General features: G+C 45.4%; 3 protein-coding genes across 9 annotated transcripts; 1 reads left to right on the forward strand and 2 right to left on the reverse strand.

The window, feature by feature from the left end:
* Window positions 1-1,507: 1,507 nt before the first annotated feature.
* INKA2 (inka box actin regulator 2) lies at window positions 1,508-12,993 on the reverse strand. Its single transcript, XM_030473050.1, has 2 exons — window positions 12,530-12,993; window positions 1,508-3,408 (listed from the first exon to the last, which is right to left on the reverse strand). The coding sequence occupies exons 1-2, from the start codon at window positions 12,563-12,565 to the stop codon at window positions 2,416-2,418; spliced, it is 1,029 nt and encodes a 342-aa protein (XP_030328910.1). The 5' UTR covers window positions 12,566-12,993; the 3' UTR covers window positions 1,508-2,415.
* Window positions 12,994-19,543: 6,550 nt separating this feature from the next.
* On the forward strand, window positions 19,544-25,716 carry DDX20 (DEAD-box helicase 20). Its single transcript, XM_030473051.1, has 11 exons — window positions 19,544-19,820; window positions 19,899-19,993; window positions 20,181-20,349; window positions 20,634-20,748; window positions 20,828-20,970; window positions 21,352-21,490; window positions 21,907-21,965; window positions 22,639-22,721; window positions 23,447-23,552; window positions 23,644-23,745; window positions 24,418-25,716. The coding sequence occupies exons 1-11, from the start codon at window positions 19,625-19,627 to the stop codon at window positions 25,524-25,526; spliced, it is 2,316 nt and encodes a 771-aa protein (XP_030328911.1). The 5' UTR covers window positions 19,544-19,624; the 3' UTR covers window positions 25,527-25,716.
* Window positions 25,717-27,545: 1,829 nt separating this feature from the next.
* On the reverse strand, window positions 27,546-158,361 carry KCND3 (potassium voltage-gated channel subfamily D member 3). Of its 7 annotated transcripts, none has more exons than XM_030473053.1 (8): window positions 158,223-158,355; window positions 151,811-152,995; window positions 62,921-63,083; window positions 47,038-47,139; window positions 40,232-40,324; window positions 37,408-37,464; window positions 36,226-36,473; window positions 27,546-34,195 (listed from the first exon to the last, which is right to left on the reverse strand). In XM_030473053.1, the coding sequence occupies exons 2-8, from the start codon at window positions 152,917-152,919 to the stop codon at window positions 33,991-33,993; spliced, it is 1,977 nt and encodes a 658-aa protein (XP_030328913.1). In that variant the 5' UTR covers window positions 152,920-152,995; window positions 158,223-158,355; the 3' UTR covers window positions 27,546-33,990. The 7 variants fall into 7 exon arrangements, with proteins under 7 accessions (XP_030328913.1, XP_030328912.1, XP_030328916.1 ...); XM_030473052.1 differs by lacking the exon at window positions 158,223-158,355 and adding an exon at window positions 157,881-158,024; XM_030473056.1 differs by lacking the exon at window positions 158,223-158,355 and adding an exon at window positions 157,881-158,024 and having other exon boundaries at window positions 36,221-36,473.
* Between the last annotated feature and the right edge of the window lie 129,997 nt (window positions 158,362-288,358).

Here is a 288,358-nt window from a genome sequence, read left to right on the forward strand (position 1 = left end):
TCTTGCATCGACACTTCCTGTTTGCTGGATAATAGGTGGCCATGGGGAGGTAAGCAGCTGCAGAAATGTACCCTTCATCTCTCAGCCCAAGTATTGCTGTAGCCATGGCCATGCCCCCACTGTGTTCAGCCTGGGCTCCTGCTTGTTCACCCCCCATTTCCCCCCCCATCACAGCGGAGGGCAATGTTCTGTGATCAGCTCCCCTCACGGGGAGCACAGCCTCTTCCCATTCACTGTGGTGCTTCTTTATCTGTGATGCTCAGTCTTCAGTGCCAGGCAGGTACAGCCAGGATGTGGGGCTGGGGGTGCCTGAGGGCAATACCACCCTGGTGCTGTGCTTCCTGGGGTGTGCTGGGCAGCAGCGAAATGCTGGGGTGAGGCTGTGCTCTCTGGGGACTCAGGATGGTGCAGGAATCTGTTGCTCTCGTACTGTGGCTCATAGAAAGCTCCTTCTCTTTGCTGACCCTATGGAAAGGTTGGTGGGAGCTGGGGGGGTTGTGTGCGTATGTGTAACAAACAGGATGAACTACTGACAAAAGAGGAGGAAAACAAAATGCTTTAGAAACAGCCTTTTAGCATTTAAAGAAATGAAAGGGGAAAACAACCAGACCTACAGTCTGTGAGGAGGAAAAACAAAAGCTTGTAACTCAGGTTCCCGAAAAGTGCTGAGCGAAGCTTTCAAATGCTGACCCTCTCCTCTCCTTGTATGGGCAGAAATGGGGCTTGTCTTGTGCCTATATTTAATTTGCAAGGGAAAAAAAAAAATCTCCCTTCATGCCTGTGCTCCAGCGGCCTCTGTCTTGGGAAGTTACAACAGGAATAGAATTGCATGTTTAAAAAAACTACTACTACTGCTCACACGTAAGCCTCTTCCTAAGCTTGGAGTGAGGGGAACAGGTTTGTGCAACATAACACTGCTGCACACAGAGCATCTGGTGAGACTCATGGCTAGTGGAAGGGGGGAGCTGCAATCGATAGGCTCTGCCCTGTCTTGTGCTCTCAGGATTGTGGCTCATGGAGCTGGCAGGGAATTGCTTCGGTCATGTTTAACTGCTGGGGATGGTGAGGAGAGGACCAACGGGCAGGAGGCCATGGCAGGACCCGTGGAGTCCCCCTCCCCGAGCCAGGGGCTGCACAGCCTGAGCCCCTTCCCTCAGTTTCTCTCCCAACCACTTCTCCCTCTGCCATTCCCCATGCTGCAATACTGAAGTGTTTCCATGCAATGGATATTAAAGTGCTACCCAAAGGACCTCAGGGACGTGCTCGGGCTGCAGTGCCTCCAGAGCAGCGCTGGGACCCTGGCAGGGACCTCTGGCTGCTGCTCTTCTCTCTGCTATGATTTATGACCTCTCCTTGAGTGGAAACGCTCCTGGCTGCTCCCCAAACTCCCCGCTCCCGGCTGGGAACAGGCTGACACAAACAGCACGCTCTCTGCTCCATCCCCTGCCAGCCTGGCCCCTCGTGCTCGCTCAGCTGGGCTCGTGATGGTGAAACACAGAAGCTTCTGTGCTGGAGAAAAGCAGGACTGTGGTCACCCCATGCCCTGCAGCATGCTGGAGACCCATGTGGCTTTATTGGTAACTCTTGGAGAGCCGGACACTGAGGAACGAGGTTCTGTCAAGAGGAGGTTTGTACACAACAGCAATAGGAAACAACAAATACAAACATCTGTTGCAACTTCATATCTTGGTGCAACCTCAACAATAAAGTCTTGCAATGTGGCGTCTGGCGTGACGCGTGGGGAGAAGGGCAAGGGGGGAGAGGTGAAACCACTGAGAGCTTGGAGCCACCAGCTTCCATCAAAGAAGCTTTGGGTCCTACTGGTTTAACTGGCGGAGGAAGGGGATATATTGGGAGTGCAAGGGAGATGCAGTTTAAGTGGCAAACCCCACAGCTGAAATGCACCCAAACTGGGGGTCTGTGCCTCCCCATTAGCAATTGCTCAAGTCTTGCAAATTCAAACTGATTTCTTTCCATTTAACAAGTGCTTCAGGTACAAGGGTGCCTGGCTTCTAACCCAGCTTTAAGTGCACGCAAGCAGGAATAGATCTTTTTAAAAAACTATATAATTTGCACACATACACACACATGCACACAGTGAATTTTGTGCTGCAGCTATCTTAGAGATGATGGAATGGGCCTGAAGTGGTGATCATAAGCCAGGCTCCAGGAGCTGGTCATCTGGGGCACCACTCACCCTAAAGCTGCTCAAGATTCTGGTTCTTTTTGCACTATCAGTCCCTCAGTTCTCTGGAAAATGCCACCTGCAGGTGACTGAAGCCCATACTGTGTTTTGCAGAGCACTCATCTCAGTCTATGTCGAGAGCTCAGAGGCCTCCTGAACAGTCGTGTAGGACCTCCAGCTCCTCTCCAGTGTGAAACAATTGGTTGGCAGAGCAGAGAACACCAATAAGCTCAGACCCAAACAGCCGTATTTATGTCAAACCCAGACTGGGTATAGTTTATGGTATCGTGGACTTTCTTAGTGCCATTTCTGGGTTTCTCACTATTGCTTTCTGCCTTTGGGCACCTCTCTGCTTTGCTGTGATGGTTCTGGATGTTCCCATGCAGTGGGAAGTAAAATGTCCCCTTGAGTTTGTTCATCTTCCTGGGTCTCTTGGAAATCTCATGCTGTTTGTCTTTAGGTGGCAGCCAGCAAGGTTTCTCCTTGAGAAGCTTGTCTCGGTCTGGCCGAACGCTCCTCAGGAACTTCTTGAAGATGTTGGCTGTGAGGGAGAACTTCCTGCAGAGCTCCTGGGATCTGCTCATGGACAGGGGTACTTCGCTCTTCTCCCCCTTTTTATCCAGCTCTGGCAGATCCAACCAATTCCCAACCAAGTCTGCAAAGATGTTATCCCCCAAGACTAGCGGTTGCCGATTCCTGCTCTGGGACATTAGGGAGGATGTCCAGTCGTGGCCATCATCACACCCCAGGCACTCCTGGCATGCTGGCCACCCCCCAGCTGTGCCCTGGGTACTGGGCTCGAATGTTCTTGGGCGGACGTGCTCTGCTCTGCTCAACACAGAGGAAGGTGCTTTTGGGTGATAAATATCCTCACCACAGAGGCTCCTGAAGGAGGACAGGGTGTCTCCAAGGTGGCCGACCTCTGGGAGTGCAGTGGGACAGCACAAACCCACTGGCCGTGGCACAGCACAGGCGAGGGATGAGGGGCTGGGGTCCTCCACTGATTCCTCCCCACATGGCTCCTCGTCCTGCTGGGCCCTGGGCACGTCTCTGCTGCTTCGGCAGCACTGGTGCTGCTCAGTGCCAGGGACAGTGCTTCGGCTCCCCGAGATGTCCAGCTGCTCCAGAGCTGTCTGGACCTGGAGGAGTTTCAGCTCCTGCAGTGCACCCATCATGCAGTTCATCTGCTCGTGCAGCCCGTCTCCAACCTCCTTCATGGATAGCTGCGGAGGGAAGCAGGGACAGAGTCAGTGTTGCCAGGGGAGAGCAAGAAAATCCTGGCAGGAGAGCTGGGCTGAGCAGCTTGCTAAAACATCACCTCTTCCTACCCACTACATTTTAGATGCACCCTACCTGTACTACATCCATTTCATGGAACAGCAATTGATTTTTCTTAAGACTTTTCTAGGAGTTTCTCTCTAGGAATAAGAGGAGCTGGCAGGAGTGGATTTTTTGACCTGATAACAAAAATAAATAGTTTGTTTCCATTAATTGCTTGGCAAAGGCCCAAGGTGTAGAACTAGGAATGGTTTTGCCTGCTGCCAGTTTTAGCATATTCTCCTGCCTTTGTGCCTTTTGTACCTGTAACCAACTGAAATCAGGAGTCAGAGTAGTGAAAACAAGTGCCTTCCATGGAGAATCTTGTTTCTTTACCTAAAGTGTTAAAGTAAATGAAAAATAACCCCATCAAGAATCACATTGTTACCATACAACATGGATTCAGATCTCAACACCCTCATTACAGGCACCTCTCGCTGGAGGATAATCAAAGATATTTCAATGCACAAATCTTGTACAAAATCAAAATCTTGTACAAAACAACCAACAAACTCTAGAATTACTTACATTAAAGTATCAATCTCTTTGATTCCCACAGTAGGACCTTGAGCAGTTCTGCTTTATCCCTGAGCCTTGCTATAAAGATTTAACTTCCTTTACTAGACTTAAAATAAGCAAGTTATTTTCCAGAGCTTCTAAACTCCCCACTCTTTCGCTCTGTTGCTTTCATACTCTCATGTAGGATCTGGATCATATTCCCAAAGCAGCATCATAAAACAAATGGGTTATACTTTCCAACAGCTGCCACTTGTTTTTTAAGCAGAGAAGGGCAGCAGGGAATGGGAAGGAGGGGAAGAACAGCAGGGCTGGAGGTGAAGCCATGTCGCGTTGATATAAGGTGGTTTGCCAAAGAGATTACCACTGTCTAGGAAAAGCTTCAGCTTCTGCTGTCCATAAACAGTTTAAAAGGCTCGTCACAATTTCTGCACAACGATCAATCTCAAGCTTAGGGTGAGAAAGGAAAAAAGCATCTTATGTTCAGCTTTACATTATCATACTTCTTCACCTCTCCTTCATTTTAACTATGTTAGTTCAATTACTCGCTCTATTTCCATTTCTGTACGTGGCTCTGGGCAGTGAGAAAAAGCAGTCATCAAAAACCCCTCTGTAACAACCCAGCTCTGTAAGTGGAAAGCTCCTCAGCAGTTTCTGACCACAAATCTCCTTTTCAAAACCCAGAACCTAAAACCAGCCAGCAGGTTACAATTGTTTTTCAGAGCTTCACTCCCAAGAAACTTATTTATCACCCAGAATGAGTGCACAAACTATGAAGATACAGAAAATCTGTGTTTAGCTTCCCAATTACACTATCGAGTGTCTCCAGCTATCTAATTTTTTAACGTCAGCAAATAAACCTCTACTTCTGCAGACATGCAAATAATGCCCCACTTACAGACTAGCCCAGCTTTTGGGCTACCCCTTCAAAACCTGGGGCCATATGCTCTACAAGCCTCAGACAAAACTATCACCTTACCTCTCCAGATTGGCTGTAATGCTTCTTGTCCTAACCTTTCTCGCCTTCTTAATGCAAGTCTGGTTTATCTGGGGCTTTGCAAAAAGCTGGATTTGGAGCCAGCTTGGCCCCTCATTGGCCACTTCCCACCAAATCCCCCGGCTGGCGCAGTGCTGTAATTGTGCCGTGGGGAGTGACGAGGGTCCTGCGGTAATGACTGGGCTCATCAAACCCTCAGCATATGCTGCCGGCTCCACTGTTCACCTCCTTGATTCAATTAACTGCCCATGATGGGTGGTAGCATTACAGTGCATGCCTCAGCCAGCAAGGATCTACCAAGCGTTAGCTTCTCATAGGCAGAAGGAACCGTCAGTGTGGTTGTTTCTCAGAGGCAAACCCAGTCTCCCCCTGACAAGAAAAGACTTGAGCCCCAAAAGCTCAGAATCCAGCACTTTTCTTTCTGGACAAAGAAGCTATTTCATAGAATTCCACATGAGTTTGGGTTGGGAGGGATCTTAAAGCTCATCCAGCTCCAACCCCCTGCCCCGGGCAGGGACACCTTCCACTAGAGCAGGTTGCTCCAAGCCCCTGTGTCCAACCTGGCCTTGAACACTGCCAGGGATGGGGCAGCCACAGCTTCTCTGGGCACCCTGTGCCAGCGCCTCAGCACCCTCACAGGGAAGAGCTTCTGCTTAAGAGCTCATCTCAACCTTCTCTCTGGCAGTTTAAAGCCATTCCCCCCTGTCCTGTCCTACAAGAAAGCTGGAACTTGAATTTGTGATGAAATGCAATTCCAAACAGAGCGTGAATGTGACATAAAACCCCAGAGAGCCTTAATCTGGCACAGAGAGAGACCCTGACTGTACTTGCTGGGGTTATGCAAGTGACATTATGTAAGCTGGCCACCACAGGGCATCAGGAGATGTGCTGTCTTGTGTGTGTTTGTGAGCTGTAAATCCCAAACTTGCTGTTGAATTGGCTCTGCATTCAGTGGAGCTGCAGAGCAGAGCACAGGGGAAACTGCATTCACTGCAAAACCTTTGGTCTAGCACAGATAGTGCTCAGCATCATCCTCCCTTCTTGTATCTGCTGGTCTCTGTTCAAGGGGCACAAGTATGTCAGCATTTCAAAGGGACTCTGGTGTCTAATTTGAGGTATTTTGTGCTTCAAGTGGCTGTTTGGCACGTCTGCTTCCAAGAAAAGCCCTATAAGAACTATGACAACTTGCAGATGTTCAAATTTAAAATCAAATGTAAAAAGTTCAATGTCATGAACAATCAGTACAATCAAACGTAAAATGTTCAGATGTAAAAGAGTTAAAAATCACATGCCTCAAATCGAATCTCATTATTATTCCTAAAACTCTTGCATACCCTAAAAATTGGCAGGAAAACGTGTTAGCCCAATTCTGAACAAGGCAACATGTGCCTTTTATAGCAAGACAGGTACACACAGGGCTAAGCCCAGTTGTGATGTGCATGTTCCACGTTAGCGGCCGGGATTCAGTGTGTGAGGTTAAATGTTCCTTTCTCCAGTAATAAGGCATTACCTCCAGATCAATCCTCCTGTGAAGGCACGAACCAGACAGCTCTGGCTAAATGCTTCTTTAAAGCAAAGCTTGCTTAAACGACAGTCACCCCAGACATTGAAAATTGAGTGTAAAATTCAAAAGCTTTTCGAGCACTTTCAAATGATCATCAAGGAATATTCAACATGAGGGGGGAAATCAAACAGCAAGCATCTTGCAAAACCATCAGAGTTCAGATATGGATGCTTTTCACATTGGAAATCTACATTCTGAGTAGCAAAGGCATTGCTCTGTTTGTAAGCCAAGCCTTTTCAATGGCTGCCTCAAAATACTCGTTCCCAGACTACAACACAATTGGTTTACACAGTTTATACATCAGTGATCTTCCAGCACTGATTAACACAGCAGGAGGACAACTTGCCCCAAGGAATAGCCTCTACCAGATACTGGCATTTTATCAAATTCAACCCCAAATACCTGACATGTGCAAATAAGGGACATTTTACTTGTCACTTCCAAGTAAATAAGTAACTTTTCTAACCCACTTGGGGAACTAATGTTTTCCTATTAGCATCTACCCTCAGCAAGTTCTCAGGATTCAGTTCCCATCAATCCCCTTGAGCCACAGCTGTCTGCACTCCCAGCCCATCCGCACATCTGGCCTGCCCAGGGCTGCAGCAGCTTTGGGATGCTGATGGGGGAAAAGGAAAAGCCCAGCTAACGCACCGCAGCTTTCAGCTGAGCACAGAGAACTGAGAAGAAGAGCTCTGAGTGTGTTTGTCGTAATGAGGAGGAAGACAGATGTCCAGCTCTTAGGTAAAAGACAAGCAAAGAGAGGAAGTTATTACTAAGAGGACAGGAAAGAACAAATGGCAAATAGCAGTACTTAATAATAGTGCTGATAGGCAACAGAACCAGCAACAAACAATTGGTATTTAAAGAGGATGACATAAGAGAGACCAAAATTGTTTTAGAACTGCTGAGCTGATTGTATTGTTTCCGTGTTTTCCTTTGGGTCACTCACTAGATTAATCTTCAACAAGCCTGCAATTGTGGCTGGGCATAACTCTGCAGAGCATGCTACAGGGCTCAGAGAGCTGCTTTCCTGCTTCATGTTGCCCCTTTCTCTTCCTTCCCTTGATGGATGCCAAGGGCCTGCAATCTTCTTTTTATCTTTGCATTTTATCACAAGAATTTCAAGTCTCTTTTTTACTTCTTGTCCTCCCAGAGTATTTTAGGTGTAATTGAGGATGTTAAATGTGAGCTCATAATTTACCTGAAAGAGGAAGGATGATGAAACTTTACCAAAGATTCTTCTTTTCTCTCAATAGTTTAAATAGATCTTAAACAGATGTTAACCATGAAAGACATGGTTCGCATTGCTCAATTAACCATCCTCCTTACTCAATTGCCTTCCTTTCCATTGCAATGATATTGTTCTGTGCTTCCCAACCACATTTGCTACATTTAAAGGCAAATTAGAAAATCGAATCTCTACGACGAGGAAATAAATGGACCGAAAAGAACTCCAACCTTCAGACTTTCACTCACAACCCAGGGATAAGAGAGACTACAAGCCTTGATGTACAGACTGACCATTGAAGATGATGGTTAAATGTGTTGGTTTTCAGCCCAGCAGTCTGCTTCCTTGGGGATTTGTTTTTTACCATTCCTGAATATGTGCAATTAGGAGGTTAAAAAAATCCACCATCATCTTCAGGAGTCTTCTCTGGAAATAAACAAGTGGACAAAGCCCACAACTGCTTTTTCTCTCCCCAGGTTATATGTGACAAGACATCTGCTGTCAAGTTACTCCTTTGCACCTTCCCTTAAGGCACAACCAAGGAATGAGATGCTGAGATAACCACCCAAGTTTCTAAGCAGCCATGGGTGAAGCCACCCTTAAAGGGACCATTTTATCAGCAGAGACACAAACAGAGCTGGGTGTTTCCACTGGTTGGAGTTGTGAGCAGTGACGTTAGACCCTGGGGCTGTCACTCATGCACACTGCAAAGTACAAGAGCTGCCCCTTCAGAAATAGCAGTCATGAAAACACAGCAGACTCCTTTCTGAGCATGGCACACTTACCAGAATAGGACCCAGTGTGAGACAAAGAGTAAAAATAATTGGCTGTATTTTTCACTCAGACCAAATGTTCTATTCCTGCAAGATATTCATAGCAAGAAACATTGTCTACCAGGACATAAATTAATGTAAGAAGGGAGTCAGACTCTATCAAACTCAGTAATTCGATTCATTTATGATGAATGTGCAGGGAGAACATTCAGAAGTTCAAGAGAGAGTCGTGAGATTTGTTTTAAATACCTACTTTAATGGTTTTCCGCCCCGAAAAAGCATCAGAAAAACCAGAAATATCCTGGATTCCTCAAGAAGGACCAAAATGTGCAAACTACAGTCACAGTTACAGCTAACTTGACTGTGACCCCTCGCCCACTACAGCCATACAAACCCCAAGTGCAAGATAAATCTGCCCCATGAACTCACCAGTCCCTAGCTAGATAATAAATGATTTATTCCTGTTGCAGAAGAGCCTCAAAACCTCAATCCCATGGTACACATGCTGATGTTGCTATGTATAAATGCAAACAATCCCCGAGTCAGAACATTTATGGAGGTAATGCCATCTGCAGCATGAGACATGGAAATGAAATTCCTCTCTGCTAATCCCTGAGCAAGACAATTCTTGTTAAATCTGATCTCTCAGCTGAGATAACATTCTGTAACTCAGAAAGCAGACACAATACTTCTGTGCCTCAGTATGATGTTTGCAGACTCTGAATCCAGACAGTAAAGTCAAGAAGACTTTTGGTATCGGAATTAACTGTATTAAGGGAAGACTCACAAGCTCTGTGGCACATTTCACAACTGTTATGTGAAGGACAGATGACAGAAGGAGTGGAGAAGCACACCAGAGCTACAAACCAGCACTGCATATTCTCACAAACCACACTACTCCATAAATCTCCAGTGGTTTCCAGAGGAGATGAACAAGGTCTGTATTTTCTACATACAGGGAGCTGGTGTGGCTTGTCCAAAACTGCTCCACAGGCTGGTGTTGGCACTGGGATGAGGACCCGGATGAGGACCCTGGCTTCAGCAATCGATCTGACTGCAGAGCTGCCCCCAAGCCCACATCCCTTTGGGATGAATGGCTTTGCCAGCTGAGGCTCTCCTGGATGTGAAGCATTTGCATGTGGAAGCTTCTGAATGAATTCCAATCACAGGGACACCACACATGCCAGAAGCTATCAGCTTACAATGGAAAACATGCAACTGGAAGAAGGGAGATCTCATTGACTGAAAGGGGTCAGATTCATCCTTGGGAGCCATGGCAGAGCTGGCAGAGCTTTCCCAGATGTAAGGCAAAGACCAGTGTAAGAATGTCTGGGCACACCAGTAGCACAAGCACACAGTTATTTAAATGTGGGTTTACTACACAAAGCAGAAAGAAAAATCAGAGCTGGACTCCTCGAATCCCACACTGGTGGGGCATGGAGTTCCACCTGAAGATAACCTTTCCTTGGGAACTGGGAGCTATGCCAACACCCACTCTTCAGAGAGAAAATCCCCTCCTCAAAACCACCCAGAGGCTGGTTTACACCAAGACCAACTAAACTTCTGCTGATGGAGCAGCCTCCAGCTTCCATGTGTTACACTGACCAGCCTCAGCAGGGCTGGTTCCTCAAACAGGGCACTTCTGCAGAACTTCCCTCCCGCAGAACCCCTCGGCTGCTCAGCACTTGTACCCCCCAACCAGAGCTGCTCCTTGGCCATAATGCAAACCAGTGTTTGTGAATTCACAGTGATGCCCTGGAACTGGACTCCCATTTTGCTGCACACGAGGTGGCTCATTGTCTCACTCTGGCCAAGTCCTTCTCATCATTCCTCTAGCATGAGTCTTGGTTATGGTGCATTTAATGTTTGGAGGCATGACCTGCCCAGTAATGGAGAAAGTGGTAAAGCAGGGTCAGGAGGCTCAGTTCTCACTTGCCATTCAATGCAGATGGTCCCAGCTGTCTCCTGCACTGCTTGCTGGTCTTTAAAGAAACATTAATCTATTTTAATTCCAGGCTGTCACAACAGGATCGATTTTTATAAGCCATTATTGCTCAGGATATCATTTATGGTTGTTTTAATTAATACAGTCCTCCCACCTTTGCTAAATGCAACCTGCAGCTCACGTAGGTTGCTGCTGAAGGGAACAGTTCTACTGTAAGGCAGAGGGTCTCCCCACTGGCCCCCTCCGGGCTGTCCTGGCATGCCTGCACTAACAGCAGTGCCCAGGCTGCACACTGATACCCCGAGAATCTGTTCTTAAAGGAAGTTTTCAAGTAATAAAAATTGGGGGGTGGAAGAGGGAAAGAATGTGACTAGTAAAAACCAAATGTATGAAGATGTAGGCTGCTCTCAGCTGTCACGAGTGGTGAAGGTGACAATAGCTCCTTCCCACTTTCTCAAGCCAAGCATACACTTCAATTTTTGCCAGGCTGAGGTCTTGGTTTATTGATATAATAAAAATTGTTGCAGTTTTATGATTTGAAAAAAACTTATTATTGCATTATAGCAAGGGTATGAAGTGAAAAGACAAGGGGGAATGGTTTTAAACTGAAAGAGGGTAGATTTAGAGCAGACATTAGGAAGAAGTTCTTCCCTGTGAGGGTGCTGAGGCGCTGGCACAGGGTGCCCAGAGAAGCTGTGGCTGCCCCATCCCTGGCAGTGTTCAAGGCCAGGTTGGACACAGGGGCTTGGAGCAACCTGCTCTAGTGGAAGGTGTCCCTGCCCGTGGGAGGGGGTTGGAACTGGATGAACTTTAAGGTCCTTGTCCAATCTGGCCTTGAACACTTCCAGGGATAGGGCACGGAAGTACACGTGTACACACTGTATGCATCCTGGTTTACAGTTTGCATCTCATCCATCACCCTGGTGTACAGTACACCAGTGACTCTCATTTTCCTTTGTTTTAGCATGTCTTCCAGCTCCTCTGTTTGCTCGGGAGTGCTGGTAACGCTGACAGGTTAAATGTCACTTTTTGCTGGCACTTTTACTGGGGATAAAATGCTGCTGCCTGAGCCTCTGCTCCATCAGATGTGTCTCATCAGTCAAGTGTAGGTGTCCCCAGCGAGGGCCTGGTCCTGCCCTAGGCACAGCCACAGCTTTGTGTGTCTGTGTTGACTCAAACCATGTTGCTTACACATGGAATGTTTCCTGTGATGCAGGCAGGACAGCACTACTGTATTTATAAAACTCCAGCCTGCACAAAGATCACCTGAAATCAACATCCTTGTAGGTCCTAAACCGGGAGGCTTTTGTGCATGCAGAAACTTCACCCTCCCGCTTTGCTCTGCCTTGTCCTCCCCTTTTGTTCTCATTATCTATGTATCCGAACAAGGCACGACTCCCCAGCCAGACCTACCAAGCGGAGGAACCTTATTTAGGGAAGTATCAGTTCTCCCTCCTAATCCGCCCCTAGCATGCCCCACTGTACCAACACCACCTTCTGGCTCCTGGACAAGCCCATGCAAGTTCAGCGAGTGAGGCTGCCATCCGAGTAGGAGCAGGAGAGGGAGAAAACACTGTTGATTTATGACAAAGGGTTTCCTATTGAAGAAGTATTTTCGGGGGGTATGGGAAGCGGCAGGCGCGCGCTCCCTTTTGATTCCTGTAAAGTTGTTATTATCGGAGCTGTCTGTAGACGTTCCCCCGGTTTCTGAGCGCTGCCGGTACCCCGGCTCTGCCGCCCGCGGACCCCCTGCGCGGCGCTACCCTCCCGAGCGGACCGGGACCCCCAGAGCCGCCCCCCGCCTCCCGGCCGTGCAGAGCGGGCGCAGCCGGCGGGACCCCCGGCCAGGCGCAGCCGAGCTGTGTCCGGGACCTGCCCGGCTGCTCCCCCCACAAAGCGCCGAGCCCCGCCGAGCTGGGGCTCCGCGCACGGCGCAGGCACCGCCGCCGCTCCGCGGGTGTCCGCGGGTGCGGGACCCCCCGGTCCCTCCCGGCGCCCCCTTACCAGCTCCTGCCGCAGCCGCCGCAGGTGCTGCTCCATGGCCCGGCTCGGCGCGGCCCCTCCGCTCAGACACCCGCGGCGGGAGGCGGGGGGGGGGGGGAATCGCCGGGGGGCGGCACCGGGGGGCGGCGGCTGCTGCCGGGGCCGCGGAGTCTCCGGAGCCGGTTCTCGGAGCGGTGCGCGGGGGTCCCCGCGCCGGCAGCCCAGCCCAGCCCAGCCCAGCCCAGCCCAGCCCGGTAGCAGCGGCAGCGCCGGGAACCCCCCTCCTCCCGGCGCAGAAGTTTGCCGGTTCAGTTTAGCGCGGCCGCGGTCCCGCCGCTCGCCCTTCAGAGACCGCCCCCCCCCTTCCCCCCAGCGCGGTTCATTAACCCGCACGGCCTCGGCCGAGCGAGCCCCGCAGCCGCCCGGGCGGGTCCCGGGGCCGGGCGCTGGCCGGCCCTGCCGGGCAGCCTTGGGGACGCTCCGGGAGCCCCAGGCAGCGCTGAACCTCGGCCAGGCTGCCCGCATCACAACAGCCCTTGTCAGAGCAGCACGGCCCCGGAGCTGCGGGACACAGGTGCTGAAAACTCTCCTCCGGGATTGGATTTAACTAGGTTTGATTTTCAGAAGAGCGGCTTTTCCCTTACTGTGTTTTCCAAGCAGTGTTTCAGCTGACAGGACTCCACACAAGCTTCCTGGGGATGAGGGGATGTTGTCCCTGCTCGAGGTGCTCTCCTCTAAGGGCAGGATTTTTTCACCTCAGATCAACAACCTCTAATCCCGCTTGTCACCACAGGAAACTAAACAGATGGACGGACAAGCCAGGAAAAAAATACAAGCACTTTTCCATCATCAGACTTCGTAACTGTGTTGAATCTGAAAGGGTTTGGATTTTTCAGTGCTGCTCCTGTATATATGTGTATATCTATACATACATGTATATTCACACACATATGTGTTATTCTCAGTTTATATGCAAAAATGTGTTGTTTAGATGATAAATGCTGAGCCCCCTGTCAGGGGTTAGCCAGGTTTGTCCAAATCAGTCTGCAATGATCTTGGTAGGATGAGAAATGCTACTCTGTGTTTTCAAATTTGGGGTGGAAAATGTAATTCCTTGCTTTTCTCCCATATATTTCAGTATTGACAAAGACTGGCTAAAATCTTTGCCTTTCCAGGTGTTTATTTTTGGAAGAAAAACATTTCTCATAGTCAGTAATAGGACTGTGTTTGTGGAAATCAGCCTTGGTGGTTTTGAAAGCTGACCTTTGTGTCAAAATCCAATTTAAACAAGAAATCTGTGATGTGCCCTTTCATGGATGTTAGGGAAACACTCCAGAGTTAACACTTTTTGATCTTTCCAGCATATCTTTTATTACTGGTTAAAATTTCCTGCCTCTTTGCTCATTTCAGGGTGTTCATTTCCTAGCTATTTAGGAAGCATGAAAATCACATCTTTCCTCAAAGATCTGTAGAACGTGGGGCGCTAAACATATTAATGTATTAGAGAAATGACCCTATGAAAAAGTTAATCCCTTCCAGCGTTTATGCTGTGATGCGAGTGGGATATTTGCCAGTGTTGAGTCTTCCTTAAAGTCCAAGCCAAGTAACCCCGCTGTGGTTTTTCTCCTGAAGCGTGGCTGGAGCTGTTGGCCAGCTGGTTGCTCCCCACGGCCCAGGGTCGGGGTATGCATGTCCCCAGCCTACCCAAGCATGTCAAGTATCATATGGCAGGTTGGAGCAGCCAGTCAGTGGTAAAGAATCAAAGAAATGGCACCATGGGGAGAACACTTGCCGGAACGCCTGCCTCTGCCCATCACAGACACACAGGGAAGGACCCAACCTCCCTTCCCTGTATCTGCACCCCAGACAAGGATCCACTTTCAGGATAAGCCACAATCTCAGAGTACAAGTTTCTGTGTTGCTTGGGTGGCTCAAGACCTTTATTTCTTTTCTGGTTCTGGTACCAGGGCTTTATAATTTACTGTATTGTCTCTGTTCTGTAAAGCAATATGTAGATGCTACTTCTTCCCCGTGGTGTGGCACTAAAACTAATACACGATGGCATTTTCTCTTCACATTTGTAATTCATGCACCTTGGTTCAGCTGGTTTGAGCTGAAAACTGACCGTGAGCTTAATTTATCCAAGCCAGCTTTGAAGAACAGTATTTTTAGGTATCCTTTTACATTTGGTAGGGTATCAACAGGGAATTACTTCTGTTCTCCTGGGGTTAGTGTGTCTAGACAAAGCACTACGGCTCTGGCATCTTGAGAAACTGCATGAAACCAGACCAGGGATTATCCCAGGCACAGGATGCGCTCCCCAACCTTTTCTTTACATCACCATAGGGTTTTTTTTAAATCATATCATTCCCGAATTTGTTTTAACTGATGTTTTTCACAGCACTTTGACTATTCCAATACAAAAGAGACACAAAAGAGACACGGGGTTATCTGAAGCATCAAATCGAAGTTAAACAATATTATATTGTCCAGCACATCTAGCATTTAGGAGGCCAACTGCACATGTTGGTGGCGATTGGCAGATGCTGTGTTTCAGAAAGCTCCTGTAACACTTGCAAGTCACTGAACTGTGTGATCTGCTGGCAGATGAACAGGGAAGAGTTTTTAGCCTCCGTTTGGCTTCTGTTTAAGGTCATCTTTTTGATCCATTTTTCAGCCTCCAGGGCTGCTCGTGTCCTGCAAAGCTGATAAAGGAGTTCGTGAGCATGGACTAAAGAAAAGACCAGAATATTCATGTGCTCGAAACTCCTGGGAACTTGAAGAGGAGGGAAAAAGATGAAGTATTTTCCCTGTAGGATTTCCCTACTAAGCAACATTTTTCTCTTCTGCTAGACCACTGGTTCAAAGCAGCACCGACACTTCATGCCAGGCCCTGCACTCCTTCCGCTCTGTCGTGATGTAAACCACGAGCAGATGGTGCAGTGCAGTGGAAAATCAGGTCTCCAAGAAAGTACAGAGCTCAGAGTAAGACACCCTCAAGCAGAAAGCTACATGGCTTATTTTAGGATAACATGAAAACTGAGATCTTTGGGCAAAAATAGAATACGCCTTCGGAGTGGTGTATTCCACTGACATGAACTGCCTCATTCCTTCCCAACCGAGGAAACATCCATCCCCTCGCAGCTGAAGGCTTAGCTCATTTGTTGTCTTTCAGTTCATTGATCTGGTTTCTCAGGGCTTTCACGTGACTGTTCTTTGCTGAACTAACAAGCGTGGTTATTGCTGAATTTTCTTTCCTTTTTTACTTTCTTGCACACGGAAGGCAAACCTTTTGCAATTTCTTCCAACTTAGGCTGCAGCACGACCCGAATCACATCTATCTTTATTTAAATCCACTGGGGCATAAACATCCAGCTTACATCCATAGGTAAGAATATAATGTCAAAACTTTAATTCTGGTTTTATATTTGTATCTAAAGACATAAATTACCCCTGAGAATGTGACCATTTCTTCCATTAAACCTAATTTAGTGTCTGCAGTCTCTGCACTTGTAGCCTTAAACTTCCCAACATGCCCTTACCTCACTATGCCCCCATTCGAAAAGTAAAAGCTTTTAACTTTGCTCCAGCCAAATTTCAGCTCCTGACATTCCTCTGCTTGCACTGGAGGGCCAGGAGTAAGTACCAGGGTAGGGAAACTCCTTGTGCCTTCGCTGTGCTGTCTCGTGTTAAAGAACTATTGGATTACATCTCGGCTGGCTGCATTTTGGTGACCTAGATCCTGTTTGTACGAGCTGAAAGATCACCGAGGAAACCTTGGTATAAAAGCATATCTCAGATTAAAATGAGCTGATATTTATCTGGAGGAAAACAACAGGGCCAAACTACTGGCACTTATCACTGGTATACCTGAAATAGCTACTCCAATATGCTGATGTCTGCTTTCTCTTTATCTGTAGCTGCATCTGCCCAAGCAGCTGTGGTGACCCCCCCTCCATACTTCAGATTTCATTAGAAATTTGTGGAGTTCTTCTGGATCCTTCCGAAGGATGTGCCTGACAAGGAACTAAATCCATTCAGCAGAAGGGCACTGAAATGAGCCTTAGACAGATGTAAGACCCCATCATCATCATCATCATTTATAACAACTCCATGCATCAGGCTTGCTGGAAAAAATCCAAGGCTTCGCCAATTACTGAAGCAACAAAGAAGAGTTGCCACTCGTTGGTAACTTGCCATCCAGCTTTTTTCTTTTTTTTTCTTTTTTTCCTAAGGGAAAATGAATGTGCAGGGTGCTTAGAGTCAATTTTTGGTGGTGAATATGAAGTCACTGTCTATGCTAATATCAATGGCCCTTTCACTGTAATGTGCTTTACTGTACAGAGGACAAATACAGTTTCCATGGCAGTGTAAACACAAATACATACCACACTCCAAAGAGTGACTCACACGTGCTGCAGAGAACAGAGAAAGTTCCTGGTCTTAATCTGAACACATCTGGGAGAGGAGGATGAGATTATCTCACTTCAAAAATATTCTAGAAATATGATGTAAACCAAGATTTATTCTGAATAATTCCATCTCCTGGCAGATATCAAAGACAAATCCTTTGAAGCTAAAGGAATAAGGCAAGGCAGGTGCTTGTGCACAGTAGCAATGTTCACATCTACAATGAATGTATTCTTAAAAGACATACACAGTATGTATGTACCTGAAGCCAATACAAAATTCTCCATGAGCAGTTTATCCCACTCTGTCAGATTGTTACAACAAGTTTAACTGTTGTGAATGAAGAGTAAGTTCCACAGAAAGAGGAGATGGATAAACCTGTGGTGACTACTTAGTACTGGTACTAAGTGCTGGTCAAGACGTTTCTTTGTGTTCCATGTGTCAGCCTTAGGTGTCTCAGCACAATGCAGACTACACAGTGACCCTGTGATATGGACCTTTGCCTTGCTGCTGGGAGTTTGAAGACAAGTGCTTTCTAGTCTGAAATAGTGAGAACCTGACCTTGAGTATGAGCAGCATGCACCTTGCAGAGATCATTTAGCCAAAGCTGATACATTGATACATAGATTCAGAGGAAAACGAGTCTTGGATGGAATTAAATTAAGTATGTAATGTACACTTCATAACAGGGACAAAAAAGTGGTGAGCCCTGTCATGGGGGAATGAAATATGCACTCAGTAGATATGGGAGCAAGAGTTTTCCTTAGCAAGTGTTTTCTTTTAATTCCAAAATGTAGAGGTTGGTTTGTGACCCCAAAATAGAGACTTTATATCCCTTCATAAGAACCAGTTATTTTTTTAATATCACAGCTCAGAAGGAGGTCTTACCTACTTCTTTCACTAACCTAAATCCTTCCCAGCACCTACTCTGCCTGCAGAGTATTCAGGTTAATTGTCAAGATTTCCAAAGGCTGCTTTGAGCAGGAATACTTCCTTTGGATCTTATTGCAAGCGAAAGCAAAGCAATGTCATGGCAAACTGCAAATTCCTCCTGGCTGGGCTGACATGTGAACCTCAACACTGTGAATTCAGTACTTGAGAGTCATTGAGGTAAAATGAGGCCTGAAGATTGCTATTTATACACTGACTCATGGCAGAGTACACAACACACAGAGAGTTTAAAATGAGTTAAAATCTTCCTTGGGAGTAAGGCTTAAGGGAGAAACAAAACCTTCCATTAGATCAACTGATACAGCTGCGGGAGCTTGCCCTAAATCTGACACAGCCCCATCAGTAAGCACCAAAAGCAAAGGGAGAGGGACAATAAATCTGCCAGTCATGGTGTTGAAGGGTTTCTCAGCATACAGACATTGAGGTGGTTTGGAATCCATTCCTCCAGCATCCAATGGAAAATCAAATAAATCCCTAGAAACAGCAGCATCTTTCTGAATTAGGGAGATGGGTCTGAACGTCTCATTAACACCACATCACAGGCAATAATGCCTGTCTCCAAATCACCTCGGTTGCACTGCACCATGTGTGCCGTGTCCTTTTCTCAGGGGAGAAAAGGAATAGGTGAGAAAAATAGAGAGGGAGAGCAGTTGATTGCAATGGCTGATTTGGGCTGTTTCATCACCTCTTCACTGCCCTTTCCCCACGGGAACAGTCACTCCTGGCTGCTCTTCATTGTCCGTTTAAATCACATCAATTTAAAAGGGTTATGAGAGGCTGTATTTAATCAAATGTTTGCTATGTCCAGGTGTCTGTGTCTGTCTCCTTTCCCAGATTTACCCAGAGATAATTATCTCATGTTGGAGACTCGCTTCCCCTTGAGGACCAATGAGAATATCCACTTAAAAATTAAAGAAGAATTGGAACTAGCAGAATGCTTGTAGACTGCTATCCTGTTACCTCTGCTCCGAGGCACAGTTCTCATCCCTGCCCTCTGCTCTGGCAGAGGTAAGCTCTCCAAGCTGAAACTGTTCTTTGTCCTGCAGGCCCCACTCTTGCTTGGTACCAACTTGGTACCTTTGCTGACCCAACTTTTGACGCTCTCCTTCCCTCTGCCTGTTCCTCTCTCTGGACCATCCCCTCCTGTCCTCCTGCTGCTGGCCAGGTGCCGCCTTTCCCCCTGCCCGGGGCTCATCCACCCTCCGCCATGCCCAGAGCTCTGCTTCTCTGCACCGTGCATGTTTGCCCTGCTCATGGAGCCTGTGGCAAGGTCTCTACCTCCCATCATTTCCACCCAGAGGTTTTGAACTACGCTTTTGTGCTGTTCATAGAACAAATGAACATCTCAATGTTGTGCTGTTTGTAACAGACATGACGCAGCGGCGTTAGGAAGGCTGGTGAGCTGCAGAGCTTTATCCATCTAAAGGACTGTTTTGTAAACACCATTATTCATCCTTTCTATGCAGGTAAGTGCTGTTGAAACACACAGCGTGGAGTCACAGCCTCATTTATAAGGAATAATCAGGAAATAACTTAATATTGGTGGAATAAACACATAAAACCCGCCCCCCCCCCGCGCCCGCTGCTCTCCCCTCAGGGAGCCCGCGCGCTCCCGGCAGCCAATCAGTGGCCCCGGCGCCCTCTGGCGGCACGGGGAGGGGCGGTGGCGGCGTTCGCGCAGTGCGCCTGCGCGGCGCGGGATGAGGGTGTCTTCGCTGAGGCGCCGCGCGCCTCTCGTTCCTCACCACCCACAAAATGGCGGCGCCTGCCGAGGCGCCGGTGGCGGCCGAGGGCCGGTTCCGTACGCGCGATGTCCTCGTACCCGGCGGCCCCTCCGACTTCGGGTCACTGCTGCTGTCAGCGCCGGTGCTGGCGGGGCTGGAGGCGGCTGGGTTCCACAGGCCGTCACCGGTCCAGCTGAAAGCCATCCCGCTGGGGCGCTGCGGCCTGGGTGGGTGAGCGGGACGGCCGGGTGAGGGGCCGGGGGTACCCTGAGGCTTACAGTGACCTCTGTGGCGGTTCTTTCCAGATCTCATCGTGCAGGCCAAGTCTGGCACGGGTAAAACCTGCGTGTTCTCTACCATCGCCCTGGACGCGGTGCTGCTGGAGAGCCCCGCCACGCAGGTGAGCCGTGGTACCGGTACGGGTGAGGGGAGCGGGCTTGGCTTTGTGAGGGGAATCGCTGTTTTTCTTGGGAAAATGGTATTGTCGCCTGTGAGACATAGTATTTGAAGTCATCACAACTCGACGCAGGGCTTTAATCTCTGGAGTCATTCTGAAGCTTTCAAATTTTACTCTTTGTCCCTTACAGATTCTGATCTTGGCTCCTACACGAGAGATTGCTGTGCAGATTCATGCTGTAATCACAACTATAGGAATAAAAATGGAAGGCTTGGAATGCCATGTCTTCATTGGAGGGACTCCTTTGAACCAGGACAAAATCAGGCTAAAGAAGTGCCACATAGCAGTTGGCTCCCCAGGTATGATCGAGCTTAGTTGTACTTCACATACGGTGTGAGAGTTCACTGTACAATAATTGGTGCTTTTCAAATCGGGATTGAGGGTTTTTTTTAGTAATAGGGGATAGTCTCAAAGGTTTAAGTGCCAGAGGTATTTAGACCAGCTTTTTTTAGTGAGAGATTATTCCAAATATTTTTTTTTTTAAGGCTTATTAAAATAAATTGAAAAAAAATTACAAAGTTCATCATTAGAACCTTTCAATTAATATTTCTGAAGTTCCTTTTACTTACTTTTTCACATGTAGGTCGAATAAAACAGCTCATAGAGTTGGACTACTTGAATACAGCCAGTATCCGGCTTTTCATTCTTGATGAAGCAGACAAGCTCCTAGAAGAAGGCAGCTTTCAGGAACAAATCAAGTAAGAAAAAGATTTCTCATGCATTTATCTGTAGATTAGATCCATATTTAATAGTCATTCCCATTTCTTTGTCTTCCAGTTGGATTTACTCTTCACTGCCAGCCAATAAGCAGGTGCTTGCTGTTTCAGCTACTTACCCTGAGTCATTAGCTAATGCTTTGACTAGGTACATGAGAGAGCCAACCTTTGTGAGGTTGAACCCCACTGACCCAAGTCTCGTTGGTAAGTAGGAGTTTGTTTATAATGATAATTGTTATCAGTAGGTTAAGAAGAGTATACTAAACTCAAAATATATACCTTTAAAACTTGTGATTCTTCACAACTTCCCTCCACAATTGAGTTGATAAGTTTATGAAGTATTAATTCCCAGCATTGATGTATTTAAAATATCAGGAATGAGTGTTGTTTTCTTGTCAGTTGAAAAAATATCTCAGCCTGTTAAGAAAAACCTGTCCTACAGTTCCTCAGTTGGCACATGTGTATCCTTGTTGAAATTTCAAGTCTTTGTTTTGGCTGTGGTGACATGTGTTGGCAGCAGAGTAGCACTGCACATATTCTTTATGGAAACCCTTAACCTGATCGGTTGTTTTGTTTCATGCTCAGGGCTGAAGCAGTATTACAAAATTGTGAATTCCCATCCACTTCCACATAAAACATTTGAGGAAAAAACGCAGCACCTACAGGAGTTGTTCAGCAAGATTCCATTTAATCAAGCCTTGGTCTTCTCAAATTTGCACAGCAGGTAATCAATTTAAAATGAAATCTTTAAAAAAGCATGTTTGGAAGCAGTGGTTGTAATATCCAGTCATGGATAAGCTTACATAGACCTTCTGTACAGTCTTAAAGCAAAATACAGATTTCAGATCTGAAATGCAGTATGAAATACTGAAAATGAAGGAATGCTTTAGCATGAAGATACCTCGTATGTATATGACATGATGTCCTCTTGTCCCTTTTCATCTGTAAGGTGACTGTTGTAGACATAAAAACATGAAGCTGTCAGTTTTGGGCTGTTGTCCTTGGCTGTAAAGAGTAGCCTGTTGTTAAGACACAACCACAGAGGTTAGGTTTGCTGTTTTAGTTACAGTTAAGGTCCCTTCCAACCCAAACCATTCTATGATTCTGTGATTTTCATTTTCATTGTGTATATTCTGTCAGGGCTCAACATTTAGCTGAAATACTGACATCCAGAGGCTTTCCTGCTGAGTGCATTTCAGGTAAGTGCATTCAAAACTTTCAGGTTCTATTGAAGTTGTGCCTAAAATAGGAAAATTAGGCTTAAATCTTGGTTTACATGGCCTCTGCTTAAATAACTGAGAATAGCATTTGAATGTTCATAACTTTTTAGGACTTAATCAATGTAAAAATTAATATTAAATTTTCTTGTTTTCAAATTTGTTTGGAGTCATTTTTATGGATGTCCAGATGAGTGCATTGGTTTATTTGTAAAGAGAAAGTTTACTTACATCTGTGGGTTGAAGAGTGTTTCTTTAGGGTGCAGATGTTGAATCTAAATATTTTTTCCATTACTAGCTTCTCTCTGAAAAGCTGATAGCTGCCACCTAATGTCTGTTAGACACCTTGAATTTTTACTTCGTGTTTTTCATGTCATCCATTTAAGTAAAAATACACTTAAAGTCAGTGGTGTTCAAGTGGGCTGAATATCTACATAATTGGTTTCTCTTTAAAAACGGAAGAATTTTCGTTCTGGATTTTCTTGTTTTCAACTTTTTGTTTGTTCCTTGTTTACTCATTTGGGGCTGGTGTCTGAGGAAGTTTCTCTTAACCTTATTTCTGATCTCATCTACATTTGTACAAAGCAATGTTTTGTAGAATTTGAGGGGTAGGAAACTGAAGAATGTAATCTGCTTCTCATTTCTGTCTTTCTAGGCAACATGAATCAAAATCAACGACTTGATGCTATGGCTAAATTAAAGCAGTTCCACTGTAGAGTTCTCATTTCCACGGACTTGGTGAGTTAGTGCTTTATAGCATACATGGGTATTGCAGATAAAGTTACTTCAGAGAATAAGATTTGACTTGGAATTGAATAGAAAATAAATGCTCTGATAAAGGATGTGACTTGAGTGCTGCGTGTGACTTTTTTGCACTGTGAAACTTCGAAATTGTCCCTTGTTTCTCATCTGGCTCAAAAATAGTCTTTAATTTCTGTTGCTTTGCAGAAGCTTATAGGGATTTCAGAGGAGTAGAATTGTTTCCTTTGGATAGGTGCTATGGGAAGGAGCAGTCTGTTTCTCTAGTACAATATGGTCACAATAGTAACATTGCAAACAACTTTTAAATAGAGCAGTGGTTATGTTTGAGGCACTCTCAGCTTCTTCATGGTTGAAGAAGAAGGTAGTATTTTTCCTCTTTGATCTTTTCAGGCCTTGTCATGAAAGGGTTACTGCGTGCTGTGGGGTTGGATTTTTTGATGGTGTGGGGGGAAAACTGTGCTTGTATTTGATACATAGAAGGCATAAGAAAAATGATCCCTAGGTTTCATTGTCCCAATGCAATATGCTTATTTTACATGTAATACTGTAAACTGGCTGGAAAATTGTAGGTACTTTATGGAATATCTTAACAACTAAAAGTTATAATATGAGCAGTTACTCCCAGATGCATTGTATTTATTTAAGATCGTTATGTTCAGCATATTCAGTTATCCATCCCCTTCTCTCCTCATTTTCTCAAGACATCTCGTGGAATTGATGCTGAGAAGGTGAATTTGGTTGTCAACCTGGATGTGCCTCTAGACTGGGAAACGTACATGCATCGTATTGGCAGAGCTGGGCGCTTTGGTAAGAACACTCATGGGTTGAACACTCATTGAGCTTGCACTAGAGCTTCACAGGCTCTGGATAGGTAACTACACTTTGCTGCATATCACAGGAACTTTAGGTTTATCTGTTACATACTGCTGCCGTGGGGAGGAAGAAAACATGATGATGAAAATTGCTCAGAAGTGTAATCTTCAGCTGCTTCCTCTACCAGGTATGTTCTGTCCTATGAATGCAACTTTCTGTTAGTTGTTTTCCATTGCTCAGAGCTCAGACAAGTGCACAGGGAACTGGCGTGTACCTTCTGTTGCATTAATTTTGGCAGAGGTTTTTCATCCTCTGCGCTCTGACTTCTTGTGTAACTGCCACAGTTGGGTGAAGCAATAGGAAATGAACTTAGTGCATGCCTGTGGATAGGGAGAAGAGCTCTCATCCAGCTGCTGCTTAAGCAACTACATAACTACTTGGATTTCCAGAAATCTAGTATTAAGCCTTTTTCAGGCTGTAAGATACTGCAGGAGCAGGAAGGAAGGATTTGAAACAGCAGATTTGCTACCCTTGCTTTGCCAGAAGCTGTTCAGCTGGAAATGTAGCATTTGCTGCCTTGCATGAGTTCTAATTTTTTGTCTGCTTAAGTAGAATATGACAAACAGGTGACAAATAATGCAGTGCTGTTTGTCTTGATCGACTTTTTGATGCCTTCTATGAAGAAAAGTTCTGGCTATTTGAGCTTTTTCAAGGATGGAAGGGGTCAGTTTCTAGCTCTAATGTGTCTTAACATCTGCTGTTTTGTGTAGCTTTTCTGCGGTGCTCATCTGAGTTCTGGAGGGAAGGATGCCTTAACTGAGTGCCTTAACTGTGTGCCTGCTTGTTCTCTTTTGTGCAGAGTCCATACCTCCTGGAATGATGGATCAGTTTGAAGATGGGGAGGTAGAAGTCAAACCTGTTATACATACAGATGCTCCAGTGAATTCTGACACTGTGTGTCTTAAACCAGAGGGGCCAGTACGGCAGCCTGTCCAAAATAGTTTTTCAGAGGTGCGCCAGCCTTTCTCTAACCTTCCAGGTGATAATTCTTCTGCAGAAAGGCCAAAAAAGGCTCCAAAGCAAAAGCAGATAAAGTGCGCAAATTCTGCAAATACAGACAAAGGTGGTAGTAGAAAACCCCAAATTTCGAGTCGTGGCACAGAACAGAGGAATCAAGTCAAAACCATCTCTAGAAGGGATGGACAATATAATGCTCAGGCTGCAGATGAGGAGGCCTTAAAAAAAAATCTTCCCAGAATTCCATGCTTGTCTTCTTTCAAAAACACACCCAACCATCCCTGGAGCTTCTCGGAGTTTGTTGAAGACTATGAATGTTTCATCAAAGAAGGGTTGGATAGAGAAGTAGAAATTTTAAGAAGCTACTCAGGCCCGGGAGAACAATGTGAGCTCCCCAGAAATGGTGATGTAGAATGGAAAGAGGTGGAACCTTATCCAGAGATGGTAGCAAATGGTGGTGTGTCTGGAGACAGTGATGATTCATACAGTTCCACAGCTTCTTCCAGTAGCAGGGAAAACAACTCTGGCTTTGAAGCTTTTTCAGATACACGGGAGAAGAAGGGCATGAATGCTGTTCCCCCAGCACGTCAAAGTCGTGCAGGTTTCTGCCCTGCACCAGACAGGCCTCAAAAGCTATCACAAGTCCCGAAGCAAAACCAAGTGAAAAAGAAAGTTCTGAAACAAAATGCTAAACAAAAGCAAAGCCGTGACCATCGCTTCCCTAGTCCTGCCACGAGAACAACTGAAGATGACTGCTCCTGCAGCTCGTGGGATGACGGTGTTCCTGCTGAGGATTTGAGTTACAAAAACTACTGGAAATACTATTACCAGGCATGGCAAAACTACTGTGCTGCAGTGTCTCAGTACACAGAAAGTTACAGACAGTTCAGGTGGATGAGTGCCTATCATGCCAACTCGGTCTATTTTCAGGAACTGCTGAAAAGTGATTGATGTGTTCACGCTGCCATCAGGGTGGCTGGTGGGTGCAATGAGGGGACACTATCTGTGGAAACAACTGCTGGTCTAGGCGTACACTGACAAATGGACATTGTTTAAGAGTGAAGAAAACTTGTCTAGGTAAATGTCTTACATGCATTCCAGTGCTGGTGTTACGAGTTTTTAATAAAAGGAAATGAAAGAGCTGGATGTTCAGTTGCAATCTTTACAATGCAAAGTAAACCAGGGAAGAGAAAAGGCAGCCACTTACACCTAAGAAACGTCAGTAAGGAGAAAATACAAACCAGCCCCAGTTTTCCTTGGCTTGTTTTCCATCTGACTTGCAGGTGAAGATGAATTCATGGTAAGGCTACATGGGCTGTTTATAGCTGGAGATTAATTTCATTTCCCATAGTTCTCTTATTAAACACCAGGCACTGATTATATACCACGTAAGCAGCAGAGTGAAACCATTTCAATGTCTGTATTGCTAATTTCAGTCTGGTTAATTAACACTGTGTAAATAACATTTCTATAGGTGGGTGTATGGCATACAGTGCAGTAGAGGATGGTTTAATTATGTAGAAAACGTGCAGCAATCATAATTGGTCTGTGCCTGTGGGTGCAGCAGTATCAGACTCACCACACTTCGAGGAAAGCTTTAATTAGAAATAAAATTACCTGTTAGTACTAAAACTAATTGGTGTTTCCTGTGGCTTGCACTGCTCTGTGTGTAGGTGTCCTGAAGCAGGACGAGGAGAGTGCTGGTTGGCTCTGGGTACTGAGCCTAGGTTGACTCCATGCTAATTTTGAAACTTCATCTTCTGGCTTTAGTATGTTTGGGATCAGAGAGATGGATTTCTTCTAGTTTCTTTGATTTCTCAAAGTTTAGCAGAGCAGATACAGTTTGTGTGGGGTTTTTGTCAGAGTAAGGCTGGAATTTTCTTATTAAAAGCTTCCTCCCTACCATGAACTGTACTTCCAGTGAGACTTGCTGCTTTAATTTGGTGAAATGGGTGTCTTCAGGAATGTTTGGTTGCTCACCTTCAACAACTTTGAAATCCATTTTGAGAAACAGAGTATGTTTTCACTCAGCTTACATAAACCACTCGCTGCCTGAGATTTCCAAATGTTCCTGTGTAATTCCCCCTGCAAATCCCGTGGTGTCCCTGGCAGTACTTCCAACCTTCTTGTGGAGTGGTGGGTCTAAACTTTATACCACGCAGTTCAGGCTCCCTTCACTGTGCAGGAGAACTGTAAGTTTGATCTAGCTCAGGAGTGGCTCAGAAATGCAGCCCGAGCCTGGCGAGCAGGGGCCTGCGGGCGCTGTGTGGTGTCCTGCAGCGGGGTGATGCTGGCCCCTCGTGGGTGTCAGCCTTTACTGCAAGAGAGGAAAGTGTCCTGTCACCTCCTCTGTTCAGCTCTAATGCTGTGGGTGTTAGAGGCCACCTCACAGGAAATGTGAATTTCAGCTTAATGAATTCTGAAAATTTGAATTAATACCTCTAAGGGACAGTTTCTGTTTTGTGGTTGGAACAAGCTGGCCCTGTCTGCAATACAGAATGCAAGACTTTGGCCTAAACAGAATTGCCAAGATGAGATTGCCCTTTAAAAGAAAGGCACAAGATGTGCTCTTTGAACATAATAAATATCTTGTTAGAAGTATTGTTCCTTCTGTACTGTTTTCTCCTGCCTTCTTCCCTCTGTGTCACAAACCACCTCAGGGAGGGGGCCCACCTAGGTTTTGCCTGCACAGTTTGAGAAGGCCAAGAGATAGGATTTTTGCTTCCAAGATGAATTTTGTTGCAGCTCTTAATGTTCAAAAGGAGGATACTGTAGGAGATGCACTTAGGTATCTGCATTATTGCTCTCCTATAACATCTTGGACATCCTGCTGTTTTTATTTATGGTTGCTTAAGTAGGAGTTTAAATGTTTAACTGTTTAAATGCAACTCAAGTGGCTCAGGCCAAACCCCAGAGTTCTCCAAAAGAACCTCCCAGAATGTTTTTTTGTAAGAAATCTACAGCAGCATCTTGGTATTTGTGGCACATATTCTGTTTAATCCAGATTGGATACATCAGGTACAGCAGTGGCACAAGACTCAATACTGTAAATGATATACAAGTTTCAACATATGCACTACAATTCCAAAAGAAGACAACAGGAAACTTGGTTCTTCTAGAAAGTTGTTCTCAAATGAAGCTACCTGCAGTTGTATACAGTACATTTTGTATCTGTCCTCTGATGTTTGTAAGCAAAGCCCATTTATAGTACGAAAATAGAAAATAATAAGGTCGAGAGCTTCTCCTAACATAAAACTTCTAAAGAAAACACCATTGCATTGGAATGCCTCACTGATTTATCAAAAATAGACCATCACACATGTTTTGTAAGATACTTCATTGGTCCGAGGAGCCAGTGGAGAGGTCCAGAGGAGCTCCCACCCATAGTTGCAACAGAACAGAGAAGAGCATTTGGTGTGGTTGGTTAACTTCTCACCCAGACAGCTGTGTGACTTCTGTGACTAGCACTAGTTTAAACCAGAATGAAAAGAAACACGTGCACACATATACACACAGAGTAACAGACTACTGACTGAGAGGGAAACTCGAGAAGGAATTTTCACAAGCTCTTTGTCACCTGCTCTTTCGACTGTTCCACCTGAAGTTTTTCTGGCACACTTTTGCACTCTGAATGTGAGTAGCAGTACTTTTCTGGTATGCTTTCCCCAGAATTCTCTGGTGTTTTGTAGGTGTTCATGAATTGAGCTTCACTTACTGAAGGAGGAGGTATCAAACTCTCTACAGCTTGGGTAATTGGCAGAGAGGTGAAATGACTTCTTCGAGGTCACTTAGTGATTCATCAAGACAGGAGTAGAACACAGGTTGCTAGAACACAGATGCCAACTCCTAGCTCTAATCAATATGCACGCTGCCTTCTGTTGGCTCTTAAAAAGTTTTAGAAAGATGAAACCTTTATGAAGAGTGTTTCTGGTATCATTAAATGTGAAGCCTAAAAACTCGAGCTCTGAAGTCATGTATGTAGCGCAGTTGTTTAAAGTGTTGGAGAAAAATATGTGATTTTTTAAAATCAACTAAGATACATTTGATTGGTAAATTATATGGAAAAGGTGTATTAATCACCTCTACCATTTACTTTAAAAGCAGAATAAAGTCTTCAGTTCAAAGCTGCTGATATTCACAAGCCATCCATGAATGCTGACTTTGTAACTCTGCCATAGACAAAATATTACAGGATCCAAGGGATGGTGCAACCCATAAATAAAAGGTGATTTTTAATTCACTGAATTTGCTGTACAATACATGTAAGATACAACATGTTTACAACCTCTTTACTTAAAAAAGCAAACTATTTGAAGAAACATTGCTTGCTTTAGCTGGGATTAATCCAATTTTTCATGCACACACCTGAAGCTGTCTACACTAGAATGAGAAATGCTGGTTTGCAGTTTGTATTATCAACTGTTTCAGGTTAAACAAGCAGCATTGATTCAAATTTGGTATTTCTGGCCAACTGTAAAGAAGGATGTATTTTGAATTCCCTGTTAGCTTTATTCCATGCTAAAGCTGTGTGTTACTTGGTTCACCTTTTCCCTAGTTCCTTTTAACAATGATAATCATTTGGCAGACAAAAGTAGTCTCCGGGATAAGAATTTCCTGTAGAAAGTTTTATATCCCTCTTCTGTTGGTAGGCAGCTAATTTACAATCTGCTGAGGATGTACAATGGGAGCAAGAGAGGAAAAATAAGGAAGGAATTATGACTGAACAGCAGGGGAAAAAGCCTTGGCATTGAGATCTATCAGCCTGGAATAAGCTCTCCAGGGAAGCAGTTGAATTCCTTTCCTTGGAGAATTTTAAATCTAATCTAGAGAAAGTAACACAATATATTTCAGTGAAGGATCTTCTGCAGGCAGAGGAGGGATTGCTTTTCTTAATTCTTTCTGTGGCCTCATCTTTGTGGGTGTCGTTAAGATTTTTTAAGGAAAATTAAGGTGGATTTCAGAAAGCCTAGATGGAAGTCAAAGCCTAGATGTAGAAGCTATTTCTCATTATTCTTTGCCAATTAGGCTTCTATTAGCAGCCTAATGCCAGGTGTGGAGAGAGTAAATCTACTACTAGAATATGCTGAAAATCTGTGAAAACAGATTTCCTTCAGAAAAGGTTTTGGAAAGGGAACAAAATGGTCTTGCTCCTTTGATATGTTTAATATTGCTTTATGACAGACTGAAAAAAATAATCCCCTTCTACTTGCTTTTTGTACAAACAATCTGTTTTTATTTATTTTTAATGAACTTTTCTAAAACTATAAAAGGTGGTAAAGAATTACAGGGAGGGGGAAGGCTTTTGAAATGAACTGCCAACATACTAGAGACACTTTGTTAAGCAGTCTTGCTGATCAGGCTGTTTTATACTACCTGCCTTCCAGAGAGGTGTCAGGACTAGAACCTACCAAAGTTGCTGGACGCTTGTCCACCTGGATGTAGCCCACAGCTGAAGAAGCCCCTTCCTTCCGTGTGCATCAGGACTGAGCAGGATTGCAGGGGTAAGTGCTGGTTGTAAATCTGTGTCACTGCGTGTGCGTGGCCCTGGGGAAGGGCAGAGGGGTGCTGGTCAGGCAGGGCAGCACTGGGCACTCCTGGAGAGAACGGCCTGAATCCTTCGGTTAAAATTCTGGCCAAGGAATTTTCAGGAGTGTCTTGGCCTTATCTCAGCAATCATAGAATAAATTAGGTTGGAAAAGACCTTTAAGATTATCCAGTCCAACCATTCCCCAGCACTGCCAAGGCCAACACTAAACCATGTCACTAAGGGCCTTGCCTACACAGTTTGGGAACACTTCCAGGGCCGGTGACTCCAGCACTGCCCTGGGCAGCCTGTTCCAACGCCTGAGCACCCTTTGGGGAAGGAATTGTTCCTCATCTCCATCTAAACTTCCCCTGGCGCAGCTTGAGGCCGTTTCCTCTTGTCCTGTTGCTCGTTACTTAGGAGAAGAGATCGATCCCCACCTCACTACAGCCTCCTTTGGGATGGTTGCTAAGTTGGTTTAGAAGTTGCCAAGACGGTTTAGAAGTTGCTATTTCACTATTATAAAGAGCCTTGCAATTTAGTAAAGCTAATTGCCTCCTTTCATTGTGGGAGTAAGAGGCTGTAGTGCAGCTCCCATGCTCTTCCCTTCTTCCCTGCGTTCCGTTTGAAGGATGCTGTGTTATGCCCTACCAACCACTGATCCAATGGTGAGAGATTCTTGTCTTTGCTGTTTCCATGAATGCACAGAGCTCTCATAATGAGGATGTAGCTGTGTTGGGCAATGCAGGGAGGTTTTGTACTAGCATATTTTCAAGAGCTTTCAGAAGCATTACTCAGTCTACTTCAAATCCGTGTATCAAGGGAGCTAATGCTTCCATTAAAAATATTTTTAGCCCTGTTCCTCTAGGCTCAGACTGCCTTAATTTTGTCTGTCTTTATCCTCTGAAAGTCTGCGCATGGGGCAGCACCTGCTAAGTTAATGGTAGAAGAGGCAAGCCATATATTTTTGAGCAAGGATAACAATGATTCCTCTTCTGTGGAAGAGAACAAAGGCCATGGCTGCCTTGACAACCTGAGCCCAAGCAGCCAGCCAGAAACCCCAGGGACTGGTTTTCCTCCTTATTTATTTTTTTATTTTCCTCTAAAAAATGTTGTTGGGTTTTCTTTTCTTTCCAAAAAGCATCTGGATTGATGGCAATTAAACACACCAATAGCGCTCCAGACAAGGGCTGCCGTGATTGCTATTTACAGACAAATGGGTGCAGAGAGATGAAGTGGTTTGTTTACCACTCCACAGTAAATCAGGAATAAGAAAGGCAGCACTGAGAGTCCGTGGTGAGTCCCTGGCTCTTTGTAATCATGTACTCCTGCACACTGGAAGGAGCACTGTGCCCTGTCAGCACAGTCACATTTAACCCTCGTTCTGTGCCAGTGTCAATGACGTTGCAAGGTGGTGAGTGGTGGAGAGCAAGGCCTCTGATCTACAAGAGTGAGGGTGTTCAGGTGGGGAGCAGATGATGAAAAATAATGAAATTAAAGCACAGCAAAGAGTAAATTAAAACATCAAGAAAAACTCAATTGTGGTAAGATTAACTGCAGTATAACCTCCTACAGGAAGCAGCAAAGGCAGAGCATTTTAATCATTTAAAACAGGACTAAACATAGTTTTGGGTAACATATTACAGCACTGGAATAAATGACTATAAGCTGGTGCAGCTACTGAAGGCTTAACCATAGCCCTAATATTCCTAGGATGTGGTAGGTTTCCAAGGAGGCTATTGAGTTAATGCATCAGCCACCCGAGACTGTTCTCTAGACTAAGAGGTTAGGAGTGCTAACAAAGCACATTGCTAGCTTGCATGTTTAAGTCAGCATGTAGGTCTATTTATCTATCTATACATGTATGTGTCTATTTATTTATATGTGTATGCATGTATATGTGTATATAAATATTACATCAGGATAGATTATGACAGATGTTAAAAAAAAGGCATCCCTTTGCTGAATCAGCCTCAAACATGCTTCATGTAGTTCTTTTAGCTCCAGTGTTGGTAAAATCACTGTTCAGAAACAGGACACTTGAAATGTTCCCTTATTATCTACAAGCTGTTGGGTGCATCACCATTCCTGGGTGTGAGTAGGGCCTTGAAGAGGCGTTTGTGCATGACCACAGTAATTAGCCGAAGTGTATGACGGATGGAAAGCTGGGTGATGGTATTCCTCACTCTGCCCTTCGTGGGTCCCACCTGATATGAAAAGGGGACTTGAGAAAGGCAGAATGGAAGGAAAATGTTACTCATCTTAGTGGGGGGGAAATCAGTTGTGTTTCAGAACCATTTCCTTGCAATAAATCATTCCTAGAAAGATCTATGCGAGGACTGGCCACAGCTTAGTGAGAAGTGTCAGCGTCTTGGCAGTACCACACAGTGTTGCTGCAGGTTTTGGTTCACTAGAAGTGTGTGACTTTTCCCAAACTAAATGTAGAACTGCAAAAACAAAACGCTGTCTATACCACACTTGATCAAGTGTTTTCCAAACTCCAGTACTGCTCCCCCTTCTCAAGTGGATGCATGCTGTAGATCTTGTGCTGGGACTGGAGATATAAAACTGCAAACCTAGTCTACCCCCAAAATCAATGCAACCCAGAAGCCATTGATGAGACAGCTGGAGCCCTAAGACTGCGAAAAAGCCAAATACCTCTCTGTCCATGCAAGATATTTGGCTCTGGGGTTAATTATTATCAAGTATAGATCCAGACATTATTTGGCTACTATTTACAATAGGTTGTATATCCAGTGCTAGCAAAGAAATTGATCTAGAGAAACCAAAAATGAAAACCCATGGGCATACATTACAAGAAACCTCTGTCAGCCTGATGAAGGCGTGATGCAGTTGAGCTCGGTGCTTTCTCATTCTTTGCCATTTGTGTGTCTAGGATTAAAAAAGAATCCTACCTTGGTTTTTATTGTTTTCCTGTTTAAAAATACAGAACTGGTAATCTAGTCACACTCTTACAAGTAAGTGATAACAAAATCAGAAAGCAGATCCCCCTGTGGGACTAAAACTCTACTAAAGCTTGTCTTTTTTTTTTTTTCTTGTTGGTTTTTTTTTTTTTGCACAAATATGTTTTCACAGACAATAATTAGCAGACAAACACACTGTTTGCAATTGCACTGTATTGACTTAAAAGGCGGATACAAAATTGGCTAAATAAAGAATGCCATCCAGGGTGGAGTAGGTGGGGGGGGGTGTGTGTGTGCACATGGGTGTGCTGACACGTGCTTGTGTTTTCCTACTGTGCAGCCAATCATGGGCACGTGCTCTGCTCTGTGTAACTCGGGGCTTGTGCTGCACACTCGCACGCACACACACACAGAGGAATGGAATAGGTTTCTGTGCCAGGTGGCTTCTTTGTCTATAGCTTTTCCTATAAAAGAAAAAAAACCAAAATGTGAAATTTTGGTTGGTTTAAAGGTTCTGCTCCATGAAGAAAAAAAAAAAAAATTCACAAAATCCATTGTTTTTCACCTTTTCAGTCATTTCCTCATGAATAAATATTATCCATTAAAAACCTTTAAAAAGGTGCTGCGATACACAGTGTTATATTCCCATTTTCTTTATTGACTCTTGTTGCCATGATGATTTTTTCCCTCCAGTCTCTGCAGGTGATTTTTGCCCTGTACCATGGCACAACCCGCTCTCCATGCAGGTTTTTCCTTTAACCAGCCTCTTCCTCCCTTTCCTAATCCTTCCTCAGTCCACAGCATGACGTGAGTCTGGAGAAAGCTGCCTCATTAGGTCTCCATTGCTAATTCGATGACAAAATGTCAGGTTGGTCCATCCAGGCACAATTTGCAGCAAGAAAGGAACATGGAGGTGTGGAGGGAGAGGGGCACTGGTCTTCCAGCCTCCTTCTGTGCATGAGACGTCTTACAAGGCAGAGACCTTGACTATGTTGCTTGTGGTGGTGGTGGGAATGTTCGTGGCGTGGCCGGGGCTGCTGGGTGGAGGTCTGCTCTCACCTTCTGGCGTGAGTGCTGGCGGCGTGGGGATGCTGATGATGGCTGTTGTTATCTGGGCAGTTTTGCAGTTCGGTCTCAGCCCATCATCTGATTTCATGTTGAGACTGGAACGACTAGAAAACAAATTTAGTGTTTGGCTTTTGCACTTTTCGGAACCAGACAGTAGAGAGGATGGGAATGGGACTTGTTCTTAATGAGCATCTTATTCCTCTGAACTAAGGGTACTGAAATATTCAGGAGGCTCCACTTAAATGTTCCCCCCAGTCCCTTCAAGGCATCATTTATTTCTACCCAGGTTACACTAAGCTGCTTTAATATTCCCCCAAGTTAGGATACAGCATTTCACAGGGTAAATCGTTCTATGTTTCTATTTCATTCTTGCATAATTCTAGTTTACTTAAGAGGGCATCTAAATGTACTGTCCTGTGCACTGCATCTTGTCAGAGCACAGGTAGTTCTTTCTGAGAAAGAGGTGTTGTCTTCCTTGCATTTCAAATGCCTCTTTCAAATTCACTGTCCCTTGATCTTTTCTATTTTTTTCCGTCTCTCTGCAGTAGTTTCAGTGATCTGGCAGCTGGGAGCATTCTTATTAGATCTGCATCAATTGCATCCTATAATTAATTACAGAAGGGAAAATGATAGGTTGATTTCTGTGCATCTGCACAGCTACAGGAGTCTGCTATTACCAGCCCAACGTGTTCATTTTAAACACAAGGCCTGTCCTTTTAAAAATGTAAAGCTCCCAGTTGGGAAGCTATTGCTGTTGTTATCTCAGAGTGACTCACCAAGAGGATGTTTCTGGATCGCGCAAGCATCCCAAGAACACTGCAGAACCCATTCTGCTCCCCGGTTGCCTCAGTCACAAGCTGAGAGTGGGGCAGTCTTAGGGACTGGGTGGTTCTGCCAGTGGTAACCAGTACAACCCAGTTAGTTGCATTCCACATGAAAAACAATTCAAAAGCTTTTCTTCCTCTCTCCATTCTTACAGTTTGGTAAGCAAGTGAAATAATGAACAGCGTTGACATGTAAAATATCACTGACATCTGACCCACTGAAATCACAGAATCCCAGCCTGGTTTGTGTTGGAAGGGACCTTAAAGCTCCATCCAGTCCCAACCCCCTGCCACGGGCAGGGACACCTTCCACTACACCAAGTTGCTTAAAGGCAGAATAGTTGACATCCCCCTGAATTACAAGTGCTGGTTTAAACCATTGTCATCTTGAAACTGCAATAGCTAGAGACTTGTTTTGTGTGTATTCATTCATAATTCTTTCTCTGAAATGCCCTTCTGACTTCAGCCTGGCACAAAGTAATCGCTTGCTGCCCTAAAGGCAGCTTCGTGTCAGTTTCTACAGCCCTTTGATAGGAGTGGGGCAAGAAGAATGGGAAGCTCAAAACCAGTCTGCTGTACAAGAAGCTTAATGGGCTGAGGGGGATTTAGAAAGTAATTTAATATGTACAAGGAACGTATGGTGAAGAAATGATTTTTTTTTTTCCCCCCAGCAAGCTATGTATAAAATGAAAATTTCAGACTTTTCTATTAAGAGCTACTTCTTCACCTGTGTCACTAATGGCTTTTTAGGTGAGAGCTACTAAGACACCATTGTGAAATTCCTCCGTATTTGTTTCCCAGTGGTGTTTGATGCTTACAGTTGTGACTTAGACTTTAGGGCAGTGAAAATCAGTGGCATGCCCCTGGCGTGGACCATGTCAGTGTGTACAGCTCTCTAGCAGCTTTTGCTGATAGACACTCATTAGCCAGTTGTCTCTGCTCCAGTAAAGGTTTGGGTTATCTGGGAGGTGGGCTGTGGAAGTGGTCCTGCACCAGCTTTGGTGGGTGGCTCACAACTGGGAGCTGCTGGCTCCTGCATGTGTGATTAGCACTTCCTAGGCAGGGTCAGCTGGAATTGACTTTTCTGTGTCCAGTCTGGCCAGAGAAGAGCTGCACTAGAGTCTAGCTTTGACCTGGCTCTTCCCAGGAACAGCTAGGAGCCACTTTCCTTGGGTTGTCATTAGAGGGAAAGAAGCAAAGATGCTCCCAGCACTGGACCCCTCTCCCTGGCTGGAGAAGAGGCCTGCAAAAACGTCCAGTTGGATAATGTTTGCATGCAGTAGTTAGCAGCAAGAGCCTACTTACTGTACCTTGTTGTAAGGGAGGGCTGCTCGCTGCACTGGATGTGGATGGTGCTGAGCTCCTGCATGCTCCGCAGGCGGGTGGCCGGCACGCTGGAGTTGGGAAGGTGAGTGGTCTTCTTGTTACGGCGAGAGCAGCAGGAGGTGGTCAGGCCGTGGTGACTTGACAAGGAGGGGCTCCGAGAGGAAGGATAGTTCTGCATTGAGCTCTCCATGCAGTTCTGCTCGAACAGTTGCTCATCTATGAACTCGTGGTTCTGACAGGGGAAGAAACAGTGCCATTAATCTCCGCGACACCAGCAGCTTATTTTCAACGGCACCTTTTGCTATGCTGGTGGGATGTGTCAGCCCCTTGGCTGTGTGAGATGTTCTCTGCCTCTCTGCCTGAAAATATTTGCACTAGGCAGGTCTTAAAAAAGAAACGACTCTGCCCTTTCACTCACTGAACCAAGAGAAGATTTTGCTCTCCTGCATCAGTAGGGGAATAAAAGCAGCTGTTGCTGTGACAGAGGCATGATAGCCTATCAGTGCTGCCTTGCTTATGTAGTCTGAGATAGTTAATATTGTGTTCAAATTTCCTTTCATTTCTGTGTCTGGATTCCAGAATTGGCTTCAGAGTCTGCAATACCACATGGTTACGAAACCCAAGATGAGATTCATACTCCTTTTGATTTGTGCCTGGGTCCAGGATTGTATTTTATTTGGATGGCCATCTTGGCATATTACTTAACTGCAGGATGTTGCTTGTATTGGCTGTTGGGTTCAAAGCGTACCTGCAGTTTGTTGGGTGCTATTAGCTGAGTGGAAATAAACATGGCAGGTGAGAGTGGGAAGTGTGGGGGGGAAGGAAATTCAGAAAGCTGAATCTGTAAAGAGCTTTTGTGCTAAGAAATCCTGAAAGAACGAACTCGTATGTGTGTGTATGAACACCCAAGTAGTTCTAGCGAACATACTTTATCCAGTCCCTCTCAGCGTCAGAAAGGATGGGAAACAAAAGCAACCGTGGTGAAGGCAGGCATTGGTGTTCACTGGAACAATAACAACTCACAGGAAACACGAGTACTGGATAGCCAAAAAGAGCCACGTGCACAAACTCCCAAGGACAACACCAGGACCAAGAAAGGAAGCAAACACTCTCCAGACACGTCACAGAGACCATAGAGAAAACAGATTGAATTAAAAAGGAAGTACCTTGATGGTGGAAGTTCGTACAGATAACAGGGGATCATCCACAAGATAGGACAATCCCTATGGGACAACATGCCAACAAAAGATAAAAACACCATTGATTGTCCATACCAGCATTCAGAAGTTTAGTCCCAGCACTGCATCTATAGACTCAGCATTCCAGCTGGCTTGCTCAAGTTTGAATGGGCAACAGCACCTTCTCTTTACCAAACCTTGCCTGAATCAGACCCCTTTGTTCCTTCCTTCTCACACGTAAGCTTTCTAATGTCGTATTTTTGGAAATAAAACAAAATTGGTAACAACTTTATCGCTTTGATCTTTTGGGAGCCGAAGGCAAAGGAGAACAAAGTTTCAGATGCTGATTCACAAGTAGTGAATTGGAATTGTACTGCCATTGGGTCACCAATGGATATGGGTTGTGATCATACTCTGTCAAAACAGAGATGAAAGGTTTGGGCTGAAGGGCTGGATCCAATGCACTTGGCATTTAGAGAAAACATGGCATGTAAATGTCCATACTCAATGTGGGAGTTGGAATGAGTAGAAAACAACTCCTTTTGTTTGAACAAACTCCATCTGTTGGTTAATGGGACAAAGTAGTCTCAGTTATGGCAACTAGAAGTACTTTAGGGTCACTATCATCTGACACACCAGATTTGGGGAGCTGTTCACAGCCACTGGGTTGTAAGGCTGTATGCTAGTGACGACCACAGATACCATGACAATAAACGTGCTTTTAGAATCCTTCTGCGTAGTTTAAGAAAAGGTGAATTGCCCATTGAAACAAGTTTGCAACCATGGTACATTCCTCATTCCATTCCTGCAACTTGGTCACAACATGACTCTTCAGAGTTGAAAAATTCCTTTACTATGATTTGAATTTTGGGAGGAGAACTGTTCAATAGTATTTTAATTGATTATGTGAACTACAGAATTTTCACACAAGCTGATTGAAACTATTTTAATTGATAATTCCAGACCAGAATCTAAACTCGCTGCGTGAATTGATGCAACATCATGGTAAGAACTGCCTGAAAAATGTGGAGGAAAACGCATTAAATACTGTGCAGATTCTCCGTCTAGGGTTTAATTAAAATTCAAAGTATCACTGTTATTGCCATTCTTTGCTGAAAAGAGCAACATTTGGGACATCTTCAACCATGATACTCAAGGAGTAGGTTTGTGTGCTGGAGGCAGTCCAGCCTCGTTAGTGTGGTGGGCTAATGCATCCACAAATGAGGATGTGCTTTGGCTGTGTTACTCCCAGCACATAATGGGCTCATTAGTAATGGAGCAACTCGTGCAGCTCCCAGAGATGTCCACCTGCCCATGCAGAGGTCAGAACTTGTACAAAGTGGGGGCCGTACAAAGGCAGACCTGGAGGCAGCGTTGGCAGCTTCTGCTTCAGCCAATTTGTTAAAGTTTGCAAATGAAATTATTCTTGTAAAATAAGGGTCACAGTAGTAAAGGTTTTAAGCATAAAGCTCTAAACTGAAGAGTCAGATTGTGGAATATCTGCTTGTTATGTGACATCCAAAATTGATAGAAATCAAGGCAAGATGAGGCTTATAAAATGAATTCAGTAGTCATTGATACAGGAAGAACCAGTTCATGGTCCGTGGAATCGTGACCTGTTGAGCTGATTGTGACAAACCAGCTGCACTCAGCAGGTCACTTTGGTAATTAACCAGTCATCTTCCGGTGTATCGCTGAAACCTAAGTGGTGTTATTCCAGCATAAGCCAAACTATGGAAGTGAAGGTGATTTATCTAAAAGAAAGCTCTTGCAAGTCACAAATCAAAAGTACATTTGATGATGGATGCAGATAGAAAAAGGCATGAATATTTCAGGTGCTAACCTCCCTTCATTCTTTCCAGAATGAATCACGGTATAGATAATCATAGAATCATAGAATAGTTAGGGTTGGAAAGGACCTTGAGATCATCTAGTTCCAACCCCCCTGCCATGGGCAGGGACACCTCATAATGTATTCCTTTACTGCAGAACCTTTTATGTAAACCTGGAAGTATAACATGTCTCGAATAAAGATGTAAAATGTTCTAGAGACTTGCAAACAACATCACTTAATAATGAAAAATACAATTCTCACTCCCAACACCTTGTATGATGCAAATAGAAAAGTCCTATTACAGAAACTGCTTGACTGGCTTTGAGATAAATTACCTGCTCTTGTAACCAGAACTGTACTGAGAAAAGATATGTGCAACCTTTAAGCCCATTAAGAGAGTTCATCTGCCATATAAAGGGCTAAAGGTAATTTTTTTTCCAGCCTGTTGGCACTGGTGACCAGGTTGTAGTTTGGAGTCACTGACAGCATCTTCCTCCTTTCAAAGCAGCAGAATTGTCCTTTATTGCTACTTAGCACAAGTGACATATGTGACTGACAGCACAAGACAAATACAGCTCAGTTCTATTTTAGAAACACTGAAGAAATTAAACTTAAGGTACACGGTGTTTATAGGATCTCAACCCCACGCTGAAGAGTTATTTGCATTCAAGTGAACTTGACTGAGCAACTTGCTATTGACTTGGTGCTGGTGCACGTGACTGTGGATTAGCAGATAATCACATCTTGATCCCTTTGCACAGTGATTATTATTACTTTTTAAGAGGACAATGAAACAGAAGTGCATTTAACCCACTGCATCGGGAGCTTGAGTGTCAGCCCCCTCTGGCATAGTTTTAAGGTCTACTGAGTATGTCTGAGGGCCACTTCAGACCACACTGTGTGCACATTTTGCCCATAGGAAGCCTGGACCAGGCACAAAGAGTTAGTAAGATGTAAAAGGATTGTGTTGGTACTTACGGTTGTTTTTTCCAGGCAGTGCAGCAGGTGGTGATGTTGGCTTTCAATTAAGGAGGTGCCTTTATTCATGTGCTGCTCATCTTCGGTGGATCCCTGAAGAGCCAGGAAAAGGGAGAGGAAAACAAAACCCAAACCAGGTGTAAAACCAAGCAAGCAAACAGCACTCCCAGCATTAGCTTTCACAGGGGTAATGATCACAGTGTCAGTGGTGCAGCTTTCAGGTTTTGCTCATGACTCTCAGGAGGTTATCTTTTCTTCCTCAATGATCTGGCTTGTAAACTCAGGTGAGAAACTCAGCTTTGATTCAAACCCAGGGTGTTTCTAGCCACTTTGTAGCTGAGGAGGAAACCTGGGAAGCGCTGTTGATAAACCATCTCAAGGCTCAGGAACCAGAAAGTAAAGGAAAAAAAGAAAACCCCAACAAAAAGAACCCGTGCCGTTTGATTTTTTCCAAAAAACATTAAAGCTTTTAAGCTTGACATGACCTTTGAATGCCAACAGATGTACCCTGATCTCTTGTCTCTGTTAGGAGGCAAAACACAAGCTGTCTTGCTTTCCCTGAGCTGAAAGCCTGGCTCTGCTTGACCTTCAGGGCTGCACAGCGCTGGCCCTGTTGGAACTTGCGTGTGTTATCTCCAAAGCCTCCTGTGTCACAGCTGCATGCCAGATCCAAAATGTGGACCTGAACTTCATGTTTTAGACTTTGTAATGCTGTTTCTAGAGACAGGACCCCTGGCTCTGTCTTTCCTCTTCATGGACATCACCAGTTGTTTTCCATGCTTTGTACCTGCAGTGCGTAAAAGGCGGCTGCCCTTTGCCTGCCTCAGTGTATATGGTTGTTGGTGGGGAGTTTGTAGCAGGTCCTGTGGACTGGGTTTGGTGCAAACTGAAGGTGTGTAACCCCTCCTGTGGCCAAGCCCTCTGAAAAGGCAGGGAGAAGGGAGGAACAGGCAGATGCTATGTATGTTAGAGTTATATATATAAAAATTATCCTCTTTAAGCATACTTCAAATTAGGAAGCATTGTGCAGCAGTAGCAAAGGGTTTATCTTCACATGAAATGTGGCAGTAGTTCCCTGGAGAAAGAAGGTCCCATCTTCATTAGTTTCTTATGGATTGAGGCTTTTGCTCAGTAGGATGGCTTACTGTGATTTCTGTTTGAGGAACACAGTGCCCAAGAGTCCTGCAAACTGACTGGGAACCCTTTGTGCATCACTTAGCACAAAACCAGAACAAGACAAGCTGTATGAAGACCTCACAATCCAGGTACTTGACTTCTTGTACAGCAACATGTGTACAAGTGGGGGCCAGCTTTCCCCTATTTCCCTTGTGTCCTCAAACTGCTGAAACATGGGTAACAAATTCGTAAGCTAATTCAGAGAGTAGGGTGTGCTTAGAGTCAAGCAGCCAGCTTGGGTCACCTGGGAAGGGATTGGGTACAGCTGAGAGTATTTAGGTTGAAAAGCTATTAAAAGGAGTGGTGTCTCCTAGGAACTGGTTTTGGCATTTCTGTTTATGGATTCTGCCTTGGAAAGACTTATTGGGGTGCTTTTGCTGGTCTGTTCTTGGCTTCAACATCAGGTATGTGTCTATATGGTGATTTGGGGAAGAGACTGCTCAGATTGTGGTGTTATTAGTGGTTAGGACAAGCTACAGATCTTAAATCAATCTCTGGGCTTTTGTTAAGTTGAGGGATGTGAGCTGCTCGAAACAGCTGAAATAAAAATGGATAAGAGGTTAGGAGTTTGAGTTCAGTGTGTGTGTAATGTTTAGCTTATGCAGAAAGTGTGGCATCAAACATCCATCAACACAGCAATAAGCCAATTAAGTCAACTTGGGAGTGGGGGAAGAAATCCAGTACTCTGTATTACTCTCTCTTTTGTTTCCACACTCTATCAGTGAATGAGATGCTTACATTTCTCACAATATAACGTGTCACCCTGTGATCTGATGATCAGATACACCTCAGAAATGGAAGGCAAAGAAGCAGTTGGGGTTGTTCATGTGCTAATGGAGAGCCAGGATAATTTTTCTCACTTTCTCTGGTCTGTGGTGGCAGATTTAAGACCTGGGGTTTGAAGGATGTTCTCTCACTACTAATACTTAAGCTCCTGATCTTGAAATTCAGTGTGATCTTTTTCTTCCTTTTTTTTTTTTAATCTGTGTCTTCGATGACTTGCATTTTCAAAGATAATTGCGTGCATTAAAAGGGCAATTAGGTGTTGCAAGATGTTTCCCTGTGCTCCATAAAGGAGGGGTGCCTGGTGTCTTTTGTAGTGCCTAAATCTGAAAGTCAAAATGGATGTGCATGGCTGGAATCTCTGCTTAGACACTAAACAACAGTATCTTACTGCTCAAGAGAGAAAATGGGTGAGATGGGAGACACAGCAGAGCATCTTGGTAGAAGTGCCGAGACATAGACTGTTGCTCTCAAGGGGGTTAAATTCATCTATGCTTAAAGCATTGCTCTTAAATATGCCCTTGTGTCCTGGTGATTCACTGCAAATGCATGTTCTGGATGCCATTTCCAGGCTGGTTCTGTGATCCTTAAGTGAAGGAATAACTCTGCCTCTGCCAGATGCCAAAACACAGCTGAAGTGGTACGTTAAGGAAGCTGACTGACTGTACACAGAATTAATAGATTCCTATGAGAATGCTTCTTAAGCAGGTTATGGATTTGTTGTTGTTGTTGTTTTGGAAGATGAGTATTCCCAGAAGTATTTTTAGAAGTGGCCTAAACAAAAAATCAGTTTCATTTTTCTTATTAACAGTCCTATTGGTGAGTTAATGCACCCACAGGTCCTGCTCATACCCTGCTGACATTACTGATTCCATAGTGGAGGAATTCCCATGGAGGTCCTTGCAAGCCCTAAAGCAGATATAAGGCTGCACTAAAACACTTGAAAAGGAGAGAGAGAAAGAGCACATGTTGCAAACAGCATCTTTTTATGAGGATTTGCTTGAGAGGAGATCTAAATGGAATCTGAAAGCAAAGATAGAGCTTCCGTACCTCTGGCAGAAGACCTAAGCCAATTGTTAAATTTTGGCAGCACAGCTTTAGTCTCTCCTGCTGCCTTCCATCACAAGGCTTAGCTTGCTACTGATGGGAATGGATCAAGGGATGGCAGTGCCCAGGAATAAAGTGTAGGATCAGTGACTATGAGTTGCACCTTGTCTTCCTTTTGCTTTTTCTTCAGTCAGCTCAATGTTTTCAGAAACAAAGAGTATGCAACCACTGAGAACATGTAAATTGAGAATGAGATCTACAGAACTGCTGCCCTGGGACAGTGATAGTGCCAACATCACAGAAATGCTTGGATTTTGATAGTACTGTTGAGGAATGTGTACCTATAGAGATTGCATCAATGGTACCTACATTACTGCAGGCAAACAAAATCTGTGTCTTCATTAGAAGAGTCTGGCTGTAATGAAAAAGCTGGTGGGGGGGGAGGAGATGATTTGCTTTATGAGCTGGGATGCCAGTTTTGCAAGGATCTGATGCCAGCTACCATTCAGTTTGTTCTTGGAAGACATTCAGTGAACTGCTGGTTGCTTGGAGGGAGACTGAAACACATTGTAGTGTCAGTTCTGAAATCCAAACTACTTCCACTTTTCCTCTTCTATTTAGTGCTTCGGCATGCAAAATTGGGCGCTGGTGAACTGAGATGAACTGGTTCAGTGGTTCCACTCACCATTCCCACGAGAATGGCTATAACCCTTATCTATGGCTAAGCAGATTCTGCTTGTGAAAAGGCCCAAGACCTCTCAACCTACTGTTCTTTGGATATAAACTGCCTAGCATTTTAGCTAAAAGGGAATTTCAGCTAGCTGTACAAGGAGATTAACGCTAAGATGATATGTAGGCTGCTGCTATGGGAAGAAGCTCACCATCCCTTGAGCACTTCTGACATAAAGCCCACTAAAAATCTCTCTAAATGAGAAGAAAACTGTCTGAGTACTCCTGTCTAGGTGGCAAATGCAAAATGCCACAAATCCACATGTTTCTGAAGCAGGAGTCTGTGCTAGGAGCAGAACTCCTTCCTGCTGCTGTCTTTGGATGAATCCTTTTCGTTTTTCTTTATTTTGATACAAGGCTCCAGGCTGAAGACATGCTGTTCTCTTAAAAGATGGTGTCAGTGTATTCATTCTGGTGCTAATGAAAGGACATCCTGGCATATGTTCCAGACTCTTGGGCAGTCCTTATTTCCCAGTTTGTTAGTTTGACTGCAGAGCCACAGCCAAGACACGTTCTGGGGCAGTTGTTTCCTTGGGTGAACCCTCAAGGTGTGTCAGACTGCAGGGCTCCTGTAAACCAGTTCTACATTGATCACAGTACTGTGGGATTGCTACTAATGAAAGTGATAATATCTACTCCCGGCCATGTAGTAATTGCAGTTGGAATTACTGCTGGGTGACAAACCAGCCCTATGGCAGCTTGGCCATGTGAAGTCCATTACAGTTAGCATGAGTCCTGGGCAAGCTATCAAAATGGGATGTGTACCTGACTGATGACGCAGTTTGATACTAATCTGATGGATATGCACAGTATGTAGATAATATTTTTGGTCACTAATATAGCGACTGCAGAAGTCACACTCCATATTTTTTTACAGCTTAAAAAATTTGGCTGGCTAAACTGCTGTCATTCATATCTTGTGCTCTTTAAGAATAGTTTGTTCTCCTGCCATAAAATGAAAGGACATAAAATCTTGCCTCGTGGAGTTAAAATGGTCACATGTACCTTTACAACAAAGGATGTTCTGTAAGTAACTAATACCTGTGGATGGAGAGACAGGTCTTGGTTCTTGATGCAGGTATGCACCTTCTCCTCAGGTAGTTGTGCAGGTGCCAGGCATGGCTTTAGCATGTTTTAGTGAATTACATTCCTGTGTGTCACACAGGTGGATGGTAATTTTTCCTTCCCCATACCCTTTGCTTTTGACGCTTTCTACAGGAAGTGCCTTTTCTTACAAAATATTGTACACAACGTTCAGTGCTTTTCAAAGTCAGATTTGTGGCTCTCACTGGGCTGTGAGGGGGTCATGTCAGCATTTAGAGCTATAAGCCCACCAGATATAAGCACCCAGAAAAGCTTGGGAAAGCGCCTGTTCTAGGTGCTACTATATGTATCTAAGTTTAGCTATTAATGGGTAAAAAGTCCTCTAGAACCTCTTTAGAAATGTTTTTGTTTTCCTTCCTGTGTCTCCAGTAGCTTTGTAGCCAGCAAAATGACCCTTCTTCCACTGGCAAGTACCAGGAAATGAACCCATTCAGCCAAATATTTCTCTCAACCTCATGCATTTTGGACTTGAGCATCGGTGCGTCAGCTGCTCCTCCCTGAGCGGTCTTGGCAGGGAGCTTTGGTTGACAAGAGAAGTGAGGAGATTCTTGTTGGGATGACAGGCTGGAAGATCAAGTGCAAACTGAGTGTCCCTGCGAAGCTCTTCTGGCATTTTTAAAAACTAGAAATCAAAACTAAATTTATAGTCAAATTTTTGCATGTTCCTGGGTAATGGAATAGCAGAATCTCAGCTGAGCTGTCATCCCGTCCCGAGCCTTTCCTTCCTGGGGAGAAGGCTCTGGACGAGGTGTGACCAGTCTTCCTGGTTGCTTCTTGGTAAAGAAACGTTTCTTGAACTGCTCAACAGCAACATATGGTTCAAGAAACAGATTTTCTGAGTGTTGCTGCCATTTGCAGAGCAGGAGACAACGTGAGATGTGTAGTCAGAAGGATCAAACTTGTTTTGGAGGGGAGAAAAGAAACTGCTCTGGGCATCCTACCTTCCAAGTCTGTACTTCATGTGAAGTGCTTTTTTAGAGTCAGTTTAAAAACTCTTTCAGTTGTAAATGGCAAGGTTCCTCTGCCTTAGTCTGCACTGAGGAGCATCCTACATGCAAAACGTGGTGCTGCCCTATTCCCCTCTGTGTGCTGCACCTACTGAGCTGGGGTAGGAGTGGGCTCAGGTCCTAGTGAGCAGCTTTCACCAGGAGTTGAAAACCCTTTGATTTTACAAACGCAAGGGGAAAATAGTGTACATTTGAAGGATGAGGCCCCAAGTAAGGATGCGTGAACAAGGGCTGGGCAGCTCTGATGGCTTCATTACACACTCTTTGTCTCGCTCTTTGCTCCCCACGTGCACAAAAGGCTGATTTATTTGAAATTAAATCCATGAGATGTGCTAATACCTGTTCTGGTGTGGATCAGGCTTAATGTAATAACCTCCTCTCATTTTCACTGGTTCTGCTGAGCACTCTGATGTACTTAGAACTTTTCTTCTCATGAATAGCTACTATTAGCCTCCAGAGGCCTTTCTGTTAAAAATAAACCCACCGCCAAACTGCCTGGAAGAAGAACTAGGGAATATTTTGCTGTTGGGCATGATCAGATAGTCCATAGTAGAGAGAGACTCTTGAAAATAACTAACTGTATGTTGGAAGAGAGTGGATAGTTATAGTATAGGCAGACCCTGGGCTGTATAAATCGGCTCGATCACACAGAGGGATTTGAGGGAACTGTGAACGTGGCACTTGCTGGAAGGCCAGATCCTTCCCTGTCTCCAGGAGGAGCCCAGGAAGCTGCTTCCTCCCATCCCATCTTGCAGCTGGATTCCAGCTCTGCCTCCACACAGCACATACAGCACACGAGAGCGTCACAGAAGCACAGCGCCATTCCTTGTGGGAGGCTGCCACGCTGGATAATGAGCACTTAGATGGCAACGGAGAGAGAAAGGGAGGGAGCCCAGGGAGAGGAATGGGAATAGGGAACTTCTCAAGCTCTGTGAAAGGAAGCAGTGGCTCTGCACGTACCGTCAGCTCCAGGGCTTCGTTGAGGAGGCCGTTGCGCTTGCTGTGAAGGTAGGCATTGGAGCTGCCGGTCTTGGCCACTCGAATCCTTGCGAGCCGGGCTTTCTGTGGAGAGGAAACAAGCTGAAGTTAGAGCCTGGAACACCGAGTGACTGGTGCTGTGATGGCAATACCAGGAGGAAGGAAAATTCAGGTTCTTGCTCTACCTGGAAAAGCCTGGGGGTGAAATACAAGGGGTGCACAGCCAGGACAAGGTGCTGTGGGGAACAGCTCTGTCTCCAGGAGTCAGATGAGTATATCTGGCTGAAATGCATAATCTGCCACAGAGTGTTAACAACCCTTCCAGAGACAAGAAATGGAGTCCTGCAGATTTGTTTATCCTTTCAAAAGTTAATAGTCTTTTAAAAGACTATTTTTTCTTTTAACTTTTAATAAAAAGTTGATAGTTTTTTTGGGGGTGAGATGCACATTGACTAGTGACACTTATCTTGGACATATTCCTGGTGTGTGGTGAGGCGCTGGCACAGGGTGCCCAGAGAAGCTGTGGCTGCCCCATCCCTGGCAGTGTTCAAGGCCAGGTTGGACACAGGGGCTTGGAGCAACCTGCTCTAGTGGAAGGTGTCCCTGTCCGTGGCAGGGGTTGGAACTGGAAGAGCTTTAAGGTCCCTTCAACACAAACCAGTCTGGGATTCTGTGATTCAATTCTTCTTATTTGTCCCTGACCTTCTTGACTTCCAAGGGGCCGAGTTAGATGATATAAAGCAGTCCAGAATAAAGCAAACAAGAAAAACCAGTAAGTCCCTCTTCCTTTTTGATCACACAGTTGTTAGCGTTGCAGTTTTTCTTTTAAAAGCAGTTGGTGCCTGCTTCTCTGTCAAGTGCTGATTTGCCTTTTTCTTTTCTACTATTAATTTATGACTCAAACACCATTAAAAGTAAATACATGAAATAGCTGTGGCTATTAAAAAATAATTATATTGTGCTGTAGTTTAAAATGCTGCATAATCTTTTAAATAACATGGAACTCGTGATTTTCCTTTCTAATTAGAGGTGCTAATGGGTATACACTGTAGGAAGAGTAAAGCCAAGAGGCAAATATCTGCAGTGGGTCCAGAGAGTGTAATAATTCCAGGAGCTCTATTACTGTACACGTGTGAGTGATTCTGGCCCTCAATATTTGAAAGATTTGTTTAACCTTAAGAGCTTCCGCTTAAGCAGACAGTTTCTCAGCACAGACACATACAGGATCCCAGTTTGCAGCTTTAATTGGGTGACGCAGAGCATGACCAGTCTGAAAAATACGTCTTCCTTCGACACCCAAAATGGGGCATCCAAAATTGACTTTCTTTTCTATACTTCACCTAGATTTCATTGTCCCATTTTATCGTTGAGACTCCAAGGCAGGATATGAGAGTGAAATCTCTGGTGAAGCTTTGCTCTGCACTGGCGCCGAGGTATCTCACAGGGCTCTCTTCAAAAGGAATATGAGGCGTATTGGCAACGCTGAGGATACAACAGGACAATGAAACTGAAGCTTCAGTTTTTCTGAAGACTTTCCCAACTGGTGTGTTGCTCTAGGCCCCAGATAAGACGGGGCTGAGACTGTCCTCTGGAACAAAAACCTCAGAGACTACTACTTATTGAGTAGTATGAGTTAGTAGTATGAGTTATGAGTTAGGGGGAGAGAGCAGGGGATAAGGGACTGATGATATTCCATGCATTGCCTCTCTGTTCCTATTAATTACATTTCCATTAAATTACTACTTTTATTTGCAAGTATATGCCTTTGTGTTTCTGTTCCTTACTTTATGCAATGATCTCTCTTCTGTAATCAGGACTGGGTATTAGATTCAGTGATGGTCTTTACAATGAGGCTCTGATGGCAACCACAGAAGGCTTCCAGTTTTTTCTGTGCTGGATGAAGTATCAGCTCCTTTGCTGAAGAAATTGCTAGAGTCCCTGACTTCTCACCTACAGCAGGAAAGGTTTCATCCTCATCGTCAGTTCAGTCGATTGTTAAAGTGGATTCAGTCTCAGGCTTTTGCAATGAACATTATTCCCTCTGCCTCCAGGCTAGCAGGGGATCAAATATTAATAGCTGTACTCCATGTGGACTGAAGATGGTTCGTTTCTGAGGTCTGTTCTCTTTTCTTCTTTGAAACAGGGCCACTATCTAAATAATTAAGCCCCATGGCTTTTGGAGTTTAGAACAGACATTGTTATTTTCACAAATGTCACTGGGGCAGGCCAGAAGTGAATCCTATTCTCCTTCCACAAAAGATTGTCTGGGCTAGTCACATGGCTTAACTCTGTGCCCCATTGTGATTAAATTTGGTACATATCTTGATTAACTCAGATAGAGAAGTTAATTAAAATTGGTGCTTAAAATTGGTTTGGCCCTCCAGACAGCTTCCATCAGATTGGAAACAACTCTCAAACTAGAGTTCGTGTTTTTATGGGAAAGTCTGTGTGTAAATGTGTGTTATTTGGAAGGCATAGCCATTGAGTGCAACAAGCTTTAGGTGATACTTAGGTACCTGTTGTATGTTTATGTGGGACGCAGTACTGGCAGTAATGAACGACTCCAGAGCAGCAAAGTGCTCCCCTCAGACATCTGCAGCGGGTTTGATGCTGCTTTATGTGACAGAGCAAAGTGGACTGAGGACATCAAGGGCACCTGGCAGCAGTGTAAGACTTGGTACAGTGTGGAAGCAGGAAAAGCTGCCTGTTCCAGAGGAGGCTTCTGATACCTGTTGGAATGCATCAGTCTGGACTTGGCTGCAGGCAGAGCTATGCTTTGGCAGATCGGATGAGGGGTAAATTACAGAGGCAAAAGCCTTGAACTCAGGACTTGCCATGAAAGCGTTGGAGCAGCAGGATTTTGCAGGTAACCATACTATGTACTGTTACATATATCGCTGCCAGAAGCCCAGAGAATTAGGCTGATGTGGTCTTCCAAATTCTGCCAGTGACACATGTGATATGCTGCTGTCATCCTTGTCCTGCAGAGCTCAGTACTCCTGGTCTGCAGGACAGAAGACGGACGAGTGGAGGACCATGCTTTCCTGGCCATCTGCTGCAAATGCCTTTCGAGGGGGGATATCTGTGATATCTGTCTTCTGCATCTCATCCCACAAATGTGACAGACTAAAGGTCATTAGTGCCAGGCCTGAGATCACTGTTACTGAATATAACCCCTGCACAGAGAGTCTAAAAAAGGAAAAGAAACCGGCACATTGTGTCTGCATGTGGAGTGGTGAGAGGAGTTGCTAGGAAACCACAGGATCTCAAAATGCATATGACCTAATCTGGAAGATAATTTATATGATGAAAATAATAATACTAATGACAGCCACTTACAGGTTAGAATGATTAATTTGGTAATCTTGGATCCCACGTGTTTCTGAGGCAGAATGGAAGGCAGGTCTCAGTAACTTCTAGCTCCTTACTGCTTAAGAATCAGAATAAGCAGGAGGGTCAGTGAAGCCCTGTCCACGTGGAATGCTGAAGTCCAACAGGGAGGATGGTGTAAGTGGCTGTCAGCATCCTGCACTTCTAAATTTCCCAAAGGGACAGACAGAGGAGAAAGAAGACCCTGTCTTCATCTTTTAGCTGCTTTTGAGAAGTACAAGGAGCTGGCTGGGAAAAATGCTTACCAGATGGCAGGCCCAGGAAACAGCTAATTATTATTTATTAATGATTTTCATCTAGTTCTTATGGAGATAATGTTCACTCTTGATTTATGTGGTGTAATAAACTACTAAGTTACAACCTATGACATAATTTCATATTTGCCAGACATCTTCAGCTTTCTGGATCTTTTGTACTTGAGCGAGGAGATGAGCGGAGTATACGTATGTCAGGTACTACATGTATGGGTCCTATGTCCGCTCCTGCTCCCTCCTTGGACTGGAGCCATTATTAGCATTATCCATCACAGAATGGTTGAGGTTGAAAGGGACCTTCAGAGGTTATCTGGTCCAACGCCCCTGCTCAAGCAGGACCACCTAGACCCAGTTGCCCAGGGCTGTGTCCAGGTGGCTTCTGAATATCTCCAAGGATGAAAACACCACAACCTCCCTGGGCAGCCTGTGCCAGGGCTCGGTCACCCTCACACTGAAAACTTGTTTCCTGATGTTCAGATGGAGCCTCCTGTGGTTCAGTTTGTGCCCATCACCTCTGGTCCTGTCACTGGGCAGCACTGAAAGGCACCTGGCCCCATCCTCTTTGCACCCTCCCTTCAGGTATTTATATACATTAATAAGATCTCTTTGAGCCTTCTCTTCTTTAGGCTAGGCTCTGGACTTGAATTCTAGATGGAAAGAATGTGGTGCTTTTAGGATATGGATGAGGTAACAAGCAGATTGTACAGTTAAACAGGAGTTTCTGCAGATTTAACAACAGGGTTTAGAGTATGGAATGACAAAAGTATTTTCTTGTAGTAATCCTAGAATGGTTTGAGTTGAAGGGACCTTAAAGCTCATCCAGTTCCAACCCCCTGCCATGGGCAGGGACACCTTCCACTAGAGCAGGTTGCTCCAAGCCCCGTTCAACCTGGCCTCTGTTCTCACCTTCCTAAAATGATCTTGTCTGTGGTACCTTTGACTAATTTTAGCATAAAATTCAGAAAGGAATTCAGCAAGACTTCAATGTGTACTTCTGAGTGGGAACTCAGTGCACATATGTAACTTGGAAAGGGAAAGGATGAAACCTTCATCTGGTGGAAACCAGCTCAGCTCCCTTGGCCTATTGTGGTAGTTCTTCCTTGCCAAGCAGAAAATGGAAAACTCTTAATTTCTAAAAAAGCATTCAAAAATAATGGAGTGGACAAGATACTAACTGAATCTACTGTCTGTGGAATGCTTTCCTCAGTGTAATTGGGCAACACTCTCATCTGTCCTACTTAGGGCTCTGGGAAGCTGATCTGCCATCTCTAACAAAGCCTGGCAACAGGCTGAGCTGCCAAATTAGGACTCAGGGTTATTACATGTGTTTGAACGCTGAGTGAAATAATGGCTATTTGAAAAGCAAATGGCCCATATAATAAGTGCTGGTTGTTATTCTGCAAGCCATGGTTCCATCTGGCTATTGTAACAGGCAGGCAGCTGAGTTACAGCACTGTTAGAAAAATTCATTTCTGCACATCATCCTTCTGTCATTTTCACCTTTTTTCCCTAAGAAACAGAGTATGCACATTTGGACTTTCCTTCCTCTCAAACCTTTTGAGCCAAGCTTAAATATTCTGTCATTTTTGCTTTGGGGAAAGATGTTGTAGAACTGCATATGGAAATGAGATAGTGTAGAACTCATTATATTCCTATATAATTTGATAGAACCACTTACAGTCAGACCTTGATCTTATTTTGGGCCTCTTCATTACTTTGCAGAGATGAAAGATTCCCCTCCTCTATGGCTCTCCTTTCAATCCTACCTTACCCTTGGCACCATTAAAGCAACAGAACATCATTTCAAATGCACTATATCATTTAATCTTTTCCAACACTGAAGAACATGATGTTCAGTCTATTTATAGAACAATGCACAGAATATGGAGTTTAATGGGTCTCGGCTTCTCTACTAGTCACAGATATCCTGGCTGATTAAACACACGACTTTAACTAAAAGGGTGTAATATGCAAAACTTAGGAATGCAGGGGGGTTAGGAAGGCCCTGGAGCCTGGAGAATGGTCCCCTCCTATCGACAACTTCCTTTTGTACATTTTCATCTTGAACTTCACAAGCTCTGGCTTAAGCTTAGTGAAGCTCCTACTCCTACTGGGCATTTATTTTAGAACTCCATTCTTCTAGCTTGAAAATCTCTTCTGAATTCCAGGCTGCATGTATTTGTTGCCAGTTTTACTCAGTTGTCATTGTATTGACGTTTTCTTTTTACATAGACCATTCCCTTTCTGGTGTTTGCTGCATTCTATAGGAAAGAATAGAATAAAGTTTGACAATTCTCACTTTATTTCTTTGCTTGACATTTAAATAGTAAGCTTTTTTTGGAGGCTATTTCATATTTTTATCCCCTGTTATGTTTAATGCTTCTTTTTTTGGTTATCCATCTACCCAGTAAAGGTTACAGCCAGACCTTTGTCTCTAGAAGAACTGACCTTATGGACAGTTCTTCCTTGATTGAAATACATTATACACAGTTACTGCATCTTGGCTGAAATTCCAAGCTTCCTCTGTGCTGAAGTTCCCATACTACTAACTAGTCCAGCTGATTGCCAGAGCTGATGCTCTTCACTTCTGAAGTTTGCCTCTTGAAGAAATAATAATGATCATGGAATCCCAGACTGGTTTGTGTTGGAGGGACCTTAAGGCTCATCCAGTTCTAATCCCCTGCCACGGGCAGGGACACTTTCCATTAGACCAGGTTGCTCCAAGCCCCGTCCAACCTGGCCTTGAACATTGCCAGGGATGGGACAGCCATAGTAATAATAATAATAATAGAAATTCCTACATATACTTTTTTCCTATTCTTAATGCTGTAGCAGATTTTGGAGCTTGGGTAAAAAATCTCTCCATGGATGCATGGTCAAAGAGGCACCATACCAGCTGTAGTGGGAATCTGGTAGTTTGTTAGAGTTAGAAGTGAAGTATTATGTGGTTTAAAATAGGGTGAATTTGTCTGGAAACATGTTACTTAACATCTTCTCAAGGAAAGAGCCTCATGTTTTTCTGCATCATTAATAGAGAGGCTGCTGTTCTCTGTTAGTCTAAAATCAGGTTCTGTGTTTTGCTGAAAGCAAAGTGTGATGAGCATCTGTCTGACTGTGATTTAGCGCTCTGTCTTTTTTTATCTGTGTTTCCAGATCTCACTTTTATAACACCTTTCAGCCAGCTCACACCCTAATTAATAGCTATAAAGTATGCAGGAGATGGAGAAATTAACAGAATTTGATCTAGTGTCACCTGCCAACTCAGGTCACCAGACCTGATATATGAGCACTAATTAATGGTGTGGAGGCCTGTGGGTAGCCTTAGAAAATTAAGGCAATCGCTTCCCACAGTGCTGCTCATACCTCACCAGGAAGATGATGAAAATGGGGGCTTGGGGACAGTGACCACAAAACCTTTGCATGAAACTCAAGGGAAAAAATAGACAAACTTGTAAAACTCGTGCTCTTCATTCTCCCCCATGGAATGAAGCCCAAAGGGAAGAGATAATGGTGGGGCTGTTTTCCTGCCTCATTGGCAGCTCATGGGCATGTATGTGTTGTCTCTGACAGGCAGGTACCCACTGGCAGCAAGGTGAGTGAATGGGGTTAAGTATGAGTGTGGGCAATGCTGTTGCTCCAGGCACGTAGGGCCCTGAGCTGTGCTCCATCCCACTTCTCTGTGCTTTCAGCTCGAATTGAGAGAAGTGTTGCTGGCTGGCAAAGGAAAATTGCTCAGAACTCATCAGATGACAATACAGTTGCTGAGCGGTGCAATTAGCTTTCTTACTGGAGCTGCTCTTTGTTGTTCCTGAGGTCTCCAGGGACAAATCTCTTGCATTAGGCTTCCGGGGGAAAAAATCCATCACAAACGCATCCCAAACCCTTCTTTGATTTCAGCCTTCCAGTACCTAAGCTTAGAGAACTGGGCTTGTTCAGCCTCGAGAAGAGAAGACTTTGGGGAGACCTTAGAGCAGCCATTCAATACCTTAAGAGGTGAGCTTTAAGGTTCCTTCCAACCCAAATCATCCTATGATCCTGTGATAACCAAAGACTCTTAGAGGACCGTGTGACTCTGCTCACGTCCTTACGCTGACAGCCACAACACGTTGGCTCTGTGTGTGTGTGCAGATGTGGTGGGGGAAGCCTGTGGCGCTGTCCTGGCACTGGAGCGGTTCTCAGCTGCAGAGTGGGAATGGCTGTGCCACTCTGGCCCTTGTTTGTGCATTCCAGCATCCCTGCGTGTTCCCACTAGAATGGCTCCTAATTGTCCTGACTCAGCTGCTAACAGAGCTGATGCTTCAGATGTGAATAGAAACAGGCTGGTGCCTGGATACCAGGACTCATGGACAATGTGTGGAATTGCTCTTTATTATTGTATTTGTTCCGAGCTAATGTTGAGTTGGGTCTAAATGGCTGCACTCACACAAAGAGCAGGTGGCTGGAATTACCTCAGGCAGAGTCTGCATAGTAAACAGAGGAGTTCTGCTGCACTGTGACAAAGAGGAGAAATGAGGAACTATTTCCTGTGGAGCAATTTGTCTGGTGGGTTGAAATGCTTTTTCTTCCTGCGCAGTACTGGCTGTGATTTCCCCAGATAGCTATGTTTTTGAGAATTATCTGTAAGTTTTATGTGTGCTCTTGATTCCCTTGCCTGCTCATGAGCCCTTCTCTGCCAGCATTTACTCTTGCTCTACTTGCTACTCATGACAGGTCAGGGGAGCACACACTGACACTTCTACTGCCTTGTTTGGTGAGTCAGCAAGAATCGCTTGTGCAAAAGCTCAGCTAGAGGAACTTAAAATTCTGGCTATGGATGATATCACCATAAGACGGTTTCACTTTATGACCTTGTGTGTGTACAAGATTCTGCAAGAATCCACTGAGCCAGGAGAAGAAGTGGATTTATCCCGGTTTTATGCATGAAAAAACCCGAGTCACAGAGAAGGAAGTACAGAAGGGTGCTGCTGCTGCAGCATCAGTTTGTCAAAGCAGTGAGACTGGCTGTAGTGAGGAGACCAAAGAGGACAGCAGGCTCCTGCTCGTGCGTGGAGAAAACCTGCCTCATGCTGGTTGAGGGCCTGATGCAGTGCGAGAATTACCAGCAGTTACTGTTTGATGGGATTTTCATGACCTTCAAACAGCAAAGGCTTGTTCTGAGTCAGGCTTCGCAGACCACTGCTGCTGGGTGGAGTGGGAGGGGTGGAGTAATGAGATTCTGAGATTCTCAAGTTGGGTTGTGTAAGACATCTGGCAGTGTGTGAGCAGGGAAGTTCTGCAGGGCCCCCGGGAGATGTGCTGGGAGGCTGCAGAGTGTTCCCATCTCTCTGTCATACGTGAGCAGAGGACTGAGAGCCTCTATTGCCATCTCAGCACCACGTGTGTCAGCAACAAATGTTGTTCATCTGCTTATTGCTGCCATGGTACAAATTAGTAACCACAATAAGCTCCACTACCATTTACACCCACCTCTAGTTATGTTTTTTCCAGTGGATATATCCATATCCATTAATCTAGACATAACCATATATTGCAGTTGGTGAAAGGGTGTTTGAGCTGTATTCATTCTGTAGCCTGGGAGCTGCATGGGAGCCAAACTCCACCCAGCCCACTTGATTCTGCATTACTTAGGGAGAGTTGTAAAATTAACTAGTTAATTAAGTTAACAGCAAAGAATCTGATCACTAGAACCCAGTTCCAAAGTTGAATAGGGCTTCCCAACCATTTTTGGCTGAATGTCTCCTGGATAAGGCAGTTTGAGCTTGCATTTATCAGACATCTGGGATGGAGAGAGCAGCATTAGCCATTACAAATCCTACCAACTGTGCTACATAATGGAGCCATCTGGACAGAGGCTGCCACATACAACCTGTACTTCCAACAGGTGAGAAAGGGGACACCCTCTTGCTGAGGTGACCAAGGAGAGACCCTGAGGATGGATTAGTCAGGTTCTTAACGCGCTGCAGGCTGTTACCTGGTAATGACCGAGACATGACGTGGAAGGGCCTCAAGGCATGAAGCACATATTGAGTTGGCTTCTGGATCTGTGTGGAAGCAATTTCAGCTGGGCATTGGGCTACTGTTGACAACAGGCTTAATATTTCGATGTGTGGGCTTGCTTTGGAGGCTGAACCTATAAGCTCTAGCTCACTGGTTTCAATCCTTCGTTTCAGAGGAGATATCGACTTGTCTTATGCAATTTGGGACCCAGGGAATTTGAACTAGCTGAACTGATGGAATACGCCATTTTGCTTTTCTGGACAATATGAAAGAAAAGATAAAGGATTCCTGGTGGGTTTATTTGTTTGCTTTGTGAACTGTATTAAGGGATGCGACAAACAGGAAACAGGAGGAAGAGAAAGAGGTATCTACCCCAGCCAAAAATGAAATAGCTTTAAAAAGACAAAAAAATAAAAAAAAGCTTTTTCCCCCGCTGAAAACTGTTAAATATCAACAACAACAAAAACATATTCCATGCAGATTCATTGTGGTTGAAAAAAAACAGTTTTTTAAATGTCAGCCAACTCCAGTTTTAACCTTATTGTCTCTCTCTCTCTCTCCTTAAGTTCCCAACCCCATCCCCTGCTGGGATCTGAGTCATGTTCTGTTGCGGAGCTCTCCTCACACAGCTCACAGCTTTGCTCCAGTCACTTTTTCTGGCCGTTCTGTTCCATGCTCTGAGGTTCACTAACCCACCTCCAAAACTCAGGGTGTCAGCTGTGCACCAGAACATTTCAAACCGACTCCCCTGCTCTGCAGCAAATCAATTATTCTAATGGCCTCGCTATTGACAGGCGCGTGGGCCGCCTCTCTCATGGGTACGGCAGTGACATAAATCTAGTATTAAGCATTCTCTTCATCACCATCTTCCCTCTCCATCCCCTCTGCTGACTGCAGCCCTGTTTTCTGTGCCTCTGGGAGTGACGGCTGGGTCTGGAACAGACTGTTTCGAATGTGCCTCTTATGGAACAATCAGAAAGACGTTTGTGTCCTTACTCTTCCTTCCTTTTGGCTTAAGCCCCTTTTAAACATCTCCATAGTTACCTCTTCATCAGCCTGCAGAGTCATAGCTGCCTGTGCGCAACCATCTCAGGAGTAGCTCTCGCTGTCTGGAATAACCTTCCTCCATCTACTTCTTCTCACTGACTTCCATCTGAAGAGATAGGGCTTCTCTCTTGTCCCTTCATTCCTTTCTTCTGCTGATATTGGTTCTATGGTTGAATGCTTTAATTCATCCACCAGACAATGTGTCCACTCCTCTGCTTCACCTAATTTGTACCATCTATCCTTTGATAGCCTGTGCTACAGTTTTCAGCTCTATATTATGGTTTTATGTGAGAGCAGCTCTACAAAGTGATTTTGTCCTGGGTAGTCCTTTTCTTGCCTAAATCTGCGTGTTTCCTGGAAACTTACAGCCTAGAGGATGAAACGAGAAGTCTGTTTTGCAGTAGATTGCCTGTTCTTATACCAAGTCAAAGGCCACCAGATAATAAATGAAATGAATTGTGAACAGGCTAAGAAGCTGTAGTCCTCAAAATCATATTTACTGCAGACCCGAAACCAAGCACTGTGATTACTGAAGTTTTACATTTGTAGATGACAGTTTCAGTTTAGCCCCTGTGAAATGCACCACTAAAACCATGCTAATCCCTCTGAGATTATCAACCACTTCGGTATCTCGGCCCATTTAGCAGATCTAACCATTAAACTGTAAATGCACTCTAAGCAGGGTTTTCTTACAGCCTCTGAGCACTGACACTTCTCCTCTGTGGTGCAGCTGGGAGGAGGCACAGCTTATTTGTACCAGGCCCCTTTCTGAACATGTGTTGTCCCCCAAACTGAGAAGATCTGAACAACTTGGCCAAATTTTAGTCCTAAAGGGGCTGGTCTAGTGACCTTCTGCCTGGGTCTATACCTGCCTGTACCCTCTGAGGCTGTTCTAGACTGCTTTAAATACGCTTTTGAGGGCTTTGTGTCTTCATCTGCACGCATGTTCACGTGTGCAGGAGCTGGGGCTGACAACCACAGAGGCTTAGCCTGTAATGCTGCATTGACCTTGTTACGGCATTTTTTTCTTACTACAAAGCTGCCAGTGCTCATTGCTCTTTGTCAGACGTGGGCCTACCGAAGCAAACCCACGTTTCTGAGAGCTCCTGTGCAGTTCCTTGTTTCCCCATGCCAGCTCTTGTTTCCCCATGGAAGGCGACGTTGGATCTCTGGGGTCACACTGCTGTAATTAGCCGGACTGTATTGGAGCAGTGTGGGGAGATATGAAAGGGATCTCTGGTTGTCTTTCTTTGAAGCATCATTCCAGGGACAAAAAAATCCCAACAGAACAAACTAACTTTGGGGTACTTAGCACACTCTTTCCAGCTGAGGGACCTCAATTAGTTATTTTAAAGCTGGGCAAAGACAAATGTCATTAGACCTGGGAGACTAAGGACCAACAAAGGCTCCTGTAGCACATTGAAAAACACCTTTCCAGCAGTATTTTCACTAAGAGGGCTAGTGTGTTTTCTCTTTTATTCCCGTTATTTTTTGTTACAGTTTGTGCAAAGACAGGGCTTTGATTTCTCCACTTAAATACATGAATTTTCCTGTCAGCAGCTAGAGTTCACTCAGGAAGGATTCTTCTTGCAGGTTTTTTGACAAGTCTCAGAGTCCAGAGGTCTACAGCATTCCTGGAACCCTGGGGAGAGCAATCTGCACTTCTGGGATCTTTGCTGCACTAAGCTCAAAGGCCACATCTATTCTTTTCACTACTGGTTTATCTGGCAGTCTTTCCATTGCGCATTTCTCTACTGCCCTGCTCTGGGAATAATGTGGCCTGGGGTTGGATTCCCTCGTCTCCAACTTCTGAACAATGAACTGTGCTACTTTTCCTACCACTGCTAAAGGAGAAGCATTTCAGTAGCTGTTAGTAACTGCCTCTGCTTTCTCTTTCCAGGCTTGCAAAGTGGGAGGTGTAGTCCTCAAACCAGCACCAGATACATGTCTCCTCCTTCTTCACATTGCACCTAGCTGCAAACTCAACGCAGTGACTCCAGCATTATCTGAATTACAAAGTCATTCTATTGTCAAGCCTTTTAAGTGTCAACTTGTCTTCAAAGCAAAGGCTGTGACATTCGCTGAAGAACAGCATCATTTCAAAGTCAGGAGGGTCTATTCTTAGCACATCAGTCAAAAAAAGGAAAAAAAGTCTTTGGGGAAAAAAAACCCCATCAATTTTACTTGTCAGAATGATCAATTCCTCTTCCATCCAGCTTGACCTGGTCCTCGCCGCATGCCAGAGGACAGAATTTGATGACACAGCACAATAAATGAAGATTGCCAGATCTCCTTGTAATTAATTCTCTTGCAGTGCAGGTTTGGCACAGAACAATTTATCTCCCAAGTGATAAGATCGCTGGTAGCTTGGTTTTGTTTTTCCTTTTTAAGGAACATTGCTCCTCAGTTAGTTGAAGAATAGGTGCTGGTGTGTAATAGCCACCTCTTGGTATTTTATTCTCGCTATCTAAAAGCTTCTTCCTGCTAGAACACAACAGTTAAGAGACAAAGTTGAGACTGGGAACATCATAATCCAGAGGGACATTGGAGCTGTGCTGCCTTCTCCTGCTTTTCCGCAGCCCCTCGGATCCTCCATGCACTGGAGAGCCCAGGTTTACCCACACCTCCACCTTCAAACCTGGGAATGTCGCATCCAGCCAGTGTGACTCTTGTACAGTACTTTTCCCTGTATTATTTCTCATTGGAAGACTTTAGTCTGAGTTCATAAAAAATAAATAAGCATGGTCTATAGCCTGATCTTGAAACCTACTTGTACCTTACGGAAGTTACGATTCTTGAACTAAATAGAACTTCTTATGAAGTGTTTATATTAAAACATGCCTTACAAATTATTTACTCTTCAGAGAGAAACATAATTCATTTAGCACACTAGAATCTGAGTAAAGACACCTGTGTTATTTCTTCAGAGCTGCATCTTCTAATCTCTGCTTATAAGGAGCTTCTGCTGGTGGGCTCTTCATATTCAGGGACTGAGAGTCTGCAAAGAGCTTTTTCCAACCTTCCTGAAAAAGCCATGCTAATGCCTTTGTATCTTTATTTAGATGGGGAACAGAGTTTTAACTATTACTAAAACTTTCCTATTTTTAAAGAAGGGATTGTATTCCCTGGAGAATGATGCTGGAAGGGAGTTTGTTATCAGAGCTGATTCTTTACATCCCTGTGTGCATCCTGGCCGTCTCCAGAGAGACCATCATTAATGTGCTGCTGTCTCTGCCTTTCTCTTCAGTATTCAGGCAGTGATGATCATGTGAAAATTACTCACACTTCTGACTTGAGAAAACTTTCTTAGCCCAGAAATTAATCCAGTATCAAGGGAATTAGAAATTCAAATGGGGAGAAATTATACACTCTGTATGTCAATACAGCAACCTTTATAAAAGCTGTAATCAGTCATATTGGCATCAAAGGTGCTGGTACATTTCCTTGTCCAACAAATAAAGAAGAAGGTGAATCAGAACAAGAAATTTTGCTGTGCTGCCTGTAGAGGAGGACAGCCTTATCTGAAATCACAGACGTGGAGCTGGTGCTAGAGCTTCTCTGTATTGTGATCCATGGTTCTGCACAAACCTGTTGGTTAATCTTGCCTGTTTATCTGCTGCCCACTGTAAAGCAGATTCTGTCTCTGTGGCTATGTGCTGTTTCAGCACAAGTGCTTTCTCTCAAAGTCTTCAGTCATTTAAATGGGCTGGTGCACTGTCCCCTTAACAAACATCTGTGGGAGTACTCCAGTCCTTCCTGCGCGTTGACACCCAGCATGCTCCTGTTGCAAGTTAAATCCAGCTACCTTATGCCTGCGTGCAGCCTCACATTAGGCAACTCACTCTGCAGATCATTTAAATTCATTAAATGAATGTAATGATCCATACTGGTTTCCCACTGTCCGGCTACTGACTGAACAGTGGGTGGCACAGAGTGGATTTCCATTATGATATCTTTAGGATTTTATCATCTATATTATGTTGTATGACTAACCAGATAAACAACTCTCCCTCAAGAAACACCTCCCCAAATTCCTGCAGTTTGATATTTCACATGTAAGACGCCAAACCTAATGCAGGTATGTGTAAAACCCAGCAGTGACTTACAGAGGCTTCAGCTTGTTCCTGTGTGATTCTGTCTCTCTGCCACTCTCCTTATGTGTTTTGACTGCCAAATGTTGTGGTTTTGTAGGTCTTGTATCTCAGCTCTCTGCTGTCAGCTCCCTGAGATGCAGGGAGTAGGCACGGCCCAGATGCTTGCCTGAAGCAGAAATAGCACATCTTTCTACTACTATCCTCCATCAGCTCCCCTGAGTCTGGAATTTCTGGCAGGCGGCATTCCACAGGGAGAATAAAAACCCCAGACCTTTAGTTTGCAGTTGTTGTAAAAACCTGATTCTGGTTGTGGTGTAATTCAGCTGGCTGAAAGACAGATATAATAAATCTGCTACACTTTCTTAGTGAATCAGTAAGCTTATACTGGTAAAAACTGTTTAGATTTTTGGCTATTCAGTACTCCCCTCACGTTACCAGGGGCTTTTGTGTATTCCCAGTGTTTTGTCTATGTTACAGTCTGCAGCTTTGAGGGGGTATGTGTGCCGATGAGTATATGTTTCTGGATGGTTGTTTTCAAAACTCCAGAGAGACAACAAGAACCAAGCAGCCAGAAAGATAAACAGCTCCTGTTAATGATTGAAGGGTATATGGGTATATGTGCATATTTATTTCAGACTGGTTTGTAGCAAAAGTGAACAATAAAAGCCCCATTGCTTCCATGTTTAAAATACACCAGTACAGAGTGTGCAGTGAACCAACTTGTATCTGCATGGGTACCATAGAATCCCAGGCCGGTTTGGGTTGGAAGGAACCTTAAAGCTCATGCAGTTCCACCCGGCAGGGACACCTTCCACTAGAGCAGGTTGCTCCAAGCCCCTGTGTTCAACCTGGCCTTGAACACTGCCAGGGATGGGGCAGCCACAGCTTCTCTGGGCACCCTGTGCCAGCGCCTCAGCACCCTCACAGTAAACTATAGGCAGTTATAACATGTGAAGTTAAGCGGGTGGATAGTGCAGGCTGCCCTCTGCAGTGCTCTCAGTTTCCCTGGTGTCTCAAAGGCCCCATGGTGACAGCAGGGGCTGAGCTGTCCTGAGCTTTGGTGGCAGGGGGGGTGTCTCTTACCTTCTGCGCTCTCCGCTTGTCGGCTCTCTGGTTCTGGTGGTAAATTCGGCTGAAGTTGGAAACAATGACTGGAACCGGCAGAGCAATGACCAGCACCCCGCTCAGGGAGCAAATGGAGCCAAATATCTTCCCAGCAATTGTCTTGGGCACCATGTCACCATAACTAGAGGGGGGAAAAGAAAAAAAGGGAAGCCCCTCCTTCAGACAAGTGCGATGGCACCAAAAGCCTTTTCTTGTTCGCTGAGTGTGCAGCAACGGGAGTGTCCAGGTTAGACACTAAAGGTTAGAAATCCACCATGCAAGCAACAGTTCCCATGGTGCTGTCATCCTGGAGATGACAACTTGCACCCCGCTTTGGCCATGAATTAAGCTAAACCAAAGCAAGGCACTTGTGTTGCAGAATAGCCATGCCAGCTCAGGCAGCTGCTGGGTACACTGGACTCACATCCTCGCTCATGTAGTACTTACCTCTCCATGTAGATGAACTCTAACAAACTGGAAACTGTGTGTCTGCTTGTGAACAGGTTCATTCCCTTGTAGCCAGGTGCAAATGAGACTGCTTTACACTTTGAAACCCCAGCAGTTTCCTCTGCAGTCAGAAATCTGGGACTCATTCAAAATCTGGCTTCACTACAGAGTGAATTCTCACAAATATGAGACCAGCTGAAAAATCTTCAGGCAAACCTTTGTGCTGCCTTTGACCCAGCAATCTCCATTAACAGCTGTAATTTGTAGGTTAAATAATACCGGCAGAACCCAAGATGGAATATTCTGTTTTGCATAGATGGAAGAGGATGCTGGTTTAAGTTCTGTGGATTCCACACCACAGAAATCACTACTCTGTTGAGTGCTTCTTTGCTGTTTGTGGTTTTAATTTGTGTATTGCAAAAGTTTTCTGCAGTGGTTTTAAATTTAAGGTTAAGCTTTAATGCTGTCCTTATGTAAAGAAAACCAATGTGCTTTGCCTTAATAGCTATTCACCTGTGCTGTGAAAAGGAGAATGGCTGTTATTCCCTCATGGAACATAAGTACTGAAACTGCTCTGGGACTCAGGCACCAGTTTGACTACTCTGGCTCACTGAATACTGTGTTATAGCCAAGGAAACAAGGATTTTGAATTTTGGTTTATTGTTTGGCCTGGCACAATCCCCCTGTTGCATCCCAGGTCGTTGGACCTCTTAATTCTAACCCACTGTGCCATCACTCATGATTCCCCTGTTTCCCAGCACAACTTTTGATATCCAGAGGGCACCGGATGTTGGCAATGCAAATGATGTGCCCTGCGTTCAGCAGATGCGGTGGTAACCTCCATGGGAGGCTCTTCTCCCCTGCAGTTTGCCCTCTAGAAGTGTCTTTAGTGCTTTCTCCTGCAAATGGTTGATAAGCAAGTAAAAACCCATGCAGAAAGCTGGATGTGGGCTGCAGTGTGTTCTGATCATGTAACAAAAAGCTTGTTTGTAGCTAATGCCCCTGGAGTATGATAGGAACATGGTTAGCACAGCCACTGACTGAATTTACAGGCCTTGTTCTGTGAGCCATTTATTACATGCTTGTGTGCAAGTGTATATTAATATCAGTATTCATTGAAGTAATTTTCATCTGGAGGAGAGGGAAAAGCAAGCAGCCGAGTAACAGCAGATTTGTATACAAATCTCTGGTACTGGAATGACTGTATACAAACCACCAGGGGCCAGGAATTCCCGAGGTACCTCTGTGACTGGGGAACACAATGTACTCCCTGAACTCCCACTTCAAGCAGGTTTATGTGACCTGCCTATACCCTGGAGCAGAGGAGAGGACCTGGGCACTGCAACCTGCTGGAGTTCTGCAGCACACAGGGAAAGGATGCTAAACCAAAATCTGTCCTAGGGAAGACATTCCTTGTTTGGAAAGAAGGTGGGGAGGCCCCTAGTTGCTATCAGATGGTGTTTGGGATTTGTGTGCTTTGAGATGTTCTGGTGTTGATGCAGCAAATATTGGAAAGCAAAATGATTTACAGTTGAAGCTTTATTTTTACCTTTGATGTTGGTGTATGACTAACAAAAAGCTTTTATGGAAATTGAGTTGAGCCTAAGAATAATTTACATCTAAGGAGAAAACCAAATATTTCAAACCGCCTTTTTTATCAGCTGAACTTCCTTCCCCAATCCAAGAACTCATTGGTATGGGGGTCTGAATAAAAGCAGAACTCATGGCATGTTAACTGCTTGCTCCTGGAACCCTCATGTGGTCTCCTAAGCTCAGTGGCTGGACAGAATGGCCCAACATGTGGGTGAAGGATGATCATCACCTGGCTATCACACTCTTTGCATCCCAGGAAAGGCTTAGTTTCAGGCCAAGTGACAGGTTTTCTCTGGCATTTTCATTTTTAGTTTTGTGTGTGTTTGGTTTGGTTTTGGTACAAATGTTTCAGGCTTCCCTATCTGAGGCTTAATCAGCTCAAGCAGAATCCTTCTCCTGCCTTTACCTGCATTAAAACTTCTCAGAATACTCAAATCAATAGAATGCTATTCATGTCTATTAACTTCTTAGCTGCTGCTGCTTTATGCAGAGATAGTTTCAGAACTCATGCTAAGTGACAAGGTCTCCTGCCTCATTTAACAGTGCTCTAAAAAGAAACCTTCTTACTTTTCTCCTGCCACCCCTTGGCACAATAAGGCTGAAAATTAATCATATGCCTCATGCATGATCCCAGTGACCCGGAGCGCGAGGAGAAAGCCCTTCTGTGCAGTGTGGAAAGGATAATAAGAAGTGTCTGGCTCACAGTCTGGCTTGTAGAGTTTTATTCTTACATGCAGACTGAGAGTTACCTCATTACTTGGGACTTCAGAGAAGGTGCTTTAAAACACCATCAGGAAGATCAAATTGTCTTGGAGGATTTTGCTGGGGAGATGTAGAACTTCATTTGCAAAACTATTAGAGACAGTACAATGAGAAATTCTGCGCTAACTGGAGCGGGCTGCACAAGACCAAGACCTGAAATTTGTAACACTGACTTCTGGATCTACTGCAGAGTTACCTGTTGGATTTATCCCTCTGGGTTTACATGGCACGTTGTGCTCTTGCCGCCACATTCTCTGGCTTTACTGGGCTGACCTGCAATGTGAGTGATGCTGATGTTTGGAAATGTCCAAGCTTTTTGATCAGAGTAAAACCCAGGTGGAGCTTGATCTAGATCCACTTGCACTTCATGAGAGGCCTCCCTTTGACTTTGGCTATGATGGGGTTTGGAATGAACCTATAAAATTGCAATTGTTCTACTCCTATATTGACATTTGCAGCTACTGCAATATTAATTGCTGGAGTGACTATTTTTATCCCGATGGCACCATGAGGTACTAATGGCCTTATGGCATATTTGTAACAGATACAGTGCCAAATAAACTCATCTATTGGATTTCAGTTACTACTGATTGGGCATGTTAAACCCCAAACTTCTTTTTCCCAGACTGGCATGAGAGAACTCAACTTTCCCATTGATTTATTTAGTAAAAGGCAACTTGTCACCTAAAAAATTTCTTCTCTGTAGAGTGCATTTTAAGTAATTCATCAATAATCTCATTAGAGCAGCAAGAAGATAGAAGAGTTGGGTAATGATTATCATTCAGAGGGTCTAACGGGATGTTTGAGCCTGTAATAAAATAACAGGAGGCTGCGAATTCAGTAGACTTTTAATGTGACCTCCAGTAAATCACTGCAGCTTTCTATACCTCAGTTCCCCATTTATGGAATGCAATTAGTTCTTTATTCTTTGCCTCCTTCGTTAAGTAGGTGGTAGCTGCTTCAGAGCAGGAGCTGTCCCATATGTTCTGAATATACCCAACACCCAGCAGTGCCCCCTAAGTGCTACTGCATTAATAATGTTAATACTACAAGGCAGTTGTACAGAAACCTGGAGTAAACACAGCCTGTACGTAGCTCCAGGCTTGTGCAGAGATCAGTGCTCAGCATGGGCTGGGTGAGGTGTGGAACATGCCTGGAGATAAACATCTTTTCTATTTATTTTGCCAGGAATTAGATGGCAACAGATTGAGCCAGTATTCAGTTGCTGAATTCACCTTTGGGAGGAGCTGCCCTTGCTGCCACAGTCCCTGCAGTGCTCTCTCTGCACACTGATAGTGATTCTGGAGCCTCCACACACGTATCGCACATTTCTAATTACATAGCTTCAGTTTATCCCCTTTTCTTCTCCTGATGTCCCTTCAAAGCCCTGTTTCCTAACAAGGAGACACTGAGAACACTGAGACTCGTACTTGCTGTAAGCATAGTGTAAACCTCAAGTGAAGCCTTAAACAGACAAACCAGGAAAAAAACAAAATAGGAAATGACTTTTAAGTGGCCACTCTTTATTCTGGAGAAGACTCTGAATGCAGAATTTCATCACTTTTTTCTTTGTCGTGTCGTCTTTGGGCACAGAAGGGGTTGTGTGTCACTCGCCCTGATTAGCAGCTATTAGCTGTGACAGCATAATGTGCTGGTGTTTTTCTCTCCGTCAGTAGAGAGAATGCTATCAAACAGAGGTCACTGCTTTGGAGTTCTGGTTTTAGCAGCAGAGGTGTCTGGACACTGCTTAGCTCCCCAGCTGGAGACAGCAATAAATAAGGTGCTGAACAGCTCATCAAATGACTCGCTCTAAAAATAGCCTCTCAGCAGCATCTCTGATGATCCCGTCTCTCCGTGCAATGTTCACAGCCCTAGAAATAGGGAATTGTAGTAAAAAAGCTGGTAGATCCTATGGAATAGGAGCATGGGAAGGTGCTACAGAAGGAACAACTCTGTGGGAACAGTGAAATAGGTTTTCCAGAGGTTTCTCTTTTTCAGCAGCCTTTTTAAGTGTTGACTTCTCAGCCAGTATCAGGCATGGACCTGGGGAGGGGCTTCTGTTCATAAATCACAATTATTGTCTAGCTCTTGTCTCCGTTGGTTCCTCCAGATGCAGAAGAGGTAAGAGTGCAATTGAAAATCGATAAACCTGTATCCCAGCTCCTTCCTTACCAGTAAAAGGCCTGGCTTTGGACAGAGCATCAGGTCCAGCACCCTCCTCTCTCTGGAACTGGCTCGAGGTGGTTGGACCCTCAGATGACTTAGTTCGGGTCACAGAGCCAACACAAGGACATGGGGATAGCTGGCTCCTGGATCAAACAGTCAGAAGGGGACTGTGCTTCCTCTGGTTGCTGTGTTTAAGCAGTCAAGGGATATCTCCTGCCTAGTGGTGCAAAACCGTCTGGTTCTGCAGCCTGTGAAAGCTGAAATATCTCATAGAGGATGGGGACAGAAACAATGCTGCTTCGAATGATTTACTATTTCTGCTTCATACGGGCATTAAAAGCTCTTTGAGAGCTGCTTTATCTCTCTAACCTTTTGCCTGGCACAGTAGAGTCAAAAGAAGATTTCACTCCAGCCTGTCAGCTTCTGCTTTTAGGACAATAAGGACAGAATAATAACATTATGTACCATACAATAGAATATGATTTTGAAAGCCTTTTGCATAAAAGAGATAAAATAGAGCATGGAATTAGCATGTAGCTTTCCAGGTGCAAGAGATCCTTTTTTATACTGTAAGTGAATTGCTGTGCAATGTTTTCATTTGCACAAAGGAGGAAAAAAAGAGTCTAAAATTGAGCTAGGATGTTTCAGTTGCATTGCAAGACTGTCTCTATTGCATTTGACAGCTCAGAGGAGCTCATGTCCCTCCATCTAATAGGTGCAAGACCAGTGTAATCATGCTAATGCTGCTTTGAACCTCCAGTGAAATAATGATCTTGTCACTTCCAATGATGCCATGAAAACAAAAGCAAATATTACTCATTCCTTTCTTGGTTTTGCACGTGACAAATGAACAGGGAATTAAAAGCTCTGGTACAGGGGCTGGGGATAGTGAGATCCTTTGTTTAGGGTTTAATTCATGGTTCCTCTGCCACTTTAGCTGTTCTGTCTGCCTTGCTGAAGTTACCCCATCAAACCCCACAGCTCTCCAGAGCAGAGCGAGCTGCTGCTCCCATGTGCCAGTTTCCTGCCCTGTTGGGTTTTATCCTGTCATGTATTCGTACCTCTGGTATGCAAACCTGCTGTTGCCTTTTTCAGCAGAGGCATGCAGACTTCATGTGTCCTGGGAAGATGGGAAGAGGGCTCTGGGGCTGCCGGGACAATGATACTGTCTGATGGACTGAATGCAGATGTGTGACACAGAACCAGTGATGGAGCATTCCTGGAGCCTGAAAGCTGACTTTGTTCTATGGCCTCAGGATAGACAGGTCCACTTTCCATGTGATTTTTCTGTGACCGTTATCAAGGTATTTTCAGAGCTGTCCTGGACAAGTGTTGTGACGATGAATTAGTTAATGCTGGCATGATACTGTGCCAATACAGAGGGGTTTTGCGAGTGTTTTGCAGACCTAGACTTGGTAATCCATGTCCATAAAGCCAGTCTGATATGTTAATGTCAGCTTGTTAAATATACTATTCCTGGAAGGAACGGGAGGCACTGATGAAACCTGCCACGTGAGGAGGCTTGTGGTGCCTCCTCAAAAAGCGTGCTGCAAACAGAGCCATAGCAGCTTTGAAGCAAGAGCATCTATAAACAGGCTGTCAAACGGCAGACTTGAACAGCAAATCAGCTGTGTCCAGGGAAGTACAGAGCCAATTTCATGCTAGGATTCTTTTACATTAAATATACTTATTTTCTGCCTTGTTTTGAGCTGGGCTGCTCCCCAGCTGGGTATTCAACTTCTGCACTATCTGGCTTGGATTTACACTACTGTTTTCTTTTTCCCTGGCATATTTTACTTGATAATACTTCCGTGGATGCTCTCATCCTCCCTAGATATTCTGCTGAAATTACATCCCTCAGCCACGCTGTGAGGGATGAGTGCTTGTCGTGGTAGATGCATATCTGTGCTAGCAGCAGAGGCTTATCTTCAGTACACAGATTCATTTGATGTTTTGTAAAGCTGTGGTCAGCAGTTATTTAGGAGAGATGTTGCAGGTAATGTTGCCTTTTTGAGTTTGTTCTGGTTTATAAACTCATACTGAGTTTTGTGTAATAAAAGGACTAAGAATTGTGTCTGAAATCACAGAATCATGGACTGGTTTGTGTTGAAGGGACCTTAAAGCTCATCCAGCTCCAACCCCCTGCCACGGGCAGGGACACCTTCTACTAGAGCAGGTTGCCCCAAGCCCCTGCGTCCAACCTGGCCTTGAACACTGCCAGGGATGGGGCAGCCACAGCTTCTCTGGGCACCCTGTGCCAGCGCCTCAGCACCCTCACAGGGAAGAGTTCTGCCTAATGTCTAATCTAAATCCTGGAGAAAAGTCTGATGCTGTTAGGCCTTTTTCTTGTTCTAAGAGAACTGAAAGTGCAGTGAAATGGGAAGCTAGGACACCTAAAACTGAGAGGGATTTCTGTACAGTGCAAGGTGTTATCTCATTGGAACTCACCGATTCAAGGTACTGTGGGGAATTTGCTGGAGATTCATTAAAGGACTGGTCAGCCATCTCTTTATTAACACCGAGACCATGCAGTCATTTCACCTGGGATGAAGAAGGGTCACGGAGGAGATGCTAATTCTGTTGCTTCTCTAACAGTGAGAATTAGAGAGGCAGGTTATTCCCTAATGACTTGCTCAGGGGGAAGCCTATACAAACCCTTGCCAAAGCCAAATGAAGGGATTAGACGGACTCGGGGTGGGTTGTAGCCAGTTTGTTCCTGCACTTGTACAAGAAAGGTGACCTAGCTGAAGGTCTCTGATAGCAGCTGGTAGCATAAATATTCCTTACAACAGCAGGCACTGCCCAAAGAAACAGGAATGTTTATGTAGACTGGGGAATAAACTGAGTAGGTTATTTAATACACTGAGGGTTGAGAATACTTAATATATGCACACACTGGTTCCATTTATTCTTCCTGGCTTGGATCAGCTTCTCAGCCTGTAGGCAGTTAAAACAGATGGTCTGAATTTGGGTAACATTCAGACCTTGAGTTGATGCTAAAAATGGAATTTCATTGGCAAGGAAAGTAGATCAGAAAGCTGAAGCCCCTAGTTTTGAAATGATGAAAGGCTTCTAATCAAGTGTTCTCTATTACCATTCATTAAAAGGAGCTGGGGAAGAAATGGTATTAGAGACCTTTGAGAAAGGGATGCCGATGGCAGTGGGCGCACCTTCCTTCCGCAAGGAGCCTGTGTGTCTGCAAACCTGGCTTGGTGTGAGACATGGGTGTCAACATTGCTTCCTAAAGACCTGCATGCTGGATGGGAGCCACAGTGGGATGGGAACAGAAGCAACTTTATCTCCTTCAGTCACAGGAGTGCTGAGAGGAGCCTCTTTGCATATCGTCTATTAATACCTCTCACACTAATAATCCTTTCGACGCTAACGCTGTCACCCACTTGACTCAGGTTCTGGAATTTCATCGCCTCTGCACATTGTGAACCTTAAACCATATTTGAGGCTTCAGCCAGAGATTTCTTCGCTCTTCATCATTTTCAAATGTGTGGCAGCTGCTAGAAATCTTTCTTTGTTGTAGCTGACAGGAATTACACAAAACAAATGGGGAACCTGTACCAGTTAACACTGTGGTCCCAATTCAGCACATTGTTTCAGCCCTCGCTTCACATTAAGCACATACTTAATTCCTGTTCACTGAAAGCATAACGTGCTTGTTTAAATATTTTTTTTCAAATGGTACTAAGATGAATGTTTGATCTTTGCATTTGGCAAAGCCAAGCTAATACACTGTCGTTACTCCTCTCCCTTTCCCCTCAAACCACTGCTAGAAATGACCTTTCTCTGAGTGCAGAATTGCTTGTGCTTTAGCTCTGCCAGCAAATGCATCTTTAGAGATGGTGTCAGAGACCTCCTGTTTGTCCTCCCTTGATGGCTGATGGGGACCATCTGCCTTGATCTGTGGATGTCACTGTCACAGTAGCAGGTAACAAAAGTAAGGGCTTAAATCTGAAACATCCTGTTGGTCTGTATGGCTCAGAAATGATGTGCAGGGTCATTTCCTAGTGCTTCACAGAAATAGCAGCTTACTATCTAATACACACCTCTGGTTTTCTTTAAAAATAGGTGAGTTGAGCTTGTTCAGCCTGGAGAACAGAGGGCTTCTTAAGGGGAGACCTTAGAGCAGCTCCAGTGCCTAAAAGGGCTGCAAGAAACCTGGAGAGGGGCTTTGGGCAAGGGTCTGTAGGGACAGGACAAGGGGAATGGCTTTAACCTGCCAGAGGGGAGATTGAGATGAGCTCTGAGGCAGAAGTTCTTCCCTGTGAGGGTGCTGAGGCGCTGGCACAGGGTGCCCAGAGAAGCTGTGGCTGCCCCATCCCTGGCAGTGTTCAAGGCCAGGTTGGACACAGGGGCTTGGAGCAACCTGCTCTAGTGGAAGGTGTCCCTGCCCGTGGCAGGGGGTTGGAGCTGGATGAGCTTTATGGTCCCTTTCAGCACAAACCAGTCTGGGATTCCATGATTCTACATTTTCTTTTTTCTGATATCTCGGGTTTCTCCATGGCCACTTAACAAAGCATTAACTAGTTTTTCAGGTGAAAAAGAAAAATGTAAACTGTTGATTTAACAGTTATTCACAGAAAAAGAGGAGCTGACTCCAATGAAGAATCAATATAGAAAAGCTGAATTTCACTTTGCAGTAAACACCTCCAGTCTTAACCTCCACACCTCACTGTCTTTTATTCCTAATGTTTATTCATTCAGCTTTTCAGAGGCAACTCTGTTCTTTTAGTTCTTGCAAAGCTGATACATCTCACAAAAAGGGATCTCAGTTTTCTTTTGCTTCATGCATCACCAGGCAGCTCTGCTGTCTTCCAAGTTTTTCATCCTCAGATCTCAGTTTCAGTAGTAAGAGATGGAGCAGAAAAAGCTTTCTTATTTTTTCTTCCTTCTTTTATTTTCTAATTTCTTTTTAGCCTGCTGAATTTAACAGCATTTTTGGTAGACAAAGCTTTCTCCATTTGACAGTTACGTTGGATTTGAATTTTATTGAGAGGACTTAGCAGGAAACACCAAAGATATTATCTGGGCAGTTATTTTTCTGAGCAGAAAATGAGTCCAGAGGAAACATTTCAGTGGACCCCAGGAGCAGGGGGTGTTGGTGGTAATTTCATGCCAGCCTGAAGTTCTTCACACTAGGGTACTTCAAGTGAAGAGCAACTGCTCCGTGTTGATGCACCTCAGACCCTGCAGCAACACTGATCCCATGCTGGAAGCCTGTGTGTGTCACAGGGCACGTTGCAGAATAAAGAAGAGTCCAACAAGGACAGAGTCACGATCCATTTCCTATGCTTTTTTGTTTGGCAAATTGCAAAGGTCCTTGGTTCCCTGAACCTAGAAAGTTCCATTTGATTCTTTCTTTTCTGACCAAAAGCCCACCCCTCTCTGTGTATATCCTCCCTGTGGGTTTTTCCCTGTGCAGGTATGTTGTTATTTTCAAGGACTCCTGCTCCTTGGTCATTGAAGCTTTTCACCCTACACCTGACAGCAAGTTCTTCCTCGGTCAGTATGTAATTTAATTTAAAGTCTAATGCAGGCACTAAGACTCAAGCCCATTTGTCAGAATTAGCCCCTGCAGTGCTATGGGCAGTCCCTACCCATGGGGGCTCTTTGCGCCTTACACCATACAACAGTGGCACATGTAGGGGTTGTCATGAGGCACCAGGCTCTGATCTTTGTGCTTATTTAATCACAGTCAGCCTCAGCTGGAGGTGCTGGCCCTGCATGGAGGCAGGGGAGAGGCTGCAGCCTCACCCTTGTGCACAGAGGTGTCCTGCCAAATGTGCTTAAAGAACTTCCTGTACACAGTTACTGATCAGTTTATGATGTAGCATTGTTATAATTTGACTAGTATGTCAGTCATTATAAGCTGCAGATGAACAGAGGTATATTTTATACAATATAGAGCACACCTCATAGAATCCCAGACTGGTTTGTGTTGGAAGGGACCTTAAAGCTCATCCAGTTCCAACCCCTGCCACGGGCAGGGACACCTTCCACTAGAGCAGGTTGCTCCAAGCCCCTGTGTCCAACCTGGCCTTGAACACTGCCAGGGATGGGGCAGCCACAGCTCCTCTGGGCACCCTGTGCCAGCACCTCAGCACCCTCACAGGGAAGAGTTTTTTCTAAAATAAGGCCAATTAAAGTGAAGCAGCAGCTTTGCAGCCACCCACTGCTTTGTCTTGGCTTTGCTTGTTGTGACCCAAAGTATTACAGCCAACAAGCATCAACAGTACTCAGGAAATATTAGGACAAAGTTCTGAGCATTATCGTCCATCTGACTATCCCCTGATACGAGCTTCTGGCATGTTAGCAGTTGAGAGCTTCTCAGTAATGCACTTTTTTATAAGTGTTTATTTTAATGGAAAATAAAATGTCCTAGATTAAGGCATTATTTGTTTCTGGCTGCATACAGTAAAGGCCTTTTAAATTACTTCATTCATTATTAATTCAAGAAAGATCCTTATATTACTTGGAGTGAAAGCCTTACACCATTACCTGATAGCAGAATCGTCTTTGTTATCACCTTAAAGCTCTCTATAAAAGGATCCTCTTCACGCAGCTGTGGGCTGGAGAGGGCAGTCAGCGCATGGAACAATTAGACTTTTCCCCTAATAGCAGGGTTGAAGGCTCCTGCCCTGTTGTGAGTTCTTAACTGTGGTGTCAGCTTAAAGGAAATGCTGGGTTTTTTGCTTTCATTTTATCCTTATCTTTGGCTTTTCTGTCTTTTTAAGCAGCTTGAGCGTCCATGCTGAGCCATGTCACATTCAGAATGATGCACATACTGTGAATTTTAATGAGCTGCTAACACTGATTATACAAAAAGCCATCTCAGAAATATTTACCAAGTCAAAAAAAAAAAAAAAAAAAGCCTATGGGGAACTAATTAGCTTTTTAAGAATTGGCTTTTGAAAAGCTCAGATTCTGGAAAAGTTGAACTTGGAGTTGGGAGATGTTTCAAAGAGTTGATATGAGCAGAAGAAAAAGGAGTAAGTTCTAATGGAGTATTACACATCCCTGACATCTCTGTACTGGTCAGAAGATGCACTGGGAGCTGGATCTATAATTGATTCACACTCTAAAAGCTTTCTGAGAGAGGGATGGAGTGCTTGGATTGTTTATAAAGCTATCGTAACCTTAATGCAGGGATGAGCAGAGAGGGACACAGTCACTGGAGCCCTGGGCAGTTCCCTCCACTGTGTTCATCACATCAGATCTAGAAGCAGCCTGCTCTGGATCTGTGGCTACGGAGCAGAATCAGAGAGCAGCTGAGCTCAGGAGGGTCCTGGGTTGGAGACCATCCAGTCTAACCCCTGCTCAGAGCAGGATGCTCAGGGCTGTGGCAATTGGGTTTTCGATGTCTCCAAGGATGGAGGCTCCACGATCCCTGTGGACAAACCGTTTTAGCGCTCGGTCATCCTTGCAGTAAGAAACACAGAGAATACTCTCAACCTGGAGGCAGTTCTCCTCATGCACTCTTTTTCTTGCCTCAGTATTTTAAGTTTTGCCTCCTTGGGGAGGTAGCTGTGCTTTAGTGCTGGGTGTACAGGAGCATGCAGATGCACAACTAACCTCTTTTTATAGATCCCAGGCTGCCTTGTGTTGGAAGGGACCTTAAAACTCATCCAGTTCCAACCCCCTGCCATGGGCAGGGACACCTTCCACTTGACCAGGTAGCTCCAAGCTCTGTCCAACTTTGAACACTTCCAGGGATGGGGCATTGCAATATGGGACATTTGCAATAACATTTGTGATTTGTGATTTAAATACTGACATCAGTGTTTAAAAAAAAAAAAAAAAAGGAAATTTGTGAAACTCTGTTGTTTAGGGTCTGTATTTTATGGATTGAGATAATAGGATGTAGAGAGCTCGCATTAATTTTAGACATCAGATACCCATTTCGCTCGTGCCACATCTCATCCCAATAAACCTGACAGACTTTATGCACTTCACTATTTGATCATAATTCTTAGACTGTTGAAATAGAACTTTTGATCAGGAAAGGTACTTTTGTGCAAATTTACAGAATTATGGCTATTCTTAAATACAAAATATTTCAAACTATTATTTCAAGAGGAGCTTAAGTGCTTAAATATAATTAAAGAAATCAAGCTTTTAAGGAGATTATCAAATTAAAACAGCATTACTCTTCTAATAAACTAGTGAAAAAGCTGTTCTACAGGAACTGTGAGAAAGGGGTGAGGTGCTGGCACAGGGTGCCCGGAGAAGCTGTGGCTGCCCCATCCCTGGCAGTGTTCAAGGCCAGGTTGGACACAGGGGCTTGGAGCAACCTGCTCTAGTGGAAGGTGTCCCTGCCCGTGGCAGGGGATTGGAGCTGGATGAGCTTTAAGGTCCCTTCCAACCCAACCTAGACTGGGATTCTATGATCCTGCTGAGAACACCAGCATACACTTTGCTTGGTTGTTCCCTGTGTGATTGCAGGGTTGCACAGACACAGGTACCCACAAGCTGCTCTCCAGTGCAGAAGCAGGATGTGAAGAAATGCAATGTCCCTTGCAATGATAGCTGGTATCCATGAGCTTCGGTCTCAGTGGTCACCTGGAAGTCATGAACTGTGTCTGACACCTTTCCTGGTCTCTGTCCCAGGCTGTTGGCCCTCTTCATTTGGAGTGCCAGGAGCCCAGGCCTGGGGCTCTATCCTTATCTGTATTTTAGAATATCTTCTCCATTTGTTCCTCTAAGCATGTGTTAATATTAATAACACATAGATAATTTTTCTGAGTAAGAAATCAAATTCACCTACATGCTGCCAGATCTACGCCTCCAGGGAAGTGTTCTGAGTCTAGAGCTGGGTGAATAATTCTATTCTATTTCAGACTCCTCTTTCTTCAAAGACAGACTAAAGGAGCATGTTCACGAGTATCAGTTTCTCTTGAAATGTTTTGGATTTTTGTTAGGGAAAAAAATTAATCCAAACTGTGTACTTATAAGCGAGAACAAGGAAAGCCAATTCAACATGTAGGCTTTTTGTGAATAGTTCAATTTCCCTTGTCTGTAGTTGATTAAAAACACTGCAGCTTTAACATGATTTTTCTTCTAAATAGAAAATAAGAAGAAAAATAGCCCTGCATGAAGCTCCTGGTTATTTTCTTCACCAGTAGAGTATTTTATCATTCTGAGCAAAAATTAGCTGGAGTTGTTGAAGTTTGCCAGTGATTGATAGTGTCACCTTAAATGTTACTAGTCAAAACTTGTTTTCTCCTTTTTCACTCCTCCAGAATTCAGGTAGGCAGTTTGCCAAAGTGTAAAATTCCCTTTTGTGCAGTTTGAAAAGTCAGCGGCATGAGCCATGTTGTTGCTGAGAACATCACATTGGATTAGGAAACAGGGACAAGTGTCCCAGCACCTGGAGCACGTGCAGCGGGGGCTGAGCAAGCTACCAGCCTGGCTGCAAGGGGGAATGATGGCAGAAGGACACAGGCTGGCAGAGCTCTGCCGTGTCTGTGCAGGGGCAGTGGGGCTGGGTGAGGTGTGGGGTGGATAAGAAGCTCCTCATGACCCGCAGTGTGCATTTGAGTCCAGAACCACCCCCCGTGTGCTGGGCTGCACCCCCAGAGCGTGAGCAGCAGGTCGAGGGAGGGGATTCTGCCCCTCTGCTGTGCTCTGGGGTGACCCCCCCCTGCAGTCCTGATCCAGCTCTGGGGCAACAGCACAAGAGGGACGTGGAGCTGTTGGAGCGAGGCCAGAGGAGGCCCCGGAGCTGCTGCGAGGGCTGGAGCAGCTCTGCTCTGGAGCCAGGCTGAGAGAGCTGGGCTGGGGCAGCCTGGAGAAGAGAAGGCTCCTGAAGGGGAGACCTTAGAGCAGCTCCAGTGCCTAAAGGGGCTCCAGGAAACCTGGAGAGGGGCTTTGGACAAGGGCCTGTAGGGACAGGACAAGGGGAATGGCTTTAACCTGCCAGAGGGGAGACTGAGATGAGCTCTTAGGCAGAAGTTCTTCCCTGTGAGGGTGCTGAGGCGCTGGCACAGGGTGCCCAGAGAAGCTGTGGCTGCCCCATCCCTGGCAGTGTTCAAGGCCAGGTTGGACACAGGGGCTTGGAGCAACCTGCTCTAGTGGAAGGTGTCCCTGCCCGTGGCAGGGGGTTTGAACTGGATGAGCTTTATGGTCCCTTTCAGCACAAACCATTCTCTGATTCTATGGCAAAGGATGCTGACAAACTAGAAATGCAGCCTGTGTTTTTCTGGAGCTGTAGAAAAGCTCTGGTCAGTGGTGTCATCCTGTGCTCGATTTAAGAAGCGTTTGGGCTGGGTGACCCTGAGCTCTGAAACCCCCCAGGCTGGGGCTGCTTCCGGAGAGTTTTGCTGGAATCTGCTCATCCCACCCAATTGTGCTGGGACTGGGCAGCATCTCCTGAAATGTCACTTGTCCATTCATCAGCACAGAAATTGCTCCTCTCCTCCCTTTTGTGTGTCTCCGTCAGGTTCTGACGGTACCACATATGAGTGTGTGTACGTGTGTGTGCTTCACACACAGTCTGAGTTGTCTTATCTGGTTTAGTTTTGATCTTCAGAATTGTATTCTAATGTATTTGCTGCAGAGTTACACAATGTGCATGATATTCCTCTTCTCCGGTCATGCTTGGAAAGTTGATTTTGAACTTTTGGCCTTATACATCTATTTCTCCCAGATGAGAGAGCAGACAGCTTGTGATGAAAATGAACTTGCTAATAAAAATAATGAGTACACAAAGGGACAGTCACCAAATTCAAACCCTGCTTTGTTTCCCTAAGAATGTTTAAAAGTATTGCATGCATAGAAACAGATTATAAGAATAAATCAGTTGTGGCCTTCACCTTGGGATGAAGCTGAATGATGGTTCTTGTCTCTGTAGATACCTCAGGTCCTTTACCTTTTATTTTATGCATGTGGGCAGCTGATCTTTATGCACATTCATAAGCATTTCAAGAAAAACAAAAGACTGGGCTGTCTGGTCCCTTTTCTGCCATCACTGCTGCACGGGAAAATTACCATTTTGCCTTTTCCACCAGTAAATCTTTTGTCTAGTCCTAAATCCTGTGTCTAGCCCTTCCTGTCACTGCTTGCAGGGCTGGTAAAGTCACAGCTTCCCTCTCAGCACATCTTATTTTCTTATTTCTTTTCTGTCTTAGAAGACTTTTCTCCATTACTTGCACAAACTGAGGTTCAAGCCATCATCTGTTACTTCATTCGCATGTATGCTGTGAAGAAGCCTCTTTCCTTTCCAGATTACTACAGGTAGTTAAGGCACATTGTGTTTTCCTCTCAGTCTTTATTTTCACTAAGATACTACAGGGAGATGCCTGGAGAAAAGTGAGCATTTCTGAATTTGCTACTTGTGATATCTTTTTCTTCCTACTGCTGGGTTCTCCCTGTAGATACGACTCTTCGAATGCTGAGTCTGAGTTGATGCCTTCATAAAAAACACTTGACTATGAATTCATTCTCTTGCAATTACTGATTCACCATCCTTCCTCCAGGTACAAACCACCACAGATAACATGATTTCAATTTCTCTAGGGGAGTGATATACAGCAGGCTCATTTCCCAAGGTTATTTTGGAATAAACAAGCAAACAAAACCAAGCCAAACAAAACATAAAAAAAAAAAAGCCATAAAACAAACAAGCGGGAGCCCAGATCTGCATTTTTATTCTTGTCTTGCCCATAGAAGAAGGAGAGAAGTCAGAATTCAAATGTCTCGCAGTATGTTCTGCAAAAACAGCATGCCATTTGGAGCTGTCAACGTTGTATATTGTGACTGGCAAGGAAACTGCTCTACCTTTTCCCTGTGATTAGTATGAGAGCTGTAAGAGCCACACAAAGTGACAGAAGTTACAAACAGGTCTTAGCTTGGCCAGGGAATCGGGAGGGAAAAGTGCCCTGGGTTGGTTTCTTTGGATGGGTTTTTTTGGGTAGTTCTTGCATAAATGGGAAACAAAGCAGATGTTGAACTCCTGATTTAGGAAAATCTGTGGCTGACCTAAGCTGCTGGATTCAGCACACGGATTTCCTTTGACTTCTGCACATTTTAAGCTACGTTTTGCTCCTTTTGCATTCACGGGGCAGTTAAGCCCCTGCAAATCTATAGCAGCAGCAGTGAGATTTCAGTCCTTTTCTATCCAGTGCAGGATCAAAAGTACCTTCTAAAAATGTCTCACATCGGAACTTTTTTTAGGGGTACAAACCTTTGCTTTGCTTTGAGGAAGGCAGGTAGGAGGAACGGAAGCCATCCTTCCCCAGGCTGCTGAGCAACTTAAGCTCAGAGTAGCATAGGGAATATGTTTTTTAGTATTACTTTAAATCCAGTGAAGCAAACTGAAAAGCAGTGTAGTTAAAGCTCTGCAATTAAAGCGGCACTGTACAAGTGTAGCTGAGTGGAGATGTGGATATGATATGACTAATAAGTAGTAAATCTGGGCATCAATCTGGATGAAACGGTGTTTAAGTTTTGTGCTTATTCGCTGTGTGCTGCTGCAGACTCATTCATTGCAGTGAAAATGAACTGTAATGCCTGGAATTCTGATCCAGCGTGGCTCAAGTCTGGTGAGGACATGCTCCATATGTTCAAGGCCAGGTTGGACAGAGCCTTGGGTGACATGGTCTTAGTGCGAGGCATCCCTGCCTATGGCAGGGGGTTGGAACTAGATGATCTTAAGGTCCTTTCCGACCCAAACCATTCTATGATTCTATGGTTCTATGAATTCACAGTGCTTTTGTTTTCATCCTAGGGGGACTTCAAGTGTGGGGTTCTCCTTAGAGAGAGCTCCACTGGTCACGCTGGTGGGTTTGGTCGCTGGCTGCAAATTTCCCACTAAAACAAGCCTTAATTCCCACTTATGACACTTAATAATTGTACCTCACATAGTAACATCATCCCCTGAAAACAGTGGTGAAACTTCCCTACCCTTCCGTGTGTGTTAGGTTCCATATAACCTCAGGAAAATGGTGTTAAAACTCTAAATGATTTCACAGATCTCATCTACATCCTTACAAGGATGAGGCTGCTCAGTTCAGAACCTCCAGCCTTGTTCGGGTTTATGTATATGAGCTGGTAAGGTTTTGTGATATTAATTTTATTTATTTGGTATAATTGTTTTACTTTGAACAGCAAAATATCCAGGTCCTTGTCTTTTCCCTGTCCTGTCTGAATCACATCTGTAATACCAGAACAGACAAAGTTCCTTGCCTTCCTCCTAAAGCAGACTGCTTAAGCACTAAGCCCTGGTAATCCAGTTTATGTTTTCATAACAGTAAATATAATATGAAGATATGCACAGCTTGTGCTTGATGTAAGCAGTGAGATCATGGCAGTGTTCCTAAATCCTTTTATTTTAAGATTTATTTACTTGATGAACTTCACATGTTTGTCTTTCATTTGGCATTTTGAGCTGGGCTTTAACCCAAAGCCAGCCTCCCATAGCCCTACCAGTCTGGGGTAAGCTTCCTTTTCCCTGGTGATTCTTTGGTACAGGAGACATCAAGATATCATCTACAGGACATTCAAGTGACAGGCAGAGGCTCTAAGTTTCTTTATGTGACCTTGGACAGCCTCAGTAAGCTCTTTTCTCCTACTTGCCTAAAAGTGAGGAGCTATTATTCCCTTCCCTCTAATCCCTAGTGTTTTCTTTTGCTCTTTATATAAGAGACTTTGCTCTTTGCACTGACACAGTGCCAAGTATGTATTTTCATAATCGTTATTTACACTTTGATTAAGCATATTATTCAGTAGATGACATTAATAATATCAAAATGCCATTTTATACAATATTTAAGATCAGAATTTCCTATTGGAAATCAGTAAGAACATCTTCCTAAGAAATCAATGACCCCAAAGCCCCTTCTTATATAAGTAGTATCTATATTTGTCAATGCCAACGTAAGATGCTGTGGTTCTCTGGCTGTTCATGGCCTGGACAGGACTCAGTGCTGCTTTGCTCAGAGGCAGGCAGTTAGCTGTCAGGAGTGGATGACTTTTAGCCTGCGCCAATACAATTTAGATTTAAATCAGAAGCCTGGAGCTGAAAGGCTCCATCTCCCATTAACAGACCCCTCCTGTGGGTTACTTTGTCATTGGGCTTCAGCCCTTACACAAGAGGCTCCATTAACTAGGAAGGGCTAGTCCTTCTCAAGTCCTTCATGACTCAAGGTGACTGAGCAATTCCCTGCTGGAGTGGGTCTGTTCAGAATATAACTGTATCCGTTAGCCAGAGCTGGGTCAGGGAGAGAGCCTTGATTCTATTCCTGGCTGCTGGAAATGGCACCTCTGCACCACAGTTTATCCTGGACAAATTTAGAGACAGAGCCAGTCTGTCAAGGGATCAATGCCATCAAAAACTGTGTGCAGCTCTCTTTGTTCTGTGATAAAACTGTGTACACTGCATATGATACATAACAATTGCACTTTCAAATTGCAGAGGGATTAGGGCTCTGTTTAATGAGTTTAATATTTTATGTTTATCTTGAAGTTTTTATACGTATCTATATCTATATCCTGTATCTAATTTAGCCTGGGGTGTAATCAGTAAAAAAATGGCAGGATAACCTCATCACCTGTAAGCATTCTAGTGGGAAAACATGCAGCACCAGCAGGAATTCAGGTTTAAGATGTTAAAAAAAAATCTCCTTTCATCAGGGCTTTCTTCCTCATTAAATGCAGAGTTTGCTCATAAGTATTTGCCAAATAAAAAGGGAGAAATAGGTAAAAGTTAATACTATACAATTAAGTTCCCTTTAATTTTCCCAGAAGGTTCACCTCAGCTTAATTTAATATCCCCTCAGTTCTCCCAAGCCATCTGCTTGGCTGAGATGCAAAACAAATGTGTACAGTTCAATGTATTTATCATGCAAGCCTCGGAGGTGACGAAAGCTCATAGGAAACAGGTTTGCTCAGTGACTCCGCAGGGCAGTTGTATCTTCAAGACGTCCTTCACCATGCAGTGAAAGGCTGTTATCAGCTATCCTGGAAGAGACTTGGAATAATCCAGCAAGGCAGGTAGAGCCTCTGGTAAATGATGAGCATGTCAACAGCCTCATTGTCTTGGTGAGTTGGGCTCAGCAGCTGGGGAAGTCAGAGGAGAGACTGGCCTAAATTCCCAGCTGGATGGGGGCCCTGGGGGTCTGGATTCAAAGCACATGCAAACTGTTTCCTCTTGAGCTAGTTAGAGACCACCAGTGATTTGAGTGGGAGAGCAAAGCAAAGCAGGAGCACTGGGATGAAGGAGGAAAGCATCCTTGCCCGTGGTGATAACCTTATTAGCACAGCTCTGCCTCCTTGGGGAGGAGGAGATGCCAGCCTTTGGAGTGTGCTGCTGTCTGGTGTGTGCTCCTCACACCTCCAAGGCAGCGGTGGGTCCTGGGCAGCCCCACAGGTAGGTGGTTATGGGCACACTACAGGCAGGCTGGTCCTCTGCTCCCTCAGGATCTGGGAGCACCTGCATCCACGTTAATAGTCCTGGACTTATCCCATGATGAGCCAGCAGTGTGCGCTTGCAGCCCAGAAAGCCAACCGTATCCTGGACTGCATCAAAAGAAGCGTGACCAACAGGTCAAAGGAGGGGATCCTGCCCCTCTACTCTGCTCTTGTGAGACCTCACTTGGAGTATTGTGTACAGTGCTGGTGTCCTCAACATAAAAAGGACATGGAGCTGTTGGAGCAAGTCCAGAGGAGGGCCATGAGGATGATCAGGGGCTGGAGCACCTCCTGTATGGAGGCAGGCTGAGAAAGTTGGGGCTGTTCAGCCTGGAGAAGAGAAGCTGCGTGGAGACCTCAGAGCAGCTTCCAGTGTCTGAAGGGGGCCTATAAGGATGCTGGGGAGGGACTCTTCCTTAGGGACTGTAGTGGTAGGACAAGGGGTAATGGGTTCAAACTTAAACAGGGGAAGTTTAGATTAGATATAAGGAAGAAGTTCTTTACAGTGAGGGTGGTGAAGCACTGGAATGGGTTGCCCAGGGAAGTTGTGGATGCTCCATCCCTGGCGGTGTTCAAGGCCAGGTTGGACAGAGCCTTGGGTGATATGGTTTAGTGTGAGGTGTCCCTGCCCATGGCAGGGGGGTTGGAACCAGATGATCTTAAGGTTCTTTCCAGCCCAAACTATTCTATGATTCTATGTAGGGTATAATTCAGAGATGGGCAAAATGTGTCCACTGGTGGAAAGCATGGCCTGAACAGCCAGTGTTAGGGCCAAAACAGGACACTAGGACTCTGGTTCCCACTTTCCCCTCTGCCATTGCCAGGAAGTATTCTTCCCAGATCCTTAGAACTCCTGGGCTGGGGCACTGGGAATTCTCCTGTATAAGCAAGGGGCTAACACCAACCTCATTACCCTGTGATTAACTTTACCCTTCCTCCCTAGAGAATTGTTGTTGATACTTTGCCAATGCTTTTAGCATTGTGAGTGCTTTTTGGCATTCAGGCAGCATGGGCTTTGCAAACAAGTGAGGCTGGGCTGTTTTGTGACTTCCTCCTCTCTTCTTGGCCTGGAGTCTGTACAGGGCAGGTCGGTGTATGCTCTGGTGACTACAAGTCTTTCACTGAAGTTTCCCTTTGAATTAAAAGCCTGTATGTGTGTATGGTGCACAGTACACAGGCAGATCCTGGGTGAACAGGGAAATGTTTGCTCTCTAATTAGCAGAAAACTCAGAATATTTTTACTAAATATGCCTGAACACTCACAGATCAAATGCTGGTCTGCTGAGCAGCAGGAGAATTGTTCTGGGGCTGCGCCAAAGTTTAAGTTCTTTGTTTTAGGTATCGAGGTAGATATTGGCTATGAAAATGCTTATCTTTGTCGCAGGTCTGATGTAGAGTTTAATGTTTACAAAGGGCTGGAGACCTATAGCATGACACTTGCAGCAACAACAGCATTGGACATAGGCCTGACAGAAGGGAGATGGAGATGAGCTCTGAGGCAGAAGCTCTTCCCTGTGAGGGTGCTGAGGCGCTGGCACAGGGTGCCCAGAGAAGCTGTGGCTGCCCCATCCCTGGCAGTGTTCAAGGCCAGGTTGCACACAGGGGCTTGGAGCAACCTGCTCTAGTGGAAGGTGTCCCTGCCCATGGCAGGGGGTTGGAACTGGATGAGCTTTAAGGTCCCTTCCAACACAAACCAGTCTGTGATTCTATGATTCATTGCTGAGGTGAAAGAGTATCGGATCAGGCAGTTGCAAAGAAACACTATTGCTCTTGTGCTCTCTTTCCCTCTCCTCCAGTGCTCAGCGAGTTTGGGATTCTTGCAGTGTTCCCATTCAGAACAGCTGTGTTTGCGAAACTGGAGTTTTGGGTGGAGCGCAGGCTCTCATCCTGGCTTGGAGGAGTTGTGTTTGCTTGATGCGAGCTCTAGTGAAGGGCAGGTGTGGTGGGATGTTAAATGAAGCTTAAATCTCTGTGATACTTCTGTATGAACAGTGGGGCACTTGTTCTTATTGCACACCAGTGCAGTGTTCTCTGCCTCTGGACTTGATGGTATTCAAACTTCAGGTGTGGCTTAACAAAGATTAGGTTTTTTAATCTAAGTCAAATGTCAACAAAATTCATTCTTTGAGACTGCTTTGATGTTTTGCTTCTCCAGTTTACACCAGGAGCAGAATAAGTTGTTTGGGGAGTTCGTTTATATTCATAAGGTATTAGTTCACAGCTGTTCCAGCTCTATAAGGGATTCCTATAAGGTCTTCTGAGCAAGTAAATGGACTAGTTTGACTTCCAGTGATTTTCTTGCATACACAACATACAGCTGTAGATAAGTAAAGGCTGGCCTTCAGCTGGGTAATGTTAAAAAGTGCATTTCTATTCATGAGTTGTCTGGCAGTCACTATTTCAAAACCTTAGGACTGTATTTAAAAAAGGAGAGCACAGACCTGGAGCTGTGCTTGTTTTCTGCCTCAGTGTTCTTAGAAGTCATGTTTTTATGCAGTGCATCTCTGGGATGTTTCGTACCAAGATGTTATGTGTTCATCCTGGCTGTGAAAACGCTGGGGCTCACCAGTGTTTTCATCATGGAATGAAAAGATGCACTTCTGGGGCATAACTGTGTGCAGTGCAAGGTGGCAGGGCATGCACTGGAGCCAAAGCTCTTGTAAGCTGGCCACAAAGAGGAATTTGGTTTAATGTCATTTAAATGTGGTTTTAGAAGCAGTTTTCAAAAGCGTCAGTTAGTAAAATACTCTTTCCAGTTGTAAGCTGTATCCATAAATGGGATTTGTTTTCCTTTGGCATCTATAAAATTAACTTGGATTACCTCAGATTTAAGATATTAATTATAGAAAACAGAGACATTTCCATCTTCTTCTCTTTGAAGGCATCTCTGCTACAGTGAACGTGGTGCTGTGCTGAGCAGATCCACACCTCCACAGAAACTTTTGAACCTCATGTTTGAAAGGGAAACCTGCTCTTGGCTCTGGATGGGTGAGAGTCTCTGTATGTGAGATACTGAAACATAAAACTGTATTATGTGTCTGTTCTTTAGCATAGAGAACAGGTTGTGTTTCTTTGTTATGGGAACAGGCACTTGGGATGCAGATGTGACAGGAGAGATGCAGTGCTCTCGCCACCCTTTAGATAAATAGAATTTATTTCTATTATTTAATGTAATAGAATTTGTTTCTATTTATTTAGACCATCACCCAAATAAATGCATAGAAAAGGTTACTGCAACTGAGACAGTTGTAGGTGAACAAATAAGTGGCTAGTGAAGATGACATCTTTATCATAGAATCATAGAATCAGCTAGGTTGGAAAAGACCTTTATGATCGTCAAGTCCAACCTTTATCTTAGGACTGCCAAGACCACCGCTAAACCATGTCACCGAAGGCAGACCACGGATTTTCTCCCTAAGTACTTTGCTGTGCCTTGTCTGCCATGGGCACGGGTGTAGGCAACAGAGTGTGTGATACCCACTCTTCAGTTGCAGTCTCACAACACAGGCCATATTCTGGCTATTGAGGCATTATTTGGTCATCTAAGTGGGATCTAAACCCTTGTAGAACTCTTATTATGTGAAAGCAAAGAACAAGGATTTTTTAAAGAGAGGAGCTGTAAAATTTGTCCTTTCAGCTGCTGTGCTGCAGGTTTATCATGTGTTATAATATATCAAAAAAGTTATACCCAAGCCCTAGTTTTTTAACTGATTATGCCCTAGTTCTTGTTTTAAAGAACGTGATTGTTCTTCAAAGCCATCTGCAAAGAGCTGTGTGCTGGCTGCTTGCTGCAAGTCATTTTTGAAGTGCAAAAGTAGAAAGAATCGTAACCATCACCAGAGATTTTGCAACTGTAATACACACACATCGTGAGGCTGAGTGTTTGCTATTGCTATTTTTGAGTCTTTGACTTACTTGAAAAGAACTTGATGCTCGTGTCATTTTATGTAAATTGGGCTCTGTCTGTCACTGCCTATTGGATATAAAGGGGTTTAGAAGTTTTGTTTTTAGAAATGCACAAGAGTCTACTGAAATAATTGGTGTGCGCACATCCATGACACAATATTTTTCCATAATCATAGCACAATTAACCAGGGATATAAATGGGAGGAAGATCATTACAGCTGTCCCAAAGATACCATGGAATAGGTTGTATTTTAGAGGCAGAAGTCGCCTTCACTTCTGATGTATTTAACCGTGTGTGGGAATATGCATGTCTGCTCAAGCCAGTGACCTAGTTACGGTGATAAATACCCCAGCAGTACGTAGTGGCTATGTATCAGCATCATTGTAACACTGCTTTCCATGTAGGAATTATGCTGTCTTCTGAAGGCGAGGGCCCTATGAAAGTGATTTCAAGGTCTAAAGCTGCCAAAAGATCTTACAGAAAACAGAAAGTCTGCAAAGGAACAAAGTTAGACATGAAAAAGCTTTCTAAAAGCAGCATATTCCCTTTTCCTGTTTTTAAGGGGTTAGTAAACTATAATAGCATATTACAGAAAAAAACTTTTTCTTGTCTAGAAAGGCACATCATTAGAAGCTGTTCTAGGTGATTACAAACAGTGCTTATAGGTAACCTGTAGCTCTGCTATGCCCTGAAACATTGGATTCACCATCAGTCCAAGGCCTACTAATCAATATATACACAGAACTGAAAAAGAATCCACTACCAATGGTAATTACAACTCTTAAATCTATATGTACAAGTCTAAATGATCTGGTAGAGTTCCTGTGATGAAGTTAGAGCTGTAACCGTTTGGACTGTGCTTGGTTGTGAGCTAGGAGTTTAAAGTCCCGGCAGAGGAGCCATTTTCCTACTTCATTGTGGTTTTTAAATTGCTATTAATAAAATATAGTGCTGTCTATGTCTTGATGCAGAGAGACCTTAGTCTTAGTACATGCCCTTCCCATTTATTATTTATACAGGCATTTAACAGCTCTGACATATCTTAACAGAAACACCAGGCAGTTGTTTGTGAACCAGGAATAGTAACAAATACATTTGATATTTCAAAAGGGTTTTTTTATGCATATGTAATCGAATGAGACTAATACCTGAGCCTCGTAGGTCCTGGGAGAAGTGACATTGCGTGTGTTGTCTTTTGCTTTACTTCAACAGCTCTACCACTTGCCTTTTATTTCCAAGTTAAAGTGCCACTTAAAGGGTATTTTATGTATGTGTGTATATATATTTGGTTGCTAATTGAATTTATGTGTGCAGCAGGGGTTGAGTAAGAAGTGATTAATTGCGCCTTCTTATCGGCATCTCGGAAAAGCTGATCGCTTTTGCCTGCCTGTTCTTATTTCCTGATGGAATGCTCCCATGACTGTTGAAGATTCTGCTTCCCTCTGTGAAGGGTTACCCAGGCTGCTCCTGCAAGTAGTGGTGCAAGTTTGGTTTAACAGCAGCTTTCCAAAGCGAGGAGGTAACCAGCAGAGTGGCCCAAACTCTTCTCAGAAACCTCCCTGCACAAAGCTGTGGGCAGACCAAAAGGGCTGTCTGGAGAAGGTCACAGCTCCCAAGAATGGTATTTAAAACCAATGAGAGAGGCTCACACCTTCAGGAAGTCAGTGATTTTTTACTCTGGTACCCTTGAAAACAATGACAAATCTCATGTTTTGTCACTGTCATAAGTAAAAATAAACAGCAAGACCCCAAGTTTCAAGATTAAAGAGAGCAAACTATCAAGCATTTAAAGAAAAAAGCATGGATCCTGCACTATTGAAGTGAAGGGAATTTTATGGTTGACTTTGAGGGAAGCAAAACAAGTCTTTGAACTAGATTACTTCTAATTTTCATAGCACTGTGAAAAATATCTCCAGTTTATATGAAAATAAGTTAGTATTATCTCCACTCACAGGGAAGAGAAGCTTGGAGAGCGTGTGCCTTTCTGAAAGTCAAACAGGAAATCAGTGACAGAGTTGGGAACCAGACCTAAACTTCTCCAACTCCAGACCAGTGAAAGGACCCACACGTTGTAGAGGCAAAGGGACTTTCTGTTGTGTTCTCCAAATGCAAGAATTCATGTGATGAATCTGAACCTCCTTTTCCAACTTCTTTCAGATGGTGTAGGCTAAAAACTTGGAAGTAGGTTACAAAGGACTCGAGTGCTGAAGAACAAATATTCCTCTGGTGACTCGCTTGGTGGCCTAGTTCTTGGGCAGCAAAGTCATAGGAGACGGAACATTTCGAATCGCACTAAACAAATGCTGGAGGCACTTTTAGGAGAGGTCCAGGGAGATATGCAGAGAAAAGGGAAAAGGTAGTTCTTGAGGAGCTGCTGGTTCTGAACTGTTTAACAGGTCCCTGGGGGAGAGCGCGGGGCAGTGGGGTCAGGCTCTGCTCCGCTGTGCTGGGAGGCAGCAGTGACGGCTCGCGCCGGGTCTAGCACAGGGCACTGCTCCCATGGGACCAGCAGACTGCACTTAAACATCCTCAAGTGCCTTTTCTCCATCACCTCCTTCTCTGAACACGGTATTGCTGATGACCCTGGGTTAGTTCAGTTCTTGAAGTTCATGATGTACGTTGATGAATATTTGATTAGAAATTGCATTTAATTCTCAATTGAATGAAAAGAAACAACCCTTCAGCTGCTAAATGCTGTCTCTGGTCAGTAGAAGCAGATTTCAAGTGTTTTTTAAGGTGCAAAGGCTGACTGCCCTTGAAATGCCCTTTCTTGGGTTGCTAAGCTCTACTGGGTTACTCCCAACTACAGAAGCCTACTTTGTAAGGGAGAGAGAAAGCATGCATGGTCTTGTATTTAAAGGTTTTATGGGACATGAAGTAATTTTGCTGGTTAAAAGCTAAATTTTATAGTGTTTCTATTTTTAATTAAATATTAATTGCAGAAGATGGCTCTGGAAATGACTGCTCAGATCATTTAATCCATATAGATGACCTTTACATTGAATTTATTCTCTCATGCTTACACTGCCCTTCAGCCCCATCTGGGGACTGACCTCGGCTGGCAGACTGTTCCACTCTTAATGAGAAAGACGCCTGGTTTATGCTCCTCTTTAATGTTTATTAATGTTTCTTTGCTGAGGATACTGTGGGATGGAGAGCTGGTGATTATGGTGATAGAAAGTTTCCCTGACAGCTCTTTATGTACAAACAGCCTAGTTATTCTTATATGGCTTTTGAAAGTCAGATGTGCTTCAAAGGGACAAGAAAAGGGGGAACAGTTTCCCCTGAAGTTGAAAAGCAAACCCACCTATATGCTCTTTTAGTGGAACATAAGCATTGCTTGACAAATATATATATTTTTTACCTCTCCCAACCATCTTAATTCATTCCTTTTGATGCTGATAAGCAGCTTTATGCAGGATGAGATTTTTGACCATGTTTCTGAGTTGCCTGAGAATTCAGGTATAAAAATGAACCATCGGCCAGCAAGAAAATCTGTGTTCATGTGCTGAAAGTCTTAAAAGGGTTAGGTTAATTTACAGAACAGTTTTCTACTAAGAGATGCGATTCTGCTTCTGTAATGTAGAATGTCATAAGCAGTATTTTGAGTGAAGATTGTAATGTTAGTTCAAAGGTAGTGAGAGGACAAGGGGAATGGCTTTAACCTGCCAGAGGGGAGATTGAGATGAGCTCTGAGGCAGAAGCTCTTCCCTGTGAGGGTGCTGAGGCGCTGGCACAGGGTGCCCAGAGAAGCTGTGGCTGCCCCATCCCTGGCAGTGTTCAAGGCCAGGTTGGACACAGGGGCTTGGAGCAACCTGCTCTAGTGGAAGGTGTCCCTGCCCGTGGCAGGGGGTTGGAACTGGATGAGCTTTCAGACCCTTTTCAACTCAAACTGTCCCGTGAAATGGAAAGGTAAGGGGGGGAAAGGCAAGTGTAAACCAGCCTATTCTGGTTGTCCGTAGGGCACCTGAGAGTAGAGGCTTACACCAAAGGGGAGGTTTTAGTTTTGCACTTTTAATTATTTGAGTTGCTTTGGCTTACCCCACTCCTGGTCTTCAGCTGATCTGCTTCTGACACATGCTGAAGTACGTGTGTGGCCTTTGGGAAAACAAAAAACCCCCAAACACCTCAACGGACTAAGACAGGGAACCCAGAAACACTCTGGTTGCTGGAGTGCGTGCGATGGGCTCTTGGTGCTTGATTTATGTGCCTCTGCCTGTGATTGAGGAGCATGCTGGTTTGGTGGTCCTAACACATCCTCTGTTGTACCACTGCTTGGCTTGTCTAGGGATCAGGATGCTTCTGATGCTGGCTATGGCTGAGGTTGTTATGGAGAGCAGAGTGGGGCATGCAAAGCAAGAGGAAGACTTTAAAGTTACTCTAAAAGTTACTTCTAAAAGCCCTTTTCTCCCCTCTGGTGTGACAGTAAGCACCTTCCACGCTGTTGAAGGTAACTTGGTGGCAGCTGAGGCCTATCAGTATGTTGCTTCAGTTTGGGGATTTGACACATGGATAAAATCCCTTAAGCCCTCCTGGGGATTTGGAGATATTTGTAAAGCTCAAATGCACAAAGCAGCCTCTGAGCTGTGGCTGCTGGATGGATGAATGAAACTGCATTCAACTTCTCTAGCAAAATCTCCCATGTTCCTTCTCTTGCACCCTCTCCTGGAGTTTCTATTTAATAGTGCTGTTGTTGCTCTCGCCACTGTTTTCGAACAACAGCTAACTTAAAGCAAGCAAAAATCCCTAATAAAAAACAAGCCGTGAGCTGTTTAAGCGTATTTCCTAGGCCTCTCCCTATCTCTGCCCTCCAGTTATGGCAAGGCTGTTATAATTCAAATCTAAACGTAAACCAGCCAAAATTCTTCAGCTGGAAAGTTAGACATTTCTATGCTAATGAGCCTAACAGAAGGGCTGCAGAACCCGCCAATTCAAACTGACCCAGCAATTCCCCCCAGGTCCCAGATTTACAGCTCTGCTCCAAAACATCAGCTGGTGCTCAAGTGGTATCGGAGTTTGATTTCCTTCAAATCACTGTTCCTGCTTTAACCAAGAAGCAAAGGGATGTCAGAACACTGGTGCTTTAGCCAGCCCCCCCGAATTTGACTCTGGCTGTGCTGTTCCCCTGCAGCTCCTGGGCTGGTTCAAGCAGCTTCTTTATCTGTTCTGAGCCCAGGAATGGCCCAGGAAGAGCTGAATGGTATTGATCTGGTTTGAATGCTGTCCAGACATGAACACCTCCCCTTTGGGGGCATGCTACAGCATTTAGAGACCTCAACATCTTGGCATTTTTTTGTCAGTGCAATGGCATCTAGCATGGTGTGGCAGAACACTGGGAGCAGGCATTTTCTGTTGCCTATTCTTTGTTGGAGGAACAATACACTGGCTAATAGCAGAGAATCTGCATTTTACAGCAGATACCATAACTCACGCCATTAAAATGCCTTGTACCTTATGCCCTTTTCTCCAGCCTTTATTCCACTCATGAGGGAGATACCTGGTCAGGCTCTGTGGACTCCGCAGCTTGCCTTGCTGCAGGACCCAGCTAGGGACATGTAGGAAACTGCCTCTTTTATATAGATACACAGCTCTTCACACATGGATTGTTTTATGAGTTACCTTTTCCATGTACAAAAACTATATTGAGCAAGTAGAGAGTACTTTTAGACCCCCAGATTAAAAGACCTAAAAATGCAGCTTACTTGAAAGAGTAAATAAGTGTTGATAATCTTCCTTGGGAAACTTAACTCGTGAGATCTTTCCCATCAGTGCCTTTTGCCAAAGCATTTGTCAGGTCCCAGTTGCCAGCAGATATCTGTTCATCAGCCCATCAGAAGTGATTGTCAGTCTACATTCTGCTTCTGGCAGACAGTGGGACTGGAGACACCGTTTTGAGACATGCAGTAGGTCAGTGATGTGTGGGGTGAGAGCAGCTTCAGCTGCTGTGCAGAGTCCTTTGGGCCCTTTGGGCTCTGCAGGTGATTGGAAATCTGCACTTTCCTACGGGCAGGTCTTAACCAGCTTAGAAAATTCTACTGATGCCTTTATGAATGGATAAGAAGAGTAAATTTGATTCTTTCTCAGCCATGTGTTGCTCTCTGTAATTGCATAGCTTTGGACTGTAATTAGGCAGATTCCTTCCTCAGCTCAGAGTTGGACAAGGCAATAACATTCACATAAAATGCTGAATGTCCCCTTATCAAACCCAAACCACAGCTCTGTGACATACTATTCTAAACTCTTGGAAGGTATTGGAGGTTGGAATTAGATCCTGGATCTAAATGTTGCATTTAGGTCACATTTAATGCATGTGTTTGTGTTCTGGATTGGTTTTGTTATTGTGGCCTCAGTGTATTTGTAATGCAAGCTGGGTTTGTACAGTGGGAAAGAAGTTATTGGAAGAATACTAGACTGAAGATCCTATGTGCCATTTGCACCCTTACTCAAGCTTCTACACCTGTAACAACTTGCACGGGCACATGAATTTTGAACTGCAGGTGTTTCATAAACAGATACTAAAGACCAATGAGTGTGTTGTAAAATCTAATCTTTAAACTTGCAGTGCCTAGAGAAAAGGATCGCAGGAGGCTAAAAAAGGATCTGACTCTGATGCTGAATATGAATATACCACCAAGTCACACTTCAGTAATTTTCATATCTGAGAACCAGTACCTGGAAAAACTGCTCAGTGGGCTCTGTTTTAACCTCTACCTGCCAGCCTGGTGTTCTGCCTGCCTGCATGTCACTACATCACTACTCCTACTAGTCAGGATTTCTTCACAGCTGAATAATGTTCCTTGTGCAAGGTAATGCTGGACTGCTTGACTGAGTACTTCCAGCCATCTAAATCTTAGGGTAATTATTTTAATAAATATGAATTGTGGGACTCCTGCCTAGATACGCAATAGAAATCTAATCTATAATACAGATGGAAAGCAGTGCAGCTGCACTGTGTTAATTAAGTATACACCAAACATATGGCAATACACCTCCAGACCAACAGGCACAGAATTCTCTTGGATGCAATTAGCTCTTGTGCATGCATAAAGAATCAGTCATGAACTCCAAAAATGCAGAAGTCATAACCTCTGGCTGATGAAACTGCTAATGCTAAACTACTTCACTTACACTGCAGAAATGTTTATCTAGTCATTAGAATGCTGGTGAGGTTTGGGTGTTGAAAGGCAAAATATAATCTTATTTTCTTCCGTATCTGATCTTCTTTGCTATACAAATCCCACATTGGAGCTTTGCCTCTGAGGAACCAGAGGAGTGGCTTAAAGAAAGAAATACAACCCCAGAGGGATGATATTCCATTGCCCTACAACTTGTGCAGTTATTTATTCAAGTTTAAAGTAGAGGAAGAATTGGTGTGAAATATTATTCTGATATAGTCTCACTCACATTCTTCATGTGAATTTGCATCAAGATGCATGAGGATCACAACAACCAAGTTTTGATCCCATCAGTAAGTCATATAGTCAGATAACAACAGCTACTAGGGCACATCCTGTCACATCATTCACTCTTATTTGTTAAAGGGCAGTCTGGGATGCCCTGGCTCTGGGGTGATGGACAAAGCCGTCTCTGTCAGTGTCAGTGACAAATCACGCTGACTTTGATGGCACCTGGATTTCACTCCTACAAAGCTCTCAACGCTGCCTCAAAGAGTTTACAACCACAGTACAAGGCAAAAGACAACAAGTATTACGAGAAGCCGGGAACATGCTAAGGCAGTTTTGATTGAAAGATGGCTTCAGGGTATTCTGAGCTGTTTTCCCACAAATGGCTCTGCTCAGCATTGCCAGTAAACCCATCCAGGCAGTCCCAGGCAGCGCTCTGCTCTTGCTGACAACTGTTCTGAAGTGTCACAGCTTCAGACTAATATGGTCTTTGCTTCATATTGCTTAGAGAGCAAGGGAACTTCTTGGATTGTAAATTGGAGGGGTTTGTTATTTTTTCCAAGTCAGACACATCAGAGTGGCTGCCTTTCATTTGCACAGATCTGGAAGAATATCGGTCTTTTCCAAGCAAAGCAACCATCTGTGTCCCTTCATGGACTTGGAGAAAACCCCAAACAAAACCCCCACCATTTTCTCAATGAAAGTTCTTTGTCCCTTGCAATCATTATTGCTTTGCTCCTGTTTTACCAGCCCTTGTTTCCAAAGTCCATCTGGAATCGGCTGCAGAATCCGACTCTCCAAAAAGGGAGACTTTGGGAGGGTGAATTTCACTAATTGTGGTGAGTTTGAACAGTTTTCACTTGAAGATCTACAGTGAGCTTCAGGTCAACTACTTAAGACACAAACAGGTTCATCTATGCTTTGCTCTTCTTCCAGTAAAGATAGATATCACCTCTTAGAGCAGACACTTGACACTGGCTTTTGTTATTCCCAGCCTGATGCAGCAGCCTATAATTACTTTTCACACCTTGGCTATGGTGAACTCCCCTGTCTCATCTGTTAGTCTGCTAACAAGCAGCAAATGTGTTTTAGAGAGATCCAAATGGGAGGCCATGACCTAATGGTTCACCTTCTGAGGGAGCTGTGCAGAGGGCACAAGTCTTAAATAACTTTTAAATGTCTTGAATTAACGTGTTTTTTACAGTCTGAACAGAAGTGTGAGTGCATATCTTAATATTAATGCAGAAAGTTGTAAATGAACTAAAAGCTGATTGCATAAAATCATCTTTAATTTCCTTTAGGTGCCAGTGAAATGATTTAGTGTAAGTGCAAGGTACCAGTTTTACAGCCTGGAAGCATCTTCCACGTGGCTGTCCAAAACAAGCCCCTGCCCCTGGCTTAGGTGTAGGTGTTGTCACAGGAGGCAATATTTGATCCCTCAATTTTGTGGCAGTTTAGGGGCCTTGGCCTTTGTGCTGTTACAGCAGCCCCTGTTTCCTTGTTGTTGTGTCTGGAATAGAAAATTTGGACTTGGTGTAAAGCCAGCAGCAGCAGGAGTATAACCTCCGCCTGTCATGTTCATCTTCATCCTGACTGTCATTCACAAACTCACACCAGCATGTGATGCTCATCTCAGGGAGAAAAACTTCCTTTGCATCAGTGTGTGAGCTGATTCTTATTCATTTGTTCGTTTATTTATCCATCATTCCCCCAAATTGTTTGCATGAGAATGGAGATTAAAACTTCTGCAATAATAGCTGGAGCTGAAATTGGATTCTAAGCTTCCCAGGCCATGGGATGATTAGAGTTGTCAGAGCATGTTGCTGGAGAACTCTCTCTTCGTTAGTGGCTCTGATGTCCTGTGCGGGCTGCCCCAGACCTGTTTTCCCTGCAGATTAAAGGAAGATTGTGCTTTCATTTTCATATTCTGCATCTCTCATTTGCCAAAGCACATAAATCGAAGCCGCTTGTGCCATTTGTCCTAAGTCCCTTTTTCCAAAGAGCTGCCACTGATTATCGACCTTTTTTATTTCCCATTGTTAATCCTCCCTCCTTCCTTCAGTGGTCTGTTCATTTACTAATCTCATCTGTCGTGTTTGTAGATGTTAAGAGATGGAAATCTAATCTCAATGCAGTTTTCATTCTCTGTCTAATGTATTTATATAGATTCACAGGATAAAAGCTTTTTTGTACGGGGTTCTTAGTGAAGCAGGATGCCTAAATGACCACTGCTACCTGGCTTTACAGACTGAATCCAGACATATATGGATTTGGCATGGCTTTGTTCAAATGCAGGCCAGGGTTTTGTCTACAGTTATAAATTGCACTCTTATCCTTCCTGATAATTTCACTGAGACAGAAGCGGTCTGTTAAGAGGTTTGGAGCCTTTCCCAACCAACAAACTACTTTAAATAGGATACAGGCAGAGCTGGAGTCAGAGCTCCTCTATGGAGATGGAGGTGAGCAGGGCCTTGTGCTGTCACATATCCATCACCCAGCAGTGATACACACTGCATTTAGGATTCTAATTCCTAGTGAAAACCCCATAGGCTTGCAGCTCTCAAATCACTTAGTAGCTGCTGGAAACTGTGGGCTAGATCCTTGGAGAAGGAAGGACAGATTGCCAGCCCCTGGCTCTGCTGTTTCCCTTGGGTACTCCCACCAGCTTCTGTGCCCCCAGGAGAGGCATTCACAGTCCAGATCCCAGGGTGGGAGAAGGGTCTCCTGGCTGCTCCTTCAGGGCAGAAACTTTTCTTAGATAGCTGGAATTTCCCCCCAGAGGAGCTGAATTTAACTCAGGTGTCTTGTACAGCCCTGACCAAGCTATAACTTGACTCCCAGCGTTTGGTGGCTAAAGGAAGATTCAGATTTCTTACAAGCTTTACCAAATGTGAGTTCCTGAGGGCAGTTTATGCCTGTGCTGAGGTCCTTCAGCTCTTTGTAGAGCATTTTCTTTTTTTAGCGTGCTCATCTCGTTCTTTAAGAACTGCAAATGGGCTTCTCATATGCTAATAGCTCTGCTTTTGGATTGCAGCTTTAGCCTTTCCCTCTGTGAATAATCTGCCTCCTCCTTAGGTCGTTCTTCTCCTCTGTGCTTCCACATGCTCTCACAGACTGGGGTTATTGAGCTCAGTGCCACAGCCATGCATGTTGTCCCTTTAGACAGGTGCCCCACTAGTTCAGACCAGAACCAGTTCATAGAACGGTTTAGGTTAAAAGGGACCTTAAAGCTCATCCAGTTCCAACCCCCTGCCACGGGCAGGGACACCTCACACTAGAGCAGGTTGCTCCAAGCCCCTGTGTCCAACCTGGCCTTGAACACTGCCAGGGATGGGGCAGCCACAGCTTCTCTGGGCACCCTGTGCCAGCGCCTCAGCACCCTCACAGGGAAGAGCTTCTGCCTCAGAGCTCATCTCAATCTCCCCTCTGGCAGGTTAAAGCCATTCCCCTTGTCCTGTCTCTACAGGCCCTTGTCCAAAGCCCCTCTCCAGCTTTCCTAGAGCCCGTTTAGGCACTGGAGCTGCTCTAAGGTGTCCCCTTCAGGAGCCTTCTCTTCTCCAGGCTGCCCCAGCCCAGCTCTCTCAGCCTGGCTCCAGAGCAGAGCTGCTCCAGCCCTCGCAGCAGCTCCATGGTCTCCTCTGGACTCGCTCCAACAGCTCCACATCCCTCTTGTGCTGTTGCCCCAGAGCTGGATCAGGACTGCAGCAGGGGGGGTCTCCCCAGAACACAGCAGAGGGGCAGAATCCCCTCCCTCAACCTGCTGCTCGTGCTCTGGGGGCGCAGCCCAGCACACGGGTCCAAAGGATAAAGGATGCCCTTGCATGGTTTGGATTTTTGTTTCTCAGGATGCCATCGACTCATCCACCTAACACTTCAGGTTTTGGCTGCAGGTGTCTCTTCTCAAGTGCTGCCTCCTAACAGCAGGATCCAAAGCTGGAGAGATGCAGCATTTTGTGAGCAACTGTTGTGCAGGCCTTGAGAAGCTGGCACAGGCATGTCACAGTGCAGAGGCTTTGGGAGGTGGGGAGGATTGACAAGTTTAACGTCACAAGCATGTTTCCAAATGAATCTGTTGTGATAGGTATTAGTCATAAGTACAAACTGCAGGGAGATTTGCATTTTATTCTCTTTATCCTACTTCAATCCTGAACAGCCCCTTCTGCCCACCCCATTTTGGCATATTTAAGGGGTTTGCTGCATTTTCAGTAATTAAAGGTCCTGGAGAACAGCGAGCTTGTTTGAATTGAATGATACATGTGCACACTCAGGCCTGGATGTGCACAGAATGCTTGGGTGGATATACCCAATAGTTAGTGTGCTCATATGAATTGTACTGGCGTGTGGTGCTGGATGAATCCTTGAGAGTCAGCCTAGTCACTGGGTGTTTTGCATCCATGCCTGTTGGGGATCCCAACTTTTGCCTTTGTGGGTTTCCTTTCCTCTGGATTTTCCAGGGGTTCCCTGCTCCTGGCTGCAGCCCTGGGGGATGGAGGTGAGGGGAGCCCATTTCACTCTGTGGCAGTCATTCTGCAGAGCTGCTTGTACCATAGTCTCAAACACAGCAGGGCTTACATGCTAATAGTCTAGATTTATCTGGGATCTGTCATATGCGGGTCTCGTTGCATTTTACGACCTTTAATTAATTAAGCTTCATAAAATCCTAATCATGCAGGAATTATTAATCCTGTTTTAAATTAACTGGCCAAAAAGAGGTGAAACATCTCACCAGGCTGTGGATACCTGATTTGAACCCTGACGTCCTGCTGACTCCAGCCTTGCTGTAACCCAGCAGGAACATTTGCTTCATACAAGACTTCAGATGAAGTCTTTAGATGTAAAGTTCCTGTGCTCAATTCCCCCCATTGCAAATGGATGCAACTCCTTTGACCCTGATCAAATCATGCGTGTCTGATCCTAGGAGCAAACCACAGCTCTTCCTTTCGGAACGCACAATCTCAGTAAAAGCAGAAGTGAGAATTCCCTCTCCTCCTTGTTGCCGTGCCAAAAACTTTCACATGACTCCTTAATTTCTCTTGCACAAATGCAGAAGGCAGTCCTATTTTATCAATCTTAGCCTGGGATTTCTTGGCATTAACTGACATGTAATTTTCTTTGGAAGGCAAGTTTGTAAGTGGTTATTTAAAGCTCTGTTGCACCTCCCTTGTGAGGTGTACCACATCTCTGTCCTTCCCAGGAAGGAAGGAATTCTGATGAGGATGTGTGTTCTGGCTACATTTCACTGAGCCTGCAGCCAGGCAGTGCAGCATTACAGGTGGATGTTGCAAATGCTGTAGTTTGTGTGTGCTTATAATCTTTTAATCTTTATGATTGTTGCAATTTGATTTAGCTGTGAAGGGCACACGCAAGGCAGCGGTACTTGTGACCACAGGGGTGGTTGCAGACAAACTGTTTCTCAGCCAGAGGGCTACTCTGCACACTGCATATAAAAATAATCTCACATAACATTCTTCTTTTAATTAAAAAAACCCTCAAACTTCTAAGTGAAAGTCTGCACTTATCGTATCCTTCCATAAAGAGTGTTAGATATGGGGAAAAGAAATGTATTCTGCTCAGTGAGAAAGGAAAGCTGACAGCTGAGTATAGCACGTTATTTCCAAGGAAGAGTTTAACAATCCTGGAGATCCCTCTCTCACTGAAACAGCCCATTCCAATCATTTTTGCCACAGATTGCATTAACTGAAGACACAGAGTGTGTTGTGATACGGCTTTGATGTGCCACGATGCTCTCAAGTGCCCCTTGCAAGAGGTGGCCCTGACAGTGACGGGAAAGTGAGATTGGAGCCTGTGTTTCTTCTTGATTCGAAACTCTAATTACTTGTGGTGTGACCTTGGGCAAATCCATATTTTCCCCTCTGCCAAAGGCTAGAACAGAAGAGGAGGCTTTCCTGCGATCACTGGCACTGGCTCCCTTTATATGGATAGGATGGAGCTGGTCACCCTTCCTGCCTAGGAGATGATGCCTTGTGGTCTGGCTGGGAGACACAAGAGGTGGTGTGAGCAGGAGTGATGGCTCCGGGGAGAAGAGCTCATGCTCAGTCCCTGCGAGCAGCCTGGCCTTGCCCGAGGAGCAAGAGCCTGAACCCGGCCGGGCACGGGCAAGCCAGTGCAGTGTGGAGGTGATCTTGCCTGTAGCATCTCCTCATCCCAGCAAAAGGAGTTATTTCCCTGTGATGGCCCCAAGTGACCACCCTGATGGGTGCTGTAATGGTTTCATCACTGTCTTTAAATTCTTAATGTGATGGATGCTCTGGCCTTGGTCGGGTTTTGTAGTGACTTCAATTGTTTGCTTCCCTAGAGTTTGCTGTCAGCTCTTCTACCCTTCCCTAGGAAGACATTACTAGCTGTTGAGTGTCTTAGACAAGTAATATGTAGTGCTCTCTTGCTGGTTATGACTTCATGCTGAAAGGCTAAAACCCCACAAAGACAACAGCAGTATAATATCATGTCCTCTGTGCAATGGTTTGGTTTCATGCTTATTATAATCCACATGAGTCTATGGAATTAATCATAATGCCAGCACTCCCATCCAGCTGCCTCAAAGCCTTTTTCAGACATTAGTCACGTTAGTCTCATAGTCCCTGTCTGAGGTGAGAAAATGCTGGCTGTTACCAGCATCATATGGCTGAAAAAGCTGCTGGCTGGAGGGGAAGGTTGGATGGGGCTTGGAGCAACCTGATCTAGTGGAAGGTGTCCTTGCCCATGGTTTTAAGGTCTCGTTCTGTGAATCTGTGTAGCAGGGTATGTCTGGGATCTGGTGATACTGGTATGATTCTCTGTCTCATGTCCTCTTTGTAGGGTTGGAAGATGTTTGCAGTATGGAAAACCAACGCTGCAGACGTTTGCTTTCTCTTCCCATTTCTCTGTATCACACCTTGTGCCACGGCAGGAACAGTCTCATCTTACCTGACACACACTGCCCTTGTCAGAACCAGCACTTGAGAGTTCAGGGAAAATTAAACATTTTGTTATTTACTTCCCTGTGGTGATCCCTGTACACTTGAGTCATGAGATTTGATTACATTTACATTAGCATGTTAATAATGCATCAAATTATCCAGGCTCTTAAATCCAGATACACAGGGCATTATCAGCAAAAATATTCTTCATCTGTACTTGGGACATTGCTTTTGATCTGTTTTAACCATTTTCATAGAATCCCAGACTGGTTTGTGTTGGAAAGGACCTTAAAGCTCATCCAGCTCCAACCCCCTGCCACGGGCAGGGACACCTTCCACTAGAGCAGGTTTCTCCAAGCCCCTGTGTCCAACCTGGCCTTGGACACTGCCAGGGATGGGGCAGCCACAGCTTCTCTGGGCACCCTGTGCCAGCGCCTCAGCACCCTCACAGGGAAGAGCTTCTGCCTCAGAGCTCATCTCAATCTCCCCTTTGTCAGCTTTCTTTCCTTTTCACTTTTCTTACTGCTTTGGGTATACTCAGGAGACTTTTTATTGCCTCTGCTATCTACAGAGTGGGCAACTAGAGGTGGGAATTTTCCATTACATTTCTAAATGAAGCTTGTATATATAGAATCATAGAATCATAGAATCGTAAGGGTTGGAAAGGACCTTAAGATCATCTAGTTCCAACCCCCCTGCCATGGGCAGGGACACCTTACCCTAAACCATGTGGCTCAAGGCTCTGTCCAACCTGGCCTTGAACACCGCCAGGGATGGAGCATCCACAACCTCCCTGGGCAACCCATTCCAGTGCTTCACCACCCTCACTGTAAAGAACTTCTTCCTTATATCTAATCTAAACTTCCCCTGTTTAAGTTTGAACCCATTACCCCTTGTCCTACCACTACAGTCCCTAAGGAAGAGTCCCTCCCCAGCATCCTTGTAGACCCCCTTCAGATACTGGAAGGCTGCTATGAGGTCACCACGCAGCCTTCTCTTCTCCAGGCTGAACAGCCCCAACTTTCTCAGCCTGTCTTCATATGGGAGGTGCTCCAGCCCTCTTATCATCCTCGTGGCCCTCCTCTGGACTCGCTCCAACAGCTCCATGTCCTTTTTATGTTGAGGACACCAGAACTGTACGCAGTACTCCAAGTGGGGTCTCACAAGAGCAGAGTAGAGGGGCAGGATCACGTCCTTCGACCTGCTGGCCGCGCTTCTTTTGATGCAGCCCAGGATACGGTTGGCTTTCTGGGCTGCGAGCGCACACTGCCGGCTCATGTTAAGCTTCTCGTCAACCAACACCCCCAAGTCCTTTTCTGCAGGGCTGCTCTGAATCTCTTCTCTGCCCAGCCTGTAGCAGTGCCTGGGGTTGCCCCGACCCAGATGTAGGACCTTGCACTTGGCTTGGTTAAACTTCATAAGGTTGGCATCGGCCCACCTCACAAGCGTGTCAAGGTCCCTCTGGATGGCATCCCTTCCCTCCAGCGTATCAACCGAACCACACAGCTTGGTGTCGTCAGCAAACTTGCTGAGGGCGCACTCAATCCCACTGTCCATGTCACCGACAAAGATGTTGAACAGGACCGGTCCCAACACCGATCCCTGAGGGACACCACTCGTTACAGGTTTCCAACTGGACATCGAGCCATTTACCACAACTCTTTGCGTGCGGCCATCGAGCCAGTTTTTTATCCACCGAGTGGTCCATCTATCAAATTGATGTCTCTCCAATTTAGAGACAAGGATGTCATGTGGGACAGTGTCGAATGCTTTGCACAAGTCCAGGTAGATGACATCAACTGCTCTGCCGCTGTCCATCAGTTCCGTGGCTCCATCATAGAAGGCCACCAAATTGGTCAGGCAGGATTTCCCCTTAGTGAAGCCATGTTGGCTGTCACCAACCACCTCGTTGTTTTTCATGTGCCTTAGCATGTTTTCCAGGAGAAACTGTTCCAAGATTTTGCCAGGCACAGAGGTGAGACTGACTGGTCTGTAGTTCCCCGGGTCTTCCACCTTCCCCTTCTTGAAAATGGGGGTTATATTACCCATCTTCCAGTCATCGGGAACTTCACCTGACTGCCAGGATTTTTCGAATATGATGGACAGTGGCTTAGCAACTTCATTCGCCAGCTCCTTCAGGACCCGTGGATGGATTTCATCAGGTCCCATGGACTTGTGCACGTTCAGGTTCTTAAGATGGTCTCGAACCTGATCCTCTCCTACAGTGGGCCTAAGGTCTTCGTTCTCACAGTCCCTGCATTTGCTTTCCAAGACTTGGGTTGTGTGGTCAGAGCATTTGCTGGTGAAGACTGAGGCAAAGAAGTCATTAAGAACCTCAGCCTTCTCCAAATCCATGGTAGCCAGTTCTCCTGATAGCTTCTGGAGAGGGCCTACATTGTCCCTAGTCTGTCTTTTATTTGCTACGTATCTATAGAATCCTTTCCTGTTATCTTTTACATCCCTTGCCAAACTTAATTCTAGCTGGGCCTTAGCTTTCCTAACCTGGTCCCTAGCTTCTCGGGCAATGCTCCTGTATTCTTCCCAGGCCGCCTGTCCTCGCTTCCACCTTCTATAAGCTTCTTTTTTCCCCTCTAAGTTTCCTCAGCAGCTCCTTGTCCATCCATGGAGGTCTCCTGGCCCTCCTGCTGCACTTTCTTCTGCATGTATGTGTAAGCATGTATGTGTTTATATACATATATGTTTGTGTGTGCGTATGTATGTTACTTGGGCTAGCTTTAAACACCCACAACTTTAATTTTACTAACTCAAGAAGCTGCACAGAGTGGAACTGGGAGTTAAATTGTGTCAGTGGTTTTTGATCACAGTAAGCCCAGGGGCTCACAAAATGGGAATTCTGTAATTAGAAATCCTGTTTTGCAATTTTTTGAGCAACTGCGAGATCGTACTGATAACCTTAGTTTGATTTGAATAAGGAAGATTAACATCCTGCTCACAAGGAATAATTGTTCCAATATTTCACACTGCACTGGAGCTTATTGCTGAGATCCTCTGCTTGACACTGCTGAATATGCTGCTATTTTATCATATGCTGACGTGCACAGGAAATGTCGAGTTCTGTCAGGAGTGAGAAGTAACAGCGGTTTTCATTTAAAATCAATAAATAAACACCAGCAGACATTACTCACGCTACCTGGGCTTTGCTGTGATGAGGTTTTCATTGTGCCTTTGGAGCACAGAGGAGAAAGACCTGGCAGCAAGTTATTAAGCAGCGCATCAGGAACCGTTGTTACTTTCCCTATCAACCCTGTAACCTTCATCGTGACTAAGACTTATCTAGTCCTGGATAACAAATGTCCCAAATTGTACAGTAAAAGGAACAAACTGTGTTAAAGTTAAAGAAGGTGCTGACAAAGTGGGTCATTAATACTGTGCCAAGGCCTTTGTACTAAGGTAGTTGGGGATAAATTGTCAGTCAGAAGCTTGTAATTTCCTGAGTTTTGTCATATTAATGCAGCTCCTTAACCTCAGTGATTTTGTTTGGGAAGCATTCAGTTGGGTTTAATTGCCTGCTTTTCTTTCATGAGCCTGATCTGATAATGGAAATTTTAGAGGCAAATTGATTTTGTCGAAATAGATTCCCTCCTCCCCGCCCCCCATCTTTTCCCATTGTATTGTGAATCCAAAAGCAGGGTGATTCAATTGAAGTCACAGCAAACATGTTGGGAACTGACATATTCTATTCTACTCTTGTTGTGCACAGGGCAAAAACCTGTCAGCCTCCCCCATGCACTCTCCACGTCCATCTCTAATTGTCACAATGAACACAGCTAACAAAGAACCAGTATCCCCCAGGCAGTTCCAGTTTGGCTGCATACCCAGCTATCTCCCTAAACCTCATGCTGTGCATTTACACGTGCCTTTCCTATGAAAGGCAGAACTAGAGCAATAATCTCATATCAACCGCAGGTGCCACTTTGAATATCAACACTCCACAAATGGATGTTGTTTGAAAGGTGGAACAGAGAAACCACACTGCGTGTTCAGAGTCAGCCTAGGACACTGATCTATTTTGATACAATTTCTGCCCACAGATGCATAAAGCCCAGACATTTGGGTTGACAATGGATGCAAAATCTGTATCTGTATCCCTCAACAGAATTGGTTAAAAATAGCTTTTCTTGCTCAGCCATGATAATGCTTTTTTTTTTATTTTTATATTGCCTTGATAAGGACACGATGAGTTTGTAATGAAAAAGTTATAGAAGAAAATAAATGAGGTTTCTTTCTTTTCCCTTCAATATACGTGCTTCCACATCAATGTATAATGTAAATCCATTAATTTAACACCCGCTTTCTTTGAACCATTATTTTACTCTTCTCCTACCATTTTAATGGATAATGATTCTCATTTCTGTATTGCTGCAAGGTCACAGCAAATGTCTGATGCTTCAAAGCATGCCTTGGATGCTTGAGCTTCTGGTTACTGCCCTTCCCAACCTCATCTCTCCCTGTCCATTCATGACTGTTTCTGTGTAAGCTTTAACAGCATCTAATCATTGTGAATACTGTGTCCATGCTATTTGCATGGCTGTAATTGTACGTGTCCTCGTAGGTACAAGTTGCCCAGTTCTACAGCAGTTACTACTGCAGGAAATGGCTCTCCTAATACCTGGAGTGTGTCTCAAAAATTGTTCTGACATAAGATGTTTTTCAATGACAACTCTCAGTCTTTATTATAACAGTTAATTTTCTTAATTACAAAATGATAGCCACAGTGCTTTTAGTGGAACGGCACTCAGTCCCTACGCTTCAGTAGTTCAGACCTATGAAAAAACCTTGTGATTTTGTGTAAAGAAAGGGGATGAGAAGTGCCATGAGTTTGTGTCTGTATTCTTCATGTAGTACATTAGAAAGCCATGAATAGTCTTTCAGAAAATACCCCTTGTCATCTCTCATGGGAAGAAAAGGAACAGGGAGCTCCCTGCGCCTTCCATTCCAACAACTGGCGATTTTCTGTTCTGCTCTTTCCCAAGATGTTATAAATCCCACCTTCTGCTTTTTCAAATCAAATCCCATTTTTACCTCTAAGGAAAGCCATTTGAAACGCACTTAGCAACAATCAGAGTCTATTTTTAACTTCTATCAGGGTGTAATGTACAAAATGTAATAATCTCATGCTTGAAGCTTTTCTCCCTTCTTCCCAGAGATGTGAATTTGCTGCAGTTGAATAGGAGTGAGAGGAACCGGGTATGTTGGCTTTGCCCAGAACTCATTCTCTCTGTTTCTTTCTGTTTGTGTCTACATATCCCAAGTTCTTCATCTTCACCTTTAGCACTGTGGTTATTTATGGGCAAACTCAGCCACTGGGAATGTGCTGAACAAGGTAAACCAAGTGTACATTTTTAGATTCCTCTCTGATAAGTTCCACGGTCAAGGATATTTGTAGGATGGGGAATGAAAGAGTCTAGAAACAGAATGAATAAACACCTCCATGACTTCAAGAAGTGCGGGGGGATAGAGGCACTGTTGGGGGGATGGAGACACTGTTTGGTGAATGAAGAGTGACTTCACCTCTCCTTATCTTATGGACGTGGAAAATGGGGCTGTTGATATTAACCTTTTTCCAAGGATATACTTTCCATTTCCTACCAATGCACTGCACTCCCTCAGACCCTGGGAATATGGAGGAAATGCTGAGATTTGGTCTGCAGAAGATCTTGGGGTGTGTGTGGGAAGATGTGTCTTCTATTAATCTGTCTGTACTCTCTGAAGCAAAGCAGGAAGGATGATCTTACGACTGTAGAACTGGGTTGAGATGCTAGTGTTCCCAAATTACTGCTGCAGTATACTGCGTGAGAGCTTGGCTAAGTCATTAAAGTCATTAACCTCCATGTGATTTAGTTCATCGCTTTGAGCTCGTATTTCTATCCTTTTCTTCCAACTCTTTGACAAGGCTGCAAAAAGACAAAGTTTGTCTGTCACAATGTTCATATGCTTCAGGGCCCTAGTCCAAGGGAAAGCTCCTGAGGCTGTTTACGGGCTTGAGGCTTTCTTGGGTAGCATCTAGCCTTCCTCTTTAGTAAGAAAATACCAAATGAGTCTTTCAAGACTGGGTTGTTGTGATTTAATGCTATCACTTGGTAAGTCTGAAGGGTCTCATCCAGCTTGATGCTATTTCTGGTGGCACACCTAATCCATCCAACACAAAGAACATGACCACAGCATTGGTCCACATGTACTGATGCATATGGAGGTGTCAGTGTTTACCCAGTGAAGCCAGTTCAGGCTGTGAACTCTCAGGGCTGCAAACATGACAGAAATACTAAAAGAGGGGAAGTCTACCAAGGGCAAATAGTCTGTCCCTGGAGCCACAGGATGATGGTTCTGGGCTGTGTATTTTTCTATCACTTGGTTCATTTGAGTTTTGAATGGCAGAAGTGATGGGGCTCCCGTTGCTCTGTTCTGGAGAGCAAGTGACCTCCTGTGCCAGATCAGAAATAGACTTTAAATAATTCATTGAATAAAGTCTAGGATTCTTGTAAATGTCTGTCTGATTCTTCTTGCTCTCTATTATTCCTGCTTTCCTACCAACTCATAGAGCACACAGTCACATCCCTCTGTCATCACATTCTCTCCTTTCACTCACAGATCATCTCATGTCTTTAAGCATTAGTTGAATTTTTCCTTTTCTCTTGAATGAGGAAATGATTTTACTTAATAATAAGACTTTGATTTCCCCATTCGAGTGTGCTTTGCTCTGATCTGAAAGAGGACATAGACATTAACTTCCTCTGCATGGAACTTGCCTTACAGTAGAAGTCAATGTGTTAAAGCAAATTGCATGGTACTGTAAACATCCTAGAATCAAGCCCTGTTCTCATTTGTATCTGTGCAATCACGCTGAGTAAAATTCTGCCTGTAGAGCTTAAAGACATGCACTTCTAATCCTATGCATTTTGTAAGACTAATAACCTGCTTGGAGGCTGGAGGGCACAAAGCCTGCTTGGGCAGGAAAATGTAGGGTAGCAAAGCACGAGGCAGAGTTCTGAAACGTAATTCTGCATGGGAGAAAAACACAGGGAATTGGTTAATATTCCTTAATTCCGAGCACTCTTGCAACCATGTCCTCATTACTGGAAGGGATGAATTTGTTTATGCCATTTAGCTTCAGGCCGGAATGGAACATAAGGTATGTTTCCTTGCAAAGATACATTCCTATTTCCTTCGATGGTCTGAATTAAATCAGAAGGAATGTTATTTAATCAGTGAGAAAAAGAAAAAAGGAAGGACTAAACAGACATCATATGAATTCATGGCTGGCACTATGTGACATGGCAGGTCCCATGTTAGGAACCATTTGGAGAGCATCAGGCTCCTGTTCTCTTCCTGTGTTGCACTGGTTTCAACAGCTGAGACAGAATTCCTGAATGGTACAAACTTGAAGTTACTTATTTCCATCCCAGTTCTATTGACTGTCTCACCAGTAGTGAAGTTAGGCCAGATTTATACCAGGCTAAGTGGGAATAAAATGTAGCTTCCTTGAAGCATCCAGAAAACCTTGTGTGAACTCCAGCTTTCTTCACTGGATGAAAAAGTTACCCTGGGATGTTGTGGTGAATTTGGAAGTCATTAGTTCACTTGCAAGCTATTTTACCTGTTCTAAGAGGTAAATCATAGAATCCTAGAATGATTAGGGTTGGGAGGGACCTCAAAGCTTATCCAATTCCAACCCCCTGTCATGGGCAGGGACACCTTCCACTAGAGCAGGTTGCTCCAAGCCCCTGTGTCCAACCTGGCCTTGAACACTGCCAGGGATGGGGCAGCCACAGCTTCTCTGGGCACCCTGTGCCAGCGCCTCAGCACCCTCACAGGGAAGAGCTTCTGCCTAAGAGCTCATCTCAATCTCCCCTCTGGCAGGTTAAAGCCATTCCTCTTGTCCTGTCACTACAGGCCCTTGTAAATTCCTTATAAACATAAATGCATTAATAAATAGGAAGTTCTGGTGGTGATACCTGCCAGAATGTTTCTTGTTCTTTGGCTGCAATAGACTTGGTTTTAATTTTGACAATTACTTTTATTTTTGTGTAATAAAACCTTATTAGTTTGTGTGGATTTCAACATTCCTGGTAAGTGTGTGTATACAGGAGAAAAAGAACCTGGAGTCAAACCCAGCGCCCTTTAAGTAACAAAACAAGAACAGCAACACAAGTAGAATTGCATTGTAGCTCTTGTTTCAGCCTCACTGAAATTTCCATTGTGAAAGCATTTAAATGTTGTAGTTACTGTGGCACATCTCATTTTACTTTATTCCCTGGTGGATGTTTCCCTAAGAATTTGCTGCAGATGCTGAACAATAAAGCCTGTTGCAAATTGCTTTCCAACTGCTAGGTAATTACAGCAGATTTTATGCTAAATGTAAAGAATGTACTGCTATTTTTTAATAAAGGGAACATCTTATCTGATGCTTTAATACTGTCTCATTTGTCTTACTTTCCAGCTGAAGGATAACTTCCTGTTGTTCACACCCTGGCAGAGCTGCTGGCATCCCTACTGTTCCATATTCCTCCCCAGAATCTGCATGTTCCAACAATCAGCTGGAAGTTCCAACCCTTTGTGTATTTAGTAAGTAACTTTAAATATTTGACATGACTACACTGAGGCCACAGAGCATGTTTCTATCTGTACTTGTAACCAAATCACACAGAATATTTGGTTTCAGCTGGCTTCAAGGATTAGCTCCGTGTTTTGTCCCATTTGTCAGTGTTTACTAACATGACCAGTGACACTATAATCTCTCGTATACCAGACAGAGTAAATATGAAGCTCCTCATCCCTTCTTGGAGGGAGGCTTCTTTCATTGCTTCTGTACACAAATGAACATCTTGTGCTGCAGGAAGAGTGTCGGTGATTCCTCCACAGTGCAAAGTGGATGAGCTGGGTTGGTGGGATCATTTTGCGGAGAGGGACCATCAGGAGACTGGGATACTGGGGAGACTGCAGTTGAAATACTGCTAAATGCAATATCAAGAGGTTTACTTGACTTATCAAGCGAGTGCTGTATAGTGTGGCTTAGGCACTGCAGCCATGGAGAGCTGGTGTTAAATGTCTCCCTATCCCATCCAGGGCAGAGCTCATTGACCCTGGTGTCATATTCAAGTTCCGTGGCTCCAGTGTCTTGGAGAGAGCTGGGTCTGAGGAATACAGGAGCTGAGAAGGGTTCAGGGATGTGTTTGAAACCAAGCAGGAAGTTGGTTCCTGGGGAAAAGGAGCTGCTGTGTGTTGATGCGTGCAGGCTTGGGCTTGCTAATTGATGTGAGCAAGGGAATGTCAACAAGCTCCAAGATTCACTGTTGGGTAGAACTCCTTCTCCAGGGCCTGCTAATCAAAACCTCCTTCCATTAGCAATGCTTTGTAATGCTCTTGTAATAAGCACCTATGTTTTACCACAGCAGAGATGACAAAATGTTACCGAGCTTGGCATGAAGCGTGGGGAGGGATGCTGCTGCTGCTGATTCGTGTGAGGTGGACAGCTGTATAACCTCAATTTCCTCATGCCACCCTCACATTATTCTGAGGAGAATAGTGCAGAGAGCACAGCCCACAGGCTGGGGAGAGGGTGTGGAGTATTAATAGGTTGATGTGCAAACCACTCGGAGAGCAGTGGAACATGATCGCTCGAGAAAACTCTTACTATTGTAACTGAGCTGTGGAAAGCAGCTTTGCTGCTCTGCTCCAGGCTATTTAGTAAAGTCAGAGCTACGTGCTCAACCCTGAACTCTTGGAAAGCACCCGAGTGTCTGCCGGTCTGGAGGAAGGCTTGAGGCTGTTGGTCACTGCCAAGGCAGGCAAGATGAGGCTGATGAGGCCCTTAGCGACATGGTTTAATGGTGGTTTTGGCAGCCCTGGGGTAACGGTTGGACTTTATGATCTTAAAGGTCTTTTCCTAGTTGATTCTATGATTCTATTGTGCTGGGGAGGAGAAGGCAGCTCCTGCCCCAGGAACACCAGGAGTCGCTGCAGGGGTGATGGAGTCCCCACCCATCAGCAGCTGCGAGCACTTCCACCCACCTTTACATGGCAATGGCAGGGGCTTGGGGCTGCAATCATCTGCACTTGCAAATTTGTACCTGGGAGCTATTGTAAGATGCAGCTGAAATGTATTTTAAACATGTGTCAGTCATTAGAATCTAAAAATTGATCTGAGCCCACACAGGGAGCGAGTGCAGGAGTGAATTGGAGGAAGGCGGTGATTAAATCTGAAAGTGGAGTTGCTGCATTTTAGACCATTACAACCCTTGAGCTGATGGAAGAAACAAAATCAATCCCAACATCTAGGAACCTGCATTTCTGAACTGCATTCTAAAGCTATATTAAAGATGTTTTCCAAGAGAAGGTGCAGGGGTGAAACAAAATACTTGACATTTCTGTGAAGGAAGGAAATAGCCATGGAGAGATCGCTGAGATGATTGTGTAAAATGTTCATGGTTCTGTTAGGAAAAAAAAAAAGGTAATAAATTTAAACAAATTAGCCTAGAATAACAGAATTTGGTGTTTAATGATGTGCAATTACTTTGACATCTAGTGTGGTAATGGTGAAAAGCCATAAGAATGTGAATAAGTAAAGGTAGTCAAGGGTAAATGATTAGCGTGTTTGTGCACTTCTGTGTGCAGAAGTAGTAATACCTTAAGCTGGAAACAGAACTTTGATAAGTCTGTATCTGCCATCAGTGCTGGTCACTGAGAGAACTCGGAGGAGCTGGAAAAGCTCTGGGCAAATCTCTGGAGAAATCCAGTTATTTGGAAACACAAAAAGGCAAAAGAAAGCTGCTCTCTAGGCATGGCCATCAGGAGTGTCCTGTGGCCATCTGAGTGATGCTGTGAAGGGGTCGTGCTTTCCATGAGCCACCAGCATCACACCAAGGCCCTGCTGGACCTCTTTGGACACACGTCTGGGATGTTTCCTAAGCTGCCCAGAACTTTCTGGTGGTGTTTTTAGTCAGATGCTGCAAGGACCTTTCCAGTGGCTTCCTGACAAGAAGTGGGATGGGGTATGGGATTTGTTTAGTAACTGTGGTTAGCTGTTCTTAGAAAGAGCTGTGTGCTGGTAAAACCTATGGCAGAAGCAGCCTTTGGTGCCAGAACCTGTCTGCAATAAAAGCTTGTGTGCCAGGGCTGGGTGAAAACCATTCTCAGGTCTCTGTGCGTACTGTAGTGAGTTTTAAGCTGAATCTACTCTGTCATAGAATCGCAGACTGGTTTGGGTTGGAAGGGACCTTAAAACTCATCTAGCTCCAGTCCCCTGCCATGGGTAGGGATGCCTTCCACTAGCCCAGGTTGCTCTAAGCCCCATCCAACCTGATGTTCTTTATTTGCCATGAATATTTATGTGACTGATTGATGGGAATGCAGAAACAAAGAGGTGCAAACACCACCGTTTGATTAATGCAGAGGTTTCCTGTTAATCTGCTATGAAGACAGAGGAGAACCACCAAACTGCTCATTCAGGAGGTTGTCCCTCGGTGTCCCACAGCAGACCAGACCTCCCAGAGCTTGAGCACGCCGAGGCCGATCAGCATCCACCAGTGTGACAAGCAGCTCTGGTAGGCAGCCAGAGGTCTGATCTGCTCCCCTGCCTGGGGCTGGCAGAGGTGGCAGATGAATCATAGAATACCAGGTTGGAAGGGACCTCAAGGATCAAGAGGAGATTAAATAAAACAAGAAGAGATGAGACAGGATGAGACAAGGGACAACACTCCTGCACTCCCACCAGGTGACATTATGTTCAAAGCCAATGCCCACGCGGCTCAGGAAGCAAGAGAAACCCCATCCAGATTCTTTCTGACTTCCAGTAATGCTGCTGAGTAGTTGAAATGTGCAATTTAACATATGGCTAATAAACTACTAATTAAAACAAATAGGAAACAGTCAACTAATCAAATCTCCTTGTTGCCATATGGCAAAAATCCCTGGCAGCCTCTGAGAGAGGAGTTACCCAGCCCAGGGTATCAGCAGGGCCCCAGTGACTCAGCGGGGATTAGGGTGAAGCAGGGAATTTGGGAAGATTACTCATCTAGCTGTCAAACACAAAAATCTCCTTTTCTCTATTACTTGTTTTGCTGGGAGGTTTTTACCACCTCCCATTGTGTTTTCTGCAGGATGGGTCTGGGACATGCCCAGCACCCTGCTCCCAGCGCCCAGCTCAGCAGCGAGAAGGGTGAGGGAAGCTGATGAAGCATTTGACATGCTGTTGATGTGGCAGCTGAGATGTTCTCTTCGACTGCAACATCTTTTAAGGTGCATTCACCTGCATCCAGGCTACTGAGAGGAGTGTTTGAGAACAGCCTTGTTAATTCTTGTGTAAATACCCGTGGGCAGTCAGTTGTGAAGTGAGTGAATACTCGGAGTCCCAGGAAGCAGAGCTGTTCCCCTGTGGCTGGTGGGGCCAGGCACCGCACTGGAACCATAGGCTTATAGATGCGAGGAATATGGCTGGGGAAGAGCTTGACAGCAATTCACAAACTAGGATTTGTCTGCTTGATGTTTTGGATGAGAAACCCTGCGTGCTAATGCATGTGGCAGGAGAGCAGCCAGGTTGAGGATAATTTACAAGCAGGAAAAAGGCCCCTGAATGATTCAGCAAGAATTAGCTCTGCTCCACGCACATCTCGATACCATGTATGAAGGAGGAAGACATCAGCGCTAGAGCTGAGAGGGTATTTCAGTCTTGTCAACCCATTACATCTTTGGCATTTCTATCTAGATTGGTGACAGGTTCAATTATTGTGGTGACATAGTGATACAGCTTTCTGGTATAAAGAACAGTATATATTGACCCTGTGTAGTGTTTTACATATATAGGTGATCATGGTCAGACTGTCCTATAGGGAGGGAAGGTGCTTAATTAAGCTGCAGGTTAGTCAGTGATACGAATTAAGAACAAAACAGGATGTTTGCTCTGTCTCTCTTATTAACTTACTTCGTCTGTGTAACAGCAGCACTGGATGACTCACAACCTTTACTGAGGCACAAAGATATGAAGGTCACGTAGGCTCCGGAGCAGAGGAGCGCCCTGAGCCTCCCCAGCCAAACCCCTCCTGTAGCACTGACTCTGGATCATGTTCTGCAGGTTTGTATCCCAATACTTTGATTTGAAAGTATTTGCAATGGATGAAGTTTAAACTGGCATGATTATAGACAATGCAGATAGTAAATCCTCCTAGGAATCATGAAAGCTGTGACTCCCTTTCTAGATTTATGCTTTACTATAGAAGGTGTCTTTTATCCTCTCTCTTGAATAGTACTTTCTAGTTCTTAAATGGAATCATTGTTTATAAAGAAGCTATAACTGGATTTTTTCACACCTTTTACCCTTGTCTTGGTTCAGATTTAAGTCATGTCATAGGGAATACGAATGTAATATAAAACTCGGTGTTAACCGATCACAGCCATGAGATGTAGGAAAGGTAATTTTCTATGGGAGTGTGAGGTCAAAGGTGCCCAAAACATGGATGGTGGGAAAGATTTCCACAGTGAGAACTCACTACGGAGTTTTATTTGACTTCTTTTTGTGGATGGCCAGTAGGAGATGAAGCTTGATATTCCTCATGAAGGGACAGAATTACAGCAAAATGAGGGAGATGCTGGGCTAAGTCCATCAAGAGCCTCAGAGTGCCAGGCATCATCCAGCAAAGCACTTAAGCACCTTCTTTACTGTAAGCACTGTTTAAATCAATACTGATTTGCTTTGCTGAATCAGGAACAGAGTTCACTACAGCTCAGGAATCAGTCTGCATGCCCCTATTGTCCAGCTGCACAGTGGGTACCTTCCACTTTTAAATCCTCTTCTTTTGAACTGTGAGACTTTTGGAGCAGAGAATATCTCTTAGCAACTACCAGCAGCATCCCGAGCAGCCTGGTACTAGATAAAAAGAATGAAACAAGTCACCTAGCAAATAATGACACTAAAAGGAGGTGACTGAACTAGATAGAAAATATTATTGTTTTTCAAAACTAAGCAAATTAGTCCCGAGCCCACTCTAGTTACGGTGTATCTACAAGAACATGGGTATTTCGCTGCTGGACAGCCAGTACCAGGCTGATCACCATGTTCTCTTCTTGCCTTAAAAGCAGCTACTGAATCCTTGAGCTTGCATGGCTCATCTTGTGTTTATTTACTAGTGCATTCTGCCTTGCTTCTTGCAGTGGGCATTTAGGTGCCCAGAGGCTGGCAAGACTTCTGAAATGAATGACTTTCTCTTATATACAGCTATAAATAACACTGCTGGTCCATGAGTGATGGGGTATATAGGAAGGGACATCCCCCACATTGATCTGTTGCATAGGCTTTATGAAAACTGTGCAATCATATGTAAAGAGATAGATATAGATAAATATCACACACAATTTCCTTCAATGAATGTGAAACAGTGGAAGGGTAATCTAGTCACATTAAAGAACTCTTATCCCCCAGGAATGGACTTCCTATGGCTGGACCTTGAGCTTTCACTGGCATCCAAAAGTTAGCTGCTAGCTCTTCCTCCCAAGCTGAAATAGTAGCCAAATGCCTAGTCCTATGTCATATGCTCTCTTTTAGGTTTCACTGTTGGACAGAAATCAGGTCCCTGGTGCTTGCCTTCTAAGTGGGCCAGACAAACATGGAGATGCTGGGATGCAGTTGCAGGCAGGGCTGCCCTCCCGGAGGAGCTGCAGAAGATTTAATTTTCCCCCCAAGGCTGTGTCTCAGCCCTTGGAGGGATGAGACAGGTTTGTTTTTTACTTAGAGCAGGATTAGCACCAGGCACGTTACCTGGGACAGCATGACGTATAGCAGTATCTCGTTGGATGCAGATATTTCCATCTCTCATAGTTTGCAGCAGACCCCACTGCTGAAACACGATTTGCTGCCCCTTCCCTCTGAAGGGAGAGGCATGTCTTGCTGCTGACAGCGTGCTCTGCGGGAAGGTATTTTCCAGACTTGCCCTCACTTAAGCCAGTGCTAGCACTGGGTTCAGAGAAGTCACCCAGCAAGAGATGCATCTCTTTTTGCAGCGGCAACCAGGTCTGTTCACAAGCTGTAGGGGCCTCGTGAATCCTCAGTATCCCTGTTCCTGCACTCTGCAGCCTGACCAGGGGGTAAATCATGAGCATCTGTGCTCTCAGAGCTGCCTATCCTCCCTAGCCCCTCTGTGCCAAGCCCATGCTACCACCTTGCGTGACTCGCGGCATCGAGCGGACCTCGCACCAGTTCCACCACTCTCTAGTCAGGAGCTACTGCTGCATTGACGTCCCCAGGGAGCATCCAGTGTCTGAAAGGAAAGCAGCGTGACTCAGGCTGATCAGGAGCTGAAAAATACGCACAGGTATTGCGTTTGCCACAGATCTGTGTTAGAAACAACATAATTCCTAGTGAGTTATCACAGGAGGCCCTGCTCGAAGCTGTACGTAACCATGATTTTCTGTACATGCCTCTTCACCCTCCCCAGACCTTTGCCCAGTTTCATAGAATCAGAGATCGGTTTGGGTTGGAAGGGACCTTAAAGATCACTGAGTTCCAAGCCCCTGCCACAGGCAGAGACAACTTTTCAGGCCACACCTTTAGTTTTATTGTTTTGTTTTTTCCTACCCTACTTTTTAAGGGATCCTGAGCACACAAGTTTCTCATTGGGGTTCAGAGTGCTCCTTATCAGCCTTCTGAGATTAACTAGAGACCAAGGAAGATTCAGGCACTTTATTTCAATCATTTCTAAGGCATTACAGAGTCCTCAGCCCAGGTCCGAAGACTTCTCACTTTGTCCTGCCTTCAAGTGCTGACACGTCTGTCTGGGAATTGTCTATAGCATGTCCGTGATGCTTTATGTGATTTAGCTCCCTGGGTTTGTAGCTAAGACTTTGGAAGATTTGCAACCAGTGCTAAAACCATTTGGCTCGTTGCTCTCTTTTTCTAAAGTGAGTTACTTTAGGAAGAGCCTGGGTGTGTGTACGGGGGCTCTGCCAACGCATTCATTTTGCATTTCAACCATGTAAAAAAAGATAGCTGGGAGTGAAAAAACGCTGGTGGATGTGCAAACATGTGGCCACAGGACTCCAGACTCATCTCGTGTTCTTTTGCAAGTATCACTGTGCTCTGAGGCTTGAAGGGAAGATTTGAAGAATGACAATGAGGTCATTTCTTCAGTTATTCACAGACTGCTCTTCAATGTTTGATGAGCAGCACGGGGCTCTTGATGGAAAATGACTATGGAGTTTTACAGGGCTTTTACTTTGCTTTAATTTTTATTTATTCCAGAATCCTAAGGTGTTTGGAGAGCTGATTCTGGCTTTCTCAAAGCCTGTCTCCACAAAAGCAAGATTGTGTGATAGAAGTCTGTCCTCGCCTTGCTCTTCCTGGCAGTGTGTGGTGTGCTGTGAGTGATGGCAGCCAGTGTTCTCAGTATGGCTGCAAGTGCTCAGCAGAAGTGATCAGACACCTTTAGTATCTCCAGTGGAGAGTTTGTCTCATGCCTGGTCCATGATTCAGAAGAAATACCCTTGGAGAGAATATTTATGATATACAAATAATATTAATGAGAAAGATGTGGAGCTGTTGGAGCGAGTCCAGAGGAGGCCATGGAGCTGCTGTGAGGGCTGGAGCGGCTCTGCTCTGGAGCCAGGCTGAGAGAGCTGGACCCAGAAGGCTCCTTAAGGGGAGACCTTAGAGCAGCTCCAGTGCCTAAAGGGGCTACAAGAAGCCTGGAGAGGGGCTTTGGACAAGGGTCTGTAGGAACAGGACAATGGGGAATGGCTTTAACCTGCCAGAGGGGGGAGATTGAGATGAGCTCTTAGGCAGAAATTCTTCCCCGTAAGGGTGTTGAGGTCTTGGCACAGATTTATATGTAGTACAGCTGTGGGAAACTCTGCTGCCTGTTATTTGAAGTTCTCCAGGTTTCTTTCATTCTACCTGTGCTTTATTCCAGTTGGCAAACACCAGTTTCACACAAAGTGGCATTCATTCAGGGTCTTAACCTGATCCCTGCTGGGTTCAAAATTGACAGAGCTCTACCTGACTATTAGTAAGGCACGTAACACAGCAGCTAAATATAGAACCGACAAAGGCTCTCCCTGAGGTAGTACCAGCATGGGAATAAAATCAATGTCATTTCTTACGCAGTTCCTTGACAGGCATTTGCTAGAAGAGTCTTATCTGTGCCTGTCAGTGATTCTCAGACATTTCTTGATTCCCTTTAGGAAGCACAGAGCCATCGGTGCCTAATGCAGGGAACAACCAAACCCTTGGTCCAAGCCCTCCCTGGAAAACAGCCTTCTCCCTCCCTGCAGGGTTTTAATGTGTTCTCCCGTATGAGATCATGGCATTGAGGTTTGCAATGGTGCAGCTTGGGTCGGTATTTTTACTTAAATTATATTGTTTCCTTGTGTACTTTTGAGTAAAGGTATTTGCTTCTATCTGGGAAGGCGCAGTATCCTTTTGGCATTTCAGAAGAGGTGGGCAGGATGAATTATTCATTTTAAAAGTGTGTGACATTATGATGGAGCTTCAGCAAAGTACATTTAAACATTACAAAATAGGATGAATCAGTTTAAACTCATCAGAGCTTATCATATATCAGATAAAATGACTGATATAAAGGCTAAAAAGGAAAAAGAAAGCTCTTCTCAAACCATTTCTAAATCGGACTCCAAAACCACACCAAATATGAAAGAGGGTTTATTTTCAGATCTTTTAATGCCAAGAGGTTTAGGGAAAATGGATGAAAATACAGGGTTAAACCCCTCTTTGCTAAAAAGCGATACAACTATTGGAATGTGCTGATGTACATCCCTGAAAGTAGCCAAGGGGAAGGTGTGACAGACCATTGGGACTGCTGGGTCCCTGAGGACCCAAGGGCCCTGATTCCTCAGGAGAACTCATGTACAGGAGAAAAAGCTCTGGTCAAAGCCTAAAGAATAAGGTGGTAAAAGGAGGAATCTCATGGAGGTACTTTATGAGTCTCCTTAGACTTGTGTCTACTCAGTCTCCTTTATTCTCAAGCAGTGGGTTTTTCTCTGCAAACACAAATATTAGTGTATTTCTATATCTTTCTGCAAGGTTTTTGTCTACATGTGTCAAATAAGCTGGATCCCTTCACCTCTAATGGATGTATGGAAGCATAAAGCATTGGGAATAGGATGTTTAGACTCAGAAGTTATTGCAGCCCTCCTTGTTTTTATGAAAATTCTGTGTCTTAAAAAGTCAAATTCTGGGGGAACATCCTCTCTAAAGAGTCCTTTACACAGAATTTCTGCTTATCTTTATGCTTTAAATATGGTGGATGCTGTAGCAAGTGCTGAAACATGTTATTGGTTTCCTACACAATTAATGTGGCTATTCTGCATTACCAAAATTCTTGGCAAACTCTTTTAATACTCCATAGTGATAAGATGTAAAACCAAGGGCCAGACTCCTTGTGTTCATTAGGATGAGAGGGAATATAAACCCAGCAGTTGCTCCAGAATCTGTCCAGTTCAGCATCCTGTCCTTCACAGGCGTAAATGCCAATTGCTTCTGAAGAAAGACACCCGGAGCAGGCAGTGAGGGGGAAACCTATGAAGACAGGCTGAGAACATTGGGGCTGTTCAGCCTGGAGAAGAGAAGCTGCGTGGAGACCTCAAAGCAGCTTCCAGTATCTGAAGGAGGCTTACAAGGATGCTGGAGAGGGACTCTTCATCAGGGACTATAGTGTTAGGACAAGGGTGATGGGTTTAAATTTAAACAAGGGAGATTTAGGGTGGATACAAGGAAGTTCTTCCCTGTGAGGGTCTTGAGGCCATGGCACAGGTTGCCCAGAGAAGCTGTGGCTGCCCCATCCCTGGCAGTGTTCAAGGCCAGGTTGGACACAGGGGCTTGGAGCAACCTGCTCTAGTGAAAGGTGTCCCTGCCCGTGGCAGGGGTTGGAACTGGATGAGCTTTACGGACCCTTCCAATCCAAACCATTCTATCATTCTATGTGTCTATGCTCACTGAAAATAATTACTTTTTCTAAATTCACATTGTATCATTTTGACATAAAATTCCTGGTTTTGATAGAAATGTTTGTTCTTTCTGAAAAGGCAGCTGGACTCTTGCTCCCTGTGGTATGTTGTGGCATTAAGTCCCCGAGGTTAAGTATGTGAAGATGTACCCATTGATCTGTTTGTTGAATTGTCTCTTTAATTGGAAACCTTTCAGCCCCCACCCCTCTCTTGTCTTTAAGACCAATGGGAATTACGTGTTCCTCATCTCTTGCATTTACCATTCATTACAGCTGCACTTTTGAGGAATACAGAAATGCTGCAATCCAATCAGATGGAGACTTCCCTAATTGCATTCTGCCAAGCTAAATTTCCTTGCAATTTCAATTGGATGCAGTGTTATTCATTAGGTGAGGTCCTAATCTACTGTACCATGTTGCTGTGCAACAACTGCTACAATTAATCCCCTGGGTCAAGAAACTGATATAGTCCTCCTGTATGTTTGTAATTTGTAAAGTGGTAATGGTTCTTTTTCAAGGAATATTACTTAATATTTAATAACAGTGATACTAATGGACTCTGCATTTACTACAATTAAACACTTGGAGGAGTGGATTGTAAACTCTGCATTCAGCTATTGAAGTACGGCAATTTTGGAGAGACTTTGTACTCCAGGACATGAATAGAAAAGTAGGGTAATATGATTCCTAGGCAATTATGTATTGTGTCCACATACTGCAGCTGCTAAAAGCATGGGTCATAATTAATGTAACCACACTGATTATCAAAGGATGTTTGTGTAGTGATTGATTTGTCACTTGTAAAGCCGTGCAGGACATCAGAGCACAAATTACACCCATTTACTGTAACGGTATATGCTTTCAAATGAAGCTGTTCCTTAGGGGGGAATCTTGGGCTATGCTGCTCATTCCTTGCTCTCTAGGTCCCTCAGAATCATTTCTATATGATAAAATAGAACTGCTGCTAATAGTGGGCTTGAATGAAACGATAATGCTGCCAGAGATGCTTCACATCTTACAAGAAAACAAAAATCTTCCTTCTCATCAGAGAGAAACAGCAAATTACATTCAGCCTGTAATGAGCCCTCAAGAAGGGTTCAGAGTCCCCAGGCAGCTTTCCACCATCACCTTCCATTATTGCCTTTCCTATTTTTAGTTGTATTTCCAGGTTCTTCCCAAGCCAATTCTTTTCAGCCATTCACCATTTCTCCCATGTCAGAGGGAAGGACTGCTTTATGTGGTGTTTCCATGGAAACACCTGCTGGATACGGGATGGAGATGGGAGAGGAGCAGGGCAAGAAACAAACGGAATCGGTTGGGAGACCGAAGAGCAAAGGCACAGAAGCCCTGTTTCGTTTCTCCCCTTTGCGGGGCAGCTTGCAGCACTGAACCTGAACTCGGTGCTTTCTGGATTTATTTGCACAGGTCAGAAGCAGGGAATTCTGCACGATGCAGTAAGGGGAAAAGGACAGATGTCATCCCTGGTAATTCCATATGCTCCCTCCAAAGTCAGTATCAGATTTTTTCATGGAAATCCACTCCCAGCCTGCTGGACCCCCTGCCCCTTTTCTCAGCCTCCTGTGCTCTCTGCAGCCCACGCACAGCTCCCTCCTCATGGGCTGTCTTGGCAACCTGTGATGTCTAAGAGAGCTGACAAGACCAGGCCCAGCAATGTGCGGAGGTTTCCTGGGGTCATGCTCTGTTCCCAGACCATTGTTAAAAGGTATTTTTATAGGGAGGAGGAAATGGGGAGAGTATTAACAGAAGTTATTGCGGTGACTGCACAGGCATCATTTTAATTTTGAGTGTGCCCATTTTACGTTACTGGCTCCAAACCTGACACTCAATTCCTCCATCTGATAGCCTGATCCAGGGCTTACTCCAGTCAACAGGAGTGTTTCTGTTTCCCTCAGCAATCTTTGGCTCAAGCATTACCATAAAAGCTTTTGGATGAAAGCAAACAATGTGCAGAAAGTCAGACAGGTATAAAGAGCATCTGTTGTGTTGAGTCATTTGAGTTTGTGCCATGCTTTAGACCACTTGTGGATAAGCTCTCAGGTTTCTGCTGTGTATATACCAGTTTAAGCTAAGCTTAATGTCTGTCTCTCTAATTTTAAGCAGAGGGAAAAAATATTACCTGTGTTAATGTTTCTGCAGCATCGTGGGCTTCACAGAGGTGGTAGGAGTGTAAGTGCTGAGAACAGGGCAGAGTGCTTAAGGAGGGCTCTGAGATGGCAAACTTGCCCTTCAGTGCTTCTGCAGCCTTTGCAGGACACTGATATGTCAGTAAAGAGATCAAAAGCCACTGGATCATTGTTAGGGGTGCGTCCACAGCTGGGTGGGTGGCTGGTTACAGGGATGACTTCAAACGACTCCAAGTCTTAGATGTCTCGAAACCCATCTTCCTAAGCTTGTGTGTGTGGTTTCAGAGTTTTCTCTTTTCATGTCGTATGCAGAATTTAAACTTGCACTTCTCAGGTAAAAGTACTGATCTGCTGGTACATAATGGCCAGAGTAGGAAGAAGACATGCCATGTCCCTGAGGATGGACAGCACTAACTTGCAGAGCCAAAGCAGTCTTTTCCTTCCAAGTTTGGCTGTCTGGTTGTGTTACCCAAAGCTAACAAGATCTGGGTAGCCCTGAAACACAGTTATCCACAAGAAATAAAATCCTCTGGGGACTGGGTTTGAAAACTGGCTCTCTGCCCTTGTTACAAGTAATCTGCTAAGTGTTCAGAGAAGTATTACAAGAAGTTGAGCACTGAGTCTACATTTCACGACTTTTCCCTGTGTTTTTTGGTCATCTGTTATCCTGCTTTGATCCCTTCTGGTGTTACATTTTCCTCATCACTAGGTTTGCCTCCCTGCTGGGAACCTGAAATTGTGTGTTCAGCTATAGGGTTCAATTTGCCTTTTATGCCTCCTGCAAATCTTATTAAGTCCTGTTGTATTAAATGGGAGAAGCATGCAGTTAAGTCTGTGGTTTTCAAAATGCATTAGACTTCTTTTCAAGTATGCAAAGTGTAAATGGATTTTGTGCTTTGGGAATGTAGCAGTGTGTTTACAATTTTGGTTAGATAAAAGGATGCTGAGATGGCCTTTAACATTGATTTCATGTTACGTTTTTCTCGGCTTTAATATAGCATTAGAGGTTCTTTTGGCATTTTGATTTACAGAATAAATCAGAAAATGAGTTTTATTTTATTTATCAGTCAGTAATGTGCTTTTCTTTCTGTTCTTCCTCAGTGTGGTTAGCCCTGAAAATAGTAGCCTGGGTAATCTCATTAGGCCAGGCTTTCTTCTTGCAAGGTTTCTAACGCAGGATGGTTTGAAACACTGAGAAACAAACTTCTTGCACTGTTTTCCTTGTGAATCCTACTCAAACTAAGCAGCTTAGTGAGCCATGAAAAGTATAGATTAAACCTAAGCCTTTCTGAAGCTGAAAAGAACACTTTCTGAGTAATGTAAATGAAGTACCAGGTGATTCTGAGCTCTCTCTGGGTTGGTCACATCGTTCTGGTATATACCCGGGCAGCTCACTTCATCTTCCCATGCCCAGGATCCTCAGCTGTAAGAGCAGAGGCTCGTGACATTTATTCAGCTTGCAGGGGCAGTTATAAGGTAAAGTTTGTTATGAGAGCTCATAAGTAACCTGAAACTTACAGTTAAGTTGCCATGAAAGTACTGTGCTTCACCACAGGGTGACTTGTCCAGGGGGGTGAACAGACACAGTGGCAAAAACCGAAAAGCTCTTGGGTGCATTGGCATCATCTGCAGATTATTAGTCTTTTGATGTGATTGTAGAGCCCTGGGGTTGTTCTTGCAGGAAAGAGGGTTCGCAGGAACAGGCCTGGAGTTTTGACTGTCTCAAGCACCTTCATTACTGAAATCTAAATTTAATTCCAGTTGTGATGACTTTGAGAGTGATGCCAAGTCCTATATTACTTGACCTACTTCAAAACCATATGGAGAAATGTGTCCACCAAATTGACTTTCCTTTTGTCATTTCACATCTCAGATGCCACTGTAGGAAACTTGGCATTAATTTTTCAACAGGGAGAGAGAGATTGGGGTGGACGTGGCAATCCACAGCCAACAGAATGTGTATTCTATTGATCAACAAAAGGACATGTTGCGCTTGAGAGATGGTGAATCTCCTGTTTGTTCTCTCTATCTGTGCACTGATCTGGTGTAGAAGGTCCTTGATAATCTATTGGGTTTATGCTGGTATAAATCTATACCATGAGGCTGGTATAAAGCTGGAATTGGTGTGTGTGTATTGGTCTGATGCTTTCTAGCAAATGTGTGACTATAAGAAGGAGGGGCAAGAAATGAGGATTTCAGCAGGAAACAAATCAAAACACTCAGTGTCTAACCGGGAGAGAGTGGAACGTTTGGGCCACTTCCTATGTAATTGGGTATGTTCCAGACCTCTCATTCACTGATGTTGTGGGCAGACTTGCAGTGAATTCCTTGTGGGGCAGAGATCGCTGAGCAGGTTTGGTGCTGGCAAGCTGGGATGTACCAGGAACAGCCTGGCTGCAACAGCACTGAGCTGTGCTGTGTCCTGCAGCGCCTTCCTTGCAAAAGATTCCTAAGCTAGGCTGATTAAAGCTGAATGTCCTGGCACCCTACCTCCCTTCCCTTCACTGAGCTGATGGCTGGAAGGTTGTATTAAAATCGTGTTGCATTCACTTTAAGGCTCCTTCTTCCCCTCTACAAAGCCAGCAGAGCATAAAGGCACATCAGTAAAAGGGAGTCTTGCCCTTTCCCTGAATAGCTTTCTGAAAGAGGAATCTCAGCCTTTGCAAGAGCCTTGTTGGCTGGTCTGTCTGTGTGATTACACTAATCTGGTCCCCATTAGATTTCCGTGGCTGGTGAGGGTTTTTAGTGAGGTTGGTTTTCATCCAAGTAGGACGAATTCAGGACAGAGTGGGCAGCCCCTGTCCTTAAAAGTTAGCTTCTGCTTGGGCATCAGGAAAAGGAAGTAAGCAACGTTTCCTCTCGTGGAATTTAGTATTTGGAAAAACATGAATATGCCTTCTGTTTGAATTCCATTTATAATTATAGATAGGAAAAAAATTACCAAGGCCTTATTTATCCAAAGAAGGATAATATCCTTCTTATCCAATATATAATATTGGATATTGGACACCAATATATATTAATATCCATATTATCCAAAGAAACTTCAGAATGACACATTTTGTGCTCAGTTGACAAGGAAGGGTATCTTTTGACTTCAGGGAGAAGAAAAACCGGAGAACAGGATGCTATCTGCAGAAAAAGCAAATTTCCTGAAGTTTTATCATTATTTCCATAATATTGATGCAATAGCGTTGTTTTGTCACAGCAAAGGATGTATTGACCAAATGTTTGCAACGTATTCTCCTTGGCCAAGTCTCAAATCCTTTTTTCTTATGTCTGAAGTACAAGTTACTGGCTCAGCAGCCAAGTTCAATCAGAGGGAAAAACGTTAAATCTAAAGCTTCTCAAGCCAGGAAAATATCCATGTTTTATTCATAGAAGAATACTAGTCAACATCCTCTGGTTCCCTGGATACAACCGTGCAGCTATAAATAGCCGTGCAGTGGCACAGCAAACTGGCATGGCACCGCGGGCAGTGGCACAGCAGCCTGGCAGTGGCACTGCCTGGGGCAGGCAGGACCCTGGGGTACTGTCCCCGCTGGCTCCTTGCTAGAAAGCAAACATGGAGCCAGCTACAGGGGGCAGAGCCAGCTCCAGGCTGCGGTGTTGGCTCTGCAGGATGCCAAGGGTTGCTGTTTAGCCCGGGAGCATTGCAAGGTCCTGAGCCTGCTCTCCTTGTGCCCTGCCGTGCTCCTTGCCTGCCTCCATGCTCATCCCTGGCTCCTGCCCTAGGGTTCGGTTTGGGGCTGTGCTCAGGTAAATTCATCCAAAGGATTTTTCTTGCACACCCAAAGCTGGATATGTTTAGGAGAAGGAAGCTTGGAATGGTGGGTCAGGGAGGAGCACTTGTTGTCATCTACCTTGACTTCTGCGAGACATTTGACACAGTTCCATACAATGTCCTTGTCGTTAGAGAGGTATGGATTTGAGGTATGGATTTGAGGTATGGATAAGGAATTGGCTGGCTGGCTGCATGCAGTGTGGCAGCCAATGGCTTTGGTCCAGTTGGCACAGGGTGCCCAGAGAAGCTGTGGCTGCCCCATCCCTGGCAGTGTTCAAGGCCAGGTTGGACACAGGGGCTTGGAGCAACCTGCTCTAGTGGAAGGTGTCCCTGCCCGTGGCAGGGGGTTGGAACTGGATGAGCTTTAAGGTCCCTTCCAACCCAAGCCATTCCATGATCTATGATAGACTTAGGACAGTATACAGTTGGGAAATAGAAAATAAATGTGTGCCTGACTACATAATGATGTTCTGCCAGATGTATGCTCGGTAATATTTCTTTCTGTAGCTAAAACTGGCTACATCCTAATTTAATGTAAACTTAGGTGAGTAGAGCTGTAATCATTTACTGCAGACAGGGATGAAGGCCTGGGAGACTTGCCTGGTGTTTCTCACATGTGCCTCAATCATATTTTAGCATTGCTTTAACAGAACAACAGGCATAGCTGGCATAACAAATTCATCATGCATCTACATGATTTATATCCCTATGTTGATATATTTCCTCGCTCTCCTTGTTTTCCAATGCATTTATCATTCTCACATGGTCATTTCTTTCCACCCTGCATTTCTTACTGGCTTCCAGTTTTTTGGGTACATCTCAGATTTCTCATGAACTTTATCTGGAACAGAAGAGCATTGCTGTTTGGTCCTCCCATGGTACATAGCTGAGGCTTCAGGGGCAGAGCTGTAGGGACCAATACCTGGATGATTTAATGAAGCACTATTAATGCATTGTTTGATTTCAGCACAAATACAAAGATAGCTCTGTTTTGTATTTATACTCTCGGGTCTTTTAATGAGCTTTTTCCTTGACTTTAATATGTATTGGACCAGAATAAAATAAGATTTAGGATTCTCTGGTAATGCAGTTATCCAGGAGCCAAGCTACACTGCAGAGCTCTGCTTCTTTTAGCTCCAGACATAAACAGCTCTTTCAATTGTGCCACGTGCTTGCAGTAAGGAAGGAAACACCACATGTGGAAAGACAACCAGATCCCCTAATATGGGGGGCACCCAGCACTCTGGGGCCGGCCAGGCTTGGTTGGTGGTGGGGCGAGGGGTGATCCCTGCACAGGGTGCCTTCCCCTAGCAGCCCCAGAGCTGGGTTCTGGGGTGCAGCGCGGGTCTCACCCCTTTACTGTGGGGTCTGTACCCGAAGGCTAAAGCTCTTGTAAGGGGAGATCTTGGTGGGGAAGGGCTGAGGCATGAGCCCTGCGTGGTTCAGTTGGGTACCTGCCCACCCCTTGCTCTGATGCACACCGAGTACTAGAAAGTTGAACCAGTTATTTTTAAACTGTGGAGGAAGTTATGTAAGGTGGATCATGCTAAGGGTTTATTTTATTTTTAATGACTATATTTAAAAATTCATGCAGAAGTACAGAGGGACTTTTAATTACTAAATTTAAACCTTCAGGTGACACTTAAGTAAAGAAAAAAAGTCTTTTTCATTTTTTCTCTTTTTTTAAAGCCCTCTTTTTCTTTGCAAATCAGACGTAGGAGCAGGCTGCAAGGTTGCCCCGAGATAGAACTTCAGCTGGGGCAGGAGCTGCAAAAGCACAGCCTTATTTCACAGTTTATTTCACAGTATTCCCCATCCTTGGCAGTGTTCAAGGCCAGTTTGCAGCAACTGCTCTAGTGGAAGGTGTCCCTGCTCGTGGCAGGGAGTTGGAACTGGATGAGCTTTAAGGTCCCTTTCAACCCAAACCAGTCTGGGATTCTGTGATCTTATACTTGATAATATAATGATATTATAATATCATGATAATATCACTGATAATGCAAGCATCTGATAATGCTTCATTGATAATGCAAGCATCTCCCATTCTCCACTGCAGAAACTAGCTCCAACAGGACCACTTCAATTTCCTTGGGGAGTGCATGATGTTACTTTCTGCAACTTCCTCTGTGTAGCTGTGGAGAGAGTGGTGGTGCTGTCTTAGGCAGCTCACCAGGAAAGGGCTAAGCTGGAGACCAGACCACAGCAAAGCTGATGCTTAAACCAGTCTGTAAAGAACCTGCTTAGAGAAGTGCTTTGATTAAGGCAGTAGGATTTGATCACCTGCTGAAATGAAATATGTGCGAAGCATGGAGTGCTGAACCAGTGTGTTGTTCTCATAAGCAGAGCCTTCATAAATACACGTTTCACTCAAAAAGAACAATTCTCCTACCTCCTTCAAAAAGATTTTAGGGCTAATGAAGAAACACACCTGAAAGCATTACCTGGTTTTAGTTTAATGGGGTGATCTGACTTAGGTGTTAAGGCTTTGATCAGAGGTGGAAATGAAGAGAAAACCAATCTTTTCTTAAGGGGAAACTCTGAGGAAATTCAACAAGCTTGGAGCCAGTAAGATACTCAGAGATTTGGTGGAGTTCTTAATATCGGCCACGGCTCCTAGAGATGACAGTAAGTTCACAGCTACAGCCTCAAATCAGCAGAGAGGTATTCACTGTGGAATTTCAATCCAATCCGAACTCATATGTATGCTTCAAATTAAATGTAAGTTGAAGGACTGGCAAAATAGGCGTGGATGATGTAAAACCCATTAATGAGTTATAGTTTTTTGAGGCATACCCATTTTTCTGCATGCCTTCCAGAGACAGGATTACAAATCTTTTAATGAGGATCTGCTTAAAATCCTCTGGCCATTTTGAAATGTTTAGACAGAAACATATTTCTTTCCTTCCATGCCAAAAGTGACACCAGAGGAACACATTTATACACAAATAAACACATAATCAGCTCAGCTTTTATGTTTGCTATCTAATGCTGTAAAGCATCTTTGAGAATCCACAATGCACAAAGCAAGTTCTTTGTATTCCAGTAGCCTATTGTTTATCCTATTGACTAGCAGAGAGAAAAGAAAGGAAAAAGTGCATTTTAATTAGTCCTGAGAACTTCATTTGCACTGGAGTCACACTGCAGCGTGCCTGGATTTGGCTTGCGGAGTTGAACTCACCCTGTAATGGATCTGTCGTTCGGTCAGGGATTGGTTCACGACACCTTCCTGCTCTACTTCTGAACTCTACTGGAAGCCAGGTCTACCCTCGCACAGTAACATACTGGACCTCCTTTTCTTTTGCCTTTACAACATGAGCAGAAGTGATTCCTTTTCCAACGTCACTTTCCATTCTGTGCCTCAGTTTCTTCACCTGCAAAGGGAGGCTAATGGCACTGACCTCCCTAGCACAGCTCTTTGAATTCAAGGGATGACGTGTGAGGATAAACTGTGCTTTCAGGAAGAAGCAGCCTAAAATAAATACACCCAAGAATATTATTAGTTTCTCCTTTCTCCAGCCTGTGCCTTTGTTCTGTTCAAGAGACAGCCCTGGAGGGGGCACAGAGATTTTGCAAGTCTTTGAGCTTGCATTGCCTAAAGGGAACAAAAACCGAGTCTCCCATCTAGTTGTATTGAATATAACCAATCAGGCACAATTGATTGCTCTAAAGTAATCCCAAACCTCACGCTCCCTGAATGGGAGGCTGCAGACACGATAATTGAAGTAATTCAAATCCTCCGTAAGAAACAACCTTATTGTCTCCTGCTGTGGATGTCTTTGTAATTATGAAGATGGAATTGGTTATCTTTCTGCCAGTGGACTCTAATGAAAGAGATGGCTGTGTAGTTAAATGGGCCAGGAACTGACTTTCAACCCTTACAACAGGATTCAGCTGAATTCCTGAACTGGCAACAGAAAGTATTTCGATTAGAGGCACACTGAGACCTTTGTGGGGTGTTCTGAAGGCAGTTAGGAACTCCAACACCACCAGCGTGGTCTCCATCTAGCTTCCTAATGAATGACAGTGAAAGGACTTAGAAGAGATCCCATCAGAGAATTTTATCCTTTTTCCTGGGAGCTGGTATTGTCAGGTCTTCCATCCTTCCTGCTTTGCTTCTTTAGCTGCAAGTTGCACTGAGCAATTTAAATTCTCTCTGAGACTCAGGATACAGCCCTGAGTCACTCCTGTTCTCGAGGGCTGAGACAGCTCAGTTGTTGCTCTAACAGGAGATCTCCATGGCAGGGAACATCTGCCACACTCATAGAATCCCAGAATGGTTTGTGTTGGAAGAGACCTTAAAGCTCCTCCAGTTCCAACCCCCAGCCACGGGCAGGGACACCTTCCACTAGACCAGGTTGCTCCAATCATTTTTTTCTTAATGTCTAATCTCAGCCTCCCCTCTGGCAGGTTAAAGCCATTCCCCCTTGTCCTGTCCCTACAGGCCCTTGTCCAAAGCCCCTCTCCAGGTTTCCTGGAGCCCCTTTAGGCACTGGAGCTGCTCTAAGGTCTCCCCTTCAGGAGCCTTCTCTTCTCCAGGCTGACCCAGCCCAGCTCTCTCAGTCTGGCTCCAGAGCAGAGCTGCTCCAGCCCTCCCAGCATCTCTGTGGCCTCCTCTGGACTCACTCCAACAGGCCCGCTGCTCTTACCCTGTGCTTCTGCACAGCTCAGATAACCCCCGAGTCTCTGCATCCTGAGCCTGTAGCTTCAGGGAACATTTTGGCATCTCTTGGGCTCTGGGGAAGAGAACAGGGCCGGTTTTCCCCATGGAGCTGATGGAGTTCAGGGGCTGCATTCCCAGTGCCTGCCTGCCACCCTCCGTCTCGTCTGGGGCTGCAGCTACAAGAGGTGCCCACAGTCTGAGTGGAGAAAGCATCTTTGTGCTTGAGCCTTCAGAGCACTGGTGTGTGACAAACCTCTTAGGACTTGGTGATTCATTGATGATTTATATCAACAGTAACTTTGATGTGGTCCGTGAAAAGGGGATCAGGTCACTGCTCCACAATGCACAAAAGGGCCTTTTAGTTAACTGAAATATATGCAAATCTTCTAAATCAAATGCAAGTTATGAACATGCTCAGGAATTGTTTCCAGCCCTTAGGCTTGCCCTGTTTAAACCACATGAAAACTGTGAGATGAGTCCAAATGTGTCTAGTCTGACACATCTTATAAAATGATGAAGCTGAAGTATAAAGAAACCTAGTTTCTTCCTCCTCTTTTTGCATAAAGTGCTCATTGTTAATTTAGTTCTGAAAGATACTTGATGGATGGTACCAGGTAAGTTTCTCCATTATTCTTTCTAATCTGCTTGATATACAATTTAAGGGAGCTGAGATAAAAAATAAGGAGGCTGAGAAAACTCAAATCAAAATTCATTTATGCAGCAATTCTAGCATCCATTAAAAATAACCCATTAAATATTGTCCTCTGCTAAATTTAGGCAATGCTCAGGTGTGTCTGCTCCTGTGCTGCACAGAAAGCTTTAATACAGATTTAATCATACTGAGTGTTAGGGGAAAGAGCTAATTAGATCGACAAATTTAGAAGGTGGTAGTATATTATATGGGAAGAAATGGGTGATTAGGTATTATTCACTGTAAAAGGGACTGGCCTTGGGGAATATCTTTAAGGATATTATATGACATAATCCCAGTTTAAAAATTGAGAAAGGAGAAGTTCAGCCTCAAAATTCTTCCTTGTTTCAAAAGTTTTCCTTCCTTCCAGTTTCTAGCATTTTAGGGCAGATGAGTGAGGTGCTGGGCTGGAAGAGTGAGAGTCCTGTGGTCACTCAGGCTGTGTGTCTGTCCCTAAGCCCTCACTTTTCCCAGGAATGAGATGGCAAGAACCCTGCTTGGTTCAGCCCCACGTTTGCAGCCCATGGGCAGTGCTGCAGGACACCTCCCTGCACGTTGCTTTGCTGCATTGCCATCATGAACTTGTGTGACTTCTGCAAACAGTGGCCTTTGTTTATCCCATAAATGGTGTTTTTACAGTATTCATCAAGTTGTTGACTAGCCATATACAAATGCACTCCTTGGCAGTATTTGTCATTATTACATTTCCCCTGTGAAAGCAGCTCTAGATGGGGAAGAGGGGGTTATTTCCTTTAAATAAGTAAGAAAGTCCATTTCTTAACATGATACAGTGAGGAAAGCCTTAGTATTAATGACTTTGCTGAGCTTTAATCACCACAGAAGATAAATGTAGCACACTGGGAGTTAAAAGCAGGAGGAAGCCGTGTGTTTATAGTAGCTGTTCTTGTGGGGGTTTCTGCATAACGTGATCTCACCAAAGCTGGGAGCACTAGTCCTCCAGCAATGGCCCGTCCCCTGTCTCACACCCACTGTCCCCGCATGTCCTCCTGCCCCACACTGCCAGGACAGGGTGTCCCTCTCCCTCCTTGCTCCATTTTGCCATTAAAAGAGATTCACAGCCACCTTCAGCAACTTGGTCCATCTCGTATGGTCATTTTATATTGTTCAAAGAAAGGTATAAAATGTGTCAGGATATCTGCTTACTCCACAGACCCAGCACAGAAGTGATTGATATAATATGTCATTGCTAAATTGCTCAAATAAAAAATGATTCATTTAGGTTCCCTTACACTTGCCCTTCCATTATCCAGCAGCGTATTATTGCAGATACAAAACTGGATATTTACAGAAAGCATTTCAGCTCTACTTACTAACAAAGAGAAAGATTGGTTTAATTAGAAATACTGTGACTGGTTGAAAAATTAAGGACGTGGAGCTGCTGGAGTGAGTACAGAGAAGGCCATGGAGATGCTGCAAGGGCTGGAGCAGCTCTGCTCTGGAGCCAGGCTGAGAGAGCTGGGCTGGGGCAGCCTGGAGAAGAGAAGGCTCCTGAAAGGGACACCTTAGAGCAGCTCCAGTGCCTAAAGGGGCTCCAGGAAACCTGGAGAGGGGCTTTGGGCAAGGGCCTGTAGGGACAGGACAAGGGGAATGGCCTTAACCTGCCAGAGGGGAGATTGAGATGAGCTCTGAGGCAGAAGCTCTTCCCTGTGAGGATGCTGAGGCGCTGGCACAGGGTGCCCAGAGAAGCTGTGGCTGCCCCATCCCTGGCAGTGTTCAAGGCCAGGTTGGATGATGCTTGGAGCAACCTGCTCTAGTGGAAGGTGTCCCTGCCAATGGCAGGGGATTGAAACTGGATGAGCTTTAAGGTCCCTTTTAACCTAAACCAGTCTATGATTCCATGAAAAATGGCAATGACAATAGTAGCAAGCAGTGTTACATTAGTGACTTTGCTGCCATAGTCACCAGTACACTATTACGTGCAATAGAGCTGTACTGTTTAATCTTGGCTGGATGTTTTGCACCATATATGTTAACAATATCAGAAAAATAAATTATGAGCTTGTTTCGTCCTAAAGCATGCATTATTTTTCTTTCTTCTAAAGCAAATTTGTTTCACCCTTCTGAAGGGGTTCACTTAATAGTGTGTGAAATGAAATGTCAACAAGAATTAGAACAAATGACATTGTAATCCCCAAGAGACAACATGTTTCTGCTGGGAAATATCTCCAGCCAGCCCAGCGTGGGGAGAGGTCTCAGGTGCTGCTGGCTCCAATGCAGCCGGTGCCAGAGCCCTCGCCCTGCCCAGAGCTGTGTATGAAAGCATCAAAGCTACCAGGGAATGCTGGAGTTTCCAAAAGGATTTGGGAACCTCACTCTTAAAAACTGGGGAGTAAACCCTGCCACTGTGCACAGGGCACAGACAGGACCTGGACTTTATCCCAGTGTTGCAGAGCAGAGGGGTTTGTGCTGCAGCAAGGCAGGGACCTGCATCGCAGCTGCTCCTGGCCCCTGCGGACCCACACCGAGGGCTTTCTGCTCCCCAGTGGGGCTCCTGCAGCTGTACTTGTCCCTGGCAAAAGGCTGCTCAGCTGTGGCTTTGGCATCTGTGGAGGGATGGTAAAGGGTAAGGCACATGAAGAAGGAAGGCTGAGATGGCCAGAAGGAAGCCAAGTGAAGGGAGACTGAGATGAGATCTTAGGCAGAAGTTCCTCCCTGTGAGGGTGCTGAGGCGCTGGCACAGGGTGCCCAGAGAAGCTGTGGCTGCCCCATCCCTGGCAGTGTTCAAGGCCAGGTTGGACACAGGGGCTTGGAGCAACCTGCTCTAGTGGAAGGTGTCCCTGCCCGTGGCAGGGGGTTGAAACTGGATGAGCTTTGAAGGTCTCTTCCAACCCAAACCATTCTATAATCCTGCAGTTTCTGTGCATTGCAGGCAGATACAAGTGACCTGCAGGCATGGCCGGGGCCATGCTGAGCATCCTGCAGCATTGGTCCCTCAGGTGCTGTGGCACAGATGCAGGCAGACTGCACGTGTACAGCCAGAGCCATAAAAAAATTCCTGCCCTCGGGATTATTACTTTTATTAGCTGTAAAACCCTTTGTTTATGGGAAGTTCAGAAATGACATGAAAACATAAATGTGAGGTATGCAAATAAATCTTGCTGACAGAATTGTTCACTAGCCTCATTATTATGGAAATAAATTTAAGATGTGACTTTTCAGAGCTGCTGAAAGCCATCACTTTCTAGAGCTGTTTTATGCCTCTCTGATGAGTGAATGCCAAAATCTGTGGTGTGTGGGAATGTTTTTCTGATGTTGCTTGTTTTGAAAGTAATTCCAGTAAAACAAAGGCCACTGGATAATGAGGAAGTCTCTGTGGTGCTGGCTGAGTCCATCCGCTCCTGCGGTGCTGCCAGCCTGGCACACTCAGGTGCTCTCCCCTGCTTGTGGCCCATTTGCATTCCACACAGGGGTTGCAGACCTATTATTGTGATGTTGCTCACTGCATAAAGCCCAATTAATGAAAGGTTAGGATGCAATTAAAAATCCTAAAGTGTCCTTTATTTCAAAGTGAAGTTTATATTGCTGTAGAGTTCCTGGAACATACGACAGGATCGTTTCCAAGGACTAAGCTAACTCCTGTTGGTGAATTTGTGTGCTTGTTTTTACCCCTATAGAATTCTGTGGGTTTCTCCACAGGGATAGAAATAACACACAAGTCTCAGTCAACCATTTATAGTCCCTTAATGGGTTTTTGTCTCTGCTTTTCAAAGGGTCTTAAATGTGGGAATACCAAAGAGAACTGCTATGTGAAGTGACAGGTATCAAAAGTACCCACCTTGTCAGTGGAATTGTCCTCTGGGGTGGTGTTACAGTGATTAGCAAGAAAGCTACAGGTGGGCAAGTGCCAGGCTGACTTTCTACATCAGAAAATCTTGGTGCCACCCTTGGCTGTCCACAGGAGGGGACCTGCTGTGGTCACCTTCCATGGAAGTCAGGGTCTTTAAAGAAACACGGAATGATGTGATCAAGGCTGTCTTCAAGTTGCTGTGCTCCTGCTGAACTGGTACAGGGGGTGGTCTGAGGGACTGCCCAGGTTCCCTTGCTCCACTGAGAAGTATATAGGGGAGCAGGGAATTCCTTCTCATATGGTTTGCGTTGTCTGGTTCAGTTGTTTGCTGACTTGGATTTTACTGTGTTAAATAGAGATGTCAATGTTTATTTAGGAAGGCAGTGAACTTTAATAAATATTTGTAGCATATTCTGACAGCCCTGGTGAAGCTGCAGAAATGTCATTAAAACTCACTGCTCTTCGGTTAGTTATTTCTTCTATCAAACAGTCCAGTGAGCACGTGGGGAGGTTTCTTTGCTGCTGTAAGAAACCTGTTGCTATTATATTTGGTGCAAAAGTCAGTAGGAGCGTGCAAGAGGGTTCCAGTTGCGTGAGCACACTTAGCAGAGCTGCAAATGGCATGTATGTGTCTAACATCCATAATTAAACTGATTGACCTTTCCACGTACAGGCTGGAGGGGAGAAAAGTACTAGAGAAGATGGATTGAGAAGTGAATGAGATGCCAAAGTAATTCTCATTTACCCGTCCCATGTGTCAATAGTGAGCTGGGAGAACATCAGTCTCTGAAATCATCTCACGTCACCAGAACTGTCTCAGACAGCAGCTGTTTGCTCCTCGGAGCTGTCACGGGGTTGCAGGCTCGGAAGCACTACAACTGCTGTAGCAGTTGAGTTGTAGGACAGCTTTGCGCTCGGGTCACCTCCACAGCTGCAGCACAGACACTGCCCCTCTTTCTGCAGGAGTCCCTGAGCAGAAACCCACTGAGCACAAACCCACTGCTGGGTAAGGGAGAGGAAAGCAGAGAGTGGCTCAGATGGATGGGGAAAATAAGACATTTTGGGAGGATGCAGATTAGGAAATAAGCAGTAGGAGAGGCAGCAGAAATAACTGGCCCTTCACAGCTCTTTTCTTCTATTCTTCCTAAGAAAGAGTCTTTTAGGGTTAGTAATTAACCCTGAGCTTACACTGGCCCTAACAAACACCTAAGTGGGACAGAAGACAAGTGGATTTGATTTGTGCTTCCCCTACCCGTCCTGCCAGGCAGCTCGCATCTCTGTGCTAAGGACGGGATTAATGAGGACCGAGTATGATACTTGTTCTCCCTGTAGTAAATGGCTTTTGTGAAGGAAATAAGCAATTTCCATTTAGTTGCTTATGCTCTTACTGTGTCCCCTTTCTCCATGTCCGTGGGAAAGCTGATGGCAGTGTGAGGCCTTGCAGGTTTTCCCATGTGGATCCATGCCTATGGCTGGGCTGCCCTTGGCTCGCTGCTGTCCTGACCAGCCAGGGACTGCAGCCACAACCTGACTGTCCCCATGTGGGAGTCCACAGCACTGCAAATGTGGTACCCTGTAAGTGGTTGCATCTATCTGAAAGACAACCCCGGGTAGTAGTTAGTTTTTAAATAGATCATTCCTGACAAAGCCCATTATTCACAGTGGGCATAAAGCCAATATCTCTTCAGTTCAGAGAATACTCCTTGCAACGCTGCTGTCAGGAGTGGCACATCCCGCGAGGGATTGGAAGCCATGGGGGGCACTTGGGTGTAGGAAGAGGAGTTCTGCTGGCAGCTGCATGTGATGTCTTCATCAGCCCAATCTCTGAAGTATTAGACTTCATTTCCTGCCACTCCTCGAGATGCTCGACTTGTTTCATGTGGATGATTAGACCAGGATTCAGATTGTTCAATTGCACATCAGCCCATACAGAGAGTAGAGAAGTATTATCCAGTGCACGTGTCTCCAGAAGGGTACTGAATTTCTCCCTTATGCTGACTAGTCTCAGTTGAGCTTTAACTGAGTATATCAGCACATGAAGAGCAATCTTTTGACATGTCTATGCATTAAACCAATTATGATAATTTTATTTTGACGTCCACATGTGTGATACTTTTGAGAAATGGAGCAAAATATCTGTCAGTCCTGTTGTATCCCTGGCTGCGGGTGCACATCCTGCTGCAGCTCTTTGCATTCAGACCTATCTAACAGCACATATTGAACTCCTCTTGAATTATGTAGAAGTTTGAACACTGAGAAAGGAAAACATTTGGAAATGATGGGCTAGGCAGAGGAGGGAGGCCTGTGCTTCTGCCATGCCTTTCCTCAAGGGCTGCCTTCTCTGTAGTGGGTTTTATTTTCTACCACTCAGTACTGCTTTTTTTGCAAGAGGGATATTATTTTCTACCATGTCTGAATGGTAACATTTAAAAATCACTTTGCATCAATGCCCAATCATTCAGGCCTTCAGTGTTTCATTTTATGGTTATGTTTTATCATTTATAGCAGTGTGATTGCTTTTCACATCTTACACATAATCCTCAAGAATCTTTTTCATGCCCACACAATCTGACTTACTCCCAGCTGGATGCATGTAGGGTTACGGCTAAGGATATACTCGCTGTATCCATGGGATTTTAGAATTGCATATGGCAGATTTTAGTATGTCTTTTGAGTCCACTGGATGCTGTGTGCTCTGGCCTGGAACTTCTGGTCTCTTGATTTCTTTTATTCACTGTACTTCCATAGAAAGGTCATTAATTTGCCCATTATTCCCGTGTTATGGAAGTGTTTATGGTGCGGGCTCTGGCCATTGTCATTATGTGTCTTGAACGTAATTGCTTAAAGTGGATAGTCACCTTGTGGTATTTCATTAAGCAAAGTTTAGCATGGGGAAAGGCCAGAACAGGGACAGAAATAGTTGCAGGCCCACGGGAGGTGAGGCAGGTGTGGAACAGCCACAACCGCTTTGCTAATTCACTGCCTCCAACAGACACAGCCCATCCGCAGGTTGAGCGCAATGCCAACCTCTTGGCAGCGTCTGGTGAGCTCTGTGTGTGTTTCCTTACATGCACATGCATTTCTTGGCTAGAGGATTCTGCAGATTTGTTATTTATAGTATTTTAGTATTAAACACTAAATCAGCGTCTGGGAAAGAAACAATCTTTCTTTGCATTTTGCTAAATCATTTTCAGCCTTGCCCCATAAAGCAAGGAACCACAGACCTCTAGAACATCTTTTATTCCTTCATCTAAAATTCTGTGTGGTTTTTTTTTCACCATTCTCTCCTTTTATCTGTGAGAGGAGATCGAGCTCTTTGATATTTTATTTAGATTGCATTGCACAAGTACGCCAATGGAGCTGATTACTGATGCACTGTATGAGCACTGTCAGGTCACCTTCTCCCTCTGGACCTCTGATCTTTGAGCTGAGGCGGAGATAGTGCCCATCTTGCAGCAGAATCACCTGGAGTGATCCAGGTATGGGATGATGGATGTCTGACTTCGTGTTTACCTGATTAAATCCAAGATAGCTAGGGATTCAGTATTCAGTGCCTCAGAGGTTTTTCCATCTATAAAGATCATTCCCCAGCAGTTGGCAACTGCTTTTGGGTGTTCAGAAGAGGAGAGCACAGTGAAGAAAACTTTGGATCTCTGTCATTTCACAGTCAGGGGTGGAATCTGAGTATCTCTTGGCTTTGAGAATCCTGGCACACAGATTCATACCACTAATTGACAAATGGTCATTGGGCCCTTCCCAAATGCCTGCCAAAGGCTGCTATGGGAAGCACGAAGTTGTTGTAATTCTGCCTTGTTCACGTGAAGCTTTTTGTCCTGAGTCATAGTGAGAGCTTGCACAGAAGCAAAGATGATGATGTACTTTCAGTTATATCTTTCCCTGATGATAGGACTGGATGAAGGAAAAAGTCATTGCTGACTAAAAACCCCTTCAACCTCATCCCTTGACAGTTATATTTGGCCTTCAGAAGCCCATTACACGAAGCCACTTTGACAGCTCATGAGGTAGAAACATTATCCAGAAATGCAGGACACGAGACATCCTACTTCTACAACATGTTTTACAGTATCCTGTATCAAATGTGATGCCAACCTTCAGAGAAAGAGGTGGATCATTGTGTGCAATCCAGAACAAGATGAGAGTAACCCATTAAACGGGACGCATCAAGGTCAAAGGAAGCTGTCCGCCTACTTTGACTTGGAGATGCTCAACTAGCACTGCCAGGTAGCTCCTGCTCCTTTACTGGGTTGCACTAATATTATTGGCAGTCGGTTGTGTTAAGCTGTCTGAGATTGTAAACCAAGTTCAGCAAAGGTGCTGTGACTGCTAAAGAGCTGTGAGTGTCCTGTGTGTCTGTCTGTGCACTGCTGTGGCCAGTGGCTTCATCCGTCTGCCTGCCTGCACATCCTCTGGAGTCTCTGCTCCAAGCGCGGGGTGCAATAGCTATGCTTAATTCCTACAGAATTCTACAGATCTTCGTCTGACTTGCATTTAGTTGCCAACTGCTTTCAGCATAAGTATTTCACATAAGTATAAAGCATTCAGTATGCACAGATATGCCGATAAATGCCTTATTTCTCAGTTTGTGAACATAGAATCACAGAATGGTTTGTGTTGAAAGAGACCTTAAAGCTCATCCAGTTCCAACCCTCTGCCACGGGAAGGGGCACCTTCCACTAGACCAGTTGCTCCAAGCCCCATCCAACTTGGCCCTGAACACTTCCATGCTTTGATGATGTGATGATTTAATGGGTGGATTTAATTTATTGTATAGTCAAGCACTATAGGAGTAGATGTGCTGTCTGCCCACTCTGTTTTGAGTTATTCATGGCACACAAATCCTCTCCAACAATAGTGCATCTAATACTGAGAGCTGGAAATTGCCGGGATGTCCAAGGAAAGCACTGGCGAACATGAAAGATGAGATATGGCTCCGTGGAGGAGCTGACACCAGAAGGCATCTCTTGCCATAATGACTCTCCCATAAAAGCAGTGCATAACACATCTCCCAAATTACACCCCGACCTATTCAAATCCACAGAGACCAGTTTAGCTGTCAGTGACACTCGTTTTTCACTGGGGTGACTCACTGACTGTAATGAAGTTACTCCCGGTTCACACTGATCAGAGTGGGCAGGATCATTAACATTATTTACACAGGTGGAATTGCAAGGGGCTGTCAGTGCGGCAGCCCTGGAAGGACACACACAGCCACAGCCTCGCCTAAGGCGTGGGGTTTCTGTGCTGCAGCAGCAAATAAGCCCCCTGCACACGGGTGACAAGGCAGCTCCAGACGCCTCCCTTGTATCTGGCAAAAAATGAACCATAAAAGCTGCTGAAATTCATTTTCAGTTCACAGTACATTTGGTGTCAGGCTTTCCTGCTGCAGTCATGTGAATATACACTGACATGCACAAGTGAGCTGTGTGCATGTTTATTTACCCTGTGATGTGCACTTGAGGGCATGCAGAGGTTTAAATATATGTATTTTCAAGGCTGAACACCTGCTTTCTCCTAAAAATCTTTATCTCCCACCAAACTAGCAGTTATTTTTAGTGCAAAGATCGGCATTTTCCTTCCTTTTTTCTCTTCAAAGATATTTTATCTCTGCTTAGACCACAACAGAGGATGGATGGTGGCAGTGTCTGAGTGGCACAACTATAGGAGCTGAATAGTTCAAACAATACCTCAGTATCTGCTGAAAATCTAAGAAAAAAATGGTAAATTAAATAGAACTGTTATTATCTAGAAGACAAGATTTAAAGATTTTTCTTTCAGCATCTGTAGGTCTAAGTCTCATTTCCTGAAATCTCATTTTCTCCTTTCACTTCCAAGCCAACAGAATTGAAAACTATGCTAAACAGCATGTGGGTGCATGATAGACCATTCCTTACAAACTAGATACTTGAAGGCTCTGACCTTTCTGGGTAATATATTGTCCACAAGACAGTGTGGATGTGAGATTTCCTTCAGGCCATTTGGTAAGACCTGGCATCTGATCTGACACATCTTCCCAGGCCACAAAAGTAATGTTGAGGTTTCAGATGGAGATCCACAGAGATGCACCATTGCGGGAGCATTTGGTTATACAGTCATAGGATAATTTTGGTTGGCAAGGACCTGTGGAGGTTACCTTGTCCAGCTCTGTGGTGTCCTATGCGGAGGGTAGAGTAGTCCTAGGTTAATGCTGAAAGAAGGTTATTAGGACATGTGTGTGTTATCAGGTCAGGTTGGGTTTGCAGTCTTATTTGCATCAGACTTTGTAAAGAAAGGTCAAAACTGGAAAAGAGCCTCTGGTATTTGTTGCTTTTCTGATCCATCCTGGCATCTGCACCTTCAGGAAAAACTCTGTCAATGACCGTGACTTTGCTCTTGAGTTACAGATAAGTCTTCTGTGTGTACACTGATGGATCTGTTTACCTATGCTTTATCTATTTGTAAGGCTTTTCCTAGGCTGGAAATGAAGCTTGTTCAATAGAGCTCATTAGGTAATGAGCTTACTCACTAAGCTCATTAGTGGTGGAACTCATCCTGCTCAGCCCTCCGCAGCCCAAAACCTCATATCCCTTCAGCCTAGCTGATTTGACCCTTAGCAGGAGAGATGACTTTTATCTGATTTCATCTGGTTTGCATGTTTTCATTCAACAGCTGTCTTGCTGAATGAACGTTTCTATTATTTAACCTGCCCTGCTAGTCCTCTGCAGCAGAAAAATATCTAAAAGGGCTGAAGTCTTTTGCATCTAGTGTGCCAAGGCGAGAATATGATGCCAACTCATTTCATGAACTGAAGCTGAGTGTCTGACTCAGTAGGACTCATCCTCTTACATGATGGATGCTCCCGGGATTGATGAACAGACGGTAAGGCAGATGCAAGTAGGCAGGAAAACGAAAGAGGCACCAAGGAAAAGTTGTGATTGCCTCCTGCGAGCTGACCACACTTGCCCATCTGTACATGCTTCCATGGTCTTGCAGGAAGTTTTAAAGCACACACATGTATGGCAAAAGCCAGGGATTTAATACTTTGGTTAATTATGCAGAGATAAGGGAGTAAGCTTCATAAAAAGGGTATCTTGCAGGTGCAAAGCTGGGTGGGGGACGGGGTTTTAAATCTTCCTGAACCAACAGCACAACTGAAATGTGTGACAGTGAAGGATGTGTGTTGGCAATAATGTTTCATTGATTCATGTTCAAAGTGGTAAATTTCAGTCCTGTTTCTACTCATTTCAGACACTGATTACTAGAAAAGGGCTCTCGCGCAATGGAGTAACGGAGGTGTCAGAATCTGTTAAATCGACAGCAGCCTACTCCTGTCTTCCCTCTGAAGAGTCACAAAGAAGCTTTTCTCCATTTAATATTGATGACAAAAGGCCAACAAACTATGTAAACCGTCAAAGACCCTACAACAGGATTATAATTGAGAGCGAGTTCTGAGATCAATTGCACGGAAAGAATAAATATATCTGCATTAGCAGGTAGTGCAGCTCAACAGGAGCTGAGCTGGGGCAGGGAACCAAGCACCCCTACAGTGCACAGCTCAGGGAAGATTAATTTTAGCCGAGTCTTAGTCTGGTCCATGGACTGAATGCCCATTAGTGGTAAGAGCACATTAGATGCCTTCCTGGTGTGCATCTTCCAGTTGTATTTCATCCAGAAGGAATGCAGTTTGCATGCTCTGAAACCTCTTTGTGCTGTGAGCCAAACTGCAGCAAGGACAGGATGATGGAGGCTGCTTTCAGTGAGCATTCCTGATCCAAACTAAAACCCTGAAGTAGATAGACTCTACGAGAAAGCAGCTCAGAGCAGCTTTCTCCCATTTCAGATTTCCCTTTGCAGATAGCTTACTTCTGCCAAGCATCAGGTTGCGAGAATAGCTGGCTTGCATTACCCTATTGAAAAATAAAGTGCTATTTCTGTTCTTTCCATAGTGATGGTAATTAATATTTAAGGAGGATGCTCCCTTGTGCTCCAGGTCAAATATAGAGAAAAGTGCGTACTGTTGATGACGTGTTGTCTCCAAATTACACCCCAGAAGTGTATGTAGAACATGGAGACGTGGAATTGAGGCTTATGACAACTGGGTGGGGAAATAAGCAGAACTAAATAATAGCGTTTCCTTAGTATGGAGAAGAAAAAAAGGGGCTGTCTGGGTGTGGGGTGAAATCTTGTTATCAAGGCTGTGCATTTAGATACTAAAGGCTGAAAGGGACTCAAGATTTTATCATCTGCTGTTTTCACATCTGATGTGAAACCCTGTATCTACAGACAAGAAGAGAAAATCAGCAGCAGTTTGTGTCTTTGGATGGCAAAGGGGAGTCACGTGTACACAGAGAATAAAGCAGTAAGTACGTGAAAAATAATTACCCATAACAAAAGCTCCAGGTACTTCACCATGGTGAGGACGTGTTGTTTGATTAACAGGAGCTGTTAGAAGGGAACATGCTGCAAGGCAGCTGGGCAAGGTCTGTGAGTGCCGGGGTGTTGTTCCTGCACCAGTTCAGCAAACCCATACGTGGGGCACGTTCAATAACAGCACCACTTCCCTCCATACATGCAAGATTTGTTACTGGAATTATTTGACCTTGTTGTTAGGAGGCTTCACAGTTGCACTGAGTCCTCTGCATCTCTATTTAAGCTTAAGCTTCAGGGGCCCATAGCCTGGATCTGCAGGACTACTCTCTTCCGAAGCAAACAATCCTTTCTCAAGGGCTTTCTGGGGATGTACATCAGCCAAATTTCACAGAGTCCTGAAGGCAAAAACCCAAAGCTGATCTGTGTTTTAATTTGGCCACAGATGGCAGGCCCAGATTAAAGCAGCAGGCTTCCTGAGGCGATGCTCCATGGCTCTCCCCAGCGTGAGCGGTGAAGAGCCTGCTTGGAGAATGACTGTGAGTACTGCCCCTTTGGGTTTTGTTGGTGTTGCAGATGCTTTTATAGGTGAGAGAGAATTCACATGCAGAGTGCCACTCTCCATCAGGAGGAGTGACAGCGGTGACAATGCCACCGCAGCGCTCGGACCCGGACCCAAACCTCGCACGGCCTCGCGCAGGAAGTAGGAGAAAGTCCACAATGTAGAGACAGAACAAACGAGGGAAATCATGAAAGAATGAGGGAAAGAAAGAGCCAGATGCTCCAGCTTCATTTTCAACCAGAATGAAAGCCAATGAAGACTTGCACCTTTTAAAGGAGTAATGAATTGTTTCCTCCCCTGGCATGCAGTGATTTGACTTGCCACATGCCTCCCAGTAATTTCCCAGCAGGTTTTAATGCTGGAACAATAGCATTCTGCTGGATATTGATTTTAAAATAACTCTTCCACACTTACTTGTAACTTTAAGAGGTGAATTACAGCCCTTGAATGTGCTCTAATGTAGCAGTGGTAAATAGTTAAATAGGCACAATCTGTTTGTGTAGGCACTGCCTCTCAAGAAGGCAGAGGTTGGCTGAACCCTGCCTGTCCTTCTGGTCCTGGAGTACAGCTGTAAGTGTGATGGGTGGCAGGGAAGAATGCTGGCTCGCAATGAAAAAAGGTTCTCTGGTTATCTTACACTTTTGTTGTATTTTTTGTTTCCTTTTTTTAATGAGGTGATTGCATTACAGTGCCTGGAACACTCCTCCACACCCTAGAAATAAGCCTGGTTTGATCACAGGTATTCCCCTGTTCTGGCTTCAGCCTCCCAGAATCCACAGATCATAGAATCACGGAATGGTTTGGGTTGGGAGGTACCTCAAAGCTCATCCAGTTCCAACCCCCTGCCATGGACAGGGACACCTTCCCCATGACCCTTAAGATTCGTTAAGAAACTGCAGTAAAAATGTCTCATGTTGTTTTCCTAATACTAAAGTGGGGCAGGAGTTTCATTTCATACTTTAGATGCCCCGTGCTCAATCTATGCCGGGCAGGAAAGTCTGGGTGAGGATGCGATGTACAGATGTCGCTGTGATGGGTGAGGTGGGTGCTGGCAGTGTCTAGGTGTAGGATCAGCCTCAGGCTGGGGGGATGCGGAGGCCCGCATTGCTCAGAATTCACACTGAACACCGATTCTGACTGTACGGGCTGTAATCAGCTGCGAAATGTAATTAGTTTTGGCTAATTTGTTGCAGGGCCTTTACCTTCACCTCCCCTTTCCCTGCTTTCCCACTGACACTGGCTATTATGTCCCTTCTTTTCAGCTGATCTCTCTAAACTAATTACTTTTACTGGGTCAGCACTGTTATGAAATTATCATTTTATAAGACTAAAAATAGCTCCGATCCAGTCAGCACGCCAATCACTTCCCTTCATCTCCAGTGAAATACAATGTTATCTTTAATCTCTATTTCTCAGGCACTTACTGTGATGCACGCGAGAAAGAAAGGGAGGAAAAAAAAAGAAAGAGGAGCTTAGAAATAATTTGTAAATCAGTTGCTATAGATGCATCCCTGCCAGGGCTTCCACTGGTAAATTTAGCAGCCACGCTACGGTTTTAGCCAGTATCATTACTTGGCCTTATTCAAAATAATTCACTTCTCACACAACGAGTTTACCCAAAAGGAAAGTTATTTTGCCTTGCACATTCAGAACAGCGTGTTTGCACATACATGCAATCATTACACATATCCAAAGCCACAGACAGCATAAGGACAGATAATTATTTTCTTTAAGAGAGAAAAAAATCCATTTGCTCTGAGAATGAATAAATGTATTTTAATACTTCTGCAGTTCTGGTGAATGCAGATAGCTCAAATATGAGATGCTTGCCTGAGATTTACACCAGGATAGCGAAGGGAAAAGGTTCCCCCTGTAGTTTCTGATACAAAGACATTTTGCACACAATATCTGTAAATCCATTAGGAGAAGAAAATTGATACACATTTCATGTAAGATGAAACTGGTGTCAAGGGAATGAAGGCTCAAGAAAATGGCTTCTTTGTGTAGTTCCATCAATTCATTGTTTGATTGGACTTTCTGTATATTAAATTCAAGCTGTTCTTTGGCCTCTGGATTTAGGAATTGTTGACTGCGTGGGAAATGGTGAGAGGCAAAGGAAATATCCCACATCTCATCCCTCTTTCCATTGCTGACGTTAAATATGCAAAGTAGTGTTTCTATTAAAGCAATTTTTCAGATTCAGTTTAATGGCAGTTACTGAAGTAGTGACACACACAATATGATTATGGAGCCAAACAGCAATCTTCCCAGAGAAACCGGGAATGGCAGCGCTCCAGAGATGATTTATTATTTTCCTTACTTTGCAAACTCCTCTTAGTTTGCATGAAGGAGGGAATGAAGGTTACTATCAGCTCGAGTGCTTTCAGGACTTTGCACTGAGAAATAACTGCTGAGATCTCTCTGTTCACGCAGTACCTGGCAGCATTTGCAAGAAGTGTGGTCAGTATTCAATAAGTTCATACCAGTTCAGCTGTCGCAGTTTGGCAGCAAGTATTTAATGTGCTATTTCACTACTTCATCCCCTTTCTTGTCCATGATTGAATACCAATAAACAAGAAAGGCCAACAAATAAGCAAAACAATGATGTTTCTTGCAGAGGGGTTGATCCAGTGTCAGTCCTCTTGTGCTCCCTCTGACCCACGGTCTGCAGAACCACGGGGTACCTGCTTGAGCCAAGACAAACCAAAATAGATCCCAACTCCCTGTTCTCTCAGCACTCGGCTAATAAAAACTACAAGAAATTTCAGATCTTGCTCCAGATTGGGCTGTTGACATAACCAGGCCAGCACGTCTGCTTTATTGACTTCCTAGCATTAACCTGATTCCTTAAAGTAATTATAGTGATAGGACTGTGTTGTCCAAGTGCGCTGATGTGTGTTTTTCGAACTCATTGACCAGCACAGTCAAATCTGAAAGAGGAATAGTGATGTTGAAACCATTATGTTCTTGCAAATTGTAAAGGGGACAGTCAGACAGAGGACAGATTCTCCCAGGACTACTCTGAGGGCACTGAGCTTTGGGAGCTCAGCCTCCATTAGGCACTGGAAAATCACACAGCTTATCCCTAAGCTCCAACCAGCACAAACTTCATCAACAACCTCTGGTCCTTTGTCTGTGGTACTGCTGGTTTCTTGGCACAAATGGCCCAAAGAGCTCGCTGATGATTCCCTCAGGATATACTGCAGGTTCTCACCTTTTCCAAGGCTGCTTCTGGTGGGGATAGGGGTGCTGGTGTCTGCTCCAATGTACTCCACACCAGGGACCCCAGCTCTGCCGGAGCATGGGGAGCATCTCCATGTCCCGAGGTGGTGCAGGTGGGTGTGGCACTCAGGTTTTCACAACTACAATTTGCTGCCTACACTGCGGGTTGCAGACACTGCCCGAGAGCCTGAAACATACTGCTGTCGTCAGGTGAAATGGAAACAGCTATAAAAAGCTTAGAAAAATACATGCTCTGAGCAAAACCGGTGTGGGGTTTAGTAGTGGGAGGGAGGTCTCGTACAGCAGCCGTGTTTTGATGTGTGCTCGTGGGCAGTGAAACAGGAGGCTGCCCCATCTACAACCACAGCCTATTGAGAAGCAAATTAAACCAACACACTGGTAAAAAGGTAACAAAATTTATGAAAATTAAACTGCCTCTATATAGATGTAAAGCTGGTGGCTCTTGCGTAGCAGGTTAGCTAGAGATCAAGACGTGAATGTGAACGGTTGGGAACAGCACTGTGCCCCTAAGTGGCTGAGATGGAGGGTCCTAGAGGTCAAAACCTCCTGCAGAACATAGAACAGGGGCTGGCAGAGCTAATACTTATTGTATTGGTGGTTTAGACAAGGGCAAGAGAGAAGCTGGGTAGCTGTTGGCCTCTGAGGAAACGTGTTTCTGCATGAATTGGATAGCTGATTTTGAATTAATTTGGAATAGTTGTTTCAGTAATTTGGATTGATTTAAGATGCACCCAAGAATAATGCTTTCATTATAAAACCTCTTGAGCAAAATTTAAATCACGCTAAATTAAAAACAGCCTCTGTTAAACCAGGGCTGACGAGCACAGCATAGGGATCAGAGATGCAGGGTCAGTATAATTTAATTCCTTTGCTTTGTTTCCCATTCCAGAAAAATTCTTGTACCCATCTCCTTGGGTTGTTAACTGCCTAAGGAGCTTGCAAGTCATCCTGGAATTCTCCAGACCGATTTGCATTGTAACCCCACCAAAAGCAGCACTTTATCTATTTTATGCAGTGCTTCACCTTCAAGGAGAAATGCATTTTTATTGCTTTTCATTTCTGGGTCAAGCTGGGAATTCAGTTGTATCCTAAAGATACTGAGGGACCTGGAATAACAGCAGCTGATGTACAGAACAATAGAAGAGTTATTGGTTTCCTAATACTAGCCTTGGTTGGTTGTGGTAAGTAAACTTTTATCTAAACAGAGATAATTTTTGAATGTCTTAGTAAGATGGGAAAAATTATCCTGCCACAAGCAATGGTGGAATTCCAGTGCCAGGGAAACATTCACTTATCTGGATTTCAATGTTTCAGTGTTCAAAACAAAAAATACATCTATATGTGTAGAGATTTGAGTTAAAACCCATTGTGCTTTATAGTTTCTTGTTTGGAAATGCTGGCTGAATTTTTAATGGCAAATGGTAATATTTAAGATACTCATAAAAGCTCTAAGTGTTGCTGAAGTACAAGCAGTGAACTGGCAACCACCAACTATTAAGAAGCATGTTGGAGACTTTGGCTGCTTTTTTGGCAAGGTCTGTGTGGTAAGAATTGCCAGAACTCTCATTAGTAAGTAACAAGATCCTTCCAAACATATTGAAATGACTTCTGAAGAGAGACGTATATGAAATATTGTGTGAAAATGACAGTTTGTCAAAGCTGGAAGGATTTATGGGGAAGTGGAGGGGGGCAGGAGGTGTTAACCACCCACTCCAACGGTGGGAGTGAGAAGTTGGAATGACCTGAGGCCAAAAGTTTCATTTCTAGCTCAAGAGTTTCTGTACTGCGGTGCCAAGCGGTGGGTGAGAGCTGCTGCACGAGCCAGGGGCTGGAGCCGGCACCATCGGTACCTCGGGACCCCAGCACCATCCCTCTGGCTCCACAAAGTGCCTCTCCAAGGAGGGGTCTGGTGGGGCCCTGTGGAGCTGGTCTGGCAGCAATTAGGTTTTTATGGCTCTTAGCAGCAACTCCTCTTTTTAGCAGACGTTTTGGGCAAGCCAGTGGAGAGCGTTTGGCTTTGGATGCTTGAATAAGGCAGTGCTGCGTACCTGTTGTGGGCAGATAGGTGTTGTCAGGGGGCACAGGGCCTCTTTGGGGTCTGCTGTTATTGAGGTTTCTGAGTTGCTTGTGAGTCTGTGGTACGACACTAAACTTAGCTGACAGACTATTTTCTAGAGACACCTGTTTTAATTAAAATCCTGCAAGAAAAATCCCAAATCAGTAATACTAGAAGTTTAAGCTTCAAGGCTTTAACAGCTTTTTATAGGTCCCTTTCCAATGAACTCTTACAAAGCCATGTTTAAACATCTCATTTTTAAAATTCTTGTCAACTCATTTATAGCACTCGTTCATCTCTAATTTCTGTGATTACAACAGATTGAGAACACTTTAAAGTCCTCAGGAGCACTCTGGTTTGTTAATCCATGCATTCAGAAAGGAAGGGAAAGAGAACAAGACTCTCCCATCACAAAGATAGAGCAACATACGTGTGAATGTCCAGAAGTGTGTGCAGATACAAAGATAGGTGCCATCGTTATTAAGCAGAAACCAGAAAAGAGAGCTGTATTTTCACGGATTTCCCTCTCGTAGAGAAGACATGTGAGAACAAGCCATTCAGGACAGGTGTCCCTCTGAAGCTGCTCAGATACAATGGTGGGGATGAGAGGGTGGGAACTGACCAGTATGGGCCAGTCAGAATATGGAATGGCAGGTTGGGGCGTGCTGGGATCCAAAGCCCAACTTCCATTTCTAAACAAGCACTGACTTCTTTTCCCACGTAAGGAACTCAGCTTTTGTAATATGAACATGCAAACTTTGCTTAGATGATAAAAAGGTGGAAAAAGAGGTCTTTTTGTGACTATGACAAACGTGTTCTACATCTTCACTTAATGAAGAAATTCAGACTTGCAGTTGTCATATGTCAGATTCTGCTCCTTTCTGAGAGCTGAATTATGATTTTAATAATTGAAAAGTGCTACTGTGAGCCTGGTCATGTATAATAGGCACAGAGAAGTGTTTAAAATCAAAAGCAGTTTAGAGAAAAAGTGGCCACCACATTACAAGAATGAGAATTGTCTACAACTGAATATTAAACTGTGTGAATCTCCAGTGGGAAAACTCCCTGCAAAGTAACCGTAAACTTAGTGTATTGTTCTGATGTATGGAATTAAAAGATTGCATTTGATCCTGACTTTGTGTCTGCCTAAAGCAGCAGCCAGTGATGCCAACTTGATTTTATATAACCCTGTGAGGGTGAGGGCTTGGTCATTCTGCTTACCAAGGTTTTAGTTCAGAGCAAAAGAAGCTTAAATCTATAATCTCAGTAGAAATATCTGTAAGACGGAAATGAAATATAAGAGAAAAATGTGCCCTCCAGGCTACATTCCCCTTGCTTTGATATCATTATCTTTGTACCTGTCCATGGGAATGTTTGAAATTCTACTGCAACAGCATATTCATATTATTTTTTAAACTCACAACTAAACACAGACAAGAAGCCCGTATCCTGCTCAGTTAAGTACTAAACATCATGTCCTGGAAATCATGGAGTATTTTCAGCATAGAGGCCCACAATATCCATTGGACATCTATAGTTCCTGGCATGTCAAGTGAAATAAAAATGACCAATGTCACGAAGAGAGACAACACACACATCAGTAACTTTGTGTAAAATCTGTGGCTCAAATGAATGCCTGAAAAACCATAAGCTCTACCTGCCAAGGTCCCTTGCAATCATGTTAACTTTTCTCTCCTGCAGAAGGAGTGCGAAACAGGACCTGCTACACCACAGCCTTGCTCCTCCTGCACTCATTTCCATTGTGCCAAGCATTTGTTAAGTGGGTGTAAGTGCTTTTTCTGTTTTACGCAACTTCACATAAGCATAAATTGCAGAAGTTGTAAGGCAAAGAACAATCAAGCCCGTAACAGTTCCAGCCCCTTTTTAAACATGCACCCAGGAAAAAACTTAGGAGTAACTGAAGTCAAGCTCCTAGTACATGCTCTCCTGCTGCTCAGTGAAAGAAGAAGTAATACTCACCCCAGTGTTGTCATGGTTACAATAGTGTACCAAAAGGAAGCAGGAATACTGGTGAATTTGCTTGCTGAGGACCCTTTCTCTGCATAAAACATCACAGTTGCAAAGATGATGATTGCCATAGTGAGGGAAAAGAGGAGAAAGCCAAGCTCGGAGGCACAGCTCTTCAAAGTGTAGCCCAAGATTCTTAAGCCTTGGGAATGGCGAGAGAACTTGAAAATCCTGAAAACCCTGAAAACCCTTAATGTCACAAAGGCTCCGCTCACATCCTCATTGTTGGTCATCACCAAGCCAATGTAGTACGGCATGATGGCCACCACGTCAATGATGCTCATCACACTTCTAATGAATCTGTAGCGACTTGGGGCCGCAAAGAGTCTCAACAGATACTCAACTGTGAAAATCATCACACAAGCCGTGTCCAAGCAAAAGAAAGCCACAGCGTATCTTTCCCCACATGGAAGCTCCTTGTTTCCAGGCACCGTGCCACAAGGGACAGTTTCCACGACATTAGTGATTACAGAGACAGCAATAAAGAAACCGGTGACATAGTAAAAGACTAAGGCTAAGGTGCTGGTGTGGGGGTTCTCGAAGGCTCGCCACATGGTCTGCCGGAAGCTCAGGGATGGCATGGACCCTTCTTGGTTGTTTTCAGAGTCATTATCATCCATCAGCCGCTCTGCGTTTTCCCGCTTTCTGTCTTTGTACTCTTCATAGCAGCAGTCCCCAATGATTTCAGGGAGGATCCCATAGAAGGCAAGCTCTTCGTCGTAAGCAGAGATGCACTCATACCTGGGGTAGTGCAGCTTGCCAGTTCTATAAAAATTCAAGATGCACCTAAACACCTCAGGGTCCCGGTCAAAGAAGTACTCCTTAGTGTCTTCGTTGAAGAAGAACTCCTTCTCGGTGCTGCCCAGGAGAGTGTCCGGGTATCTCTCCAGTGTAGTCCTCCAGGTCTGGAAACGCCTGCCACTCACATTGAGAATGATCAGCTCATCCTGCCTCTTGTTTTTCTCCGTTGGAGCCAGTGGCATAGGACAGTTGGCCACTGGCATCCATCCTATGGCGGCTGCCCTGGCAAAGGGCAACCATGCTGCTACTCCTGCTGCCATGATGACCCCAGGCCTTGTTACTGGAGAAGATGGTTAGGCTGCTCCTGAGACCTGTTGGAAGTCAGATCAGTTCCATCTACAATAGAGAATAGAATAAAAACACAACACAGTCAAGCAGGGTGTCTTGCCCCATTGTGTTAAGGAGTCCAACATCAGTACATACGCAAGGAATTAAAACAAGTGGCTTGCCCACATCTCCCTCTTGAAGGATGATGTTAAGGCACAGGATAATCAGCTCTGCAGGGTTATGGCATTATTATAGGTTGAAATTTTGAATAGCAAATGATTCCTCATTAAAAGCATTTTAAAAGTAGCATAAACACACTAATTTATATTTGCTTCCTCACAAACAAGACTAATCCATAATTCCCCAGGTGTAAGCCTCATGTGCTCATCAGTTTAACTACAGCTGTCAAGAAAGAGCTGGGAAATCAGCTTGCAGTTCAGCCAAGGAGATTGCATGCCAGGAAAAGCCATGAGCGGACTGAGCTGGGTTCCCAGTCCTAGAACGGTTCAGTACATAAGGGATCTTGCACTAAGAACATTTTCAGCTGAAAGAAATTGAAAAGTTTCTCTGGTTTTCATTGCTTTTCTTCCACCTTTAGCTGAAGACCTGGCCTCAGCAGCAGTTTTTTGCTGGTCTCTTTTATTTAGAGATGGGTTTTACTCCTGTGAAATACTGCATCCATCTACTGGCTTAGAGGAAAATTCAGGGCAACGTTGCTCCAAATACCTGAGCAACAGTCAGTGTGAATCCCAGGTGTGCAAGCTGATGGATTAAGCTACTACCTGAATACCAAGAACATCAGAATGAGGGAATCCTCCAGTTGGACAGCTTTCTTCCAGCAGGAAGATACCTTGATTATTTCCTAGCTAACAGAGGCAGAAGTCCTTCAGCTGAAGAACTGAAAGACTATTAGGTTGAAATATGTTCACTGCACTCTTGATTTTCAGATGAACAACATCTCAAGCTGTCCAGATCATCAGCCGCTGGAAGCCAACATTCTCTTGAATTTCGAGTAGTTATTGTAGTTCTGATTTAGCCCTCAATTTTCTGTTTCTTATTGATCAGAGTTCTTACAGTATTTAAGTTCTGTTTTCACTTGTACTTACTGTCACTTCCCTAATGTTTTTCTAACTCTACCATAACATTATCTGGAGAAAGGTATCATAGAAGATGCATTTGGGGCCCTATCAAAAGTCAATATATCAATGGAAATCCCATTGATTCCACTGACTCAGGCCTTTGAAGCTTAATTGTATCCTTCTAGGCCGTTTTACTCTGAAGTTTTTAATTATATGAAAGCTGCCATTCCAGCCAGTAAGGCTGCAGCATTATTGATTCCAACAGGCCATCAAAATAGTGAATAAAAAATGATGGAATCAATCAGTGGTGAAAATGACTAAACTGCTCACAGAAACACTCTTCCTCTTCAGGGCATATTAACATTCATCACCTTAATGTGGAATATCTTTCTGTGCAATTTTACTATCTAAAGGACAATTGAAATCCCTCGTGCAAGCATCTTACTGCTGCTGGAAGAGGTTTTGTAATTATGAAACATATAATAATCCATAGTGAGGCGTATCCCAAGGAGACACTTTGCTTATACACACAACACTGGAGCAAAGAGCCTGCAATATCTCCCTATAAAGAATTGTTCAATATTTCTATGCAGTAGTTTTTCTCTCCCCCTAAAGAAGGGATTTATTGCATTATAGTGCCAGACTGACAGCCCTGGAGACCAGGCTCTTCATCTGTGCAGGGAAGAGGCTGAGCACTGCAAGCTTTCTCTACATGACTTTGAAACCATGCCCCAGCCTTTAGCTGAAAGGCAATCTCCGGTGGCTCTGAGCAGAGCTGCTGGTTTCTTATACCAGCAGTGAAGGATCTTTGAACTTTTATGAAACCCAGCATTAAGAACAGGGCTGCAAAAAACGGGAGGCAGCAAAATGAGAACCATTTTATTCATTAATCACCAAATATCTAGAGGCAAATAACCAAGAGACCAACATAATGCATCCTGTTCCTGTTTCCCCTGCTGGTAAACTGTTTTTTCTGCTTTGTAATTTCAATTAGTGACACCACGACAGTCATTCTACCAGGACTAATTGGCGACGTAGGGTGACCTGACCGGCAACAGTGCACTGGATCCTCATCTCCCCTGATTTCTCAGAGGAGCCTCGTTAGAAATCTCTCCTGTACTTCTAGAACTTTGGTTGTAAATTCCAGGTTACCTACATTAGCTGCTGAGGAACTATAAATACTTCACATATACTTCTAATAAAGCACTGGTAACTCATAAGTGACTTACATGCTTTTAAATCAATTTTTAAAGATAAAATGGGTCCTTTCATGCTGGCAGTGTATGTGGGGAAGCTATAAATATCTCAGCTATGAAGTGGACAGGAGATTAAAACAAAAGAGAAAGAGAGGGGTATTCTTCTGGGGAAGTTTAGTTCCCATTTCTCTGTGACCAAGAGATGCAGCTGGTTAAGGAACATAGTGGGCACAGTTTAGTTTTCAAAGTTGCATTACATCTGTCCCATTTGATTCTCAAAATACACAAACAGAGAGTCTTTTCCAGCTATAAATTGTCTGAAGGACTGAGAGGGAGAAGAGTTATGAGATCCCCTGTCACACAGGTTTTGCTTCTTGTCAACGAGTCCTTGGAACTCCATCCCTCCCCAAAATAAGAGATGGAAAATTAAGAGACAGATAGGGCTGGATTTGTAATTCAGAGCTGTGCAAACTAAGCTGGGTAAAAAATATGAAGTAACTAGATTATCTACAGAACGTGGAAGGAATCCTCCTTTTCTGGCATGGATTCTGGGGTTTGGTGACTGCTAACAGTCTTTCTAGGCTGCAAAGCAATTGCCCGGGCTCCAAATCTACTGTAGAGTCGACAGAGTCTCTTCAGCTGGCAGAGCAAACAGACACACTTTGATTCTAACAAGCATATATTTAGCTGCACACATATTTCTAATTTTAATTACCATAATTTCTGTATGTAATTTGAAAAGAACTAGTTAACAGAGGCTGGGTTCCCTGCTGATGACATTTAGAAGACCTGGTACCTGAAATAAAGTAATTTGCCTCCCTCTGATTTAAGAAAGTCAGCATCTATAGAGAAAAGAATTGATTTTCTTTAGGTAATTATGAGGCCAGTGCAAAGGTGCAAGCAAATTTGATAGAGGAGCCTGTAGCGTGAGCCCCTGTCCCCCTCCCTGGAGTCCCAGCACCACTGAGCCCCTCCTGCCCATGCTGGCTCCCGCAGGCCATCGGTGCTGCACACAGTTGGAGGTCTCCAACAAAAACCTGGCAGGCCTGGCGAGGCCAGTGAAGCTCTGGAGGAAAACTTTGGGAACACAGTTCTCTTCACCTAAAGGGTCAAGGAATAACCGCTGACTCCACAACCTGCCAGCTCCCACGGCAATGCCGTACTTATAGATGTGTCTTTGTAGTCTCATGAAAGCAGAAACAGAACAAAAACCTGACAGTGTTTCCCTCTCTAGAAGTAGACAGGGATGATTTAAAATACAACCGATAAACATACTGTGAGTTTCTCAGTGAGACACTGTTAATGGGAGCGAAGAGCCTTGAGATCATCCATTCTCTCCTTCCCTGTCCTTGTTGGGTCAGGCTCAGGCAGCAAAGATGTATTTGCTTTAAAGCAAAATACATCAGCCAAAGCTTCCTGTTCTCTGTCAGTCACATACTCTTTTCCCTTCGCAATCACATCGGATAATAAAACTTTCCACAACATGTTCACTCCGTCAGTCCACTGGAGAGATTTAGGAGTAAAAGCAACAGGCTTAGGATAAACACATGCAAACTTCTCCCCTCCCTCCCAGGCAGCCCAAAGAGCCCCATCTTGCATCTCCAGCTCACAGCGGTGCCTTACCTGGAAGGAAAGATGCTCCCAGTGCCCAGAAGTAGGGCTGAATCTGGGGAACTGGAAGGAAGGGGGAGCAGTTACTCCTCAGGATAAAAGGTGAACCGTTCTGCCTGCCTCTTGACTCCCTCTCCAAATGAAGTCAGAAGCAATCAGTAAATGTGATCATCATTGTGAAAGTATATATAGAGAGATGACTAAACAGCTTCTCCCTCATTACTGCCGCGACGGAGTCTCTCCCTGCCTCTCTCGCCTGTGCTTGCTTTGCTTTGCTCCCTCCCCTTCCAGCACAGCTCGGAGCTTTGCTCTCACTGCTGAACCCAGCTGGAAGTGGCACCGGATCCCGGAGAGCCGCTCGCCTGGATGCAGCCAGGAGACAGACCCAAGCTGGTCCTGGGGAGACAGGCTGTGTGTGAAGCGAGACTGAGGAACGGCAGCATGAGCTAAGAGAGCCACTGGCAAATGGAGGCACCAGAGCCTACCCTGCATGCTAATGTGACAGCCGTGGCAAAGGGGGGGATAAAAGGGGGAGAAGTAGAGGATGAACTTCACAGGTCTCTTCTGGAGCTCCCTTTGTGTCCCTGCGTGTGGGGATCATGCAGATGTCCCTTCTGGGCAAGAAAATGAGCCATTCCTTCAGCATCACAAACCTACAGCCAACACCTACACCAGGGCAGGAGGCAACGCTCAGGAATAAAAATAAATAAGCCAGACTTAAACCAATCTTCTTCTCTCTCCTTTCCCCTCTTCCTTCTCAGAGATGCCTCTTTCACCCTCATCCTGCCATTCTCCCTTGCCCTGCCCTTCAGCAGCCCAAACGAGCCCTGTCTCCACACCGCCCTAGCACCATCCCTCTGTATCCACAGCCAGAAGTTGGACTCTCCACGCTCCAACACCTTGGCTTCCTTGCTCTTTTATCTGTTTGCCGGCGATCCCCATATAGTAAATAACTGAGCCCAAATGGGAGCCACGCAGTCCTGCCCTGCTCTGCCGGGCAGCCCCTGGCAATGGCTGATGCGCTGCCGCGATAGTTCGCGACTTCCATAAAGTAAAGCAAATACCTACATGAGATACCGGAGCGCGGCAGCCTCGCCATCGCCTCGCGTCCTTCCGCGGCTCCGGGCGACACTTTAATACGGGAGTTCAGGGGCTGGAGGGCTCGGGGTGGCCGTCGGACGGGAACGGGGAGGGACGGGGCGCGGGAGGCGCCGGGGGCGGAGCGGGGGGGTGGGGAGGCGAGCAGGCGGGGGCTCCGCTCCTGTCCCTCGCTGCCCCGGTGCCTCCTCCCCGCCCGCAGGTGACCACCCCGGGGCCGTTGTAGGTCAACCCCTGGGTCCGGTGCCCACAGCCCGAGTCCGGTCGATCCCCCCCGCCCCGGTACCGGTCCCCTCCCGGTCCCCCCCTCACCTCCGCAGGGCGCTGCCGGCCGCGGCCGCCCGCCGAGCGCCTCCGCTGCCATGCGGCTGCCGGGAGCGCGGGGCGGCGCGGAGTGCGCGGGCGCGGGGCGGCGGCGGCGGCGATCAGCACCGCGGGCGCGGACAGCTCCGCGGGGAGGGGCCGGGCCGGGGCTCCCCCCAGCCCGCCAGCGGGTGTCCCTGGGGCGGGGGGGTGTCGGGCCCCGGTTCAGTGTCTCAGCGTTGTCTAATCCCTGATAATTCAATGCAGTTATGGAAATCTAACACTAATTCCCAAATGTCGGGTCCTGGGTAATCCTCCCCCAAAACAGTTTCCCCCGGCAGTGTGTGTAAGCTGCACTACAGTGTCTGCAGCTTCGTAATGAGCTGTGGTTTTGCATAAGCAAACACAACCTATTATAATCTTTACAATATGGATGCTAATAGTTGTACACTGGACACATGAATAGTTTTGTGCAAAGTGAATCCTAAAACTTCTCCGAGAAACTTCCAGTGGCTGTATGAATTTAAGCAAACCAAAGCATGCAGAATCCATCTTTATTAGATGTCCTCAGATCTGCTTTCCCCTGGAGAACACTTCCCCTGTCTCTGCTTGCACCTTTCCTCTTGTGGATGCTCAGAGGAAAGCAAAGCCAGAAGAAGTGTTTGGCTTGTCCTGGTACCAGAGGTTTGTCTGTGATTTACGGTGTCACCACTCCGCAAAGCTCACAGCCTCTCCTCAGTACAGTGGTGCTCCAGCCCTGCTCCTAGCTGGCTCTGGTCTGGCTGGCACTGGGAATAGCTTTTCCCCCATGACTCGGCCCCCTTTTAACTTCCGATCTCTATTAAAAAGCTAATTTGGGAACTCTTCTTCAATGCTCCCAATTTTGTATTTTTAAATAGAGTATGAAAGTCAAAAGCAAGCTGGCTGCAGATAGGCCAATGTGAAAACATTCCTCCTGTTCTCTCTTTCTATTTAAATTCCTTTCTTCTTTCTCTCTTTAGCTCTCCTTGTCTTTCCTTTTTTCTCTTTTGGTCTTTCTTTCTGCCTTTCCCTTTCTCTCTCTTTCTAGGAATATCTCCTTTGGTTCTCCTGCACCAATTATAGGTTTTATTAAAACTTTTGGAACAACTTTATCTCATTCTGTTACTGAAAAGAGAACCTGCCAATGCTAATCCAAGCCACATATGCAGGGGGGCAACTGGAAGAGACTCTGCATAGTTAAATATCAGTATTAAATATAGTTCACTTGATGGGTTTTTTTGCTCTGTATTTATATCCTCTGCCTCTCTAGTGTGTGTTCTGTATTGTGCCTGTTCTTTACTCCGAGTGTTATCCTGCAGTAATTCTGCATCTAAATATCCCCCTGACTTCATGGCCATGCTGCATAAGCGTTCTGTAATGACGGTCACAGTAATAACCCTAGCTTGGTTGCTTGAAATTACGGCTTGCCATAACAGTGTAGCTTTGTAGTCTGATTATGTCCTCTAGATTGTGCCAACAGTTTCCTTGCTTTGGAGCCAAGCTTCTGAAAACGCCTGCAAGGACTAAAGAAAGATCATTAATATGATTATGCGAAAGAGTCAGTCTTTGTAAGCTTAAAATTATATATGTGGTGTAAAGATTGAAACAGCCTGGAAAACACACTGCTTGGATATATCTCAAGCAGTTCAAGAACTTGGCTAAGTCTCTTGAGCTCTGTGTTCCATCTAAAGAAAGAATATAGTAATATTTACTGACAAAAATATATTATCAAGATGTATAAACATTTCTAAATGGCTCTAGGATTCCTGAAGGACATCGGTTGTACAAAAGTATAAGGAGTGAAAATAAGTGTGTGTTTGTCAGTCTGTCTGCCTGTCACTCTGGCGCGGAAAAGCAAATGGATAGGGTGTTTCTCCAAAGCTTCATCCAGCCATCCCTCTGACTGTCCACACTCTAAGAGTCCTCTTGGGCATGGTACAGATCCACAGATTGAGTAACCCAAAAAATGAAGAAGGCACAAGGCACTTTTTGCAAAACAATTATCTGAAACATTTTGTGGTGATTTGTGAAAAATGAAAACCCGAATTCTCTCAGCATTCCTCGGGAGTTCTTAAGCACATCTTGTTATTGGCTTAAAAGTATCCCAAAGGGAAAAGTGACTCATTTCCAAGCACCTTGTAAAGAAGGTTCCATACAGGGAGATTTTGAGGGTCAGGGGATTTATTTAGGATGAGTGGAGATTGTATTAGCCCCACTTTGGGAACACTGCCGAATTTACAGGGGGACTGTTTGCATCCTTGTGCAGTTTTAGATCCATCCATCAGAGACGTCGCTGTATGATGGACAGTCTGATCCTTGTCTGAAGCCTTTCACTGCCTGTTGGCTCTTGGAAACCAGGGGGCTTGGTTCAAGGCATCTCTGATTTAGAACGTGTTCAGTTTTTTCCCACTCTGTGTTTGGAGATTTTCCAACCTGAAATAAAGCCACACAGGCAGCTGCATTCTGCCACTGCTTTCCAAACGGGAAGAGGAAAGAGCCATGGATGGTGTCCAGCAGCTCTGCTAGCTAGCCAGCAGCTGCAACATTTTCTGCTTCAGATGACCTTAATGAATAAAGAAAAGATTACACATGATAGTAGAGGGAAAACACCCTTGAAGGACAGTAGTGATACTGAATGAGGGCTTTGATTTATTGTCCACTGTCCTCCGTCTCTCCCTGTGCATTCCACAGTTCGCTCTTCCAGTCTCATTTCACATGGTGAGTAAAATAGTAGCACTGGTTTGAATGCTGCACACTGCAACAGCTCATCAGGGATTGTGCTTAATTAGCCATATTCTACCTTATCAACATCAAAACATTTAAGTAATGAAAGTCTCACATTAACATTCCTGATTACAGGTGAGACCAGGTGTGTTGCATGGGGCAGGTAGGGAAGGTCGAAGTGGAAAGCAAAGCTGGAGTCAGCAGGTAGAGAGATGCGTAGGCTGGAGGAAGGCCATGCTGCTCAATCAGTTAGCAGAGAAGAGGTTTAGTGTGCTTGGGTATTCCATGTCTGCTTGTGAGGCAACAGTGCCTGTGGTTGGCCTTTATTTATGCAGAGAACGTTGCCCAGAGAAGCTGTGGCTGCCCCATCCCTGGCAGTGTTCAAGGCCAGGTTGGACGGGGCTTGAAGCAACCTGCTCTAGTGGAAGGTGTCCCTGCCCGTGGCAGGGGGTTGGAAGTGAATGAGCTTTAAAGTCCCTTCAACCCACCACAGTCTGTAATTTTAGAAGTCCAGTTTCATGATCCTGAATTTGAAGCATTTTTTCACTAATGCTCTGTTCCCTCAGTACAAGAGGCCTCATGTGCCTCTTGCTTGTAACCTGTAAATGAGGATAGATCTGCTGAAGGCAAGGGAGTTAGAACAAAGCAATGCCAATGAGACGGAAATCAGGACAGTGGGCGAGAAGCTCTGTAAAACCATATGTATTCTTTGCTGCTTTGCTGTACTTTTTACTGTTAATGCTTTAGTGTCTTACAGCCCAGGACTTCACACATTGGTCTTCCTCCAGCTGCTCTGCAGCAAGTTTCTGTTGCAGTAATCTGCCTCCAGCCAGTTGGGAATTTTTGCAATTATGAGCCAAGGAAGGCTAAAAAGCTCAGAACTGAGCAAAGCACAAACCGACCGCACTGCTTTGATCTCACACACATTGGGGTAACCACTCACCACCAAGGAATCATTGTTATCTCCTGGAATTTGAGAGACCAATTAAAGAAAAGGGAAAAAGAAAAGAAAACAAACCCAAACCAACCTGAAATAAATTATTAATGTGAAGTTCCCAGGTTTGGAATGGTTACCAAATGCAGAGCAATGCTGCAAGTTTTGCTGCTAGAGTCAACAATATAATAAATTGTAATTGCAGGTTTTTGGTGGCTCATAACCAGTAAATCAGATCTGTGGAACTATACATTTACTGCAAATTTAAGGACTTGTTCTTTCAGTTGTAAGAGTGCATTTTAAATCAAGTCAACAGCCATAAAGCGATATACAGCCTGCCTAGCTATTGTCTGGGGAATGAATTCTGCACTAGCATGATTCCTTTTTATTATTATTAGATATGGAGGCAGGGAGGGGAAATCTGAGAGAGAGAATGTCCTCATTCAGCTGACTGCTATAGAGGGTATGTAGTTGCATCCAAAGTCATGGGGCTCCTGCACCCAAGGCCTGCACTTTGGGTACTTGGTTTTGGGCAAACTGGAGTAGAAAACAGCTGCTCCCACATGTTAGTGCTTTGCGAAGGTGAACGTCAAAGTGCGTGTGAGATGCAGTAAGAGGCAGGAGCCTTGCTTTTTTTCCCTTTTCCTTTTTCTAAGCTCACCTGCCTCCTATAAGCAATTCCACATGTGAGATCATTATGTTCCAGCATCAGTCAGGGTGGTCTGGGCTGAAAGGGAGATGATAAAAGTCTGAGGCTGCCAGCTTCTCTCTGAAGGCTCTGAGACTGCTTCTCCAAGAGTCCTGCATCTGGGGAAAGAGCTTTCCCTCCCTTGTAGCAGAGATCCCTCTGGACCCAGGCAGGATGAAGAGTTGGATTTATAGAGCCGTGGAATGCTTCTGGCTTGTGCTGTAAGGACCCTCCCTGCATGGCACTGTGCTTGCTGTTGTGCTGGTGGGTTGTGGTTGTGGACCTGCACCTGTGAGGTTAGTCCCAAATTTCAAAACTATGCAAAACTTTCTACATTCGTGTTGCAGTGCTTGCAGAACTGTGGATGTCTTTTGAATTAGAGGCAATCAGTGTTAAAATGTCTGTGGGCAAAAGTTAGTATAGAATCTGTCAGGTAGAAGGGACCCCAGGCACTGGTGGCTCCCACGTCCTTGGAGTTGCTGGCCAGCAGGAGTTTTGTCTCCCAACAGGCAGCAGGAGCCATCAGGGCTGCAATGTGAAGCTTGTTGCTGATGGATGGGGCAGCTGCACAAGGACACAGGAGACAGGACAAGGGGAGTGGCTTTAACCTGCCAGAGGGGAGGTTGAGATGAGCTCTGAGGCAGAAGTTCTTCCCTGTGAGGGTGCTGAGGCGCTGGCACAGGGTGCCCAGAGAAGCTGTGGCTGCCCCATCCCTGGCAGTGTTCAAGGCCAGGTTGGACACAGGGGCTTGGAGCAACCTGCTCTAGTGGAAGGTGTCCCTGCCTGTGGCAGGCAGTTGGAATGGGATGAACTTTGAGGTCCCTTCCAACACAAACCAATTTATCATACCACACCCTTCTACATATATAGGTAGAAATAGATTTACTCTTTTATCTTGAAACAGTTTAAATATATCTTTACATACAGTGAATTCTATAACTAGGATTCAAGCTTTATATGTGGTTTTGTTTGGTTCTTTGTTGTTTGGGGTTTTTTTTGTTAATTATTGAATCCTGTATGATCATTATTTCTGTCTTGCTGTAGCAGGGTGTAGTCTTCTAGCTGAACAGAAGCTTTCCTCTGTGTGTGTCATTAAGGGCTAACCTGGAATTCAGATGTTAATCCTTAGTACAGACCTTTGATACAGAAAGAGTGCTTTTGTTAATGCATTAACTTAAACTTGCTCACAGCAGAAGCAGCAGCTGATAGCTTGAAAGCAAATTCAGTTAGTATTTTTGGATAGTCCGGTGTTAAATGGTTCTTCACAAATGGAAAATCTCTTATCTAAGCTTCTCAAGAAGCTCAAAAGGGGTATTTATACAAGCCTCTCTCTTAGAGGAGGTTCTCTTGCTCTTAGATCATGCGCACATGAGGGAGATCTTGCTTCTTAATGGGCTGGAAGATCAGCTCATTAAAAGGGCTTGGGGACTATTTAGGCACGTGGCCAGGACACTGATGCTGTTTGCTTGTTTGTGAGACCCTCAGTTTCTGAAAGAGAGCAGACTCTGTCTTTACTTTGGCTTTCTGGTTTGTTACCAACATCCTCCCGGCAATGGACCTCGTACCCCACAGGAACAGCCCCCGAGCTGATGCCGGTGGTTGTCTCTGGCTGGAATGTGAAGCCTGAGCAGAGAGATGCTCTCCTGGCATGAACCACAAAGCAGGTTCCTCTCACTTGACTTGTCAAAGTGATAAACTGTCTGGAGGTTGTGGGGATGTTGCAAACATGATCCCACTTGCTTTCAGAGTAGAAAGATAACAACTGTTGGGCTTCTCATGTCTAGTAGGAAATGTGTAATATCACCAAATCTGCAGACTCTATTGGTGTTGAACCCAATTTTACTTCGGTTACACGCAAGGGTGAGGTTAAGCAAGACACATTGGCACATCTTTTAAAATATGACTGGTTTTGCTTATAGCAAAATTCAAGGTCAAACTGATGAGGAATCTTGATTTTGTATTAGATGATGAGCTGGCAAATAAAACCCCAATTTTTCCAAATCACTGTGCACATGTTTCTGACCAGGAAGCCTTCTAGAAGGAAAATTCATGTTGTTCACCCAGGAATGAGTTACACTAACTCCTTCTTTAAATCAGATAAGATCACATTCATCATTGTAGCTGAATGCTCAGATAATGTGTTTTCTAACACTGTGTGTACCAGGAATAACGTGTAAAAGTAGCACAGTCTAGAATGACGTAGCAGGGCAGACTGCAAGCCAGCTTAAATACCAACATAGGAAATGTTTAAATGGCAAGCAACAAATCAGTGTAATAGCATTCATATAGAGTTCAGGCCAAATGATGGCTTTGGTATTGATGAAACTTCACAATTTTATGCCACTTCTTATTTGGACAACTCTGAGTTTGTGGACATTGCCCAGTTTCTCAGAACAGCCAGTTGAGAGAGAAGCAGCTCTTTGCCACCAGCAGAAATAAAGGTATATAAAATTACTCTTATTCTCAGTACTCAAAATGTTGAAGAATCTTTTCCACATGTTGTTCATTTATTGTAAAGATCTGCCGCCAGAGATACTACCTTCATCTGCATGAAGCTACCTGAGGAACAGGGGTAAACTATTCTGGGTTAGAAGTAACACTGGTAACTAGGGATTTGGATCTGACTGTTCCTCTATCGCTATTATAAACACCAGTAAAAAGAAAGCAAATGGAACTTTTCAGTAGTTTGCAATCTAATATATTATAGAAGCCAAACCAACCCATTCCTTATCCCCCTGGGTGTGTTCCTGGTGGCTGGAGCTGGAAGTGTGCAGCAGTGTGTGGAGGCGCTGGGCGTGTTCACAATCAGACCTTCAGCTGTAAAGCTTAAGGAAAAGCAAGGCAAATATTCATGAAAGTGTCTGCGTTTTCTGTGACCTCATTTCCACCTCAGCTTTGATCCAGGCTGCTGATCCGAAGAATAGATTCTGATTTCCATTTGATAAGGCTTACATTTTTTGGCAAAGGGAGGCTCAAAAATAATCCTTTTCTGAGCAGATAAATTGTCTAAAGCGCTCCAACATGCAGGCAAAGGAGCTGGTAAATCTGCTAGCTGAACTCCCATGATTGCTTATTTTCAGGAACCCCTGCTGGGAAGCTAATCCCATGAGAATGGCTGGGGGTGACTTGGTTCATGGTCGTGGAGTGTTGATTAATCCTGGCTGTGCAGGGGTGTGCCAAGCAGGGCTATGGAAGGCTGACCCCCAGCACTCAGCCTGGCAAGGTGCTGCCTCCTTGGGGAATTCTGGCCTCCGCTCCAAAATATTTAAGCACATGTGTGTGCTTAACATCCTAAAGGCCCGGCAAGTCAGGGAGCTGCAAATGTGTGTAAAGGTAAACACACACCAAGTGCTTTGCTGGTCTGTAGCCAGGGAGGACTCTGTGATCCCAACCACTATTAAAATGTGGATTTTAGACTCAGCTGAAAACCAAAGTTATCAGGTGGGGTTCAGACCTGCTGCTGGGTGGAGAGCTCTGCTGTAGGGTTCTTCAGGCAACCATCTGAAATGGCTACAACCCTTCCTTCACATAAGGACAGCAGTGAGAAAGGAATGGTTATGATTATTTACTAATTAATCTGGTACCAATAGACATATGAAGAGATGTTCATTTAAAATTCCTGCTGATTCACTGAGTGAATGAGACCAGCACCTTGCATGCCACTGAGTTGCTTTTCCTAGCTCCAGCCTGTGGGATCCTGCCGGAGAACCAGGTCTGACCAACCAAACTCTTCTGTTAGGAAAACCAAACCTTTATGATTCTAAATGACAAAAAGAAATCTTTTAATTGGTGCTGGAAAGGTGTCTAAAGCAATGCACTGCTCAGTGCTGCAAGATGTGCTGTTCTCTCTGCACAGAGGTGAATTCCAGGAGTTTTCAACAGTACTACAATAATAATACTAAGTATTATTAATAAGAAATAATTACAGTTAGTGCTTCCTGACTTTTAATCATAGCTCTTGTCAGGAACAAAAGGAGGGATGGATAATTCTCAGTTGACCTTCAGACAGCAAGATAAGATGCACAGCTAAAAACCCACTGCGAACAGGGCTTGGGATAATTTCACCTAATCCTGCCAATGCAGTGCCAGCCTTCTGAGGCAGATGATGACATTCAGCGCAGGAGCCGTTGCTAAGCTCTCAGAAAACATTTATTCTTTGGCCACAAGCTACCTCTGGTCTTTGTCATTAGCAGAGATGTTTATGTCAGAAAATATTGTTCCTTTTAAATTTTTCTATGATAAAAGGCACTTGTTAGATGTCCAGTGTGAGCTTTAAATTAACACTAAACTGGGCCTATGCTGGAGGAGCTGCTGACTCCTCTGTGTTACTGATTTCATTTTCGGCAGCACCATTCTCTCTGTAATGGATTATCTCTGCAGTCTGGGGCACAAAGACTGGGGTCACATTAATTTCCCTTCAAGACCCACCCTTGGCTCACACCGTTTCCCTCCCTCATTCATAGCATCCGTGCCTGGTCTCCTTCAAAGGCAGTAAACAAGTGGAACCTCTAACAAGCCACAGAGCAGCTACTGACATCCCTCCAGGCTGAGTCCTCATCCTTGAACTGTCACTTGAAAGGTGTCAATGAAACGTCGGGGGCTGTGTGACAGAGCTAATCCTAAATCATTCCCTGAAGACATGATTCTTCACTTTCAGAAATCCCGTTCTTTACCAGCATACTGGACAGATACACTTTCAGCCGGCGTGTTGAATTTAATGGCCATTTAGAACGAGGAGCTTTGATTTCCTAGACTTTGCAGAATTAAAGCCATACTTAGGTTATTTTGTTCTACCTTGCAATTATTTTTCTCTGTTTCTTTTGAGTACAGGCTAACAACAGCCCCTCTCCTGAGCTACACAAATTACACAAATGATTTCTAGACCTGCAAAGGAACCAGTTGGCTGGATGCCGTGTGCACTGAAGGATTAAAACATACACTGAAAAACAGAGACTACTGGAAGTAGTTCAGGAAAGCACTGAGATCAGATTAACCTGGGCTGTGACACTGATCTGATCAGGTGAGAGCAGAACATCCTCCAGGAAGCTCAGCTCTTCCTTTCCTGATCAGGGCCAGAATTGCCTGGGAACATTTTTTGCTATTCTTCTCCCAGCTCTTTACTTTTTCTATCCGCTTGTTTGTGTGAACTGAGAGGTCCAATACCCAGACGGACACTGGGTTCAAGGGGTTCAAGGGTTGGATCATGAAAGAGGTTTAGGATATGGGTTCAAGGTCTGGATCATGAAAGAGGTTTAGGATATGCTCATGCCTTGGATATTGCCTCAAACTTATCCTGCCGGCTTTAGCATCTAACCTGATATCTCCCATCAGATCCCATTTGCTCTTGGCTCTCAGTCTAGCTGGTGGCAAGAGGCTCTTTGTGGTGGTGACTCACAGCAGGAGCCTGAGTCTTTGCTTTTATTCTTTGATTTGTACTCTGGAGGCGTCTGTCTGTCCCCATCGGCTGCAGAGGGAATTATGGCTGTAATAAGGATGGACTTTTAGAAATTTAGGGATGACCAGTGTGGAATGAAGTCCAGATGTGGTTTTAAATGAGGCATCTCCTACCTTAGCCAGCAGCCAAGCGTGAGGGTGGGGATGGGGGAAAGATGGAAGGATGAGGTGGAAGAGCACCAGTGCTACATGCAATGGGGTGGACCCAGCCAAAATCAGGCTGTGCCCAGCCTGAAAGATTGGGAGACTTAAATGACTTTAAAGTCTTAAATGCTCAGAATCTTAAGATGATGCCCAATAAGGTTCTATTCTTTTTTCCTCCACCTCTCTTTGTGTATGTTAATAATAAATGTCTTCATGGAAAAGGTTTTTTAGGAGGTAACTTATGCCTCTGTGAGGACATTATTTTAAGTGTAAAAAAGGTATTCAGCAGCAGATGTGTGTTGCAGTGCAAGTGGTTTGGTTAATAGTTCTTGGCATAGCAACACCTTAGGGAAAGAAATGCTGTGTGATCAGGACCTTGGAATGCTTCCAGATTATATTGGAAATAAAAGCCAGTGCAGTTTGTCTGTCTCCATAGTTTTTGCTCCAGCTCTGCCCATTTCCCCCTCATTTCCTGCATCTGAAGAGGAACAGGGAAAACGCGCCAAAGGCTGCACTTCCTGTGAATTACTTGTGCAGAAGCTGTGTGTTCAATTTTGAGATAATTACAAATCTATTTAGGAAACCAAAGAAGCCACAATGTATTTTTACAGCAGAATATTTTCTACTCAACACAGATGAAAACCAGATAAACATAGCAATAAAAGAAATATTTAGCCTTCTCGTGGGCAGTCCTCAGTATCCTGTAAAAGTAATGCATTTAACCTTTGCAAGATTTAAAGATAACATTCTCTTATTCGATGCTGATAATTAGTCATCAAATGCAGAACAGAGTCTATAGCAAAATGAACCCACAATTATTTCACTCCTGTGGATTGATCTCTCCTTTCATGAGCTAATCACCAACCACTTTTGTAACGTGGCCAACATATTAACAGTTCCTCAGCATTCTCTAAGAGCATTGCATCATTGTAAAAGCCTTTCTGTAGTGAACAAAACTTGGCGGTTTGCATCTTCCCTTTCCTTGGTTAAACACTGTGCCCACCTCAGCATCTGAACCCTGACGTACTTGCACTAGCACAGCTTATAGATGGAAAAGTAATTGAGGAGAGAGCAAAACAGGGTGAACTCACCTACAATGGGCTACATTTACATTTGCAATGTAAATACTGCCTCTGTGGTACATGTTTACAGCTGTGATAAGGGGAAGGGAAGCAGTTTGAAGGCAGTAAGTGGAATAGGGAGATGCAAGTACCACTATACGACTCTGAAAATGCCGGTTAGGAGAATGAGAGGAACATTCTGTGGGTTTTGTGTTGGTTTGTTTTTTAATTGCCAGAGGTGTTGAACTAAGTGCTGGTGACAGCTGTGCCCTTCTTGTCTGTGTGAGGTAGTTACTGGCAGATAAAGACTTTGCTCTCTGGCAGCCTCTTTCCCTTAGAGACACAGGTCCATCATGATCCTGGGCACATTTCACTGCTGAGGTCCAGGTGGTGTGTGATGCCCTCATCCCTCTGTGCCAGCCACAGGAGTGGGCTTTATAGATTCATAGACTGGTTTGTGTTGGAAGGGACCTTAAAGCTCACCCAGTTCCAACCCCCTGCCACGGGCAGGGACACCTTCCCCTAGAGCAGGTTGCTCCAAGCCCCTGTCCCCAACCTGGCCTTGAACACTGCCAGGGATGGGGCACCCTGGCTGTCCCCAGCAGGCAGGTGTAGGATCCCTGGGGAGCTGTGTGGGCTCTCTGCAGATAAATAACAGCCAGAACACAGCTCTGTTGTTCCTGGCTTGGCTCGGTTATGAGGGGAAGGGGAGCTGCTGGAGTTGGCACTGTGTGAGCAGCAGGAGCTGCACCCGAGCCAAGGGGTGACACAGCCTCCAGTGTTCCCCTTTGGCTGCTGCCGAGACCCAGCCTGTGTTCACACTCCCCTCTCCACACTCCAATCATTCTCCAGGCTCCCCATCGAATCTGGGGTATAACCAGGATTTAAAATACAATTTACTCCTCATTCCAGTGGAATTAAAGAAACATTGTGAGTGTTGTGCAGTAAAGCCACAGCTGTGCGCCACGTCTGCTTGGAACATGAGAGTGAATAAAATGAAATATGAGTTTTATTGATCTTGTCTGCACCACATTGTTATTCACACAGAAAGAAATTCGCCCTTAGGCACAGGACAAACAGTAGAGTTGGGAAAAACATCTCAGTTGAATCTTGTATTTGTTGGGGGAAAAAGAAATGCAGGTTTGAATCAGCTGAAAGTAGTTGTGAATTCATGTTGCATTTGTCAAAGTGATTCAGCATGTAAAAACCCCAAACCATTTCAGAAAGTCAGAATGTTCACTAGTGATTCTCATTAAATGCAACATCTACATTTTAAAGCCTGGAATAACTTTTTCTTTTTTTCTTTTTTTTCTTTTTTTTTTTATATTAGTAAGATTTACTTTAAAAATGATACTGAACTCTGAAAAATGAACCAGTATTTTGCTTAAATTAAAAATCAACAAAAGACAAATCTTGGAAACAAATTTGAGGGGACATTTAATTTTGAAAAGAAACCTAAGATTTTTAAGGTGGATTCAAAATCCGTTCCCTGCTCCCTTGGTTTAGCCCATGAAAAATCAGTTCCCCCAGGTCTGCTGAGCTGGAACACGGTGCTTGTGCACTGGATTTTGGGCACAAGCCTGCCTGGTGTAACCTTTCTGTATCTGGGCTTGGCTTTCACTTGGTTTTCTAAGCTTCTCCTAAGTGGGATGAAACAAGAAGTGACTCTCAGGGCCTTGGGGTGCTGCTGCACAAACTGGTACTTTGCTGAGTACATTGAGGCTACACAAGTACGTGAGCACATTTGTGTAGTCTCAATGAATAACAGAATCGGGTTGGAGGGTGATGATGAGTTGTTAGCAGCCTTACATCAGTGTTTGCCAGAGCAAAGTCAGGTTTAAAGTAGTCTGTAATACTTTAATTTACATTATTAAATAATACATATCTCGGTGAAGCTGGTGGCTCTCCTGCCTGCAACAGTACTGCCTTGTACCTTGTATATTCAATAGCTGACAATGTTCCCCTCTGTTCATTAATCTTGCATTGAGGTGGTGTTCTGCAGCAGGCAGGCACAGATGCCAACGCTGCTGTCTCACTGACACATCATCACAAAGAGCCAAGGGGAAGGAAAACCTCTTCAGGCATCAATCCTGGCATGGGGTCCTTGGGGTAGCCCTGGAGAGGGGCACTGGGCAGTGGCGGAGGTGTTGGTTGGGTTTCGCTATCTCCTGAGAGTAACAAGGTCTCCCATAAGCATCCCCGTGGTACAGCTCTGGCATGGCCTTGACCACAGGGTTAGCCTGACCCGAGCTGCCACTCCTGCAGCAGCTCCATGTCCTGGTGACCTCAAAACTCCGTAACTTCACCTGCTGGCTGGGGCACACCACAGAACAAGGTGTTTGTACTGGCAAGACAGTGGAATCACAGCCCTCAAAAAAGAAAAAAAGATTATGTGATCCTAAAGGGAAGAGGGTGGGGAAGTGTGGAGATAAACTATGACAGCTAGGGATTTATTCTAGGAAATCTATCACATTTGTCTGGGATCTGCTAATTTGGAGTCTAATCAGCTGTTAGAGACTATTTTTCCAGCACCTCCTCTATCATGTACTTTGTTCATTTTTTCCCATCAACCATATAGGGCCTCCATGTCAAAACATCATTTTACCATTATTGTCTATTTCCAGGATGTCTTTTATTATCCTGATCTCATTTTGCAGCCCAGAAACTGGCACAGAGCTGGCTCTATTCCCTTAGATTTATGAAAGACTGCAGCAAGAGGGAACAGCCTTTCTCCTCCTCCTGGACTGGTCCCACTCGTGCAGGCCAAGGCACTGGGTATCAAAACTAACCAGCCTGGGTAAATCCATATTGGCCTGGTGTCCTCAGCATCTGGACTTGCTCCTGTGTGCAAACAGCTGTGGTAGATGCTTTGAAGCCAATAATAATAAAAAAAAAATCTGAATTACACATGAAGATATGATGAGATTAAATTTGCTTCATAGAATCATGGAATTGTTTGGGTAGGAAGGGACCTTAAAGCTCACACAGCTCCAACCCCCTGCCAGGGGCAAGGACACCTTCCACTAGAGCAGGTTGCTCCAAGCCCCTGTGTCCAACCTGGCCTTGAACACTGCCAGGGATGGGGCAGCCACAGCTTCTCTGGGCACCCTGTGCCAGCGCCTCAGCACCCTCACAGGGAAGAGCTTCTGCCTCAGAGCTCATCTCAATCTCCCCTCTGGCAGGTTAAAGCCATTCCCCTTGTTCTGTCCCCACAGGCCATTGTCCAAGCCCCTCTCCAGGTTTCTTGTCAGCCCCCTTTAGTTTGAAAGGCTCCAATAAGTAATTACAAAAGTGTATTTTTCAGCAGAAGTAGATAAAATTTCTAGATGGAGTGCACAACTTCAGGACGTGTCTCTCCCCACATCTGTTTCTCATTCTCTTGGTGAGGAGCCCACCGCTTGTATTGCGGTGATGGAACATGGTGGCTCTGCTTGTCCAACTGGCACCTGCTGCAGTGAGGACTCCTGTCCTGAGCCCCCTCTGCAGAGCCTGGCAGATGTGCTATCCCAGCCTTCCATGCATTTAATACATCTTTTGCAGTTTAGTTTAAAATTTTAAAACCAGCTACAGCCAAACAGAAGGGGTATGTTTGAAGGGTGTCCTGCCCTAGAAATCACTTAAAAATTCTGGTTAACCTGCCTCTGCTTTGCTCTACGTATGATTATTTAGGTTTTAATCTATCAAAGAGATGCAGTTTCTAGGTTCTGGCCAGCTAATTCCCTGCCCTGGAATTTACATATCATAATAAAAAACATTTAAGCCTTTGGGGAAATGAGTTTAGCTCCTTCAATTGCTGAATAATTAAGGGTGACCCTTGTCGAAGATGTGGTGTGTGCTATAGATCATTGTATTACCTGTCTGGTTGTCAGCATTTTGCAGGCATTTTAGAGCTCTTATTATATGTTGCTTTTCATTTAGATGCAATTTCTTTTGTAATGAGGCAGAACTTATTTTCCAGCCTCTACAGGTGGCTTTGTCAGCTCTCCCAATTGCGCATGAAGAGGCAGGTTCCCAGTTGATCTCTCAATTAGGGCTTGGTTGATACTGGATAAATGAGGATTCACCTGGCTTGGACACAGCCTTGTCTGGCTGTGGGTCATGGTTTTACGAGAAAGACACACATTAGAAAGCAGAGTTCCTCACTTTGGTGTGGCTTTTTCCCCTTGCTTGCACAGGCTGAGCATGTGCTTGCTGCTTGGTGGCTCAAGCCATGAATGCAGAAACTTAAAAGCAAAGATTTAGGTGTAAATGTAGAGAAAATTATGTCATGACATTAGCACAGCAGTAATTGGATCTTCTTATGCAGCTTATCAAAGAGGTGAGATTTCAAGATGTGGATCAAGGCTTCCAAAACAGGCACATTGGTTGGTTCAGTCCTGCTGAGTTCCTGATGTTTGCTCTGGAAACCCATGGGAGCTGCATGTCTTACGCCCAAGCGCACCTTTGTTTTACTTATTGAGGTAATGATGCCATAAAACATCATTGGAGTCTGACTTCAGGCATTGCAGTTGGTGGATCTTTTGCTTCAGGTCACATCACTTACCCTGTGTTGCAGCAATTTATTATGAAGTGCCTGAGCTTTGCAGCACTCATGGTCATGGGGAGCGACATGTCCCTCTGTTCAGGTGCTCACAAAGCTGCTTCCAGCTCAGTGGATCTTTTTTATTAGACAAGGCTTAACTGACCTGGTGGCAGAAGATTGCAGTGGCCTCATTCCTAATATTTGTATTTTTGGTTACAGAATGCATTTTGAGGAAAGAGCCTCCTCTGTGGAAAGGCAGAAGGTGGCACTGATCTTCCGAGGGATGACTTAGAGACCTTGTGCCTGCTGATGTTCAACCTGGAGAAGAGAAGGCTCCAGGGAGATCTTAGAGCAGCTCCCAGTGCCTAAAGGGGTTACAAGAAACCTGGAGAGGGGCTTTGGACAAGGGCCTGTAGGGACAGGACAAGGGGAATGGCTTTAACCTGCCAGAGGGGTGATTGGAGCAGGACCTGTTGCCTTAGACCTCCGGGTTATGACAGGCCCGGCTGCTGGGCTGTGCTCAGCTGCTCTCCTGAGACCTGATGGCTGAGGGCTCCATCCCAAGTTCTGCACTGGAAAAACAAAGTGGATATGTGCCTACAGCTCCCACGAGTGCTGTCGAGGGGGGTTACCTTCACCTTTATGTAGAAGGGGAGAAAAAAAGTGTTCTCAATTACAGATAAACCACCAGTGTACACAGAAGCCTGATCTGTGTGATTAACTCGGGCTTATTGACCACGGCCCAAGCGCCTAATGGAAGAAGTCTGGAAACTGCTCCAAAAGTTATTTCCTGCTAAATCAAAAGCTCTTGCTGAGATGAGGGAGGTTAATTTGCAAAGATGGTCAGAAAGTTTAATAGCAATTTAATTCTTTTGAAATAGGTATTTGTTACTATAGTCTGATGTTGTGCAGGGAATTGCCACAGTCCTGGCATAGACCTGCTGTCTCATCTTACTCCTGTCATGTGTACAGTGGGTTTTATGTGCAACAATTCATTTGGTGGCAGGCTTCAAGTATCAGATTTACAGTAAAAATCAATGTGAGGTTATAGACCCAGTCTGAGTTTCTGTCACTTTGACTCAGTACACATGAGACTGAATTCCTGCTTCTACCATGGCTTGTTGCCATGCAGAGATCCAGCTGTGGGAGGCTGTGGAATGACCTTGGCTGTGTTGAGAGCGGGGAGACGGGGTGAGATGGAGCCACCCCAATCTCTGACTGTACTTTCCTTCTATCAGAATTTCCCTGGCTGCAGCCTGTTTTCCTCTCTGTGAAAATGACCTCTCCTGACTTCTTCAGCCACTCTCCAGATCTTTAAGCAATGATAACGGCTGCTCTGGAGATGGGTCACCTCTTCTAACCTGATGGAAAAGTTTATCTGCCAATGCGAACACATGCCCACAGAAATGAAATCTCTGCAATGAATCATGTGGAAAACGTGGGAGCAGGCTGGGTGAGTTCCTTAATTTCTCCACAAGATCTTACTTTCCATTAGTTCTCCATAGCTAGTTTCTTAATTTCTCACACCATTTCTCTGCATTAAAAATCTTTAATTTCACTGCTTTAAAGAGAGGCAGCACTTGCTATTGCTCTTGGGTCGTGCGGGCAGCACCTTGTAAAATGAATGTTTCAAAGGGCAATTCCGTGTGTGCTGGATGTGTGTAACTGCCGTTGCTCTCCAGTTTTTGGAGGTATGCTGTTTAATATCAAAATGTTTGAATTAGCTTGTTACATGATACTGCCAATGGACTGGCATATCCATTAATAATATTATGAGCTTTCCTAGGGAGCTGTAACCTCTTTGGTATACATGAATTCAGTAATAACTGTAATTATTATGAAGTTAATATAAAACATGATGTCTCACTCTGCCAATTCAAGGGCAATAAGTGTGAAAAACAGCTTTTCTTCCGATTGTACATTACTTGCGCTTCCCTCTGTTATGAAGCAGCTCTTGGGTTTAGAGGGACAAGGCAGCAGGATGAGAACGTTGGATAGTGATGATTTCCCTTTCCCAGCACTGGGCAATGCGGGGCACCCATACTGCTCCCCCAAGCCTTCCTGGCTGTACACTGGGGGCTCCAGCAGCCCCCGAGAACCCTGCTTCTGGCTGATGCTGCTGTCCTGGTTGCAGCCCAGACACAGTTTGATAGGTCCCGCTCATGAAGCAGAATCCTGCCTGGCTCAGGAGGCTGGCAGTGAAAGCAGTCCCATCTCTCGAGCACATGTGTGTGTATCAGGTGATTGTGGCTCTCTTGGCAGGCATCAGAGCTGTGTTCATTTTCCCTTTATGCCTCCAGCATTGTTCTTTAAATTCAGAACTTTAAATACACAATTTCTGTCAAAGTCCAGGAGTGTGGAGTATGTGGATGGTGGAAACCCCGCAACTATGGGGGTTGGATTAGATGATCTTTAAAGGTCCCTTCCAACCCAAACCATTCTGTGATTCTGTGACTTTGCTGGAGGGAGGACCCCGCCTGACTCTTTCGTGGCAGCTGGGGGTGCCTGCAAACTTAAGCCTGCGGGCTCTCACTGCAGCTCTGCCCTCCCTTTATTGCCCATTTAAAACACCCCCACGGAGTCGATTTGCTTGTTACTGCAGCGGATGAAAACCAGTTCTGTCATGACTTCCTTGTGATTCTCTGCCAATGGCATCACTGTGGTAGTGCGGGGTCAGAGCCCAGGAGGACCCAGGAATCCTTTGGTGGGATCTGCCTGCCTTTTGGGTGATGTCAATCTTCAGATGTGTCACCACAATGTGCTGCTTGGATCTTTCCCGACAGACTGAGCTGAAGTAAACTTGATAATGAAAAGAGCCTTGATGTTCACCTGCTCCTGTTCAAACTGGAGGGAAAAAAATAGAAAGTTTCTTATTCAAATGAATTGCTGGTTCCATTCAATCTGCCAAAATGCTGACGGATGCAGAGCTTCACAACAGGGTACAGCGAGCCCGGCTGCACCTCTGGGCTCCATCTCTGCAGGTCACACAGTCAACACTCTGCTCCGCTTTTAGTTCAGAATGCTGAGCACAAACATTTGATTCATCAAATCTTTCTAATGAAAGCTAAAAATAGCAGTTTAAAATCCTTAATCATATATAATTAGTCCTGCATTTATTTTTCAACAGCTGTTCTTTCCCTGTTGCTTTTGAACAGAAAAGTGTTGAATAGTGTCTCTGTCTGCACGAGCAGGAGAGGAGGGAGGGAACCTGCAGGACTTTAGCTTTCCCACGGGAATGCTTTACGAAGGCTCTGCAGTGATTCTTCACAGCACCTTTGCTCCAGCCTCCATGGGCACATTTTCTTTCCCATGGACAAAGGCTGAATTCCCAGAGAGTTTTCATTTGAAAGTTTCAGAGGCATAAGAGGTTAGGATGAGGAAATCCATTTCTCCTGCCTGGAGGCACTAAGGGAATTAAGATTGCCACAAAATGATGGATCAGCAGAATTTTCCCTAGGAGATCAGATGAATAGGGATTATAGAAAAGTCACACTATATTTATCCAAATAAAAGAAAAAATAAATTCCTCCTCCCACTATCAGAACTGATTGTAAATTAGGTAAATCTATTTTCCTTTAAAAGTATAATAACCGTATATCAGACTTCCAGAATCTATATCCCCGAGGGCTCAAAAAATGTATAGTATTAATCTTGGCTACAGGAATAGCACAGATCTATGTTAATTATTGTGCATCTTATTTGCCTTTTATATCTGGGCTGTTCTGGCACAGAAGTCTGTTAGATAAGCTGGGAGGTGAACCAGGGAGTTTGTGGTGATTCAGGTTTGGATAATCTGGAGGAAAACATCCAGAGGCACAGACAAGGGCCTGAGGGAGGGTCAAGAAGGCTTAGGAAGTCTCCTTTACACTGAAAGTGAGGGTTTGCTGCTGCCTGGCAGGGAGGGAACAGGAGCTGCACTAAACTGTGATCATTTCCTCTCCTTCTGTTGTGGATTTCCATGAGTGAATTAGAGGCTGCATTCACTGTCACAGCAGAATGATAGAACAAAACCACTTCTGAACCTGGACTTGTAATTTGCCTGCAAAAGCAAAGGTGCCGTTAGAGAGCTGGGACATATCCTTTGCTTGCAAAGAAACTGCCAAGGTTTTCAGGCTTTTGTTTCATCTTTTCCTGGGTGTTAAATTATTCCCAGTTTCCATACTGTAAATTTACAATAGGATAGTGACTGCAATGAATTGAACTATCTGTGCTTAAAAGCTCGTGGAGGCCTCAGCTCGCCCTTCTCAGTCCAGCTGCTGCAGCTGGGGAAGAGGAGGAACTCAAACCCAGAGCCTTTCTCCTCACTGCCTGCTTGCTCCCAGCACAGCCACCACTCAGGTGTGGCTCTCTGTGCTTCTCTCTGTGTATCTGTTGCATCTCTTGCTCCATACAGACATCTGAGCTGAAGCTGAGCCTGGGACCAGAGAGGTTTGCAGTTCAGTGCAGATCTGTTTTTCCAGAGTTCTGAGAAAATAAGTCTTTTTCCCCAAACCATGGGGTTTGTTCCTAATTCCGGTGACAATTATACGACAGTGAGGTGTGTTCATTGCACTTTATCTTTTCTGTGCAGCTCTTTTATAATGAAGAGCTGGATTTCAGTAAAAGCAGACAGGCATTTCACGCAGAAGCCCTGCCACTAAGGTCTGAAATGTTTAAAGCTCATTGCTTAGTAATGGTTCTGGCAAAAACAAGAGAGCTGAATGTACAAAACACCAGCATGAGCCTGACTTGATTCCACTGCCCATGAATGTTTTAACCTCATTTATCCTCTAGGTACAGAACCATTTTACATTTGTGCACTTAAAGGATTAAATAAAATAAATGGAGATGGTTATTACTGCCCAGAAAAGCTAATGTTCAAAACCACAGTGCTTTGTTGCAGCTGGAATTGTATTTGAGCTGTTTCCATACTCTGCAAGCCTTCCAAAAAGGGGATGATGTATCATACAATCTCCAGCTCTCTGCTACTAATGAGAAGCCTCTTAGCAATATGCTCTTTATGGTCCCTTCTCAAGCCATAACTAGTACACCCATGCTCCTCTTTTTCAGTGTCAAAATGAGATGTAAACTGCATGACACACACAAGCACTGCTGCACAGTCTGCAGATGGCTTCAGGATTCCTCAAGTGTTGGATGTATGTAATACGTAGGGAACCTCTCTGTTATTCTTACACATATTGCTCACTTCCGCTATGGGTGGGAATACTGAATCACAGAATCCCAGGTTGAAAACGACCTCAGGGATCATCTGCTCCAACCTTTCAAGGCAGAGTATGACTAGAGTAGATGTCCCAGCACCCTATCCAGCTGATTCTTAACAGTATCAGGTGTTGGGGAACCCATCACTTCCTTGGGGCTTTGTGAAAACTTTGCTCTTGTGTCCAGTTTGAATGTCCCCAGGAGTAACTTGTGCCTGTCACCCCTTGTCTTCTCCATGGGACTCCTTTGCAAAAGGAGTCTCTGTTGTCTTTGTAGCCACTCTTTTAATACTGGAACATGGTGATAAGGTCACTGCTGAACCTTCTTTTCCCTAGGCTGAACAAGCCCAGCCATCTCAGTCTTACCTCACAGAGCAGGCAACTGTTCATTGCAGTTCCCTGTGAATAGTTACAAAGCCATTATTTGTGAGCATGAAACAATCCGGTTTAGGTTTCAGAGGCTGTCTCCAAGTTTAAACTTGCCTCCATTTGGAAGGTTTGAAATCTGGAAGGTGATGGTTGACTGTATTTTAGTGGTTCTTCACTCAGCCTGCTGCACCTAAAGGGAAGAATCAATTCAATTCAATGCAGGGCAGGGAGCATCATGCCAGGCTGGGCGCTCTGTGTAGCATGCAGGCAGAGCACGCTGTGCTCTGCAGGAGCTACTTGAAGCAGAAATCTGCTTGTGGCAGCCTGGACTCCTTTAGTGCTTCCTGGGGGTAGGATGCTTCCTTTGTTATTGTGCCTGTGTGATTCAGAGCTTTCCTAAATGGAGCAGAGAGAGGAGAGACATGCTTGTCAAACCCCTTCTAGTGCTGCTTTTCCATCTGCTGTCTCGGATGCTTAAGATGTGCAGTGTGAGCCCTCTCTCGGGTGTACCTAATGCATCTAGATCCCTTTGCTGGATTAATGGCATTATTTTCCTCCGGCTGTGAAGTACTCGGGGCTTATATTGTGACAAGATTCAAGCACTCGGTTGTCAGTCTGAGGTGCTGGATGTCCATTTTCAAAAGGCTAGTTTGCAACCGCATGGGAGGGAAAGAACAATAAAAGAGAAGAACTTATTTAATAGCAAGAAAACACACCACCCCCTGCCAGCACCTTCAGCCACTGCTTCCTGCAAAAAGCCTTTCCTGGGAGCACCGAAGTGCTGGAACTCTCCAGGACTTGGTTCTCAGGCTGCCCAGAGAAGCTGTGGCTGCCCCATCCCTGGCAGTGTTCAAGGCCAGGTTGGACACAGGGGCTTGGAGCAACCTGCTCTAGTGGAAGGTGTCCCTGCCCGTGGCAGGGGGTTGGAACGGGGTGAGCTTTAAGGTCTCTTCCACCCAAACCAGTCTGGGATTCTATGACTTGCCTTAGAGGCAGTCATTTCTCCCCAGCCAGCAGAAGCTGTGCTGATGTTCACCCCATGATTTGACTGATGGGTATGTCTAGAAACCTCCAACACCCCATCCCGAGGGCAGGCACCAGTGTAGCGTCCTCTATCCAAGGAGCTCAGAGCTTCCCTGAGGAGGGTCCTGTCCTCCCTTCCCTCCTGCAGCTCAGGATCTCCCCACATCAGCACACACAGCAGCAGGTGCCTTCCTCACCTCTCTTGGCATCTTGGGGCAAAACCTCAACCTGTAACTGTTCTGACTTACAAAAGAAAAAAAAAATCCTATTACAATGATGAGGAATTTACAGAAGTGCTTTTTGCTTTGTAATTTTTAATATATATTTTAATACTCATCTGGTTTTTTTAGCTGCCTTTCTGAACATTGTGAAATACAAGGTAGTTTTCCTCTGTGAAATAACACTACACATTTAGCCAGGGGCACTATTTCTACAGCAGAGTAAACATATAAGAACATATACTTTTGTCTGTTCTTTGGGGCATCCAGGTATCAGCCATTGCTGGAGGCAGGGTGGTAATCAAGTGCGAGAAAAGCAAGTCCTCAGCCCCTTCCAGCCCATGTATGTCCCTGAAGGGGACAGCTAATGTTGTATTTTCAAAACCAGGAAGTTGTTATTTTGGTTGCATTTACGAAGAGAATTGTTTGGAGCTGTGCTTTGCGAATAATGCACAAAAGGGATGGGAAGTGAGAAGCTGTGTGTGCTGTGGAGCACGCGATAGACAGTTGTCACAGTAACTGCTCAGTTTTGCCTCTACTTGGTTATTCTGTTAGAGCTAAAGGAAAAAAAAAAAAAGGAATTGTAGGTCGATTTGAAGTTTGGCAGCACTGTGTCTATTACAAACATGTGGACAGCACCCTGGTGCCAGCATGGCAGGAGATGCTAGCACTGCACAACCTGGTGTGCTGAAGCTATGTACTGAAGGAGATCAACAGAGAAAGTGGTTCTTTCCTATCTGCTTTAAATTGCCAATAAAATCGTGTAGTCATTAAATCAGTTCTAACAGCAGAAAAATAATTTTAAAAGAAAATCCTGATCCTGCCAATCTTAATTTATGCATATACCCTGTGGTGCCATTGACACGACTAGAAACCCATATCTGCTGGAGGAATGTTTGGAGAAGCAATTGTGCTTAATATTCAGACTTTTAACAATGAGAAAACACTTAAAGGTTTGTGTATTTATGACTTTCATTCTCTTTCCATTCCCCAATAATTCTTTGTCTTTTCCAAACAAGATTTCTTTGGCAAGCAGTAGCAAGACACTCAAGTCTCGAAAGCAATTACAACTCATATAATCCCAGAATGGTTTGTGTTGGAAAGGGACCTTAAAGCTCATCCAGTTCCAACCCTCTGCCATGGGCAGGGACAGTAGACCAGGTTGCTCCAAGCCCCTGTGCCCAACCTGGCCTTGAACACTGCCAGGGATGGGGCAGCCACAGCTTCTCTGGGCACCCTGTGCCAGCGCCTCAGCACCCTCACAGGGAAGAGCTTCTGCCTCAGAGCTCATCTCAATCTCCCCTCTGGCAGGTTAAAGCCATTCCCCTTGTCCTGTCCCTACAGTCCCTACAGACCCTTGTCCAAAGCCCCTTTCCAGATTTGTTGTAGAGTCCTGAATCAGAGTTTGTTTTGAACTGGGGATTCAAGTAGCAGCGAATTTCTCTGCTTGGTCATCTCTGGGATAACACACTGGGGGTTTTATGTGTTTGGTGGGTTGGTCACTCAGCTGTTCTCTGCAGTGCTGGAAGCAGGGCAGCAGCAGCTGGTTCATTGAACGGAGCAGCTAGAGGGAGACACCAGTTTCTTGTTGGCAGAGGGCATGGGATTGAGGGAACCCAGCCTCTCTGCAGGGCTGGCTCCATGGCAGCCACAGGGCTGGGTTCAGCCTTGTGCGAGCCGGGCTTATGTTCAGCACTGGGACCAGTGTGGGGTTTGTATGTGTTGTAGGAAAGCACTTGATCATATAGAAGCACACGCTCAGGCTGGAGGAGAGAATATTAGCATGATGCTCACCCTGGGCCCAGCCAGACCTGTCTGTTGGTTCCAAAAGTTCCCATGAGATTCGTATCAATGCAGTGATTGACAAGATCCTCAAACATAATTACACATATTAACAACATTCTGAGTTCTGCCCAATAGCAATTTAGGAAAGAAACTTGATTTATTAATTTAACTGAGATTTCTTGTCTGTTATTATAATGAGTTGGGAAGACTGAAAACCTGCGAATTAAAACTCATAACACCTCTGAGCAACGCAGAGGAGCAACAAACTTACACATTGCAAAACAAATACTTTGGAAGAACCTTCTAAAAAGAAAAATTGAAGGGAAAAATGCTATTGCCCTGGAAAGCAAGACTCTCCTTGTGCTTTTCCTATGAGAAAAATATGGGAAAATTGTAACATATTATCCTTGCTATATTGAAATCTTGTCCTTGGAGCTAGAGCAGAACTGTAACAATGGGATGTTGGCTCCAATTTGACTGTTCTCATTGGCAAAGCAACAAGGTGAGAAGCTTGAGGAGGGTGTAAATGCAAAGCTATCAGTGGCAGCACTCTGCCTTGGCAGGAGCAAGTATACATGTGAGGGAGCAGCAGAGAATTAGGTCTTTCGTGTGTTTCTTCAATGTCTCCCCCTCAACCTCGAAATGTTTCTCCTGCTACTGTAGAAGCAAGGTAATAACATGTACCTGTGCTGTGACTTTACAGCAAAACATTCCATTTAAAACCCAGCAATACCTTGAGAAGTGTCAAGCACAGAAACCTGCATGTGCCCCACTCCTGTGCAGGTGGCTGATGGCATTCTTTGTACTAGGACTGGTGTTATTTGAAACACCAAAGGTTTGGTTGGAGTCAAGCTGTGCCTGAGCAGTGTGGCAGAGCTTACATTAAGTGCTGTTAACCAGTATTGTCAAGGGCTAAATGATTGTTCTGTGATTTGTTAAGGTTCTCACACAGTTAACATCTCTCTGCTCTTTATTTTAAGGAGGTCTGATGGAAAGCTTATGACCTTGGAAGATGGGAAAGAGGCGAGTACTTCCCTGGGATGGGGATGGATGCGCAGGGTGCTGCCTGCTCCCAGTCAGTGCTGCGTACCCCTGCTGCAGGCTGGTCTCTGGGGAGGACATGCTGCACTAAGCTCTTGGTACCCAGCCATCCCCACCAGCATTCCCAGTGATCAGCACACTGCTGGGATGGGCTGGCATCACCTGCGGGTGTTGGGGTGTTACCCCCTCCCAGCACCTATAAAAGCAACCTGTGGAAGGATGGTTGTGGTTCTTGAGGAGTGTGGATGGGCTTCTCCGCTAAGGGTTGTTTAAGGTACTTCTGAACTTTAATGAGAAGAGGTTTAATGATTTTTTATTTCCATTCTTTAAAGATGAGCAACACATCTTCTAAGTGTTTCTTCGCTTGGTGGTAAAAGTTTGTAGGAAGGTGTTAGTTTTAACTTTTATGTTGGCTTGGATAAAATTGGGTGTTTCTGTGGAAGCAGGGGCACGCTGTGTGCCACCGGTGCTCGAGCTCTGTGCCACCCAGGGCTTGCTGCCAGCCAGGAGCTGCCTGGGGAGCAGACAGCTGACTAAAAGGTATGGCGCCAGGGTGCCTGAGAATAGCCCTCAGTTTCCCTTCCAGGTGGCAGTATGTTAATGCAGAGAGCTGCTGTGTCTTTGGGACATCTAGAAATAGGAGAAAAATCTCTGGTGCTCTCTCTGGGAGAGAAAGAGGTGGCTGAAGTGCAAAAGGAGGTGATATATGGGGCTGCTTGGGTATCAGCCTCCCAGGAGACTATCAAGCTCAATTCATTCAGCTATAGTGTACCTATAAATGTTTCTATCCATAATGTGCTTGTTCAGGCTAAGTGTATTTATATCTTATGGAAGGTGAATAGTAAGGGACTTTCTGCTGTGTGTGTGAAGGGGGGTGGCTGGGTACCAGCCTGTGAGCCACAGGGGAAGGGGCTGCCTTTCACCCTCCTGTCTGGAGCCTCTCCCTATACCCTAGTGAGTGCCCAGGTCTGCTGCAGGGAACAAGCAGCTGTAAATGCAGCCCCTGCAGTACAGTTCTATAGTGCCTTCCCCAGAGAGCTACGTTAATGGCCAGAACTGTTGCTGTTCTGGAGAGCGTGCCAGGGCTGCCAGAGAAGGCAAAAGAGTAAAACAAAAGGCAGCAACCAACACAAGAGGGACATGGAACTGTTGGAGTGAGTCCAGAGGAGGCCATGCAAATACTGTGAGGGCTGGAGCAGCTCTGCTCCAGAGGCAGGCTGGGAGAGCTGGGCTGGTTCAGCCTGGAGAAGAGAAGACTCCTTAAGGGGAGACCTTAGAGCAGCTCCAGTGCCTAAAGGGGTGACAAGAAAGCAGACTGGCCAGGACACACATCCCATCTGCATTTCCCTGGTCAGGTATCCTTGAATGGTTGAGGGTGCAGCACTCCTAAAAGCATTTGCCAGTTCTATGTTTTACATCTATAATGGCTCACTTCTGGAAGCACTTCCCTGCCCGTTAAATTGCATCTCCTAGTCAGAGTACAGAAGCCTAAAATGGCTCACAGCTTTTTGAACAAACACCAGTCGAACGTGGTGGAAGGATGCTGAAAGCTTCTGCTTCCTTCGACAGCATGTGAATGTGCCCTATGCCCCCTGCCTCTCCTGCACCTCCTCCCAAACTGTTGTCTCCATGGGTTTAAACTTCAGTGTAGTTAAAACAACACACAAAAGCAATAACGTTACTCTGTACTCAACTGGAGGGCCTCATGAGATGTTGGTGAAATGAGGACCCTGCTGCCTGGTGTCATCCCAGGTCAGAAACGAAAAAAAACCCAAGTCCTTGCAAGGAGCAGTACTGGCCTTATGATAAGTTTGTCATTCCTCATCAAATACGCATTACTTTAAGCAACTAATGTCAGATCAAGATCAAGGAATGCTCTAGTTTATGCCTTTCCCTGTAATAATTACTGTTCAACTCAGTGCATTATAGAGGCCTTTGACTTTACTTTCAAACAGGCATTACTGACTGGTGCCAAAGAGTGACTAAAATGAAAAAATCTTTGATCTAGCTCAATATTACAACTTCTTTTTTTAGTATATTAACATAATCTCTGTACTGAAGTTAATCTGTGGTGTGGCTGCAGTGTGTTGAAGATTATATGTATTAGCATTCAAGATGATGACTTTTTTTGAGCAGTAGCAATTCTCACTTTTTAAACAGCTCCTATTTTAGCAGTATATCTATTTTGCCCTACAAAATATCCTCAGGAGAAGTTCAGGAGACATTTGCAGAGAAATTGTCCTGTTTTCTTTGGATAAAACCAGTTGCAGGTACAACTGTGCCAGCTGCTGACATCTGGCAGGTCTGAGCATACCCTGGGCTCTATGCTAGGCCAGTTCATTGGAGACCAGACACATTAGGCCAGGACAAGGACAGGATTTCTGACCATTTTGTCCTCTCTTCCAGCCCTGGACACTGACTTTGACCCTGCAGCAAGACTTCAAAGCTCCCAGCTTCTGACCAAGGTGCAGCAGCTTCTCTGCGTGTTCAGGCAGTGGGAACAGCTCCTGGGGTCGGTAACGGCAGGAAGGGCGCATTGGGGAGAATGAAGTGGAGTCAATGAAGCATAACCCTCCTCTTGTAATGCTGTTACCTGCACAGGCTGAGGAGCTCTGGGGGCAAACTGGCACAGAAGTGCCCAGGGAGCATTTGCATTAGGTGCCAGCCTTAGGTCAGGTTCATTCCTGCAGGAGAAAATTCAATGCAACTTTTGAGTTGCTGCAAAGTATCCTAAAAATGCAGGGTTTTAGAGAGCATGAAAAATTAAACGTGTACTGGCTTGATTGGCACAAGCATTTGGAATGTGCTGCATTGCTGGGACATGTTGAACCTGCTGGAGTGTGTTCCTGAGTTTCCCCATAGGGTAATGGTTGGACGGGGCTTGGAGCAACCTGGTCTAGTGGAAGGTATCCCTTCCCCTGGCAGGCGGTTGGAACTGGATGAGCTTTAGGCTCTCTTCCAAAGCATTCCACAATCTCTGCTGGTGCTGAAAACTGTCTTTCTTCCTCTCTGAGCCTGTTTGGTTTATTCATGGAGTGGTGTGTGCATCTCACCTGCCATAGAGTAGTGACCAAAACTGACCTAAAGAACACTTGGGGGTTTTAGTCCCTTGGTGTGGCACTGAAAGCTGTTTCACAGCCCTGTTTTTCAATGGTACTCATCACAAAGTTCTCTTGGCCATTGATGCTGTCTGTAGCTCAATGAGGTTTTGCTTTGAGCCTCTGGGATGCTGGTGGGCTCTGAGTCTGGGGTTGTCAACAGCTGTGTCTCCTTCAAAATGGGCTTCAGCTGAAAAAGCATCCATGTTGTTGGTTTATTTTGTGAAGGAAAAAACTCTTGTAGGGCAGCCAGCTTGCACTGGACTCCTTTTCCTCTGTGATGTCACTTGAGTCAGAAGTATTCATCTAGTTGCAGAGGCCTGGAGATCTTGTTTTGTGATGAAAAATTGCATTAGCAGGAGCAAAAATGTCTGCTTTACATAAAACATCTGAACATGTCTCATTTTTGGCTTTTTGTTTGCCTTTTCAGCTAACAAAATAAGCAAAATCTATATTGAAAAGGTCAGTATTTTCCAACAGATTCATTAAAAGAGACTGTAACTGACAGCTGATGCTATTAGCAAGAATATATATCTCTTACTTAAAATATAAAATATTTGCATCCTAAAAGTAAAATGCCTGTTCTATAAGTCTATTAATATACAGTTCATTAAACTAGAAACAACGATATAATTGGGAAACAACAACAATTCATTAGTCTTAATGGGATTTAATAAAGTTTCTAAGCAAGGATTCTTCATAGAATTAATTACAATATCCTCATCAGGAAAAAATCCCAATCCAGTTCATCACTCAGATACATTTCTCCAGTTCATGAGCTGTGAAGCATCAGCAATTCTCGGGACATCCTCCCTAGAAGCATGGGATTTTCCCCAAGCCGGTGGCAATGTAGGATGCTGAGGCTGGACAGCTTAGAAGTGAATTTATCTTTGTTTTTAAATGTGGAATTCCAAGGGAAAGCAACATTATTAATCATTTTGCAGCTGCAGATGTGCTGGATTAAGGATTAAGGAAAGCTGTTGCTGATCCATAGGTATCAGGGAAAGCAAATCCCACCTCTTCTGTTGGTGGTGCTGCTGCTGCCATCCCCATGAACACCCAGTTCTTTTTAATCCAGCAAAAGTTGTAAATGAGACTGTCTGAGTTTTATAGCCTTATCAAGGTCCATTGTTTCTCATCAGGGATTTTCACCCGTGGCTGGCTTTTCTGTAGCCATTTTCTTATTAATTAAACAGCAGCTTTCTGCAGGCACTGATTGAACCATCGAGTAACACCTGCCACAACATAGGGGAAAAAGGGAAAAGATGTATTATTTTTAGTGTAAATGGCTTCAATTCAGACATATTTGATCAAATTCAACTGACAATTAAATTATAAATGAGTCAAGTGAAAGGGTCAGTAATATAACAAATGATACTGTCAATGTCATCTTTAAGTGAATCAGTGTTTTAAAAATGAAAGGAGAACTGCAAGTGTTAACTATTGTGAGCTGTTACAAGTCAGGAGCAAGGATTTTTAGAGGATAGAAAAGAAAATCAGTATCATTTCTATACTTCACCTGCAAAATATGTCAAAAAGAGCATTAATTCTCACTGTCAGAAGAGTGATTATTGCTGTGTCATAACTAGCAGGAGGGATGGTGTAAATGGGGTGAGCACCAGGGGTTTTGCTCCTCTCGGTGTGGTCTGGGGCTCCCAGTGATGGGGGAGTGTGAATGAATCTGTTCTTCAGTTTGTGATGTTCTCTCTGGGTGTAATCCAGCATCTGCATAGGACCATAGCACAGTCCCATGTCCCTGTCTGTGGAGCCAGCCCTGATTTTCACCCTTGGAGAAACTACCAGGTGGTTGGTTGTGATGGGAAGTTAAAAAATAATTATCTTTTTGGACCAAAATGAATTCTTCCTGTTTTCGGTGGTGGGCATTCCAAGGGGTGCTGATGCTGCTGCAGGTTTCGCTGGGCTGGGAAAGGAACTGGTTGTAGCCCAGGGCTAGGCTGGGTGCTGAGCTGCTCTGGGTGCTCATGCACCTATCTTGGTGGCTACAAGAGGCTGGCATGGCAATAATGAGGAGGGGAAAGAGCTGTGCATGAGCATGGAGCACTGAAAACCACCACTGTGATCTCCAGGGGCCAGTTTATCCTGGGAGCACTCAGTGACTTGCATACTGCAAGTAAATCTGTAAATCAATAAATATAATGTGAAGAAGTTCCAGCTATCTCTGCCTAATTTTAGTCTGGTTTACGTTCATTATAAACTGATTTTTGAAGTATCCCCTGCTGCAGTTTCCAAGCACAGTGATAGAGATCTGCCTTTTCCTCCAGCGGCTGATGTGCATCTGCGAGGGTTTTTGTAAGAACATGCTGAAATCCACGCTGACATCCTTGACTGAAAGGACAACCCACCTTATCAGTCTGACTCCAACTCGCTGTCTCAGATGCTTTAAGGGATACAAAAGAGGTACATTTATTGCAGACTTGCATTAGGCAGCTTTGCCTCTCCCTGCTCAGGGTAGCAGTGCTGCACCTTGCTAAGGTCTTTGGAGTAATTTAGTACTATAGTTGTATAATGACTTTAGCACCTTTTGTGAAATCCTGGTCTATTCACTCCCTTGGATAGCATATCTCTCTATCTCCTGTAGCGGGGCTTTCTTTCTGCTTGTTTCCTGATTTTCTTTTTTTACTTTTCTGCTGCCATGTCACTGGGCTGAAAAGATTAATAAAGAATGATTAAGCACTGGAGTGAATATTTTACAGTGATAGATTTAAGAAGCTCAGTCTGTTTATCTTATCAAAAAGAAGCTTGTAACTTAATTTCAGTGGATAAGTACCTTCACAGGGAGGAAGCTCCAGGTACTGAAAGGCTTTTTCTTCGGTGAAAGGCACAAAAAGACCCAATAGCTTTAAGCTGAAGTCAGAAAAATCCAATTAACAGGGTAGAAATTTTGAACTTTGAGGATCATTAACTACTGGGAAAATTTGGCTCTCTGCTCCCTTCCCTGAAAGTCTCCAGATCCAGATCTAATGCTTTCCTGAATGATGTGGTCTGCTGGCACTCATCAATACAGAGGCAAGCACTTAATCGCCAGTTACTTCCTGGGCATCCCATAAGGCAGCCCAAGCTAATTTTACTCTCTGGATCCACAAATATCCCACGTTCTTTCTGAGATGTTTTACCTGGGCTAGAACAAGCAGGGGTTGATCTGGGAGCTGGAGCATTGGCTGATGCAGGCTTGGAGGGATCAGCGAGGGGCAGGAGTCTTGGTTCAAACCAGTGTCACTTTCTGGGGTGGTTCCCTGCATCTGGACCTGCCAACTGACGCCGGGTCAGAATCTGGTTTGTGTGCTGGGGAGATCTTGAAATACCAATGACATAAGGGAGAAGGAGACAGTGAGCCCCAGCAACATGTTCCCATCACGAGGCAGTGATGTTGGAGGATGCAGCTGCAAGCATCCCACAGTAAGCTTTGCATTTTTGAAGGTTACTGGCTCAGCCTCTGCAAGCTGGGAAAGCAGCTTAAAAGTACACAGAGACACTAGTTGGTCATCTGAACTTTGCCTGGAGTGCCCTTCCAGCAGTTCAGCAGCTCCTGCTGACTCAGTGCAGCTAAAGTTAAAAGAGGTTCCACTAAAGAAGAGCCAACAAGGAGGAGGAAGGCCAGTTGCTTTGGACAGGGCTTTCCAGTGCATTTGGGCAGGGTGGTTCTGGCCCCTTGCTTGATTGTGCAAGAGAACACGCATGTGGAAACACTTCCTTCTCCCCCAGTTCCTCTGCTCAGCCCTACTCTGGTTTTAGCCCCAGGAGATGAGCAGGGATGTTTCTGCATTCTTTTCTTTTTCTGTTCTTGCAGAGGTAGGTTTATGGAGCAAGGGTTGGGGTGGGAGGAGCAGATAATGGACAGACATACAGCAGCAGCTTTCTCTAAGTGACCGACTGCAAATGGTTATGGTGGGATCTTGTTCTCTCTCTCTCCTGTGGTCTTACATGAAGCCATTTAGTTATTGAGATACCAAACACAAACCTGAGCTGCTTGGACACAGAAACAGATAAAAATGTGTCTGCAATTACCCACTGTCTGGTTAAAACCATGGGTAAAATGAAGGACGCTCAGGTGTACAAGGGCTAAAATCAGGCCGTTATTCTTCACCCAGAGAACATGGTAAATATTATGGAGTTATTTGTGAGTGATAGTGTATAATTTTTGCAACAACTAACCTGCAGTAACAGGGTTTTGCCAAGTCTATATCAATTGGAGCCAGAGCAGGATGTTGCCATGGAGATGGGAAATAGCTGGGTGATATTTTTTATTTCTGCAAATATGTTGTTGCAAAACACAAACAGGGAAAGAAAAGGAGCTGCAACCTCTCTGGAGAAACGAGAACTTCGGGTTTGGGTGGTCACACAGAGGCAAAAATAGTTCTCTTGGGCTGGGAGGGTTGGGTGTATCCCGTTAGGCATAAGCCCCAGGGCTGGGCTCTGTGGAGCAGGCTTGGATTTAGAAGGGGACCTGGGATGCTGCAGTCCCCAGTGAGGTTACCGAGTTAGAAACGAAAGCAGTAGATTTTCCTGTGACTGAAAATCCAAGGTCTATGTAAATCCAAGGTCACCAGAACCACTTTGGTGGCTGCTGCTTATCATTTAATGAAGATAAAAAAGAGCAATTAGGTTTAGGCTGACAATTTGGCACATTAGCATTAATCTTCAATGAAATCAGACGGTGTTTGTGTTTTCTGTAAGCTCAGCAAACGTATAATTTTATTACTAGAAGCAAAAGCCATAATTACTCTTCTATTTGACAGAATTTGTGGATGATTTCATTGACAGCTCCCCATATTATTTATGCATACAAGTCCTTTACTTAAGGGAAACTTTAACATTGAGCATTTATTTAACTTTATGTCCCTTCCTACCCAGAAAATGGCAGGACTTCAGGTGATCTCCATGGGGAATTTCAGTATCAAGGCACCAAAGGACCATGTGGTGCCTCACGTGCAAATGTGGCAGCAGAATACACCCCAGCTCTCAGGTTTCATCCCCAAATACCATCACTTTGTCACTGGAACTCCTCAGGAAGATTTTCAGGACCTAATGTTCTAAGGAAAAATATATTTCAGGTTATTTTTTCAATTTGGGTGTAGCTACAAAATGCTACAATTTCCAAACATTAATTTTTATAACAACTTTGTAAATTTGAGAGGATTCTATAATATTTGGGAGGAAATAAAGCCAGAAGCCTTCGTTTCTGGAACTGCTGTTAGAATGAGCTGTAAACTGCTTTCTGAGCCTGGGGGAGGAGTGATGGGATGCGTTGTTACTGTCATTGCTTTATTTTCAGTGTTTATCTGTAAACTTGCAGGGTTTTGCTGGCAAGTGAGAGAGGAGAGAGGAGCACCAGCAGCCAGGCAATGCTAGAATATGAGGAGAAACAAGCTACTGAAAACTTCCAGCAGGTTCCTAGTAGAGAAAAACAGAGTTGAAAGCTCCTGAGAGTGCAGGTCTGGGGTGCTGGGGGGTTTTGTGCCTTTCTCCAGGAGCCATCCAGCCACATGGGGCTTGGCCTGGCTTGGCTTGGCTCTTCCAATAATGTATTTATTAGAAATACATTCTTTTGCCAAAAACAAAAGAAGAAGATTCAGAGAAATCTGAATTGTGGCAAAAGAAGAAGATTCAGAGAAAACCCTGGCACAGGCTGTCCAGAGAGGTGGTGGATGCGCCATCCCTGGAGACACTCAAGGCCAGGCTGGATGTGGTGCTGGGCAACCTGATCTAGTTGAAGATGTCCCTGTTCGTGGCAGGGGGTTGGACTAGATGAGCTTTGAAGGTCCCTTCCAACCCAAACTGTCCTGATTCTATGATTCTGAAGGCCAGAAGGCAAAAGAGAAAAAGCAGTGGGGTTTGGCCAAGGCATTTGGCCAAATGTGTTTGGCTTGGTACTCCTGGAGTGATACCTACATCACCTCCAGCATCCAGTAATGCCAGATCTGGGAAAGCCATGGTGCCTCACTCCCCTGGATGGACTGCAGTGGTAACGGCAGTTACACGCACAAGTATGGGCCTGCCCTTGGCTTTGACATATTCTTCAGTTCAGTTCTTAAGTACTAGTATCATCCTGAAGTGAGCTGTGCCTGCTGTTTGTTTAGCAATGCAAAGAACGTTTTATGGTTTTATCAGACACAAAGAATAAATCTGAAATACATCAGGAAGTGGTCCTGACTTGCAGCTGGGTTATACTGATGGCTTGCATAGATTGCATTTGGCATTCACGACTACTTCCAGCATTTAATGACTTAGCTTTAATAATTTTTTGTTTCTTTTTATTAAAAAAAATATCCCACAAGACCCCAGGGTTTATTACAGGGCTGGGTTAGGGGTATACAAGGCGTTTCTAAACTCATAGCAACACCATGTTAAATATTCATAAGTGCAGCTACCATTTGCTGTTGATAAAGACATTGATTTTCTCTGGAAGCACAAGAATTATTTGTGGCATTTATTGTCGGCTGGGATGCTTTTACATAAAAGTTTGGGAAAATATTAAGCACTGTGCATGCTTTTGAGCTTATTACAGCAGGGGAAATAAAACCCAAAATATAATTTAGTTAAATAGTGTTTCTCAGGACTGGACTTACTAATGCAAAAGAAATTGGAAGTCAGGAGCAAACCATGCAAGCACATAGCAGCCGGCGACGCTGCCTGGTTTATGCAGAACCCATGATTCCTAGATTTGTACTTTGGTTTTGCACATCCATATTCTATAGAAAAGCCTGAAACAAGATGAAACGCTCCCCTGGAGACACTGAGAACCATCAGAGGAAACGATTAGCCATGATGCTAAATGCACTTTTGGCAAACAATCTCCTGCTGTGATGGTGATGGGAACCTGTACAAAACAGGCTGCTCTGGGTGTCCATCAGTACCTCACTCCAATACCTACTAGGTCAGTTTCATCATGGCAGCTGAGATGGGCCTTACATGAACAATGGTGGTGGGTACCAAGGGCGGTGTTTCTGGAGGATGTGTGTTGGTTTGGGAGCTCTGTCTCCACTGCAGCAGCTAGGAGCAAGGGTTCAATCCTGCACAGCCCCTTGCTGTGCTCTCCCCAGGTCCCCAGCCTCCTGCCTGCTTTCTTTGCAAAGATCTGTGCTGGAATTTAAACTAAATTAAATGGAAGTTAAAATTTGAGGTGGAATAAGGGTAATTAGCCAGAGGCTGGAACAGAGCAATAGCTTGAAATGGTGCCTGATCCATTGCCTCTGTAACGCCCCGTGCCCTGCAGGGCTCACCAGCCTGGGCCCTCACGTCTTTCCTTTGGCTGCTGGAGGTTTGCTCTCCATTGGGAAAGAACACGTTTCCCTTTCTCCAACCCGCCTACATTGCCTGCGAATGCAGGAGCTGCTGAGCCCGCAGTGGCGCGGCGCTGGGCGGGCCTGTGTGGGAGTGGGTGTGCAGAGGGTTATTGTTTTAGCATTAATGGTGTTCCTTGCAAATCATGGGGTGCCGTGAGCGTTCTCCCTGCTGCGATCTTTGCAGATGATCCCAACCCTTTGCTTATGCTGTGCTGCAAGGTCAGGCCCGGTGGAAATGCTCTCCCCAAGCTGGGGCAGCACAGCCGCATGGTCCTGAGCCGACCATTGCATCACCCCGTGAGCCCCAGGCCCTGAGTTCTCATCCACTGATGCCCCCGGTACTGTCCTGCTGACTTGGTGATGGTAAGGACTGGGATGCTTGCGGTAGGGGACAGGCTGATATGCAGCCACGTGCCTGCCAGAGCCTGTCCCTGCTGTGAAAAGCCCAACTGAGGGTCCTTTGGCTGTTTCTAATTTGCAGCTCAGGCCAGAAGTGAGCAGTGCATGGGATCAGCTGAGCAATATGCCTGTTCCTCAGAAACCAGCTCAGCCAAAGTGCTGCCCTTTACTCCTTGCTTTCTTGTGAAAAGGAGCAAGAAGTTAGGAACGATCCAGGGAATATCCACTGAGTTATCCACCTCATTTAGCTCTGATTAGCTGCGGCAGTGTGTTTGGGTTGGCAGCCCGGGGCTGCCTCCTGCCAGGATGACTTGCAGAAGGTGTCTGGTATTTCCTGTTAGCTGCAAGACTTCACCTTAGCGCAACCTCGGGAAAGGTTACAGTGGTTACGCTGAAACATCTGCTCTGGCTTTAGAGGTATTATACTGATAAACTCTGTAAGAAGGGTCAATAGAAAAGCTAAAAATCCCTGTTTGAATGTGCCCACACTCTGAGTGTATTTTCCATGCAGAGGAACAGTCTGTTCCTGAAGGAAGTGCACAGAGCTTTGTGATGTGGTCTAATATTATTGAGAAGCACTTACTCTTGCTGTTGTTAGTCTATTGGAGTGAGACCTGGAGAGGAAATGAGAGCCACAGGGGAATGAAAGCAAACCACAAGCCATCTCTCTGCTCTCATGCTCGAGCCTGCTTGGGTTGTTTTTCATGAAGGACCTTGTTCTATGGACGACTGCTCACCGCAGCAGCACCAGAGGGATTTCACTAGGATGGGAGAGAGAATAACAAGTGTTTGCTTCACGTCCGGCAAAACCCTGAGGGAGTTAATCCTTATAAATAATCTAGGTACTGTCAACTCCTGTCTCTTCCTTTCTGCTATGGGTAAGGGTAGGGAATGACAGAGGGAAAGAGCAGTGAGCCCATCCGGTCTTGGGTTCGGAGGTGGGAGGAGGCACAGGGAAATCTTTGGCATTTAAGCACCACTTCAATGCACTTAAAAAGGCAGCTGTTCACTTAAAGTACATTTGCTTGCTTTTTTTTATCAGTCCTGGAAAAGCTTATACTGATCGTATGAGATCTTTGGCTCTTTGCAACAGAAGCACTGGCCACAAAGCCATCTCATACATGGGAAGCCCCAGCTGGGAGCTGTTTTCACTGTGGCTGGAGAGGAACTGTCTTTATCTTCTGTTTCTTGGACATATCCCCCTCTGTTGCTTTCCCTACTGAAGGCAATTCCTTGCTGCAGAACCTCTCACTGCTATTCCTGTGTCCATGGCAGAGTCCCCCACTGCATCTCCTAGTACTCTCCTGCCCCTTGCCCATGCCATCCTGGCAGAGACAATAAACCAGCTACCATGCTGCCCCATGAGATGTCACTGTGCAACACAGCAGGGTGTGTCAGCAAACTGAATGGTTCCCCTATGGCCAGTGCATCTGCTCAGGCTTCTCAAGCATGAAATATGAGTGTGATGCTTCCCTGGGCCTTGACTCCATGGGGCTCTGTGAGTGTGCTTCCTGGAGGAAACATGTCCTCCCTCCCCTGTCATGCAGTAATTAAAGCAGTCTCCTCTGTACTTGCAGAGAAAGCATGGACACAGGAGCTATAAGAAGCTCAAGTTGTCATAGTGGAAGATGAAAGTACAGCACCCAGAGTCTGAAATTTCTGGCTTATAAAATGACATATTGTGCCTAGGTGGAGGATGAGTCTGAGGTTAAGAAGTTGTTTATTCATTATTTCTGTTTAAAGTCTCTTTGGTGGCTCTTGCTTTTGAATTTGGGCTTCACAAGTCTGAAATGCTTATTCTAGGGAGAAAAGAGGACAAAATGAGACAGGAAAGTTTTCAAAAGCAAATCTTGCCACCTTTCAAATGGATGTTTTACTGTGGTTGGAGTTGTCACCAGCTGCTTATACTCAGATCTCTGAAGATGGGGTAGAGATAGAAGTGATGGTTATGAGGATGCTGTTTCAAGCGTGCAGCTTTCCCTCACCAAAGGAAGGCACAGACTGTTGCAGAGGTGACTTTGCTCTGTGCTGCAGCTGCATGTGCTGCACGAGCCCAGAAAGCAGCTTTTGGTGAGGGACTCCACTGAGTCTGGACAGCGCAAGGGCTTGTGGAGTTTATTCCCCTGCCATAGAATCACTTTGTTTTCCATTTGATAGCAACATTGCCTCTGTCAGAAAAGTTCATGGGCCTCTTTTATTGGAAGGTGACTAATTGCTCTATGCCAGTGAGCTGGAAACCCCCAAATGGGTTGTTTCTATTCTCTCCTTGCAATCTGCTCCCAACACTCACATGTGCAAGACTTGGGAAACAAGCTTGGTCCTTTTTTCCTTTTGTATCCAGCCCACTTGCAAAGGCAATTCCTTCAGAATGACTCTATTAATTTATTAAAGAGGTTACGAATCCTTTTCCTAAACCAAAAAGGGCCAAGTGAAATCTGCCAAAAGGATCTGCTCCTGCTGATGTGAGCTGACTGAACTGCCCACGGATCCTTCCCAGGCAGGGAGTGCTTTCCCTATCATGACATAGCTGATTTGTCATATCCCTTTGAGTGGGAATGAGCTGGTATGTGAACAAATGAATGGCACTGTTAGGGTTTACCCATTTATGTACCTGAAAGCAATGTTTTTTCTTTATTTCCTTTATAACCTCATACAAGTTGCCCATAACTCTCATAATTGTGCAAAGAAATACTGGTAATCTTGGATTTTGTTGTTGTTGTTGTTCTTGTTTAAACACTTGCAGAATAATCAGGGGGATCTTTCACCACAACTCAAGTCTATGGCCCAGTTCATTCTCACAGAAGCTCTTCGGATCTGTGTAAAGATCAGAAAAACAATCCAATCTCAAAAAAAGTGTACGTGTACATATTCTATAAAACAAACAAATGGGTAGTGGAGAAAACTCCATCTAGATTCTACTTGGAGGATGGTGGGTAATTCTCTGAACTTGTGAGAATCTATTCTGTGTTCTAAATGAGCAATCTTACGTACAGACAGCCAGAGCACAGAGGACTCTCACTGTAACCGAGGTGTTATGACTTGTTTACAGAGGCAGTGATTATAAGATTATGTACTTTTCTATGCAATTCCTTGTGAGGGAGCCCAGCTGCTGCGTGGTGATGGTGGGGCCTCCCCAAGGTGTCACTTGGGGAGCGGACGGAAGAGCTGCCTCCTCCCTGGGACACGTTTTCTCAATTAGTTTGCTTGTTTCTACTGCTTCAGATCCTCTGCTAAACCAACGCTGGGATTTTAAACTGAGTATTGGGTTGTGTAATCTCAGTAGTTCACATGGCTCTTCTCTTCCTTGGCTTGGAGGTTGCTGGAGCTTTGCATTAAGGATGCGCACAGTTAACCCACAAGGACAAGGCAGTGGCAATTCTTTGTTCAGGTGCATCATCCTCACATTATGCCCTTGGTTCTGCCTGTGCAACTGCACTAAAGGGTAATGGGGTTGCACAGATGTAAGTGAGGAAATAACTTGGCTTGCACACTCACTTTATTGCTGGTGGTGATGCATAAACCGCTAAGCCTGCAGGGCTCAGCACTTCCCTCTGCAGTTTATTCCTTCTGTAAATGGAGAAGGGACTCGGGGTGAGCTCCTGAACCTCCATGGGGAAAGTGTCCCTGGGGAAAAGGCAGCGTGGTCCCTCTCACCGTCTTGGTGAGGTGAGCCATGTGTCCCTGCTACCGGGACAGGCTGCCTCAACTGCTGTCCCATCCCTGGGCATGTTCTCAGCACACACAACCGCTTTCCTGGGCTCCTGTTTGCAGTGGGACAGGGGGAGACTTAGTATTTCAGGGATAATTAAATATTCCTGATATAACACAGTGCTTTTACTGTGGTGTGGCAAGCTCAGTGTTGTCTTTCCTGGAACAAAGCTGGTCTCTGTCAGGGAAAAATGGAGCAGAGAGAGAGGGAAAGGAAAATAGTCTTAGCTAGAGGGGTCTCAGACCATTTTACAGGCTGCTTAAAACACTTGTGCCATCTTCATGGAATCACAGAATGCTGGTGATGCAGTGAAGGACACAGAGGGTTCTGGGCTCAAGTGCTTGCTGCCAGGTCATGGGAAGCTTCCTGTTGTCCAACACCCCAAAGTCTTTCTCCTCAGGGCTGCTTTCAGTCCATTTTCCACCCAGCTTGTGTTTGTGCTTGGGATTGCCCCAACCCACACGCAGCACCTTGAGCATCCCTTTGCATCATCCCTGAACTGCTCCTGTGCTGTAGGAGCTCCAGGGGTGACCAGGAGGTCCACAGGGTCACAGCCCTGGCAGGGTGGGATGGGGCTGGCACCCCGGAGGTGTTTGCTTTGGGGCTGTCAGGAGCTCACTGTGACTACACCAGTGCTGTTCCCAAAGCTGGTGCTTGCAGGTGTCACCGTTTCACCTTTTGTATAAACGTCCCTTGCAAGAAATTGATGTATTGGATACGAAACCAGAGTCTGAGCTGAGACAGCCCAGTTATCACTTAGGCTTACACTAGGAGTATGCCAAGCCAGTACAAAGCTGAAGGAGGAAGAAAGGGTCTGGAGTGTTTTTGGGGGTTTGTGGTATTTTTTTTCCCCCAGCTGCAGTGACAAATGAAGCGAGTGTCGTAAGCAGATCATTAGATCCTTCCTGTGGGTATGTCTCATTTAGGTTTTAATGTATGGAAGTAGGTGCTTAGCTCTGGGTGTGTGGACAAAAATACTTCACAGTCCTGGGCAACAATAACATGGGTCTGTTGCGCTCCTTTTCCTCCCGATGTTGCAGCTGTTCTTAGATATGCAAGTTCTTTTCATGTATCTCTTTCTTCTTGGTTATTTCAAGTTTCAGCAAAGACATTTCTGCTGTGCGGAATGTCATCTTTGCTTTTCTGCTCTCTTTCTACCTTGAGACCTCTCAGCATTCCACTTTCCTATTCATGAGATGCTGGATTTTCCTGATTCCTCCTCTTGGTACCACTCTTATGTCAGGAACTGTTGGGATTACAGCATCTCACAGGAAAACACTCCAGGGAAGGGAGGAAAACATCAAGAATAGGCCAGGTGCTTAATTTTGCTGCAGTTAAAAGAGCAAGTTGATTTTCTTATTCAGGTCTTTCAGTTGCTCACATTTGTTTATCCTAATTCTTCATTGCTTTTTGTCATTTCTTTAAAGCTGGCAGTCTGAATACTGCCTGCATTTCCACCTCCAAAGACTTCTGGGAGTCTAAGAGGTGGACAAATGCGGATAAGCCCCATCAGGCTGAGAGTGGCTGGACCCAGAGGCTAATCTGGCGTCTGGGTGGAATGTCCCAGCTGTTACAAGGGTGTCTGTGCAAAGCTATAAACCTTGAGGATTAAAGTACATGTCTTAGAATCTGTGCTGTACAGCACATCAACTCCTTACAGGGGCTAATACTGTATGGTTTTACGCTAGCTAAACCAGAAGTTAATGGTGCTCTCTCCTAGAGCAAGAGCAGCTCTGCTGGAGCTTCATAATGTCACTTCTGCAAATGAAACTTCAGGTTTCAAAGTCACTTCAGGGTCTTTGAATACACCACGCTGCTTTCATAAGTGTCTGTCATCATTCCTACCCATCAGGGGTGTTACTCACACCCTGACCTGCAGTGTGCCTGTGCACAGATCCGAGGGTGGATCCTCACTGCAGAGCTGGAGCATTGCTCTGTGTGCAGGGACCAGCCCTAAACCCAGGGGGAGGAAATCAGATTTTGGCTGTTTTTCCTTTCTCTGTTATTTACAGCTTTTCTTTTCCCAGAAATAACTCTTGAGTATGCATTAGGAGAATGTGAAATACATGATAGCAACTGTTATGGCAATAAAAGGCAGGTAGCGTCAGAAAGCAACTTTGAACATCTCTCTTCATGAAAAAATAATGCCTTTCCATCATGGATTTTGCAGAGAAAATTCCTGAAGCCTTGTTTTTTCTGATGTTACAATAGATTCACAGTGTTCATCTTTAAAAAGGCCGGAGGAGCAGCAACAATTCTTTTAATAACTGGAAACTTTAGGGAACAGGTTTCTTGGGCTTTTTAGAAGCAAAAAGGAGAGCCCGCACTGTGGCAATCAAAAGATTTCTGGTTTGGGGAGCACACACAGGTAGATGGGTGGCTCTGCCCCCCACCTCTGAGTCCTTCTGCACTGCACAGAATCCTCCTTCTCCTGAGCCCAGCAGCTGGATGCCTGGGAGTATTGTGTTGTTATTTCTAATGCTATAATTTGTCAGCTGAGATCTAATTTTTCATGAATTTTATTTAAATGCCAAGTAATTAATTATTCCAGGTGCACCATAGAGAGGGATTTAATAACTTTTTTCTGATGTTGCACTAGTTTTCTGGAACCACAATCTCTAACCCATTTTGTAAATCTCTTGTATCTAATCAACTAGTAGATGAATTAATACAGAATTACAACTCCTTAGCACATGATGCATCGATGTCTAATAGCTCTGCTTTCTTATTTGGAAGAAAGTAGGTTATGCTGCTACTGAGTTAGTGCATTCAGTTTCAGTGCTTTTTGTCATAAGCATTAAGCGCTTCTTAAAATATGTGTTAATTAAGAGATTACACCCACATCAACATTAAAGCCTTAGAGTTACTCTAATTACAGAATAGATTCTGGTTTCTCCAACCATGACATAACACTAAAGAGTCCCACTGCTTTGGTTTCAGTGGGATGACTCACGTAATGAAAAGCAACGTACCAAGACCCAGGGCACCATAATAAAACAGTGGGATTGGAGAGCTGCTCTGAGGCTCCTTGGTCTGGCTCAAGGGGGATGGTGAGGTACTTCCTTCTATGGGAGGATTTCCTTCATTTGGAGGAGAGGACAGAAGAGAGGGATGTTAGAATCAGAATCCTAGAATGGTTTGGGTTGAGAGGGACCTTAAAGCTCATCCAGTTCCAACCCTCTGCCACAGGCAGGGACACCTTCCACTAGAGCAGGTTGCTCCAAGCCCCTGTGTCCAACCTGGCCTTGAACACTGCCAGGGATGGGGCAGCCACAGCTTCTCTGGGCACCCTGTGCCAGTGCCTCAGCACCCTCATAGGGAAGAATTTTTTCCTAATGGATTGGTATAGAACACATGAACTATTATCAGTTCTATGATTGGGTCCATGTTTCTCAAAGATATGGACTAAAGGATGTGGTACCACTATCAAGAGATGCTTTAAAATAATAAATTAAACTACGGAGCTTGGTTTTGGTCCAGTGGAAAATACTAAGTTTTGAAAATGATGTCTTTGTAGCTGCAACACATTAATACTAAATACAGACATCAAAGTACTTAAAAGTCCTTTATTAAGTGTTTTAGTTTAGTTTAACCTGACTAGTATTTTCTAATCTCTGCACAGTCTGATGAGTGCAGCTCAGGTAGCAAAGTGGCACCATTTTTATTTCATGGCATATTACTACAAAGATAAACAACATTGAAACCTTCTGTCTGGTACCATAGCGTCGTGCTGCTTATCAACACAAGTTCAAAGCAAGCTTCATTTATATAGGATCAGCTTATCCCATTAATCAGTTTACCTTTGACAGGAATGAGGGTGATCATAGGAGGCAGAAATGCCTGTAAGGTACAAGTTTAACAAAGTTTGTAATGGACTGAAGGAATATCAACCAAATTATTAAGCACATGCCACAAGAAATAGTTAATGAAGACTGTCCATCCGCCTCTCTCCTGCTCAGATGTTGTTTGTTGTTTCAAGTTTACATCCATACAAGCAAACCTACTTTCAGAAGGTCTTGATGTCTTTGTAGGTGCCTGAGCAGGAGCCTCTTATGCCTCCCCAAGGCCGTGGCACAGATGTCCATCCAAGGACACCTCTTCAGAGTGCACCCAGGAGCTGTGGGATGGCTGGCATGAGGGAATCTGTAGCACAGGCCACCAGGTCTTCCCCTAGGTCTCCCCATGCAGAGCAAGGGGATACCACAGACCAAGGGGTAGAAGTATATGAGGTAGAAAATCTCTTTCTTTCCTTTAACCTCCAGCCTGCTACTTTTAGTATCTGTTTATAGACATGTTGTCCATGAATCCTCCTAATTCCTTTTTCATGCTGTAGCTTCACAGCCTCCCCTGGCAGCAGTTTCCAGTTCACTACCTGCTCTAAAAACCAAACTAAAACCAGATAATTCAAGAACCCTTCCTTTTATCAGTTTTAAATATCCTGCCTGCTAGCTTCAATGAGTTCTATTTTTGAGGGATTTGAATAATAGTTCTGCTTTGACCTTCTCTTCTGCTTTTTTGATTTTGCAAATCTCAGTCGTGTTCCTCTTGAGCCTCAAGAATGTCGGTCCCATTCACATTAATATCATTAAGAAAAAAGTGCATTATACACATTCATTACTCTGTTTTGCACTGATGGGCAGGAGGCAAGTGCCTGGCTGGCTGCACTGGGTGAAGAATGGAGCTGAAAAGGCCAGTTAACATTATGGCCCTGAGCATTTATGCTACAAACGCATCAAAACATGTGTTATAATTATCCCCACAGCCTCGCAGAATCCCTTCCCTGGTCAATTAACTTAATTACTTTTTGGATAATTATTTCCCTCAATGGTGCATTGGCTCCAGACTGTGGTGGTGGTTTTGCTGCAGAACTGTGAGACAGGAGAGACTTTGCTTTGAATGACACACAGAACATATCAGTAAAATACACATTTATAACATGGACACCTGAATTAATGACATCCCTTTGGAGTGAAACTGAACAATGCTTCCTCTGGATGGCAGAGTTAAAAAGCACCCTGTGGCAGCAGTAAAATTGCTCAAAACATGTCAAAAATGTCTCTTTTCCACTCTGCAGCCTGCTTTGCATCAGAGCCTGGCCTAAAATTCAGGAAAGGGTTTAGCTGGGCTGCAGCGGGATTCGAGCATGCGCCTAAGAGGTGGGGGCTTTTTGAGGACAAGGCCATGGTAGCTGGGTCTTGCAATCAGGGTAAACACAACAGTTTGTCTGCAAATCCTAACTGAGAAGATGAACTTGTGCTGGTGTCAGTCTCAGCACCCTCACAAGAGTGGGAGATACGAAATCTGGAATTTACTAACATCATTATAAATCCAAGTATTTCCCAGCTTGGGTCTGTTGGCTGAGATGAGGGTGATGGAGTGATCATTAACAAACAGCTAAGGCTGAGAGAGAGTCTTTTCAAAGTGATCTGTTAAAGTAATTTGGTCTTAAATGAAACTTAGTTATAACTCTGTGAACCTCACTTTGGCCCCCTGTACCACAGAGCAGGGAATGGCATTAAAACATTTAACTTAAAACCTCTCCTGGAGAAACTGTTGTGTCTGGTCAGGTAATGGTGTCTTCATCAGCTTCATCATCTCCGTACAGGAGAACTTCAGGAGCTACAAAAATGCATGAAATTGAGGCAAAACAACTTGTACCCACCCAAAAAGAAAATTTTGTAGAAATGCAAATAAGTGTCAGAGGGAAAGTTTGACAGTTATTTGGAGGAGAAGGTGCCAATAAACAGGGCTGTTTCAGTTCCAAATCTGCCTCCCAGCTCTCAGGGTGTTAACAGAATAAGGAGGCGATGCCCAGCGAGAGTCTAAATATTGACAGAAGGAAGAAGAGGAGGTTACTGGAGGTTTCTTAAGTATGCCAGCAAACAGCTGGCTGTCGCAGTTCCTGACACGGTCCATGGCTTGTCATCCTGTACAAGGAAGCTGGAGAGGGGCTTTGGACAAGGGCCTGTAGGGACAGGACAAGAGGGAATGGCTTTAACCTGCCAGAAGGGAGGCTGAGATGAGCTCTGAGGCAGAAGCTCTTCCCTGTGAGGGTGCTGAGGCGCTGGCACAGGGTGCCCAGAGAAGCTGTGGCTGCCCCATCCCTGGCAGTGTTCAAGGCCAGGTTGGACACAGGGGCTTGGAGCAACCTGCCCTAGTGGAAGGTGTCCCTGCCTGTGGCAGGGGGTTGGAACTGGATGAACTTTAAGGTGCCTTCAACCCAAACCATTCTAGGATTCTATGCTCAATTTTCTCAACATATTCAACTATTCAGACAGCTTCTTTCTCCAATACTCATTAATAACTGCATTGATTCCTGAGCTTGCCTATTGGTTTGATCTGCTGGTTTTGAGAGCACCTGGCTCTATATGAATTAAGTTTGACAACTCTCATATGATTTCGATGAAAATAGATGCTCTCTGGTGTCAGCAATGTCTGACTCCAGCCAGACCTCATCTCTGCAACATCTTTGGGTTTCCAGGCTTCTTCCCACATCAGAGCTACATGTGCTGAAAAACAGAAAGCCATCCTGTAGGGAATTTGAAATGCCAGGGAAGAGAAATATTTTTTGAGGTATTGCTAATTGGACTAGAAATGGAAATACCAGGGTAAAAACCTTAGTTTAAAGCTAATGATTTGTAGATTTCTGGTTTAGTTTTGCAGAATCGAGAGACTCATAAGGCTTTGGAGAACTATGGAAGCTCTCAGGGTCTTGTCAGGATTGCTTATCTTTAGCTCAGTCATTACACTATCTTGTTTTGGTCATTTTTACTAACACATCAGTGATAAACTACTTGATTTATTGTTATTCTTCATATGTCTAAAGCACTTATATGTTCTAGTCACATTTATCCTAACTTGGGATGCTGGTGGCCAAGAGCTACCGTTTCTGGGGTGGCAATAACTGAACCATGGATGGGGGGTTCTTAGCTTGAGCACGTAATTGCAGCCTCAAACAGCTTTACCCTTTCTTACTTGGAACATCTGTCTACTCAAAGATCATCTAAAGGATTGCTAATATAAAAAGCACACAAACTCATATAAGTGGATTGCCTCTCTGGGGCAGATACGTATTCTGGGATGCAAACTAAGATATCTTCATGTAGCTGAGTGCAGAGTTTTAAGTATAGCTTTACAGGGGTTTAAAGCCTTTGGTCAAGTAGATGAGTTGGGTAATTGAGGTGATTTGCTCGGGTGCACAGCTCTTCAGTTCAGTCTTTGATATAAACAAGGTAATAAATTGAGTGCATAGGGACATGTCTATTAAAAGCCAAAGTAAGAATGAGTGAAAGCCCAAGTGCATTGTCAAGATTAATATGCTGCTGGGTAAAAATGGACTGGTGCCAACTGACACAATGAGTGAGTGATACAACGATATAATACGGTTTGGCTATAAACAACCAAAAAGCAAATAGAAAGCAACGTGCAGGGGGGAAAGGTACGAAACGTCCTTGTAAGCTGAATAACCAAGTATCACATGGTTTCCATAAAAAATAACATTTCTAGTGATAAAGCATATCTACTTAGTGTTTGACTCCCTTTTGAACATCAGAGTGGTTTTTATTTTAACCTCTGAAGCATATAGATTGATGGTGTACCTATGGAATGACAGGAATAGATCCCCTATTGTTATCAATTTTGTTCAACAGATGTTAGTAACAGAAGGAGTATTGGACAAGAAAAGCTACTTAATGTGAATTCTCTCACTAACGAAAAGCTTATTAGAGGAATATCAATTAGAAGAATTAGAGAAGCAGCTTAGGACACTTTCACCAGTGCCACAGCGGAAGCAGCTATCCCTTTCAGGATGGCAGTCCTCTTCTTGAGTACAAATGTTTTGAACAGAGTTTATGTCTCTGGTCTGGTTTCTGATTCCAATGATATCCCAGCTCTCCTGAGGATGCAAGATGCAGCTCTGGGCCCCATGGCAGACGTGTCCTTTGTCCCCAGGACCAGTCTGGTCATGACCATGCAGAGTGGCTCAGCTGCCTCGGATGGGGAGCTGGGCTTTGTGGTGAGGCATGAGCTCCTTTTCAGTATGCATAAGTTCATAGCCTGGTTCACAGCAATCTTCAGGTAAATTCTTAGGCATAAGTAGAATCAGAATAGTGGTGTGAACTAAATGGAAGCTTTTTCCTATTTGTAGATGATGATTAATGAAGGCTATCAGACATCCCACTTTAAAATCCTTTCTGTCAGATAAAGCCCCTTATGTCACCTCATTCCTTACTTTATTTCAATCCATTTTGCCTCATCTTTCTTTTAATGGGAGCTGTCAGAAGCAGTCTTTGCTGGTTTGTATCTGTGTCACATTTGCTGACAGCCCAAAAGAGAAGATTCACAGCCTGAAAACTCAGGAAATGTGCAGGGGTTCTGGGTGTCCAAACACACACCTGGATGACAGTAGTGATGGTGCTTTGATCTGTTCAGATGAGTTGTCAGTGTGTTGCTTTGGCATGGGTACTATCAGCTGTCCTGTGCTCCCCTTAGCCCTTCCCATGTGTGGGTATCTGGGCGGTTTTAATTTAGAGAGTAGTGTGTTCCACAGCAGTAAGGAGTTCTTCCCATACTCCTTACTCCTGTCTGAATAGAACAGGAGTAATACTCCTGTCTGAATAGAAAAGGTAACAACACTCATCTCCTCCCTCCCACGGAGTAATTTCGTCAGTTGTTCTTATGAAAGAAGCAAGCTGGCTCCTTAACAGTGTTATGCAAAATAAAGATTCATAGAGTGATTGGAAGGGACCCATATTTCTTGTTGGCCGCTTTAGGCACTGAAGCTGCTCTAAGGTTTTCCTGGAGCCTTCTCTTCTCCAGGCTGAACCAGCCCAGCTCTCTCAGCCTGTCTCCAGAGCAGAGCTGCTCCAGCCTTCACAGCATCTCCATGGTCTCCTCTGGATTTCTCCAGCAGCTCTACATCCTTACATTGGGAGCCCCAGAGCTGAGTTTATTTTTAAAACATGAATAGTTTCCAAAGCGGTCAGACCAGCTCAGCCCATTCTTCTGCCCATGCACCTCTTCTCACCAGCCGACATTTCCCTGTCAAGAGGCTTCTTTTTTTTCTACCTGCACGTCTCAGAGATGGCAAATAGACTGTGTTTACCTCCAGCTTGCTCTGCTTGGAGCTCTGGCTGCCGTGGGGTATGTTGGCTCATGCTAACGTTCTGACAGCAGAGCTTGAGTGTTCATGGGGTTATTCTGTGCTGGCTTTGGCTTGGCTCTGTGCTCACACTGGGATGGATGAATGGCACAAATGGCCATTCAGGAAAAGTCCCTGCCAACATGAAAGCATTACGTTCTGTTTCTCTCAACCATTCAAGCAGTCCTTTGCATCTCTAATGAAAAGTTCAAGAACTCCTCAAAGTTGTATGTGGGTTTGCAGCAAAAATTACCCCAGATTTTTTTTTCGATGCTAAGATTTTACAAAGATTTGTTACTCAGAGAACTCAGGCTTGTTGATTTTCATGGCATGGACCTCCATTATGCAGATGCACAGCTTCCAGATAAAGATATCTCAGAATGGAGGTGAGCATCTGTCTGTCTGTCCCCGTAAATGCTCTCCTGTCTCTCTGCCCTTCCATAATGTAAGACTAATAGTTTTATTTTGCTTTACTGGGATGGTTTGAGGATACTAATGTGAGAAATTATGAATTCAGGAACTACAGTTACTGGAGATGCGAGACCCACAGCCAGTGTTCATTCTCTTGCAAATACCTTCAGTATTAGTGAGGGTGCTTGGAGAACATCATTGCATGTGAGTAAACAAAACACATTAAAGACCTTGTTGCTCTCTACAACTACCTGACAGGAGGTTGTAGTGAGGTGCGATCAGTCTTTTCTCCCAAGTAACAAGGGATAAGACAGGAGGAAACGGCCTCAAGCTGCACCAGGGGAGGTTTAGATTGGATATTAGAAACAACTTCTTCATAGAAAGGGTTGTCAAGCACTGGAACAGGCTGCCCAGGGCAGTGGTGGAGTCATCGTCCCTGAGGGTATTTAAAAGATTTTTAGATGTGGCACTTAGTGACATGGTTTAGTGGTGGACTTTGCAGTGCCAGAGTTATGGTTGGACTTGATGATCTTAAAGTTGTTTTCCAACCTAACTAATTCTTAGATTCTGTGTGTATGTTCACAAATGTGCATGGGATACTCATCCATTTTTGGACTAAGTCAATAATTGTAGAAGAAACCAAATACTGAGAAAATTGAGAAAATGTTTTAGGATTTGCACAAAAAAGTCTGAACCTTGTACAGCATTCGGCCTTAGTGAACTTTGTTTAAACCACTGGATCTTTTGGAAAAATATTAAGTGATGTAATCAAACTAGATAAAGCAGCAAATATTGACAGCGTGGATTGTCCGAAGCTCCCGAAGTAAGACAATGACTTTGTGGTTACAGTAGTTCATGGTTGACTTTTGCACTGGAGCAGAAAGGCCAGACTGTGATTTGTATGCACAGAAAACCTGCATGGCTGGAGGTGTCGAAGCTTGAGGGGAGGAGGTGGCTGGCTCTGGGTGAAGGTTGGCACTGTGTCGGCTTCTGATGTAGTCCATTCCTAGTTAGGCTGAAAGAATCTCACTGGTATCTTGCTGGAAAATCCCTTAAGCTTTTGAGTGCTTCCAGGTTCCTCCCAGCAGCAATGAAGACTAGTTCAGTATTTCATAGAATCACAGACTGGTTTGTGTTAGAAGGGACCTTAAAGCTCATCCAGTTCCAACCCTCTGTCATGGGCAGGGACACCTTCCACTAGAGCAGGTTGCTCCAAGCCCCTGTGTCCAACCTGGCCTTGAACACTACCAGGGATGGGGCAGCCACAGCTACTCTGGGCACCCTGTGCCAGCGCCTCAGCACCCTCACAGGGAAGAACTTCTGCCTAAGAGCTCATCTCAAGCTCCCCTCTGGGAGGTTAAAGCCATTCCCCTTGGCCTGTCCCTACAGGCCCTTGTCCAAAGCCCCTCTCTGGGTTATTTGAGGCCCCCTTTAGCTAATGGAAAGCTGCTTTCTTCTCCTCCATAAGCAAATGCAGTAGCAGATAATTAATTACTAACACCAAGGAAAGAAGTTAACTGTACTTGCTTTAACGCCTGCAAACACACAGTTCCAGATGCATGCAGAGGTTCTGCTCCTCTTCACCAGCTCATCCCTTAGCTCACACTTGGAAGGGCAGAAAGACTCTTGCATGTTCTCAGTGCCTAAGTGCTCAAAGATTAGCAGAAAGCAAACATGAAGGATGAATAGGTATGATCTAATTGAAATTTCCTCTTGGATTTGAATGACTACTCAGAGACACTTCTCTCTAAGCCCTGATTGTCTACTTTTAACTAATCTTTGTTTTGTGGTTTAGAAGCTGTATAGGTATCGTAGGCAGGTACCTGGCCTTCAAAACAGCAGAGAAGGGAAAAATTATACAGATTAATATGCCTGCTCTTGAAGCGTGCGTGGTGGGTGGTGTTTTTGGCTGCCAAAGCCCTGTTGTGTGAATATGAGACATCAAGGCCGCGGATATTTCAACACACATTTTATCAGCAGTGCAAACAGACACTTAACACAAGGCGTTTTGCATACAGAACGTAATGCATTCACTTCAGCAGGTTATTTTTAGCTCCCAAGCACAGTCATGTGGACAGCTGATCTGTTTGTGTTGCCCTGGTAGATCGCAGACATATGTTGAATTAAATGTGGCAGGGAAAGCATGACTGAGATAGGCATAAATCCGTTGAAGATCAATTATTGACATGCTCCTTAGAAAACCACCTCATTGCGTTCACTGGGAAGAATAATGCTGGGGTTTACTAACAAACCACAAGTCTCCTACCAGGCACAGCTGGAGGATTGTGTGGTTCCATAAGTACTGTAGGATGGGTTTAATGTTCATACATCCAATTGCAATAAGAATGCTAAAGAAAAGCAACAAAAAGAAAAAAAAGCTAACACTATAAAGCCAAAGAGAGGAAGATGAAGTTTAGGAGCATCTTTCAATGTAGTCACTCAAATCGGCAGCAGTAGACTCATTAAAATGTGCTTGTACTGAATATAAAACAAGAAATGATCCAGAATAGACTGTTATTCCAATGATCATAAAATGGGGTGAATGAGCTCAATTTTCATTCTAATGTAAGTTGGTTTTAACTCTATAATAAATCAAAGCTAAAAAAACAGTTATAAATCTATACCCTTGAAACAGTATGTTTGGCAATATAAGCCAAATAACTCTAATCTCTTTGTGTGTTTGAAAACCAAGCAGCTGGGAAAGCAAAACCTTTGCACACTGAAAGGAACATTCTGTTCCAACCAAAATATTCATTTCCTAACTCTTTGTCTCTATAAAAAATTACTTTAAAATGCTTTGCATCAACTAAAACCGATTAAAAAGTAGTTTGGAGTTGACAAGTTCAAGAATTTTCTAATCATCCAGTTTCTTGTTCATGGTTTAATAAACTCTGATTATTGAAACCGTGTGCTGGAATGGAGCTTCTGAGCATGCCAGCCTGGTATCTGCCTCTTCAAAGCATCAGGATCTGCTCACCAGGTGAGCAAGAGCATCCAAACACAACGGTTATCAAACCCTCTCCATTGTATTCCCTGGAGCAAAGGAGGTTTGAGGCAGGCTGCCTAGCCAAGTTTTGAATAAGCAGACATTGAAATGAAGAGGCCAGCCTCGAGGGAAAAGACAAGACAGTTTGATTCAAGGAAAAAGTTGAAATGGAAAAAATGTCAATCTATAATTCTGTTATAAAGTAGAAAAAATAAGGATAGGCCAGAATTTGAGTCCATTCCTGGTTTGTTTCTTAGACTCTAGCTATCTCAAAGGAGTTCCTGTGTGCTCTACAAACATTGTGTAACTCTTCAGATGCTCTTTTTTCCTTCCTTACAGCAAAATAAAACAATGCCACAAGAACAAAAATACACAACAACAAACCCCAACTTTAGGCCTGAATGGAAAAGCAGAGGCACACTGAACTGAGCATCACTGAAGATCCTCCGTCCTCTTTCACTAGAGGGAGTGCAACTTGGACAGTGTTGTACTACATGGTTATGTACTGGTTCTTATGGTTCTCAGAAGTAAAATTCAGGTGATTTATCGTGTGGCTAAGTACAAAATATTTTGAGAAGGCCCATAAGCAATGGGTAGTCACTCCGAGCAAAAACTCCTCAATCAGTTGTAGCTTAGGAACACAATAAAGCATCTTGGAAAAAGCCCATAAGCATCACTCAGCCTGTGGCTGTCCAGAAGGGTGAAACCCTTGAACAATATAAAGATAACACTAATGCAGTAATGAGAGAAATGGCTGTGTACTGTTGTGCAAGTGACTGCAGGGCAATTTTTCCCAGCAAGATTCAGAGGAAGCCGATTTTCTCTCTTCTATCATCTGCTAAATGTTGATGGAGAAATTCACTTTTTCTCCATCTCTTGTTAAGTTGTTGATTTAAATGAGCCCCATGCCCTGCAGCTAGGCACGGCACAAGGGTAGAGAACCTGATAAATGTTCTCTGTCATCATCTTCGTGGGCTAGCAGAAAACAGATAGATAACTCACAGCCAGGCCAGTGCTGGTGATACTAATTCCCTCTCTGGTGGCAAAGGCCCTACTGAGAGCACTCTGCACTGCCTTGATAAATGGGGCTGCCTGCATGAATAGGTTATTTATGACATACTGTTATGTTTTAATTATTTCCATGTGTGCCCTGAGTACTGTTAGCAACCACTGGAGTAAGGAATGTGTTGGGGATTGCTCCTATCTCTCTTGAGGTTTCATCTTCTGAGCAGTATGACTTTGCAGAAAACATCTCTGACTAGGACCCAGCGTCTTCGGGAGCTCAGCTGGTGATTTGCTTTGCACATGCATTCTGCAAATGATGTTCCAGCTCAATGGCCAAGAGGGGGTAAGTGCAGATCGACGCAGGAAATAGGTTGTTTTATTACCCAAGCAGCCACACTTGACAGTTTTAATACCCTCTGCACAGAGCAATCGCTCAGGCACTCGCACACCAACTGCAGGGTTTTACTGCCGAGCAGGAGGAGTATGGATTTTTACTCTGTGTTCTCTAGGAAAGTCTATTGATTTGGCACAAGAAACATCAATAGGTTCGAGAAACTGAATAAAGAGTCTGAAGCCAGGCTTAAAAATAATAATAATAACAAAAAGTGCAGTTGATAAGTGCAATGAGCCATTTATTATTCTGAATGCCACATCGGTCACAGCATTTGAATTCTTTGCTGAGTCTTTGTTGACGTCATCTCTTGCCTTCCATACAGTTTTCCTCCCCTTTCAGAAAAAAACTTATTGGACAAGGGCAGGAAAGGCAAGGGCTGTCAGAGTGGGACTCTCTTTATTATCTGCTTGTGTTTCTAGAGACTTTTCAATGCTTTTCTTCTCAGCTGTAGGTATTTGGGTTCACGAATACCCATGATATGTTCTTACACATCATTTCTTTGAAACAGAGAGAGAGAAAAGCTTCATAGATTCTGGAACATTCCTTCATTCCTGGTTTTCATCAAAATTTTATTATTTCTTTCAGAAACTGTTTATCTCCACACTTCCAACAACTGCCCCTCAGCTCTGTTCTCCAGTTCTCATCCATGTTATTTAAAAAGGAGCAGGTATGAAAACAAATAAGGCTTGAGGTTAGGAAAACCTTGTTCTAAGTCTGTGCTTTCAAATACCTTAATGCCTGTGAGTGTTCAGATATTAACAGCATTTTGCATTCCCTCTAGTGTGCCGTTCAGGCCACATCAGCTCTTTGCCAATTGGTGTGGTTGGGCTGTAAACCAGATGTGTGAAATCCAGCTCAAAACCATGAATCATTATTTAGTATAATCTGCTGTAATCTGATAAATCGAGTGGGTTTTGGCCAATTCTGCGCTGACATTGTGGTCTAAGATGTCCTTATTCCTGCCCTATGCTTTGAGCATAGGTGTGGCATTCAGACAGCCGATCACACCATTAAATCCCCTTGGATTTACGCTGCTGCATTTATTCTCAGCACTTTCTGTGTTTCCGCCTCTACTCTGAGCACTCTTGTTTTCTTTGCTTTTATAAAGGGCCGCCAGAAAAAGAGGCAGAATAAAATGGGAATTGTCTTTGGTGTTGTAAACTGAAGAAAGCTGGATAATGTGTACCTCCAAAGCATGGACCTGTGCTATTAGAGTCCCGTACGCCATCAGTACAGATGTCTATTGCCAGGCTAAAATAAGTATTAATGGGATTTAGATTTGCTGGCCAGTTATTCGTATTTTTATTCCATGTTTTAGACCAGCAGTGATGGGCCATGCAGCCCACAGGCTGGGAGGCAGAGTGGTCACTAACATGAAACGTGGCTCCTGAATTCTGATTCCATATCCATTTTGCAAACAGGGATTGTTCGTTCTCTTCCTGCCCTAGGGAAACTTGTAAGGTCAGACCCTCAGCAGCTGCCAAACGACACCTTACCTGTATGGAAACACAGGCTCAGCACCAGATGCTCAGCTTCACCAGGGAGATCTTTATCCCTTTAATTGTTTCACCATCTGTGGGCAAATTTACTAGTAGACAGGACTTGTGAACACTGCTGGAAGGAGAAAGTGTTGCTCTATTTCAAGCAGGGTGTAATCAGAGAGGAAGAGTATATAAATAAAACATCTTGCATAAAATCTGGCAGGCTGAGGCTTTGCATCTGCGTCTGCCTCGGGCTCGCAAAGGACAGGGCACCTCATGCAGGGGAATGGTGTTGGCTGGGAGAGAAGACAGAGTTCCCAGCTCACCCCTAGCACTGCATGGCAAGCTGAGGATGCTATGGTTTGTATAACTGGCAAGTGAAAGAGAGTGATTAATTTCCCTCTTTTTTTTCTGGGTTATGCCATCAGTTTGTGTACCTGAGTTAACAGAATGAGTTATTTCGCTTGTCTATAAATTTTCGCAATTACATGCTTTGCATGTAGAAGTTGCTCCTTTAATCTTCTCTTTCTGCTATGTCTGGTGGCTTTTAGGTGGTCTGCTCTCTGTGGAGACTGTTGTGGAGACTGTCTGCCACACTGTTGTCTCTGCAGCTGGTAAATCCTTTTAGTGCTTGTAAATGGCACCTGTGCAGCATTTGAAAGAATTGATTCTCCCTTCTCCTTGGGAGGTTGTCTCCCCCATCTCTTATTCACAAACATACAGCCCACCCTGGGAGATTGCCCCTTACTGGAGGCATCCTCTGCACTAGGCTGCATGGTGTTTGTCAACAGGAAATTGTATCATTCCATATGATTTTTGGTGAGAGAAAGCCATTTTCTAGAATGTAATAACAAATATATTTCTGCCTATAGTTCTCTAGGTTGTATCTCTAAAAGCCTAGAGGAAAGTTGTTAGCTTCTGCTAAGCTCTGTTAAGGTATTAAAACGATCTCTCCTGAGCTCCTTCTCTTCCATTCATAGACATGGTTCCTTACTGCCCGGCCCCATGGCTCTTAACTTACATCTCTCCATGGGGCGGATGTAAGGAGGACACCCTGCCACCGAGCTTGGCTCTCTCACTGACACCCAGGCTGCCTGGTGTCCATCCCCAAGGTCATGAAGGAGTTGGGCCTGGTCAAGGACACCAGAGGCAGATTCTGGATGTAAATAGCTGGATTCTGACAGCGGGAGGCAAATTCTGATGTAAAAATGAGTTTTATGCCTTTTCCTCCTTAAGGAAGAATGATGACTTTTTGATCCTGGTTAGCTGTGTCCCTGCTCAACCCATGCTAGCTCCATGCCCTGGCTGGGGCCAGGCCATGCCCTCGCTGCTGGTTGATGTGGCAGGAGCAGGGCAGGGGATGGTCCCAACTTCCAGCCTCTTTACTGTATATGAAGAATTTTTTCCATTCCTCCCCAGTGCTACTGCAGTGTTTTGCACTTAGAACATCTTCATTAATGCCTGCTTTACCCCTTTGGAAATGTGCTAAATATAAAGGGGAGAAACAAAAGAAATAGTCACTGAAAAAAAAGCTGTAATTAGCCAATGTCAGATGCCTGCAGTGTAAAGGGGAAATCTGAATAAAGACAATGGCATGTATGAGTTAAGGATGTGAGTCAGCCTGAAGTCAGCGTGGATTGTAATAGCTGCCTCTGGATTGTCTCCAAGACCTAATGCTATACAAAAATAGGCTTCTATTTGTATTACACTAGTGAGGGACATCCTACACAGGCTATTTGGCCTTAGGGAGAGTTATACGTTTGCTCTGAGGATGAGAGAAATTTCTCTCTCTTTGTGATATACGTGTACTTTGTATTTTGTATTTTGACTTTGAGTTCCATGTTCAGGAGTGCTTAAATCTGAATTTCATGAAGGATATGCTTTTTCACCATAAAAAGTTGCTGCTGGAGTACCAAAAGGAACAGATTTGATCAGAAACTTTGATATTTCTTTGTTAGGGAGGGTTTTCAAGTCCATGACGGAACAGCATTCAGTGCGTGTCTTTCCCAGAGCTGGAGTATGAGATGAAGTGACCTTATGTCTTTCGTTGCACCCATCCTACACATCCCTGATGTGCTTTGCTTTTCTTTTTAATGGCAAAGGTTTTTGTCTTGAAGAAGAAAATGTGTTTCTCAGAGTTGCTGATTTGACCCCCTGTGACATCTTGTGTTTCCTTTCAAGCAAGTGATGCCTTTAGGAGAAAGCAGGTAGATCTGCTGTGCAGGGAGATGGGACAAAAGCAGCCTGATTCACGAGGAGCAGCAGGATCTGTGAGCACTCAACAGTGTTCAGAACGAATAGGTCAAGCCTTGCCCCATGATGTTAGTCTGGAAAGATCCCCATACTGGTATCAAGAGTTAAATGGCAGTTAAAACCCAGTTGCAGCCAGTATGTCCAAGGTATCCTGGAGGATTTTCCACTAATATAGGTTAAATCAGCAGGCTTCTATGAAATGCAATAGCATTCGGAAGAAATGACTCTACAGGTGTAAATAGAGAATAATAACCATCCCAGAAAAACTAAATAGGAAACTCTGTCCCCCTTAGAGTTTTGTGGGGTGGCTCCACATACCTGGAGGGAAGTTATTGCTCTTCCCAGACCATGGCTGGTGTCACCATGAGAGTGTGTCCTGCAGGGAGCATCTGCTCCCACCACAGGCTTTAGCTGTTGTGGCCAAGGATATTTAGAGCTTCCATGGATGGAGCCCACATTCAGCTGAGTTCTTGCTACAGTGCAGTCAGGCAGCGAGCCCTTCACCTAGCAGAGGGAACAGATGGTAGTGACAGTGTCTAATAAGCTGTCACAGAAATCAAAGTCATGAAGCAGCTGCATGTTTTCACACTGAATGGTTGAAAGCAGAATCTTCCACCGGTGATGATGCTCTGTGTGTATCAAGGAGGAAAATTGGCATTGTTTAGTTTGGGGAACGATTTCTTCTTCTTTCCTTTAAGCCTCTATCTAGCTGATTCTTTGTCTCATGAGCTAAAAAGGAGTTGACATGTTTCGAAATCTCCATGACATCTTGACAGCTGAGAGTGTTAAGGTTGCTTGGGCTTTTTCAATGCTCAATATCTCCAGAGGGGCAAAGGAGAAAGTACCAGAGACAGCTTTGTCTTCGGATTACAGGAACACTGGTGTGGTAGGTGGTCTAGCTGAGAAAAGCCCACGGGGGAAAGCAAGCAGAAAAAGCAACCAAGTAATAATTTAATCAGGAAAAAGCTTAGCAGAGCCATAAACAGGAGAATACCTGGCTCCAGGGACACCATGGAGAACCGGCAGCGTGCTGCCTTCAGAGGTGGGGTGCTGACAAAGGGCTGAGATCCAGACAGCAAGGCCCTGGAGATGGGAGGGTGGAGGTGGCACCAGGTTATCCGGATGGTTGAGTACCAAAGGGGAAGCCTCTTCACTCAAGAGCAATCCAGACACAGGACCCTTGTGATGTTGTAAAGGGTCCATTTATCAGTCTAGACCTAATCTCAGGAATTGCAAGGCACTTGCAGTCACAGAAGGGAGAAAGTCTCAGTGAACCAAAGGCAATTTCAGTGCCTTGGGTGCTCTCCCTTAATGGGTGGTTGAACCTTTGCTCAGGTGGCCAAAACAGGTGATTAAGAAGCCACAAAGCCCAAATGTGACTGGCCCTGGGGGAGGTAAGTGTCTTCCTCCAGTGTTTGCTCCTTTCCAGCATCTGGGTAGAAAGTGTTGAACCTGCAAACTGCTGTCCTGAGGAGAACATCGGAATTAACCCCTTTCTCTCAGCTTCACAGGCACCTTTCCAATCTCAAACTGAATCACAGAACAAGTTTGTGATTAAAACAGCAGATAACATACCCATAAATCACAGCCTGTCACAGCACAGCATCCAGCAGCCGAAGAGGTAACTGTCAATAGAGCCTGAGTGAAGTTCACAGCAATAGGCAAAGACAATGGGTGAGGACAGTGCAGTAGACAGTGAATTATCTTTGCCATCTGCTTTTTGCTAACACCCATTTATAGAAGAAACTAACATTTGGAAACGCTGAGTGCTGATTGTTGTGCCTGTGGAGTAGTTTTCCACTGGATACAATTAATCATTAAGCCAATAGAAGACTACTCCAGCATCGCTCCAGCTGCAGCCGCAGCACCTGCAGGAATCTCCAAGTTCAGCAAGCAGCAAGTTTTCAAAGGCCCCATCCTAAAGTTCAACCAAACGCACCAAGGTTCCCCTCACAAGGGTAGGAGGAAGCTGGATGATGGTGTGAGCTCTGCAAGGCATGGAGAACCTGTGGGGACTGGGAGTTTTTAAGAGCAATGCCTTCCTTTCTGCTGATGCCTTTGTCTGATGTAGCTTGCCCCATAATCTAGCTTTGGCTGTGCTGGAAGGGAGCAGGCAGAGGATGCAGAATCCCTGTGCACATACTGGGCAAGACAACCCCTGCTTTGAGCACGTGGAATCAGCCAGGCTCAGGAGCAGCTAGTGGTAATCACAATCAATTACAGTTGATTAAAAGCCCTGAGAATCCAATATATGGCAAAGAACAACAAATAGCAACTCTGCAAAAAAGGTAATCAATAGCTAGCCAAGCAGCAAGCAACGAAAAGGGGGGAAATATCCCCCTTTGTGTAATATCTTTTCTCCAGCTTCTCAGAACTAAGGCTGTTTTGGGAGGTGGAGTGCAGGATGCCATCCCCTCAGCGAGCATCCTGCCCATCACTGTGCTGCAGGACGCTCGGGCTCCTGAGGTTTTACAGTTGCTTTTCTCTCCCTGAGCAATTAAAGAACCTGGAAACATGCTCTATAGTGCTGGTACAAAACACAGTTAGCAAGATCTGGCCCAGTTTAAAGCTTGCCCAGCACTATGATGACAAGCAGAGAGCCTTGAGATTGGTGTCATCATACATCAGCCCTCTTACAGTCTCCAGCAAGAGAACTGGGGGCTGGCAGCAGCTTCCTCATGCACTGGTAGCAAACACAGAGCTCATAGTAGTTATGATCATCTTGTGCTGGTGAGAGCTGCACCCAGTGGTGCAAGGTGGGGTCCTCCCCATGTATTTAACATCAGCCTCCAGTCTTGATACTGCCACCATTAATACGCCAGCCCTGTCAGGAGCTGCTCTGCTCCTCTGTGCACTTCAGCAGTGCTGGGGTTAAAGTCAGGGTCCCACTGGGCTTGAGGATGGCACAGGACTGGAGCATCCTGCTCTGGAGCCCTCCACCAGCTCCCAGCACCTCCATTTCCTAATGCTTGTGCATCCACTTTGTCACTCGGGTTTGCTTCCTTGCTGTGTTTTCCAGACAGCTTCTGACACATGCTGGGATGCTGAAGGGAGGCTCTTCGCTCTTGCACTGTTTCTATGTTTTCAGAACAGCTCTTGGATGCGTCAAGTAAATTAAGAAAGAAAAAGACAAGCAGTGCTAGCGTGCAGCCTGGAGGGAAAAGGAAGTTTTAGGGTTGAAGTTTATTGCCTGTTGAAACACCTTCCAGAGACAGCTTCAGCACCAGAAACTTGACTAAAAATCTCTGATTTTGGGGATCTTTGTAATAAATTGGATCATTGCCATGGAGACTGTGGTTCACTGACTGGGACTCTGCTCAGCCTGGAGACCCAGTGCTGCATTTAGAGGTTTTCAAAACCGAAAGCCTGGGCTGTCTTACTTAATTGATGTGATAGGGAAGTTTGCTCTCTGGTTCAAAGTGACAAAGAGAATTCTCTGTGAAGAAAGCTGCAAGTGAACAAGACGTTGTACAAACCATTAAAAATTTGCCTTTTTCTTTTCTCTTTTTTGCTCGCAGCAGCTTCTGGCAAGATGAATAATTTGGAAGTGGAAGTTTTATTTTGAGACAGAGCAGGAGCCCTTGATCTGAAATTAACTTGTTGTCAGAAAGAGTTAAGGGATTTTGAGTTGGACACTATCTCAAGCAGTATAACACAATGTAAATACATGGACCCGCTCAGCTTCTCCAGTCTGCCACAACAACTTAGCGCTACTCTAAATCGTCTTTATAATGGTGTGAAACCAATGAGGCAGGTCCAGCAGATATTCATTCCTCTTTAGCTCCATTTGCTCTGGGGAATGATCATGGAGGTGACTCCAGGCAGTTTTGGAAGAGCATGAGACCATGTCACAGCAGAGGTCTGGGTTAGGGATGGAGGGGCATTGGATTGCATTGTGGTGAGGATGAGAGAGGAGGTCCTGCATGGGCAGAGCTGGAGGGGAGGAGCACCAAACCAAACCCTCATTTATGGGACATTTTGCTGGTTTTGTCTTTATAAACACCCATTTGGACAGCCCAGAAGTGCAGTGCTGCTCCTCGAGCTCTGTTCCCTCACGTAACTGGTTGGTGGCGGCTGACCCCGGTCTATAGTGAAGATGACAAATCCAGCCTGGCATGAGAAGTCACTGGCACAGCAGTTCAAAACCCTCCTAGGAACAAGCAAAGGAATTGATAAGGGTTGCTCAGATTATTTATTGCCAACAATTTACACCAAGAATTTAGATATTTTTGCTCAAGAAGTTATTTGTGATTGAGAGTTTTTTGTCATTAGTTGCTCAGCCATATAAATAGCAGTGCTCAATGAATGATTAATTCAATGATGACCACCTTTCGCCCTCAGTTGTACATAAGTGAATGCAGCCGTTGTTCCCTTCTGGAATGAGTATTGATTGCCCAGTGAATCACCCACAGGTCTTCACAAGTAGCAAAGCTCGCATTTGGCTGCAGTTTCCATGAAGGCACAGGTGATTGCAGAACAAGGGTTGTGGGAAAACCTGAAATGGGTCTTTTCCCAGGCAAGGAGTACAGACAGCAGACACACTGGGACCCTGTGTTTCTAGTCACACCTCCCTTCTCTAATTGCATTCATCCGCTCATAGGAGGATCATAGAATCATGGAATGGTTTGTGTTGGAAGGGACCTTAAAGCTCATCCTGTTCCACCCCCAGCCACAGGCAGGGATACCTTCCACTAGAGCAGGTTGCTCCAAGCCCCTGTGTCCAACCTGGCCTTGAACACTGCCAGGGATGGGGCAGCCACAGCTTCTCTGGGCACCCTGCACCAGCGCCTCAGCACCCTCACAGAGAAGAGCTTCTGCCTCAGATCTCATCTCAATCTCCCCTCTGGCAGGTTAAAGCCATTCCCCTTGTCCTGTTCCTACAGGCCCTTGTCCAAAGCCCCTCTCCAGGTTTCCTGTAGGCCCTTTAGGCACTGGAGCTGCTCTAAGGTCTCCCCTTCAGGAGCCTTCTCTTCTCCAGGCTGCCCCAGCCCAGCTCTCCCAGCCTGGCTCCAGAGCAGAGCTGCTCCAGCCCTCACAGCAGCTCCCTGGCCTCCTCTGGCCTCACTCCAACAGCTCCATGTCCCTCTTGTGTTGGAGGCCCCAGATGGGTAGTATTACACTGCCCAACACCAGCTACAGCATCAGTTCCATGTCAGGGTTACTTTGTTTTCTGCTGAGAATGAGTCTCTCCTTGCTTGGTGTTGTGATCTCTGGTACTGTCGGAGGTGCTCAGCCATCGACTGTGAAGTCATGCTGCAGCACAGGTCACTTCTGGCCTCTCTGACAGTGAGCGGGATGGCTGTCAAATTCCTCTGTGCACGGAGTAAACAGGATCACATAATCAAGACTTAATTATAAAACCTAATGGTGTAAGACTATTATGATTTGTGGAAAATTGGTCATTAACTGCAGGAGTATGAAAACCAAACATTTTTCCCTGACACTTCCACTCAGCCACAGTGAACAAACACATGCTGGAAAATGTAGAAATGTAACACATTATTCAAAGTGGTTAAACATAATGGGCTTAATTTTACTGGGCTCATTTCTAATTGCTGAAGTGAGGTTGGCTGATGCATTTACAGCCCGTATTACGCTATGGTTACAAGCGCTTTTGCTCAAAACTTAGCTGTGACCTGTTGGAAGTGGTGGGCAGCAATGGGCATCTGCCCCTGGGATGGGCTGAAAATAACCGAATGAGGAGCCAGAGTTTACCTTTCTAATCCAACAGACCCTTCCCACTGCCACAAGAACAGCTCCCCACCTCTTTTCTCTGCCTGAGACAAAGCAGGAAACTCACCAGCTGGGGCCAGCATGCTGACACTCCCAATTAGCCTCCCAGATTCCAGTTTGTATCCAATCAAACACAGTAATAATGAGAATTAGGTCACTTTTAATTAGCTGCAGTTAACGTAGTAGATTCCTCTCTCTCAAATACATCACTGCTGATATTAACCATCAAGTAGTCTTTCTCAGAGCAATTATCCCATCGAAACTGGTTGCTCTCATGGTTAACAATTTTCATAGGAATGCATTAATTGCCCCTGGCTCACCCGCCATTTAATCAGCAAGGTGGGTATTAGTTGCTGGAAGTGATTGATTTCAAGGGACTTAGCGCTTAATTACATTTTAGCAAGCTCTGTTTTGAATCCTCAGAGAAGAGAGGCGTTTTCTGTTTGCCTTTGAACTCACCATGTTGGAGGGATCTAAGTATCTAAATTATTCCATTCATTCTTAAGCATGCTCCTCATGAGATGGTGGAGTTTTGTCACTTCTGATTCATCTCTGCCCAGAAGAGCTCACCCCAATTGTAGGGTTTGCATTAATAAGTAAGTTTGCTTTAAAAAATAATGATTACATTATATATATCCGCGTGTCAGGGTTGGATAACGTGATCTCTCGAAGTGTAATTTGTATATCAATCAGTTAACTCAATGGTTTGAGATGAAATGTGCTATATAAATGCAAGACCATCATTTATCTTTTTTTCTTCTTGTGTCTCAACATAATTGCACCTTTATTGCCCACTCTCACTCATCAGAAACAAGAGGTGCAGGAACAAGTGTCCATCTGCAGTGGTGCCTGCCTGACAGCACTTATCTCGGGAGCTTCAGAAGACATTAGGAGCCTCACGTAGCCAGGTCTGGAATAATCAGCTGCCAGACATTTTCCTTTTGCCTTCTCCACCTTTATTATGCAGAAATGGGATTAAACCCAAAAGTATGGTATTAACATCCAGCAGGATAAAAAAAGACATGGCACCATTATAACAATCCTGAGGAGTCTGTTTTCCTCCTCATCTTGCATATCCCATGTATTTGTATAACCTATAGGCTCAGTACGCCTTTGGTAGCTGTTTGCTCTGCACGGCATGAACTCATTTCTTTCCCTACTTTTTGCCACTTTCTAATTGTATCGACAATTCCCACTGTGCTTGTATTGTCATCGCGGTGCAAGAAAGGACAAATAATATTCCCCTGGGTGGACATTGCTGCAAGTCCAAATGTAAGTTCCTCATACAAAATCTGGTGTAAAAATAGATAATGTCATTTAAACGAGAATTGATAGAAGCCTTTCAGGACCCTTGGGTGAGGGATAGCACATGGAGGGATTTAACCACCAAAATTCCTTAGTGCTACAAGGACATAGAAATGTAGCCGTGACCTTCCTCTCTCCTATGCTCCTGCTGGTTTACTGGCTTAGAGATTTGTTGCAGCACATTGGGAAAAGGCTTGCAGAGGGTGGCATTTGTGGAGCTGATGTTCTGGGACTGTCTCTACATTGGCCCTCGCTGCCTGCTTGCCCCCCACAAAAGGGCTTTGCTTGGTGATGCCTGTGGGCCCTTGGCTCCATCCCTGTAAAGAGTTGCCTGTGTTACTTTTCCAGAGGCAGCAGATGACCCCCTGATCAGCAGGAGTCAATCTCTGATTCCCCATTACTGCTTTTGGAATTAATTTTTGTTATGAGTAGAAATACTTTGGTATTATCTGCCTGCAAGCCCAATGCAAGAGATCTACAGCTAATGCAGTGATTTCTAATGATGCGAGTAGCTTGTGGGAGAGGGAAAGGGAAATGGGCGGAAGAAAACCATTATAAGGCTTTTGTTTACAATCTTTAGGAATTTCTTTGCAGTCAGGGCCTTTTATGAGAGAGAAGTAGACAGATCCCTCTGTTCCTGTCATATTTTTGCCACAGGCTTGTTATTTCTTCTTAGAAATGGTCTCATTAATCACATGTTCTGGAAATGCATCAAAATCACAAATCATCATTAAGAAGCAATGAAAATTCATTTTTGCCTACAGTGTGCTAGACCTTACTTACAGCAGAAGACATTTTCCCCATCTTCTCCCCAGCTCTAAGCCTAACACTGGCAGTAACACCAGGCATCTGCAGCTTCCAGGAGAGGGTGGCAGATTCCAAAGTCCAAGAAAAGCCATGTCCCATGGGCTACCTCTCAAGACACTAGCAAAGCGTGAAATAACGTGCAACACTTACTGTAGAGAGACAATGAGGGTGCTGAGGCTCTGGCACAGGGTGCCCAGAGAAGCTGTGGCTGCCCCATCCCTGGCAGTGTTCAAGGCCAGGCTGGACACAGGGGCTTGGAGCAACCTGCTCTAGTGGAAGGTGTCCCTGCCCATAGCAAGGGTTTGGAACTAGATGAGCTTTAAGGTCCCTTCAACACAAATCATTCCATGATTCTATGAAATATTTGGTCTTAGGTACCCAAATCCAGCATGGCTTACAGAGCACAGGTAGCAAATCAAAACCACAGTGTTATTTGGGGGTGTCCTGTTCTGTGCCTGGCGATGTGGGCACTTACACTTGAATTCCCTCTGGCTAAATTTCTTTAACTGCTTTGAATTAAGCAACTAACAAACAGGTGAAGAACGATTACAAGGAATTGAGCAATTCATGGCAAAGAAAGTCATCCCTCTTACATACTTCCACCAGCTTCCCCATCCACCCAGCATCCACACCAGACCAGGTGATGGCAAGACCCATGGAGCTCTTGGGATGAAGGGCACGTTAGAAGCTCAAGGCATTGTCCTTGCTACCCCTCCCGTGCCTAAATACCATCACAGCTGCTGCTTTCATCTGCCCTGTCCAAGTCATGGTGCAGCGAAGAGCTGATTAAATATGGGGCTAAACAATACGCAGCACAAAGGGGCTGGTTACATGGAGGCAGGAGCGGTGCTCTGTGCAGGCTGACTGCATTTGGAAGAAAACCAGTGGAAGAGGAGGGGCTGGAGAAAGTGAATTTATACTTGAAAAATGATAAAACTTTGATAACTTCAAGCCAGCTCAAACAGCAGACAGGCAGCTCAGACAAATGTATAAAACATCAAAAGCCACGGGATGGAGAGCAGTGCTGGAGAGCTCCAAATATAGCTTGCCGCAATGTAATTCATTCCTAAAGCAGAAAGGAGAAACTTTGCCATAACGTGTTGTGTTGCAGCCCCATTTCCACATGTGCAATGAGCCAAGATGAAAAGGTTTGCAGAGACCTGTGCATCACTCTAAGTCATACAATTAAAAAACCCAAAAGAATTAAACGTGTGCATAATAAATTATCAGAGGATATGCTCAAAATCTGCTAAAGTGTTTTGCGGCATGCTAAAGAGAGAAAGAAAAAACCACCACCCTAAACCCCACCCTGTGCAGACTCTGAAATGATGGCAGAGGTAGAAAGGATATATACGGAATTCAGTTTCTGTAGTTCGTTCTACAAGGTCTTTAACTGTTTTATCTGCACTTACAGTTTAACTGTGAGGGGAATTATTTATTGCATCTTGGAGGAGCTGAGTACAACTGTTCCTCTGACTGCAGCAGAGAGCCTTCCAAAAGCATAAAGCTTTGCTTCTGGGAAAGCAAAACTCCTTCCAGCAGCCAGCTGGAGATGGAGGCCTGATTCTTATCTCCACTTGAGCACATTCTCAGTGGGAGACTGAGTCCTCTTGACCTCAATTACTGAAAAAAAATAAATCAGTGGAGCTTTAGAATGTACTCACAGCTCCTCTGACCTTAAAGATGCCTGAGTGCTTTTGCTGAATTCATCCTCTGGCCCTGAAAGAGGGGCTTCAGTGATGCTGAGGGCTGCACAGACCCCTTGCAGCCCCCCCAAAGGAGACATTTCCCTCTTCGGGTGCTGATTGCAGCTCAGCAGCAGCAACATTAGCAGAGGAGAGCTCATGCACTGCCCCGCAGCCACAGGAGCTTGATACAGGACAAGACACCCTATAGCACAATAATTATACATTTGACTTTTCTGGAATTACTGGCTAATTTATTCCTTCTGACTTGGGCAATTCCTTTCAATAAGCTGTAAATATTACTGATTCATCTGGCTTTCATTTCTGTGTCATTAAACAGGAGAAGGTCTCCAGATAAGCAAGTGGGTGTAGTAAGAATCTCATCATTAGTCAATGCTAATGAATGTCCACTTAAACTAATTATTAACTGGGCTTAATAATTTGTAATTCTGATCTCACTAAACAACCAGAAATGATTACAGGGAATGCTCAGCTGGGAACTTAATGAGCCATTTGTTGTGTGGGTCTTTTTGGTGACTTTGTGGCAGTTGACAGTATCCTATACATGGTTAGTGAACAGCACTTCTTTGCTAACTTATATCTAGCTATAGATATAAATGTTATTAAACTGTTATTAAATCTAAATTAAAGGTTTAATTAGGCAGTTTAAAACAGTGCTGTGTATTTATCACAACTCAAGAGCCAAATGGAATGAGGACAGTTTCTTGGTGCTCTGCATGGAGGGGCACCAGCCCCATAGGGATGGGATGGGAAACCTCCAGCACAAGGACCTGGCTTTCGGGTACTCCCAACAATCACTCAACAAGTCCATCCAAGACAGCATGAGGTGAAATGTATTTCCAGCCAAACCTGGTTTGGATCTCTGTATGCTTTCTAAAGAAGTTAAACTGGCTCCAGGAAGACCTGAGAGCAGCTCCCAGTGCCTAAAGGGGCTACAAGAAACCTGGAGAGGGGCTTTGGACAAGGGTCTGTAGGGACAGGACAAGGGGAATGGCTTTAACCTGCCAGAGGGGAGCTTGAGATGAGCTCTGAGGCAGAAGCTCTTCCCTGTGAGGGTGCTGAGGCGCTGGCACAGGGTGCCCAGAGAAGCTGTGGCTGCCCCATCCCTGGCAGTGTTCAAGGCCAGGTTGGACACAGGGGCTTGGAGCAACCTGCTCTAGTGGAAGGTGTCCCTGCCCGTGGCAGGGGGATGGAACTGGATGAGCTTTAAGGTCCCTTCCAACACAAACCAGTCTGTGTTCTGTGATTCTATGAAGTTAGGACATAATTCTTTTCTTTCTTTGTAAAAAAAGAGGTCTGGGTGACTGTGGTTCAGGCATTTGTGCTTCTTGCATCACACGGGAATCCTCAGCCCAGGGCTTGAGACACACAGTTCTTTGGATGCATCTCCCAACAGAGACAAGCTTCCCTCAGAGATGGTTTTCAGAAGAGAATATCTGCCTAGACAGGATTTAACCTGCATTTCTAGAGCCACCAAGCGTTTCAGTCCTGGTGAGCAAAGCACCAAGGCACCGTAACAGATCCAGGCAGAACACTATAATAGTGAGTTTATCTTCACAGAAGCCATTAGGAGCATGCAGTAGGGAATTAGGAAGCTTTCATAAGAGTGTGGCCATGAGGAATAAGCATGCACCTAATTTCTAAGCAGAGAGCTTCTACAGTGAGCTTTCTATTGGTGTGATTGTCAAATATACAAAAAGATAAAAACATCATTAAAATGTAGTTATTTCAGTGATGCTATATAAGTACATTAGAAGACCAACTTTGCAGGTTTTTATGTGCTTAATAGAACTGAATAATTTGCCAGAAAAAATCTTTGGTGGCAGTAGCAAGTAAATTTTGTATCTCCAGTTGACCTCAACCATGCTCCAGGTATATAAAGAAAAAAGGTGGCTGTATTTCAGACCACATGTTTCTATATTGGGTTTTGTTGCTCCAACTGGCATTTTCAGAGACGATGGCTGCAAGGTTTCATTAGCTGTTAATCATTTAATGGACAGAGTGGCATTTCTAAGTCAAACCTAACCCAGGATAACAAAATACATTGGGATGAGGCTACAGCTTTGTGTTCATCTGTGTATGAAAAGGCAGTTATAAAGCAGTCACATTGCCTCAATCTATAAAACCTACAATTCACCATCATTAATAGAGATTACAATGTGTTCCCTGCTCATATTTTAGAGAGAAACACCTATCCTGGTATTTATTTCTGCAAAGAAATGTCTGTTAATATAAGGATCTGTCTCCTTGCAGACAACTGGAGGAAAAAGAGGCAAATGGAAAATGATGTGAAGTAGATGAGTGTCAGTACAGTGAGTGTTGCAAGAATCCTTGGAAAACACACTTCTTTTTAAATGGAAATGGGTTAAAAATCTGCACAAACCTCCCTCTTTGCTTTTCCACAATGGGCTGATGCTCTGAGGAATGAGCAGTTCAGATCCCTCCCGCAGGCCATGTGCTAAGCTGCACCTCCTAGCACTGGCCTCGCTTTTCCTTTTAATACCTTTTCATTCTTCTCCTCGCAGGGCGAAAGGGGAGAAAAAAGTTTTCTAATCAGATTCATTTGTTACAAGGGGAAGTTGCTCATTTGGGGCCCTATTTCTCTAGAAAGTGGTTTCCTCTGCAAACACGTCGCACTGTCAGTACAGCCATTAAAAGACTATGAATAGAAAACATTCATTACAAAACCCAAACGCTCATTAAAATCCTGAAAGGTGCTTAACAATCTGTGAGCACATATGTAATGAGACTTCTTGCTTTGGATCTTCCAGTGTCTGCTCTGAAGATGGTCTTATTTTGGCTTCTCACTCTCCTTCTGTAGCGAGACCTCCTGGGATTTTTCACCCCTGGGCACAGGAACTTTCAACAGCAGATGTTGATTAAGGACATTCTTCCCAATGGAATTTCTGCCAAAAAATGAAATAGGAATTTTGAGTTTATCCATTTAAGATTTTCTCCAGTCTTTCTATTTTTCTGCCTATTTACTAATTCTAGCAGGTCTGCAGAGCATGGTCAGATCTGGCCAGGAAGCCTGTCATCATAGGGTGCTTAGGTCCCCCTCCCAGTATCCCTATCCTGCAGAGGGGCTGCCGGGATGCACAGCTCTCCTGCCCCACTCATAGAATCCCAGACGGGTTTTCGTTGGAAGGGACCTTGAAGCTCATTCAGTTCCAACCTCCTGCCACGGGCAGGGACACCTTCCACTAGAGCAGGTTGCTCCAAGCCCCATCCAACCTACCTTGAGCACTGCCAGGGATGGGGCTTCATTCCGTATATATGAATGAGGTCAATAAGGCACAGTGCTATGAGGTGATATATTGCATGTCTTTTAATCCCTGGGGATAAGAGGACTTTATGGTAAAGCAGATTATTATTTAAACATTGGTGTGTTTGTGGTTGAATAATTGCTACACCTGAAATCCTCTTCAATCAGCGTCCTGTGCTGGAAATGCCATGCATCATAAATAAGGGGTTTTAGCCTGGCTCTTTTGCAGCAGTCCCTGAAGGCAGTTGGAGGAATCAATAATAAATTTAAGATCTGGCAGTTTTCAAGCTGCTTGAGCTCCTGAAATCAGAAACCCCCATTACCCCAGACACGGGCTGTAAGGACAAGCAAGCACCAATGAAAATGTTGTTTCCACATTCACTTACCTTGAGCAGAAAAAGTACAAAAGGCTGAGATTAATGTCCTGCTTCTCACATCCAGACTTGCAGGTATATAAGAGGTGCAGACTGAAAAAAGTCTTTGCAAATTATGATTATTTTGGCTTGCCTGCAGAAGATAAATGTGCTTGGTAGAAACACAGAGAGCCTGCCAGGCTGCGTGCTGACAGCAGCCCAGACGCAGAGCAGCGGGGCTGTGCTTCCTGCGTGCTTTTGGGCACCGAAAAAACCACATTTCCAAGCACTCAGGAGCTCAGGCAGGTATTAGATGCATATTTAGCTTCATCTCCATAAGTAGACTGACATTTTATTCAGCAATTCTCTTTAGGTTTGAGTGGATGAGACCATGGAAATACCAAAGCAGCTGTGTTTAAAGGCACAAGAGGATCTGTGTGTGTGTGATCTGCGTGTCGAGGTGTGAGTGCATATATAACAGGGATTTATCAGGTATGACTTTAGCAGAAAGGAGAAGAAAAATGAGAGATACGCTTACAAGTGGATGTGGATCAGTAATTTTCTGAACATTAATTCTGTAGGAAAAGTGTGCGAGTCTACGTATGTGATGATAAATGGGAATTTTCGGCTGAGGAAGTATACTCTATTTTTTCTTTCAGCAGGTGTCCATTTCCTGCTCCTTTCCATTTTCCTTCATGCTGTTGTGGTCTCTTATACCTTATATATCATTCCCAACTTTCTCCTTTTTCTAATGGAAACGCTTTAATTCTTCAAATAACCCTTTTAGCTCGTCTGCTAGGAAATGCTCAACTGCTCATACTTTCACCACACCCCTCTCCTGCAAGCTGAGATTTGGGCTACCAGAGGTGCCCACTTCTGCATCCAGTGGATTGCCTTGTGCAGGATGCAGCTCCAAGCTGGGTGAGGGGTGAGCGGCTGGACCCAGGCTGTGCTGGGACATGCATCCTTGGTGCTCTGTGATGGTGATTGTTGCTGATAAGTGTTTCTCTTGCATAGACAGTAAATTGTGTGTTAAGGATGCATCTGACCGCAGATAAAGCTCCTTTATGGTCTCTGGCTGGAGAGATTGCCTTTCCTTACACCTTCCGTTGGAGAGGAGTGTTTTGCTGAACCCAGGGCATCGCTTCGGGCAGGAGCTTCTCCCTTGGTGCCCTCCTTGGAGGACAGTGGTTTCCAGTGACAAATCTGCCTAGGGATGAGCTGTGCCCTGGGGCTCAGCCTGCGCCAGAAAAGCCATTCCCATCCTCTGCTTCCCAGATAACACGATGCAGGGTACTCATGGCCAGCACAGGTCAGGTTTTGCTGGGTGGGATGGCAGCAGAAAGAGGGGACCGTGTGTGTGTCTAGGTGTGTGCCTAGGCTGCAGCCCCTCTGCCCAGCTCCAGGGTATCGCCCAGCCCCTGCAGCACCAGCACCAGCCAGCTGCAGCAGAACTGCTGCTCTTGACCCATGGATGTTACAGAGATGTCTTCACCACTTTAAGCTATTTTAAGAATAAGGGGAAAAAAATCCGAGCTGTGAGATACTAGTGTAACTCCTCCGAGCTGTAACCTTGCTCGGTAAAACCAAGGTTGCAGCACGTCAACACCAAGCATCTGTTCAGCATCGCTGGAAGCTATTTCCTATCCCTCTTTTTCTCTCGCTGATTAATATTATTGTTAAGGAATAAAGTGTTAAAAGTAAATCAATAAATGGCAGCCAGGCTCTCTGTAGCCAGCAGTAGATTTTGTCATGTTGCAGTGTAAGGGCATGCAGCAGCCTGGCATTAACTTAGGTGCCTGCGAACCTGTCAGCGTGATTCCCAGGAGGTGGAAATTGTGCAGGGCACTTGCTGCTTTCTCTGTTTCATTGGAAACCCTCCTGGCCACGGTCAAGTGTGCTCTGCACTGCAGATGCCAGCGGAGACAGTGGAAGAGATCTGAAGGCATCTGGAATGGTGCTTCCAAAAATAGTTTATTGACATTAATGGGCCAGATCAAAGCAAAATGGGTTGGAAAGGAGCCCAGATGAAAGAATGCATAAAAGGTAGAGTGAAATCATGTCAGTTAGGGATGGGGGAAGGCAGGAAGGATCCCACTGAGCATGTGGGATCCATACCAGGAGTCAGCTGAAGTGAGTGGAATGCGAGGATGGGATGAGGCAGAGGCTGGGAGAAACACGTTCCTGGGAGCCCGTGGTGTACCTGCTGCTGTCATTTTCCTGCTGCTTTCCCAGGGTGGGGACAGGGGCACTTGGCAAAAATTAGTCAATAATTTCATCTTCTTGGAGTCCATCTAAATTAGGGATAGGAGGCTGCTTTAGCCTAGCAGTGCCAGGAGTCCAGTGCCAGCATGGAAGGGCTGCCTTTCATCTTTGCAATCATCCCTGTATCTTCCAGGACCCCTTTAACCACTTTTCTAGCCTCGTCACACTGAGATGATGATCCACAGTGCTTGATACCATGTGTTCAGCGAGGGTGTTGGGATCCCAGGGGCTGTGGAATATTTATAGAAAATCATACAGCTGGTTGAAAGTTTGCTGTTGCTTTTCTCCCCCAAGAAATTCTTGTCCTTTTTAAACCCCAAGAAAACAGTTTAAATAGATAAAGACTTGCTTCCAACACGGCTTGTGGTATGACTTTCCCAAAATAGAGGACATGATTTCAAAATACATTATGCCTTGTCTTTTCCATTGACAGGCGTCAGCCTAGACAGATCCTCCTCCTCCTTCTCCCTCCTGTCTGGCATCAATCTGAACGTGGCAGCACCAGTGAGGTGCTTTGACCTTCACCTGGCAGAGCTCTGTGGGTATTCACTGCAGAGCTCGCTGGTCACCTCTGAGGAAGGCAAATTCCATCTTCATTTCAGAGATATGGGCGGAGAGGAACAGGAGCGTTAAGTTATGGCCGAACATGTTACTCAGCAGCAGAAACTCTTGCATGTGGTTGGCTCAGGCAGGTACCGCTCAGACCCACATCTTCCAACCCACAGCCTGGGGTCTGCCTCCTGGCAGGGCTGCAGGTGCATCTTGGAGCAAGCGGTGGCACCTCCAAACGGTGGCGGAGTTTAAGGATGCACCCTGTGACAGCAGACAGCAGTCTGATCTAATCAGTTCAGATGGCATCAACTTCTTATGTGGTTTCACAGCTCACTGAGGGGAGCATGCACCTCCTAAAGCTCAACAAGTCTTGGAAATACAAAAGACAAAGCTCTCTCTTTCCTTCAGCAAGATGTTGCTGCTATTTAAGGTCTATTATCCTCCCTCTGCTCACACATTGCTGCCATTAGTGTTATAAATGGGCTGGGTATACAGAGAAGAGAAGAGACCCCCAGGGCAGCAATTACTAGAACTGAATTGTCTGATGCAAAAGGCAGCATTACCCTGGTGTAATTTGATAATAAAATAAATTGCATTGCCCATAAACTTGCTGAACGGTGGAGTTTCCCCCACAGTTCTTTCCATGCACTTGGAGCCAGAAGAAACAGCCCAGTTCTGGCCTGCCGTGGCCACAGCCGCACTCAGAATCCAAGGAAAATTGTCACGGAACATGAACAAATGAATATTCGTAATAAGATTAAACTCATCTTTGACACGGTGCCAATGCTGATCTTCTCCAAACAGCCCTGGATGAAAACTGTGTGGGAAAACATACCTATGCTCTTGAGCAACAGCCCCTGGGTCTCCTGCAGGAAGGTGTTGCCGTTGTGGGTCTGGTGAGCTCCTGTCCCCATCCTGCCCCAGCCCCTCAGCCCTGAGCCAGAGAGGAGCAGAGCTCTGGGGGGCTGAGCCCCACACTCAGAGCCTGGGTACATACCCAGCAGACCCACCACCACCCTGCACTCCAAACCCTGCCTAGTCAAAAGCCAAGCCTATAGACACTGAAGTTGTAGACTTGATTACAGATCTCTCTGCTAGCCAGTTAGACCTCAGATTTGATCACAGGTCTCCTTTTGGGCACTTATACCTCTCCATAACGTGATTCTGGGGCTGCTGTAACCTCAACAGGTTTGAAGCAGGTCAGTGTTTGTATGGGGGACCAGCAGGGAAAAAGCAATAAGTGGTGCTTATATACCAGGATGCTCTGATAGCGAACCAGCATCCTATCTGATCCTAGGAGACGTTGCTATATTTTAGATTAAACTGAAACTGCAATTATTTGTGGTTGTCACAAATTCCAGTCTATAAAACAAATCTACAGTCCAAGCAGAAAGCAGAGTGGGGGCTGCACTAGACGCTGCCTTCTTCACTTCTTGGCTTTTATTGCTATGTATTGCTACAGATAATATCTGTGAGAATGCTAATTGCATCTCTAGTACACCGCTACGTGGTGATCAGATACTAAGGTGATAAATAGTGGGGACTAGCATAGAATATGGGCAGTAAAACAGAAGGCTCTTCAGTTCAAGGCTGGGCATGATGTATCTTAGGTAGGGGTGTCTGTCAGGTCAGGCCCTCTCCTCCTGTCCTAGCTGGGCTCTGCTGCGTGCTGGGAAGCATGACGATGGGGATGAGAAGCTGATGTAGTTTCCTGTCTAAGGCATGTGACAATTGCATCAAATCACATAATTTAAATATATATTTTACATGCCAGTTCCCACTGTGAGGGCAGCAGATATCCATTGATGGCCCCTAGATCTATCTACCAAGGATGTCTGGACTCTGTTGATTAAAAATCAGAGGAGAAAGCCACAGCAGTAGCAGGGAATTGCTGCCTCTCAGACATGCAGCAGAGCTGTGAAGCTGACCACATAATAGCCCCAGTTCTTAGAAGCAATATGAAAAATCACATAATGCAGCAGCAGAGAGAATATCACAGTCCAAGGAGAGATGTAAATTCAAGGAGAGCTTGATCTCGATACCACTTGATGGTGAGATTTTTAGCTGAAAGCAGCCATTGTTGCTGAAGTTTTGCTGCAAGCCCTGAAATAGGAGGGTCAAGAGCTTGCCAGGAGAAGGCATCATCATGAATAAATAAATAAACCTGAGTGAAGACGAAAGATCTAAAGTGTCTGAAATTCCAGCAGCACTGATCAGAGGCCTTCACTGCTGTGCATTTGATATGTCAGTATAATCCCAAAATGGGAACGGCCTACAAATTGAAGAATATGGATTTGCCTCAAAAACTAAGTTGTGCATTTAAGATCACACATCTTAATTACAAATTACTTTGGCATCTAGAGTCACCTTTTACAGAGCAGGTAGAACTGCTGCACTGAGATTTCACTGTACAGTATCAAAGTTTTACCACCCGAAATGCCCAGTGTGCTAGCTTGAATGTTAACATTAGGAAATCCATCCCACTCCCCTCTGATGAAGCCTCAGCCTGACTTGCTGCTCCCAGGGACCTGTTTTCTGCACTGGAGCCCTTTTCAGTGGTGTCAGTGTGGTGGGGCTGGGAGACGAGAGGTGGGGTGGGTTGAAAGACCATCCGTTGCAGCAAGGAAGGGGAACAGGTTTAACAAAGGGGAAGGGAGAATCAGGAGACTCATTTTCTGTAAATTTTCCATCAGTGCTTTTTCTTCCTCTAGCTCAACTCCGCTTTCATTTCGGTTCCTCACCATCCCTGTCAGGCTGGCAGAAAGGAGAATGGCTTATTTGAATGAGAATAGCAATGAACTATTACATTTTACATTAAAACCCATTTGTAATGCAGGAAAGAAGGGAGTTTAAAAGGAATCTGGTACCATCATACAGATGCTAGAAAGAACAGGGGTTTTTTCTTCTTTCTAAATATTCCCAATAGCGGTGAAGGGCCAGAGGAGGATGTGACAGGAGTTAAGGACAACGACATCCTGAAGCCAATGCGTGGGGTGCCACACGGGCAATGCCCAACTGCAAACTCCACCTGCACCCAGCACCAGGTCCCAGCAGCACTTTCTTTCCCCAGCAATGCCACTTTCCCTGACAGGTATTCAATATTACATGGTATTATTCAATATTACGTGGAGACTCACTCCAACGGGTCCATGCCCAGAAACATTTTGTCTGAGGTTTACTCATTACTGTTTTATAAACATCCAGTGGTGGGTATCATTTGGTGGTACAACACGCACACAGTCACCATATCCACCAGCAACCCAGCCTGAGCATCGTGTGGAATACAGAGTTTCACACAGAAGGCACCTACACTGCGTGTTTCATAAGAGGCAGGTTGTTTGCTACAGATGCAGGCTGTATTGCTCTCCTGCATTCCTCTTTTGGCAGTTGAGCTACACAAACATCCCATCTGTTGCTGTATAATTATACCTCAATGCATGCATTTTCCATAGTTTTATGAATGTTTTTTACATCTTTTGTTTGTCACATGCTCCATAACGTGTTGGGAACAAGGAGGAATCTGGGGGAGACTAGAGGTTATCTTGGGAGACCAGGAAGGCTTCAGGAAGGCAATAATTTCATAATTTAGAGGTCCCTTGAAGACAGACCAGCTCCTTGTGGCTATGGAGGGATATGTGAAAGCTGTAGGGGTGATTTGAGGAGAAGTTTCATCATTTGTATGTCTAACTCTCAATAATATATTTGTCCCCATTCCCCTTGGTGTTTATTAGCTGCAAACTCATTAGGATTCAAACATTCATTTGGAGGTTACTTCCAGGTTAACCTCATGATGAAATAAATGGCATTGGAAATCCAATTAGACACAATGATACAATAATTATATAAGAACATAATCCCATCACTGCAAAAGCAAGGCAGGTGCACAATTTCAAACCCTTTTGCCATGGAAAACCACTCGATTACATGCACTCAAATGGGATTTTCAGCTGTACATTCATGCATTTGTGCTTATCCTATGGGGGTGGTGGAATAACGATTGCTCAAGACAAGCCCAAAGATAAACACACATTCAGGGCCATAGGCAGGAGCTCTGAGCTTATTAAAGGGTATTCTCATACTTTTCAAGTTATTTTCCTTTCCTGGTACACTGTGTGTGGCAGGAATTCAGAGACTCAAAAGTTCTGTGTTATTTTTATAGAGATACTACTAAATCCTTTGACCCTGAACAGGTCCTGCAAAAATAGACTTTTTTATAAAAGGTAAGTGAAAAAGAAATAAAAAGGTTTCAAATCTTTGAAAATAGATCATGGAAAATCTTATAAGAGCTGAGTATTTTACCTGTCACAGACCTGTGTATAACAAACCCTAGTGCTACGCACATGCAGCTTGCTTGTGAGAGGTGATTCTCCCCCACTGCTCTGCTCTGGAGACACCCCCCTTAGGTCCTGCGTCCAGCTCTGGGGCAACAGCACAAGAGGGATGTGGAGCTGTTGGAGTGAGTCCAGAGGAGGCCCCGGAGCTGCTGTGAGGGCTGGAGCAGCTCTGCTCTGGAGGCAAGGTGTAGAAGGTGTCCCTGCCCATGGCAGGGGGTTGGAACTGGATGAGCTTTAAGGTCCCTTCCAACACAAACCAGTCTGTGATTCTGTGCTGCTGTACTTTAGGGAGCTGGGATGGAGATGACAAGTTGGTGTTACACAAGTTAGTTTGGATGCTCTGAATATGACGAAAAGCAAACAGTTTCTGTACATCAGGCCCTGTACCGCTTTCAGGAGACAAGCTGCAGGTGCCAGACACACTGGGCAGGTTCATTAGGGGTCGTGCAATTACCAGCCCAGTTTTTAGGCAGGTTAAGGATCGGAACATTGCAGTTCATCATGCTGTCCAGTGAGACCCAGAGATCATCTGGAAGATGACAGACAGTTGGTGGCTATAGCCTGGAGATGTATATATATATAGCCTTTATAAGCTGGGGAATAGCAGCATCTGGAGAAGCTGCTGTATATTTCTCCCAGCATTGGCAGGATGCCCCTCATTTTTTTAGTGGCTTTTGACCCAAAATACGTGTGCCTTTTTTCACCTCCTTTCTTTTGGATTTGAGGAAATCCAATCTAATATTTTGCCGTAGGTCACAATCACAGTGACAGGAAAATAACCAGAAGCAGCGAGGCCTTGCAATGCTGGTAGGCAGGAGTTTGGCTTGTCTAGAAAGCAGCTGAAAGGCAGGTCCCAAGGAGTAATTTGCTCTAGCCAGAACCATGTACAGCCACTCCACAAGAAAAGAGTGGGCTCACTGCAGTGTTATTACCTCCTGCTCCTTCGTGCCAGTTTTGTGATTAATAACATCCCCAGCCACTTGATGCACTATTGATTCTAAATTCAATAAAGAGAACTGGCAGCTGCTGGCAAGATTGCATCCTTTTTCCTCTAAAAATCCAAGGCAGCAGCACATTTCCAGGCAGGGTAAGGTGACGGGAAGGCCCATGGAGAGCTGCCATCCTCCCTCAGCTTCCTGCTCTCCCGAGGGTCACACCAAAAGGGCAGTGTGGTGTCCTTTGGGATTTGGTGGCAGGTCCTGGTGGTCACTCTGGTAGTCCTGCAGGAAGAGAGGGAAAGTGTTCCTGAGGTCCCTGTACTGTTTTCAAGACATCACTACATTAAAGGAAGAATCTCACTATGTTCAGGTGGCTTCACTATATGAATAAATATATTCTTGCCTAAGAAAATAGCTCAGTACTATGGACTTGCTAAATATTAAGCAGAACAGTTGTCTCCTGAGTTGCTGCAAGCAGAAGAACAAGGTGATTTGTTTGGGTTATTTTTAAAAAAAAAAAAAAAAGCTTTTAAAGAGTCTTTTTTTTTTTTTTCCCCATAAAGATAGTTTTTGGTGTTGTAAAACATTCTGGTAAATCTAAGGCCAAAAAGAGAAATTTCCTGTTGGCACCAAGCTGCACATTGGTAGAAAGGAGAGGGGAGAGGTATGGGAGAGGCCAAAGCACTTTGGTGGGTTGTATGGAATCCTAAAATCACAGAATTGTTTAGGTTGGAAAAGATCATCAAGTCCAACCATTCCTCAGCACTGCCAAGGCCACCACTAACCCATGTCACTAAGTGCCACATCTACATGTCTTTTAAATACCTCCAGGGACGATGACTCCAGCACTGCCCTGGGCAGCCTGTTCCAGCACCTGACCATCCTTTGGGGAAGGAATTGTTCCTAATCTCCAGCCTAAACCTCCCACGGTGCAGCTTGAGGCCATTTCCTCTTGTCCCATCCCTTGTTCCTTGGAAGCAGAGACCGACCCCTACCACACTACAACCTCCTGTCAGGTAGTTGTAGAGAGCAAGAAGGCCTGTCCTCAGCCTCCTTCTGTCCAGGCTGAAATCCCCAGTTCTCTCAGCCACTCCTCATGAGACTTGTGCTCCAGACCCTTCACCAGCTTTGCTGCCCTTCGCTGGGAAGAGAAGCCCATCCCACAAACAGAAGGTGTTTGGATCTATTAACAACCTAGAAGAGAAAGGCAAATACAGAACAGTGAGCAGAAGGCAGTGCAGAAAGTGTAGAGAAGCCAAGAAATATTGAGCTTTGATCCAGAGAGAATATTTCAACAAACACCGAATGCTTTGCAAATATTCAGTGCCTGCAATAGCCAAAACATATGGCAAGGGAGGAGTGATGATCCCCATTGCTCCTGAGAGGGCAACAGGAAAGGGTTAGTGGGTTTGCAGGAAAGAAGCACACATCCTCTGGCTCATTGGCACTGGGACAGGCATCTTTTCCAATGCGAAATTTCAGATAAACAGTTTTCCTCCAGAGCTGCCACCATTGACACCTCTGAACTGGAAACAAGACAGCTCCTTCCCAAAGCTGCATCTGTACAACATATTTCTAACCAAGGGAGAATATAAATATAAATATAAATATAAATAAATATAATTTTTGTTTCTTATAATGACAAAGGGGAACAGCAAAGTGTTTTTTGCTGCACTTTGGCAGGGAGTTGCATTCACTCAGGCTGGATTTTTAGGCATGATGAAGAAGCTGTCAGGAGGGATTGAGAGAAGACTGGAAGGGATGCTCTGGGTAAAACCCAGGCTTTAAGTGCTCAGCTTCAGCAGACCCCTGAGTGGAAGGTGAGTTATAACTCAGGTGTTCCCATCTTCTCCTTTTAGACTTGTTCAAAGCTGCAGACCCACCACTGCTTGCCTGTTTTCTGGGGCAGCATTGCCCAGGTCTCCCACAAAGTAAAGGCAGAGCCTGGGCAGAGCCAGGTTCATGGGCAGCTTTAATCCAGCACATCCTGCACCGGGTGGCATCACACAGACAAGCAGCCCCAGGACTGAGACACGGGCATAAGCACATGCAAATGTAATGAGCTGAGAATTAATAAAAGCCCAAGAAAAAACAAGCAAGTACACAGTCACTGAAACAGTGGGACGAACTTGCCACAGTTGCAGTCCTGTCAGAGCTGGCCTGACCTGCCAGCCTCACAAGAATCCTCTAATAAAAGAGAATAAAAGAGGTTCTCTATCTGCTCTATTGAGACCTTCAAATCTTCATCTTAATGGGACATGGTGCTTGACAGATTGAGCTCCACTGAGCAGCTCATTGTAAATTCAAATGCAGGCTCTGGGGTTTATTGGAGCCACGGAGCTTATTTTCTTCCCTTGTTTGCTGGCTGAGCAGGCGGCTGCCGGGAGTGATGACTGTGCGGTTTGTCAGCTTCGCTTTCCTCAGCATCAGCCTCTAATCTCTCTGCAGCCTCCCTCATTCGCCTGCCTCCCACCCAAACAGGCGTGTTCAGGGGTGGGAGCTGCATGGGTTGAAAAAGGAGATGGAGAACTGGAGTTGGGGGGGTGGAAGGAATGATGGAATGATGATGTACATACTCATATTTACGTATAGATTTCATTTCACACATGCAATCACACGTGCAGGAGGCAGAAAGCAAGCACACAGGGTCTGTCAGCACTTGGAAGAAAGCAGGGAGGTATCACAGGGGGTGCAAAGGAGGCAAAGCTGGGGAAAACCAGATTTTTTTGTGCTTCCCTCCCCAGACTGGTGTTGAGGCACAAATCTGGGAAAGTCTGTTACTGTAAAGCCTGATGCTTTCCCACCACGGGGTTTGTGTTGAGTCACCCAGAGCAATTTTACCTGAATTCATATAGTCACAAACTGGTTTGTGTTGGAAGGGACCTTAAAGCTCATCCAGTTCCAACTCCCTGCCACGGGCAGGGACACCTTCCACTAGAGCAGGTTGCTCCAAGCCCCTGTGTCCAACCTGGCCTCGAGCACTGCCAGGGATGGGGCAGTCACAGCTTTCTGGGCAACCTGTGCCAGTGCGTCACCACCCAGGGAATCTAATTGGCATTTCTGCCTGTGCCTGCTCTGAGCTCTTTCTGTGCCTGCAAGATGGCCCATAGTTCATAGATTTTTTTCATTTCTTCTCCCCATTAGTCCCAGGCTTCTGAGCACAAAAAATACATGGATTCTTCCAGGTATTTAAAAGGAATAAAGCAGTTGCCTCTTACTGTTAGAAATGCAGTTAGAAATGGTTAGATTTTGGCCTCTTCCACCAGAGGAAGACATGGTTTCCTTTCAGACATGTGTAAACTAGTCCAAAAAATACTAGGTTTGCTGTCTTATTTATTGTTCCTGATTCCGAGCAGTCTCTGGGTTGTGAATTATGTAGAAAATGCATAGCAAATGAACTGAAGCACTGGCAGGTTTGAGCACAGCCGAGCGCTCCCTGTGCCGAGCGTCCAGCTCCATCTGCCTGCAGCAGCCCCGCCAACAGCTTGCTCTCGTCCCACCATCCTCCAGAGACCATTTCCCTTGCTGGAGCCTGTGAAAACTCAGTGGGCAAAGGGGGGTGAAAACCTCTGCAAGCCCCCATAGCCCCAGTGGAGCTCTATAAGGTGAAAAGACCTGGTGTGGGTACGTTTGCTTCCATTGCTGGTTTGGTCCCACATCCAAACAAATTAGATATGACCGAGTGCTATCAATCTAAGCACAAAACCAAGGGTGTGAGTTCTTTCCTGAAAAATAAGCTCCCATTTATGACTCGGAGCCTGGAAGCTGCACTGACTTGCTCAGCTTGCCACCTCATCTCAGAGTGGTTGGCATTTTGTACATACTTTTGTTTTTTAAACACAAATTCTCCCATTTTTTCTTTAAATCCACATCTAAGCTTCCATTTGTGTGCACCAGGGGATAAGAGAAAGGTTTTATTGCATGCATTATTTATGAATGATATAGTTTCAGGGCATCTCTATTAAAATAAGGTTCCAACTGGAAGACAATATTAAACAAGATAAGTGTGTATATTTGTTTCATAAATCCATAAAACCCGATTAACAATGATGCTCATAATGCTGGTTTCATTATTAGAAGACTTCCTGTATCTGCACCGTGGTGCTGCATTAGGACAGTGCTCTGCAAAGCTGTTTGGTTTGCCCTGAACTTTGCAGGGAATGCTTTAATCAAGGCTTTGCTTTGCTTTTTCTTTTTAATGATTATTATTTTCTTGGTCTGTGAATTTTGGAGCTGATTGTCAATACAAGAGATTGAAAGTTTACTGTATTTTGCCAATGCAGCTGCTGGCTCCCAGAGCCCTGACTAATGCTTTTTATTTTCTTCCAAGGTTTTCTGACTGAATTTGTCGCTGCTCCATCCGCTGCTGGCTGGGAGTGCTTTCTAACAACCATTACGTCTTCCCTTGATATGAGGCTGCTGTGCTCTGGGATGCATTTCTGTAAGTGCTAGAGGCTGACAACCCACTGGGCAGTGGAACAGCTAGAAAATAGAGTTTTCTATCAATTCGCCCATATTATTTGGTAACAAAGACTGGCTTCCAAGCTAAAGCTTGAAGAGTAAAGGGCAGATGAGGACATTTTATTTGGTACAGTTAATGAACTGTCAGCCCCCTTTGGGTCTCATTTCTGTACCGAATGCTAGTAATTTGCCACGGAAGTTATGGCTGCCCCATCCCTGGTAGAGTTCAAGGCCAGGTTGGACACAGGGGCTTGGAGCAACCTGCTCTAGTGGAAGGTGTCCCTGCCCATGGCAGGGGGTTGGAGCTGGATGAGCTTTAAGCTCCCTTCAAACCCAAACCAGTCTGGGATTCTATGAATCTATTTCTTTGGGAACAGGGTTTGTCAATCTGGAGGGGTCAGAGCCTGTGAGCTCTGAAGGTTTCCCAGAGCCCATGTGACAGAAAGTGGCGATGTTCTGCGTGTTACAAAAACCTCATCTCCAGAGCCCCCAGATCAAAACCAGAGCTCTCACTGGCTGCACTTGGAGTCACTAAACCTCGAGTGAGGCTGGACAAGAGTAAGAGGCAAAAGGAGACTCCTGGGAGGCTGCAAGTAGTGGCTGCTCAGGGAAAGAAGGAAGTATTTTATATAAGAAAAATAAAAGGATCTCAGGAAATTCACATGCAGCTCTTGGTGATACAAGCAAGCGTGTCTCCCTTGCAATGAGACTCTCCATATGGCTCCTCCACAAGTGGTGATAGAGGGAATTTTTTGCTGTGAAAAAATAAGCCTGGAGGTGACAAACTTCAAAGGGGCTGAACTCTGAATCCAGCAAGAGCTTTATGCACATCCAGGAGCTGGGAAGAGCAAGTGTTGATAAAGCACTTCAGAACTCACCAAGCCTGTGATCAGACTCCTCTCGCAGCTCCACTGTGGCAGGAGATGGGGCTTTGGCCAGCACCAGCCAGGGGGGACCAAATGCAAATCAAACCCTTTGAAGTCACACAAACATGCTGTGTGAAAGGAAATGAAGCGAGAAGTGTCTGGTGCAGGGTGGCACTGGGCAGGTAAAAGGCAAACACTTGAGCCTGAGCTTGCCGGCCCCAAAGCCCTGCTGGTGTACACTGTGAGCAGTGTTCAGGGTTCAACACTGGGTGAGATATTGATGAGATATCTACTTTCTTTTGCTGAGGAAAATCTACCTTTGATGCTCGCAGTGGAAGACGCAGGGTCTTTGAGCTTTTGATGCTCCTAAATGGTCTGAGGTTCTCAAGATGAGGGGTTCCCAGAGGAGCAGACAGGCACTGCAGGCTGAAACATGGCCTGTTATAGCCAAGGAAAGATCCCCATGGACTTCAGGTCCCCAGTATCTCTTTTGTATAGTACATACCACTCAACTTTTGCAGGCACGTGTCCCTCTGCCTTGCTTGAATTATTGACGTATCCCAAAGGAAACACAGGATCACAGAATCATTAGGGTTGGAAGGGACCTCTGGAGATCATCTAGTCCAACTCTCCTGCCAGTGCCTCACCACCATCACTGGGGAGATCTACCTAAGATCTCATCTCAATCTCCCCTCTGGCAGCTTAAAGCCATTCCCGCTTGTCCTATCCCTATAGGCCCTTGTCCAAAGCCCCTGTCCAGGTTTCTTGTAGCCCCTTTAAGCACTGGGAGCTGCTCTAACGTCTCCCCTTAAGGAGCCTTCTCTTCTCCAGGTTGAACCAGTCCAGCTCTCTCAGCCTGTCTCCAGAGCAGAGCTGCTCCAGCCCTCGCAACATCCAAAGTACTCAGTAGATCTCAAAGTGCCCAAAGCTCGTGGCCCCCATGGCCATGGTTTCACCTCTCTTGGAGCATCATAAAAGGAGAACCTACCTTGTTCAGCTGCAGCAGCTGCAGTGTCAAACCAAACCGAGCTGAGCAAGAGCTGCAGGAGCCCAACTTCTCTGGAAATTAGACCACCTCTGTTTACATGATGCATCTGAGCCTCAATGGTTTGAAGCCTCTCGTTTGGTGCTGCCATTCCTTCCAGGCAGGAGGAGGACATGTGTGGACCCTCAGGCAGAGGATGCTCAGCTCCAGCCCACCATCCGGCTACAGCAGGGATGCGCCTCCACTTTATGGTACTTTCCCCCTTGGAAAACTTGAATTGCTATATTGCTGGCACATGAAAGAAATAGGAGTTTTCTTGCTGCAAGCCATAGAAAGCAGGCTTCATTCAGTTCCTGAATAATTTAGAATACAAGCCTTTGATTAATTTTGTGAAAAAAAGGAAACAAAGTTAGCTATAACTATAGGCCATTCAGAGTACGGATTGCCAGCAAAAATGTGCAAAGCGCTGTCATGAGAGGATTAATTACACAGATTAAATATTTTATAAGTTAAATAATGTGTATTTTTTGGAGACAAAATGGAATGTCATTTTTTCCCCCAAGACAGGGAAAGTAACTGTATTCACTTCCATTTAGCCCACAGAACAACACAGACTCCAGTAACAGAGGAGGATGGATAGGGGCTGTAATTCCCATCTGGCACCAAAATCTATATTCTGAGCAGCATTTCATCTTCTCCCCAGCTCTGAGCTTTCAAGTCCCTGTCAGTTGTGAGGTTCTTCTGGGGGAGAAGGAAAGGGTCTTGGCAATTGTTATTCTATTATAGTCTTCCAAGTTCTGGAAGGAAAATGGACTGTGTAAGGTGGGTTTAATTATTGTGTCATTGTCCTGAAGTATAATAGAAGAGTCTCTCAAACTGTCTTCCCTTTTCCTTTACAGAAAAGAAGACCTGAAGCCAATTTCTGACTCTGAACTGTCCAGAAGGCTAAATCCCTCTGCAGATGAGTTTGGTCAATAGCACACAGGGCACCTGCAGCTGCTCCCCCAGGGGAGCCACTGCTAGAGGCATGGATGCAGCTGAGGTTTGCAAACTGTCCAGCAGATTTGGCCATATCGAGCACCTCACAAGCACTGTCCTGGACCCAGCTTGCTGGTGGGTGCTGAGATGTCCCCGGAGCCCAGCGAGGAGGCACCTGACACCACACTCGAAATCACAGACTGGTTTGTGTTGGAAGGGATCTTAAAGGTCACTCAGGTCCAACCCCTGCCACACGCAGGGACACCTTCCACTAGAGCAGGTTGCTCCAAGCCCCTGTGTCCAACCTGGCCTTGAACACTGCCAGGGATGGGGCAGCCACAGCTTCTCTGGGCACCCTGTGCCAGCGCCTCAGCACCCTCACAGGGAAGAACTTCTGCCTAATGTCTGATTTAAATCTAAATCCCTGGCATGCCCAGAAGCTTTGTCAGCTACTTATCTGATAGAAACACGACACACTTGACTCTCACTCCAGATTAAAAGCTGGCTCATTGGGCTGTGTCTGTTGACACCCAGCTGGGAATGGGACCACAGACTGGAGTTTGGGCTTTTGCTGCTTGTCATCCCCAGTGCTCATGGAGAGCTCAGCAGCAGGGTGACTGACAGCATTTCCCTCCCGAGCACTGTCCACCAGCAGCTCAGGTGGATGAAATAACTCAGTGGATTAGAAGACAGTGCAAAAAAGCCCCTCTGGGAGCCTTTGAGATGGAGTAAGCACTTTGTCTTCATCTTAAATCAGTTCTGCAAAACTGCTGATCTTGTTGCTGCAGGACTGTGGGTCCAGGAAATGTTTGTAGTCTGGATTCAGGCTTAAATGTCTAATTACTTTTGAACATGCTTAGATAGATATTTCTTCTTTTATTCCTCCAGTTCTGGGGACTCCTGCATTGCTCAGGCACAGACAAGTGGCTGTGCCCTGGGAGCCAGGGCCAGCAAGAGCAGGGAAAGCCAGAGCTGGCTCCCAGGGGAGCACTCCATTGAACGGCTCACCAGACTTTCTAGCTTGGGCACTAGACATTGTTCTCTTCTAAATGGGCAAATTTTTGGCAAGCAATGGTGAAACCTGTAAAACACATGGCATGAGCAGGTTAAAAGGGTGAACCTCTTCCCTGGTAGCCAGAAGATTCACAGCGACCCTCCAATTAGACTTAACGAAGCAGGAGGTGTTCTCCGTGGGGACAAGGTAGAGGAGGATAATTCAGGTCACCTGCTTTTCCCGAGGAAATAAATACAGCAGCACAGGCAGAGCTGGGGTAGGCTTTGGATGGAGAAGGATGGTGTAAAGGGGAGTTGTTGCCAGCTTAGACTGTGAGTAGTTGCTTTTCCTATATTTCCTTTTTTTGGTACAGTTTTGATTTTCTCCTTATTCAGAGTGGTAGGGAATGTGTTTGGGAGCTGGGGTGTGTGAGCAGTGCTCTGGGTCTAGGTTGCTTCCCTTAGCTTGGGTTGCTTTGGTGGTGGCTTGGTCTCAGGTATACTTGGTTTAGTGCCCATCAGTGCATGTGCTGGGTGGGGTGTTTGTGTTATGGTTTACTTTGCTATATGGGGTGAGGAGGAGGGTCTTCATTAGTACAGGGATATCTGAGTATTCAAGAGCATCCTTTGGCAACCATGCAAGAGCAGTGTGGTGGATGTTAGAGCTGTGGTGGAGCAGAAACCCCTCCTCATCCACAGCATGAGCCTAGCCTGTGAGCAGGACCTCTGCCTTGGTGACAGGTGAGGGTCACACATGCGTGCACGCTTGCCACTTCAGTGACTTCACTTTGTTGTCCCATTTGTGCCACAGTCTCCTTGAGAAAAGGGAGTTAGGAGGCCATTTGCTTTGGAAAATTACAATTATATTATTTATTGGGTAAGAAGGAACTGTTTTATTAAAGCTTACAGTCCTGCATGTTTCATTTCCTTGCAAATATCCTATTACATGCTCAGAGACCACCCACACGCTTTACTGCCTTTACATTTGCCCTGCAATCTTTCATGCCAGTTGACTTTTCGTTTCCAAATCCCTTTTCACATTAAACACAGCCCCACACACTCTGACCCATTTTTCTGTGAAATAAATCATGAGTCTGTGCCAGCAATGGCTCGGGGTGTTCTTCAGAATCTGTAAACAGCACTAAAGTCTGGTGGGAAATGTCACAAAGAGTTGCTCTGAATTTGTTAAGTAGTGTCTTGGCTGAAATGTCTCTGTTCCTGTACACAGCCTGATGTTTCTACCCGTGTTTGCTGCGTGGTTGGGTGCTTGGTCCAGCCCCTCAGGTCCAGTGGGGGGGCTCCAGAAAGCCCACACAGGGATCTGCAGATCAATAAAGAGGAAGGAGCTTTGTGGCTCATGTCATAAAGGGAGACAGAATACATCTTGCAGCTTATTGTTGGTATTTCACTTGATAAAGGAGAGGGGGGTAAAAATGCAATTTCTAGGGCTTTGTCTGGGATTTGCTGGGCCTTGCCTTCTCAAGGGATAGCCCTGACTCTGCAAGATGCCAGCAATCAAAGCAGCCACAGGTAAAGCCCAAAGTCTTTCCCAGTTTTCCATAAGGACATGGGAGAAAGAGCCGCCTTCCCTTGTAAAAGGGTAGTTGGTGCCTGGGTTTTGCAGCTGGCAGACTGACCCGCAGGCAGTTCAGCAGCCCAGAGGCTCAGGCAGCTGCCTCTTTTCTCCTTGTTCCTCATTCTCTTTCATTCCCCAGCATTTTCTTTTCTGTCAAACTCTGCCCTGCTCAGTGCTGTGGGCAATCATTTCCTATGCAGACCACAAACCAGGCAGCACGATAAACCCTCTTAGTCAGAAATGACAAGACTTGTTTTTATCCAGAAGGAAAAGGTGTGATCCAGACCATGTTCCTGTGTCGGCCATGGGGAGAGAACTGCTTGGTGGGGTTATACCTGTGCTGTGGCTGAACAGTTTCTGTACATCTCAGGGCAGTGGTTGAGAGGGATGAAATCTGGGAGGATGCTTCCTCCTAATGTACAAAGTCTCTCCTGGCTCTGCAGAGGATCTATCCTCTATTCAAGATATTTCCTAGTCACAGAAGAGCATGAGCACCCACGAGGAGATGCCTGGTTGGGTTTAGCATGTTTTCCCTAATCTCTAGGCCTACAGTCTCGTGTTCCTGGAGCATCAGCTGGAATCCAGCCACTGCTATAATTAGCAGCATTAATGGACATGCAGAGGATTTTGTGGCCACACCACATGGTTTCCCTCCAGCTCACTTATCCACATTCAAGTGCTGCCTTGCATCAGCTGCTTAGAGGGTGTAAGAAATATTAAGTAGGCAATTTCAGCATCAGAAGGATGCATTGCCCAGTGAAGCATGTTGAACATAAAAGCAGAACAGCTTTTAAATTAAAATTTCTCCCACCAGCCATGTAGGGCCTAAACAAGGAACAAGAACAAAAAATCTCCCAGCACTTTACTGTAACAAGAGAAAAGCATCTTTGAAGACAGAAGTAGGAAACGCCGATAAGAGCAGGCAGGAACAATCCTTTCAGCCTCGTGGCCACGTCATCAACTAGTTTTCTGCACACTGGGGCCATACAGTCGCATGAAGAGTTATCACAGAATCATAAACTGGTTTGTGTTGGAAGGGACCTTAAAGCTCATCCAGTTCCAACCCCCTGCCATGGGCAGGGACACCTTCCACTAGAGCAGGTTGCTCCAAGCCCCTGTGTCCAACCTGGCCTTGAACACTGCCAGGGATGGGGCAGCCACAGCTTCTCTGGGCACCCTGTGCCAGCGCCTCAGCACCCTCACAGGGAAGAGCTTCTGCCTCAGAGCTCATCTCAATCTCCCCTCTGGCAGGTTAAAGCCATTCCCCTTGTCCTGTCCCTACAGACCCTTGTCTAAAGCCCCTCTCCAGCTTTCTTGTAGCCTCTTTAGGCAGCTCCGCTCCTCCAGGAGCATCTCTGTGCATGCACAGGCATGTATAGCAAGTACCTTAAAGAGCATGTTAAGTGTAAATATATAGTATTGCTGCTTGGAATGATCCTCCAGAGGGAACCTGCCTAAATACACATTCTACAGAAATTGAGTGAGAATGATAAAGGAAATGTTAAGATATTGCCCTGAGGCTTCCAAACTGACTGGGAGGAACTAAGAGAGGACTTTGCTCCACACACCAAGGGACTGTGATTAGTGGTTATGCAGCAAGAGCAGGGAAGCTGTCAGGGCAGGAGGGAAGGGAGCTGTGCGTGACCAGGAAAGCATGCCAGGGTTAAGTGCTGCTCACTAGTTTGGATGTATCTGAATTCTGGAAGTGTTTATTGTTGGCAATTGCATTACAGCAGCACCTGAGGCTTGGAAATAAATGAGGGCTCTGCAGTGCTAAGCATGATGCAGATGCAGCCAGCTCAGGAGGCTCTGAGCAGGGCCAGGATGGCGCTTGCTGTGTGCTGGGGGCCAGGGCTGTGCTCTGTGTGTGTGGAGGCTGGTGGAGGCCAAGAGTTTGTGCTTTGCCACGCTCTGGGCCTGCCGCAGGATACGTGGCTGCAAGATTGCAGCTTTCTGGGGGCACTCAGAGCTTGGGAGGAGTGTGCCAGGGCTGAGACTGGTGCCTGTGGCTCACTGATGTGCCAGCCCCGACGAGAGCTGTGTTCCTTGGGGCAGTGTCTGACCTCTGCTGTGCCGGCTCCAGTGCAGGGGCTCTCCTCTGCTGCTTGTGCAGAGCAAGCACTGAAGTTCAAAGGATTTTGGCTACTGTACCTCCCTGCTCTGAAATTGGCTTTTATACTCATGCCATATGAGTCATGAGTATAAAAGTATTTGCTCTGAAGTGGGTGTCGTACTCACCAGGAATGACACTCACCTCGGAGCAAAGGGTGCTCTTTGGCAGAGCTTTGTGCCGTGCTGGTGGAAACGCCTCCCAGACCAAGGCAGATGAGCAGAAGTCTGCTGCACTTGTTGGTATGCAGCCATGCCAGGGAGCATGATGAGCAGGACCCAGCAAGGGAGACCCTGGTCGATGAACAACCAGGCCACAGCCCCATCCGTCCTCCCTGCTGCTTGCCCCCAGGGTGGCCAGCACAAGGGATCCTCTCTCTGATGTCACTCAGGCTGTGCCTCACAGGTGAGAAGCTGAACTGCAATACCTTGGCAATTGTCAGAGCACCAAATGCAGGGGAAAAATCAAAGCAGAGGAGTCTTTTCTTTTGGGTCTAAGGACAGTGACTGAAATGGCTTTAGCTGGCTCCTGTCATGGACGATGTACTTTCCAGATGCAAACAGCCTTTCTGAAACTACACAGAGCCAAGTGGGGAGTGCATTAAATGAGTTCATCCTAGATGTGCGCGCGATTCCCAGCGGATCAATTACCTGCAGTGCCAGGAGCATTATTTGTGAGCTCTTCTATGGCCCCAACCCAAGATCCTGCTATAGACCAAGTTCAGATTCAAGCCAGGCACTTTCCTCATACCCGGGTGTGTGTCCAGCCCCAGGTTCCCTCTCCCTGCAGCAGGAATGGCAATTACACTTGGAGGAAGAGGAGGATGGTTTTGCTGGGAGCAGGTCCCAGACCTGCTGTAGCCTGTGTGGTAGAGGAGATGCCAGATGAACCCATTCACCTTCCAGCACTGCTCAGCCCGTGCTGGCTTTGTTCAGAGTGGCAATCACTGCTCTGTGAGGCAGCATTTACCCAGCCCAAATTGTTCTACAGTGAAAAAAAAAAAAACCCTTAAACAAATAGAAAGGAAAAAGGCCTCAAGTTCTTGGGTCTGTGCAGAAAAACCCATTACCTTCTGACCCCACTATCTGGGCTGCTCTCCTACCTTCCTCCAGTCACCCTGCTGGGGAATTCTTGCACTCAAATTAACTGCCATTCTGCCCCTTGGTTTCAGTCTGCTCCCAAGATAAGATTAATAATGCCCAAGCTGCCATGTGCAGAGCTCCTTCTCAAAGCATTTTGGTTTGTATTAATTTATCTGCTCTCAGCAAAGGGGACAAGTGGTTCTGAGAGGGAAAGAGCCCATCCTTCCCTCCATATAGATACAGATCTTGAAATGAAAGAGACTCATACAGGTTTAAGTGGGCACCTGTAACATATAACGTGTGGTCTGGCTAGAGCAGAGGATGTAAAAGCCAGCCATGATCTGAAAGATGTAAGCACTGAAGAGAGGAAAAGAGGCCAGAGCACATAAGAAAGCAAACCCCCCAGTAATGAATCTGTTTCTCCAGCTGATCATGACGAATGAGTGGCCCAACACTCATCCCTCCTGCAGTAACAGCCAGGGGTGGCTCTGGCATAGGAAGAAGCTGTCAGCAGCAGAGGGCAAGTTCTCAAGGGACACTGTGGGAAGCCTCTTCTGGGTGTAGTAAACCAGGAGTTTCTGCTGAGTATCCCAGGGCCAGTCTTTGACAGGACACTGATACGCTGTTCTCAGTGGCTGATGTCTCCATCCCAGTGCCCATCACAAGAGCAGCAAGGAAGGGAGGAGGGTGTCTTGGTTCCCAATGAAGCAGTCTTCACAGCTCCAAACTGCAGTACAAGAGTGCTGCTGATGTTGATGTGGTGCTGTGCTGATGGGACAGCAGAAAGCACAGGCTTCTGATGGAAGTAAGAGCAGCCTTTCTCTCTATTTAGTTTTGGGCAGCTACCTTGTGCCTTCTTGAGTAGCTGCCACTGCAGTTCCATCTGTTCTGCCTCCTCTACTCACTATCTGCTCTGCTGGCTTCATCCTCCTTTGCACAAAGAGCCCTCCTGAGAAACTGCTCTGACCCCGCGTAAAAGGCCTTAGTGGGTACTGGCACGTGTTTTCTATCCCTGCCTGAGAAGCCAAACCCCTGGAATGAATTTGAAGGTTCCACTATGACACACAAGCCCAGCCCTTCCCAAAGGGTGGCAGCGGGTGCCGGTGCTGCCCTGTCACTACTCTCCATAAGGCTTTTACTTTGAGATGAAGTGCCAAAGAATAACGCTCTCGTGTTGTGTGAGTGTTGACAGAGCAAGTGGGTCTAATTGCTCTCCTTGCAGCCAGCACGCTGCAACCTGTCAGCCTGGCAGCACCTGCTCCATGCCCATGGTGAGGGTCGGTGATGCTGCCAGGCGGGAGGCATATGGTGGTAGCATCCTGGGGCTCCCGGCGGGAACAGGGACTTGTGCTCCCTCTCACCAGCTGCCCATTTAATCCTGTTTTGGTTGGCAGTGACTCCTCAGTGGAGCAACCTGAGTGACTCGAGCAGGCACAGAGCCACTGGAGCAGATGGGCAAGGCTGCAGCCACCGGGTGGGCTGTGCGTGGGTCTTCAATCGCATCCTCGGTCCAAGAGCACCAGCAGAGCCAACCTGCTTGAAGACAGGAGACTTTTAATTGAAGGAGATGCTTGTGGAGAGGGACATGTCACTCAGAGCTTGCCTGGGGGAAGGATTTGAAAAAACACCTGGCAGTGCATCTGTACCCTCCGTGTGACATTAAGAATATATGAAGCTCATGTGGGTAGTGCCTCCTTCCAAATACACATGTTAATTATTTGGAGGCAAAATTATATCTGGCTACAAACATCCACTGCTGCTCTGCTTGTTTCTGCTGGCCTTTACATCAGAAGATACAGACCCCTGCGGACCTTTGGCTTCAGCAAGGCACACATGGCTGTTCCTGCTTGCTACGCTCCCCTTCTTGTGCCCAGTCTCCAGCTGGACACATGGACATCAGCCTTTGAGGAAGGGGTTTGGGTGGAGGGGCTGGGTTGAGAGCAGAGGCTTCTGCTCCATGCTGCTGACTCTGCCCTGTGGTCATGCACCCCAAGAGAGGGGCAAAAGCATCTTCAGCCGCCACTGGGTCTGCTCCACTGATGCAGGGTGGATCTCGTGCTGCTGTAAGCAAACTGACACCCAGAGAAATGTTTTCCATTTTCACCTCCAGTTTCTGACTATAAATTCAGTTTCTCTGTCAGGAAATAAAGATAACCATTAAAACTGCCCTTTTGACAAAGGAGGCGTCTTTTTGCCTGTGACAGCTTTGCTGCTGTGTAGTGCTGCACTAGCCCTTCCATGGGGGCTGAGCCCTCAGGTGAATGGCTCCTCTTGATCGTGCCTGGGCCCCCTTTCCAGACATTTCCATCCTGTGTCCCTTCAGTGCTGGTACACTTCAGAGCAAAGATGGGAGAAACAATCTGTTGGTGCTCGTGTTCCCTTTGCACATTTACGATTACATGGGAATTAATTTTAATATGTGCCTTATCTTATTTGTGACTTAGGTCTCCCTTGGGGTGGGAGGAATTATGTTCAAACCGATTACTGTTCAGCCAGGAATTGCTCTGCCAGATTCTTCCCATGTGAATAGTACTGGTTAAATAAGAGGCAGACTGGATGCCTGGGATAAGGTGGCAGACTTCTGGCACTAGGTCTGATTTGTTTAGAGTGCAACATTTACATTAAAATTGTAATTATATTTATGTTCTTGGACACAGAGAGTATTTAATGATAAACTCTTGGGTCTTTTCTCTGCAATATCCATCCTTTTCCACTCCTTTCAGCAGTACAGCACTGCCAGTCCCCGCTGCTTTATCAGGCTCTAATGTCTCTTGTTGTACGTGGGGTTTTATTCTTTTTAATCAGATGCGCTATTTCAGATAGTTTTATTTTCTGAACCCATATAACTGACAGACGCCCTGTCTGTCTCCCAAACACCAGGATTCACGATTGTGCTGTGAAATGTTTGCTTTTAGTGCACTCATAAAAACAGGGGACGAGTCACAGTGGAGCTGTCCTGGGCTTCAACCGATTGATAAATCATAGCTTAGGAGCTGGTGGCTTCATTCCTGATCTTCGTGCAATAGGATTTCTTCTCTGAATATATTTTTTTTCCTTTCTTTGTAGCTTACTATAAAGTATTAAACAAAAAAGTTTTCATAGATGGAAAACAGATTTTATTTGTACTGAAGCAGTGAGAAATAAACTTTTTCTCCCTAAACCTTATTACTTGAAGACAGGAACTAATCTCAGGGGTAACAAGATTCATAACAAAGAGTTTATGCCTGTGGTAGATCTTCAGACAATCTCTACTGCTATATTAATGCAATATATGAGGGTGGGTGATGTAGTTGGTTCTTGTTTTTCTTCATTTATAGTAAACTGGCTGAAGAGAAATAAGGAGAAGGCTGGGTGATTTAACCCTTTGAGCTCCACAAGTGTGTGAGGAGCAGCCTCTGAGTCCGTCTGCTGGGCTTTGGGTTTTTCTGGGTTTGGTTGGTTGTTCTGTTGTTTTTCCTGTTGTGGCAGATGGACTCAACCCCTTAACCAAACCAGCAGTTTGATAGAATCCCAGACTGGTTTGTGTTGGAAGGGACCTTAAAGCTCATCCAGCTCCAACCCCCTGCCACGGGCAGGGACACCTTCCACTAGAGCAGGTTGCTCCAAGCCCCTGTGTCCAACCTGGCCTTGAACACTGCCAGGGATGGGGCAGCCACAGCTTCTCTGGGCACCCTGTGCCAGCGCCTCAGCACCCTCACAGGGAAGAACTTCTTTATGGTTTAATGGTTGGGTTCAGATTGGATTTAACTTCATCAGCTCTCTCGTTATCTCAGCATTTTCTACCCAATGCTAAAATAAGTCTGTTCTAGCTCGCACCACACTGTCCAGGATGGTTTGGCTGCAGCAGTGAGACACCAGCAGGACAAAAAGGGCTGCTCACAACAAAGCACAACACATGGAAAAGGAAGGAGGGGGGAAAAAAAAAGCACCAAAAACCCCGTGCTGCTGAAAGTTGTTTTCCTATTTGTTTCCCTTTGTTTTAGCAAGGGAAATTTATGAGATGTCAGAGCTTGTTAATGTTGCTGGAGGAGCAATGAGCACCCTGGGCTGAAATGCTCCAAAAGAAAATAAAAATAATGGAGCGAGGAAGGTGGTTGCTCAAGGCCAAGTTCATTAACTGCAATTGCTTCTGTGCTGGGTCTGGCTGGGTGGGATGACACAGGGATGCTCACTGGGACACAGAGTGGTGCTGCTGCAGTGGGGAGGACAGGGACCGGGCAATGCTGGGCGTGCTGGATTCAGCCCTGGTGAGCTCTGGGCATGGGCAGGCTGCGTCTGTTCTTAGAATGAGAGGTGGAAAGGAGAGCAAGCAGGAGCAAAAGCACATGCCAGGCTTGCTGGGCAGCTAGTTGGGAGCTTTGTAAATAATTCAAGTCCCTCTCAACATGAAAAATAGCAGCGTCGTTAGCACTGCCTGTATTTCAGTTGACTACAGCAGGAGCAGCTCTTTAGAGCCATTTTTTACCATCTGCATCCAGGCTGGAGGATGCAGCCGTCTCCCAGAGCTGCATCTCACAAGGGCAGCATCCAGGCTGCAGGGGAGGGGGGGTCCTGGTAGCCCCAGCCTGGCCAGCAGCTCTTCTAAAGCACAGCATGGTGGCTCCTTCCTCTCAATGAACATGGATCCATGCAACACACCAAGGATGTGTACCTGTACCTCTGTGGCTTGCGCCATGGACAGGAGGGTTATTCTTAGGCCTGAGGAGAAATATTGATCTAAGGATAATTAAAAGCTTCGCATGAAGAAACTCCAGCCCGCAGTGATGAGAATAAGCTCAGCTTGCTCGGAGGAATGCTGCGCAAGTAGCACTAGTGAGACAGGAGATGTCAAATTACTCCTCGCTGTTAAATTACCAGATTAATTTCACCATTGTTTTGTGTGTGTTGAGCCCTGTTGCTATGGATGTTTCCATTATTCATCAGGACTGTCCTGAATATTTTAAGCAAGCAGTTTTTGTCCTGCATGTTCCTCAGTGCTGTTGTGTTCTCCAAGCTGCCATGCGCGACCCAGGGTCCAGCAGGAACCCGCAGCATGGCTCAGGAGGAGAAATGTTACCTCCAGGCTGGAAATGTCTGCAGAGCTTTATCAGCTTTCCTTCGTAGGGGTACAAGGATTGTACCTGGAATTGTGCATAATTAATTGCACAGCGGGCTATTGATAGGCAAATGAAGAACCCAGACAAAGAGGCATGCAAGGGAATCAATATTCTTTTTAATGTATTTCACTTCTGTTTGTGTGTTATGATAGATGTTAGCTGAAAGCAGATTATGTTACACACAGCAGCTAATAGGATGACAGGCTGAAGAAGACAAATATATTCATTATTACATTATGGCCATAGAACTTGGAAATGCAAAGCTGTGGTTTTGGGGTATAGGCTTCATTCCAAGGACTTGATTATTTTTAAGTGAAACTTGAAATCTTGCAGCTTGCAAATCCTTTTGCATGAGGTATAGGGGCCATGAAGGTGCTTTGAGGAGGCTGGAGCAGCTCTGCTCTGGAGCCAGGCTGAGAGAGCTGGGCTGGGGCAGCCTGGAGAAGAGAAGGCTCCTTAAAGGGAGACCTTAGAGCAGCTCCAGTGCCTAAAGGGGCTACAGGAAACCTGGAGAGGGGCTTTGGACAAGGGCCTGTAGGGACAGGACAAGGGGAATGGCTTGAACCTGCCAGAGGGGAGATTGAGATGAGCTCTGAGGCAGAAGCTCTTCCCTGTGAGGGTGCTGAGGCGCTGGCACAGGGTGCCCAGAGAAGCTGTGGCTGCCCCATCCCTGGCAGTGTTCAAGGCCAGGTTGGACACAGGGGCTTGGAGCAACCTGCTCTAGTGGAAGGTGTCCCTGCCTGTGGAGGGGCGTGGAACTGGATGATTCTCCTGTGATTCTATGAAGGTATGCAAAGTTTCCATCCTATTTATTTAGCCATGATTATCCAAACCATCATCATTCTTTAAGTGTGTATATTTGTGTCTGTGATGTGTGTGGGGGGGGGAAGTCAACATAGCTAATTCTTGTTGTGCTTTGTTGAAGCATATTCCCTGCTCTGGTTATTTGTTAACAAATTTTTCGTGTGTACAACCATGTGGCAGATTACCGGTTAACCAGGTGCTTCAGTCCATTGCCGTTCATTCCTGCAGACGTTTTCCCAGCCCCAGGGGAGGATTCAGCAAGAACTGCTGTACCCTGCAGCAGGGAACAAGAGCTTCCCCTTAGCTGTTATGTGCAGGTAGCCAAAGGGTTTTATGCAGTGGTGGATAAAGGAATCCCACAGGAAAAAATATTGGGTTTTTATACATTCTGATAGTTTTCCTCATAGAGGTACCATAACCCTGCTGTGGACATGGGCACGTCTTGCCTGGACAAGGATGAGCTGGAGTATGGCCAAGCTCAATCTTTTCTGCCCGCAGCCTCCCAGGGTCCGGTACTGAGTCATATTGGAAATAGTCCCCCAAACTTGTCCCTCTCTCCAGGGCAAGTGTTGACATTTACTTTGCACTGTCTTTGAACAAAAACACTTTATGCAGTTCTCTGGATAAAAGACACTCGTGAGGTTATTTTGGGAGCAGTTCTGCAAGCTAGTTTCAAATTCAGCAGCGTGCTAAAGGGCTGAGAGCCATGACTTTGCCTCCAGCCTGAATTAAATACATTTCCAGTGCACCAGTACTAAACAAGTGCATGTCCTGGTGTCACTCAGAGGTGACAGTGAACACTTTGAGCCAAGCACCTCCACGGGTGCACTTATGATGGGTGCACAGCATATCCCACCCCACCTGCACACCACTAAGGGACAGTAATGGAGCTGTTGTGCATCTAGGAGGGATAAATGCACTAGTTGTGCAATTAACTGAAATACATGAGCAAATTATGTACTGTAATGTTTCATCCATCCACAAATGTTTGGTGTAAAACCTGTTCCTTTCCTCTCTGTTTACTTGAGCAGCTCTGTGTCGTTGAGCTGGGTCTGTTTAACATGGAATTGGGGTGTGGGACTTGATTTGCATGTGTTGGCAGTAGTAGGATCTGGGTATCTACTACACACCAAGGTGCTGATCAGTAGTAACTGAAAATCGTTGACTCTGTTAACTGCTGGGCAGCTCACATGAATTCACATGAGGAGCTACAGCAGCTCCATCCTTTTGGTGCTGTGATAGGTGCCAGGTTCCGAGGCTACATGCCAGGTTATTTTCCATTTATGTTGTAGTAGGGCAGAGAAATTATGGTTTACAAGCCTAATACCTCCACTGTGAAAGTGGCCTCAGGATGGAAAGATTCAATTACAGGTTTAAATTGCCAGAGGGGGAAAAAAAAAGAAATCAAAATGACTCTTCTTTCCACTGTGCCCATTGAAATGAAACTCCTCGCTGTGATCCTGGCGCGGTGTTTCTTTATGCTAGTAATAAATCAGACTGTCTCAGTGCGTTTCTTCTGGCCATGAGTGGTGGTTCAGTTAGAAAAGCAGTTCTCATGTCAGCAGCGATGAGCAATGCTGGTGTTTCCAAACATGAGAGACATGGCAGAAGCATCCCTGATGAGACCCCCTTCACCTTGACCCCCTGCTCAGCTGTGCCAAACTCTAGCCTGGAGAGGTCCTACAGCCAGAGGAGGTGCCTCATGCTGGCTGTGCTTTACAGAGCAGTGTGTAGAGACACTTATGAACCAGAACTGCTTCTGGCACCCGATCAGTGCATGCTCAGCCTGGAGTTCACTTGGTCAATGTTTGAAATGTAATTATCACTAATAATGTGAATACTGCTGTGATGCAAACAGAGGAGAAATCATAGAGTGGGTTGGAGCTCCCCCTGAGAAGGAGGTCGCCAGAACAGGGGTAGCAGTGGGTGGGATGGGGATGTGGGGCCAAAGTGAGCTTCATGTGGCCCTGCGTGGTGTGGGGATGGAGGAGAGATGCTGTTTAGTATGGAGCATGGATAGCTCGCACCTAGTGCTGCGGTGTGTGCTGCTGCTCCTCACTTATTGAGCATGGCATTTATCATGGTAATTATGGTATGCATTTCCATATAAGCACTTGTCCTTGAAGGGCATTCTTGCTGCTGATGCTTGGTTTGTTTGCGTGAGCTGAGACATGATGGATGACTGTGGGAGGGAAGGAGTCCTCCTGGAGATGCCTGGAGAGCCAAAGGCATGCATTACCACGACATGCCTTCTGCTGTGTTGTTATTTCTGTGTATCTTCATTTTGCATCTGATTGTTGTCTGTGGGAGTGTTTTGTTCTCTCAGGTCACTAATATCAGCAACACAAATCTGATTTTCCAGCTTTGGACTTTGTTTAGATACCCCTTGAGTAAATGCTTCCCATCATGAGGCTCCCGCAAATCCATCAATAAAAGATTTTGTTAACAGCAGTTGTCTGGGGTGCAGCAGACCTGTGACGCCAGCCACCACCATCACATATAACGAACTCACAGGCTCTATCTTGGGGAGAGCAGAGCTTGAGAAGCTGATAGAGGGAAACGATGGGTACCAGGAAGGCACTGGGACACACGGAGTGTCAGTGCAGCAATCGCAGTTCGCACATTGCATCGTCTTGGGCTGTGTCCTCAGGTTTTTGTCTGTGAGAAAGGAAAACCTGACGGAAGTCAGTGTGGCTCAGTTAAATGCAAAGAAAGATCATAAAATCCTAGAATGGTTTGTGCTGGGAGGGACCTTAAAGCTCATCTCTATCTTGTTCTAACTCCCTGACACAGGCAGGGACACCTTCCACTAGACCAGGTTGCCCCAAGCCCTGTCCATCCTGGCCTTGATCTTTGTGTCTAACAGGCATCTATCAGCATGGATCTATCTGTCTTTAGAACTATTATGCATGTCACTTGCAGGCAGAGTATAGAAATAACCATTTTATTTTGAGGTTGAAGGTAATTCTCTACATGATTGTACAAGAAACAGTTTGGGCTCCTTTGGAAATGAAGGAGAGGGAGCAATGCATGATAATGATTCAGCAGAAGGTCTGTGGTCATTCCCTTGCTGGAGGCATCCCACTAAAGCAGTTATTTCAGTTACTTTCTTTCCCTTCAACAAGGTTGCTGGGGCTCCAGGGATGTGCTGTAGAGGTGACAAAATTGGACCTGCTCTTGCTGAAAGACAGGCAGCGAGCAGAGGGGTGATGCTGCATTGTCAGCTGAGCTCAGACTCTACAAAGGCAATAACATGCAATATCTTTATGGACCACAGCCCCTGTTCCTTTTCCACTTTATGCCAGTACAAATGACTAGTAGTCACCATGCAGAAAACAGCTACATCAGTGTAGGAAAATGAGACCTGCTGCAGGCAGGTTTGCAGAGATGGGGTTGACTCCAGAGGTGCTTTTCCAAGGGGTCAACTCAAAACTAAGACAGGATTAAGTTTTTAAACAACCTGTGCATGCAACAGCAGCCTAATTTGGGCATGCAGCTGGATATAAACTGGAAAGCTGAACATGCAGATGCGTAATTGCTACAGAAGTGGGTGTTTGCATATGTAAATTTGCTGGCTGAGTTCATTCTGTTCATTCTCTAAAACTGGATCTTTATCGGGGCTTTAGGTCAAGATGTTTTGCAGTGTAGCATTGATAGCTGCTTCCTCTAGACTCTGCTTTAAAGACTAACAATAGAAGTTATTGTGGATGACACGCCAGAGAACTGGTATGGCTCATGCAAATACTGAACAGCGCAAATGTGCATCACAGAATGCACAAATTAGACATAAAATTAGCAAATTAGGCACTTGGTTTCTACTTGCATACATCCAAGAATTCCCTATAGTCATTAATCTGGGTAAATCCTCACTGAAGTTGCATCACCAGCCATTCACACCCAACAGAAAAGCAAAGTTAGGAGATTAATGCTCCTCCTCCTCCTCTGCCCCAGCAGAAACATCACCAGAACATGCAAAAGCATTCAGAAACACTCCTCCAGCTGCTGTATGTTTGGTTATTAATGCTGCATCCCAGGAGCACACCCAGGTGTGACCAACAGCCCATTGCATCTCAAAATCCAAATTAATTAAACCTTGTTTACCATTTGGAATTAGCGAGCTAATGAATATCACACCTCAGCAGCATCCATCATGGTCAGATCCACTGTGCCTCCCAGCTGCTGTTTTTGTCTAGATCGGGTTTGCTCCTGGTTTGATGAAGACACCTGCAAAGTAATAAGTTTTGCACTTATTTGAATCAAAAAAATTACAAAATTTTTATTAGCTTCCGAGGAATTGGATTTTCTACTTTTCACCAGCAATAAAAGCTGATTTGTTCTAAATCTGTCTGATCGAATACTTGGGTGCTGGCTATTACTTAAATCTAATGACTCGTCTTAAAAGACATTAAGGTTGTCTCCTGTGAGCAAACACACTGGGTTTATGAAATTACACACTGATTACTCTGTTATAAATGTGGTCACACCTCTGCTATTAAATTTTACCTGCATAAACAATTCCAACACACAGACATGCTGCTACACCGTTATTTATACCCACTTTATTAAGGTTATTGTTTTCAGCAATCACACTGCTTTTAAATCTGCCGTGGCTTATTTAGTACCAAGTGACAGAAAATTCAGTCCTTCATGCGGAAGCATCGTTTTTCCCTCTCTATCTCTGGCCACCCGGCTTTATTTAATGCTGTAGGTGATGACAGGGAGCAAAATGACAGGAGATAGCAGTCTGTCTTCCCAAACAGTGCACTGCTTTTTCCAATGCACATTTTCCTGCCCAGCCTGCATTCCTGGCCAGGAGGCAAGGCAGCTGCTGGCCTGCCAGATGGAAGTTTTCTTGCTCTGCAGTGGTATCCCAGCATTTAGATATGGATGTATCTGTGCTGTGCAGAAGGGCCAGCCCTGGTAGGATCGTGCATGCCAGGATGCCCACCCTGGCAGCAGCAGGGATGCCATGGCATTGGCTGCGTGGGCATTGCCCTCTCCTTTGGGCAGAAGCATCCGTCACACAGCACGGCACTGGTGCTGGCAGCCCTGGGGAAGGCATCGTGCAAGGACGTGCAGGGAGAGAAACTTCACTGCGCATGAAACCCCCATTTGCCAAAGCAGCCTCTTCCCTTGGGAAGCCATGAGGTGAAAGTCACAAGCTCTAATCCTGACAAAGCACCCCGGTCAGAGTAATGTGGATTAAAAAGGGCTTCCCTCATTGACATATTGCCTGTCAGAAGGACGATATCTATATAGTTTAAATGACCATTCACTTCAAGCAAGTTAAGGTGAGTAACGCCACCGTTGGCCCCGCAGAGAGGCAGTGTCTTGTACAGAGATTAGCTCTTAAATAAGTGGTCGCACACCAGATACAAGACAGACCGAGCCCTGACTGCAAACCCTGTGTTGCTTAGCACTTGTTGCCATGTTACGGGAGAGCCCGGGAGCCTCACGGCCATCATCCCACCCTGCATTAAGAGACAGTGCCTGGATTTGGAGCAAAGAGGCTGGTTTGAATATTGCAAAGGCAGCTGAAGCGAGAAGCATAGACACAAATTGTTTGGAGCTTCTCAGACCTGGCAGGAGCAGGAGGGGAGGAGCAGAGAGGAGCAAGCTCTGGCAGGGATGTGCTGAACAGTGGATGCGACCTTGCTTTTGTGTGTCTTTTCCTCCGAGCTCCCCAATAAATCAGATGCTTCTCTCTGCTTATTGCTTCTTTATGACTTCATTTACCCGGCAGTGCTGGCATGGGGCAGGGCACGGGGGGGCCACAGCTGCCCCTTGCAGTGGTGTGCAGCTCAGTGCTGTGTGTGCATGTCTCTGCATCACCATGAAAAATAGCAAGTGCAGTAAATGATACCAGAAAGGCCCTGCTGGGGCCCTGCAGGCTCCAGCAGCAAATGTTACTCCACCATCTGTTCAAAGCAGTTGAACTCCTGTCCTTTTGTGTGTTTTGAGCAGAATTTGCTCCCTTGCAGGCAGCTGGTGCTTAGAGCATGCACCCTACAAAGTGGAACTAGGTCCTGCTCCCAGAGGCGCTTTGTCCTCTCGGCTCTCAGGGCTGGGATCTGAGCTGGATCTGCAGCCTCCAGCCCTTGAAGCCAGCTGCCACGTCCCATGGGGTCAATGGAGAGTCAGGAGATGCTGCTGCTGCATGAGGATGTTTCTGCAGCACATGGCCCTGCCTGCAGCTCCGAGCAGAGCCACATACCGCCAACCCTGTACAGGGATTTTAAGCACCAGCTTGAATCCCACTACACTTCCTGGGATCAGGGAGCATGGACCCTGGTGAGATTTACCCTCCTGAAGCAGTCGGTTAAATCAGGATACTGTATTCCACGCAGTCCTGTGCCTGACTCCTATGGGAGACCAGACTACATGACTGCAGTGGTACTTTCTGGCTTTAAAATCTATGGCTTTCTGAGTTCACTTTATGCTTGATGTAAACCTGATGAAGCACTGCAGGATGCAAGGGGTTGTGGATTAACGCAGGGTGGAAGCAGATGGAGGCACACTCTGTGCCACTGTCTGTGCTGCTGTAGCTCAGGGTGGGAATACACATGTCCTCGTATCGATTTTCTGTCCAAAATGTTTCATCTGTAGTTCACGGCACTGGCTAAACTATATATCTGTAGGAGTCTTGCGTGCTTGCTAAGGAGGAGAAAATACAAATTGCCTCTATGCAGCACTCTGACTCACAGCCAGGGTAAGAAACAGTCCTCTGGCTCCAAGATGAAAGGTTATTTGTAATCATATTAATAAGCAAACCTGAGATGAGCCTCTCCCAGCCTTAATGAAATGTCCATTGACTCCAGGTCTGACCCTGCATTCAGCACCCATCAGCCTGGCCCAGCCCTGCTTGTCCCTGCTGCCTGCCAGGCTCCCCATCGCCTGCTTTCTCCAACTAGGGTAAATCAGGTCTGAAGCATTATCATGTATAAAACTAGTAATAATATATTTTCTCTCACAAACCCCCTGGACATCTAGGGTGAGCAGTGGTGCAGACAAGCTAAACATGACTAAGGACCCAGACCTGCTAACCTTTTGCTTCCTTTAGTGCAGCAGATGCTCTGGTCGGCTGCGGGCTCTGGATCCAAGTGATGCAGTGAGGCAGGTCTCTGTGCCTCTCTTGGGAGAGGCAGCTCTGCAGCGGTGTCATGGTTTTCTGAGCGAGCTTCATACACTGGCCTCAGTATTCCAAAATGCTTGGGGAAAAGGCAGTGGAAATGAACAAAGCAGTAAATATCGCTATAGCTCTTGCGAGGAATCACACAGGGAGGTGCTGGGTGACCTCCCTCAGAAAGCATGGCACAGAGATGAGCTGTATGGGGACCGCAGCCTGGCTCAGTGCATCGGGCTGTTGGTGATGATCCTGCCCTCAGCCTTTGTTCTGAGCTTGGCTTCTCAGAAGCCAGTTCCTGATGGAGTCCCTTCTGTTCGGTCCCATCAGAGCAGGCGTGCACTCGGCTGCTGTTTCCTCAGAGGCAATATGCTGTTTATTGCCTGAGCTGTGCTGGCATGATGCTTGCAACCCCCCTCTGCCTACAGACCCAGCGTCCTTTCGTCCTCTTGCTTATCATAACAACTGTTTTTAAACTGAGCAGCAAAGAGGATGCACAGTCTCAGTAAACAGCATGTCTGGGGGTGCAAAGTGTGCCCAAACTGGAGGCAGTGGCAAAGCAGAGGGAAGGGAGATGATGAGTGATTAATCCAGAGGCCTGTGGGAACCATCAGCAAAAGTACAGAAAACAAACATTCCTTTAAACCCTAAAGCTTCACTTTTATGACCATTATTATTTCAAACTCCCTTAGCTTTTCCTGCATTCATTTCCATCCAGAATAACAAAGATCATATTAACAGAAGGTGATTTAGTTGCAGGAACTTTTTCAAAACAAGGAGTCATGTTTTCTTTAATCCAGAGTGTTAGCAATTCCCCACGTGCTTATGTTCATTTTAAGAATCAATAAAGCACAAACATGTCTAATTATCCTAAAATATTTTGCAAAATCAGAAGTCAGATTAGATTTTATTAAAGCATCAAATAGAAATTTTCATGTCCACCAGAATCAATATGTTACCAACGGGCCTTAAGGTTTTCACTTACATGCTTGATCATACACTATAATGAAGGTTTGTAAAAACATTAAAATCTTCTTGAATGCATTTTCTGTATAATTTACTCTTTTTTCACTCTCTGTACCACAGAGTTTCAAATATAATTACTTGGGAAAATAATGCACAGCTGCTCTTCTTGTATTCTGAGTTTACTTGCTGTGGAGCCTCAGCCTGAAATATTTTGACTATTTATTTAAGGTCTTACTAAAAATACTTCAACTGCATTGTAATTCTTCCAAATGGGGAGTGCTGCATGGCTGCCCTCACTGTTCTGCGCAGCCAGTGAGGCTGGACAGGGATTATCTTCCTCTGTCCTTGAAAATCACATCAGCTAATGTTAGTTTCCAGCCAACACCATAATTCTTCAAGACACCTTTCCCTGAGTGGGGTTGTCTTCTGGCTGGTGGCCTGGCAGGTGATGGGGTGGCCGTTGGGGTGGCTGGTGCTGTGGGAGGAGGATCAGGGCTGGGTGGGATGATGGGCGCAAGGGCAGCTTCAACAAGCTGCTTCCTGACACTGATCATGCTCCAAATGAATGCAGAACTCTCTTTCCCCCCCTTCTACTGCCAGAGGGGAGATTGAGATGAGCTCTGAGGCAGAAGCTCTTCCCTGTGAGGGTGCTGAGGCGCTGGCACAGGGTGCCCAGAGAAGCTGTGGCTGCCCCATCCCTGGCAGTGTTCAAGGCCAGGTTGGACACAGGGGCTTGGAGCAACCTGCTCTAGTGGAAGGTGTCCCTGCCCGTGGCAGGGGGTTGGAACTGGATGAGCTTTAAGGTCCCTTCCAACACAAACCACTCTGGGATTCTATGAAAACATAGGGCTGTGTCATGCAGCAAGAATAACTGAGCTGCTTGGAGGCGCGTGTACCAGAGCAGAGCGCCTGGATTTGTTGCTTCACCCTCTGCCATGGCAGCAGTGGCAACAGCCTGGGCACAGGCACTGCTCTGTGAGAGCTTCCAGAGGCTGCTCCAATGGGAGCAGCAACAGCCCAGCTCAGTAGCTCAGGCACTTGCACCAAGGATGGTGCCAGCCCCAACGCATCCCCCTGCCCTTGACATGTCCCAGGGCCCACACCAAACAGCCCAGCACAGAGGCTTGGGTCTGTGCTTAAAGGAGGGAATCACAAGTCCTGTCCTCCTCCAAAGGACTGAGGTGTTTGTAGGCTCTGGATACTCCTCCCACTGTGACAGGATGTCAGCAAGACCCATGCTGCAGAAGAGGCGGCTCTGCCTTTGCCATCCCAAGGATAACTAGAGGGTTACATCTCTGTCAGCTGAGCACCTCCATCACTTAAAATAAATCCTCACTGCAATGCAGAATTGCAATTTTTTCCCTTCTGTCTTAGAGAATGGGTAGGATCAAGTAGCTACAGAGAGTGGCCTGCCAAGTGTGCAGCAGTAAGCTATTATTTCTTCCAGTTAAAATCCATATTAACATTTGTAGAGTACTGTCAGAGTCTGTAATATTCTCTGCTAGATCTGCTTTATGTATGAATGAGAACAGTCCTCTGCAGACAGATGGAAAATCACTCTTCTTTCTCATCTACCCTCTTAAGAGATATGGGAGCAATAAAAGCTATAAGCTGCTGCTTGAAAATACCACCTTTATAAATCCTACACATGCCACCAGTGGGAACAGCAGCATCAGCTGCAGCAGGTCCAAGCCCCACCATCAGTGCAATGTCTGTCCCCCAGCATGGGGTGGAGGAAGGAGGAGGCTTTCTCCCTAACCAGAATATCCCTGCCAGGAGTTTTGCAGTCTCTGTACCTGTGTCATACATGCATCTCTGTCCCTGAGCAGAGGAGGGACATTTGCACTCTCCCACACATGCTGTTTGCTTCATCATCATGTCCAAAGAGAAACTGCTGATGACCTTACTCAGGAAATGAGGAGACAGAGGCTCTGGCTCCATGAATCCCCATCTCACCATGTGCTTTCAGATCCGACCTAACTTCAGACAAGAGGTGGTTCCTGGCCATGGTGGGGAGGTTTGGCTGCCACCACCACAGGTCCCTCCTGTCCAGGACAGACCCAGCCCTGCCTGACCCGTCTTGCTCCCAGTGACATATTTAGACCTTGGCAAAGATGAGTGATCCAGCTCTGACCTTCGTGACTGAAGTCTGGGGACATGAGTCTGACAGAACTCACAGGAGGCTCCACTTTCAACAAGGACGAGGCTGATGCTGCCTGTGGGGTTGATGCTGGCTCCCCGTGGGGCTCTGCCTGCCCATCCCACCCCACCGGATGGCTACAGCTCCCTTACGTATGGACAACACTGCTTAAGGCATGTATATGCTCATTGCCTTTGCAACCTGCATCATTTTGTCCTTTGAATGCTCTACCTTGCTACTCCTTGACATTATTAATCAGAGGAGCATATGGCTCTGCTCAGTGCCTGTGCTCCCTTTGGTGTCCCTGTATATGGAATGTGACATAAAAATGCTACTTCTTTAAATTTGATACACTTGTTAATAAAGGGCCAGTGAATTCAGCTGTGATTGATTTAACCCTTCCTCGAGGATCTTCTTTGCAGGAGGCTGAACATGACTGAGAAGAGGAGCCTTGCTGATCTGACAGCTGGTTTCAGTGGCTGTAGGAGAATCTGGGGCTGGAGAAGAGGTAAGATTTTTCATAGAGAATCATAGAATCAGAGAATGGTTGGGTTGGAAAGGACCTTCAGATCACCTGGTTTCAAGCCCCTGCCATGGGCAGGGACATCTCACACTAGACCATGTTGCCCAAGGCCCTGTCTGTATATGTTTTTACATATTCTTGCTGAGTGGGCAAAGCTGTCGGAGGCTTGAGAGGAATATCTCTAGGGAATGAAAGGCCACCATTCTATGGTTCTATGCTTTCTCTCATCTTGGCTGGAAGAAGCTGGCATTGTCTGCTCTGATCCTACAAACCCATCCATCACTGCCATTCCATCTGAAGTTCTCTAAGCATCATTGAGAATGAACTCACAATATGTTTCTCCAAACAGTGCAAATGAGCCTGACAAATAGAACTCATCACAGACTTTTGTTTCAAGGTGCTTAATGCATAAAATAGAATCAAAAAATGGTTTGGGTTGGAAGGGATCTTAAAGCTCATCCAGTTCCAACCCCCTGCCACGGGCAGGGACACCTTCCACTAGAGCAGGTTGCTCCAAGCCCCTGTGTCCAACCTGGCCTTGAACACTGCTAGGGGTGGGGCATCCATAATTTCTATTATAGAGTCTATGGGTATGAGTCAAATTTGTCCCATCACTGCTGACCTTGGGGGTGGGAAAGCTGTGATTCACATCTCCTGAACTTTTGTTCTATGTAGGTTTAGTGCAACCCAATTATCACCAAGTGAGTTGTAACTGGCTATTCCAGCCTAATGCACAAAGACATGAACTTTCAGGGCTAAAGCTGGAGTCACAAGCGTTTTCTGTCAGCACCCTCAATATCATTCCCAGAATAAATGTCAGCAGTCACGTCAAGAGAGCCTTTGCCTCACTGTCCTTGGGCTTGCCAAGTCCTCACAGCTTAGGAGATAACTGAATGTTGTGCTGGTTTTACTGTATAGTGTGAGTGACCCTCATTTCCACATCCCTCCTTCCCCTTAATTGCTTCACTCTGTTCCAACCTCTCGGCCTCTTAAACCCAATGGTTTTGCTCTGTACATCACAAGCTGTTCCTGTTCTTGAAAAGATTCAGTTAAATGCCTTTTGCTGCTTTTGTGTTGGAAATTTATGCAAAACTTATAAACAAAAAGATCCTGAACAGAAATGTCACTTTTTTTCCTTCTAAAAAATATTCAGAACATCAGGAATAATGATTCAATCCAGCCAGATCTCAATTGCAAGGAGAAAAAAAGAACCTTTTTAGGACGGCACATTGAGAAATGACTGCATTAAATATAAAAAAGAAAGGTTGTGTAAAACTTCCTAACTTGTTAAATTTCCTGCCAGAGACCTATTGAATGGGGCTTAAAGGAGCCACTGCATCATCACGACTTCCTAGCAAACCCCTCCTGTTGAGTGAAGCCACCATGAAGGTGCTGGCCTCTGTCCCCATGTCCCTGTGTGGCAATGGAGGCTGGGGCTGGCGGCAAAGGAGGGCAAGGAGCTGCGTGTGCTTCTGGACAGGGATGCGGGCAGCAGGTGAAGGTGACTCACATATGGATTTGGGGCTGAAACCAGCACGGTCCAGACCAGGAGGGGCTATCCTCCCCTGAGGAGGGGGGACATACAGAGAGCTGTTTAAGTGGAAAAGGAACACACTTAGAAGCACAACTACAGGCTGGATGGAGACAGGACTGAGAACAGCCCCGAGGAGAAGGACTTGGGAGTGTTGGTGAATGAGAAGCTACCCATGACCTGGCTTTAGTGTGCGCTTGAGCCCAGAACCCCCCCGTGTGCTGGGCTGCACCCCCAGAGCATGAGCAGCAGGTCAAGGGAGGGGATTCTCGCCCTCTGCTGCGCTCTGGGGAGACCCCCCCTGCAGTCCTGATGCAGCTCTGGGGCAACAACACAAAAGGGACGTGGAGCTGCTGGAGCAAGTCCAGAGGAGGCCACGGGGCTGCTGGAAGGGCTGGAGCAGCTCTGCTCTGGAGCCAGGCTGAGAGAGCTGGGCTGGGGCAGCCTGGAGAAGAGAAGGCTCCTGAAGGGGAGACCTTAGAGCAGCTCCAGTGCCTAAAGGGACTACAAGAAACCTGGCGAGGGGCTTTGGACAAGGGCAGGTAGGGATAGGACATGGAGGAATGGCTCACAGAGAACTTCTTCCTAATACCTAATCTAAATCTACGCTCTGTCAGTTTAAAGCCATTGCCCCGGTCCTGAAATCCTTCATAACGAAAAGACTTTGCAAACTCAAATGCCAGTGATCAATTAGGTACGCTTTGAAATGTTGTGATTTTGCAATGACATAGAGAGGTGAGACCCAGCAGCCCCCATCTGTCTTCCCTGCCACTGACCTCCAAGTGATCTTGACCAAAAAAACCCATGGGCTATGGGCCCAATCCCAGCAGGACTCTGCATCAGTGGCTGCAGGAACTGTGGCTGTGTAGGCACCAGGTCAGCCCGGGGTTTGTATTTTATGTAGACTGGTGGCCAGGGGTTGTGCCCTGCTGAAAGAGTCACCTTCCTTTGGCCATACAAAGGATGTCTCGAGCAGAGACCCTCAGAATTCATAGATCTTCATCTGGAACCCAAGCAGTGTGTGTACACTGGAAAATAATAGAGGATTTGGGGATTGTAGGGGTTTTTATCTTTATTGCAAAGTCTTACTTGGGGGCAGTTTTTTAAGCATCAGAAGATTCAGAGTCACCTAATGGAGTTTTAGAAGTGCCTAACTTGCATTGATTTCATGCCAATCTACACTTTTCAGAGCTTAAACGCATTTCAGAAGCTGGCCGGAGGATCTCTGTTGCAGCATATTTTGGCAGGGCTTTCACTCGAGTTGTCGGGCCAAATCCTCAGCTAGCATAAATCACTGACACAAGTGGAACTCTGCTGATTTGCACCAGTCACAGGCTTTAAATTAAAATTTAATTGAAAACTTAAGCTGTCATTAATTTTCAATGAATGGCTTTTGCAAGAATGCAGCCAGATCTCCACCAGTTCCGTCTCCTGCATGGCTGTCTCTAACAAAGGAATAAAGAAATGCTCATTACAACAGCCATGTCTGATGTATTCTGATCCTCTGCCTTTACCTTTCCCTTCAGCACTATCTGCCAGCACAGCTCGTGTGATCCTGTGTATCAGGAGATCAGTTATTTCCATGCAAATCTCATTAGTTATCCTCACTCTCTCCTACAGTGTAATTGACTTTCGGGGACCTTGGCTGTATCATGGCTTCCCCAGCTGGGGCTTCGATTACGTGGCATCTTCTGTTAAGTGTTGCCCTAGAAATGAAAGCAAAAAACAAGAATTTACAAGGTTGGGTGTGGGCACATGTATATGTGTATATGGGGGGACATACAAATATTTATGTATATACACTAATGTACTTGTTTTAATAATGAATTGATTTTGACCTTGGATAAGGGGTTCCCACATACTGCTCATAGCATGTGCATATTTCACTTGGATTTCTTTTGGAAGTAGCTTGCAGTGCAGAAGAATTCCTGTCTACAATAACATAACATCCCCACCTGCCTGCCAGGCTGACTCGCTGTATAGATCAGGTTATGTGTCTGAACTCACAGCGTAAGTACAGAACACTTTTCTTCCATAGATATAGGATTTCCGAATGTTTAAACAAAAGAGCAATCACATACCAAGCAGTAGCAGAATATTGAGCATTGTTATTAATTGACTTTGATTTAAACCAGCTGCCAACCATGAAGGGAGAGTCAATAAATCTAATGCCAACAGTAGCACCTGATGCTACAGGTTGGTCACAGGGAGCCATCAGATTGTGGAAGCTCTGCTGGGCTCTGAGCTGCTTAGGACTGCAAAAAAGTTCTGGAATCAAAAGCTTTTAAAGGAAGATTTGTGTTGAATCTTTATCTGTACTGAAAGTGTGAAAAAGCTTTTCTGTGGCTCTTAAGGCTTACAGAATTGTTTCACCTGTGTCTATGCCTCTTTGCATTCTTGTGCTAACGGTATACTAGTGAGCCAGTTTGCTAGCAGGACCATTCCTGGAAACTGATTATTTTATGAGTCAAGATAAGTTGCAAGCAGTTGTACATGTAGGTATCTTCACTGAGTCTCAGGAAATTACTCTCCTGAGTGAAATTTACTTGCATAAGTAAGAAAATACAATCCTATAGGGGCAGGCTCATCCCAAAGAGAAAAGGCACATATCACAAACTAGACGTGGTTCCTGTTTAAAGCATAAAGGCCAAGTAGCTAAGCAGTGGTATGCAAGTTACTGAAGAGATTCAGCCTGGAGAAGAGAATGCTCCAGGGAGACCTTAGAGCAGCTCCAGCGCCTAAAAGGGCTACAAGAAACCTGGAGAGGGGCTTTGGACAAGGGCCTGTAGGAACAGGACAAGGGGAATGGCTTTAACCTGCCAGAGGGGAGATTGAGATGAGCTCTGAGGCAGAAGCTCTTCCCTGTGAGGGTGCTGAGGCGCTGGCACAGGGTGCCCAGAGAAGCTGTGGCTGCCCCATCCCTGGCAGTGTTCAAGGCCAGGTTGGACACAGGGGCTTGGAGCAACCTGCTCTAGTGGAAGGTGTCCCTGCCCGTGGCGGGGGGGGAACTGGATGAGCTTTAAGGTCCCTTCCAACACAAACCATTCCATGATTGAGATAACTTAGAAACCAATGGTAGCATTAGAGGAAAGCACTAGCAGGTGGTCTCTGAAGAGAAAACTTCAGGATCCAGGTTACTTGCTGGCAGCTGCCCCTGCTCCACTTGGCAGCACTGTCCTGGTTCCCGGTGCCCAGCTCCTGCCACCCTGCAGCAGCACCACTATCTGGAGCATGAAGCACCAGGGAGTGCAGAATGACTGATGTTATGTGTGATCCAATTTCCTGATTGGTTAATCCCAAATTAAAATCCTTGTGGTTAGATTTAGGCCTTTGTGTCACATGAAGCTGTGGTTTAAAGAAGAGCTCTTTTCCTAAGGAAGCGCTTCCCATTAGCAGGGGACAGCAGTGCGCAGGATCCTTCATTAAGCACTTCCACTGCTCCTGCAAGTGAGGAAAAATGCTTCAGACAGGACGTAATCGAGCATGGAGAGGAGACTCACAGCAAAGGCTGCAAAGTGAAGATGACTTCAGAGAGATGCAATTCCACACAGAAACTGTGCTGATGAGGCTTTAAAATAATACAGAGAGAAATTTGTGCTGAGATTTTCATAGGCGGGAAGTATTTCTCATCCCCAAAGTCTGTGCAGGACAAGCTTAATGTTAGCATAAGCTTCAGAGAGATGTCGGGAAGCAGAGGTCGCGGGGAAGAGCTCGAGATATGAACTGTGAGGATAACTGAAGGAGCAGGAGGGGGAGCTGACAGCAGCTTGGGTGAGATACTGTGGGCAGAGGAGAGGTTTGCACTAGTGCTGATGAGGTGGTTTGGGTGGATGGATGGAATGAAGCAGCCAGGATGCCCCCAGCCCATCAGTGGGAGGGCCCTGGGATTCACAGGGTATAGAGAAATGAGGCTCCTCTATTTTATCAGCTTGGAAAATGTGCTGAATAATGTACATTAATAATGCACTGGTTTGCTTGGAATGGCTGCACTTGCAAACAGTGGGCTTGGGCTCTGTTGTATGGTTTTGACAGACTTTCCTGGGAGGGAGGCAGGTTTTAAAGATGCTTTAGAAGTGATGCAGTGGTGGGGAGCCAGGGCAGAGGGACTGTGACTAGCTGGCAGCCAACACACACTGTTTGAGGCTTGGTCTCCACTGAGAGCCCAGCCTAAACCTGCCAATGTGCAGTGCATGGAAGTGGACCCTCTGTACTAGCATCTCCCGTGGGTTGACCTGATGTCAGGCAAGACAAGGAGGCTTTTCCAGCAGGTTTGTTTTCAATTCCATCCCTAGTCATTTAAAGATATCAAGCAACCAGACCAGCAACTGCAGCGAAGCATTAATTCTGCAGCTTGACTGTGAACTTCAGATACTTGTCTTGACTTCCAGTAGGAAAATGCCAACGTGAGAGTAACCTTTTGCAAGCATTGGTTGTCTCAAAACATGACTCTGTTCCTCTTTTGCAAGAATAAATGGCAACACAGCGCAGGCAGGAGAAAGAGCAAACCCTTCCTGCGTGCCCTGCAGCATCAATCCCCATCACCTGGGGCTGGACCAAGAAGCTGCTCAGCAGATCCTGGGGATGGGGCCCAAAGGTGTCCTCGACACAGAACCTGATTGGTCAAACAAGGAGGTTTTATCAATAACATGAGTAGTGTGGTTTGGGTGAGGGTGCAGTTGCGGCCGCTCTGGTACTCGATGGGGAACATGGAGCATCCTGAGGGCTCAGGGAAATAACACAGAAATCAGCTATAGATAATTACAGAATATGTGAGAATTGAAAATAACACCAGGGCAGACTCTCTCCTTGTTCTCCTCTTTAATATTAGAATTATTTGAAGTGATTCATTTATAATGAGGCTTCTCCTGTTGCCAAATTTAAGTATCTTTGCCCAAATTTGCTGTAGATTATGCCTGGGCTGCTGTACTAGTGTGTTTATTTCCAGCAGGAATAGCTTGTCTAATTGTACTGTGATTTAAATCTCACCATCCTCACACACACATCTCTTCCCCTCTTTGTCTTCATTCCTGTTCCAACACCCCTTTGTCCTCATTCACTCCCATCCTCATTCACTCCCAAGCTCTGCTCGTCCCCAGCCAAGCGCTCCTTTCTCGCCTGCTCATCAGAAATGCCTGTTGGAGTCGTTCTGCTCTCCAGCACATCACAGTGATTTTCTGCAGGCTCTGTCTGCGATGTTCACTGTTCCTAGCACAGGGAAAGTGTTGTCACCTGGCTGATGGGGTTCAGGAGGTCCATCTTTGGCCTTTCAGAATAGGTTTATTGCTGACAAGGTCTGTAATAAGTTCAAACTCATTCTGGCTGTCTCCGTGCCTGGAAAAGCTGGAAAATTAACGCAGCCTGCAGACTTCTTTGCTTAATAATGGGCAGTGCCTGCAGGCCAGCACTTTGTGGTTTGCCTTGCAGGACAGCACTAGTGTCAGATGGGCTGAGCCACCAGGGACTATATCACCTTGTTTCATACTAAATGCAGAGTAATCAAACATAAGAGCTTTAGAAAGGGCTGTGTCAAAGTGTGTTTAAATGCTGATTCCTTTGGATTCATTTTAATGCTCTGACAAGATAGGGTCATTGAACTGACAGCCATGGTTTGAAGGCAGAAGGCAATGTGCCTTAGCTGACCATGCTAAGACAGATCATGCTCATGCATGAGCATTCTCTCAGGATGTCCTGCTTCTCCACTGGATGCAACATGAACTCTGGAACTGCAGTGACCATCCGCATCCATGCAATCCATTCTTCACTAGTGCTCACTTCAGAAGGCAGCTTCAGGATCTTCATCATTGGAGATAAACTCTGTGCTGAAGCATATTTAAGAGAGAAAATGTTGGGATCTCTCCCTTTGATCATCTTAAAGGGACTGAACTCTTTATAAATTGTTGCTCACTTCCCTGTGCTGCTTGTGAAATTCCAGCGAAATGCCTGGAGGTGCTACCAGAGAGATGATGGATGTGGGAAGCCAATAGCTTGGCAGATGTCAATGCAGCAAGCAATTCAATTTATCCTTTGCATTCAATGCAGGGATAAATTAGGATCTAGTAAATGAATGTCTATTTCTAAAACAAAACAGAGAAAAATAGGGAATGAGGAAATACGTGTGTGCTCTGTAGCATGCCATGAGCTACTGGTGCTCAGCACTGCCTGGAAGCTTGGTCTGGATCAGCATTTCTTTGCAGGGCTGCTGCATTCCCTTCTCACTCTGCAGATCTGCTGTGCACACTCAGAGCCTAGAAAGCCCCTGTGCCAGTGTGCAGGCTCCCTCCTCTCTTAAATTCACAGAGACATTTCAGCTGTATTTCTAGCAATTTGGCTGCCAGTTTTAATAAACAGATTAAACAGGCACGTGCCAACCACTCTTTAAGCCTCTCACTTGCTCAGTTGGCAGATTTGAATAGTGGGTGATGAATTCAAGTGAAGCATTTCTGCTGGTTTCTGAAGCACAGTGGCTCATGCAGTAGCTGGGCTGGAGCAGTGGGCAGTACAGGGAATGTGAGGGCTCCTGCAGCCATGGCCGGTGCTCTCACGTGCATCACCCTTTGCAGACACTGTGCAGTGTCTGCATCAGTTTGTCTCATCAGTTGCAATATGTGAGTCTGGGTCCTTAAAGCTCACCCAGTTCCAACCCCCTGCCACGGGCAGGGACACCTTCCACTAGAGCAGGTTGCTCCAAGTCCTATCTAATCTGGCCTTGAACACTGCCAGAGATGGGGCAGCCACAGCTTCTCTGTGAAGGTGATCCCCTGTTCCATCCTGTCCTGCTGTGCACAGCAAGGACGCAGTGCAGCACCCTGGCTTCTACAAATTGCCTTCACCACACGCAGTCCAGGCTCCAAGACCCATCCTGTTCAGTATGCTTCTCTTGTGTGAACCCATTTATAGGCAAAATTAAACTATCGCAGAGTGCAGCCGCAGTAACTTTTCCAGCATTTCCCTGGGTGTCGCATTTACTTAGCAAGGTTAGAAAACACCCTGTCAGGCTGAGCTGGAAATGCAGCTTTTCCTTCAGATTGGAGATTTCAGTGGTCCTCAGCACAAACATGAAGAAACCCAAACCTGATGGCTTTCGTGGTAAAGTCTGTTCTGTATTTCTCATTGCCTCGACACAGTCTGGTTATTCACTGCAGCTTGTTAGGAGCAGCAGTGATGTGGATGGATTGTACTGTGAAGTCAAGGACACTGATTTATAGCTTGAAACCTGTTTTAACTTCACAAAGATTGTTCTAATTCAATAATTTTAGGCAGAAATGGATTAAACAATTTGGAGAGATGGGGAAAAACAATAAATGAAATAGGCATGGATTAGGGTGGGCCACTTATCTGCCCTCCTGCTCTGAGAGGTGGGATACGTCCAGCTAATTCCTAAAGCCTGTTCTGGTGGGGATCCCACAGCCCCCCAGCATCGCCTGATCTGTGTTTAGTGAAGGGCTGGCCATGAAAGCCATGGGGCTGGCAGAGGTGACCCATGGGCCCCCACACCCATCACCCAGGTGCAAGGATACTGCCAGTCAATACTCATTAGCAGGGAGATTATTATTGCCCTCTCCTTAGATGCCACATTCTTGCCCAAACAAACCAAATCTATTTAAATTGCTCTAAAACCATTAGAGATAATCAATTCGCATTAAAGATCTGCAATTCTCGGCAATCAATTTACTTGTCTGTCTGCAAAGTTTTCCTGGTTTAAGGAAGCTCCTTGGAGCCAGTGGGTGGTTTCCGTGGTGAAATAGGTCTGTGTTGTTGGCTGAGGTGCCCCAGTGAGGGGCTCCTCACCCACTGGGTGAGCCCTGGGGAGCTGCCAGAGGATGGGTAAGGGCTGACAGCAACAACCGCTGCTTGGCCAAAAGAAAAGGGGAAAAAGGGGGGGGGAAAAGCAAGGAAGGATGGAAGTCAGAGGAGAAGCTGTTGCTGTCTGTATGTTTGCAAGAGGGAAAAAGAACTGATTTATCCATCCAGCAGGTAGGGATATGATGGGTGGAAAAAAAATTAAAATTGATCAAAAATTAAATATTCATAGGACATTATTCATTAAGATTCATCTTGGCAAGTGGGTGAAATGAGGCAAGGGAAGAAATTAGCTTGCTTGAGAGTGTCAAAGTGATTATGTGATTAAATTGCAATTTATAATTTCTCCTTCAAAAATGTTACTCCTTGATTTGTGTTTCTGCCCCTCCCATTGTGTGTGCGTATGACCAGGAAATGTGTAGGGCTTGTCTTCAAGAAAAGCCTACAGACACCTTCTGCGTGTGTGAGGCCAGCAGACCCATGTCCCTGGTGCTCCTCCTCTGCCAACTTGTCCTGGGATTCTTCCCTGTGAGGGTGCTGAGGCGCTGGCACAGGGTGCCCAGAGAAGCTGTGGCTGCCCCATCCCTGGCAGTGTTCAAGGCCAGGTTGGACACAGGGGCTTGGAGCAACCTGCTCTAGTGGAAGGTGTCCCTGCCCGTGGCAGGGGGATGGAACCGGATGAGTTTTAAAGTCCCTTCCACTCCAAACCGCTCTGGGATTCTATTCTTTGAATTAAGCACCTTGAAACTAGAGTCTGTGGTGAGTCCTATTCAGTCCTTCTCAGACTGTTGTAATGTATAATCCAGCCTCACGCTGGATATGTGAGGAGGTTTGGTGCTTGCTTCTGTGATCCCCCTGATGCTGGAGAGGCTGCAGCTCACCCCTTTCCACACACACAAACCTCACTCCTCTAACACCATCCAGATGTGCTCACGCAGGCAGCAAAAGCAGGGGGAAAACTTCCTCTAGTATTTAACTCTCATTTAAAGAACTCGGCCTCTCATTGTCATTGTTGTTGTGCCTCACCTAGAAAATGGAGCTATTTCTTTTTTGCTGCCCAATAAAGATTTAGTGGCATATGTTGGCTGTTTGCAAAAACACAATATTAATTCATGGCTTGTTTATGAGCAGCACAAGGCTTGCTCAGGTTAATTGGTTGAGGCAGGCTTTTCTTCAAGTGAATGAGCAGGCGTGGGGTTTACAGCTCTGTCACCCAGTTTATTTGTTCACTTTCTGGTTTATTTGGAAATATACAACAATAAATAAAATTAACCATCACAAGGCTTATTTCTGCAGCAAACATCTAAGCCCTGCCAAGGTAGTAATCCATGGAATACTTGCTGTGACCAGCCCTGCAGGAGCTGGGTGTCTCTCCAAAGCGATGGGAGAAGTGCTTGGGGGAGATGGGAGCTGTGCCCAGCTCAGGGAATGGGAGCAGGGGTATGAATGTGTGCAGCATGGACTGCAGAGACACCAGTCAAACACACCGGCTGCTGCTTGTAGGGAGAGAAACCCTCATGCCTGAGCTCTCCGTGGGCTCTGCCCAGCATCACTGGAGCCAGTTAATCTTTGCCCCACAACAGCCACCCTTCTCTGATCAAATATTATCAGTTGACAGATGGGCCGCTTTGCTCTGAGGAGATGAAAAAGAGTTAACTGTGGCTATTAAGGCTTGTGATGGAATTAAACACTTCACCGATGGTAGGACAAACAGCTAAGTGAGAGCTGGAGTGGTGAGACAGAGGAGTTGCAGGGAGGAGGCGGTGGAAGGGAGTTAGAGGGGCTTGGAGAGCTTGATCCCTGCAGGGCTCAGTAGTTGCTTCCTGAAAAGAAATGTAGATGTGGAGGGGTATAAAATACCAAGTATTTCCAGCAAGGTGCAAGGTTTCTGAAAGGCTGCAAATCACCTGTACAGAATCGGCTGTCACGAGAGAATTGTGCTGGTTGGACCCTGCCATCCTGAAGCTGTCTCTGCAGCAAAGGCTGGGCCAACACACAGGCATTTCAAAGCAGATGCAAGGCAAACTAAAGACCAGACCACAGGAAGAGCAGAAAGCCCTGCTATGGATGGGCCGTGTTCCACCTGCCTGCTGCAGAGCCCTGCTGTGGGATGCAGACCCAGCCCTTGGTGGGGACAGGCTGCAGGAGCAGCTTGCCTGGCAAGGAGCGATGCAATCCCTGGTTAATGGTGTTGCTCTTGTAATTGCCTTTAATTTAATCATTATCCTGAGTCCCAAGAGTATCCTGCATTTATTGCCAAGCCATTGAACTGCCAAGCCACTGGCAGAGGAATGGATTTTTCTGATGGAGTTCATGTCCTAATCCAAAAACATGTGCCACTGACCTTTTGCAGTCACTGCCATAAGAAATGTATTACCTGCTAACCTCAATACTGTCATCTCGGGTTGGAAGAATAACAAGACGCTGTGAACATGTACAGGCTGGTCTCCTGCACCCAGGAGAAGGGTATGAGCAGTAAGCAAGGGAGCTGGAAAGAAGGAGTAACACCCGCTATGCTGGAGGCTGGCAGCACATGTCGGGGGCATCTTCTTGGCAGTCACAGAGGCGTCGGGGGTGTTCTGTCACATTTCTCCTTCTCTCACCTCTCCCCATGGGCACAGAGAGCACAGCAAGCTGTGGCACAGGGAAGAGGGCTGGGGAGCAGCCTGGGTTGGGGATGTCTGGGATCAGTGCCCTGGGGTCATTTTGGAGGCACTGTGTAACTTGTTTACCCCTTGATTCCCTTCTCTTATGCCTGAAATGAAGGCACAGCATTTCTGGGCAGGTAATGGAGAGAGGGAGTGGAATAGCCTGAGGTACCCCTGGATCTGAAAGCTGAATGCTCCTCAAGTCCTCAACATGGAAAGCCAGCAAGAATATCTAATAAAGCGCAGGTTTGGGCTGATAAAGTCAGAGGTAGGACATTGGAAAGACACTGAGCTGAAAAAAAACTCAGCCCGATTAAACTGCTTTATATCAGTTTACTTGGTTGTTTCTGCTTCACTTGCAAGACATCATTATAATTACTTGGCATCAGCAAGCCATTACTCAGAGGTTCTGGGCCAGGGTAGCAGAAGACATGATTGTCTCATAAACCTAATGAGCCATATTGATTACTGGAGGATAAGGACTTGAGGTATAAACAGCCCATGTTCTTTATTTGTCTAGTTGTTAGATCTGTATTTGCAGCCTGGACTTGTCAGTGAGTTACGCAGGGTGTTGTGTGCTGTTGTGTTACTTCTCATGTAAAGCACAGTTAAGCATTTGAACCCCTTCCCCTTGTAACCAAAGTCAGTAATGGGTGGAAAGTGAATTTGGACCCAGCTTTGAATACTGCCTTCTCTAAGATGCTGGTGGGGAGTACAGCCTGGTGATAGCGAGCTAGTGACAGTGGCGGTTTGGGTGCTGGGACACTTCTGAAGTAATCTGCAAAAGAAGATCCATCAGCAGTGGGTACAGTGCGGTTCTGCTGGACCCAGCCTGTTGCAGGAGAAAGTGTTTGTGGTGGGAGTGTGTGTCCCTGCTTGGGAATTCAATGTCTGCTTTCAGGATAGAAACAAATTAGTAGGGAACTGAAATTGGCTCAATTATTAAAACAGTCCAGCTCAGCCTGTCTGAAGAACACATGGCTCCATTCCACCACAAGGTTTTGTCATCAAACCAGTAGCCCTGTTTCATGTTGCAGGGCAGCTGCCTGGTTAGGGCTATCCAATGCAGAGCATCCCCAGTGCTCCCAGTTAAACCATTCCAACAGTCAGCTACTAACGTTCTCCTAACAAGAGGAGAGCATCCAAATTGGCTATGGAGTATTTCCATCCTTCCCACTGCCCCCAGCCCAGATCTCCTGCATGGACCAACATCTTCACCTCGAGACATGCACCCAGCCCAGCAGCTCCATCTCAAGGTTACATCCCCTCTCCTCCAACCCTTGGGCACTGGGGCAGGGTGGGTTTGCTCCCACGCTGAAGCCGGGGGAACCACTCACTGCATTTGGAGCCGGCGGGGATTGCTGCACAGCACACCATGGCCATGTTATTTTCTCATTGGCGCTTTAGAACACCAGAGGATTTTGTTTTCCATTTTCTTTGCTCTGATGAATACATCAAACCCAGTGAACATTTCACACCCTCAGCAACGAGGGTTTGATCAGGACTCTTTTCCCCTCTTCATGTCTCAAACTTTTATGGCACTTATCAGCAGAGCTGTGGCAGTGGTGCTATAAGCCAAGCACAGCGATCCCTGCAGAACTAGGACAGATGCATTTGTCATTCTGCATCCAGCACGTCTCTGCCTCTCTGCTCTGAAGGAGCCGCAGGACATCCGGGCATTGGTGTTGCTGGAAATTACTTTTTTTTCTTTAATAAGCTAACTGAATGGAAACCAAAAGGCATTCACTCTGCTAGGCCTGTGCAGGAGCAGGAAAATGGCTAAAGCATCAATTGCTGCTGAAATGGCATTCACTGGCCACGTCATCTTCTTCCCCTTGAAATTCCCCTGTTTCTGCAGTGGTTACTTGGCTCAGGGGAAGGAGTGGGCAGCTGGGCTCCTCCTCTGCTCCACGCAGAGCAGGATGGTCCCTTCACCCTGCGGGACCCGCACATCTCCCAGATCACTTTTCTGGTGTAGGGGATGTAGCCCCTCTGACGCTGCACTCATGTCACCCTCAGATTCCCACCTCTGCAGCTGCACAGCACTCCCAGTCCCTCCTAACAGTCCAGCTCCTCGCAAGTGGGAGGGTTTGTCTGTAGAGCTTTTGCCAACCATCTAGTCAAGAGATTTTTGTTGTTGTTTTTTTTCTTTATTTGCTCCCTGAAATCAAGGAAAAAACCCTTCTGTAAGTCCTCTGTGTTTTCTGGCTGCCCACCTTGAACTCTGAGGGACCCATGGTGTGATTTTGTGTCAGATAGTCCAGGAATGATGCTGGTGAACAGCAAGGTGTGCAGGAGCTGAGCCCCGGTGGGGCTCCATGGGCTCAGCTCCCCCCGCATCGCTGTGTTTCCAACTGGGAAACCACCACTTCTCTTACAACAGCTCTTTTTTAGTTGTGAATGACTCCAAACTGCCTTACTCTGCACTTTATAGCTTCAAATGAGCCACCTTTGATGTTGAGTTGATTAATTATTTGTGTAAATGGAGTGTTCTGCTGCTCCAGATAGTAATGGGGGCACCTGGGGGAGTGCAGGGGTCTGTGGCGAGAGGACCCAGCAGTCTCTATGGAGGTGGGAGATGGGGTGTTCCGGGCACATCGTTCCTTCTGCATCCGAGGGTTTCGTGATGCCAAGAGGAGCAGCATCGGTTTGGGTGCTCGAAGGACACAGACCAGCCACAAAGCACCGAGCTCAGTCCAGCCAGCAGCGCAGGGCTGGTCCTCACCTGGTCCCCAGGGATGTGCTCAGAAATGCCAGTTGCACAAAGCAGCTGAAATGAGGGAGTAGGAAATTAAATATGCTTATTAGAGCTAAAAATAGCAGCTCTGTTCTTTGGTGATGCATGTCAAAAAGCCCCTTGTACCAGAAAAATACCTTGGGCTTCTGCCAGGCAACAGATGCAAGAAACCTTTTGCAGCCCCGCAAGGGGAGCTGGTGGTGCTGCCTCCGAACCTTGGAGCTCCTATTTTTAGCAGTGGATCAATGTTGGCTTTTCTGCTGCGAAGAGAAAGGCAGATTGGCCAGAGTGAGGCAGATGTGAAGAGCCCTGCATTAAATATTCATCCCTGTTAGACGAAGAGCCATTTCATCTCCGTCACTTGGGTGATGAGGATGGAAAATCCATGTGGGCTCTGGAGGACAAGCTCAGTGCCCCGGGGGCACCTCGTGGACTTGGCACTGCTGCCTTTGAGGGGCTCCCCCTCCAGTGAGCAGTGAGCTGAATGCTTCGTGGAGTCGTGCTGATGGTGGGTCCCTTAGGTGACAGACATGGGTGGAGATGGCATATTCTGGAGCAGGGTGTTGAGTATGAAGCTGCTGCCTGAGAAGCTTGGTTCAAAGCATTTTGCAAGCTGATATTAATTAACCTTGGTAATGCTCTTGTGCTGTTGGCCAATACTTACAATAACATAATAACACAATAACACAATAACATAATAATATAATAATATAATAATAATATAATAATACTTGACGTGCAAAAACTGAGGCAGGCAGGGATGATGCTTCTCTTCTGTGCCCTTCAAAGAGTAGCAGAGCTGACATTCTCTTAATTACCAATTCAGTTCCTTAGTATGCCTTGCTTCTAAAGACTTGTGTTGTTCAGACAAGCTACAAAGCTGCTCTTTTCCCAATAGCTGCTTTCCTTCAGATGCAGTTTTGAATCCCATTTCTACCCGTGCGAGAGGGAGCTGAAATGTTGACAGAGACAAACAGCTCCATTTCTCTGGGCAGAAGGTGCAATGCTGCACCCCTGTGGGAGCTGGGAGCTTTGGACATCAAACCTGGGAGCTCTGGGTGTATGTACACAAGATTTCTGTGATCTACAGCATCCCAATCTATGTCTATGCGTGGTCCAGGCATCAAAAGAGGGGGAGAAAAGAGGGTCCTGGGCAGGCATTGTATGAGACTTGTTCTCAAACCCCTGGAAGTGCTGGGGATGCAATTCCCAGGACAAGGAATGGAGGCAGCTGAGATTTCTTCAGCTTGCTGGCATCCTGAAGTTGTATTTTGTAGATAACAAGCAGTCAGCATTGTCACTTCTTGCAGGCAGGTTAATCGCCTAAACTTGAAATGCATTTCATTTGGAAGTAGATACATTTGATCATGCAAGGGGGCTGGAAAAACCGAGGAGCCCCATGCAAATAGGAAATTATGCAAATCACCTTATATGTTAGACTGATAAAGTTTGCAGTTGCTATTTCAACTCACGTTGCCTGAATACAAATTCTAAAGCAATCTGCGTGCAAGCCTGACATGCATGATAATATGGGGCCAGTTCCTGCAGTCCTCTCTGTGCTGTAGGGCCTAGGCATTGCTCCCTGCACAAGCCTTTGGCTTTTAGCAGCAGCTGCTGTGGTTTATCGAGCGGCTTCTGCACCCCCAACATCCTTTCTTCTTGCTGAACAACTTATCATTTCAGAGACCACAAAGCCCAGCCTGGAAAAGAACTTCTTTTCATCCACCAAAATAGAAACAGTGAAGCCATTGACAGAGGCAGCTTCCCATTTGGGTTTCTTCTTGTCCCATCAAAGTCCTGGGCTGACAGGAGCATGGGGCACCTGCGAGTTCCATCCATGGATGGACCAACAATGCTCAGGGCAGCAGAGAACTCGCAGCAGCTCTCAGGCACCAACCAGGGTATGGACAATACAGTGTTCAGGCAGTTCTTGTCTAGGCTTGGTTTGTGCCAGCAAAGGGCTCTGGATCCTCTGTGGAGTCCCAGGGACTGGCTGGAGGGCAGTGGGGCATGGCAACCCTGTGGTAGGATGCAGTGCTTGCAGCTCTCTGGTCATGCTAGGGCAGCGTGTGGCCTATTTGTTCCACAAAAAGTAACAAACAAGGAGCATCAGCTCCAAAAATAGTCGCCATTAGCGATATGAAGGATCTGGACTGGAGAGCACCACTGCTTCCCTCTGTGCTGGTTGGAGCAACAATCCCCATTAGCTGCTGTTAGCTTGGGTCCCTCCAACATTCATGGAATCATGGTTGTGCCATGTGTCCAACCTGGCCTTGAACACTGCCAGGGATGGGGCAGCCACAGCTTCTCTGGACAACCTGTGCCAGGGCCTCACCATCCTCACAGTGATACAATATTATACCTATTACAACAATATTATACATATTACAACGTCCTTTTGGACATTCTCCTTGGCTGTTACACCCCTCTCTGCCCGAGGGGGGGCACAGTTTGCACACTGGTTCACAGGGACCATTGGCTTGACAGCAGCCCTTAGATCTACTTGAGTTGGCTTTATGGTAACGTGCCCTCTGAGCTCCCTTTTGCAGTGGTGTTTTCCTGGAGGATCTCTCAAACGGCTGCAGCATTGCTGTCAGTGTAATTCTGCATGCACACCAGCAAACCCGGGGACTTCCAGCACTGAATTAGCAAAGACTTTGAATGCTGGCAGGCTGGTCTGGCGTTAATAGGGGTGGCCACATAAGTGTCCTCTCATTCTTAAACTGAATGAGTCATTTTTTCAATAAACTATTCTATGTGCTAGAGAAAGGGTTTCCTGGGTAATAAAAACTCAGCTGTATTTTCTCAGCAGATGTCATGAAATGAGAACTTGACTGAGTTCTGGAGCAGCATCCAAGATGCAATCCATCACCCGTGAAGAGGCTTGAGCTCCCTGTTGTTCGGTGGTGTCTGATGCTGTAGTTGCTTCCCCATGAACCAGCGATTTCCTGACCCGTGTAAGAGGCCTTGAGCTTGACTCCTCTCATGCTGATTTAATGTTGTGTGGCTTTGCTGAAGTGCAGGGGAATTTATGCTTTCTGGGAAAAGAATACGCATTTAATGAGAGAGTTTTAAACCTTACAGCTACCTGCTTGAACCAGTCACCCCATGTCTTCCCCAGGTGTTTCTCACACATACTTGTAATGCATTAGCCCATTCCCTGTGGTGTTTCTATTTAAACAAGGACCTGCCCTTGTGTTCCATCTCTTGTGCTGACATCTCATCCTGCTGCACCTCTGCTTCTCCTTCTGCAGAAGGAAAGTCATTTTCACAAGTCACCTTATTAGGGTTTTGAGATTTAAATCTGAAGAGCAAGAAATATTCTTGAATGTCTGGCCCTGTTGCTTCTTCCTGCCTTTGTGTTATTAAACATGTTAGGGAGGAAATATCCAGTTCCACCTCCCTGCCACGGGCAGGGACACCTTCCACTAGAGCAGGTTGCTCCAAGCCCCTGTGTCCAACCTGGCCTTGAACACTGCCAGGGATGGGGCAGCCACAGCTTCTCTGGGCACCCTGTGCCAGCGCCTCAGCACCCTCACAGGGAAGAACTTCCTTTTATCAGTCCACTGCCTCCCAGGCTGCTGCATGTCCTCTGCTTCTTGTTCCCAACCCCCAGCAGCTCTGCATCTCCACAGCACAGACAAGAGGAAAGCACCGTACAGCGCACACAGCCTTGGTTTAAGTAGCCACTAGTGAATTAACCCAGAATTTCTGGCCATAGTGTAATTTCCCAGTTGCGGGAGGGAGTTGTTCCAGCAGCTGGTCATGGGAGGCTGCTGGAGGATGGACGCTGCAGAGCCCTGGCTCACTGTTTTCTTTCTGCCCCATTGATCCCCATTAGAAAAGCCCTCCATGCAGCGCTGCCTGCTGAGAGAAACTCTTCCCAACACATTAACGTAACAGCAAAGCTGGCACACAAATAACTGGCAGGATCCAAGAACTGCAGAGTCAGAGGGAGCTGCTTGAGGGTTCTGCTGTTACTGGCAGGCTCAGTGTAGAGAGCTCAGAATCGCAGGGGCCAGATCTCTGTGGGCAGAGGATGCTCCATGAACATGCAGGTGGATAATCTGGATAATGTGATGCTGGGATCTGGGTGTCACACACAGAAGTGGCTTTGGAAAGCCTGGAGTCCCAGCTCCACCTGGGCTGCCGCAGGGATGTAGAGCTAAGCAGGATCCCACCTGCGCATTTCAGATGGCCGTGCACAGGACCAGGGAGTAGGGAGTAGGGCCAGGAACCCTCAAGCTCTTGTGCTCTTGCAAAGCAGGATCCATCCTCTTCCCAGCGCTATTCCCCGTCCTGTGACAGTGGTTTCCCAAGGTGTCATACAGGGAAGGCTTGGAAAACCTGCTTTCTGGAAGGTGGCTGGAGGAAGGTCTAGTCCTTGTAGGCTTTGTTTGTAAAGCCTCAAACAAGACATTTTCAGGAGTCCTATAAACATACACCTCCAAGAGCAAGTCTGGGATTACAGTGCTCTTGCTGCTTGCAGGAGACATCTGAATGCGAATTTATTTTTTGTGGACATGCAGTAAGGTGGGTTTTTGAAGACTAAATTTAAAGTCAGGACACATATATCATTAAGTATGTAGGATTTTAAGAGGCTTTATTATTAATTAACGTTTATATTACAGTAGTGCCTAGGGAACCCTAAATGAAATCAGGATTGCATTACACTAGGGCTGACAAATACACTGTGCAGCACAAAGAGCACACAAACCAAATCAGCTTGCACTTGGTGGGGCAAGAGCCCTGCTATCCTTGGGTATGGATGTCACTGAAACATCAGGTTACTGTCACAGGCACTAGCTGTTCATCATAGAATCACAGACCGGTTTGTGTTGGAAGGCACCTTAAAGCTCATCCAGTTCCAACCCCCTGCCATGGGCAGGGACACCTTCCACTAGAGCAGGTTGCTCCAAGCCCCTGTGTCCAACCTGGCCTTGAACACTACCAGGGATGGGGCAGCCACAGCTTCTCTGGGCACCCTGTGCCAGCGCCTCAGCACCCTCACAGGGAAGAGCTTCTGCCTCAGAGCTCATCTCAATCTCCCCTCTGGCAGGTTAAAGCCGTTTCCCCTTGTCCTGTTACCTGCTAAGCTCAGTTCTCTTCCTCACCAGGATTATACATTCTGGGAGCTCTGGTGATTCACCCTCGCACGGGAGGGCTGCAGGGGAACCCAGAATTGCTGTGAACTTCAGAAGCAAGGGCTGATTTCCACTGCTGCTGTCCAGGAATCTGTGTGAGCACTGTGCAATTCCTGATCTTCCCCCTCCTTTCCACTTAAAGGGATGATTAGAAACCATCAGCCAGCCAGCCCAACCCCTGCCCAGTTCAGGGAGAGTTTGTCCTTCCCGTTTCTTGTCCTGGTTTTCATGCTTCTCCCTGCTCTGCTCTCTCAACTGCAGAGGCACAGAAATCCATCAGGGTCCCGGGGCTTTGGCAAGCAATCATCCATCAGACAAAGCAATTTCCCAATATGAGAGTGGGGTAATGCAAAGAAAGTGAGACCATGGGCTGTGTTGTCAGGTGAGGGTCATTTCCAACTATATTTCTGTTTTCTACTTCTTTTACACCCAGCTCTGATAAGAACAGTATTGAGCTTTGCAGAAAGAGCCCAGCATGGTAAACGAGGTGAGGAACAAACTCCTGCTTCTTATCGAAGCATTCAATCACTTTTGGGGAAGTCATCTACTAAACCAGCAGCTCCTGGAGTGCTTTCTCCTGGTCAATTGCTAAAGATGTGCAGGAGAGCAAAGTGACATTTCCTCTGGCTGCTGGTAGTTAATATTTTAGGTGCAGCAAGAAGCTCTGTGCTCAGACCAGCCTGGCTGTCCTTGTCTGGCAAGGCTGGAGAGCTGGCCTGTGGGAGGGAGTGCAGTGCCATGAGCTTGGAAGCAAAGGCTGTGGGATGCATGGATGGACCCCGCACTGTCCCTCTGCTCCCAGCAAAGGGACATTCAGCCTATGTGAAGGGCCAGCGGTTAAATAAATGCTCATGGAGAGAAAGGCCAGGTTGGATGGGGCCTTGAGCAGCCTGGAAAGTGGAAGATGTCCCTGGCCATGGCAGGTCGTTGGAACTAGATGGTCTTTAAGGTCCCTTCCAACCCAAACCAGTCTGTGATTCTATGAAATGATTCTATGAGATGATTCTATGAAAGAGAAATCATGTGAAGAGATAAGAAAGCCTGGGATGGTTCCTGGGCTGGGTCTGTGACGCGGCTGGGCAACGACTTCATGTGAGACAGCATGTGCAGAGCAAAGCTGCGGGTGAAGCATCCTCACTGGAGACCCAACAACGTGTTTGTTCAGCTGCAGGATGACATGAATGCAAACACCTTCCTAAGAGGTCTTTATATGTAACTCTGTATGTATGAATAGATACAATATATACGTGTAAAGATAAAGAAGCAAACTTCATTTCTGTTCAGCAGGTACTTCCAGTTATCAGAACCATCAACACAATTTATTTTAGTTTTTTCATAGAAAAAAGTGAGCTCAGAGTTACATGAAGGATGCATGAAGCAGTCATTTGGTAACAACAAAGAATCAGCTTCCCAAATGAGAAGTCTCTCTCTTGTGTCATAAAAAAGACATTTCTGTATTACCTTCTGACAAGCGATGCTGTTAAATCTTACACGATGTAACATAAGCCTTTCTGAAGTGCTGAGAAAGCCAATTCAGAGGGAGCTGGAGTGCCAAGGAATGAAAGGGGAACACTTGGCAATTGAAATTGCAAATTGTCTGATTGGAAAGAGAGTTTATAAACACCCTTTGAGCTGGAGCTGCTGCTTAGCTGCTCCAATGTGCTCGCTCCAGCACTCCGCATCCTTCGTTGAAAGGCAGAACACTGAGAGATGTGAGCAGCGATAGCCCGGCTTCGCAGACAAGGAAACCTCGGCTGAGAGTTGCTTTCCTACTGACCAAGTGTCTTTTCTTACAAGGCTGTAAGGGAGGCTGGGAAAAGCTCTAAGATGTCCCATGAGGGTTTTATAATGACATTTGAACTAACGACAGCCTCTATGGCAGCCCAGCTCTGGTACAGTGTGGGCACTCCTGGCCTGATGCTCGGGATGGCTGGTCCATGCTCCTGGTGATGCTGGTCTGGCA

Source organism: Strigops habroptila, chromosome 18 (assembly GCF_004027225.2).
Source record: "Strigops habroptila isolate Jane chromosome 18, bStrHab1.2.pri, whole genome shotgun sequence".
NCBI classification, from domain to species: domain Eukaryota; kingdom Metazoa; phylum Chordata; class Aves; order Psittaciformes; family Psittacidae; genus Strigops; species Strigops habroptila.

Excerpts from the sequence above, each read along its gene's own strand:
- KCND3 (XM_030473053.1), bottom strand. The coding sequence starts at position 152,919 with ATGGCAGCAGGAGTAGCAGCATGGTTGCCCTTTGCCAGGGCAGCCGCC. Across the intron at positions 40,325-47,037 it reads ACGAAGCCCTGGAGCTGACG|GGATCCACCGAAGATGAGCA; the intron begins GTACGTGCAGAG and ends CTGGCTCTTCAG. Across the intron at positions 37,465-40,231 it reads ACTGCCTGGAAAAAACAACC|GGATTGTCCTATCTTGTGGA; the intron begins GTAAGTACCAAC and ends GTTGTCCCATAG.
- INKA2 (XM_030473050.1), bottom strand. The coding sequence starts at position 12,565 with ATGGAGCAGCACCTGCGGCGGCTGCGGCAGGAGCTG. Across the intron at positions 3,409-12,529 it reads GGCGGCTGCGGCAGGAGCTG|CTATCCATGAAGGAGGTTGG; the intron begins GTAAGGGGGCGC and ends TTCCCTCCGCAG.
- DDX20 (XM_030473051.1), top strand. The coding sequence starts at position 19,625 with ATGGCGGCGCCTGCCGAGGCGCCGGTGGCGGCCGAGGGCCGGTTCCGT. Across the intron at positions 20,971-21,351 it reads CACTGACCCAAGTCTCGTTG|GGCTGAAGCAGTATTACAAA; the intron begins GTAAGTAGGAGT and ends TTTCATGCTCAG. Across the intron at positions 21,491-21,906 it reads TTCTCAAATTTGCACAGCAG|GGCTCAACATTTAGCTGAAA; the intron begins GTAATCAATTTA and ends ATATTCTGTCAG.